At 43.7% G+C, this 288,358-nt stretch overlaps 3 protein-coding genes and 1 long non-coding RNA gene across 9 annotated transcripts; 1 reads left to right on the top strand and 3 right to left on the bottom strand.

Annotated features, from left to right (window-relative positions):
* Positions 1 to 98,071: 98,071 nt before the first annotated feature.
* Sst (somatostatin) lies at positions 98,072 to 99,351 on the bottom strand. The gene is given in 2 exon segments (NM_012659.2): positions 98,072 to 98,442; positions 99,064 to 99,351. Coding segments are annotated over 2 exon segments (351 nt in total). The 5' UTR covers positions 99,202 to 99,351; the 3' UTR covers positions 98,072 to 98,229.
* A 24,850-nt stretch (positions 99,352 to 124,201) lies between these two features.
* On the bottom strand, positions 124,202 to 145,869 carry Rtp2 (receptor (chemosensory) transporter protein 2). Of its 2 annotated transcripts, XM_087576102.1 has the most exons (4): positions 145,651 to 145,869; positions 141,277 to 141,438; positions 128,974 to 129,141; positions 124,202 to 126,428 (listed from the first exon to the last, which is right to left on the bottom strand). In XM_087576102.1, exons 3-4 carry the CDS (start codon positions 129,135 to 129,137, stop codon positions 125,921 to 125,923), a joined length of 672 nt encoding a protein of 223 aa, XP_087432228.1. In that variant the 5' UTR covers positions 129,138 to 129,141; positions 141,277 to 141,438; positions 145,651 to 145,869; the 3' UTR covers positions 124,202 to 125,920.
* A 10,462-nt stretch (positions 145,870 to 156,331) lies between these two features.
* Bcl6 (BCL6, transcription repressor) lies at positions 156,332 to 205,015 on the bottom strand. Of its 4 annotated transcripts, none has more exons than XM_087576103.1 (10): positions 204,798 to 205,015; positions 169,672 to 169,710; positions 168,695 to 168,866; positions 166,410 to 166,631; positions 163,826 to 164,800; positions 163,126 to 163,310; positions 161,591 to 161,758; positions 159,935 to 160,065; positions 159,688 to 159,825; positions 156,332 to 157,551 (listed from the first exon to the last, which is right to left on the bottom strand). In XM_087576103.1, the coding sequence occupies exons 3-10, from the start codon at positions 168,853 to 168,855 to the stop codon at positions 157,408 to 157,410; spliced, it is 2,124 nt and encodes a 707-aa protein (XP_087432229.1). In that variant the 5' UTR covers positions 168,856 to 168,866; positions 169,672 to 169,710; positions 204,798 to 205,015; the 3' UTR covers positions 156,332 to 157,407. The 4 variants fall into 4 exon arrangements, with proteins under 4 accessions (XP_087432229.1, XP_087432230.1, XP_087432231.1 ...); XM_087576104.1 differs by lacking the exon at positions 204,798 to 205,015 and adding an exon at positions 172,182 to 172,310; XM_087576105.1 differs by lacking the exon at positions 204,798 to 205,015 and adding an exon at positions 171,042 to 171,089.
* LOC148002669 (uncharacterized) lies at positions 204,218 to 260,657 on the top strand. 2 transcript variants are annotated; one of them, XR_015633176.1, is made up of 5 exons: positions 204,218 to 204,876; positions 207,888 to 208,028; positions 239,748 to 239,834; positions 240,884 to 241,003; positions 259,811 to 260,657. It is a non-coding gene; the product is annotated as an uncharacterized LOC148002669 (long non-coding RNA). The 2 variants fall into 2 exon arrangements; XR_015633177.1 differs by lacking the exon at positions 207,888 to 208,028 and having other exon boundaries at positions 204,222 to 204,876.
* The last annotated feature ends 27,701 nt before the right edge of the window (positions 260,658 to 288,358 follow it).

Below are 288,358 nucleotides of genomic sequence, written 5' to 3'. Positions count from 1 at the left end.
CCTTTTTATGCATATTCAGTTATGGTCTGTGTAGCTATGACTCAATCAAGTATTAAGAGCCCCAAGCCAAGAGTGATTTTATTTGCCCTCCTTCATCTAAAATATAATTCGCCCACTTGGGAGCCAGTTAGTCATCATCATTGTAAAAGGGCAAAGAAGTATGTTACGGTCTGTTTAAATTCAGATACTCCGGACATCTCTCTTAGCCAGAGGACATCATGTGTCCCTGCTGGCATTCTTTTACAGTGACCACATCGTTCACCCTGCACCAGTTTTTTGAGGAGGTGGCAAGGATTGTTTTCATTTTCCTGCAAAAGTTAAGGGATGGCAAAGACACGTTCTGGCAAACAAATCAGGAAGTAAAAGAAACAGAAACAGATTTCCTGACCCTCTGCCTAGTCTCCAACACAGCTTTCTTCTAGAACTCTCCCAGACTGGACCAGGTATTGAACATCACAGAATCACAAGTTGGAGGCAGGTTGAGCTCCTCAGGGTTTTCTTTTCTTTTTTTTTTTTCACTATTACAAGTCCTTCAGCAAGTCCAGGCCACAGAACCTCCTCCGTTCCTTTCATCAGTCCCACCCTCCATTCATCTCTGCTACTACTTGTAGTCCCACGTTTACTATCATCCACTTGGGACCATAATGAACACCTCCTCGGTGTTCCTTTCCTCCCCTCTGGCCCCTTTGATCCATACTGACTATAGCAGCCAGATGAAGGGAGGATCATTCTCCTGCCTCAGATCACGAATTGTTCCTTGACATCACAATTTTCTGATCACTGGTCTGTCTCACAGTCAAACCCATAATCACCTTAGCCTAAGAACTTCTAAACTCACAATGGTCGACTCGATCTTGTTACTGGTTGTCTGAGGGCACACATGCCATCCTCAAAGAAGACACACCTAGTCTCAAGACCTGAATTGCTTCAGCCATTGTTCTTGTCACCACTGTTTCATTTTTGGAACTTACCACTCAATATCTGGCCTTTAATTCTTTCTATATCTTGTATTTTAACACACCCAACCCCCACCAGTTCTTTCTCTTACCACCCACTCAACTCACCCACCTTTTCCCACCAAATTTCAAGATCATTTAGTTGTTTTATCTTTCCCCATTGAATCCACTTTGCACTGCCCAGTTGCTGTAGGCTTCGTGCCTTACCTCCTGCCTAGTCAGCCTACCAGGGATTGTAGCATCAAAAAGCGTTCCTTTTCCCCTCCCCGTAACACTCAAATACTACTAACTTCACAGCTAGTGGTGCTATTACATATCCACCCACACTTCCCACTGGAATTTTATATGACTAGAGCTTTCAAAGGTCTTGTATGTGGTGCCACAACTGCTGTGAGATCATATGCGTTTCTTCCCTCTTGTGTCTGAGAAACACTCTGTGTCCTAGAGACTGTTTACCACCCACTACTGTTGCAGTCTTTCTGCACTGTGTTCTGCAAAGACCTGGAGCCTCAGGATGAGATATAAATGTCCAGGTTAAAGCTTGATCTGAACAGTCCTCTGTTCTCTACATGCTGCTCACTTGGTGGTCTTAGTGTTAATTGCCATCTACCCCCGAGAAGTAGATTCACTGATGATGACTGGAGATCACCTGATCTTTGAGTACTGCAATAAATCACTACAAGTCATTTCAATAATATTTAATTTTGTCTATTCCTGTTTCCCACCCGAGCTCATTATACTCATGGGCTCATGCGAGCAGGTCACTTGTCTCTCTTCTTCAATGACGTATCCCTAACATCTAGTAGAAAGATTGGTCATTTATAAAGTTAATGATTTTCCTAATGGGTGGATACTTACTGCTTATAGAGAGAAGGGTGAGAGCAACATTGGTTTTGTCCTCAGAATGGTAATAAAGTGGTCAGTGTTAATTGTCATCTTGACAATTTAGAGTCACTTGGGTGATGGGCCGCTAGGCATGCCGGTAGAGGGCTGTCCTGTTTGTGTTAATAGTTGATGGAAGATCCATCTTAATAAGTGGGCAGATCTTAGGCTATATATGGAGATAGAGAAAACTGCACACTTCCATGTGTCCATCCATCCTCACTACAGACATAATGGAGCAGCTGTGTCACGCTCCTGGTCACTTCCTCACCATGATGACCTGGAATTATTATCTCAAATAAACCCTTTCCTCTTAAGCCCCTTTTGTCAGAATATTGTATCACAAACAGGAAAAAAACTGATATAACAAATATTTTTTATAAGATATATTAGAAGTTTTAAAAGAAAACTTGCTAAGTAATGATTCCAGTTGAGACCATTGTATTTTCCTTGAGTTTGAAGATATTGAGAAAGTACTCATTTGAGAAACATGGCTGTCTGTCCCCCAGCCATATCATCACTATTTTTGGTGAAGGGTTATGGCAGGAAATTTGTTGCCTAACCAAGTGCTACATGTTCCAGTTCTCTCCCAATCACTCCTTAAGCTCATAGCTCACTGTGGCCATTTTCATTAGTAGAAGTAAGAGAAATGTTAAGGAAATGATGTTTGTTACTTTCCCCCAAGAAACATTGCCTTATTTGCTTTTCCATGTCCTAGCAAGACTCAGGATGCTCATGGAATTGTTGGGAGTTTTGTGTTAAAGGTATCACATCTCCTACACTGATGCCCTTACCCACAGTATTAACTAAGTATTAAGTAATACCCTCCGTATTAACTAAGACATTTTTTATATTGTGTATTGATTTGTGCACATTAGGATCTACGTGCACTGTTTCTAACCTATCAAGTAACATTAGCTAGGCTAATCATGGTAAGTGAATAAATGTCCCAATAACAGGTTTGGTTCATTGATTTGTTTCTGTTTGACTCTTGAAAGGCTTAAAGCAAACACACATCATGGTAAATTTAGTAGTTAGACAAGAGCGAAGGGTTTCCAAGCTTTGGGGGTACAAGCTGGAGGTAAAAAGAAAAAAGATTAAAAATTATATGACAAGTGACCTGAAACTTGGTTGTATTGCTGTACAAAGACAACAAGGGGACTTCTGTTCTCACAAGGGGAGAAAAGAATGTTTCTAAAAGTTCTTCTATGACTCAATATCTTTAAAATTATGATGAGCTTCAAACTAAGGAATAAAACTTTACCAGAAACTTACGTGTTGTATTCTCTCACTCTCCGAAACAGAAGCCTCCAATATCTTTGCTGTTTTCTCAAAAATATATCTGACAATTATAAAAACAAATTCTTATCTGCATAATCCACCATTTTTCTAAAGTTAAACATCTCTCCTCAGAGTATTCAAATATCTTTTCCCTTGAAGGGGAAGGGTCTTGACCGCTCACCATTGGGTCATGAGACATTACCTAACAGAATGGATTAGAAATCACATCGGCATTCAATGTCTCTAGATCTATTGTCTTAGAGAAGCAAATCTCCAGGAAAATAAAAAGGTCTTTGGAGTGGCATTTTGAAGGTGAGAAACTCTGAGCCCAGGATAGTCTCGGAATAGAAAAATAGATCTTAGATGATTATATAAAGGATATTACTCCCGCCTGGGTGTGAAACATCATAGTGGGGTTTCTGAGCCACTGATAGTCCATGAGGATTGCTGTTCTATCACTACTTTGCCCACCAGAACTCATTCTTAATTTCCACTTGAGTGCTCCCCAAGAGATAGTGGGGAGAGCTTGGCTCTTTTTCTGCAATACTTTCAGAATTTGAACACTCTAGGCATTAGCATGCATACTGACTGGGTAATTCTTTCAAGTTAATCCCATATCTCAACTTCTACAGTTGTAGGTGGTCGCCTCCTATCATGTTGCAAAATGTTTCCTGGGGATATGCAACATAGTGGCCTACTCACCCCAGATAGGGACCCATGACAGTCCAAAGTATAGATAACGCCAACGTCCATCTTGGTGAAACTTTAATTTTATTGGGCTTACTTACAGAAATATGGGCGTGTTAGTTAAATCCAACGTAACTCAAATACCAGGTTAGTGACACAAATGTATTATAATCAAGCTGCTACTGATTGATTAGGGCCATAATAGAGACTTTAAAGCTGAACTGTTGGGGCTGGGGATTTAGCTCAGTGGTAGAGCGCTTACCTAGGAAGCGCAAGGCCCTGGGTTCGGTCCCCAGCTCCGAAAAAAAGAACCAAAAAAAAAAAAAAAAAAAAAAAAGCTGAACTGTGACCCTGAAGGGAAATTGCACAGCATATTTAAGGATGAGACCACAAAGCAAGGGGGAGTTGGTGGACCATAATATTGTCCAATCGTATTTTGTCATAAGGGGTTGAGTGAGAGAGTGTTCACCAAGAAGATTAGGAGTAGGTTCCTGGGCCTGGGAACATGAACTTACTTTAGTCCTGCCTGCAAGATAAAGTTGTCTTTGAGATGTATGGACTCAAGAAAACTGCTCTCTTACAAGTTATTCCTGAGATGACTGAACTCAGGCAATTGTGTCCTTATTATAGATGTTTCTCAGCTACTGGGAAGTCCTTAGCTCTCCTAGGGCCCGGGACCTTGACTTTAGTTTTTCTCTATGATTAAATGGATTCTGAAAATAAAATGGTAGTACTTATAATATGTTTCTTTGCTTGTTGCCAATAGGTGAGGAGTTTCTTTCAGGAGCATAAATGATGGAAGGACAACTTCATCACTAATGTCCACCCATGAATGGATAATAGCGCACAAATACTGGGTATATTGAGTACAGTGCACAGCATGTGGGGACCTCAACAGTTGGAGCGTGTCCTTTTCAAGTGATTCAGTTGATCTAGATCTCTTCTAGAAAGTTCTCCCAGGCAACTTGGTTGGTTTCTCCTTCTTCTAGACAGCTGGTCTGTTCTCAGTATCATTCTGCAGCCTGGCTCCTCTGACAGTTTTCATGGTAGCTCAGCTTTCTTCCTTGAAAGGGACTCTCAGCTTTTATCAATATCTCTGCCAGAGAGGGGCTTAGTGAAACTGGTCAGTTTCAGGGACTTCCTGAAGCTATTTTTAGTTGCTTACTTTCCTGCTCAAGAAGATTCGCTGACAGACAGAATGTTTTAGTCTCAGAGGAAATTGCTATACAACACTTCCATTAAAAGCTAATATGGCCCCCCAGATAGTTGACCACCAAGAACTCTAGGGGTATAGTCAGAGTTCTCCCTTGGGAGACATATTTTTAGTTAGGACATACTGTAGAGATGTGTGTGTTTGCTTAGCTGGGTGGTGGATCTTTTGTAATGATCTGGTCCCTCACTGAAAAACCACAGTGTTTCAGTTCATTCTTTCATGCAGAAATCCTTTCTAGGAACTAAACTTCCGAGAACCTCGTATTTCTGAATAATAAGTACAGACACACAGAACGGGGGAGGTATCTAGCCAGTGACTCATAGTTAAAGAGTCAGGTCAGGCTTCAGGTTATTCTGGATAAAAAGGACTGCAATTGGTCTGACGGGTGCAGTAAATAAGTTGGGGAGGTCAGGCAGCTGAAACCACAGAGACACACTTCTTCCAGGGGAGGAGTTATTTGCTATTGCCAGGATGGTGGCTGGGCTTGGTGTGGCTCAGGCAGACCAGGGGACACGAGACAGAGTTAGCTCATAGGTGTATACTGCACAGAGAAACACTGGCTCAATAGCTCTGAAATTTTAAGTGGGTCCCCTACAGAAGTGAATTTCTGGTCACTAAAAAATATTATTAAGAACATTGACTGACTCACAGAAAGATAATTAGGAAAAAATACCTTAATTTGTTAATCAGTATAAAGTGTGTCTATATTATATACTTAATATATAGTATATATTATATAGAATATATTTATTTTAATTCAAAGGCCTTTTAATTTCCTTTAAGTATGTTACATGAACAATTTTTTTAACTTCTGAAATTAATATATGCATTTGCATACTTCTAAATTAGGTCATATATTACTAGAAAAACACATGGAAATTTCTGCTTTGCCTCTTCCAGCCCAGCAGTCCTGTCCCCATCAATCACACTTAGTTAGCTCTCTGGTTACCTACCCAGCATTTGTAAAACTATTTCTGAATAATATTTGTGATGTATTTTCTCCATTGTACACATTTTCTGTTGACTGTCACAAGAGAAGAGAACATATCTTCCCTGGGGTTGTTCTGTCTTTCTTTAATCTCCCATAATCATTATATTAAGCCTTTAGTTGTGTTGTTAAGGTTTACATTATTATAGCTCTGTAATATTTAGCATGAGCCAGTCCTGTTTAATCCTGACCATGCCTTTCCTTGATAACACCTCTATTCTTCTGAAATTAAAAGTTGCCCTATTTTTCTTTTGTTGGTTTTAAAAAAATGTATTTCCCAATATTTCTCCCCGAATGTTCCAACAATCTCAATACTTTAATCTACATCATTTCTTATAATCATGTAACCACAGGCTTTACCCGTGCCAAGTTCCCAAAACAATGACTCTAAGACTGAATTACTTACAAATAAGTGCTTAGGCCATAAACTCTGGCTTGTTCCCTGACTGGCTTGTAACTTAATTAACCTGGTTATCCTATTCTAAGTCTTGCCACGTGGTCAGTTACCTCTCCTCAGTTTCAGGTGGCCATTTCAATCAGCGTTAGGGACAAATCTTCCCAAGCCTGATTCTATCCCAGAAATCCCCTCTGAACAGGGACTTCCACCTCCCTATTTCCTGCCTAAGCTAATAGACCAACAGCGTTTTATTGACAGATAATGCTTCCACACATTGTACAAGGCATTCTCTCTACACAATCTTTAACATCCTAGAACCATTTCCCTTCAAAGTGTGTCCTGTATCCCCCTTCTCCAACCCAGCTTGTTTTTTTCCCTTGACCATGAGACTACTCTGACAAACTTTGCTGTTTTACCTCCTGCTTCCTGCACCCCTCCTACTTCTCGCCTACCACTTGATGAAGCCTTTGCATTTGCTTGCTGTTTGATGAAGTATGTCACATGGAGACATACTTTTTTTAAAAAACTATTAACAACCAAACCAGACACAATCCTTGCTTGTCCAGTGTCCCCATCTTTGGCCGTGGGTGTGACTAGACAGAGACTACCAAATAGCTGTCATTTCCTTTCCATTCATGAGACAGCCCTGCTAGGAATATTCTTTCCCGCACATCCACAGAGTCTAATATTTCCCAGTCTACCTGTAACTTATAGTGACCATAAGATTAGGTCATGGTCAAGGACTGTAGGCGAATTAATCTATGTAACTGCTATATTATTAAGACTAAGCTTCCTTATTAACATTAGTGTTTCTTGTGTTCTGGAAACCAGGCTATGGTGTACTGACATGGACTAGAAGAGCCTCCAGGATGCAGCATCGAACCAGAGAGGCCTGGTATGCTGTTAACTTTGTGAAGTTGTTCAACTGGACAGAGAAAGGGACTATCTCATCTGAGCTCTAGAAGCGAAGAGTGGGAGCATCTCTGAGGTGTGGGGTTTAGCTACACGCACTAGTTCAGAAATAAAACCAAGGATGAAAATCATTTTTCTCCACAGTGTTTTAAAAACCAGAAATTTATGCCTTGAAACTTCTAGTGTCATTCTGAGGTCCTGTCCAGGGTACAGATCTGTTTTTGTATTTTGAGTCTCTTTTGTCTCTTCAGCATTTAGAAGATTTTTGAAATTTATTGAATGTTTTGGTTTGTTCGTTTTTACTTTTTTGAGATATTACAGAATCACATCATTTTCTCATTTTCTTGCTTCCCCTCAAACTCTCTCTTACATAACCTACCTCATTCTCTTTCAAGTTCATAGCCTCTTTTTCTTTAATTATTGTTGTTGTTGTTGCTGTTGTTGTTGCTGTTGTGTGTGTATGCGAGTGTGTGTTTCTAATACATAGCTACACTCTGTTCTGTCTGTGGAATGTTGTTTGTACGTGTCTGTTTTTCAGACCTGACCGATCGGTATTAGATATCTAGTGCGCTCTTCCTTGTGGAAGAATTGCTCTCAGAATTCTTTAGTTGCCTATAGCTGTTGGTGGAGGGTTCAGGCCTGGTGTACTTTGTCTCTCCCATGTTGGCCTGCCTAGAGTTGTGAATAGTCACTTCATGTGTAGGCAGTAATGTTGGGAGACTTTGTTCTGACAGTCTTACAATTTTGTGGCTCTTATAATTCTTCTGATCCCTCAATGATCCCTGAGTCTTAGGTATGGGAGTCATTTTATAGATGTTCCCGCTGAGACTGAGATCCACAGCTCTGACTCTGACTGATTGTGCTTTTCTGTAAAGGTTTCCATCAGTTGCAAAGAGAAGTTTCCTTGCTGAATAGTGAAATCCATACTTATCTGTGGGCATAATAGCAAATATTTAGAATGCAGTTATGGATTATTCTGGTTTATTGAAGAAGACGTTGTAGGTTTTCTTCCAGGATCCGAGATTGAGGTTAAAAGCATCAAACTTCAAGATAAGTCTAGCAGCCTGGGATCCCATCTTGACTTGAGCTACTCACCCCTTTCTAACAATGCTCTCCATAATCTGAAGCAGCCATCCACATCCGAATAGATGTGCACCTCCAAGCAATGGGATCACTCTTACCTATAGCTCCTTCGAAACTCTTAATAACTCCCTTTTGTGGCCAAAGTATGACACATTCTCAAGTCAGGGCCAATGGGCTGATCCTGCATGTACCAGCTCTGGGTACATACAGAACCAGGCAACCCTTATATACTACCTTAGGGCTATTTACAATTTGACTGGTATATGATTAATGCATCACGGGAAAGAACACTTAGTGAATAAAGGCTTACATAATCCAAGCCTATCCATCAAAACAAAACTACCCACACTCCACCCATTACAACCAACTTTTCTTCCTGGACTAACAGAAGGAAACCACAGGCAGTAACCAGGAGTTGTTTGGGAACTCTCACTTGCCCTTTCACATGCTGTCTTTTGTGTCTGGCCTGTAACATAACTTTGCTTTCGAATAAAATCATTTGGTACTCCACTGTGTGTGTGTGTGTGTGTGTGTGTGTGTGTGTGTGTGTGTGTGTGTGTGTGTGCTTCTCCATTTCTTTGTTTATTTTAAGGTGCCACAGATGTGAAAGTACCAGGTCCAGACAGAGACCTGCAGTGATGGGATGCTTTTAAATCACTGAGCTGAGCATTTAATGGAATCTTCAATATGAAAGCTCACAGCTTCCAGGTCTTGAATCCTAGCACTCATCTCTCCTCCGTTCTTTATTGTTCACCTCTACGACATGTAGTGCCAAGCCTATTTTCTCATAGTTTCTCTTAGTCTTCTATTACTTCCTGTCAGATGTTGCATTTGCCAACTTTTATATGTCTACTTTCCTATCACCCTCTGATAAATTATTTGATTTCATCTTCTAGTTCTTTTATGTTGCTTTATTTTACATAAAACTATATCACAAGCCATGACTGGAGAGAATGTAGAATACACGTGACTTGAAAGAAGAGATGGAAATAAGATTAAAAGATTAAGTGGGGATGAGGGTAGGGATGGGGCATGGAAAAGGAGGGGCAGAAAATGGATTAAAACTATATATATATTTATTTTTCATTCTTTTTTCTCCTTAGTCTGGGATGGAGATATATATATATATATATATATATATATATATATATATATATATATATATATATACTAAGGATACATAATATCCTTATGAAAGACCACTAATTAGTAAATTAATTTCAAAATATGACTCAAAAATACTTCAAACATAATTACCCTTCATATACACAATGTCATTCCTAGAAGATAGGAGTTATTAAATGAAAATTGCTTTTTAAAGCATGGAATACCTATCTACATATTATTCATCAAGGGAAGTGGTTTCCAAAACGTCACAGGTTATTGCCATTGCCCAGCGTCAGCTGCAAAACCTTCCTGGTAAGATCACATTGTTGGACACAGCATGCTGTGGCTGATGGACATAAAGAAATCTCAAACCAACTGGATAACTTTTCCCTGCAGCTAGTAGGGAAAAGAAGAGAATATTGCTTTCAGAGAAGTAGAATGTGGTATTTGGGCTGCTAGAGAGAAAACACTTCAATGGTCTTATCCAGTGCCTGAGCCTACATGCCATGTTACCCAGCAGTCTGGCAAGAAGGGGCTATTGGTGGAATAGAGCACGCCTGTTGTGAGATAACTCTTTTCTGACTGGATTGAACACCCGCTCCCCAGGTGGAAATTTCATACCTGGTATTGTGATTTGGATTAACAGCCCCTAGATAGGGAGGTCATAAGCTGTTGAATAAGACCTGCTACTGTTATTTCCCTATAGAGTCAAGGTATCAAGTTTCCTTCTAAATATTTATGTTTGTACCTGTAGTCCCAGCATGCTCTCAACCTTTGTCTGAGAAACTTCTTTTTTTTTTTTTTTGTAGTAAGCAGTAGTAACTGGTCAGAATGTTGAGAATGAGAGACCTAGTGTTAATCCCTCGATGGGAGAGGTTTATATCACACACACACACACACACACACACACACACACACACACACACACACACACACAGAGGAACATTCTGGAAGAGGATGCAGGAAGAATCTAAGAGCCAAAGGATAGGGAGTTATACAGTGAAGTCTTCTGGACATGATGTCCTTACCGTCTTATGAACCCATAGCCAGTAGCTCTCTTTACCTGCACAAAATCAAGCCAACCAAAATTCTGGTGTAGTTAGGGCAGATGATCTCTAAGCTCCAATCCTTATTAATGAGCTATTGGCAGGTGACAGCTACTAGGAAAGGGAGGAGAATGTTTTTTTATTGTTGTTGTTGTTTTGCTTGTTTGTTTTTAAAGGGTATTCACACTGATGGGCTGCCCATGCTCCAGTGGATGGCTTTATATTCATGTCCACATAGGCAGCAGTAATCGAACTTAGTGGATTTCAAAAGTGGAGAAAAGAGAACTGATATGAAGTTACTGGGTGAGATATGAGGAAATTTGGAGAAAAGAAATGGGAAATAGATATAAACATATTTCATTGTATACATGTAAGAAATTCTTCCAAATGAAGAAAATTATAATTAAAAAATATTATACCTATTTATTTGGTAGTCCATTTGTCTATGTGTATGTTTATGTATATAGATTTATGACCAATTCTGTACCTGTGGAAGTCAGAGGACCACTTAAGGGAGTTGGTTCTCTCCTTCCACCATGAGCATCCCAGAAGCTGAAGTCAAGTTATCAGATGTGGTAGGAAGTAACTTTTACCTGATAAACTGCGTATAGAAGATTTAATTCCCAAAGAGTGATTCTATATTCTATTCCTAAGAGTTCTGTGTTCCGTCTTATGTTTTCCATTCCAGAGAGAGAGAGAGAGAGACAGACAGAGAGAGACAGAGACACAGTGAAAGAGACAAAGAGAGACAGAGAGAGACAGAGACAGAGAGACAGAGAGACAGAGAGAGAGAAAGGATGGAAAGAGGTGGGTCTCAGCTTATGGCCCAAGCTGGGTGTCAAAGTTACAATGATTCTACCTCCATCCCCCAAGTTTTGGAATTACAGCCTATGACTTCATACACGAGCATGTTAATTAAAAATTAATTATTTAAAATGTCTGTTTCTTCTGTGTTCTTGTCTGTATCCTTGGGTTACTTTTACATTGTATGCTTGGCAATCTCTCCTATCCACTTCTGAAGACACTTCAGACATCCTGTGTCCTTGGTGGCCCACTGTATGGGTGTGAAGAAAGCATGTTGACTCTGTCTTCTTGGTAGAGATCTCAGGTATCAAGTCTGTGCTTGTATTAGGAGAGTGAGGTTTTATCAATATCTATAAATCCCTTCTCTGCATCTCTCCCTTTTCCCCATGTAAGAAACTTCCTCACAGAAGAAATCATGCTTCCTTGAAGCTAGGGTCTTAGCCATCATGTTTTAAGGGGAGGTTTTGAAATATGGGATCGGAATCTGTTCATTGATCACTATTCCTGTTCCTTGTCAGGGGCTGCTTACCTCATGAGTCCTACACTGCATCCAAGCATCCTCAGCAATGCAATTAAGCAATTGCTTCCCAAGGCAATGGTCAGGTCTATAGTGAATTACAAGTAACTTCCTGGTAGTCTACAACTAAAAAGGAAGAGTTTGAGTGACAACTACTCTCAGGCTGTCACTTCCAGCACTCTGTCCCCACTTTCTCAGCCAGGGATTAGATTATCAGCAAACCCATAGGTCATAGTCTTAAACCCAATTGTATATTTTTCAAACTCGGTGTCCTTGGGACAGAGATCTGTCTTTGACCAGCCCTTATGTTTATGGGACATTCTGACTATGTAGTAAGACAAGATTTAGGAGTCCCTAATAGTCTTCTGGAACATATTTTCAGAAACTTCTGGAAACATTCTCATTAGAGTCTAATTTGACAATGCACCCGAGCCTTGTGCATAGAAGTGTCCTCAGTAGAAAAGCAAAGAGAGTGAAAATCAGCTCAGAACTCAGACAACCAATTGTTTGAAAATCCAAAGCTCATCTCAGGTGGCTGTAAACATCAGACAGAGAAGAGCCTCTCACATGTTCCTCTGGGCCCAGTAAAACTATGTTTACTTTTCTCATTGTCTCAAGGAGTCCCAGACGGACATCTTTATTTCCTGATTCCATCTTTTAAAGTCTAATCAGGCTCGAAGTGGCCACTCCTCAAGAAAATGCTTAAGCATCATGGATGCCCAGAAGTCACAGTCAGAAAATCCTTCCTTGGGAAAAACATATGCTCATACACTCACTTCTAATTATTCACGTTCTCAAAGGGCCATAAAGTTAAATACATTCTTCTGAGTCCAAACAGAGTTGGCAGTCCTCATCCCACTCCCTCCCTGACCTTGACTCCTGGAGAAGTGTGTCAAAGGCACAGCCACAGTTTGAATTGACTTCCAGAAGCTTCTTCTATCCAAAACTGACAGGAATCCTCTCAGACTGGGAAGCTTTTCCCTGCGGGGCTGAGAATGTCTACCTCTCGCTCATTAATAAGAAAATTTTACTTCCAAAGGCAAGATGGAGCACAGCTGTCAGTTATCCATGACAGGGAAATCATAATATTATTTTACTTTATCGTCAACACCCTCCAACTCTCAGAGTTATATTAGGTGGCAGCCAGGCTACTTAAGGCACTTCGACTATTAATTTTCATAAAGAAAAGAGGCAGAAGAACAGAGAGTTTCAGATATTGGTGCCAGGCTCACCTGGATTAGAACTCTAGACCCCAGCTCACTAGCTATAATGTTTTGAACATATTACTTACTAGTAATAAACATAGTAGTCACACATTATCTGTTAAATATATAATAATAATACATTGTAACTGGATGGTAATGATTAGATGCAACACTATATACAAAGTCTTGAAAAGATTTGGAATATATTAAGGACACAATGTGTTTAGTGTGTGTGTGTGTGTGTGTGTGTGTGTGTGTGTGTGTGTGTGTGTGTGTGTGTGTGGTGTTACTTATTGTTGCAGAGGGAGTGAATGCTTACACTGAAAATTATTAGTGTGTCTGTGGTAGAGAGACTTCTGGTGGCTTTAGTCCGATTCCTATTGAAGGTCCCAAGCTGAAGAAAAATCAGTCCTACAGCCCCATCGCAGCTCTCCTGCAGCTCCCCTACTGAAGGAGGTAATTCATACTACATCTCAGAATAGACTCACACTACGTCTAAAAGTGGTTGCTGTCACTGTCAGAAAGTCAAATCTACCAACAGTTAGAACATCATTTTGATTGTCAGCCACAGGGCAGGTCTCTATCACCTGAAACCGCTGTCTGGACAGTCCCTTAAGGGGACATGATACAAGTCTAATAGCTCCACTTCGTGGTTGGGTTGGTACATTTTCTGTTTGTATGATAAAATAAAAATAAATGCATGTGGCAGGAAAACGTCATGCAGAAAAGAAGCTTCTTTGAATAAAATTTGAAGAATGAATGTCCAAATTGCCTGGTGTAGGCTCTGGTGAGGGTCTGAGGGACAGTATCAATTCATACAGAAGGCAGTGGTAGGACCATGTGATCACAATATCAAAAGTAAGTCAAGAGCAATTCTCAAGCCTCACTCTTTATAACTATGAACCCTCAATAGAGCTAGAGGATCCCACAGGAATTACCTTAATCCCTTCGTAGGACAGCTCTCTCAGCCTTCTGATAGCTTCCCACCTTGGCCCTACCTCTTAAGAGTTCCCTCACCTTCCATCATTCCATCACCTCACTAGTGGTCAAGCTCCCGATATGTGAATCTTCTCGAGATGCATTCAAATTCTATCCAAATCATCTGGGAACCGTCTTCTTGGTGAGCCCACTGAGCTGAGCATTTCTATTTTCTTCACGATTTTGCACATACTTTAAGCCTCTCTCTTCTTAAGTCTTACCCATGGCTAGGAGTAATACTTTGCTCTCAATGATACCTAATATTTAATGCACTGTGGTTGGGGGACTCCAACAAGCCAAGACACTACCTGTCTTTATGTCTTATGTCTATAATTAGATTGTCATGATATCATACCTGCCTCTTTTACCTTCCCCCATCTCCCCTGTATTCTGTCACTTCCAAATTCATTGCTACCCCTTCTTTTACCGTCACTGTTATATACACATGTAAATGAATGAACATTATAAATACAACTTGCTGGGTCCACTGAGTGCTGTGTGCACATATGTTTCCAGGGATTAACACAACATTGGATAACCAATCGGGAGACTTAGTTCTAGGTAAAACTAATTCTCCACCTCAGCAGTTGTGAAATGCTTGTAGTTCTTCATTTAGCAATGAATCTCTGTGAGACTTCTATCTATTTTGACATGTCAACTGTTTCTAGAATGCTCAGATCTTCTTTAGGAAGTCAGGTTGTTGGGAATCCTTGGGTACATGTTCTGTCATAGCTAGAAAGCTCAATCTCACAGACTTCCTGGTCCTCTGGCTCTTGCAATCGTTCTGCCCCCTCTTGCATGATGTTCCCAGGGTCTTGGGTTCAGGCCTTGTATTGTAGCTGCATCAGTGGAGTCCAGTTACCCCACAGGTAGGTTCTCTCTGCATCTTGACTAGTTGTGGATTTCTCTAATGGCATCCAAGACATAAAATATCTTGACATAAACTACCCAAGGAGGTGAAAGACCTCTTCAGGCATTTTAAACCCCTGAACTGCATAAGTATTATAAAAATCCATTAAAAAAGAATCCACATAGCAAAGAAAAATGCAGCAAGATCCACTAAGTGAGAGTTCATTAAAACTTCTTTGAATTGTGTCAAGAAATTGCAATTATTTCAGTTCAGTTGTTGTAATGCTGGAAATTCAACCCAGAACTTTATGTTAAGCTTGGGAAACACTAAGCCACACCTCCAGCCCCAGGACTAGCTATTTTTTTTCATATTTGATTATCTTTTTGTTTTGTTTTTTTGTTTTGTTTTGTTTTTCATCTTTATTAACTTGGGTATTTCTTATTTACATTTAGATTGTTATTCCCTTTCCCGATTTCTGGGCCAACATCCCCCTAATCCCTCCACCTTCCCTTCTATATGGGTGTTCCCCTCCCCCATCCTCCCCCCATTACTGCTCTCCCCCAACAATCACGTTCACTGGGAGTTCAGTCTTGGCAGGACCAAGGGCTTCCCCTTCCACTGGTGCTCTTACTAGGCTATTCATTGCTACCTATGAGGTTGGAGTCCAGGGTCAGTCCATGTATAGTCTTTGGGTAGTGACTTAGTCCCTGGAAGCCCTGGTTGCTTGGCATTGTTGTTCATATGGGGTCTCGAGCTCCTTCAAGCTCTTTCAGTCTAGCAGGTTGTTTACTACTGTTTCCTCAGTATCTGAGGAAACTGGGGTTGTTAGATTCGATTTCCAACTCAACTTCAAGAACTGGTCTCCTGATTAAAATGAGGTTCAGATTCAAGAACAGTCTGTCCTTCATCCAAATCAAACATGACTCTCGTTCATTTTGTCTCTGCTGGAGGAGCAGCCATGGCTGTTACATATTAGTGCTGTGAGCACCCCATGGATGGTGCTAGCAGTTCCAACCAGCTCTGAAGCAGGACATTTTGCCACCTCTCTGCTGCCATTCAACAGTGGGTCTAGAGTATTCCGAGTGCAGGGACAATTTTCACTCTCCACCAGAAGTTTGAAAGATTGTTAGGAGCATGGTTACTTCTATTAGAATTGTGCAGTGAATTTAGAATGGCTTGACCCCATTTCCAATCATTTCAATAACCATATGTACGTTCCTTCTGAAGCCAGTGTATCATTTTCTACATTTAGAGAACAGATCAGATTGTGATTAGAGAGTTCTTTCTCAAATGATGCTTTGTGAGTTCCTGCTCTAGTACAGGATGCTGTTTCTCCAAGGTATACGTTAGGAAGCTAAATTTTGTTTTAACTCCATATAGAATCAACAAAATTCCTAGAAGCATTCAGGCTCATGGTCCAAATTAAACATTTCGTGTGACTGATTGAATTTTCAGATTCAAAATAAATTAGTATGTATGCCATCTCTACTCCCAGGTAATAAAGCGGTAGTCTAAGAAGGATAAAGGGGTAGGTCATGTATTGCTTATCATAGCCATCTTAGAGGCTACTGAGACAGCAATGCTCAATAGAGCTGTCTGTTGTGTATCAAGGAGCCAGTTACTCTAACTGTAATCCTGCCCTAAGTGGTTGGAGGAGGGATAACCTCACCATAATACCTACAAATCCAGATGAAGTGACGAGTAATAAAATGTTCAGGGAAAAGAAAAATCCCAACACTTTAACAATACCACATCATTTCCATGCCTCACAATATTATTAGTTCTAATATCTGCCCCTCGATTTGCAAAACAATTTTACTCTCAGTTGTTCACCATAAAACCACCACAGATGGCCCATGGGGAAAAGGGCAGCACTGAAATTGTTGCCATTTTGTTCAGGTAGGCAAAAAAATTGGTTAAGTGAAGACAAAATATCCTACAAGATTTCACAGCCGGGAAATAAGAGATGGTAAAAAAAAAAATCAAGACTTGAGTTCAGGTCATTTGCCTGCAAATCCTTTGCTCGGACATGTGGGCCTCATCACCTCTCGCTGTTACCACCTTGGCCCCTGCAGAGAGGGACTGCATGTTGAGAAGGACCAATAAAAGCAACCACACACACACACACACACACACACACACACACACACACACACACACCACACACACACACATGACGGGTGCCTTGAAAAACTCTCATCACAAAGGGATCACCAAGTGTCATCGAAAGAAGAGTCACCATTATGAAGGAACAAGACAGAGTAGCATAGGAACTTTTTGGGTGTTCAGAGACAATCAACACATCCCATGTTAGAGAGAGGTGAAGGATCTGGACAGACAACTCTGCCTGCAAAGGCATCAGTAAAATACAAAAACAAAGTTCAGATAATTTGTATGCACAGAAGCCATGTGGAGCACCTTCACACTCACAGGAGAAAAGCAGTCCTGGAGATGCGCTCTTTCAGCAATCTGGAAAAGAAGGTAAAGTAAAAGGTACAGAAAACAGAAGCAGCAGCAGCAGCAGCAGAGAGGGGTGGAAGTGTGCAGACTGAGTTAGAGAGAATTCATTAGACAGGAATACGTGGAAATCCCCCTTCATCTGTTCCTGTAACGACATTAATAATTCCATGCTTTCTGGTTCAACATTAAATAATATATACACACTCATTACAGTACTAATTCTGGCTGTTCATTTTAAAATAGTCCATCTATTATATAAGCACATAAAGATGCATTTTCAACTGTGACAGAGAATATTGGACGAAACCCATTTAGATAGGATAAAATAATTATAGAAGAAAGAAAATGTTAAGATTTTGTTTTTAAAAAAAAGTTCTGCTGCTGTCATTGAAATTAGTAGTTGTTTAAAAGTACTAAATCGTGATATGGAGTTTAGTCATGTGAATTAAGTGCTTGAAGACAACTGTCGATGTGATCCAAAAGCAGTGAGATAAAAACCATCAAGACGTAAGAGGGGGGATGAACACACCAGCCCCTCATACCTAACAAGGGACGGCCCCTATTCTAGAGTCCGGAAGTAAGATATAGAGCTCAAGCACGTTATATAAAGCTGTGACTCTACAAAAACTGCTAGAGAGAGAGAAAGAAACAGAGACAGAGAGGCAAAGGAAAAGACAGAGACAGACAGACAGAGACACAGAGAGACCGAAAGAGAGGCAGAGACAGAGAGAACTGACAGCGGCTGTCCCAGGTGAGAGAGGAGGCGGCAAGAAGTTTACTTTTTACTTTGTTCTTTTGCATTGTTCAAATATATTTTTAAGTGACATATATTAATTCTATATTTAAGCATTAGAAAACTCCTTCTATTTGAATCCCTCATAAGATGTATATAAAAATCTAGATGATGGTTTGCCAGATACTATTTAAAAGCATGCAAAGGACAAATAGGGGAACTTTAAAGATCAGTTTTATACCTTTTATTTTAGAAAGGAAATATGGACCAAGAGAAAGGAAGTGGCCTCTCAAGGACACTTTAATGGCTGAATCACGAAACTAAGGTCAGTGTATTGTCCAAGGACAGTAGTTTTCAAGATCCAATAAAGAAGCCAAGTTTAGAAGAGCCAACAGCAGTCTGAAGCCCCGGTCCTGTATCTTTTGTACAGTTACACCCTTGTTGGCTTCCTTCTTTACCCCTTTCTTGTCCTTGGCCACTGAGCTGGGAAATGAAAGAACACAGAGGTCTATTAAAAAGCAGAATCTTTCTAAGACCGTAGGAGCCACAAAGCCTCAGATCAATATTAGCAATGACACGCTCACATAGCATCGTACAGGGAGAACCCGGCACAGACTGCATGGATCTGTACACTCACAAGTGTGCTTTCTAAGACCTGCCACAGGGACTTCAGCAGAAATGGCAGTCTACTCTGACCACTGAAGCTTGCATCACGCTGCAGGACAGGATGCTCTGTCTCAGGAGGCTTGCTCCGTTTGCTCTATCCAAGCAGCAGTACCATGTAAGACCTCATGCCTGCTCCTGACTGAGCTTTGCTATCCCTTGTCTGTCCCTTATTGTCTTCCTATTTCGTTCCTCCTTCTTGCCCTGCCTCCTAGGTCAATGCCAACGAATAGCTTGGACATTTATATGTTTCTGTTCAGAACTCAGTACCTTCCTAACTCAGCCACCTCCGTCTATAACACTGCCCTCCTTCGGTCCTGTGTCCATTCTGAGGTAAGCAGGTTTCTCAGGTCTTCAACACAGTGTGCTCTGACATCTCCACAAGCTGGATAGTGTGGTTCATTCTGATGACCCCACCTGCCTATCACAAACTCTGCTTACGGACTGCCATCCTCAATTTGAACTTTCCTTGGTCTCTACATACCTACTACGCAACTGCGCTCTCTTCGCTTGCCGGAGTTCTTTATCTAGTTTTGATTTGTGATGTAAGTCTCTTGATCCTTGAAGTTACTTTGTAGGCATGGTGATAGTTTACTTTGATGCAGTCCATGGCTCAGTTCCCTTTCCTTCTGTTTTCGAGGCTTTCCACCTAGTAAATGAAGCATAAATATGTATTAAGTCCCATTGATTTGTGAAGGTTGGCAAAGTGGAGACTAGGGAACTGGGCTTGAATTTTTCCTTATTAGCTAATTTAGGTGAAGGAGCGTCCATGGTGTGGATATTGTATGGAGGTCAGAAGATAGAAGAGTCAATTCTCTCTTTCCAGAATATGAGTTCTGAGATTGAAGTCTAGTCAAAAAGCTTGAAAACAGGTACTTTTATCCATTGAGCCAATCCCATTGGCCCTAGCATGAAGGTTTGTTTTTTAAGATTTATTTATTATATGCATGTGAGCACACTGCCACTCTCTACAGACACACCAGAATGACAGCATCAGATCTCATTACAGATGTTGGTGAGCCACCAGGTGGTTGCTGGGAATTGATGTCAGGTCCTCTGGAAGAGCAGCCAGTATTCTTAACTGCTGAGCCATCGCTCCAGCCCGCAGAAAGATTTTTAACTGCTGCCAATGTATTAATCATTGACCTCACACATTGCTTCACACATTTTAAGAATGGATATGTGCATCTTAAACTATAATTGGGAATCAGAGTTTAGTCATGACCTATCCCATCCTGATATCAATTCAAGATGACAAATAGAAACGTAAGACATTAAAGTGTCCCTAGTCAAGGCAAACATCAGGATGTGCCATTTTGATGTCTCATAATAGTGAAAATGTGCCAGAGCCCATTAGGCACTTTTAACATGCTTTTAAAGAAGGAACAGGAGGTGTTTGGTGAAACGCCATGGCTGCTACTTGCTCAGGTGTAGGAAATAAACAGCTATCAGATATGGTTTGCCCAAAGCATTTGCACTGAGCGAGCTTTCCATGTCTTAGTCAGACTTTCTATTGTTAGGGTAGAACAGCCTGATCCAAACCAGCTGGGGAGAAAAGCATGTATTTCACCTTCCAGAGTGTAAGTCCATGACTGAGAAGACTAGGCAAGAACCCAGAGGCAGAATCTGATGCAGAGGCCATGAAGGGGTGTTACTTAGTGGTTTGTTCCCATATCTTGGATAACTGCTTTTCTTAAAGCACCCAAGAGCACCAGCCCAGGGGTGGCACTGTTCACAGCGATTTGGGCCCTCCCACATAAATCTCAATCAAAAAATGCACTCCAGGCTCACCCACCAGGCTCAGTCAAAGGACAATGGATGATGGGGGTGTTTTATTGATTGTCTTCTTCTCTTCAAAATGAATCTATCTTGTGTCAACTTGACATGAAGGTAGCCAGTGCATCATGTGTTCTCAGTGAGGATGCCTCAGACCTCCGGACGCTTCAAGCTAAAGTTTAAAAGTAATGAGCTAAATCACTGAATAAATCTGTCTTCCAGGGACAAGTCTTTTAAAAAGCATTAAATTCTTGCTTATTATAAGTTGCTATTATTTGACCGAGAAACTTCCACAGTGCTTTTAGCTCTTAAATAGCTGAAGCCATTATCTCAATTTAAAATGATCAGGTTTCCTCTTCATTGCAGGCAAGCATCAAGCAAAAATTCACATTTTTCAATTCTAACCACGCGGTCCTCAGATCACATACAATAATCAACACCAAATGAACTCACTGGGCTATATGTATGCATTTAATCATGTATACACATGCATAACATGCAATAAAAAAAGGCATGGCTTTGAGAGGGAGTGAGGTGGGTACATGGAAGGAAAGGGAAGGAGGAAAACGGATGACAAAAAAAATAATGTGATTATATTTAATTTTGAAAAATGTAAAGACTACATATTTTAAAAATCTGTTGGTCTACACATCTGAGCCACTGCAGATGCTTGAGTGGTAGTGATTTTTTTCACCCACTGTGTCTTTGGTCAAGGAAAACATTAGCAGAGTCTACACATGCATGTGAAGTGTTGCCATTCCAACTTCCACTGTCTGCATCTCTATTCTTGCACGCATCCAAACACACATGAATGAGCTGCCTTCCTCATTATCACAATACATCACTTATTTGAGATCTGTCAGTCAATCAAAGTGCAGTGTCTACTTGGAATTTTGTATCTTGAAGAAAGAAGCTGCCTGAGATGCATTGACTTGACCAACGAATGGTCTAAGACTTCTTCAGAAACATAAGAGTCTCTGCATCATAGGTGACCCTGGCAGTCCTGTCACTCTTGTAGAAGTGCAGAGCACTTTATACCCAAGAGATGAATCCAGAACACTGTCTTCCCACTAATGCTACAAGCAGAATGCTTGTGGTGGGGCTGCCAGTCATCCCCACCTTTGTTTATTCAGCCAAGATATTCCCTCCCTCCTTTCACAGCTAATGCCATCATCTTTGAGGTCAGTGTCTCTTCCACAGTGTTCACTATGAACAATCTGTCCCTCCTTCCAAAGAAGACAAAACCTGCCATACCTTGACTTCAAGGTTTTAGATTTCCAAATGACAAGAAGACAAGTTTGTGGTTCTTCATGAAGTCAGCCCCTGGGAGCCAACAAAGCACAGTAACAGAAGCCATTGGCTCTGCAAGGAAAAAGAAGATCATGCATGGCCATAATCACTTATGTGCAGTTAAATATAAGTTAGAATCATTACTGTGTTTTCAAAGCTTCCTATCCTGGGGTAGAATATGGTGGCTAGGGAGATAGTCAATACATATTTGATCTATAAAGGAATGAGTTATGTTATCAAAATACCAGCAGAAGCTATGCTTCAGGTAGGGTCAGCCACAGCTCTTGGGGGATGCTGATTATCTACAAACTCTCGGAGTCCTGATGAAAAAATAGTAGTTGCTTGGTTCCTTTTCTTCCACACACTATCAGAGACACTAAAAAGTCATCAAATCTCCTTAATGATTTTTCTGTGAGTTCTAATGGCACAGTCCTATAGTCCTCTGTACTCAGGAAGCTAAGACAGAAGGGTTGCAAGTTCAATGACTGTCTGGGCTACAAAATTACTTCAAGTCTAGCCTGGGTCACTTAGTGAATAAAATAAAAAGTAAAAGTAAAATCAGAGATATGGTGTCTGCCTGAGATGTGTACAGACATATATAAAATGACTCTTGCTGATCCTTTCTGTTGGCCAATTTAAAGGAATCCCTATGTTTGAATTCTCAGAATCCATCCTTGTGTGGGTCAGTTGTGCACCTAAGGTTTCTCAAGAGTAAACCAAGAAAGCAGAAAGCAGTCATGTACAGTGGAAGGGGGTGACATTTACATCAGGACACGTAAATCTCTTCCTACCATGACGCAGAGACAACTGCATTTTCTTGCCACTGGATACCTTGGAATAGCAGAAATCAAGTTCCTTGCCAAACATTACCCCCACCATCTTTTTGAGAATCATAAATACATAAGAGCCAGAAAGAGGATCCAACAGGAAAACCATAAACCGGAAATGACTGTCAGCATTAAAAACAAACATAAAGCCTTGTTTGTCATTATATCAAATCACAGTTCAATACAGCCTTCCCGGTACTGTGTTTCTATGAAGATCTGGGGCAGTACCAGCCATGTCCAAGGGGGCATTGTGCTAACTCACATTGGATTGTTAAGCTTTGGAGCAGTGTGTTTTTAAAGCCTCTTGAAAATGCACTAACGAGCCAACTAGACAACCAGACACTTTTTTTAAACTCCTCACAGGGCACCTTGGGGAATAATGTAACCCAGAACTCTTATTTGCAAAGGGGCTGCTATTTAAAGGGTGCCCTCAAGGTCACGGGCAGCTTTGCCAAGAGCTAGCAGAGTAGTCCTCCTCCTCGGGATTTGAGATTGTTAGCATCTTGCACTTGGCCTTTACTTGCTTTATAGAATCATAATGAGGTGCTGCATTTCTTTTCCTCAATAGCTGCTAAGAGATTCTGAATTAATGTAGAATGTAGGGACAATTTATTTGTTTCATTTAAGTTCCTATCCTCATTCTATTTCAAGCTGCTGTTAGAGTCTTTCTTGCTGTGTGATGGTTCAGTCCGTTTTGGAGGAATGTCTATACAGCACCATGACTGTTAGGTGAATGGAAAATTTCACCAAATCACTGATAAGGTAGAACCTTAAAAGGAGAGTCTCTGGTTCTTGATTACGATCCGTGGGCTTCCAAAGCCCATGTGTGGGTTTTAAAACTGGCATTATTGTTTGTTGCTGATGTTATACTTGGCGTTGTTTTGTTGTGTCTGTTGCATTGTGTGGCCGTGTGGTTATGAGACAGAGTCTCATCACATAATTGAGGCTGGCCTCCCATGTGCCTAGGACTGTTTTGAACCCCTGACTTGTTTGTACATCTGAGTATGTACCTATATTGTGGGGAATGAGGCCACCATCCAACAGACCTGGGACAGGCTAGAACCTATGGTCTACTTCACTTTCTTATGGAAAACTGCTTTAGTAGCTTTGACTAGGAAGCACTAAATTAACTGTTGTAGCCTTCCCTGAGTACCAGACTTCTATGAACACTCTGCCTGCACTGTTTCATTTCATAGCCACAGCAACATACTGTTTTAGTATATTTATTTTCACTCCTAGTGAAGCCACAAGCTTAGTAAACTAGTTTAGTTTGATGTAAATTGCCTGAAGCCACTCCATTACTAGAGGAGCACTGCACAAAGCAGTCAGTGCTGACAGGATGGTTTACTCACTTCTTGTGTACTGCTATCACGGTTGCTCATTCTAGGTGGAAAGGAAGAGCACCTCTGTCAGAGTTTGTCCTATTCTATTGCTGTGATGAAGACCAGGACTAAAAGACATATTGGTGAGGAACAGGTTGATTTCATTTTATGGATTGTAGTACACTGTGAAAAGAAGTCAAGGCAGGACTCAAGGCAGACACCCAGAGGCAGGAACTGAAGCACAGACCCCAGAGAAGTGTTGTTTGCTGGCCTGTTCTTTACGGCTTGCTCAATTAATTTTCTTATATAACCAGGACTGCCTTCCTAGAAGTGGTACAGAGCACAGTGCCTTCCCACATTAACCATTAATTAATAATAATAATAATAATAATAATAATAATAATAATAATACCCTGCACAATTGTCTACAGGTCAAGATGCTAGAGGTAATTCATCAACTGAGGACTTTGAATGTCTCTGCTTGTGTCAGGTTGACAAAGAACTAATCCACATGCCATTCCGTCTCTCTGTGTTCACTTTTGGCTGGTTCAGGGCCCTACATCCTCTGCAGCTGGTTGCCAGATTCAGATCCTGGAATGCTGGAATGGGAACTTTATAGAGGAGAGAGGGAGGCCACAGACTGATGGGGCAGTCTTCCTATGGTTTTGCTAGGGAATACCAAAGCAGACTATTGGTCTAGTCTTTTTAACAAAGACAGAGACCCAGGAATGACTTGAGCATAGGATGGGATGGAATGGGACCCCATGACCTGCTTCAGGCACTGCGCCTGGGTAACAGTGTAACTTCTCTATTCTTCAGCTGTAAAGGGAGGAGAGTGAGTGTCCAGAGAATGCCTTCCACCTCCTTATGCCAGAGCTGTTGACCCAAGCCTTTCCCAGTATACATTCCAAACATGTGTTGCAAAAGGGCAACATATTAAAATAATAAATCAAATCTCATGTGGCTTTCAAGGTCAGGAATAGAAGATATTTTTATTTATAAATCATCTCCCTTTAAAAAGCCAACTGGAAAGTTAAAAAGAAGTCATTATTGGTGAAATCATTGGGGAAAAAAATAGCAGGATGTGATCTGGGGTAGGCGATTTGAGGTGATGGATTACCAGAGAGCTTGTCTGCTGTCAATTTAAAAAGCTTTTTGACTGGTGACTTTCCATTTCCAAGCTTCAAACTCAAATAGCTCTTCACAAAAACAATCGCAGCAGACAAATTGATCTAACTGCTTTACCAAGCCTAGCAGCCAGCACCACCTGATCTCAGACTTCACCTACCATACTACAAGAAGATATCTTACATCAGTGTGATGGTTTGCAAATGCTCGGATTAGGTTGTGGCACTATTAGAAGGTGTGAAGGAAGTGTGTCCCTGTGGGGGTGGGCTTAGAGACCCTCCTCCTAGCTGCCTGGGGAATGCCCAGTCTGTTACTGTCTTCCTTCAGATGAAGATGTAGAATTCACAGCTCCTCTTGCACCATGTCTGCCTGGATGCTGCCATGCTCCTGCCTTGATGATACTGGACTGAACTTCTGAACTTGTAAGCCAGCTCCATTTAATATTGTCATTTATAAGACTTGCCTTGGTTATGGTGTCTCTTCACAGCAGTAAAACCCTAAGACTTACAATGAGATGCTAGCATATTTAACACATGTCATGCTGGAGACACAATGAATAACCTTTTGAGGAAGCCTTTATGATTCTAGTTTTATTCACGAGAAAACAGATCCCCTGAAAAGTCAAATATGTCACAAGGTTAAAACATACTTAAAGTAGATTTAGAACATGACTATGGTAGCCCAGTTCACCAGAATCAAGTAGAGGACGCACTCGGCCTTCTGTCTGCAGACAGAGGGTAATCTACTTACTCACTGCCTGACTTTCACTCCCCAGGGTTATGGGCTGAATTATATCCATTCAAAACTCAGTTTTGTAAATCCTAACCCCCCAAGATAGGATCTAGGTAACTGAGTTAAAATGAAGTCATTATGGAGGGACCTAACCTAATATGAGCAATGTCATTAAACAAGGGGGAAATGTGAACAGAGAACCAGCAATTGCTGGGTAAGGGTGATGACAAAGCACTGTGATGACAAAGATGCCCAGAAAGCCACCAGAAGCCAAGAGAGCGGTGTGGGCAGAATCCTTTGTCACAGCCTCAGGAAGTGACAGATCCACCCACACCTCTGTAACAACATCCAGGCTCCTGGACTGTGAGACTGTGGATTTCTATTCTCTGGTCCACAGAATTTGCGGTACTCTGTTATGACAGCTCTGGAAAATGAACATGTCCAGTCAGGTGAATTTCTTAAAATAACCCTATCAGTGACTATCTTGTCACTGTGATAGCTCCTTCTATTATTTGAAAGGTTTTTCATCGCTTTGAGCTTTCTCTGAGGGAGTATGGCGTAGGGGAATTTGAATGACTGCCTCATCTTTCTGAAGACTCCCCCGTAGAAAAAGCTTTTAGTAGTGGAGGTGTTGTTGGTTGTGTTTCGATCTGGCCAAGGAACACATGTAACAGAGGTGCTCCAGAGTAGCTGCTTTGACGTGATGCACATTGCTGTCTGCTCACCCAGCTCCAGTGCCTTAGACTATAAAGCTAGCCATGCACTTTCCCTTGATTCATGACAAAGAACAGCCACACATAGGAGAATTTTCCCCATAGCTGCATGTAGCCCAGTCTGATGGCGCAGAGATTTTCAGAAGATCTAATAGCTAAGATGAGAAACCAACTTGACCACAGATGTGATCAGCCAGCTCTTGACCATAAGTGCCAGACAGTGTTGACTCTAGGTCTCCCTATGATGAAGTTCAGCCTTGCTTTGTGGGTGTGACCCATCCTGCTGGACTACTAGGTCCATGCCTTATACCTAGAACAAGAACATATAACTTAGTGTCATCATTTGATAGAGAATACATGTCTATGTTGTCACTATTTTCCTGTTCTGTTTCTCTTTCTAGTATAGGGACCATTTTCTAAATAAAACACACCAACAAGTCTGTGGGAAATACTCCTGGAATATATCTGGTGAGCTCCACATTTTACATCTGTTGGGTCTTTTCTTGAAGATCTTGTTTTGGTGAGAGAGGAGGACAGTTGCACATTCAAAGTATAAGATAACACAGCCAGTGGAGTGTCATGCATTAGGACATGATGTGGAAAAGGCCCAGTCAGGACTCTGCTCTAGCCTGGTGTTGAAGAGCAACAGTCTTGACCAGGTCACTGTCTTTGAACCTTAGCTGTTCCTTCTCCACAATGATCTGTTTAGGCTAGAGATCACTGTTTCTGAACCCAGAGAAATAACTCATTTCTAAACTCCATAAACACAGAGCCTCCCATTCTCAAGGATTGGAAATGGTGCTGCTATTCAGCCCATCCATAGACACTGCCTCTTCAGTAAGAAACTCTCTGGTACTCTTCCAGCTCTCCCTACACTCCCTTTATGACTTGAAATAGACACGAAGCCTCACAGGTGTGTAGCGTCCCCTTCATGTGCATGAGGTCCTCATGTGTTCAAAGCCCTCTCCGTGTGTGCATGAAGTCTTCTCCACCCTTATTTTACCAGCTCATCTTCACCATGTCTCCCACATACTCAACAAAGCCAATAGCCTAGAAAATTCCACTTCTATAGGACTATAGAAAAAAACTTGGCTAAGTTTAATGAGCTTTCCAAGAATTAAATTTTTGTTCTCAAATGTTCCAAGACATTTACAGCTATTTTTCCTTTAATATATAGAAATTTATTGCCAGCAGGCAAGTTGACATTGTTCAGCTCAGAGTTCCCTTTCTGGAACAAAGCTTGTGTGAACAGTTTTCAAAAGGATAAAACAATTGCCTAGATTGTGACAAGAGAAGCAAAACCACAAGAAAGGCAAAAGCCAGACATTCTCTGATCAGTACATGAAATGGATACCACATGATCTTACCCTGCTGCCAGAAAAATCTGCAAACATGGTACTTAGTTTCCCGGCTGCTGAGGCCAGCACAGTCATTATGTCAAAGATACTAGTTTCCTAAAGGTCATGAAGTCATGTGATAAATCTGTAGCTACATCAACCAGAAAATTTGGTGGCAAAGCCTCAGCCCCCACAACTCTCAGCACTAAATTCTGTGCCTAGGATACCCATTATCTATACCTTGTAGGCAAGCTGAAAGACTAGACATTGAAGTTTGGAAGGCTATTTACCCAGGAAAGAGGGAACTGCTAAAGTCATTAAAGGCTGACATTTTGAGAATGTGATGCTTCAGGCAATGTAGTAACCACAATAGTCATGCTATGTTAAGAACTAAGAAAGCATCCCAGTAGAAGAATGTTTGTTACATGTTTGAGGCCCTAGGTTTGACCCTAGTACCATACCAAAACAACAACAACACAGGTAAAGGTTAAAAATAAAACAAATCAGGTTCTCAAAAGAATTGCTATCACAGACGGGAAAGTTGTTAATGCCTATGCACCAGCATTGTCTTGGGAAGGGAAGCCCTAGTCCCAGGGAGAGTAGATAAGTTATATGGTCGACACAACTGGCATCTGATTTGTGGGATTCTTCTTCCTAAGAATCCATTTTTAACAAGCAAGCATCTAACTCAGGGTTCGTTTCCAGGGTGGCCTTGTGCAACAAGGCAGCTCTGTTGTATGGAGTTTTGTAAGTCTAGTCCTGGTGGGCAATGCCTTTCACTGGAAATACACAGTTTCATATATCAACTTCATGAGCTCGGTGAGTATGACAGAGTTTTGGAAGATTCCATACTTTGAGTGCTAAGAACCTCAGCACTGAGCCTACTTAACTGAAGACTGGACACAGCCAGTTCTGTGAAGGAAGAAGTAGTCTTTACAAGGATTCTTGGGAGGAGCCAACTGAACACTGACTGTCTGACTTCTTTGGGAGCAGCACTTGTAAGAACTCTTGTGCCACAGCAGCCTTGGTTTCTTCCTCCCCTCCTCCTCTCCCTGTCGAGAAACCCTATGAACCATCTTGAGTCTTGGCTCTGGGCACTCGCGGTACACATCACTTCTGGACACTTGTGCCTCCTTCAGTTCTTGCATGGTGATGTGAAAAACCCTTCCATTGTGAACAAGCAAACCCCTAGTGCTTTGCATTTATCACAAGCATTACCCACAGACAAATCTGAAAATTATAGCTTTTCTTTGGTGTTCTGTCCTAGATTTCAAATAGTCCAGCTCAGCGTGACGCTTCAAGGACCTAAAATGGGTCTGAAGGCAGAAATTGGAGAATATTTGCCTTTATCTTCTGATTAGCAGAAATGAAAAAAAAAATTATTGGAGAGATCCAAACAGAAATGAACAGCAAGGTTCATTGTCCCAGCGGCCTGTTGTTCATAAACCAATAACAATGCTCTTGGGAGCTTACGTGACTTAGAATGAAATGACCAAACTGGACTGGCAGAGCTGTTTTCATTGTGAACTTCCAACACATTACTCAGATTAATATGTGTCAAGAAAAGAATAAGAAATAAGTGGATGAAATAAAGAATTGATGGTGTAGTGACCAGTCACTAAGAAAGTGATGGGGCAGCATAGATCTCTCAGGATTCAGCAACCTTCTCCAGAGGACCACAGATGACTCCTCTCCTGACCCCCACCCCAAAACAGATTCTCCTCTCCTGTTCAGTTTATTCCAGCCAGCCCCCTGGCACCTCCCACAACATCACTATTTTACAATCATCCTCTCACTGTCTCACCCCCATCCCCTAGTGGTTTTAACGGAGGAACATGGTCTCTTCCTGTCTTCATCAGATCTTACCTTAGACACAGTCATGCCAGGCAGAGAAACAAAAACCTACAGGGGAACAGGTGGAGTAGCAGATCACTGGCGTATGTAGAGCAGCTCACAGGTTCCACAGTGGATTCACAGATGTGAACACATGTGGTCTTCCAAAAGCCCTGGAAAAGTCCCTTAGACACATCCGTCTTCCACAGACATCTTTCATAGACAGTCTCTAAGACGAGAATTATGGCAGCCTCTACCTCATAAAGCTGCTCCAGGGACTAAATGCAATAGGAAAATGGCTGTCGGCAAAATCCTTCACAGCAGAAGCAGGCGCAGAGGAAAACCTAGGTATTGTTCTAGCTAGAAATTCTAAAATTCCTTGTTATTTATAGCTTCTCTAATCTGGAAGCAAATGACTAGATGTTCAGTTCCCTTAACCAGAGTCTCTTAGGCGGCTTCAGGACACTGGGATGGCATGAAATTCCTGTCCATTTGGTTGCATTACCTTCTCCACCTCTAGCAGCCTCCATGTCCACACAGAGTGAAGTGGACCTTGACTGAGAACATTGCCTACCATAGTGAGTTGTGTTCATTTCCCACCTTACTAGTGGTTCCATTCCTCCTTCTGATGTTCAGCTCTTCCTCCTGAGGAGAGACAAGGCCTCCTGTTCCTGAGTCCTGCAGTCCCTCTGGAGTCTGAAAAATACCCACCTACTGTCTAGTTGGAGGTCAGGCAGTTACTTTCTTGCCCTGGGTAGGAATTTCAGCACATGCCCTTCACTTCAAGGTCTACTAGGCCACTTGGATGAAGTCCAGATAGTCACCCTGCTCCAGTAAATGGGGCCTTGTGGTCAGTCAGAGAGCCAGCACCAGGCTAGCTGAAGGCATGCACAGATGACATGGACAAGCATGGTGACATATTTCCAAATCGTTCTCAGTGGAGCTGCATATGGTGCCAATGTATGAATGCTGCCTCTGGGCCTAAAAAGGTCAAAACCAAGAAAAGAGCAAAACTAATTGCTACAAGAAGACAGAGCCCTACGACGCTGAACACAGACACTAGTTGCAAAAATCTCCCAATATAACAGAACTCCTTCTCCCTCCATTGATGTTCTCACACCTAGTTGTCTTCCTGTCAAGCTGGGACTGAATGAACGCCTTTGCTTGCTGGGTCCTCGCCTTAACACCTCTTAGCAGAAAGAAAACAAATCTTTCTTCCGTATGAGTGAACTCCTACATTTCCTCTATTGTCTTGCTCTGGACATTTAGCCTTCCCTAGCCTGACAAAAGCTGTTAGTCTATATGTCTTAGTTACTTGACCTCAAGCATAACCCCATTCTGCAGAGTTACCTTCACTTTTTGGGGGTGTCAGCGTCTCCCTTCTCCAGGCTTCCCTTAGAGCAAGTTGCCTCATTTCCTGCTGGTTGTTTGCTAAAGCGGCAGCCACCTAACCCTTCTCTTTTGCAACCTCTGAATCACACTAGGCTGGAGGGGCTCTATTTTCATCCTCAGCACCCAAAGCCTCCTGCAGTGTCAGTGAATCTCCGTGAAATCAGAGACTGTGGTTCCCAGAACAGACTATTCATCACTACTCCTTAATAGAATGCAAATTTGAGACTGCGGCAATTTCTAAACAAAGTTCCATTGCTTTATGATTTTACGTGATTAATTAGGGGATGTTAGTTATTGATGAAGGCAGCACACAGTAGAAGGAAAGATTCTGGGGGGAAGATTTGATTTAGTCTGTCATTTTCATGAAAGCCCGATGCGTCTATAAAACAGCCAGAACTTAGAGCTTACGTCATGGGGTAGGAAGCAGCCTTCAAGCTCTGGCTATAATTCTCACCCAATGCATTAAAATCCAGTCTAAGGGATAGCACCTTCCAGAAGCAATATGCTCCAGCAACACATTGAGCTTTCCTGTTAGAAAGTGCTCTGGTGAGAAGCTGTGACAGGACAATGGAGGCTGACGTAAAGATCTCACTCTGTGTATTTATAGGTTGTTATCAATGTTCTTAAGGGATGGATGGTACTGGACTTCATATGTTTAAGTGGGCAATTATATCTTACCAATTGGGTCAAAGATTATTGTGTTGTGTGTTCTTTTATGTGACGATTTGAGTGTAGCAAAGTGTGCGGTGGCAGGAGACACTGGGTCACTGAGGAGTTAGGATGTGTTTCCACCAAGATATCTAGCACATATCTTGGGGCACTGTAGCCAAACCTAGCAGGATAAAAGACAACCTTACTTTTTTTTTATTTTTTATATTTTTACAACAACAGATGGCGAACTAATGTGATGGGCAAGAATCCACTAGTAATTCTAAGAGTTGAGAGAAAGTTTTTATTGTCTAAGTAAGAGGAGGTCAGCACCATATTAAGTCATATGATATCTCAAGTGGGGGAATTTAACAAAGAAACAAGAAAGTAGCCTGGGCTGACAGGCTGTAGGTCCCAGGCTGTGTGATTAAGTAATGACAGCTGAGAGAGTTAGAGGTTAAATGCTGCTTTTTAAATAAAGTTGTTTAGGAAGTCTTTCAGAATACTCATATTCTTTTTAACGTGGGCTCCACGGGAATTTTGGGTTGAAATCCTAGTTAAACAAGTTACTTCTTAATTACAGGTATTATTAAAAGGTGATTAAGTTTGTTTTTAGAAAGAAGAGAGTAAAGAGATTACCTGAATCAGGTGGGGATTTTCATCCACAGTTCAGAACTTAGGGAAAAATTAGTCACTACCTCCAAGTAGAGAGTTGTGATAAATGTCTGTAACACCAGGCAGAGAGAATGTAGATATATATTATAGAAGTTATTAAGGTTAAAGAAAAATCTGTGGCTCCGGGTAGAGAGATTAACAGATGGATATATTTTGAGCTAAAGTTCTGAGTTTTAAGTTGCTTATTGGTTTTAGAACTGATAGAAGGTGTTTAAGTTTGTTTTAAGGAGAGTACAGAGGATTACCCAAATCACGTGGGAATTTTCATCCATGGTTCAGAACTTAGATAGGGAAAAATTAGTCACTGACTCCAAGTAGAGTATTGTGATATTTACAAGTTATTAAGGTTAAGTGAAAAATCTGTGGCTCCGGGTAGAGAGCTTGACAGTTTGAATTACTTTGGGCTAAAGTCCTGGTTTGATATGTTGCTTGTTGGTATTAGAATTGATAGAAGGTGTTTAGTTTGTTTTATGAATTACCCCGCTAAAGCCCATATGACTCGTTGATGCTGGCTAGCAAGGGTTTGTGATTACTTTTGATATTTACCACAACAGGAAGCCCAGATTCTCTTAACGTGGGCTCCATGAGAATTTTGGGTTCATTTCCTGATATTATAAAGTACAAAAGCCTATCAGGCTCATTGTTTAGCTTACTTCCTTTTTAAAAAAATTGTTTAACCTTCATAACGGGTGTGACTTTGAGTTTTATGGTTATATTATTACTCTGGGAGAGAGTGCAAGATACAAGCTTTTCTGGTTACAGACTAAGGAACACAGTATTTTGAGAGAAAGAGCTTGTGTTTTTAAAAAGTGTGATTAGGCTCTGGAAACCTCACAGAGTCATACTGATCAGATTTGATAGAGGTAGACCACCTGAAAAAAATTGATTCGGGAGAATCAAACAAAAAGATATCTTGATTCTAAACTTTTGTCTTGAGAGTTGTATTTTACAGAGTGTGCCTACTTGGATTCCTGGTCTCAAGGACTTTCAGCTGGGCTCAGTCAGGACACATCGGCTACAGCATTTGCTTCATTCTTCCTACCCCCTACCCCCAAGGGTATCTCAACACCCACGTACAGCTTGAAGAAGTTATGGAGGAGTCATTGCCCCAATTCCCTGGACTTGGGGGTGTGTGTGAAAGTGGTTGTTTTAAAGTTGTTTTTATGAGGAATCTAAAATTGGTTGTAATTTAACAGGGAGGAATTAGCTAGATTGAGTTATACAGTCATAATCTCATTTGGTAACTAAGCTAAAATCCTATCTTTGCTTTGATATAGAATTTATTTGTTAAAAGTTTAAAAGTACAAGGTTTAGAGCCAGTCCTTCTATTGATGTCATTACAAACTTCTCAGTTGGCTACACATGTGAGTTAAGGATCAAATAGCAAATATATTGCTGACTTTGTGAGAGAGCTTTCAAGATATTATTAAGATATAAAGACAACAGTCCAGATTGTGCTATATAGATGGTTTTCAAAAACATCAGAAATCCACAAAATTTGAGATTTAAAATTATTTATCTTTTGTTGAGACATATCTGCTCCTAACAGTTCCCCTTTGGTGGATTTAATGAAGAATTTGAACACCTCTACCTCCAGGTGAGGCAATACTTTGCGGCTAGGCAGCCACTGGACAAAACTGCCTGTTAGATCTGCAGACTATGCTGTCCAGAAAAGGACAATTTATGCAGAATAGTTGACTGATAAAACCTGCCAAGACAGGGTGACTTGCCCTTCAAAATCTGCATTTCAAGAGTCTGTCAGTTGATTTTGGGCCAGAAGGCTGAAGACTTGCGCTCACATGTTGCTAACAGGGGACTGTGCTAATGGAGATTTGTCTCTACAACCTCTCAGTTCTGAAAGCTGTGTTAGGCTTCCTATGTTTATAGATATTTGGTCATTCTCAGATTTCTGATGGGGTTGAAGACATATTATAGTTTCATAGCCTATCAGGCTGTTTAACTCTGGAAATACATATTTTATTGGATAGTTATCAGATAGTATACAAGCTAGCCAAGATAGAATATAGATTTCAAGCCTTTCTTAAGTTGGAATGGATAACTAAATGTTCTGTTTAACTGACATAGTGTTGGACTGGGTGTTAGGTATATTTTATGCTTTTGATTACAAAACGATAATAGTTGTGCTCAGCTTATATTTGAGAGAAAAGTTTTTTTTTCTAATTAGAAAAAAAGGGTGAAATGTGGGATGATGTCACAGGTGAGGCAGGTACAAGATAGAAGGAGGCCTGTCATTGGATGAGAAGGAAGGATGGGCGGGAGAAAAGTGGGAAGGAAGAGGAGGAGACTGGAATGAAGAGAGGAGGAGGAGAGGCCGAGAAGTCGTGGCAGGACAATCGAGGCCGCCATAAAGATCTTACTCTGTGTATTTACAGGTTGTTATCAATATTCTTAAGGGATGGATGGTACTGGGCTTTGTATGTTTAAGTGGGCAATTGTATCTTATCAATTGAAAAAAAAAAAAAAGAAAGTGCTCTGGTGTCTACTCAGCCATTGTAGACAGTGATTAGGGGACTTGGTGGCCTACGGAGAATGTTTTATATAATAGCAAGTGCCACAGAGAAAAAGCAATGTGCACAAGCCAACATACACATTATGACTATACTCCTGAAAAGCAGGCAGGAAAAAAACAGAAACAGCAACCATGTTGTAATTCATGTATCCATTGCTTTCTAAACATTATGAAAGTCCCGGTTATGTGGGGCACTGTTTTAGGCAGTACAGATATCTCAGGGGCAAGACTAGCCAACACTGGAGGCTCAGTTGTGATAGAATTGAGGTTAATGTCTATTATCTTTACATCCCACAGTTCTGGTTTGTATAGTATAGTGATAAATAAAATCCTATAGATAGAGCTTAAGTCCTCTTTTTCAAACACACAAAGTGAATCTTTTACTTCCTAAATACTGGGCAGTTTAGAAAATGTATCACAGCAATGGTTCATCTCATGACAGAAGAGTCACTCCAAGGCAAATGGGACATGTCTGCAAGGAACTCAACAGCAAGGTAGCATGTGTTACTGATCTCAAAGATTAGCACAGTTAGATGATTCTCAAACTGTGAAGGACTTTCCGATTTATTTACTGAGTTACTTGAATGGATGGCTGAAGTGGACCAAGAAATTAGACGATGATTACAGCGAGGCCGCAGCATTGGAGGAAAACGTAAAGATGAGCTCTGAAGTCAGAGCCACCGACTGACTGTTCATGAGCATCACTGAGAAGTCTGCCAAGGATGAGCCTTTGTATTTGATGGGACGCAAAAGAGAAGCTTTGCTTATTAAAACTGTTGTGAATATCCCATGCTGGGCAGTTTTATGCTTCAAGTGGCTTTTCCCCTGGTGCTGCTTGGAGTAACTGACTTACAATGTACATGAATGCCTGTCCTCATCAATCACATACCACGGTCCACACGCAGCCCTGGAGATTTACATGGCCTGCAATGTGGCCATGACTGATAAGGAACATCTCCTGCATGAAATGCTCTCTGGGAGACAACTGCCAGTCAAGACAGGGTCACTTTACCCAGAGGGACGGCACACAATTTACAGAAGGCTAGCAGTGCAGGCTGAAGCTGCCCTCACTGAAACACACTGAAAATCAATAAAAATATTGTTCACATTTTAGATTTGCCCATAATGGAATTCATTTAAACATCATTACTGGCCCATGCTGACAGCTTCAAAATTGAATTTTTCTTGTGCTTGATGGAGTGAATAAATCTCCCTCTGGTAGGTAGTTGGTGCTTTCAAAAGCGTGTAACTCACATTCTCACAGCAATACAGTGTCAGAACCAGTAGTGGGTTTTGGTAGAGAGTATAGGGATAGACGAGACAGACAGTCTATGGAGAGATTTTTTTTTATTATTATTAACTTGAGTATTTCTTATATACATTTCGAGTGTTATTCCCTTTCCCAGTTTCCGGGCAAACATCCCCCTCCCCCCTCCCCTTTCTTATCGGTGTTCCCCTCCCCACCCTCCCCCCATTGTCCCCCTCCCCCCTCTAGTTCACTGGGGGTTCAGTCTTAGCAGGACCTATGGAGAGATTTTTTGCCCTGGTCTGATAAGATTTGTAAAGTGATCTTCATTCAAATAGGATTTCTCACTGAGCACCAGAGGCAGTCTGACTCTTACTTCAAGCTTTGCAAATATCTGTGGCACAAGGTTCAGGCACTACAGGGGAGGGAAGAGGCTGGGTCAGGTGGAAGGTCTCTTCGCAAGCGTGTAAAGAGCCAGGGGCAGCAAAGCTCATGGCTCACTCACTGGCTTGCTGGAAACGCTCTGTTACAATGCAGGGTAGTATTTTTTTGTTTTAATGTTTTTAGCTTGTGGCAATCAGTTGCTTCTGTAGATTTGGTAACAATGGATAATACAATAATCCACCTCAAACTTGTCTAGGAAAGCACTCAGCCTGTTTGGAAGTTAAGGAATTTCCTATTAATTTTTCTTTAACATCAAAAAGTTCCTACCAGGGTTCTAGTACTTAACAACTGAAAAGAGTATTAATTACTGTTTGTAATGCATAGTATCCCCACAGCTAGACACACTCTCCACAGAGTGGGGAAGGTCCGGACAGAGCACATTAAGACCCTGAAATTAAATCTGTTTCACTGAAGCCGGGATGCATGGCCTTTTTGCCCAGATTGCTTCAGTGATGGGAAATGCAGAACTCTGACACTTAAGCCTAATCCATTGTTAAGCCAAACTGTTTGGTTGATTGTTCTCTGTCATGGTTTGAGCCTCTTGCTTGCTCTTTTTAGATTTAAACAGAAGAATTGTTTGCTTTCACCCAGCAGCAGCTTGCACAATGCGAAAGATTCTCAAGTGCAACTCTTAACCATGACTGAGCCTAGTGAGGAGATGAGAGTTTCACAGATTCAGTTTACCTCTCCCTGGAATGTGGTTCATTCCTAATGTGCCTACTCCAGTGTTTTATAACAAACATCAAATGAACTAATAAATACAAAAGAGAATATGGGCCATCCCATCAGTGTTCCCACGGAAATAATCTCATATGGCACAATTTGGCTGCATGTGAGTCTTATAACAGGAGGGCTGAAATCATTGAGTTCCATGCCGGATTAACAAGGTATGTCTGTGAGTCTTCTTTTAAGGGTTTTGTTCTGAGTGGGCCCAAATGATGTACGAAGGAGAAAAGACTCAGTACTCAGTTTCCAATCAATGAGAACACTCAAATATTGTGTCACATGATATTATCCCTTTAGAATACTAGACAGTCGTTTATCCTTAGTCTTTATCTGTAGAAGGATCTGTCACCTATCTTCATGAATCTACGGAGAATGGGGAAACATGGAAACATATGGGTGCGTACAGCCTGCAGAGAGTCAAGAGTTGGGGGGGAGGGAGGAATTAGAGGGGGGCGATTTGGGAGAAAAATGAGACAGCTCAACACAGTAAGAAAAAGAGGTTTTGTATAGGATGATGTCATATAGGAGAAGGCAGGTACATGGAAGAATGAGGCCTGTCATTGGATGAGAAGGAAGGATGGGTGGGAGAAAGGTTTGAGGGAAGGAGCAGAGACTGGAGCAAAAGACTACAGAGAAGAAGCCGCCGAGAGAATATGGAGGCTGATGTTATGATTCCACTCTGTACCTCTACAGGTTGCTATGAATGTTCCTAAGGGACGGATGTGTATAGGGCTTTGTGTGTCTAGGTGGGCAAGTATATTTTATCAATTGGATCAGAGGTTATTGTGTTGTGTGTCCTCTCATGTGGTGATTTAAGTTTAAGAGAGTATGTGGCAGCTGGAGACACTAGGCCGCCACAGAATTGGGATGTGTATTTCTGGCATGATGACAACCTGTCTTGGGAACTAGATGGGGAGAGTTTGCTGCCAGGCTCAGAGAGAAGCCATCGGCAGCGTGATATGGGATGGAGCAGAGCGGGTGCTGACTGAGGTGAAGACATCTATCAGATATCTTGAGGCGCTGTGGTGCAGGACCTAGTGGGGGTGAAAGACAGGCTTTTTTATAATTTTACAACAGTTTTGCTATTGTTATTAGAGTATATAAATCAGTAAAATAGAAATAAAACAACAACAACAACAAAATAAACCACAACACAGATTGAGATTGAGTCTGATAAAAATACTCCTATCTTCCAGACACAATTCAGAATTCCCTGGCACAGAAAGGTGGAAACCTCTACCCTGTGGACCCCATCCAAGCTTTGTTTAAACTCTGATGAACAGTGTCTACATAGGTTCAGTAATTACAGACCTTTGCCTCTACAATGAAAACAACAATAAAAGAATTTTACAATGAACACCATCCTGCTGTAAATGAGATCTGCCACCCTGGTACCAGGACCCTCCAAATCAATGAGTACTAAAGCTTTAGTGTGCCGTATCATCCTTTGGATTAAGCTTCTTGTCTGAGAAAACAGGAAAATCTTCTGTACGTGGCTTAAGGCCTATGAGGTGTATGTGCATGCTTGTGTGTGTGTGTGTGTGTGTATGCTTGTGCACATGTGCATGTATGTGTATGAATGTGTGTATGTATGTGTGAGTGTGTGTGTGTACATGTGCATTTGTGTGCATACCTGTGTGGAGGAGGGGAGGGGTGGAGTGGGTTGGAGGTTTAAGTACCAGGAACAATAAATACCCATTGCTTTCCCTCTGGAAAGGCCCAGGACTCTAAAGAAAGCCAGCGAAGCCTTTGTCATATGTGGGAGGTGGCTTTACAGTGAAGCTTTGACCCAAATTCTTCATGTGTAGTGAGCAGATCGTTCTTGGTCAAGCCCATATCCCCATCTCAGACTTCCACTACACAGGCTTTCATTTAGCAATTCCTTAATGAGCCTATTATGTGAAGAATTAATCCATAACTGGGGTGTTTTGCCTAGCTCTTTGCTTGCTTTCTCTTCTGCTCAGCAAGACCCCAGACATTAACTACGTGGATGTAGTTTGCATTTTGATAAGAAGAAAAAAATACACACAAAACCAACTGCTGGGAAACCCATCCCTTCAAGGAAGTCTCAGACTTCGAATCAGCAAAGCCTGGGTGTGTGGGACCCCACAGTGCTCATGAATTTCAGAGGCTTGTAAAAAATTATCTGTTTTGCTGGACTCTGGCTGGGATCAATCATCCCCTCCATGGTTGGTGCCAATTAAGAGCTAGTGCGATGCAAAAGGGGCCATTTAAAACACTGTTTGACACGTTTTTGCCTTCTTCACCCTCTTTTTACCTCAAACCCTACCCTACACTGTTTCAATCCCTTTCTTCTTTGATGGAGACTTGACTCTGGAAGTCCAAGGGTGAAATGGAACCGGTGTCCTCTGCTTGCTTTCTCCAGAGGAACATTGTTTGCCAAATGCTTTCTCCTCACCTCACATGCTTTCACAGCAGAACCCAGCCTCACTTTCTCCCAGCAGCTGCAGCCTATTGTAACAGCTGTCGAAATACTTGCTGAAGTTCACACTGAGTCACACCATCGCTCTGCTTAGAAGAAGTCTGCAGTTGTCCCCAGTACTTGCACCTTAAAACCCTTCAAGTACTCTGCTCTCTACCTTCCTCCCTTGTCTCATCTCTCCACACCCTGCCTGTCCCCATCATGACCACATTAAGTGGCTCTAGTTCTCCTATATTTCCATGTCCCCATCACTGTGTTACTCCTGAAGGCTCAGCTGCTTTAATCTTCTCACCTCTCACCTAGACCCTCAGGACTGGGCTAAGTAACCCATATTGTGTGGTACAGGTACTTGCTTCTAGCATAACACTCACCCTTTGACTGTACTCTAGCTGGTTAATGTACCTGCCCCATCTCCTGACTCCAAATAGCCTGCAACTACTGTGAAGGCAGTAGTTGTAGGTTTCATAGCTTTCTGTACCCCCAGGGTCTATACAACATTCCATCCAGGTTAAGCCATGAATTCTCTGTGTTAACTGAATTCTAACTGCTCTACTAGTTAGAGTTTTAAAAACTCAACCTGATACTAGCTAGTGTTACCCAGGAAAGGGCAATCTCAATTGAAAGACAAGCAAACAAACCACCTCCATCTGTAGACGAGTCTGTGGGGGCGTTCTCCCAATGAAATTGATTTGGAGGCCCCAGCTCACTGTGGGCAGGTGGGCCTGGGTATATAAGAAATCAGGCTGAACAAGCCAGTAAGCAGCCGTCCTCCATGGCAGCTGCTCTAGTTCCTGCCTCCAGGTCCCTACTTTGCTTTATCCTTTCTTTGGCTTGGACTGTGTCTGGGAAGTGCAAGGCTAAGAAGCCATCTCCTCCCCAAGCTGCTTTTCATCTTTGTCTTGATCACCATCATCACAATAGAAAGCAAACTAGAGCAGGTACTGTCACCTGAATCACCTTCTGAGGCATATACTCTATTAAATCAGTACTCTGTCAGAGTAGAGCCTGTGCTCTGTCACAGTTCCACTTGTCATGTGAACGGGCATTAAGAGTAGTGTTGTTGGGGCTTTAAGAGCACTTGTTGCTTTTACAGAGAACCCAGGCTTGATTCCTAGCACCCACACAGTGATTCACAATCACCCACAGCTACAGATCTAGGAATGTGATTCCCTCTTTCAACTTCTGTAGGCATCAAACACACATGACATGAGCAAACAAACATATAAGTAAAGCACTCATATATAAAATAAAATTAATATGTCTAATAAGAAAATTTACCGGGTAGTAGGATAAGTGGATGCTGACAAATTTGTGGTAATGTGTGAATGAACACATTAATGACATCATTTTACAGATGCTGAAATAAGTTTGAAGTTGGAAAATTAAATTAGATTGTGCCAGAAAAACAAAACAAAACAAAATGAAGCCCAAACAAATAACATCTTCAGGGGAATTTGGCACTAGTGCTTGCTTCTAGAATGGCATTTTAAAAAACTTTTTATTATATACTTCTTTACTTACATTTCAAAAGTTATTCCCCTTCCTGGTTCCCTGTCCCTAAGCCCCCATTTCCTCCCCTCCCCCTCCCCCATACAGGTATTCCCCCTATACACTCCCCTTATTGCCCTCCCCCATATTCCCCTGCACTGGGGGTCCAACCTTGGCAAGACCAAGGGCTTTTAGGATGGCATTTATTTAAGCAGGCAGTAACACCTGGGACTAGAGTTACATGTTGGTGACTCGATGAGTCTAAGCTATTTCAGGGGATCTGGTGATAACCTTGCTTCTTGTGCACATCTACAGATTGACACCATTCACCAAGTCATATCCCATTGTCTCACGTGACGTCCATCTCACCAGAAAGCCGATGGAAGGTACCATGCAGAGCTTATCCCCACCTTAGCCTCCAGTGCCCTGCCCCCCAACTTTTCCAGAGCCACACTTCACTCTTACCAGTCACCAAAGACTCCCCATGTTGAATCTAGTGAAGTCTAGCATATTTTAGCTGTGCGTCAATGTTTGCTGACATGCGACCACACATCTAAATCAAAAAACTCTCCCTTGGAGTTAGTAGCCTGGGATCCATCATTGTTATTGTCATTAAGTATTGCTTACTTTAAAGCAGGGGTCACAATACCTTTGGGGATGGAACAACTTTCTCACAGGGGTCACCTATGACCACCAGAAAACAAATATTTACTACAGTTACGAAGTAGCAACAAAAATAATTTTGTGGTCGGGGAAATCACCAAACAAGAGGAACTGTGTTAAATGCTCATGAAAGTAGAAAACGACTTGTCTTGGGGGTTTCCTAAGTTTCTGATGCCTCATCTGTATGATCAAAGAAGTAGATCACCTTGGGTATTTCCAGCCCATAAAAATAAGAGAGCTTGAGCCTGCACCTTGGTACAGAGCCAGGTAAGAAACCGCAGGCACAGTGATTAAGTGAAACAGAACCGGAGGTCCAGACTCTTGCCTACACCCTTGTAATTCACCATGAATGTGACCAGACAGGAACACCATCTCCTGCTCTGGGGAAAGTCAAGTGATTATTCATCCCTGAGCATCCTTAGGGCTTTCCTAAGATGTTTGCCTTGCCTTTCATACACCACTCAGGATCACATGGAACTGTCAGCCCAGGAGCCTGAGAGTAAGGCCTGACACCCTAGAGGAGTGTGGCACATTAGGCGACACTGGGGGTAGTAGAGGGACAAGAAGGGACAGCAAAAGCAGGGACATGCTCTGGAAGATGAGCTCAGCCATGATCCTCAAATTATAGACAAATCAGTTACCTCTGGTGACTTGCACAATATCATGAAAGAAATGAGCAAGCATTCCCGTGTAGAAACTAAGAAATAAAATCTCAGAGAAATCCTGAATCTCAGAAGGATGTCTGCACAGGTATCCAGTGATTAAATGGTGAGGGCTGCAAGCCAGGCTTTCTAGCCACAAATTTAATGTGCTTCACCTACATAATGTTCTTTCTTTTCCTTATCTCCTCCATTGGACCTGACAAAGATTCTACCAGGAAAGAAAGGTGGTCTTATGTGTTTCCACTGTACAGAGAAATAAGTCTAACTCAGAGGGACTTTTCAGTGTCATGGTAAATAGCAGAACACCCTGTGTCCTTCTTATCATGCTTCTACATCTTAAGAAGTATGTCTTCTATAACTCTAACTGTTGGTGAGGCAAAATAGGATAGATTGTGATTTTTCATAGCCTAGGGTCCCTAACAGTACCAGTGGACGAATACATTTAAGAGGAGTATGTGAATTTTGCTAGGCTTCAGAATGGCCTTTCCAACCACTGAATTTGCCCTCCACAGAAATGATCTTCTGACTCAAGGACCAGAAACAAGGGAACTGGCTCAGATTGCCATCCATATCCATTAGGCTCCTCCCCAGGCATCCACAGCACATGCCTTGTCCCACAGCCAGGAAGTCCGGCTTGAACCCAAGCGCTCCATCTCTGTATACTTTTGTCTGAATCCATCAAACCTGGTTGCCTAATCTCTCTACCCATTTTGGAGTGGAGACATCCTAGGCCAAAGTGTCACTGTCATTGAACATTAGACAGAACAGGAAGCTCTCCCATGGCTATACTACGTGAAACACTTATGAACTGACCACTCGACAAGTCACAGCTGCTTCACATAGAGGAATAAGCTTCTTAGGCAACATGGCATGACAGAAGTCCCTAAGGTAGAATACAGACCAGGGTTCTAATCCACCCAGTCCTTGTAGGAGTCAAAGCGAACAAAGGCACCTCTCTCCCATGGCATCGACCATCTTTCCATTGGACCCTTCAGCAATAAATTCTTTTTAAGGCAGCAGTACTGAGATTCCAAAACTCGGTATTTGTTTCTAGCCATGTCAAAGACAGAAGTTCCCAGAACTAGTCACCTCATCCTGAGCTAAGCAGATGATGGAAGTTTGGCGAAATCCTGCTGACACTACCATGCTTTTGAAGTGGAAAACCAAGAGGCAGCTTAGAAATAATGAAATTCTAAGTCCCTCCTCCTCCAGGTCTTTTAAATCCTACATTGTGATGTGTGATGGTTTGAATAAGAGTGGCCATGTAGACTTATATTTTATTTGAATGCTTAATCACCAGGGAGTGGAATTCTTTGAAAAGATTAGGAGGATTAGGAGGTCTGGCCTTGCTTAAAGGAGTGTGTCACTCGGGGGTGGGGTTTGGGGTTTCAAAAGCCCACACACTCTCTGTCTCTCTCTCTCTGTCTGCTCTATGTGTTCATCCTCTCTGTCTTTGTCTGTCTGTCTGTCTGTCTGCCTCTGTTTATCTGCCTCTCTCTGTCTCTCTCTGTCTCTCTCTGTCTGTGCCCCCCCACCCCTGTGGATGAGGATGTAGCTCTCCGTTACTTCTGCAGCACCATGCATGCTACCACGCTCCCCGCCATAATGATAATGGACTAAACCTCTGGAAGTGTCAGCAAGTCCCAGTTAAATGCTTTCTTTTATGAGTTGCCTTGGTTATGGTGTCTCTTCACAGCAGTAGAATACCAACTAAGGCACTGTGCCTCTGAGCTCCATTCCTCAGCCTCAGATAGGTATCAATTTATGTTGGAGCTAAAGAACTTCCCCCTTCTGTAGACCATCTGTAACATCTCTCTCTTCCATCCCCTGCTGCCTTGTCTGTCATTTCCTGACTGGCAATCAATTTTCTTACCTGTCATTATCAATTCTGCTTGTTAACTCTCCCACCTGTCTCTTGAGGCCTCCCAGCGCTGAAAAGCATTTCTGAAAAGTTATTTTCTTAGGCAGAATAATTGAAGCTTCTTGTACATCTATAGAGCTGTTCGTCTAAAGCACTCAGAGCCACTTCTAAATGTCAGTGAAAGCGTACATTTTACACCAGGGAGGCACTGCTGCCATCCCGGTCCAACCAAAAGAAAGGCAAAGGAAGAAAGAACACCCCGTCATGGAGGAGGATGCACTCAGGATGTTCTGAAGAGAAAAGGACACTTGGAAATTTGACAGAAGCTCTGTTTTCGTTTCCTTTTTTAAATTTGGGCTTCAGATAATATAAAACTAATTTGGCTTCTTTTTTAAAAACTTGTTTCTGTCATTCCAGACATGACCTTGGAAGTAGTGCATTCAGGGTAGGCGCTGTAGAGAAGGCAACATAGAAAGGTAACTTGTGCCTTCGTGAAGTGCTGGGTTACTGGGGTCAAGGATAGTATGACAAAAGCCACGTGTGTAGACCACCCCTCCCCCCACCAAGAGTCTTCACACACAGCCTCCAGTTCAGCTCTTGTTGTCTGCATTAGGAACTCCCTTCCTTTAGATAGCTCCCAGACCTGTCTCACTTTCTTCCCGTCCATGTTCAAATAGCATCTTTCCTAGAGGCCGTATCCCACTTCTCCATGATACAGGATCCTCTGTAGAACCCCCTTCTACGACTATGTACAAGTAAGATGATTAACAGCCTGGGGACCTGAATCCTGACTATTTTCACTGCTGGGTTCCTGTAACCTACCACAGTGTATGGAATGTAGCAGTTGCTCAGTTAACATGTATTGAGGAACTTTTGGGAATTTGCTACATCTCTTTTCCTATTTTATAGATGAAATGTTTGAGGCATAAGGAGGACAATGGCCTGGTCATGTGTGCCTGACAGAAGTAGTCCCTGATTGCCTCATGCTGCCTTAGTCTGCCCTCCAGAGACTGGTATCAGAAATGACAAGAAGGGCTCATTCCTGCTCCAAAGAAACGTCCGTCCACATCAGATGAATCTAAGAGCCTTAGCCCACACCCCTGCATTAAGCCTCTCTTGGCACTCAGCCTCTCTTCTCTCTAGGGATGCACAGCACCCGGTGTATTTGTTGACAACCCTCAGGTGTAATCAGTCCATTATGACAGAGCAAACAAAGAAAGGGAAGGAAGAAATAATTGACAAGTCAACAAACCTGAATGGTTAGCGGGACTGAGGTCAACACTAACTGTTCTGCTCCAGGAAAGAACTAAGACTTTCCACCTCATTTGTTTCTCTTCCAGAGAGAAACTCCCTCCTTCTCAGGTCAGAGGCCTGGTGGCTGGTGGCTTCCCATGCTGACACCTAGTTCTCCCTCTGCAACTGACTGAGCTGGGTCACGTCCCTCCACTGAGTCACATCCACACATTTGACCACACACTTTCAACTTCTAGATCTCTAGCTCCTCAGATGTCTTCAGAGCTAAAACCCGAATGATTTTCCTTGCACAAGCACAAACCACAATCCTTAGGGCTGAGGTGACTGGTAACCAGACAGTGTTTCTCCGAGATGAAAACATTATCCAGTAGGAGGAAGGGAATCCAAAGGTTGATCACATTGGAGGAATGAGGTGGAGAGCATCACATGCAGTTTGTTCTGCATAGCACCTCAAGTGCATTATGGGTAGTACTGAAGCCTCCCTGCATCCCTGGGAGGAACCGAAGAGCACTTGGTTTCCTGACACTTAGAAGACAGAACTAAGAGCCTTGTCTAATGGCTTGCCGAAGGCCACACCCTGTAAAAGATTTTTTTTCTTTATTAACTTGAGTATTTCTTATTTACATTTCGATTGTTATTCCCTTTCCCGGTTTCCGGGCCAACATCCCCCTAATCCTTCCCCCTCCCCTTCTATATGGGTGTTCCCCTCCCCATCCTCCATGAAAAAACCAACACTTGACATGGGGAGGAGGAGAGGGTAGGGAGGAGAGAGAGGGGGTTGCTCAAACTGGCTGTGCTGCTGTGTTGGGAGTAAATCTGTAAATTCACAGATATTTAACTTGCCCTTAGAGCTTAAACTTTAGAGTCAGCCAAGTGAGGTTCCAGTAGAAATGGATTGCTCTGAACCTCACTGTCCCTGCCTGCTCCACAATCATGGACACTCGAGAAGACACCATGTGACATTTATCACAGTGCACCACACTCAGAATGTTTGATAAATGTTAGTGATTCTTATTGTGTTTTCACAGAGTCAAATCTGGGTTGAACATGGAGCAGCTGACTAATCTCATTAATGTCCTTGCATTGAAGCCCCAGCATGTCCTTCTCTGGGCATGAGGAAGCAGGGAAAGACTGATACCCTCACCTCTGAGTTCTGGTCAGAAGCAGGATAAGTTGGGCCATGAACTTCGAGTACACTGACTCTGTCTACACTCCGTCAGGCAAAAGTTGTCACCATCCTTATTTAGATAAATTAGTGCCACTTCTTGTGTGGATAACTCTGTTATACACTGAATGGGTCCCTGCAAAACATCCATTGAAACCTAGTCTTTAGGTGATGGTGCTCAGAGGGAAAGCCTATGCACAGCATTAGTGCTCTTATGAAAAAAATAAAAAACCTCAGAGAATTTGTTTGCTTATTTCTGCCATATAAGGACATATCAAAAAGATGGCCAACTGCCCAGTAGGATGCATGGGACACTGAATTTTTCAACGCCTTGACTGTTGACATCCTGGCCTCCAGAGCTTTAATAACTGAGGTTGAGCTGTGTGTAAATCATCTGGTCTGCTTTGTTTGTTCCAGGAGCCTCAGTGTGCATCATGTACAGTAGCCCCCTCTTACAGATAGGAACACTGAGGCAGAGAATAATTCAAGGAATAGCAAAAGTTCGGACCCAGGAAGGTCTCCAGAATGCAGACTTCAGACATAGCAGGCAAACCTCCTGATGACTCATTGGCTATATCAGCAAGGCTGAATCTTTCCGAGCATCTTCTCCTACCTCAGAGTTCCGCCTGGCCTGTCTGTGCCTCAATTGGAATAAGGAAATTTTAAAACAGAACCAGAATTCAGAGCGCGCTACTGTAATACTAACCCTAGAGACAGGAGGGTATGGGACCTGGCAAGCAAGACTGGCCCTCAAAGAGGGTGAAACAGAACTGAATTGGGGATCAGGTCTAAACCAAAATGGGCTCAGAGGTTCTCCTTTAGAAGTGCCCTTGTGACTACTTCAGGCGAAGACACTTGGAGCCCAAGGTAGATGAGCTGCCTAGAGCCTCTAGCCAAGAGCTTTGTGAGGCTGTGAAAACTAGGCGGATAGCAGAATCTTCCTACTTCAGCTGTCTAGTGACTCTCCAAGTCACACAGAAAGCTGTCAGCACAGCGCTGCCTACTGACGGTGGCCAGTACCAGAGCCACTACTAAGGGTGAAAGGTAGTGCTGTGTCGGTGGAGGAGGTCATTGTCCCCATGGTGTTTTCCTGATGTTCACATTCTCTCTAGACCTGTGGTCTGTCCTGTAAGACCCTACCTGAGCCCTTGGCTGAACCCTTACTCCATGTCTTGTCTGCCCTTTCATTCTGCCAGTACTTTGCATGTCTCTGTATGGCTGGCTGCTTCTGGTCACCCACAATTCAAACCGGCTGTCCCTGGCTAATTGAAACTTCCCGCTGCTTCCGTTCTAGCAAACCCCACCTCAAGGTAATGCCATCACAACTATTTGTTTGCCCTGGTGTCTTTCAGTTAATTGTGTTTGTGCAATTGTGTGAGTTCTGTGACAGCAGGAACCTTGTCTACCACCCGTATTCTCTACTCCCTTCCTGGAGTTGACAGCTGAGCCTAGTTTATACTCAATATAAAAAAATAATTTTCAATTGAAGATTAAAAATGATCATTACATACGCTAAACCAAGAATCCAACTCACAAACTAACCAAACTCTTCCATTAGCCAACATGTAGTTAGTATTAAATGTGTCATGTGTCCATTTTACGAACCAGAGGGCGGTGGAATAGCTACAGAGACGAATGTGATGAGTCCCTAGTCTCTGGAACTTTGGAGGTTGGTTAGGATGCGATGGCATACACAGCTAAAACCACACTGAAGCATCTGCCAGTGTTTAAGGACAAGGATGGCCTCAGAAAGCAAAGACAAGGAAGTCTCAATACCAGGGAATGATGACCCAGGGAAAGGTTTGACATGGGTTTCACAGAGCCTTCGTCACTCCAGCAAACACAGTGGTGGCACTAACCTTGCCCCTGGAGAAGAGCACACGATCATCAGTGTCTCCTCTATAGGCAAGGCTACTTGCTAGTTGATATGTGCCATCTCAGCCACTCCTCCATACAGCTCTGCCCTTTGGGTGGACTTGTGGCCTTCTCACTTGCTATCTGTAAAAATTGAAATTATGGGATGCTGTTTCCCAGAGTAGCTCAGCCAAGCACGCTCACACCTCCTCTGCAGGGTCTTACACTCTCCCAGTTGACACATCTGCACTTGCTGACAGCTACAGGCTTGTTCAAGTTCTCATAAACGCTGGAGACTTTTACCTAGGTGTGTTAGCTTGCAATGACCTTGGAGAACAAGGACTAAGCAACCAGGGACTGCTGAGCCTCAGTGCAAGAAGAAGGCCCTGCAGCAGGTTCCAGTGTCAGTGTCACGGGTGAAAGGAATGGCAGTGAGAATACAGTTTACAGCCTCGGAATTCATTTGCTTGGCTCCTACACACCCCCCATATGAAACTTTCCCCCAAGGAGTTCTTTAAAGAATTTCTGTCAACTCCTTTCTGCAGTATGGAGTAATTGTATGTCATCAGGAGCCTAGGAATAGTCAAGATTGCAAAATCCTTGCTGTGCTCTTGGTAAATCATTACTCACCAGTTAATGTTTAGAAATCAAAATGCTCCTCTTAAGTGTCATTAAGCACAAATATTTATCAGTGCTGTACTCGGATGTTGAGCTGGAGGAGACTGTGGGTTTGTGGGCGTGCGTGCATGTGCGAGTGTGCGCATAATTAGAATCGGGTTCTTCAATGAGTACAACGTGACTCACCAATGCCTTTGCATGTCCACCTACAGACAAATAGGTGCTCTTGCTGGTTTGAGAAAATGTTCTAAAGTCTCAGAGGTATTGTCCAAATTCTATTTCTCAGCATCATGAGAAGTTCTGTTTGTTATAAGATGAAGTTGATTTCTTCGCCTTGGGTTTCTGTAGTTAAGCTGGTCCTTCAGCAGAGCCTTGTGGGAAAGCAAGGGGAGCATTGTTCTGGACAAGATTGCTGATGGATGTGTCACTATAGCCTGAAGGAAACCAGGTGTCACTCTGTCATCGGTTTAACCCACACACTGCTGCTAGCATTAGCATCTCAAACAGGTCTTACTCAGCTCAAGTTGTCTAGAAGTTGAGTTGGAGATTTGGGCTCCTATTTTGGTGGCTTTTTAGTTGTATTTTGCTTGGAATTAAGGGAGAAAGATGATCAGCAGAAAGGTAGGGGAGAGGCTTAGCCAGATGTAGTCCTGTGGGAACACCAATCACACAGTCTGCTCAACCCAGGTGTGGATTTAGCTCTTTGTACTCTGAAGCCAACCTGTCAGTGGCTGAGGAAGTTTCCCTCTTTAGCCTAGAGCAGCTGAGGCCAGCATGCCCATCAGGATGAATGCCATACTGAAACCATCTGCATTATTGCCAAATTTTTACATTTCTGGAAACTATCTGTGTGCTTGCCACAAACCTCACACTTCTGAAATACATGTTCTAAAGACCCTATGTTCAGTTATGTATATGTAAGCTGAACACAGGACAGCAGAGTCGAGGAACATCTGCCTGCATACAAGCAGTGGTTTCCCATGCTACCCAGCCTGCCCTCCTAAGGGCCCTTTCCAGCCAACTGCCTCTGGCTATTCCTACCTCTTATTACAGAGCTCAACCTTTGCTGGTGCAGTAGACTGAGTCATTTCCCAGAGACATGGGGGAGGGCTGCTCCTTCACTTCATGTCACCGTTGATTAACAGAAAGAACAGCACAGAAAACGAAAACCTGTACCAACCCATCTGTCACTTTGCAGCATTTTTGTCTGGACTGTGCTGTGAAGATTTATAAATCTCCTGCCTTCCTCTGAAATCTCCCAAGCTTGGCCTGAAGAACACATCGTAATGCCCTAGCTGGGAATGTCCTTTGCTTAAGGGTCTGTCCTTCTCTCCATTCCCAGATTCCAGTCCTGCCTCAGGTGCTTCCTCCGGCTCCCTCATGGCCTGCCTAGAATATTAGCAGATTTTCTCCTATCCAGCTTTACTCTGCTGTGCAGAACGGTGTGCAGTTAGATTCGTGTCTCCCCCAGCAGACTGACAGCTTCCTGCAGGCAGGGTCCTCCACAACATTTATCAGCTCACTGGCTTCCAAGCTTGCCTCACACAGGTGCAGGTGCAGAGAATGCTGAAGGCAGCAGACTTCTGGAGCCTATGACTCAGGGATAGCGCTCACAGAGCTCTCTCACACACAGCAGCAGGACCTCCACAGTAAACACACTTCAAAGGATTTTCGTACTAAAGAATACAGCAGAAACCAGAAACTGACAGTGAAGGCCCAAGCCTAGTAACTCACGGGACAGCACAATCCCTGTAACCTTTACATGATTGTGTGAGCTGACTTGATGTCTCCATTTTACAAATGAGGTGACTGTATTACCAGGGTTACACAAGTACACAAGAGCACAAGGCTAGTAAGTGGTATATCTAGGAAGGACCTCAGAGCTAGAAGCTGGGCTTTAACTCCATTCATTTAACCACTGGGCAAACACCAGTCAGAGGAGATTACCATCCTTTGGGTACTCAGGGAACGTCCAATTCTTTTTCTGTTTACTAAATTCTACCAAGTCAAATATTTACTGTGCAGCAAAAATGGGAGCTGACATTTTCTTAGAGCTCCCATCATGAAGCTCAGCTTAGTGTTTGTTGTAAAACCCATCCCATGTGTAGTAAAACTCGACTCAATCTCATCAACTGAGTGGGAAGGAAGCAAAGAACATAAGCACATGCCACAGTTTCTTGAGATCACTGTGGGCATCATTTAATTAGAGAAGTGATCCCGGATGGTAGCCTTTGGGGGAAGAGGCTTTCGAAAGCAGCCAGTGTTCAGGAAGGGTTGTAGCCTGGAAGGATGTGAGTGGCAAAGGGGTGGATAGAGTCCAGTGGGTTGAGGAAGTGGAATTGTGTGTACAGGGTGCTTAAGGCACATGGAGAAAAATCAAGAGGAGATAAAGTTGGAGAGATACTGGGCCCAGTCAGTCAGGGCACTTAACACTTGGCCTCTACTGGAAAACAAACTGTGTGTGCTTAAGGGAAGGTCTGGGGATCTCAGAGGCAGTCTGCACACTGACAGATAGCCAGAGGTCCTAACACTTGGCTGTTCTCTTCATCTGAAGAAAATTGCGTTCGTTATATGATTTGAAGCAAAATGAGACATTTTCTGTAAGGTTATCATGTTCCTACCTCCCAGCTAAACAGGACCTGTGAGTTTGTGAACACAGGTCCCCAGGGGTTTGTCAGAAAGGTGTCTCCTCATTTTGGTGTCCTCATTTAGGACTTGTTTGTGTGAGAAAGAAACATCGCCTGGTGGGCTTTCATTGGTCTTACTTGCATCTAGGAGCTCCAAGTCAACACAGCAAAGCCACAATTAGAGTCTGCATTTCTGGGTCAGGTATGTGAGACACATGGTAGGGGCCTCAGAGGAAGGCCATGCTCTGTATCCCATAAGCCTCTTGGGGCCACAATCTGGGGAAAGTAGAACAGAGGGTATCTGATTTCCTTAGACCCTCCTTTGCCTTGGGGAGACATCAGCTAAATCGTACCTTGTAAAGCCAGCAGGTCATGGTTAGCCAGTGTGCAGAGGTCAAAGATCACATAGAATAGCATTGTCCAGGAGCAATATGAAGGCGGAAGAGACATCGCATCAACCGAGGCCTGAAATGTACAGATGAACCTTCACACATTAGCCCCACGTGACTTTCTCTTTCTACCACATGTCAATGAGTCACTTCATGGGCTGTTGTACTCAAGACCCCAGGGTCTGGATAACTAAGATGTGTGCTGCCTGTTGGTCCCCCTTAACTTTATGTTCTGGGCACTGACATTTTTATTTTTAATAATAATCCGATCCCCATAGTAACTCACCTTAATGATGGGTACAAGAAACTCTATATTATCAAGCCTTCCTAATTCATCTGTAGCCCAAAGCACTGGATCAGAAAGTGAAATTTCTAGGTTCTACTAGTTGCTCTGCCACTGTCAAACTATATTAACTTAAGCAATGCCTTACGTGTTGCTATAACAAGAAGCTTGAGAGTGGGTACTATATAAACAACAAGACTAGTTTTCAAAGGTCTGGAGGCTTGAAAGTTCATGACCACTCCCAGATTTGGTGTCTGGTGAGGGCTATTCTCTTCTTTGAAAGTGATACCTTTTTTTTAAAAAGAAAATGTTTTTACTTTTATGTGCATGTATACATCTCTTTGTGGCGGGGTTTGAGGAGAGGGTGAATGTTGCTTCTTTCCACCTTGTAGAGTAGGTGGGATAGCATCATGCCTTCAGGTCCCCTTACAGCAATGTTCCAGGCCATCTCAAGCCCCTCCTATGTTACTGTAGCCATTAGTCTTCAAAGTAGGTGCAAGGGACATCCAGGCAGGAAGAATTCAAGCACCAATTCATAGATGTGTACTAAAGCTTGGAAGGGAGAAGGGATTTGCTCACAGGTGTTGGTCAGAGAGGCAGCTGAAGAAAGGGGGATTGAGATGTTCCAATCCCTACCCCCATACTTCTTTGCTACATGCAATGCCTGTTTTGTTTTTTTTTCCCAACCTTTACAGAGACCAACCGGCATGGTATTGAAAATGAGGTGGTAACCATTGGAAACCTTTCCTGATCTCTTAGGACACAGTGGTCATCCTTTCTGAAGGACCCATTGCAGATTGTTCACCAAGTGGTAGCCCCTTGAGGGAGGTTCTCTTGTTGCTAGCAGATTCACAAGAAAACCACACACTCTAAAGCAGGGAAGAAAAATTTTGTTCAACACTTTTGCAACTAGGCGAGAGAAAGCTGAATTCAGAACTGTGGTTCTGAATCCAAATCCAATCCGAGCAATTGGGAATTTGCAGGCACTAAGCAAACTGAGAAGGAAGGCAAATTAGCTAGGGTGGGAGGATTGCTAAGCAGAGTTGAAAGGGCTGGGGTGCTGACAGTTATGCTCACCAGGATCCTTGTTGAAGACAGGCCCAGGGGATCAGGTAACATGCAGAATTAGGTCAGATGTCCAGGGTAGGAAGACTGCCTCCACTGACTTATCAATTCTTACTAAAGAAACTATTATAGGGACGTGAGGGAATAGGTCTTTGTAGAAGGGATTTAGGCAAACCTGACTAATGTTTAGAATATCTGCTACAATTTCCTTTTTATGAAGGAAAGTCACAGAGAGGTTCAGTCACCTCCTGGGGTTACACAGTGGAGAGTAGAGCCTGAATTGAAACACAGAAATCCAGACTCCAAGAACTGTGTCTGTAGACAGGATGACCTGCTGACTCAAAGGAGAGAGAAGTCGGGGCTCCAAGCCTGTAGACCCTTAGACACATCAGAGCCCAACAAATATAGATTATCAGTGTAAGGGCCTCGTTACAGGGTGGTTCTCGAAGGTGCCATGAAGCATTGCACAGGCTCTCAGATGGGCGAAAGCTTTTCACAGCAATAAAAGAATTTGGCAAATGGAAAGTGTAATGAGCCGCTCACCTCTATCAGGCACAGATAAAACCTTAAGTGTATCACTTGGGTCCTGAGGAAGAGGTGGGTGAGAGCTAAGGCTTGACACTGGGTTTTAAAAGCTCCTAAATGATTGCAGTGTTCAGAGCAAACAAGGCCTTTACGCTTCATTAGGCAATGTGTATTAGGCTCCATTAACACACTGCAGAGCCTCTCTGTTCCCCATTTTCCAAAACACGCTGAGAAGGGAGCCGAAGTCATCAGTGTTAATTGATAGCTAACAGAAACAAACTCCCTAAAAGGGAAATTATTTTTAGGTCCTAATTTGATTAATTATTAAAGCTTCTAGTGCTTATCTTGGTAAAAGGGAAACCAGATGGTGTTAATATTTATTCACGCGAAGACAGCCTGGTTACTGCTTCCACACGTCTGAACCTCTTAGTGTTTCTGGAGTAAATACAGCAGCCATGGACATTTAGAGGCAATTAAAACTAAAGTGTTTGCTCTCGTTTCCATTCTCCGTACAATCCAGGACATGTCTTAGATGAGACACTTTAGAGAGAAAGGCCCGTGTTTGCTTCTAGGATCTTTGTTTTCAGTCTGCCTTGTTCTTTCTCCAGCCCTTGGTGCTATCTGCTTTAGTTCATAGTAAAAATGCTATCCTTAATTAGGATGAGCGTCCATCTAACAGACATCCTTCCTAACACCCTTACACTTGGAGATGAGCACATACATATGTATAGAGATAGACGGTGAATGGACAGAGAAATTGTGATAGCAGACACGCAGCCATAGATGAGCAAATGTATAGTCATCCCAACATACAGAAGCAGACTCTTCTGATAAGTACTAAGAATAGAAGTCTGCAGCAGGATTCCTTGGTTCCAGTTCTGGCACAATTACTAATTAGTTAGGTGCCCTTGAACAACACACCCAACCCTAGCAATGATCTCACATCAGTGTTTAAAATGAAAGGAACAAATCAGTGTAAAGTGTTTAAAAAGCAGCTTCTGGCATTGGTAAGAACTGTGTTAGCATATGCTGTTGCTATTCTTATTTTCTCCAAATACCTGGCTGCTCTATGGCCAAGGTGGATTATGGGAATGAATCAGACCTGAGCCCTGTTTGTTTCCGTGGGCGCTATGGTACTTTTACACATAGATAGTGCAACTTAAAAAATGATGTATGCCTGAGAGAGGAATGTAAGGAAGACTCTGAAGGTTGGGAATGAGAACCTGGCAGGGAAGTGAAGGATGCTTTAGAAGGCAGGAGGGCGGTCTGGAGGGTTATGGAGGAAAGTGCCTTCAAAAGGGTGCTGTGGAAGAGGTGTGCCAAGAACAACAACATAGGATTCAAAGAAACCGTTGACACCAAGTGTGGATAAAGGATAAATCGCTCTTGGCGGGGTGAGAGGTATCAGAGTTTAATGGGAACACAAAAGAGCAGCAGTACCCAGTACCAGTGTGTTTGCCACAAAACCACAGGGGAAGGAAGTCATAGGCGTCCTTGTCAGTAGAAACATCAAAGCTCCCAACAGAATTGAGAGTCTAGCCCCTGCCCTTCGCTATGAGATGAGACATTTGCATTCGATAAGCATTAAAACCAGTCCCTGGTCTGCATACTTGGTTTGGCCAAGAGATGTGTTACCTCCCTCTCTGCCCCACCTCCCTCTCTGCCCTGCCTCCCTCCACTCGCACACGTTCGCTATCGGTCCAATTCTTTCTTTTGTACACGAGCACGTGGGATTCAGATCACAGCTGACAGGAAAGAGCACCCAAGCAAAAACAACAAAGAAAACGTTAGGAGATCAGGGTTGAAGTACAGAAAGTGAAAGTGGGAATGAAGGTGGGGGCTAAGGCTGGATGTTTCTGAGACAGGATGTGAACAACTTTATGGCAAAGCCACCCTTTCCCAACCTTCATGACCCAGAGTGATGCTATTAAGTAGCTCAAACCACTCTTTTTTAATGAAGTGCTTCATTTGAACAAACACTTCAAGCTAAGAGGCAATGTTGCTGCAATTAGAGTGCCCGGCAAACCACTAATGCCATCTCTTGCTGTCCTTTATCCCCCACACTCAATGGGAAGTTGAGTTATTTGAATTAGTGTTCAGCCAATGGCATTTTGAGCCTTTCCGTTCTCCCCTCGTTTCTCGAGACTCTTCTATGTCAAGTCTATTGACATGATTAACTTCTCATTAACTTTAATGGAAGCTGTGAGCATAAAGTCCATTTTGTCCCCTGGGACTTTTGCTTCTTGTTGGTGAATTTTGAAACTTTATTTGACTCATCATTGTAAATACACAGTGGGTAATTACTACCAAGTCGCTGCTGTGGTTCCTGAACATGATGGATGTCTACTTCCAATTTGTTTAGTAAACCAATAGGTGGCCAAATTTTGAAGAGTCACAGGGTCCCTGAATCCTGCCGTCAGTGAATGTTGAATCTGTATTTTGACACCCTCCCTCCACAACAAGTAATATAAACCCCTCTTTGGCCAGCAGCATTCAAGGATTCATTATGTAGCAATCAAAGATGTGACACATCCATTCAGCTTCCTTTCCTTTGAGCATGGTCCTACTTGCTTTTATTTGTGTCTATGGACTCCATTAAGTCTGAACAACGTCTTCCTATGATTGTAAGGTTGCCATTAACTTTCTCAGATAATCTCAAAGAGAATGACGCCTAAATTTAAGGATGTTGTTCAACCAGGAGATCATGCTTGATACTCTGTGGTACACAAAATGATACGTCCCAAAGACAGTCATGCCCAAACCCTTTGAACAGCAGCTCTCAACCTGTGGGTCAAAATCCCTTTGGGGTTCACAGGAGTCACCTAAGACCATCAGAAAACCCAGATATTTATTATGATTTACAACAGTAGCGAAAGTACAGTTATGAAATGGCAACAAAAGTAATTTCATAGTTGGGAGTACAGTACCTCAACATGAGAAACAGTACGAAATGGGTACAGCGTTAGGAAGGTTGAGAACCACTGAATTAGAGCCTCCAAATATGTTAACATCTATGGCAAAGGTGACTTTTCAGATGAGAATAAGCTAAAGTTCTTGAATGACCTTTATTTATTTTATCTTAGATTATTCAAATGAGCTCAGGGGACTGGGTTTCTGGAGTGGAGGAAGCACAGGCCACCTAAATTCAGCCAATGGGGGCCACAATATATTTTGAAAGCAACAGTTCCATCTTCCCTGTCCATCATCCGGTCCCAGACTCAGACACCCCCTCTCTTATCTATAGCCATTTAAGCACTGCCTCTTATTTCCATAGTAGTCCATCCTTGTCCAAATGGTGTAATATCTCTCCCCTACAAATCTTACATTATTTACTTTGCCAATCTTATCCATCAAGATACATCAAAAGATTGCATACCAGGATCTCCAAATATAAGTGAGGCAGAAGGAATAGCCCAGGGATCATGACTCTTACTTAACATGGGGTTGATAGACATAAGCACTTCCTTCCTTGAGGTCAGACATAATAGATTCAGGTCCAGGCTTTACGACAAGCTTCTTAACCCGTGTCTGATAGTGTAGTGTCTTAGCTACAGTTTCTACTGCTGTGATAAAACACCATGACCAAAAGCAACCTGTGAAGGAAATTATTTCGCCTCACTCTTCCATATCATAGTCCTTTACAGAAGGAAGTCAGAGTAGGAACTCAAGTCAGGAACCTGCAGACAAGAGCTGGTTTAGAGGACATAGAGAATCATTGCTTACTGGCTTGCTCCTCAAGGATGGCTCAGCCTCTTTTCTTACACAGTGCAGGATCACCTGAGCAGGGGTGGTACTGCCTAAGGTGAGCACAAGAAAGCTGAGGGTCTTTCCAGGCCAGAAGCAGATCTCTACAGCTCCTGGAACAGGATCCTTCCTAGAAGGAAGACCCTACAACCAAACTCTGCTCCCAGGAGCAACCTGAAGCTATCCAGATAGATTAACTGGTTCTGCTTGCCTGTTTCCATCTAGTCCTACAGAAGATGCACTTTCAAGCCATTGCTGCCTTTAAATACTTAGCTTCTTTCTCTGATGGCAAGATGTGCTTGATGATATTGGGATCTTTAAATTTCCTTTTCTGAAGTCTAATCTAAAATGTAGCCCTTAATTCTCTGTTACTAGATCCTTCTTGGTAACAAACAAGAGGGTCCAGTACTACAGAAGATGCAGCCTGCCATGAGAGATTGATTATTCCATGTGGGTAAAGAACAGAAGGAAGAGTCAGTTGTCATGTGTGTACCTCGACTCCTCATACCTACAGGCTCTCTGCTCACCTAGCCCTTACTGCCAACATGAGGCAATCGATGCTCCCCAAAAGAGAGATTGCAGAGTCCCTAATATCACTAAAGCTCCCCACACTTCCATTTTATCTGCCATTATCTAACATCCACCATGGGGTGATAGTGAGCATCCCAATCCTTCAGGTCTTCTGTCTTTGATGCTGCTATCAGACATAAGTATCATAAAGCAGTTAAGTTCAACCCAAACCAAACAGGCATGGAGTTCAGGAATCGTGTTGTTAAATATTTAAGAAAAGAGAAATTCTGTGTTTGATACAGGTTGAGACAGATTTTTTAAAAAGCAATAGAACAGAAGGCAAAAGTCTAACTTCTGGGACTGAAAACATCTCGTTTTTTTGTTTGTTTGTTTGTTTGTTTGTTTGTTTTTGTTTGTTTGTTTTTTTATCTCTCTGCTGAAACAAGCAAGCAAATGCCACCCTGTGACTTGAATGGCCTGTTCCTTCCCTGCGTGTATTAGTGACTGCAAACATTGACCTCTAACAATATTCACATGGGTTTTGTTTGCTTTTCCTCTGTGTAGTCCTGGTTGTCCTGGACCTTGCTCTGTAGACCAGGCTGGTCTAGAACTCACAGCTCTGCCTGCCTCTGCCTCCTGAGTTCTGGGATTATAAGCATGCACCACCTCCTTACAGTAGTTGTTCACAATTCTATAGGGGATTATGAAGTCTGTTTCACTGGGTCCAGATCCATGGTCCCTACAGAGGCTGAAGGAGAGATTTGTTTCCTCCTTCTTTTCAGCTTCCAGGGCTGTGTCCTGTGCTCCTGACTCATTCCAGTTCCCAAACCAGGAGCTTAGCTTGTGACTTGCTGTACCTTGTTCTTTATTCTGTACCAGATCGACTCTCCCTCCCTTTTTATTATTAATTTATGCATGTGAGTCTTTTGCGTGCATACATGTATATTCACCATGTACATGGCTTGTGCCTGAGGAAGTCAGGAAAGGACAATGGATTGCCTGGAACTGGAAATATAGACAATTGTGCGCTGCCATGAGTGCTGGAAACTGAACCCAGGTCCTGTGCAGGGACAAACCAGTGCTCTTAACCATTGGTTCAGTTTCCCCTCCACCACAGCCCCACCTCTCCTTTTGATAAAGATACTGGCTATTCCTTTAACTGATCCAGGATCATCTTCTCATCTTAAGGTCCTTAATTTAATGGCACAGGAGACAAAGTTTCTTTTGACCTGTCAACAAACTTGCATTAGTCTCCAATCTTTGGAGAGAAATTTCAATCCAGCAACCTGGCTGCAATGGCAAGGAATCACATCCAAAGATCTGATCTAGCTGGAATACAGATACACCTCACTTCTTTAATCCCCCATGCTAGAATACAGATACAGCTTTGGTACACACCTTTGTTCCCAAACAATGAAATCTAATTAAGGGGCAGACAAAGTGATAACTCAGAGAAGTATTTGACATATTGAATAGAGATAGGATACACCCAACTCTCATGAGAACAGACAGGAAGGAGAGGTAACTTAAAAAGCTGTGAAGGAAAGATTGTGAATTGAATGAGTTCAATTCAGTTCAGTTCAATGCAGTTCAGATCAGTGCAGTTTGGGGCACCTTGGGGAGTTCAGAGGCAGTCCTTCCAACCAGAACAATCCAGTTAGAAGCCAAGAGAAGTCAATTTGAATCAGTCAGCTTGGAAAAGAGTTTGAACCAGAACAACTGACTTGAACTAGCCAGAGATCAGAAAGAACTAGAAAGAGTGAATTTATTCAGCAGTAAGTCTCAGACACTGAACATTCTAGGCCTAGATTAGTAGATGGAGACGCTGGAAGATGAAGCCTTCAAGGTAGGTCCAGGTTGGCAGAATACTGGATTGAATGGAGGATAGAAGCTTCCAGGCCTAGGCCGAGGCCTATCGATAGGTAGAGATGCTCTGGGCTCAGCCCAAGCCATGTATTTGCACAGCTTGGGGCTCTCATCTCATCTCATTATCTGAGGAAATAAAAGCTACATTTACATTTACAGACATCAGATTCTGAGCTATTCAGGAATTATTATTCAGCCTCCTGGTGGGCCCTTAAGCTACTTATGTGTGGAGATGGAAGGAATTAAGGAAATTGGGAGAGAGTGCTGAATCTGTTGCCTTCCAATGCTAAGTGAGGGCTTAGGAAGGACCGCACACCGAGAAGCCTGTAGTCTCTCTTTTCCATAGCACCCCAACCACTGCACTGTGCAGTGGTTGGAATGGGATCTAGGGAAGACCTTCACATTTTCATTTCTGAAGGTTGCTACCCTTCCCAGAAGGACCTGGCTGCATTTTATGCTTTTCCTTAACCTTCGAATGATCCTAACCTTCCTTGCTTGGGAATGTACCTGCCACATCCTCAGCTCCTTTGCCGAATTTTAAACTACTTCTCTCAAGGGCAGTCAAGAGCAAATTCAGGGGCATAAGACCATGATATCTTGATAGGGCTGGCCTTGCTACAATATGAGATTCATAAAGATGAATTTGAGCCATCTATTAGAAGATCCTAACTTCCAATGATAGGATCAACCTCAACCTCAGGAAGGGCCCAAACCTAGAATAGTAAAACTTTCAACACTCATGGAGAACACTTGTCTAAGTAATATGCCCCTGACCCCTGTGAGAGTCAAGAAGACTAAAATAATAAAAGAGATAGGAAAAGAAAATGAGATAATCTTCAGGTCATACTACCTTGTTCTGGATGTCTTCTTACAAAATATCCCACTTTGAGATATTACAAAATATCTCAGATAGTTCAGTGGAAAAAGTGCTTGCTGTGCAAGTTTGAAGACCAATGCTTAGACTTTCAGCATCTACATTAAAAAATGTATGTTAGTGTTTATATAATCCTAGTGCTGGGGAGGCAGAGACAGGATGACCCTTGAGGCTTGCTAGCCAGCCAGTCTAGACAAATGGTGAGTTCTATGTTCAGTGAGAAACCCAAACTCAAAAAGTAGAGAGAAAATGGATAAAAGACTACTGTCTCCTGCACACACACACTAATAAAAAGACGAAAAAATAAAATATAATATTCCTCCACAGTGGAAACTAGCTATTGCTTTCCTCATTCACCCTATGCAATGCCCATCTCCTCTCTATGATTCAGGAAGCCTTAGAAAGCCAGTAAGTTTTGGTGGTGTTCTTTGTCCTCTCTATAGAAAAAGTCACAATGCATCCCTACCCACTCCACACCCTCTCAACTGCCCAGATCCCTTCCCTCTTGAATCCCCTCCCTCCTTAGTGGCCAATAAGGTTGCAGGTAAATCAAGTCTTCTGCCTGACTTATTTTAACTGCCAGTATTTTAACTGCCTTTCTTTTTTATTATTATTATTATGTGATGTTTCCTTTTATTTAATGACTTTCAAGGGCTTCCCATGGTATCTAGATTATGTAAGTGTCACTGCTGGAATAAAGGATGCCAGTGGCTTTACAGCTTGCAAGGAAAACAGTTAACGTAAACTTAATTTCATTCGTCTTAAACTCCAGAACGCAAAGATTAAAGAAATGGTGACAACATCTCTGCTTTCTGCAGTATGGGGAGGGTTTGGGAAAGAAACAGGTTTTTTGCTAATATCTGTCTATTTAAAAAATAAAAAGCCCTCAGAATCTGGTGTGAGCCTGCACGGCCATTTCTTCGCTGTTCTTCATTTGAACAGTCCAATGAGCTTACTTTCCAATGCCTCTCTAGGGTCTCTGCCATTTCTAATTAGTGTGGCTTCGTTTTTCATAGTTATCACTATGGGTGGCTTGCTTTTTATCACTGAACTTCATCAGCCCCCGCCTGTACATCTAACTCATCTGTTATTTCGTCAAATTCACTCATGCTTTATAGAAGCAGGTAAAATTCTGAATTATCTGGATCTATAAAGACAAAGGTTTCTGGTTCTTCCTCTGATTCTCATCTCCTCTCACCTTCATGTTTAGAGACAGAAATTGGAAATTTATGAGGATGTGTTCCCTCCATAAAGAACAAAAACCAATAAACCATGTCATAAAAAAAAAAAACATACTCATAGAACCAGAGGAGGGCTCATACAGTTTAATTTCTCAGCTTCACAGAAGAAACTGAGGCCAAGCCCGTCTAATATCAGGGCCAGTTAAAGGCTGAGCATACCTTCAGGCTGGTGCCACACCTGAGAGTCCTGTGCCCTTTCCACATAACTCTAAACTGCTCTGCTCCGAGAGCTGGGGACACATAGCAATAACAAGAATCAGCATCCCTCAGAGGCCTGGGGTAACTCAGAGGCTGACCCAGACACTCTCTGTCAGGGCAGTCTTGGGACTCTGTGGCCTCTGCCATGAAGGTAGACAGATTTAGAAGTCAAAGGTTCGAAGCTCTGGTCTTTCTGTTGCTACAAATCTGTTGTGAATGTAGAAAAGCCGTTTTGTCTTTAAATGTTCATTTGCTCTCTAAGGCAAGAATGATGTCTCCCCTGCTCTCCAATACAAAGAGTACACTGCCCAGCAACTCTCCATGTCCTGAAATTGTGCTCAGCTTCCAGGATGCTCTGTCTCCTTTCTTTTCTCCTTCTCCTCTTTCAGTCACAGTTTTGTGTAAACAAATCTACTGTGGGTCCCTTTCACTTGTCATAAATGAGACTATTACTCCTCAAGGTGTTTTACTTAACTCTTGATTGTCGCTTTAACTCAATCATCTTCCAAATTTCTACTTGTCCTCAGGATCCCACTCAAGAATCACTGTTTGTTAACAGTGACCTGTAAACTGCTAAGGTCCACACAGTGACCCAAAGGAAAGGTTCAAAAAAATGAGCGGGCATGCCCAAGCTTTCCGTGTAAAATAAAGGCTTTCCCCATCTATTAGATTGTCCCAACATCTCCCAAGTTCGGATGAATGCTGTCATCTGATCTTTAAACCTGTCGTAGATATTATCAAATAAACTTTCCACAAAAACAATTAAGACAAGGGCTGGATGTGAAGGTAAGGAATAGAACAGTCAGGTCTGAGTCTCGTTCGTTAAAACAAAGTAAACGAAGAAGGACCAACTGCCCCTCCTCCACAAAAGATGGTACTGAAGGAGCAATTTAAGAAAACAAAAGGGCTCCAGCCCAAGGGTCAGACTTTCCAATTGACTTTTCCCTATTTGAAGTCACTTTAGGGCTGAATTGTCAAAAGCCATTTTGGCAGACCACTTAATTCTGTTTCTTCTCTGCTATTGCAAAAGCATATTTGCTTTGACCTCCAAAGCTGCTTTTAGTTTCAGCCAGAATTTGGAAAATACTTACAGAACATCACAAAAAAAAAGAACACATACATCCTCTGTCCTTCTTAGAGAAGATTTTATATTTCTTCATCAACTTTCCCACAAACAGATGAACAGGGAGTCGCCTAAACTATTCTTTGTGCAAAGAAGACTCTGAGTGGGAACACACTATTGAAGCTTGCTCTCCCTCCCCAGCTTGTTTCCCCATATGTCTTTATATTTACGACTATATATAAGGTCCTGAATACATAAATATAACCTGCTCAGTCTGTATGCTCTTATATATTGTATGTTTTCACTGTTAGTTTTCAGTATTGAGCAATACCAGTTTGTATGTGACTCTGTCTCCTGCTGTCAGCATCCTCTGTTGCCTGTAGTTCTATATGCAGGATCTGAGCTTTGCCCATCCACGTTAGCATGTCAATTTCTAATGCCATCGCTCTGCACATGTCTAGGCAGTCATGCTGTTGAGACTTTACAGAGGGAGCTTCTGACATTCTTACACAATGTCTCAAGAAACTCCCTCATCTTCTGGCTCTTAATTCTTCTGCCCCTCTCCCTCAAGGATCCCTGAGGCTTAGGTCTGTGAGTGTTCGGTAGATGTATCAGCTGGTACTGGGATCCATGTCTCTGCATTTTGATTGGCTGTGACTTTACTGTAATGGTCTCCACATATTGCACAGTGAAGTTTGCTGGAGGAGGACTACACTTATCTGTGGGTATAAGGGAAAATACCTAAAATATAGTTTGGAACAAGAGGGGCGGGGTAAAGTTGGTAAAGTGACAGCTGTCGGGTTTTTTGATAAGATCTATTAGCCCTGGGTAGTTGGCAAGGTTCCCAGTACCAGGCATAGTTTAAGGGGAAAAAAACTGTCAATTTCCATCGCTCAAAGATTCACAAACTCAAGCTACCCAAAGACCATCGGGACATGTTGCAGCTGATGACTTTCTTCAACATGAGATGCAAGGTACTAGGACAATACATCCACAAGAGAAGACCCTTAGTGAGGAAAAAGAAAGTCTCTGAAGTGGGTCTACCTGTGCCTGCCCATCGTCACTCCTTCTGGAAATGCAAGTGCTTCCTATGTAGGCCACTTCGGGGAGAGATCTAGGGAACCCATGGAGCATGCAGTGCTGGAGGGGACACAGGACAGGAGATATAGGAGTTGAATCAGGAGATGCAGTGCTGGAGGGGATAATGGAGATGGAGCTGCTGGCGATGCAGATACTGAAGACCCTCCTGGATCTGAAGGCTATAGACCAGCAGAAGCCACACACGGACATCAAGGTCCTGCAACACTGCCTACCCCAGAAGAAAGAGGAGCAACGGGGACTGCAACCTTGCCAGAGAACGATCACCAGCACAGACTTCTAGATCATTCTAATTTAGAGGGCCAGAGTGTTCTTGCTGTACTGAAGCTGACCACAAGGCCCTACCCTATCATCATCCTTGAGAAGACATCAAGGTCCAAGATAAAAGCTGAGGGTCTGGGCAGCTGACACAGCTTGCCAGCTTGATGGTAAAGATGGAGAAGAAGCCAGTGACAACTCAGAGAAAGGACAGACACCCACACTTGATGCCCACCAAAGTAGGAAGGTGGCTAATTCTGTACTCCATATGCCTAGCTCTTCCACCCAGTACCTACCCTCACAGCAAGAACAGTGAGAGCTGCTACTGATCACAACTAGGCTTTTCCCAGACCAACCATGTTAAAAACCTCAGCTTCAGCCACCCTAGAAAACAGAGGAGTTGGTACAAACTTGACCACTGTAGATGGCAGAAAGACCCTACAACAAGGGCCTTAGGAACTATGTCTACCACTGGTCCTGACGGGGTGTACAGGGCTATATTGTTCTCATAGCATCCAGGTACCACAAGGTCAATGACCTTCTCCAATCCTTCAGTGCTTGAACTGTGGGCTGTACTTTTGGGTTCAAAGTGAATCATGGTCCCTGTTGTCCACATCCCCTCGATCTGTGTCAACAATGTTTGAAATTGGAAGGGGCCTCCGTGGTGAACACCTGCTGACCATGCAAAATATAAGAATCACAGTATTGCATGGTGCAGGGTTTATTTAAGTATATTTTTAAAAGGAATCAGAACTTAGTTTTAGCCTTGACTGCAGCAACGGGCATGTTACTTTCCCTCAATAAAATTCAATTTTTTTCATCTTTAAAATTGAGTTTTAAGCGTTTGAGGAAACATCTTTCCATAGTCTGGTGGCAGTAATGGACCCAAAAAAGCCAGAACATTTCAACCAAGTGTTGGTCAATGTAGTCAATGTATAAAAAAGTGGTCCATTAAAAAATAATAAAAAGAAATTACATCTATAGTGAAAAATCCTTTCTCCCTAGACCTTTATTATAACTCTTTACTTTCAGAAATAATCAAAACTAAACACACAGTATATAAAAGATAAGTGAAAGGCTCCGAATTCCCTCACCCCACCACCACCACAAACACACAGCACACACATACATTCATATACATACCATGTACACATTTATATACACACACCACATACATACATATGCACACATATATACACATACCACATATACACACCACACACATTCACAAATTACATATGCAAACACACACATCACATACACAGACACATACCATATGCATACCACATACACAAATATATGCATATACAAATACGCACATACACACAAACACACATACACCACCTACATACACAGACTTACACACTACTACATACACACATGTGCACCACATACACACATGCTTCACACATACCACATCTACACACTACGTGCACATGCACACACAGAGAGAGCTACAAAAAAGACCTAAGTCATGGAAGCCACTACCAGTAAGTACAATCACCAGAAACACACAGGAAAAATGTAGATGAATTCTGGACTATGACAAGAGATTCAAGTGTTGAATGATGGGTTAGTATAAAACCTCAAAAAACACTAGCAGATAGATACATAGATGTTTACGGGATTTTTCAAAATGAAAAATTTTAATTCAAAAATTGCCTGACCTGAAAGCATGGAATTCTTACATCTGATTGGAAAGAGACCGTAAGATCAGCAATTACTTACATGTGTGACTATTCCCATCAGTTAAGATAAAATATCCAATCTTACAAAGCTGGAAAGGCCCTGACAACTTCCCCTTCTGTTCACCTTTCACAGAACTCAAGTATTGGTCAATATGAGAATGACAGACTTTGAGGTGTCCTTGTGCAGTGACATACTATGCAACAATAACGATGACCAATGTCAAATGGGTAACCCTCAAAGCCACAAGCTCCTAATCTGAAGAAAAGATCAATTGCAAAAAGGCATAACACATTTTTATCTTGATTTCATGTATATATAGCAAAACCAAGGAACTCTGGACAGAAAGAATACACACATTGTATCAAAAGAATATTGAACTCAGGCTGTTTCCCTTGACTGTCTTAGAATAGGGGTCCCTAGAATTCAGTGTCCGTCTGAACCTCCTAGAAGACTTGCATGTGCTGAAAGTTACTTTCCCACACAGAATTTTGGCTACCATAGATCTGAACTCAGGATCAAACATTTTATTTACGAATTTTTTTTTGCAGGGAGGGGGTTCAAGGCAGCATTTCTGCGTGTAGCCCTGGCTGTCCTGGAACTCACTCTGTAAACCAAGTTGTTATTGGACTCACAGAGATCTCCCTTCCTCGGCTTCCCCAGTGATGGGATAAAAGGCATGTGCCACCACCACCTGGCTGGTTCAAAACTCTTATGTGATTCAGATTTTGAGTTTGAATTGTCTGAAGATAAAGATTTTAACTTACTAATATTGGTATTTTCTATACATATAGCGAATGGACTTGCAAAGACATTTTAAAATTGAAATACTTCACCATAAACACACACTCATATGCATATGCTCACACACTTACAGACGTATATACACATGCACACACATGCACATGGATATACACATGTATATTGTACACTTACATATATATGCACACATGCATGCATATTACAACATACACATACACACATATACAAGCACTTGCACATGTATACACATGTGTGCAAAAACAAATGCACATGCATGCATACATGCACATGCACACACAAGAATATGCACATACATGTTCACACACTTTCTAAAGCCCGAGAGCTGGTTTTGGAGTTTGGAAAATGCTTTTGCTGGTCGACTTTTAACATTAGATGACTTTTCTATTGAACTTGCTGAAATGGAGAGTCCTATTCATTGATTTTGAAATACCCCATCTGCTTACATTTGGGAAAACATTGCTCCCAGGTAGACAGAGTGATGCTCACCTTTAATCACAGCTATTCAGTAGAATGAGGCAGGAAGTCACTCAAACACAGGAGGCCACTGCAGCTTGGGCTGCAATAATTAATAATATTAACAAATAATGATAATATTTGGTTATGGTGCACATGTAAGCCTTTGAGGAGGCTGAGTTTGCCTTGCTTGTTTGTATCCTGTTGGACATTTTTCTTTTCATGAGAAATATTTACTTGTAGTTTTCTGCTCTCTCTGTGTGCTGCCCCTTCTGATTGACTTACTTCCCTGTGTCTCTCTGTTCTGGAACAGATACATTCTTAACTGTTTGATCTTACTCTCCAGTAATCCTGCCTGGCCCTGGTGTTTTATTTTTGAAAGGTTGTTATTTTTTGTTTAACATTAAGACTGTTCCTCCCTTGTGTGACTTCTATGATTTTTCAAAGGAGTGGGTCATGTTCATCGAGACAATGAAGTTTGTGACCATGAACCTATAATTCCTGTTCTCTTACTTTCACTGTGCTGACCATGGCATTAGTTCAAATTGCTGTTTTTAATTCTGATACTTGTCATTTTAGACATTTTTCCTCAGTTTCCCTGACTAAAGGTTTATTAATTGTCCCCCTTCAATTGCATTGTAATTGAGTTGTAATTATGCATAATAATTAATAATTAATTGTATCTTTTAAAAGAACAAACTCGGGGTTGGGGATTTAGCTCAGCGGTAGAGCACTTGCCTAGCAAGTGCAAGGCCCTGGGTTCGGTCCCCAGCTCCGTAAAAAAGAAAAAAAAAAAAAAAAGAACTCTTGTATATAGTGCTTTTTTGACACTTGCCCGTTTTCAGCTGTACCATTTGTGCTTGCTTTCATTGTTAATCCATTGTCTGTTCTCTCTAGTTTCCAGAGAAAGAACTCAGCTGCTTCAGCCTGCCTTTCCTTCTGCCTGAACTCACACTGAAGCTTTTCAGCCAATCCTTGCTTCTGCACTACCCACCGATCTCGGTAAGCTGCATTTCCATCCCCCCATAGTGGATTTATTCACTTCTTTAGTAGAACAGTAGCATTTGGATTTCCCCTGGGTCCCTGAGCTACAAAGTCTCAGGCTCTTGGTCATCCAAGCAGAGTTAGGCGTGGGTTCTATCTTGTGGACTTGGCCTTAAATCAGATGTTCATCGGTTACTCCCCAAAGTCCCATTGCACTATCTTTTCTTGCGGGCAGGGCACCAATGAAGAGAGAAGGTTTCATAGCTGAGCTGTGCTCGTGTTTCTCCTTTGATAGCATGAAGAGCACCTTCCAGTACCAAGAGCGCCAGCCCACAGGGGAGAAGGCTCTATGCCGGCACTAGCTCAGCTTCTCATGCTCAGTGGATTAGGTAGGTGGGTGTTGTCCTCAGCAATGAGACCTTGCTGTCAGTTTGTGGAGAGAAATCTGTAGACTTAGCAACAGGTTGAGTTGTTAGGACATTCCCATGAGTCCCCTTTAGCCAACAATTAATTAAATGGAACCCATTCTTAATTCTGGATGCCTCGTTTTGTGACAAAACATGTTCGGTTAAGACTTTGTCTTCCTGTTATCGACTAATTTTAGTTAGAGCATCTGCATACATGCATGTAAATTAGGAAGCTTCTGATATATTGGGTTTCCATACTACCATTCAAATGGCCCTTAAGTTTAGCCGTCTTTCCTTGTATTTCTCCATGTTCCCCTCTTCCCTCTCCCTCCCTCCTTGATCTTCCCTTTCAAATCAGAACTAGATCTTAGCCTTGACTGCAGCAATGGGCATGGTACTTACCCCCCCCCCCCATAAATCTGGGTTTATTGCAAAATGATTTTCCTTCTCAATCTAATGTGATTGCAAAGTTCAGCTGTGTATAGTAGCCTGAGCTGGCATCTGTGGTCTCTTAGAGTTCTGGCTTTTAGAGTTTCCATTGAAAAGTCAGATGTAACCATACTGTCATATAATGATGGAGAACAGGACAGTTTGAATAAAAAATTAATTATAAATTATATATATACATATATAAAGAAAAGTCAGTTCTTATTCTAGTAGGTTTGCCTTTATATATTACTTGATCTTTTCCGCTTGCAGTTTTTAATATTCTTTCTTTGTTCTGTACAGTTGGTGTTTTGATTATTATGTGGCATGAGAACTTTTTCTGATCCAGTCTGTTTTGGATTCTGTATGCCTTGATAGGCACCCCATTCTTTAGGTTAGGTAAATTTTCTTCTATGATTTTTGTTGAAAATGTTTTCTGGGTCTTTTTCTTAATTTCCTCTACTCCTTAGATTTGGTCTTTTCATAGTGTCCTAGATTCCCTGGATATTTTGTTCCTAGAGATATTTAAGTCTAACATTTTCTTTGACTAGTGTATCTACTTCTTCTCTTTTCTTCAATGACTGAGATTCTCTCTTCCATCCCTTGCATTCTGCTGATGAACTTTCCCTCTAAAGTTTATGTTCAAGTTCCTAGATTTTTTATTTCCAGATTTCCATCAGTTTGGGTATTTTTTAATTGATTCTACTACACTTTTAGGTCTTGAACTGTTTTATTTATTTTCTTCCATTGTTTATTTGTGTTTTCATAGATTTCTTTACTAGATTTATCCATTTCCTCTTTAAAAATCTCCATCAGATTCATAAAGGTTATTTTAAAGTCTTCATATTTTGCTTCAGCTACGTTGCATTTCTCAGGGGTGAATGTAGTAGGATTGTTGGGCTCTAGTGGAGACATATTGCCCTGGCTGTATATTGCCCTGATTGTGTTTTTTGCATGAGCATCTAGCAATCTGCATTTGGAATAATTGTAATTCTTGGTGCTGATGGCTAGCCTTGTCTTTGTTAGGTGGATGCTTTGTTCATTGGTTTCTGTTACCCTCTTTGGTTCTTAGAAGAATGTGATGGCTGTGTGCTGACTGGTAGGGAATAATTCTGCCAGATGTGGTCACTGTAGGTTTCTGGTACAATGTGTTTCTAGGTAATGGGAGTTAATACTTAGAAATGGAGATGGGCTAAAAGCAGGGGCCTGAAGGTGTCCACAGGAGGGATGACAGAGGGTTATTCCACCAGGATCTGTTTAGTTCACTAGGAATGGGGACTGAGAGTAAGGAGAGGTCACAACAGAGAGTCTTCTACAGGGCTGGGAATGAGATGGGGTGGCAGGGTGTGGGGTGGTAGATTTGGAGGAGAGGACTAAGAATAAAGATCAGCTAACCTAGCTGCTTAGCTAGTCTACATGTTTCTGTGATAGACTTGCCTTAGCCTTAGGGAATTCCCAGGGAATGGCTGCTGGAGTTGAGTGCTGAGAAAACGGGGTGAGTGGGGAGGAAGGTTTTTGTTTTTGTTTTTGTTTTTCCGGAGCTGGGGACCGAACCCAGGGCCTTGCGCTCGATAGACAAGTGCTCTACTGCTGAGCTAAATCCCCAACCCCAGGGGAGGAAGGTTAAAAGAGAAAGTCTGTGTGATTCCTTGGACATAGGGGGCAGCTAGAGAGGGAAGGCCGTAGCAGGGGATGACGATGTGGGACTAGATTTGGAGGAAAGGAGAGGGGTGAAGATCTGCAGTTAGCTTATTTGCTTCCCCAGCTTTCGTAGCTGATGGGGTCCTGGGAAAGTCTGCTAGAGTTGGAGGCACAGCCCACTTTTAATTAGGTTCAGTATAAGTAATTTACCCTTCTCCCATGTAGCTTTCAGTGCCCTGTACTGTGTTTTGATGTGCTGACTGGAATACATCATGGTGCGTTTCTTTTCAAATCCTGTCTATTTGGAGATCTGTGGGCACCTTTCTCTAGGTTTTAGAAACTTTCTTCTATGTTTTCATTTTAAAATAGTCTCTTCTCTTTCACTACAATGTTTTTTTCTTTCTTCTATGCATGAGCCAAATGTCTGGGTGTTTTCCTAGTACACCAGCATTATTCCATTTTCTGCTCATGTTTTTCTTTAAATGCATCATTTATCTTTACTGAGTGACCCTGTTCCCCTGCCTCGTCTTCTCCTTGATTTTTTTTGTCCACTTTTGACATTATCTGTGCTATTTCTGGCACTTCCCATTGAGGTTTTTACTTGGTTTGTTGTGTTTTTATGCAAATGAAAAACTCGATAAACCAGGTTCTATCTTTCCCATTAATAGCACTGACTTTCTTCCTGCATATGATTTGGAGTATGACTCGTGCCGTCTCTGGATTGTTTTAAACACACTTCCAATCATTCCGTTCAATTCATTGTCCGCCATTTCTCCCACGTCATTTTTATTAGGTGCCATTACTATAGGGACAGTGATTTGTACAGGAGAAAAAATTGTCTCAATTTTTACGTTGCTTCTGTTTCTGTGCTGAGACTGCAAATCTGGAGTTAGTTCATTGGTTTTTTTTTTCCCCTTTTTCATTTGTACTTTTTATATTTCAAATTCTAATCATTTTTTCTTATAGCAATGATGTTTGCAGAGTTCAGAAGTATTGAGGTGGACTTTCCCTCAGTAGGACTGGCACTTAGGAACAGGGGCTCTATCTGGAGTCTTCCTCTTAGGGTCGAGTGTTGCCTTGTGTCACCCAGGGCCTCCTCCAGAGTCTGTATCTTTCCCAGTGAGTTGTGGAATTCTCCAGACATCACTGGGTCTTACCCAGAGTCAAGCCTGGTCTCCATTCTGTTCCCTTAGCTACCACTGGAGCTTCAGGAAGATATGGAACTTCCTATGCCCCTATGCGTCTAACCCAAAGTTAAAACTGGTCTCCACCTTGGCCTGTAGGTTCCTCTGAAGCTGCTGTAAACTGTGAAACTTCCCAAACATCAACAGACCTTCCCTGGTTCAGGACTGTCCCACCCTCTGCTCCAAGTCTGCAACAAAAGCTGGAGATGCTATGAGTTATAAAACTTCCTGCCCTATGACAGCCACTATGACAGCCTGGTAAAGTTTGCATTTGTTCTGTAGATTTCTTCCTTTTGATTCTCAGGTTTTTGTTGTTGTTGTTGATGATGATGATGATAATGATGATGATGATAATGATGATGATGATGATGATGATGATGTCATCGCCATCACTGTCGTTGCTGTTGTTTTCCTATTTATAAGAGTTTCTTGGTAATAACAGGTATTACACTCTTGTTTCATAACCCAGTTAGTTAGTATCGATCTTGATTTGGTGAATTAAGATCATCAGTATACAAAGTTATTATTGAAAGGAATTTGCCATTACTGATTCCTGTGTAGCCGTTCATTTCTTACTTTCCAAGTAGTAATGACTGACTCCTTCTCTGTATACCTGTCTGTTCATTTTGTGAAGTGAATTTTTTATGTATTCTCATAGAAGAAATTGCACTCCTCCTCCGCCTCCTCCTGCTGCTCCTTCTTTTTCTGCTTCTCTTCCTCTGCGTCCCCCTTCCCCATCTTCATCTTCACCTCTTCTCCTTCTTCAGTGCACACACATTCTCTTCAGGAACTTCCATGGATCTGGCTTACTTGTCATAAATCGCCTTAGCTTGTATTGGTTTCAGAATACTCTTAGTTTCCCATACATTTCTGATATATAGCTTTGCTGAGAATAGGAATTTTGGTTAGCAGCATTTATAGTTCCAGGGATTGAAATATATCATTCCAAACGTTCCTGTCCTTTGGGACTGGTGTAGAATTGGTCTTTTCTTCATATTTTGACGACTTGTTTGTGACGGGTCGTGAACCAATATTTCTCTGGTCTACCCGTTTGTATTTCTGAATGGTTCCCATACACGGATGTCTCGTTCTTGAGGTTTGGGGAATTCTTGAGTATAATGTCATTGAATGTGTTGCCTAAGCCCTTTGGCTTTGTCATAGCTCCTTTTTCTAGCCACTGGATTGTTGGGTTTTGTCTCTTGAATGTATCCTTGACTTCTTGGCAGTTTTCATTAACTTTTCCCCTTGTATATGATTATATGTGCTATTGTCTCAACTTTATCCTCTGTTTCTAAACGTCTTCTGCTTGGCCTCTCTGTTGTGCTGCTATAATGGATTGTTTCTTTAAGTTCCAGAATTTCTCTTTGGTTCTTTTCTCAGTGTCTTAATCAGATTTTTCATTTACTCTTCCCTCAATGTCTTTTCTCAAAGTATAAATTCTCTAATCTATTTTGATAAAAGTCTTGAATTGATGTTGTAACTCTTTGTCTAGGTCCAGAGTTAATTTTCCTATCTGTTTATTAGAGACTTCTCTTTGGTCATAGGTTCTTTTTAATGGTTCTGCATTCATGCCACATCATATATCTTTTTGTTATTCCTTTGCCATAATAATAATAATGATTTGATATTTTTAATACTCCAAATATCTTTTTAAATGAGACTGATTCTGATCAGTGCTTTAGCTTTTAGACTTTGTATTGCTTGCCTTCTAAACTGTGTTTATAACTGTTTACATATCTAGTAATAGGAATGATAAGGACATCCAAAGGGATGTTTTATGTGATTTTAGCTGGGACTGAGCTGTGTTTTATAATTGTGTTTGACATATCTCTGGAAGATGGGGGGAGGGGCAGTTTCATCAGTTCTCCATGTCTCATTTTCCCACTCTGTCATATTTTACTTTCCCAAGAACTGCTTTTAACATAGTTTCAGGTTTATTGCTCTTTGAGCTATTATCTGATGTGATATAGTAGAGTCCTACCAATACGATGATAAGATATTGTATAGAAGAATCACATAATCTTACAGTGGAATCTAAGGTGTGCTCACTGGACTGTCTATAAACCATGAATTTCAAGATATTCTCCCTTTATGTAAGACATAAAGGTTAGTAGTGTGTGGAGTTATCAAGTTTCCTTCCTCCAATCAGATAGGAATCTGGTAGTTTGCTTTGAGGGGATACTGTGTAAGTAAAATAGTTTTTCCTGGGCATATTGCAGAAAGATTGCTTTTTCCTTTCTTAAGCAGCAGTAAATTTGTCTTCAGTGTTACATGTATTAATCTGGTATGGCTCCTGGCTGTAAGATCTAGAAAAATATGAATATCTTCCTAAAACCAGACCCACAGAAGACTTAACTCTGCAATTATCCCTCACTGAGCTTTCAGAAGCACGACAAGATTACAGTTCAGTGTTCCTGCCCAGACAGATTATCGTAGTGTCTGCCTCCATAAATTGACCTGGCTGCTGTCTCTCTGTTTGCCTGCCTCTCCAATTTTGAGGATGGAGGCTTTTCCTTTTTCTGTAATCTCAATTCTTATGTCACTTTCAATAACTCTTTCTTTTTACTCTTCATCATCTTCAACAAGAATGACCTTCTCTGGAACTGGGCTCATCCATATGAGTATAAAATAACTTTCTGGCATTCAGATAAAATTCATTCAACACTCAGACAAGAAATACTAAAGAGATGCCAATTCTCTCACACATTTTCCCAACATAAATGCCATACACTTTAATTAATCTCAAGGAAGTCTCTAGCTGTGGCGTTTTTCATCCTTCATGTTCTGTGTTCTCTAAACAGAATCTCTTGACTGCATCTTAAATTACTTTCCTTCTACAATCTTCTGTAATATTTTAGAAATGTGGGTCTACAAAAGCACTTCTGATTGTGGACCTTGATGTTATTTTCTTCACTGGATTGTGACTATCTTGTGGGTTGAATCTTCACACAGTTTAGTGTTTCACCTGCAACAAAATTGTTCTTATGCAGACTGTTGAAAAGCCTATCAAGTCTAGGACTACCCACAGATCTGGGAATACAAGGCCGTAGAAGATAATTAGATATTAGATGGCTAGACAGACAGACAGATGATAGATGGATAAATAAGTGATAGATAATAGGTAGGTATATACATACATATATACAAACACACAAAGAAAAGAGTTATAGAGACACTAGATGATGGATAAGTAGATAATACATAAGCACATATATAGTTAGATAGAAAATAGATAATAGGTAGATAGATGATAGATAAAATCATAGATAGATGGATAGATAGATAAGTAGAGAGATACATAGATAACTTAGAACATAATTTTGATATGTTGATTTTTTATGTTTCTTACTCTTTTCTTTTTTATTAAGTATTTTATTTACATTCCAAATGTTGTCCCCCTTCCAGGTCTCTCCTCCTCAAATTTCCCACCCTACATCCCCTCCCCTTTGCCTATAAGAGGGTGCTCCCCCACCATCCCATCTCACCCCTCAAGCAACCCCCTTCACTGGATTAACAAGCCTCCACAAGATCAAGTGCCTCCCCTCCCACTGATGCCAGATAAAACAGTCCTCTGCTACATATACAGTGGGAGCAATGGACTGACTCATGTATACTCTTTGGTGGGTGGTTTAGTCCCTGGGAGGTCTGAGGTATCTGGTTAGTGAATATTGTTCTTCCTATGGGGTTCCAATCCCCTTCAGCTCCTTCAGTCCTTTCTCTTACCTCTTTCATTGGGGTCCCTGAGTTCAGTCCAATGATAAGCTGTATCTGCATCTCTCTTAGTCAGGTACTGGCAGAACCTCTCAGAGGACAGCTATACCAGGCTTCTTTCTGTAAGCACTGCTTGGCATCAGCAATAGTCAAGGTAAAGTGTCTGCTGATGAGATGGATCCCAAGGTGGGGTGGTCTCTGGATGGTCTTTCCTTCAGTCTTTGTTCCTTTTTTTGTCCTTGCATTTCCTTTAGACAGGAACAATTCTAGGTTAAAGATTTTGAGCTGCATGGGTGGCCCCACCCCTCAACTGGGGGCTGTAACTATCTAATGGAGGTGGCCTCTACAGGTTGTATTTTCCCTTTGCTGAGTTTTGGCTAAAGTTATCACCATTAGGTCCTGGGGGAGCCTCTTGCTTCCCTAGAATCCGAGACTTTCCAATGGGTTGGATTATTTGGTTTTCTGGAGTCTTAACTTCTTGAGTTCTTTGTACATTTTGAATATTAGCCGTCTATCAGATATAGAATTGGTAAAACACTTTTCCCAATCTGTAGACTGCAATTTTGTCCTATTGACAGTGTCCTTTGCCTTATAGAAGCTTTTCAATTTCATGAGGTTTCATTTGTCAACCGTTGATCTTAAAGCCTGAGCCATTGGTGTTATGTTCAGGAAATTTTCCTCTGTGCTGATGTGTTCGAGGCTCTTTCCCATTTTCTCTCCAATTAGTTTCTACCTTGGAGGTCCTTGACTCAGTTGGACTTGAGCTTTGTCCAAGGAGATAAAAATGGATCAATTTGCATTGCTCTACATACAGACCTCCACTTGTACCGGCACCATTTGTTGAAAATGTTTTCTTTTTTCCATTGTATAATTTTGGCTTCTTTGTCTAAGATCAAGTTTACCATAGGTGTGTGTGTGTGTTTATTTCTGGGACTTCAATTCTATTCTATTGATCTACCTGCCTGACTCTACAAATATTATGTAATTTCTATCACTATTGCCCTGTACTACAGCTTGAGGTCAGGGATGGTTCTTTTATTGTTGAGAATTGTTTTCAATATCATGGGTTTTTTTTTTTTTTGTTATTCCATATGAAGTTAAGAATTGTTCTATCTCTGTGACGAATTGAATTGGCATTGTGGTAAGGATTGCAGTGAATCTGTAGATTGCTTTTGGTAAGATGGCCATTTTTAGTATGTTAATCCTATCAATCCATGAGCATGGGAGATCTTTCCATCTTCTGAAGTCTTCGTCTATTTCTTTCTTTCTTCAGAGACTTGAAGTTCTTGTCATAAAGAACTTCATGTTTTGTAAGAGTAACACTGAGGTATTTTATACTATTTGTGACTGTTGTGAAGGGTGTCGTTTCCCTAATTTCCTTCTTAGCCTCTTTATCCTTTGAGTAGAAGAAGGCTACTGATTTGTTTGAGTTCGTTTTATCTGTGGCCACTTTGCTGAAGTTGTTTATCAGGTTTAAGAGTTTTCAGGTGGAATTTTGGGGTCAATAAGGATGCTATCAAACCATCTGCAAATAGTGATATTTTGACTTCTTCCTTTCCAATTTCTATCTCTTTGACCTCCTTTTGTTGTCTAATTGGTCTGGCGAGGACTTCAAGTACCATATTGAATATGCAGGGAGAGAGTGGGCAGCTTTTTCTTGTACCTGATTTTAATGGGATTGCTTCAAGTTTCTCGCCATTTAGTTTGATGTTGGCTAGTGGTTTGCTGTATGTTGCCTTTATTATGTTTAAGTATGTGCCTTGAATTCCTGATCTGACTTTTAACATGAAAGTGTGTTGTGCTTTGTCAAAGACTTTTTCAGCATCTAAAAAGATGATCATGTGATTTTTTCCTTGAGTTTATTTATATAATGGATTATGTTGATGGATTTCCCTATATTGAACCATCCCTGCATCCCTGGGATGAAACCTACTTGATTGTGGTGAATGATTATTTTGATGTGTTTTTGGATTCGGTTTGTGAAAATTTTATTGATTATTTCTGCATCAATATTCATAAGGGCTAACACTCTCTTCCTGTGTTCGGTCTTTGTGTGGTTTGTGTATTATGTAACTGTGGCCAAACTCATAGACCAAATTAGGTAATGTTCCTTTTGTTTCTATTTTGTGGAATAGTTTGAGAAGTATTGGGATTAGGTTTTCTTTGAAGGTCTTATAGAATTCTTTACTGAAACCATCTGGCCCTGGGCTTTTTTTCTTTTTTCTCTCTCTTTGTGTGTGTGTGTGTGTGTGTGTGTGTGTGTGTGTGTGTGTGTGTGTGTGGTTGAGAGATTTTTATTGACTGATTCTATTTCCTTAGGAGTTATGGGACAGTTTGGATAGTTTATCTGGTCCTGATTTAACTTTAGTACCTGGTATCTGTCTAGAAAATCATCCATTTCATCTAGATTTTCCAGTTTTGTTGAGTATAGACTTTTGTAGTAGGATCTGATGATTTTTTTTAATTTCTTCAGTTTCTGTTTTTATGTTTCCCTTTTTACTTCTGATTTTGTTAATTTGGATACTGTCTCCTTGTCCTTTAGTTAGTTTAGATAAGGGCTTGTCTATCTTGTTGATTTTCTCAGAGAATCAGCTCTTAGTTTTATTGATTCTGTATATAGTTCTCTTTGTTTCCAAATGATTGATTTCAGCCCTAAGTTTAGTTATTTCATGCTGACTCTTGGGTGTGTTTGCTTCTTTTTGTTCTAGAACTTTCAGATGTGCTGTTAAGTTGCTAGTACAAGATCTCTCCAATTACTTTATGAAGACATTCAGTGCTATGAACTTTCCCCTTAGCACTGTTCTCATTGTGTCCCAAAAGTTTGGGTATGCTGTGCCTTCAGTTTGGTTGTGTTCTAGAAAATTTTTCATTCCTTTATTTCTTCCCTGATCAAGTTATAACTGAGTAGAGAGTTGTTCAATTTCCATGAGTGTGTGGGCTTTCTGTTGTTTTTGTTGTTATTGAAGACCAACCTTATTCCGTGGTGATCTGATAGAATTCATGGGATTATTTCAATCTTCCTACATCTGTTGTGTCTTGTTTTGTGTCCAATTACATGGTCGGTTTTGGAGAAGGTACCCAGAGGTGCTGAAAAGAAGTTATATTCTTTGTTTTGGGGTGAGATGTTATGTAGATATTTGTTAAGCCCATTTGGTTCATAGATTCTGTTAGTTTCACTGTCTCTATTTAGTTTCTGTTTCCATGATCTGTCCATTGGTGAGAGTGGGCTGTTAGTCTCCTACTATTATTATGTGAGATTCAATGTGTGTTTTAAGCTTTAGTAGCATTTTTTTTTCACAAATGTGAGGGTCCTAGCATTTGGGGCATAGATGTTTAAAATTGAAAGATCATCTTGGTGGATTTTTTTTCCTTACTCTGAGGTAGTGTCTGTCTTTGTCAGTAAGGTGTGTTTTCTGTATGCAGCAAAATGCTGGGTCCTGTTTATGTATACAGTCTGTTAGACTATGTCTGTTTATTTGGGAATTCAGTTTATTTATGTTGAAAGATATTAAAGACCAACGATTGTTGGTTCCTGTTATTTTTGTTGATAGAGGTGGTAATATGTTTGTGTGGTTCTCTTGTAATTGTTGTGAGAATATTGATTTCTTGGTTTTCCTTGGGTTTATTTTTCCTTCTTGCACTGGAGTTTTCCTTCTATTATCCTCTGTATGGCTGGATTAGTTGAATTTGTTTTTCTCGTGGAATATCTTGGTTTTTCCATCTATGGGAATTGAGAGTTTTGTGGTATAGTAGCCATGGCTGGCATTTATATTCTCCTATGGTTTGCATGAGATCTTCTAGCCTTTAGAGTCTCTGTTGAGAAGTCTGGTGTAATTCTCATAAGTTTGTTTTATATGTTACTTGGTTTTCTTCCCTTACCACATTTAATATTCTTTCTTTGTTTTATGTAGTGTTTTGTTTATTATGTGATAGGAGAAATTTCTTTTCTGGTCCAATCAATTTCTGTAGGCTTCTTATATGTTTATGACCATCTCTTTCTTTCAGTTAGAAAATTTTTCTTCTGCGATTTTGTTGAAGATATTTTCTTGCTGTTTGAATTGGGAATCTTCAGTCTCTTCTATATCTATAATTCTTAGTTTTGGTCTTTATATTGTGTCTTGAACTTCCTGGATGTTTAGGTTAGGAGCTTTTTGCATTTTGTAATGTCTTTGATGGTTGTGTCAATGTTTTCTATGTTATCTTCTACACCTGAGAGTCTCTCTTCTATCTCTTTTATTCTGTTGTGATATTTGCATCTGAGACTCCTGATCTCTTTGCTAGGTTTTCCATCTCCAAGGTTGTCTCTCTTTATGATTTATTTATTGTTTTTATTTCCATTTTTAGATACTGTCTCTCCTGTGAGCCTTATTCTGATGGGCCTTCTTGAGTCAGGCTGTCACTGGGTGTGGGAGGGGGTCTGGAACACCAGATCTTCCTTGGGCAGAGTTGTGGGCCTGAAAGGAAGATGTGTCTCTGTCAGGGCAGATAGGTCCTGCATCTGCTGGTCCCCATGGAGGTCCTCGTTAGGCCAGGTACTGGGGTGGGTGTCTCATCTGTGAGTCTGGTACTGACAGACCTCCTGGGAGTCAAGCTGTCTTAGGGGCTGGGGAGGGACTGGAGCATTCAAACTTTCCCCAGATGTAGTTTTGGACTGGAAGGAACTCCTTACTCTTTTCTTTTCTTTTAGTCTAATTCTCCATTTTCATCTTTCCAATTTGAGAGAATCTTCAAATGTAAAAAATACTCTGACCTTGGAAATATGAAAGAGTAAAGAAGGTCAATAAATGTCAAAATCTGGAGTTTTCATATTTAACATAAGGCACTATTCATACATCTTTACTTCTATTTAAAACTGGCTCATTTCTTTGAGTCTTTTGTATTCTTGTATGTTAGAAAAAAATAAATATAGGCTTGCCAACTAGCACAAAGTTGTTCTTCCGATGTTGCATTTGTAGGGGCAGTCAGCATAGAAAGCTCACAGAAACTTGCAAATAGAATTATAGAATCAAAAACAATTGTAAAAGTGTATGTTCCATATATTTATACAAAAAACAAGACTATTTACATATAAAACAATTCCTGAAACTGTATTCTAACATAATATTTTATGTTTTTTCTGATAAAAAAGAAAATAAATAAAATAAGAGAAATTCACTGCTATTTGGGAAATTGGTTGCAAATTAGACTCAATAGCACACAGTGTTTAGTATGTTACAAGATACCTTAAATCCAGGAATGCAGAAGCAGCCCAAATAACACATACTATTGTCTTTGCTCTTGGTTGCCCATTAGAACTAAATAGTAAAGACTTCTTGCTGGAAACAGCACACAGTTTGGATATAAAACAAAGGGAAATCCAGAAGGGATTGAACTTTAAGCTTCTCTCCTTGTGGCTAGCATCTATAGTGCCAGAAGGGAGAGGAAAGAAGTGCTGGGAGAGAAAAATTCACTCTCCTGTAGACCGTGACTGAGCAATCAGACCTGCCAGGAAGATGTGTGCATCAGTGCACTAGTCATGTGATTGTTGCATGCAATTAACCAATTTCTCATTAGATTTAAGGTCTGCTTGCGGGATGGAATATGTGCAAGCCTGGTCAAAAGTGTGGATGTTACAGTGCCCAGAGGGGAGCCGAAGAGGACATGCAGTCCTAGTGCCTTCTACGTATTTATGTCTTTACCCATAGGATTGTGTGGCTCTCAGTCCTAGTCAAAGAATTTGCTTTTTTTTTTTTTTGCAGTAGGTGATGATTTATAGAGAGGACATAAATGTGCGTACACACACACACACACACACACACACACACACACACACACACACACAACCTCTGGTACCACTGCCAAACTGGTCAGAGAGCTGAGAATAAGAAACTGTTGAGTGCTCAGCCCTAAATGGGACACTGATGTCACCTTCCCCCATCCCAAGGCTCTGGACTACTTCAGAACAGGAAACAAAGACATTGGAAGAGGCAGAGGAGAGGTTGGTGCAGTGTGAAAGGTTGTATTCTGGGCATGGCATGGCTGTCACCGTCATGGACTCACAAGAGGCATGAATACCTATAACCAATAAAAAGAAGGAGGATTATTTGGGGTCAGCAGAGTTGAGGGATAAGAGATGGTAATGGGGGTGAATAGGATTGCAATGTACTTTATACATGTACAAATGTGTTAAAAACTTTAAATATAGTCAAATGCAATTGCTTTAAAGTAGAACATTCAGGTATAGTGATATATATGTATAATCCCAGCTGTTCAGAAGTCTGAGGGGGATCACCTAAGCTATGAGTTCATGATCAACCTAGCAAAATATCAAGATGTTCACCTCAAAGGGAGGAAGATCAATGCTAACTTCAAAGGAACAGTTTTCTCATTTAGTCACTGTCTTAGGGTTTTCACTGCTGTGAGGAGACACCATGACCAATGCAACTCTTATAAAAGACAACACTTAACTTGGGCTGGCTTACAGGTTCTGCGGTTCAGTCCATTATCATCATGTCGAAAGTGTGGCAGCACCTAGGCATGGCACTGGAGTAGCTGAGAGTTCTACATCTTGTTCCAGAGGCAGCCAAGAGAAGATTGAATTTCTCAGACAGCTAGAAAGAGGCTCTCAAAGCCCACCACCCACCCTGTGACACATTTCTTCCAACAAGGCCATATCTACTCCAACATGAACCCACCTTCTAACAGTGCCACTCCCTGGGCCAAGCGTATTCAAACCATCACAGCCATTTGTCTATGCACCAAAATTTCCCATGTATGATGTGATAGTAAATTTTACTCTCTCCTGTGCCTGGTACTTGGACACTGTAATCATTCTGCTGCTTCTGGCATAGCAAGAGTGTACAGCACATGCATGGTCAATCCTCTCTGTCAGGCTCTATGCTTATTTGTCTCTAGGGAGTCTGCTCCACTGTCCCCTCAGTTGTTTCCAGATGACAGAGTAGAGATACTTTGAGAAAGCACTCACATGCACACACATACAAAAGAAAAAGAAGACAGAACCTTGTGATTTCTATCCAGTCTGTGTCAACAGAAAACTGGGGAATGTGTACGAACATGAACAGCTGGAATAAAGAGGTTGGGTGTCAAGTTAGAGTGAATCTGTGGATGCAAATTTACAAAGGAGAAATTCTTTATTGTGGATAGTATGTGCTAGTTCTAGTGGCTACAGTAGCTCTCACACTTTTCAAGCTTAGTTGAGTCAACCCTAAAGACTAAATTTCCCCATAGTAAATAAAATTTTAATTATGTTTTCCTGGGTTAGTGTAGAAAAAAATTACCAAATGGATGGAAACAGTGTTTGACAACTCTTTGGTATAACAAAATGCCCTGATCAAAGCAACTTTGAAAGGTGAAAAGTTTGGGCTCTTGATTTCAGATGTTTCAGCCCAAGGTCACATGAACTCATTGACCTTGAATAGATTGAACTGCGAAAGAGTTACAAATATGCAATGAAGGCCTTTCACAGCCTGACTCATGAGGCTACGGGACATGGAGTAGATGACATCTGCCTGAGGTGCGTGGAATCTGGTTGCACCTTGAGACAAAGACAGTATGAGTGGAAGAAATAACAAGAGAATTCAGAATCTGGTGAATTTTCTCCTTACTCTGTATGGATAGAATGTTGTGTGTTTGCTAAAGTTTATGGGACTCATGGTTGAGTGGTCAGACGGTAATTAGAACTTTGGGGCCTACTGGGCTAGGTCAAGCATTCAATCTCCACTGAATCCCAAGAAGAAGCTAGAATATGTTTTTTGTTTGGCTGGTTGGTTGGTTGAAGAGTGTTGACCTTTGTAAAGAGAAAATAAGTGAATCCCAGCATATGATTCCAGCAAGATAAATGTCACACAAAATCTTCCTATGTGTCACACACATCCCAAGCACCATGGGTTATATTTAAGATTACAGAGCTGTTTATGTATCAGGCTAGACTAGAACAATCAGAGATTGTTTCTTCTGAGTTTTCAGAAAACCTGAGATGCTTGTAATGAACCTTGGTAGTAGATCCAAGGTATATGGGTTTTGAGAGATCTTGAGACAATGTGTTTTCTGGAAGTGCAAAGAAATGAATTCATTTTAATATGCTCCAACCACAAGTCCCCTAGAAACTTTGCTGCATATTCTTGAATTGTACAAGTGTATGCATGATTTTGTATATATATATATATATGCATTTGTATATACACACACACATATATATGCATTTGTATATATATACACACACACACACACACACACACACACACATATATATATATATATGTAGAGCTTGAAGGTTGACTTTGGGTGCCATTCTCTGAAGCCATCAGTCTTGGAATTTTGAGACAGTCTCTCACTGGGATGGGAAATTTGGCAATTATGCTAGCCTCACTGGTCAATGAACTGCAAGGGTCTTCTGTCTCCATCTCTCTGGTGCTGGAATTACAGGTGTGTGTTATCACTCTTATACTTTTACGTTGCTGCTGGGGATCACACTTATGTCGTCATGCTTTCATGATGAGTCATTTACTGACTGAATGATCTACCCAACCTCAGATTTAAAAGGAATATTCCATTTGTTACTTTTTGAAATATTTTATCAAGATGTTTGGGAAGGTTATTATGTTCCATTCCTCTGATCCAGTATCTCCTGGTTTACAGTAGTAAATGCAACTTCCTGCCTGTGAAGTGAACCGTATATGCACCTGTACAGAAGCAGGTTACACTCATAACTATTTTGCCAATATTGCAAAAATAGGCACACCTTGCCTGGGATTTTGGCATGTGACATGTAGTCAGTTTCAAAATATTGTTGATAATTCATCACCAGAATTAATATCCTGTCAAAGACCAGTTTCAGCATCCAAGGTAAACTGAGGCAGTATGTAGAGTTGAAGGTAGACTGGGACTTGTAAAATGATCCTGCAAGGGCAGTGAAATACTCTTTGTAGATTCCTTGAGGACCCATAATAAAGGGGAAAAGGGAATAGAAAGGGGGAAAGAATCACAACACACATACACACACACACACACACACACACATTCCACTACCTTCACACATACACACATACACACACATCACACAAACACATTGGGTGGCTGGAGGAAATCTCCAACTACTTCACATACATACCCCCACACACAAGCATTTGGTGGATGAAGCAATGCTCCAATGAGCAAGCTCTAACAACTTTATTTTTCCCACAGAGCTCATATAGCCCAGCTGAATCTGTCAAGTAGTACAGAAATCACAATGTGGTTACATTCTACTTTTCTTTAAGTGAATGATTACAATGAGTATATGTAGAAAAATATGTTCTCCAACACCCTCACATGATCAAATGGTTTTTTTATGTATTATGAACTAAAATTTACTCCCACGAATCCACATACATTTGTAACTAAGCAACTTGTTATAGAGTAACAAAGTATAAGCAAGCAAGGTAATTTTCTCAGCCAGTTTCTCTTACTGGCAAAGCACAATCTGTGGTTACAAAGAAAGGATCAATTATTTTATTATTTATCTTAAAAACTAATCTTATACAAATCTAAACTTTTATATGACAATTAGTGATTTCTACTTTAAATCTCCAGGGTGCACATCTGCTCATTAACAATTTTTTATTAAATCATTTCAGGAAGCTGGGGGCAAAAAAATGGTTAGAAGTAATTGATCGTCATCTTGATCACCAGTCCAGCTTTAGCAAGAGAGGTACGCAGGTCAGTTCTGGTCAGGCTACCAACATTCTTATTTCCCAACCTTAAATATCCCTCTCTCACTAACCTACTGACCAAAGAGTGTACACTGGCTGGTCTGAGTTTCCCAGCACATATGTAACAGAGAACTACCTTGTCTGTCCTCATGGAAGATGATGAGTCTAATCCAGTAGAGACTTGATGCATCAGGGAGGCAGAAATGCCTTCAGAGGCAAAGGGGAGGAGACATGGGGAAGAACTCTGCAAGGGGGAGCAGGAGGTGGGCAACATTTGAGAAGTGAATAATAATAATAATAATAATAATAATAATAATAATAATAATAATAAAACAATAAATCTATTCCCTTCTCAATAATCAAATACACCCTTCTCAATAATCAAAACTATGCCTTTTGAATTCTAAATTGTTCACTAAGATTTTCTACATCAAATCCACTAGCAAAACATCTTAACCTAACTTTACTAACAATCTGCATCTCCAAACTCTTTCTAAGGGTGATGGTCATGGCTAACAATCTGCCTCTCTACATTCTTTCCAAGGATGGTAGCTGAGTCATTAATCTTCTCCAATGGCAATGCTTGAAAAAGATCAATCATTAATATTGTAGGTTCCAGTGGCATTGCCCAGTGAGAGGCTGGAAACCCCCTTAGAGTTTCCATGCAACTCACAGATGTGAAGGATGTGATCTGAGAGCAGCAAGCAGAACAAAACTCTAATAGCATGAAGTTTCAGGACACACAGTCCTCAAGGCTCTGCCTCTCCAAGGCACACCCATCATAGTGGCTGTACCTGGAGGGTCCCATTCCATGAGTTCTAAAGCTCTTTTACTCTTCCTTTTGCATGACTCCCAACAATATCCTATTTCTAGAGCTATAAAAGCCAGCCAGCAGGGAAGGAGCTTGTAGCTCTTCCCCAACCTTACTTCTCTATGTCCTGTAGCCAAAACATGCGGTGCTCTCAGGCATATGCATTTATCATCCAATTCTGGTTCACAACCAAAAACAGTTGCAATAGCCTTATAGCTTGTGGGACCTTAATAGTCTCCCTGGCCAACAACTCATAGGGAGATAGCCTATCCTTAGCACCAAGATTCTTTTTATTTAACAACCATTTGGCTCCTGGGGATGTCCTTTTTCCCCCATGCATGGCATCTTCGTTGAAATTTGCAGTTTGCTGATTTTTCTGTTTTTTCCCTTCAGATAATTTTCCAAAAAAATTTTTTAACAAAATGTAGCAAGCTCTGTGAAGGGTCACTATCATAAGGGCATGGGTCAATTGGTTTTGGACAGCGATGGGTGTTCTAAAAATAAATTTTAGGCAGGCCCAATGAAGCATTAACATATCTCATCACATATAAATTTATTCTCACAAAAGCTATGTTGGGCACAGCAGCATGGATGGGAGACATTGCCCCATCCGGCCCTCTACAATTCACAGACATTTTCCATGGACCATCCTGCTTTCTCATTCTAGGGAACTGATGCTGCCGTGAGGTCACTGTTCCGACTGGTACTGGGGGTCTTGGTGAATCTGGATTGTACAGCTGGGCCCAGACCAGATCCAAAAGGGAGAATGGTTGTGCCTATCCATGGCACTGGCACCATGGGTCTTTCAAGGTGTACATGCATACCATACTCTAGGAAAATAATTGCCTACTCCTGGGGCAAGCTTGGTCCTTTTTTAACCTTTACTATTATTTACTCAGTGATGTCCTTTTTGAATGTTTGTTTGATGTTAACATCTTCCAGAAGTTCATTAGCTTAGTATTTGAGCTTCTGTTCATATTTTCTCTAGGATTTCTGTCTTGTCACAACAATTCATGTAGCATTTGCCTTAGAGTATCCAGAGCAGACTCCCTGTGAGCTCTCTTTTTCTCATTCCTTCTTAATTGTTCTAGGACTTTACAAATATTTTTCATTCTGTACAAAGTTATTCAGATCTATAAAAGATGCTTCTGCCTTTTAGGAACCACAGTCCACTATGGAACTTAGCAAAACTACGTAGTTCCCTTCCCAGTCCTGGGATCACTGTTGAACTAACATCTTTCTTAAGTCTCTGTGAATACAGTTAGGTCCTGCAGTGAACTGAACATGACACTCTGTCTCTAATGCCAAACTGTTTCTGCAATGCCCCACCCTCTTGTCTTCCAGTGAAGATGTCAGCCAATGATAATCAAATGTCTCTAATGTCTCATATAAACCAGTTTTGTCATTTCTGTTGTCCCATCTGTCATTATGAAAGTTTTGGTTCAAGGAGTGGTGTATAGTTTTATTACCATTCCTTTGTTTCCCTTGGATCTTGATCTGCCCCATGCCCTACTGCCTCATCTGACAGACTAGGGGAGGCTCTCTCTCTCTATTTGTTCAAATGTCCCAACTCAGCCTTTAATTTCAGCACTTGAGGGGCAGAGGCAGGTGGATCTCCATTAGTTTGAGGCTTTACAGAGTGAGTCCAGGACAGTCAAGGCTCTGTTAGACAGAGAAACCTTGTCTTGAAAACACACACACACACACACACACACACACACACACACACACACACACACACACACCGTTGCCGCTGCCGCTGCCGCTGCCGCCGCCGCCGCCGCCACCACCACCACCACCACCACAAACAACAATCAAACAAGCAAAAAAGTTCCAATTCAAGCAATTTAGATTCAGCGAATTCTCTGATCCTCATTAGTTTCCTGTATAGGGCCATTATCAAGCCCTCCTCCACCAACATGGGAAATAATGAATTTTCTCTCCCTTTGTACTGAAGGTCAGATCTGAGAGGCACCTTCAAATACCTCTACCTCACTCTTCCTCTCCACTGTCTGAGTCTTTCCCTGAAGTCCAGGTTCATGGGACCTGAGAAGGGATCTTTAACACAGATCTAACTTATATTCTCTTTCCTGTTGCATTTTCAGTTAGAAGAAATAGAAACATAGCACCTCTGTTTCATTTTTCCATTTTCCATATTTCCTGCCAAATAAGAGACTAAGGCAGAGGATAGATTCTAGGCTGTTTTCCTCCTATAATCCCTTACTGGACCAAGTTCTCTCTGGGAATTGAGGCTTAGTTGCATATCCTATTACCTACAACAAAGGCCTTGTAAATGAAGCCACAATCTGCTTGTGAGCCCTTCCCATACATGCTACTTTCAAAAGCTGGAATACATTCTTTGCTTCACCATATGGTTTGGAAACTTATGCTTCACCATAAGTCTTCCTTATATTGGTGTGTTGCCTCTCATTTATCAAGGAGACATGTCACCCCGTACTAAACAGAGGAAGACAGTCTCCATAGGAACTTCCTGGGACACTCTACTCTCAGATGCCTTGACCTTGTTTGTGTGCCCCACCACTCATTGCATGGAATAATGCAATCACCATTAAAGCAAGGAGACATACCATGCTATAGCATATGGGGATGGACCGCAATATTGGCTTGTTTATGCATATGCTCCATCCTCGTAGAACTTAGCCTTGCAGAGGCCATATGCTCCACTCCACCTCAACACATCCTTAGTTCTGCAAGTTCCTAGTCAGATGCCAATTGTGTTGTGTGATCTCCCCTGCAAGTTAAAAAAATGTCTGTGCACTGTGATAGGGCCCCAACGACAATCCAAAGAAACAGTCCTACCTAAGTTTAGCTAAGTTTAGGACTGAGTTACAGGAGCATGAGAGAGCCAATGGTGGCTGCATGCTTACTACCTACTCTAACAGAGATACAAACTCGTGAAAGCTGCATCCCTGGAGGTCCTACAGGCATTTCAGACAGATCTAGCAACATAATCTCTGCCACCCAGCCATTGTGTATAGCCTCTGTAACCTTGGTGAGAGACCTTTCAAAACTTGTAAATTTCAGTTGCTTTTGAGTCTTGCAAGTTGTGATTATTTCCTGATCCTTGTCTGTACCCCCTTTTCTCTCCAAGGGGGATTCTTTCAACTCAGAGGAAGTAGACACATAGCAAAAGATATGAAAAGTCTCAAAAAGTCACTTCCTGGCACCCTTGTTTTGAGAGTAAGTAGCAAATAGAGAAGGAAAGGAAGGATAAAGAACTATACCTCAGTTAAATTCATAGATCTCAACTCTTTGTAAAAATTTGTTTATTTATTAATATAAGTACACTGTAGCTGTCTTCAGACACACCAGAAGAGGGCATCAGATCACATTACAGATGGTTGTGAGCCACCACCTGGTTGCTGGGAATTGAACTCAGGACGTCTGGAAGAGCAGTTGGTGCTCTAACCTCTGAGCCATCTCTGCAGCCCCCAGATCTCAACTCTTAATGCTTACATTTTATAGGCAGTAAATTGCTGTCCAAGGATGGCAATTTTAGGGCAGCTTAATGTTTTCCTTCACAAAATGTATTGTCTGGCCTTAATGCACACTGTAACTGGAATCATTTTTACACAGAATATGTAGAATTAATCATCAATTAACTGGGCAATGCACTTCATTTTCTTAACTATTTTAACTCTATTTGAAATGCACGAATTTCTCCAAGGTGTTTATTTTACGAATACCATTTACTACTGATCATGACGTAATCATCCTCATGTACCACCTAAGTGAGGCTAATAAAAATGAGGGGACCATTTGTGTAATCTGGAATATTCACTTGAGATTCTGTGAGACACAGGAACTTCAGTAACATAGATGCTTGTGTATACTTGTTTTTTTTTTTTAATTTAAAAATCTCACAAATTTCAAGCATTAGAGAGGTGGTATTGAGCGAGATACTTTGGGGGAGAGCATGATACTAGATTGCAAATAAACATAGATATAGAGGTGGAATAAGAAAAGCAGAAACATTTAAGCCGGGACATCAGGGAGGAGAGCACTAATGAAAGGTATTAATACATGAAGAAGACACATGGAAACCTTCTATCACGAGGCCCAGTTTAAAAAGATAATTGGAGGGGCTGGGAGAACACATGTGATTTAAAAGAATGGCAATGTCAAGGTCAACCCTTTGACACAGGGGTAGAGGTAGGAAATCGTGGGGAGTAGAAGGTGAGAAGTGAATCAACCAAAACTAAGAATTTACAAAAAAAAAAAATACTTCATGAAACATGCTAACTTCAAAACTAACTTCAAGTCATAATATCTGTTTTAAAAATTGATTTCAATGGAGGCATGCTGCATGACTGTACAATGTTGTTTCCAGAAAATACAGACTATTAAACAAAATTGAAGTACCAGACAAGAGTTCTATAAGTTATTAGTCAGGGAGGACCATAGGCCTCCAAAACAGTCCAAGCTATGCCCTTGCTCTTGGTTAACCACTGTAACTAAATGGTAAGACCCTATTTCTGAAGATGTTGTACATTTTGGTTGTAGGACATAGAGAAAACCAATCTCAAATCGACAGGGAAATTCTTCTCTGTTGTCTAGTGTTCATAATGCTAGAATGTGCTATTCCTAATGCTGGGGAGAAAGACATCAATGATTTTACCCTGTGCTGGACCCTCTGTGCTACAGTGCCAGCATGCCCATCAGTACAATTGTGGCATGACTGTTACGAGGTAACCATCTGATTTCTGATGAGATTTGAGGCCTTCTCCACAGAACAGCATTTATCTCTGCACAGTACTATAAATCTTGTCCAAAGTCCATGGCTTTCAAGTTCACCCTAGGCCCTGGAGGGAGTTTCTACTAAATAACCATGTTTTCAAATTGCTTTCTAAATATTTGTGTACACTGTGGGCCTGGGACAGTGTCAACTTTGACCAAAACTAGAAGTAAGCAGAACCTAAAGAAGAGACATTCAACTGGTCAGAGTGCTGATAATAAGAATACTCAGCCCTAAATGGGACCTCCTTATGAGCTTCTCCACAGTAGCTGGGGGGACACTGGGGAAGAGGAGGAAGGAAAAATGCAAAGGCCAGAAGACTGGGAAGACTGATAAATGCTGTTTTCTGGAAAGGTCATGGTCATTGCACTCATGAGCTTACAGTAGCTGTCGTCCCACACAGGAACATGCCTATTAAGATTCCTGTGTGGGGGAGACAGGATCTCCTGAGACCCATGCCAGCTGAGGTACTGTTGGCAATTGATTGCACCTGGGAAAGCAGAGTCTTTTTTTTTTTTGGTCCTTTTGTGACATGGTGTGTCCACTAGCAGGTTTTCTACACCCCACTAGATGAGCACATACCCAGGCTCATAAAGTAGCACTAACTGGACACAGTAGTGCAGCTTTTTTTTTTTAAAGATCATGTGAAGTTAGGAGGGGGTGGGTGTAGGAAGGAGAAGGAAGTTACAAGAGGAGGAAGAGGAAGAAAAAAATGGCAAACAGGCATTTACAACCTCTAAATCTCAGCTTTAGTTCTTCCCATATTTTAGATTCAATTAAAAAACAAAAACAAACAAACTAAATATGGTGTCACGTGCCTATATTCCAGCTACATGGTTGAGTGATACTGGGAACATCACAAGTTTGATCCTAGCTAGGGTAATAAAGTGAGAGTCTGTCTGGAAATAAAACAAACAAACAGATATGCAAACAAACAAACAATCAAAGCCAGGAGATTGGGTACTTTACCAGGGAAAGAGCTTTACTTCTTTCGCAAGGGTAAAGGTTGAAAATTCAAGATCAGGAGGCCCCATCTGTTCAACTTCTGATGTCAACCTTCTGGCTTTTGTCAAAGCACAGCAGATGGTATCATGTGACAGGGCCCATGTGTGAGAGAGGGGTCACACAATTAGAAGGATGCAAAGGAAGCCTCGGGGAAGCACCAAGCATACTCTTTGCAACAATTCATGCTTGTGAGAAAGAATCATTCTTGCGAGACACAACCTACTTTACAAAATCAGCATTTGCCTCCTCCAGCATGGGGCCTCCATGGCCCAATCCCCTCTACGAGGGCTCCATCCTTTACAGATTCACGGTTACTACCGTGACATCGATGAACAAGCTTCTAAGCCATCAACTACTGGGGCACAAATGATAGTACATGGCTGCTACCCAGCTGTAAGTGGAGCAGCTGACGTGGCCTGTACACTTAGGACTGCAACCCCTCCATTTGTAACTGTGTCAAGCCTGTCCTTTGGTAGAGCTTGTGCATAAGAAAAAAGGAGTGCTTAAGCCCCGGGGTCTTTACTGCTGCTTGCTTGTTTTCATTCATTCATTAGCAAAGCCAGGGATGTAATGTTTAACACACGAAAAAGAAAAGTTCCAAATAATTCCTTAGAAATAGTGCTTCTAGCAAATTCAGAAAACCAAACCCCAGTCCCAGAGCTCAAGTCCCCTGTTCCTCTAGCAATAATGGAGAAATCATCTCATTTGTACTGTGCAGAGAACTAAGTCAAGATGGTCGAAAGCCAACCTGTTTTTAATTCACTTGACAAGTTACAGTCTTCCCTTCAACTCCACCCCTCCCCCTAAGAAATGGTGGGAAGAGGATTGGATTAAAAATTAGACACTCCGGTTCCAGCTCTACATCTCTTAAGCGAGCTACTGAGTCTGTGATTCATTTCCCTCATCTACAGAAGAGGGACAGCAGTGCGCTGCACGTTCCCCTACATTATGGAAATGGGTACCACATCAGTAGCCTACACCTCACTCATTCCATCTGGAATAAAATCATTAAGGCTGTAACCATGAACCACGGTTTAAACGTAGTCCAAAAAGCAGCTTAGAGAAGAGAGTTTCTGCTGCCCTCTGCTTTCCTAGCTCTGGGCTAAAACGTCTGCAGCGACATTTGGTCATTCCTGATGAATATGCCTCAGACACCGTGTGCAGTTCTCTGAAGCCCGGAAGCTTATTACACAAGCATTGCTTCTAAGTTCTCAGAAGCTCCTTAACGAAAAGCCAAACACCAAAACTAAAGCATTCACTCTCGCTTGTTGAAGAGCTGGAGAGGACTGGGAGGTATGTGTTCCTTCTTTGTGAAGCCGGGGAGCAAGACTTCTGGGAAGGTCACTTGGAAAAGCACACCAGATCATTGTGAAAATCCATGCCCTCTGGGGCAACCCCTTTCTATTCCGAGTCGGAATCATCGTTCACATCGTAAGCCTAATGCTCTGTCATGCTTGAGTTCCCTTTCCCCTCAATCAGTACCGTCATTGTTTCTTGCTAATGTTTCTCTGCTTTACACGGCTTTCTTATCCCCTCCCAGAAGCAGAGCATTTGTCTGGTAGAAATTAAGGAAGCTGCAGACTCAAAGTATTTACACCAGAGTCATGAAACCCACCCATTATTGAAAAGGTCAGACTCCTTTGGGGGCGATGTCATCAGAATAATGAGAGCTACCCTGGGGGATAACAGGCATAACAGGATTTCCCAAAACTCTGCATCAAGTTACTGTGTTATTAAGCATTTAAAACCATCTCTGTCCGCTTTCAGTGAAATAAGCGAGGCGAGCAAGATGGCTTTACAGCCCCCCTCCATATTGGGCATTCAGAATGACAGGCATGTGTTATGTCACTGCAACAACAACGTGTGTGCACTAAGAACAGAGCTGCAACCAAGGAACTGGAAACCGCAGCCATTTGATACGTATTTTGGATGCTATTGGCCAGTTATCAAACAAGTTCGAACGAACTTTGTGTGTGTGGCCTCGCCTTGTCTCACTGCCTAGCTTGCGTTCTTCTTCTCCTGAAGTGTCTCTGACAGCTCGTGTCTTTTAGTACCCAGGAAATCAGTGCGTATAGACTCTTCACTCAATAGCGTTTTTGTTTCATAAGTAGGCACAAAAAGGAGAGCTGGGCATGGTGGCACGGTGAAGGCTAGCCTTGGCTATGTAATGAAACCATACCCACGCTACCCTCCAAAACATGCAAAAACAACAAGAGTTGGTGATACAGCTTTGCACTGGGAGCTAGAGGCCTTGCCTGTTCTACTTTAGTTTAAATAGAAGGGAGAAAAACATGCCTTTGTATCAAGAACAGATCTTCAGAAGGTCAGAGTAAGCAAACCTAAGAAAAGGGCTAATTTTTCTTGTCCTCTGAAGCTGTCGACCCATGATTGGTGGGCAATAAATTAGACCCTGCTGAGGGCTTGAGGAGATGAGCTAAAGAAAGCTGGACTGGATAAGATTCACAACGCTCATGCTTCGATGATTATTAAACTCATAATAATGTACTGGGCCTTTCTGGTTTGTCACCAGCAGCACATATAGTGAGCACTGAAGTCCTCTTCCCGTGTCAAATCAAAGACTGAAGTAAATAGAAATTAGTCTCACTTTATTTCCTTCAATGAACATTAACACACTAACACACGACTATGCACCATACACCATGTGAGGAATGAGAGAGTGGACCATTCAGGTTAACAGTACTGGCTGCTATCACAGAGGACCCAAGTTAGATTCTCAGCACACACACCAGGTGACTTGCAACTGACTGTAACTATAAATGCAGGCATATCCAATACTTTTGGCCTCTGCAGGCCCCGGCAGAAATACACACACGTAATCTCTCTTTCTCTCTCTCTCTCTCTCTCTCTCTCTCTCTCTCTCTCTCTCTCACACACACACACACACACACACACACACACACACACATCATTAAAATAAAATTCATTTTAAGAAGCAACACTATATAAGATATTGCCTGAATATATGTTTGCCCAAAACAAGTCCATTTATGAATGGCAACTCTCCCCAACACACTCATATAACGGTAGCAAACAGTAGCATAAGCTACCTAAGCAGTCTGGCAGAAATGCATTAAACCATCAGCAAAGGCAGCTTTCAATTGACAGCATAGAGCAAGAAATTTATGGGGCAAGAAGCATATAAAATGGTTTAAGGCTGCCTTAGGATTGCCTCATGAAAACAAGGGAAAACCAAAGACCCTTGTCTTAGCCACAGCTAGAAAATACATCACATGACAATATGACTTTAACGCTAGCATTTAATGGTAACTGGGGCTCATCTGAAACTTTAAAAAACTTGATCAAGCAAAACCCCACCACGCTGGGTGTGGGGGTGGGGTGGGGGTGGGGGTCCACTGGCCTGCATGCTTTACAGATGGGGAAGCTAAGATCTATAAAATAAGAATGTTTACCCACACTCACTCTCTGAAAGGTAGGACAGGTCCTTCAAGAATGCTGAGGCTTGAGAGGGGGAGGAAGGGAATACCTGAGAGAGGCTTTAGTTTAATTTAATTTAATTTCGTGGCTAGATGATAAGCAACCAGAGGACTCCAATAAAGGAAGAGCTTGAGAAGGAAAAGGCATGTATGTTTAAATAAAGCAACATGAAATGATAATATTCTTTGTGCACATTTCTTTCTCACTAACTTCTAGGATAGCACAGAGAGCAAAGGCTTCATTATGGCATTTTCACATTCTGAGTTCTAAGTCTCTTTCCCCTACTGTTTTCCCCATGACCCATGACACATTACTTTAAATGAACCAAAATCTGGACTCTTCGTGTATCTTCGTCACTGTCAAGGTATAAACTGTCAGGGAAAACCTGGGAGGGATGTGAGTCTCCTTTATTTACGACACCATTTTCCTTACAGAGGTGGAAGAGCTGGGGCTGAAAGATAGGCACCGATGTTCAAACGCCTTATGGTGTCTAAACACTCAGGACCCTGTTTACGTGCAAGCACACCACTATGTAATTCTTGCCAATTCCCAGGCTGCTGCTGGGAGCTGACAATGAACGGTGATACTAAAAACATGAAGTCTCCTCTCACTCACATAGTTCATTTGCTGACCAGAAAACAGTGCCACTGTGTTCTTTTATGTAACAAAACAATCCCATCTCTCAGACGTTCACTGACAGCCAAGGTGCATAGGCAGCCAGCATGGACGCATTCTTTAAATGGACGTGCACTGTCACCCCCTGAATACCTGTCACAGAAGACTCACCCAACCCTCTAAATGTATCTGTTTCTATAGAGATTAATACAACGGATGGAGTCCTCGCCCATGTTTTTCATCAACTTCTCAGGAATTAGCATCCACAAAGACCCATTCTTATTTAAAATATATGCTTTATTGAGCACAAATATTTCCTACCAAATGTGAAGTTTCTCTTTGGTCTTTATTTGTTCCTTTAGTAAGTTTTTAGTAATCTATTTATGTTCATTTTTTTATTTGGTTCGTTATTCCGACCACTGAGCGTTGAAACACAGGTTCCCTAAAAAACATCTATCCCGGTGCTGGATGAGTTAAATTATCAATAATTTAATCTTCATCCTGAGCAGTCCATTTAATGTATTGTTTACTGATAATTATAGATGTAATTTATTGATCGTTTATTATTGGATTTTTGCTTTCTATCTGACTCCTATGTTGCTAAAATAGAAAGGGCTTGAGGTGTCTCCTCCAGTGAGTCTGTGATAAGGGTTTCAAGTGTCAAAAGCTCTGGTGCACTGCAGCATCTGGTGGGGACCCCACACATGTTTCTCATGACCCAGTATTCCTGTGCCTTAATTTTATAACAAAAGGGATAACCTCCCCTTATGGAAACAAAAAGTATGCTTTTTTAAATGGAAGCAGTCTTTTCCAGACACAGAGAAAATCATCGAAGAAGATATAAGACCAGTGGTGTTTCTAGAGATAAATGTCCACAAACAAAAAACAAATTTTAAGAGCTGAAAGTTTGTTTTACCTACTTGAAGCCAGTTCTTTCCCCACTTTTTGATTATTTTCTTTCTGGTTTAAATATGATATGTGTTTTGTGGATCACCACAGTACACAACTGTGCACTTCAACCTGCCTGCCCATAAGTTCTAAAACACATTTTGGTAATCCAACAGCTTTTCCCAAACGTCTTTAACATGTGAGTGGCAGCTGTTCCCAATCACCATCATTTGGATATGTGCTTCAATTTATAGACATTTGAAGTTATTTAGGTTTTAAATGAATAATCATTTAAAGTCTGACCTTTATTACCACAGGGAATTTTAAAGACGTATTTGTGAGTGTTGGCACATACACCTAAAATACATTTACAGAAAGCACGACTCAACCTCACATTGTACTCCTGAACAAAACAATTTACTCAATAAGAAGTCAAACACTCGCTATTCATAATTTCACCATAATTTTATTTTGTATTTACAGTCTTCAATTTCTAACGCAGGGTCTAGTTGAGCATTGGGGGGGGGGGGGCTGGGAGTTAAGGAAGAGATATGGGATTTGGAGGAGAGGGATCAGAGGTCTGGCTGAGACAACAATATTAAAGCTAACAGGATGTGAATGTCTTCCAGAAGAAGTTCTTGCAGCCAGCTTTGCGTTCCCGGGGTGCCATGGCTGGGTTCGAGTTGGCAGACCTCTGCAGCTCCAGCCTCATCTCGTCCTGCTCAGCTGCCTGGGGCAAATCCTCAGGCTCCAGGGCATCGTTCTCTGTCTGGTTGGGCTCGGACAGCAGTTCTGCCAAGAAGTACTTGGCCAGTTCCTGGATAGGGCAGGGAGGAGAGCAAAAGGGGGAATGGGAGAAAGGGAGAAATGCGGTTTGAAAATAAGATTTAATCATTCAAAACCAAGTTTCCACAGTAATATGGATGGCTGCTATATTCACTAGATTATGCACAGGGAAAAAAGCTTCCTCAAACCCAAGTCTTTCAGAAAGTGCTATGCCTTAAAACACAGAGAAACCACGGATGATAGGAAGTCGTTTTGTAAATATAGTATGCCAATAGTTTGAGCAGCTCCATTTTCCTTTATGAGACACGAAATGGACCATGGACCTGAGTTCTTGCCGGATTTTTTTTCAGCACCTGGGTCAGCAACCCTCGTGCCAGTACCAGGGATAGAGCTCAGTCTCTCCCGGCTCTCTTGCAGGCTTTCGGAATTTTCCTGAAAGCGAAGGGGGAACTTACCTGCAAGGTGACCACCAGCGCCGATCAATTCTGGAACGAGTAAGAGCGGACCCTAGACTTCAAAAGTTTCCCTGGGAGCTCAGGGGCTGAGCGACTCTGAGAAGCGCCCGCTAAAACACCTGTCGCAGGGGCTACAGCAGGACTAAGGGGAAGGCTGGGGAATTCGCAAAGGGGACGAGTCCCAGCCATTTCCTTACCTGTTTCCCGGTGGCAGCCGCCAGAGACTTCTGCAGAAACTGACGGAGTCTGGGGTCCGAGGGCGCCCCGGTGACACCGCCCAAAGCCAGGACGATGCAGAGCGCGGCCAGCGCGCACTGGAGACGGCAGGACAGCATCTCCCCTGCCTCAGACAGCCGAGCTTGAGCGCGGTGGGTCAGTCTAGACGCAGGTCCGCAGGCAGCAGAGACGACTCCAGTAGCGTCTCCTTCAGCCGCTATCGAGCTCTCCACGGTCTCCCCTTTTTAAACTCTCTCTCTGACGTCAGCCAAGGAGGCGCCCCCAGATCTCACCAGTGCTTTTACGCACCATTAGCCTCGCAAAATCAATCAAAGAAGTGAGGGGAGGCGACACGATCTAAAGTGGTTTATTTTTTTTTTTTTGAAGAAAAAGAAAGCCTGCACCCACACAGGCACATGAAATTCTCCACGCCACACAGACCAAATAATCTTGCCTTCACTCAGTGTCGACATGCATATCCCATATTTCCGCCACATAGGTGCATGATTAATTACTGAGATCCTTCAGTCCTTGGCCAGCAATACATCAGCACACACAGTTGGGTACCTGTCAATGTACTCAGATTACTGGACTTGCCATCATGCTTAACGGTATTGTATGGCAAGGGAGACTTAAAGCTATCCGTCTAGGAACCAATCTGAGAATTAATATGCAATCAGGAGGACTGAACTATCTTCTCTCCTGGCATCCCTTAAAGCCTTGTAGGAAAAAGGATAAGACTGAGCTATAAAGGAGCATCACTTTGTCCAATCTGCTGATCTTTATATTGTGACAAAAGAAAGGCACCAGGGAGACAGACAGATAGACAGACAGACAGACAGACAGACAGACACACACACACACACACACACACACACACACACACACACACAGGAGGGAGGAGGAGGAGAAAGCCTACATTTGGCACCTGGAAACAGCTCTAGGAAGCAGTCTCAGAAATCATAAGCCTCTGAACTTGAATCAAGAAAGCTTAAAGGACTGGCAGACGATTGCTCCTTACAGTTGTAGCAAACAGACATCTAGACTCCCAGGCCAGGGTTCTTGTACACTGCTATGAATGCTCTGACAGATTCCTGGGCAGTGGGAGCAATTCTAGGTTGGGATGGGTGTATATCAAGTCAAGGAGCCCCTGGCCATGTGTAGCCATTGTATATCTATGTGAGGAACAAACTGCCTGGGCCTCTCTTCCTTCTACCGCAGAGGAAGTTTAAGGAAGTCTACTTGTTTATCAAATTGAGTGTTCGCATCTAGTTGCGAGCTAAGACTGCTGCTTTCTAACTGATTGCTTATTAAGGAAATGCCAGCTCCATTCCTGGCACAGCATAGGTGATCTCCACAGGCTCTTCAAGGACTAACATTTTAGGGTCATCAGAGAAGCCAACAGTAAAGTCTTTTTAGAAATGCACAGCTTCAGAAATCAAGTGAAACAGGGTTTGTCCATTGTTGCTATTGACCACACAACATGCGTTAGATGCGTTCTAACACCATCCCCAATGCTTGCATCCAAACAAAACAAGGGGACAGGTGAGAGGGACTAGTCAGTATTTTGAAACAGCTTGGATAACCTGTCCTTTTGTATCTGTAAGCCAAGGCAGAGAGAGCATGACCAGCATGGAGTGCTAAAGCTCCCAGAGCTTAGCAATTCCAGGCAGGGTTAGCACAAAGCAAAGCATTAAATTGAAAATCGCTCATGTGTCTCAGCAGCACACAAGAGCAATGAATCTAGACCCCAAACCTAGAAAGAAAGTCACATCTCTACACACACTAAGATCTTTTCGGGCTTCAGGCTGGGCTCTCAGAGGTTATATCAGTCACTAGTCCTGTGGCATCCTCAAGGGACCTCCTATCTCTCCTACTGTGGAACCTGGCCCTTGACAGCCCACAAAAGAGAACATGAAAACCAGAGGAAGCCACAAACAGTGCTTGGCTATCTTGCTCTTCTGCCTTCCTTCTCAGAGCCCTGCCCTGCCCTGCCTGCCCTGGTCCTATCCGGTCCCTCTACCGTTAATGCTGTCTCTTCTCTCTCTTGTCATACCCTTCTAATGTTCTCTCTCAGACATTTTCTCACTCTGTCCTTACCCACGCCCTCATTTCCTTTTTATTCTCACATTTCAGCTCCTTTCTGACCTCGCTCTGGTTTGATCTGGCTGTTATCTGGCTTCTTCTCACTTCCCCTCCTTTCTCCCCTTGCTGGCAATGCCCTGTTCTTGTTCTGCCTCTAGGCTGCCCTCCTCTCGCCTCTCCCTTTCCCTGTCTTGCCTCTTCTCAGCTGCTTCCTGCTGGTGATACTCAAGCTGTTTGAGCACCTACTCGGGAATAGCAGAGTGGGAGCTGATTCTCCCACAGTCCCCTGAAGGGCTGAGGCTGTAGATGAAATGACTCCTGGGGTATGCTTTGCTTTTATAATGCTTGGATTGTTATGAATCTAAGATCCACTTAAATGGAGAGGCAGGGCAAATTTTTCCATACCCCACAACAGGCAAATTTAGCAGAAAGGATGGCTTAGCATTAAATTGCCTCAAACGCTATAGTCCAAACCCTCTCAAATAACCACAGGGGCCTCTGTCCCAAGTCTCAAGGCTGAGAGGAAGGGTGGATTGTGGCAGTGGTCACCAGCCATCACCTGGCCTATGACGCAGTCTCTATAAGTCACTAACATTTCAGGGTACATTGCATATGTCACGAAGGAGACCGAGGTTCTGAGAGCACAAGTGCTTTGCTGTGGGCTTGAGGTGGGGAATATTATGGCCAAAGAAGAATGCTTCATACTTCTCCTATAGGTGGGATTCGCAAGTCATGCTGTTAAAGGGGTAAAAATTTGGTTCCATTCCCTATCACTGCTAGTGAACTAGAGAAGTTCTTGCTTGCAGTTGCCAAAACTTAAGTTCTGATGGCCTGAAAGGGTTGGTTTCCTGAGGGGACAGAGCTTCTGCCTGGAGACACGGCAAAAATTCCATTGAAGCAGATGCTCAAACTTCTCCCTGGCACTGTGGGCTTCTATGTCCTTAAGCAAACAGCCTACAGAAGGAATAAGAGCCTACAAAAAGGAATAGTGTTAAAAGGAGTGACAGAGACTTGGGGAGGAGCAGCAGGTAATAGTCAAGAACAGCCAGAGTCTAGGTCTGGCTGGTGGGGAGGGGAAGGGAGTATGGATCTTCTCTGAGGATTTTAGTGTTACAGATCTTTTAGGCAACAGCCTTCTCTGATGATCTTCAATGAATCAGCTCTCTGAGATGATCTTAGCTTGTGCATATTTCTTTATTCAAGTGGGCTGATACGTGTATACTTTTCGGAGGGCTATATATTTTTGGAAGAGTGAGAATATCCAGGGTGGGCAAAGGTCACTGGCCCAAGGCTAAGGTAGATTAGCATGGGAAGGCACTCCAGGAATCTCATCTCAGGGAGTCGGTGTGGGGTCCAGAATCCCACAGGTATAAAAGAGGAGGCCCACTGACAAAGGGAGTCTGCCATTTTGCACTGAGCTCAGGGAAGTCTGGTAATGTCAGACTTCAACCTTAGCAGCAGGGTTTCCCAACAGAGTCCTTTGCTTAAAGTCAGTGGGAAACTACATCAACCCAATCTAGGCAGGATGAAATAGGGACTTTCGGGAATGAAGGAAGGTATGGGTCACCCCTCCATAGGGAAAGAACGAAAAGCTGCTGAGGAACTCTCTGAAAGTAAAGGAAATGCAGAATGTTTGGTAGAGGACGGTAGTCATAAAAACCAGCTATGTGTGCAGTTGTAGAAACATGTATCATAATTGGTATGTGTGTTTCTTTCATTATTTGATGGCTATTAGCAATGTGTTTGCACACAGATACACGTACATTAAGTAGTATTTGTGTTCCTCTAAAATGCTTTCACGTTTCACAAGTGTCTCAGTTGGGCTTTCTATTGCCATGAAGAGTCACCATGGCCAAGGCAACTCTTATAAGGACAACATTTAACTGAGGCTGGCTTACAGATTCAGAGGTTCAGTCCGTTGTCATCAGAGCAGGAAGCATGAGAGCGCACAGGCAGGCATAGTGACAGAGGAGCTGAGAGTTCTGCATCTTGGTCTGAAGGTAACCAGGAGAGACTGGCATTCTCAGGCTGCTAGGAGGAAGCTCTCTTCCAAAATGGCTGAGGCCTGAGCATAGGAGGCGATCTCCAAAACCCACCCCCACAGTGACATCCTTCCTCCAACAAGAACACACCTCCTAACAGTACCACTCCCTATGGGCCAATCATATTCAAACCACCACAGAGCCTGGGCTTTCTTGGGCATCTTGTAAATGGAAACCCCTTTTACTTTCCAGATAAAATAAAATAAGAAAGAAGGTCACCGGTGGAGAAAAGAACACAGTCCAGAGATCCAAGGGCCATGTGTCTGAGACCCTGGGCACGGATGTTCAAGTTTTTTGCTGACAGTCACCACAGTAGTCCTCAAAAGATTTGAGAACTTGATTAGGCAAGGGAAGTGAAAGCTCCTGATAGCCATGAAGCAGGGTGAGACTATCAAGGCAAGGCTTGACATAGCCAGTCCTACTCCGAGGAGTGATACCAATGAGCTGCCCAAACACTGTAGGCTAGGCTGTTCAAGCTAACATCATGGCTCAACCAGGCAAGCTTTCCTCATCCTGAGACCATGGAGGGCATGACCTGGAGATTGAGCAAGAGGTTTTCACAAAAAGGCAACAAGTGGATGCTAATTGCCCCCCCCCACTGGAAAACGATTTTTTCTCCTTCACACATTTACCTTGGAAACAAATGTGTTGCAATTAGAAATTATTAAGTCCTTTATGTGAATTCACTAGAACTGTGTTCTGGATTTAGAGCTGGCCAACGACGGGTTTAAGTAAGGTAGAGGGAAGTGAATTTGCAGCATGCAACACTCACTTCTCGGAAGGCAGACTGCCCGGGTGTCATGGTTGGGCATAAGACTAGGCTGTACGCAAATAAAGCCTACTCTTCCCCAAGGGAAAACTTCTTGGGTGAAAACCCCATGAACACATTTCCTCCAAAGTGGCCCTACTACCGACGAGGGCAAGAATGAGTGTGTCGTCCTCCAAGGATTGCTTTCTCCTGGAACAGACAGCTCATCCCCAAATGTGACAATTCTAAGAGAGTCCAGTGTTGCTGAAGACTTCCACAAAGCCCATGACACAGTGGCTGCAATAGGTAATTAAGAGTGGAAAGCTTGTGGGTTAAACATCAGAAGACTCCTCTGCAGGGAGGCGTGTGTGGTAGTGTCTTGGGCCTAATCATATTAGTATTATATCTACTCTGTTTTCTCTTGCCTTTCACCTCAAAAGCATTGGATGAGCCTCCAGTGCCAGGTCTAATGCAGGCCCACCAGACAGCCAAGGATGTTTCCTTCAGAAGAAGTGTTTCTGAACAGTTCAGCTTCTCACATCGGACCAGTCCTTGTCAATCAGTGCCCCTAGTCCCCCAGCACTTGTCCCTCAGTGCATAATGCTCTGTTCTCTCCCACATCCATTTGTTCTTGCTGTTTCCTCTTCCTGGAGTGTCTTTCAGCCCGCTCTGACAGTCAGATCATATAGCTCATTCTAAGACATCTCCAAGGACTCCTCAGAATCCATGAGCTGCCTTCTGCGCCCAAAAGTGGATCTTCTGCATCCATTATCAGAGATGCTCCCAGATTGTTTTATGAACTTCTGTGTCTTTCTAGTCTCTGTCTCTTCCATAAGCCTCAAAACCCATGGAAGGCAGACACCTATCCCGACTTTGTCTGCATCCTCCCCAGAGAGCACAAGGAAGGTAGACACAGGCTTGGTGCCCCATAGCTGGAATCCCATCTCTCGGAGACAGATATGGGTGAATTGGGAAAGCAAAGTCAGTGAAGCCACAGCAAACCTAACATCAGTCTGGGCTTGCACAAGGCGGTTATTGAAAATAGTGGCTAAGTTGCAGACAGGCCTTTCTCCTTACATGTGATACCGCTGTGGCTTCTGCAAGTAGGGCGAACATGCGGGTCTTGGGCTACTAAGGACTACATCCCTTGACATACACTACCCACCGCACAATCTTCCAGAACATATACACATTGGTCTCTTGGTCACTGCTAGGCTTCGAAAAGGAAGTAAAGCTAAACATTACCCACTGTGATTGCTTCTTGTGCTGAGAGCTGACATTGTCGTATGAGTATGCTAATAGAGTTGCTAAAAATATAAGCCTTCCTAGTTACTTAGAGGTCTGGGCAGAAAGCATCCTCAACCGACGAAGCTGCCTGAGGTTTCTAACCCATCTCTGGGTGGTGTTTCATGGTTGACTGGTTGTGTTAATGCCAACCAGACAGGGGCTCCTCTGTAGCTGGGCTGGATCAGGGCAATGTCTGCTTCTACTCCAGCTCATCCTGTCAGAAGGGGGAGCTAGGAAGGGAGCTCTGTGCCTATCTCTCATCTACCCGAGTTCTCTTCTCTTTGTAGCTTCACTGGTCCCTCCAGAAACTTCCCACTTGTTTCTCTAAGATCTGCTCGGGACTTCCTTGTGAAATGAAACCAAGCCAAGGTCTGTCTCTCCCTGACATATGGTAGATCCTTCCCACCTGCATTCCCACTTTCAGAGGCTTAACACTGAGCTATCGTAAGGAATTGCCCAGTACAGTCAGCAGGGAAGGATGGTCTTAGCCAGAACCTTCCATCAATGGGCCTGAAGACCCCACTAGGTATCACAAGCCTCCACCTCAGAACAGTTGCTGAAAGACATCCTTGGGGTGATTTGGAGTCCTCCACACCGAGGCAGACCAATAGAAACCACATGAACACAAAGGGCTCCCTGTTATGCCAGTTTTACCTTTCCTACATTCAAATTTGAGTATGATTCTTGATCCTGGATGGGCACCACTGTGGCAGTCCTGCTTTAAGTCTGACTCGAATCCCAGAGCTTGTCAATAAATAGAATTTCTCCACCCCGGAATCTGTGGTCACAGACCAACGCCCAACTCCATCCTCTGCCTTGGCTCACTCCCTTCTTCCCTCAGGGTTTTTCTTTCCCTCCCTTCAATTTCCTCCACTTCCCAGTCACCTGCCAATCTTTCCTCCCAGCCAGCTTGCTGCTTTCCTGATTCTCATTGTCTCTCCCACCCTCCATCACACCTCTGCTCTCTCTCCATTCTCTCGTGGACGTGGCTTCGTGAGTCTGAGGTGCCTGCTTATTGGCTTTCTCAATACTTCTTCCTCCAAGAGATGAAGGCAGAGGCAAGACTGGGGTCAAAAATGTACCCTAACCTAGACTGGAGCCTTAAAAAGCACCTCAATTTGCATACAAGAAGAGCTAAGCCAAGCAAGCCTCTAGGGGCTGCATGACTTTCCCTATTCAGACCCTGATTTCCCTGGGCTCTGCATCTTTCCTGGTGACAATTGCTGCACCTATCCTTGGATCCCTTCCCGAGTGGTTGAGGACAGACCCACAGCATGTCTAGAGAAGAGCCTGGCTTCCTGACAAGGGTATACCCTATGGGAGAAGCTTTGGTGATTAATGGAATAACAGAGATGTGGAAATCGTTCCTTCGAGCTCTCCTGCTGTGTCTGTGTCCTTTTGGGTGTTTCCTAATCTCATAAAAGCAGCCAGACCTGCTGGGCTGTCTTGGGCTGCTCTCAAGGGAGAGGATGCTATTGTTAAACTGAGCTCCCCTGCCCTCTGCTGGCTCCTTGGATAGCAGACAAAAATCCTAAAAGCTCAGGGCAGGTTTTCCTCATTGTTTCACTTATAAGCAATCTCCATGTCGTGGGCAAAGTGCTCAGTGCAGGAGGCACACAGAAACACACAAAAATAAATTCTTCCTCCAAACTCGCAGTTTTTGAACACTTCAGGGCTGGGCACCCAGACAATAGCAAACCACTGTCCTTGACTTGAGGAAAAAGCCAAGGTTTGTCCAATAACGCAAATTTTCTTTTTCCCTGAGCCATGGAATAAAAAGGGACAACCAACGATTTCAAATGCAGTGTTACTCCCTCTGGACTTCCCAAATAGGTTTGGAGTTCCTCGCACAGGGATTGCCAAGATAGAAGAAGCACAATGTATTTCAGGAGTTGCTGCCAGGAACGTTTTCTAAGAACAAGAGCTGGGAAGGAAAAGAAAGTTAGAAGGTAATCAGCCGTTCTAGAACTTAGTCCCGTCCTGCATGGGGTTTGATCGCCCCAGTACAGACCCGTTTACAATCAGTGTCACATTTCGAAGAAGCTGCTGCTGGACCGATTTTTACAGACCGATTGCCTTTTCCCATCACAGATCTCACGTCTCTGGAGGAGGAAAGGGATCCTATGTGTTGGGCGCGCCCCCTTGTGGCTCTTTTCTCCATTGCCTAACCAGCATTTTCAAAGCTCTCAGTCAAACCCTAACCCAAGAACCAAGGACACTTCCTGACCTGCTGTCCTCTCTCTCCAGTGCTCACTAGCATATAGCTCTTAAATACCTGCTTCTAAACATTTGCAATGAATTCTGACGCTTCCTATTTAATCTTCAATGAAGAAATGTGTGACCGCAGGGCCTGAATCCCCCACACTGCAGAAGACTGGACCACTGGAATTCCAGGCTCAAAGCTTTTCTTGCAGCTCCTCAATCCTGATGGGGTCTCTGGCAGCTGCCAATCCACTATGGGACCTGGTGCCGACCTCTTCTCTTCCACACTTTTAGGGCAAACTCATCACAGAGCTCCCTGGCTCTCTGCTTACAGAAACACAGTTTACTAACTGTAGCAAACTGAGTAGTGCCCCTCTCCCCAAATTCATGTCTCTATCCTAACTCCTAGAAACTTCCAATATAAAAATGTATTTAGAAGGGAGTTTGCAGATGTAACTCAGTTAAGGATCACCAGAGTAGGTCACCTGGGTTATCTAGGTGGAGACCATAGAACAGATCGCTATGACAGCATTGAAATGGCACAGTCTTGGAGTCACCAGAAGCTAGAAGTGACAGTGAAGCGTTTCCCCCTCCCATCTTTGAAGTGTGGCCTTTGCTGACACCTTAATTTTAGATTTCCATCCCTACTCCCAGAACTGGAAGAAAAGACATTTCTGTGGCTTTAAGTCACTAGCTTTGTGAGACTGGACCAGAGAGCTGGGTACTTTACCCTGGAACCACGCTTCCGGCCCACCTACAGTACATCCCTAGATCCAAGCTCAGACCTTCAAGTGCTCTCTTCCAAAGAGTAGCCTGTGTCCCAGGTCTCTGGAGGCTAATCTTACCATTGTCACGTAGGGCAAGCTTCCAACAGTCATTTGACTCTGTCTTAATCAATTCCAACTGGGGGCATGTTGCATCTCTTATTGACCTGTAAGCCAAGCTTAGCATTGCCATAGCAATGGTGGCCTGGGTGTGAAAGTTGAAGTCTCAAGGACTGAGATTTGTTCAAAACACACTGAATTAGAGAAAGGTGGTTGTTTACTGGAATGTTAGTAACTTAATGATGCAGGGTTTAGGGGTATTTTCCCCCAATCCAATAGTGTTCTAGAAAATCTACTGTCTGTGAAGTCAAGGTCAAAGGGAAGTTAAGCAGGAATAGTTTGTGTCTACTCAGCTTTGAGCCAGTATATATCACCATCTGCCTTGATTGCTGACGGGGACTCATCCCTCCCACTCTCGAATTTACCCTAGCTCTGCAAGTCTTACTCAGGAAAACTTTCAGATAAATTGACGAACCATTGTCATGCCTTGGGATAAAATAAACCATTGGCTAAGCAACATTTGACAGCAGGAGTCATGGGGAAACAGATGTCAACTCTGGGTTCCTACCAAGAGGACTGGTTCAGCAGAAAACTGTGTTCTTAGATTGCCACAAGAGGAGAGAGGAGCCCCAGGCAGGAAAGATTCCTGCAGTGTAGAACGGGTACAGAAGATGCTCTCTCAGTTCCTCCAGAGCTCCAGCCTATGTTCATCTAGTGCTATGCCTTTGTGGGCCATCCCCGTTTTTTTCTCTTAAAAGGAGGCCAGACTTGTTTTTTTTTTTTAATCCAGAGCATTGTGCCCGCCAAGCAAGTGTCCTCTCAGTGAGTTATAGCACTGACCCTCTGTACACTTGTGACAGATTCATGGGACTAAGGCAAAAGCATGTTCCCTGACATCTAAGAAGCCACAGGACAAAGGGGAAGTCATACTCCTAAATAATTCTTCAACAAGACCTATTATATGCTTGCTTGTTTTCCATTAGAGCAATTACCTTATTATCTGTCACTAGTTTGGTTGTCTGTTGGTCCCTTGTTAAAAAGTCTTCGCCTTCGTTGCTAAAGAATTTTTCTTAACATCGGGGATGGATGATGTTTTCTTGTCTTGGTTTGCCCTGAAAACAGCCTGGAATAAAGTAAATGCTTGCAGAAACACTTACAGAGCATTTCGTGGCTAGGTAATGTCAATCCTAAACTTCAGCCTTCAGCTTTATGCAAACGACTCCTAAGCTGACAGCCTCCACCTCTCTCCTCTGATGTTGTGGTAATGACTATGTCCGTACGTTACTTAAGTGTTCTTTGTATACTTCTTCGTAGTTTCTTTTCATTACCATCAAATTGAGCTCCCACTCTAACTCAGGATCACAGCCTGTCTCTTGTAAACATTTGTAAAGCTTTCTAACTGGCCTTCCCATCCACGGTTGTCCTCATCGGCACTGCTAGCTGTGTCCCTTCACATTTACCTTACACTCTAATCTCCTTCAACTTGGAAACATGCATTTCATCACATAACTGTCTCCATTCAATAACCCTTGCATCCTGAGGGCTGCTGGTGTGGACAAGGTCCCCCTCCTCATCCTGGTTTGAAGCCCTTCTGGATGTCCTTCTAACTTCTTCAGTTTTGTTTACCTCGCATGCTGAAAGCCTCAGAGAACCCTGCTCACCATCCTCGAAGTCTGACTGCTGCCCGGCAGCCACACCCGTCTCCTCTAGCCCACACTGTACTCCGAGCACTTACCGCTTACTAGACTGTAGCTATTACAGTCCGGTGCCAGGTGACATGAGCGCCTTAAGAAAACTAATTTTATAAGTAAGTGCAAAACTCTCTCTTTCCAGGGAGTACAAAGATAATTAGAGATCCATTGCACAAAGAGGTTGGAATATAGTAAGAATAAAGATTCTGAATTAAATTCCCTAGAAATTTTCCAGGGAGGGGTGGTACAGATGAATGTAAAGAGTCATTCACCTCGGAAAACCTAATAAAACCTCAGGAGAAAGGGAGGGGTAGTCTACCAACAGTTAAGATGTGGTACAAGACGTACTCATTAAGAACAGGTTCAAGAACTAGGTTATGAGGGCACGTAAAAGAGACGCGCCGTGGGAGAGGTGCCGCTGTCTTTAAGTTTCTGAAAAAGAGCCACTTGTTGATTAGAATAGTTTTGGCTGAAGAATGAAATGAGACACCGAAGGTAAAAACAGTGTAAGGAACAACTCGCAGTATCACACAAGTGCAGGTCCATCACCTGGATTAGACTAACAGAATGGCTGTGGTGGGTTCCACCTCCTCAGAAAGACAAAACCACAGTGGCTGTTAAAGCAGAGCCACGCATCTCTCCCTTGAACTCTTGCTTGATGGTACAAGGATGCCGAGGCTCTTGGTTGGTATTAGGAGTTAGAATTGCTTCTGTCCTGCTCCTTTGCCGAGTGTGGTCTTGACTCCAAGCTCAAAGATGGGAAGATCAGTGCTGACACAGTGGAATGAAGATAAATATATGGAAGACAGTGGCCATTACATGCACATGATGGCTAATCTTGGCTGTCTGTTTGACCGCATGTGGAATCACTAAAGCTAAGTACCTGGGCGCACCTGTGAACATTTTCTCTTGGTTGGATCATTTAATGTGGGAAGACCTGCCCTGCATATGAATCTTTTGAGGTCAGAACACCTACCCTAGATCTGGGACACAGATTCTGTTGGTGTCTGCCCGCATAATAGGGCATGGAAGGAATGAGGTTTTGTTTTGCCTACTTTCCTTACTCTCATTGGCAAGTTCACCCACGCTGCTGCTGGCACGTTCCTTCACTTGTACTAGAAGCTACTTCTTATGACTCCGACATAAGCTGAAGAGCAGCTGAGATGTCCAGCCTTGGGAACTGAATAACTACTAGGTCTGTGGCTTTTCCACTGGGAGGTAGCCATATTTGGATTATCCCAGCCATGCATGGACTATAAGTCATTCTACTAGGTCCTCCTTTAATATACATTTTTCATTATATCAGTTTTCTTCCTCTGGAGGGCCCTAACATAGTATGGGAAGCTGGTGTCTCAAAGATAAGCTTGGCAATATTTTTTTAAGTGCAACTTTAATATACTTTATATTGAAAGATGGGGTCATTGACTCCTCCCTTTAAAACGACTCTTCTCATTAGTAGGGTGTCTTAGGGTTTATTGCTGTGAAGAGAAACCATGACCACCATCATTTTTACAAAAGGAGAAACTTTAATCAGGGCTGGCTTACACTCTCAGAGATTTAGTCCATTACTGACCTGTCAGGAAGAATGGTAGAGTGACAGGGTGACCGAGAAGGAGCCGAGAGTTCTATATCTTTATCTGCAGGTATCAGGAGGAAACTGTGTGCCACACCGGGTGCCTCTTGAGTATCAGAGACCTCAAAGCCTACCCACAGTGACTCACTTTCTCCTACAAGGCCAGACCTACTCCAACAAGGCCACACCGCCTACAGGTGCTACTGGCTAAGGGCCTCTAAGGGTTATTTACATTCAAACCACCGCATAGCGTGTATTAGGAAAACTACTAATGCTACAGCATTAGAGAAATGTGAGTCACCTGCTCATTTCTGAAGCCTCCAGTGCTAACACAACCGCAGTGAGGAAACACTGGCCCACAGAGGGAAGTCTCACAGCTACGCTAAGGAAGGGATTATCCAGTTTGCCTGGATGTTACGGGGTCAACAGCTATAACATGAAAGCTCTGGATTAGCACCGTCACGTGGGAGAAATAGTGGTTGCTGTATTTTGTATCACCAAATGCTGGAAGGACTTGCAAAGTAGCACTGGATAATCTAGACACTATCTCTTAAGGAGATCTCCTCAAACTTTGCACATGTAACTTCTGTGCATCTCGTTTCTGATGGTCAAAACTTAGTCATATGACTAAACCAAGCTGCAAAGGAATCTGGGATAAATAACCAGTATTGTGCAAGGCTACATAACCAGCTACAACCTAGGACAGCGAGAAATGGAACAGCAATAGCCTGCCCTAGCAAAAGCAAAAAACAGAAACAAACAGAAAACTGAACCTCTTTCTAATTTTTCATATCTGTGTGTATGTGTGATAGCACAGGGTAAACTGAGGAGGGCCAAGTGTGGAGTCAGTGATTGGTCACTCAGCAGATTTCTCTCGAGGAAATGTAGCTTGATTCCCTGGGGCTAGCACTCCAGTGACTGGCAAGAGATTCTCTGAATACTTGAAATTCCTTGGAGGCCTGCAAGAAGGAGAGAAGGAGGGAATCTCTCTCTCTCTCTCTCTCTTTCTCTCTCTCTCTCTCTCTCTCACACACACACACACACACACACACACAGGCACATGACATACACATGTGCACACACAAACTGAGTGGATAAAGCAAGACAAGGTCTAACAGCTTCACACATATACAGACAGATAAGCAGACAGTCAGGCAGGCAAACAGACAGACATGGATGGATGTATCAAAGCTTCAATCAGCAGGCTCTAACCAATTTCACATACACACACACACACACACACACACACACACACACACACACACACACACGTATTTAGTGGCTGGAGCACACTCCAACAAGTTGAGTCCAGCAACTTTGTTTTTTCTCTTAACTTTTTTATACCAATTAAGACAGAGTTCTGAGTGTAAGAAAAAGATTGCTTCAAAGTCATATTCTCTAAAAACAATCACCACAAAAACATATTCTTCAAAAAAAAGATTAAAATCATTACACAAAAGGAAATTATATCAGGATTATTGGTGTATGTAGTCTTCTTTTAAAATTCACACCTAACTAAACATTTCCCATCTCTCTCTCTCTCCACAAGTTCAATGTCACCCCAAGCAATAAGTCTTGTTCAGCTAAACTGGCTAATTATCTATTCTCTATTCATATACGCATAATAGGATGATTTACTCTTTGTTCATAACCCTGTCCTTTTCATGGTGCACACCAAAACCTGGGGCCACATCCCTAGATCACAAGGCTCAGAAACTTAGACCCAACCTAGAATGAATGTTTTCTTTGATCATTTTTTTCCCAAGCCCATTTTTCTACCTAGGAAAATTACATGCGTGTAACACACTAAAGCTCACTGTACTCCTCTTCTAACCTATGCAGCCCTCACTACTTTACAAAGGAGGAGACATAACATATTCTTAATTGTAATTTTGTTATATCTTTCTGGCAAAACAAGTTAAACCACCTTCTTCTGGGTCTACGGAGCCTCACCCAGGATGATTTTTTTTTTCTAGATCCATTCATTTGTGTACAAATTTTATGATGTCAGACAAGAAAATGATTTTACCAACTCCACATTCTTTAGAGGACTAATATCCAATATATATATTCAAGAAACTAGCTACCAAAAGAACCAAATAATACAAATTTTAAAATGGCATACACATTTAAACAGAATTCTAAATAAAGCAAACTCAAATGGCTGAGAAATACTTAAAGAAATGTTCATCAGTCAGAGCCATTAGGGAAATGCAAATCAAAACTCCTTTGAGATTCCGCCTCTCAGAATGGCTAAGATCAGTAACACAATCAATGTCTCATGAGGACGAGGATGTGGAGTAAGAGGAACACTCCTCCATTGCTGGTGGGAGTGCAAACTTGTACAAACGCTATAGAAATCAATTTGCTGTTCCTCAGAGAGTTGGGAATTGATCTACCTCAAGATCCAGGTATGCAACTCTTGGGCATATATTCAAAGGAAGTTTCATACCACCACAAGGGCACATGCTCAACCATGTTCACTGATAGACTACTCATAATAGCCAGAAACTGGAAACGACCTAGATGTACTTCAACAGAAGGATAGACAAAGAAAGTGTAGTGCATTTACACAATGGAGTATTACTCAGCTGTTAAAAATGACGACATAAAACTTGCAAGCTGAAAATACGTTTTTATGCCTTTGGTGTGGGTTTCTTCTTCCTCTGTGCCCACAATTCGTAAGTCCTGTATTTTCATAGTCTCCCACAGATTTTGTATGTTCTATTGATACTTTTAAAAAATTTGTCACCGACTTTAACTGGATTATCTGATTCCTCTACCTTGTCCTCAAGCTCTGATAATCTGTCCTCCACATGGTCCATTCTATTGATGAAGATGCTCATTTGAGTATTTAATGTTTCATTTCCAGTATCATTTCAGTTCGGATTTCAGGACATGAAGCCTTTTTTCATGTCCTGCATTGCTTCCCTAATTTTATTCATCTATTTACGTGTTCTTGGATTAATTCAGGTTATTATCCATATCCTCTTTGAATTCACATATTTATTCACATCCTTTTTGTGTATTATTTCAATATATATGTTGTCTTTCGAAAGGCTGGGATTTCGTCTAAGTCACTCTGATTGGTGGCCATTACTGTGGGATTTGTAATTTGGGGAAGAGATTATTTGTCTTTTGTGTGTGTGTGTGTGTGTGTGTGTGTGTGTGTGTGTGTGTGTGTGTTCTTGTGTCTTTATCATCAGGCAGTTTGTTAGTTAAGATTTTCTAGTGTGCTGGTGTTGATAAACATATGGTTTAGGACTTGATATTCCCCATTTGCTGGGCCTTGGCTAGGCTCAGTGTTGCTTTCAGTTCAGTCAAAGAGACACTCAGAGTTAATTTGTTCATAAGTGACTGAGTTGATTTCCTGGTGTGGGAGAGCCATGGTTTATCATCTCATGAATCAGAATCAGTAGTGTATGATTTTATGCACCAGGTATAGTAGTTTTTATGAGACCTCTTGCCTCATGAGCCAGGATTTGCATAACTTTGTGGAAATATGCACAAAAGTAGGGTAAGCCTGTGACCTCTCACCTCACAAGTAGGAATGCATGCAAAGCACTGTGCATGAGTAGGGGATGTCAAGTACATGGGTCATCAAGTACATGTTTTCCCAGTTGTGATGCATGCAGGCTGTTGACAGTGTGTTCTGGGGCAAGAATGAAGGAGACGGTCATGTTCCTCTCATGTCACCAGCTGAGGTGACATGTATGCTTTGTGGGTAGGAAATCCACAAATCACTTGTTCAGTCATGTGATTACCCAAAGTCCAGAGTGGTTACCACGGAGGCAGGAGTTGGAGACAGATCACTCAATTGTGTGGCATAAGAAAAGGTACCCAAGATCTCTAACCTGTCTGACGAGGACAGAGAAGACTGACAGAAGCTGATGTATAGATTTTATAGGAAAAGTGATACAAAGTCTAACAATATTACAAAATTATTTTTAAAAATTATTTTTCAAAGGTTTTTTGAAGCATATAATTGTATGTCTGTCCTTTCTCCTTAATTTCTAAATCAGCAGAAAACATATTTTTAACCCTGAGACCTAATGAAGTTTTCAAATTTCCAAATACATTTTATATTTCAGTTACACTTATTTTTTCTCAGTTCTATTTTTGTTTAATTTCACTGAGCTGTAAGCCTCGGGGACACTGGGAGAAGAGAGATATCTCTTGGTCAGTTTCGTCAGACAAAACCTACAGAAAACACAGCTGTTGTTGAATGAATGCTGGGCTCCTGATTTGCTGTAAAAAACCGAGCATGTGCGTGAGAGCACAGCTCCGCAGTAGGAGGTTCTCCCAGAGCATGAGCTGTAACGTCCACAACGGTGTTAGGAGATTTAGAGAAGTGTTCCTCTAAATGGAGGTTTCCTATGAGCTGGATGATGGCAAAGGGTAAAGACCACAGTGGGTCTAATCCACAAACTGAAAAGAGAATGAAACTTGAAACATGGTTAAGAAAAAAATGGCAGCCATTCTTTTGCTCAGGATAAGGAAAGGGGCGTGTTTATTGTAAAAATAACATCCATGCTTCTGTCTTCTGTGCTCAGATATAATTTCAGAGTAGGCTTGACTTTACCTTAGTTGCTCATCATCCCAACATAGCTATAAATCAGAATGGTACTCTCTGGAATTATTTGTGTTGACAGAGGAGCATCATAGCCTGACTGTGACTGCCAGACCAGCTCCCAAGCAATAACAGCCGTCTTCCTTTTTCTGATCTTCTACAGACAAACACAAACAGGCACAGGTGTGTTCATGCACGCTGCAACTCCAGCACTCAGGAGGCAAGGTTGGAACGTAAGTTCCGGGACTGTCTGAGCTATGTTTGAGCCACACGGTGAAACTTTGTGTCAAAAGATTCCATCTACAAAGAGCTGTTGTCAGTCATTAATTAATTATTTCCTGTGAGGTGATTAAAGGAGAAGGATTGAATGTACTGATGAAAATGATAAAAGTTAAGGAGATATATATATATATATATATATATATATATATATTATCCTGAGTTTATGATCCTCAACATACACATGAACCAAAACACTACATCACCTCTCTCAATATAGGTGCAGAGACTATGAGCATGCCATCCTTTCCCAGCTTTCCCAGCATCCTTCAGAACCTATGGCCCCTCCCAGCACTTCTTACCCTGCCTCCTACCCTAAACCTTTCCCTCCCAGGGGCTGGACTTCCGTCATGCGCGCCCACCCCACCCCCACCCCCTGCACCTCGCCTGATTCCTATATGACAGCAACCATCTTGGCTACACCAGTCTCTGGACTGGGCTGCTTCACTTGGTCAGAAGTTCTTCTCTTGCTCTCATGATCCTGTTTAGTCTGCAGCCTGAACAATCTCTCTCTCTCTCTCTCTCTCTCTCTCTCTCTCTCTCTCTCTCTCTCTCCCTCTCTCTCTCTCTCCCTCCCTCCCTCCCTTCTTCTCTCCCTCCCCACTTACAATCTACAATATTGTAATTATTTATCTACAATAAAAGCCTCTATACTTTAGGAGTCGCTTCCTCCTCCTTTTATTTCACTTTTTTTCTTCTGAGGAAGAGTGTGTAAATATGATTAGAGTGGATTGCACTAAATTCTAAAAGAGCTATTAACAAGAGAGAAAATAAACACTCTTAGGTAAAAATCCTTGAGGACTCTTGGCATGACATGAACATGATGTTCATGTAACCGTGTGTGCTCGGCTCTGTTAGAAGACCCATTTTGCTACTGTTTTTTTGTGTTTACTGGGTAGCGCCTCTGGGCTCTCTGAGGAAGTACGTTCTTTCTTGATTGCTGTTTGGCATATGCTTACAGACTACTTGACAAAGGGGACAGAAGGCAAGTAAAGGAATGTTAGCCTAGGGCTCCAGAAATATCACACTACTCTGACAAGACAGTCGAAGGAATTATGACAGACCATTATCACCCATGGAGAAACAGAGCAGAGTGGGACCGGCTCCTGAGCAATACAACCATGGTTCCTTATGTACTTTCACTCACCGTTCGACATTTACATCTTCCCCGTTTGTTTATTTTTCACTTCTCCAAAAGTTCTAGAATCCTAGGTTTAAGACCTTAATTTAGCTTTTTTTTTCTTTTTGCAGAAATTGGAGCAACATTGTATTGTTGAGGGATCCAGGAAGGCTGGGGGCCATCTGTTGCACTCACTGCCAGGTTCTGTGGGAGTACCTGGGGCTAGGGAAATGCAGGCAGCTCAAAGCCCTCTCTAAGGGACACCTGCTGCTGGTACATTACAGGAAGTTTGGAGCGGCCCACAGTAGATTGCAAATCTGTACAGATATAGACTAGAGACAGAAGGTCTCTAAGGACCTTAGGGGAAATTTTTTTTTTTATCTTTTATCTTTGGTGTATGCTTGACACTTGCAGGATTACCGTGTGGTAGTTGGGGGGGGGGGAATTCACATGATTGAAAAGGGGAAATGTTACCCCTCAGGGGAAGGGAATGTCACCAGTGAACAGGTGGGCAAACTCTCCCAGGAGTTCTTATCTGGAGTCCATTTGACCTGAGAGAGAGGGATCGGAGTATACGCCCTAAAGGGTACCGAATGCTTTTAAGTTTATAAGAAGATATTTAAAATTTAGTTATAGTAACATAGTGAGATGCACATTAGAGAAAAGGCGCACAACTTTGAAGCATAGTAAAAGCTTGGGAACCCCAAAATGGTTCTGGGTCAAAAGAACTAACTTGTTTTCCATGTTATTGATTGGGTGTTTGTAGCATGATTGAGAAGCACTTTTAATTTTACTTAGAAGAAAACCAAAAGAAATTCAAATTGTTAGGCTTCTGACTATAATTGTCTTTACCATCAGTGCTTTACCAGGGCTAGATTAGTAGCTTATCAGAGATCCCTTTGTTAATGTTAAAACTCTGGACTTTTGAAATCTTAGTATAACAATAATACAGATAGAGAAATAAATCTGAAAAATGTCTAAACCTATTTTGTGACTGAAGCCTGTCAGCAAGTAACCTATGTCTGCTTTTCTCAGCAGGAGACCTAGTAGCTCTAGAAAAGTGAGGCCTGATTTTACCCATGAACTGAACTGAATAGGCCTCTGCTGTGGCCTTGGGTGGAGGAACATAAATCTACAGTTAGCCATCAGTCCCATCAGAAATCTGAGAAGGATAAGTTATAGCAGGAAGAATAACCCAAATGGCCTATGTATCAATTCAAATGACAAAGACTTGCTACCTTGGAGGTTCCCCTAGGCTTCTGTGGTCTCAGTACCCTTGTTTAGAGGCAGAAGTCACCAGGCAGTGTCAGGCTTCAGCTGTTGGACCCAGAAGATATGAGAGACTTCCGGTGGAGGAAGAACTTGGGAGACTGACCTATCTAGACTTAGGCAGAGTGGAGCAGTCATCCTAACAATGTCCACTGGAGCAGGCAAGTTTGTCGTGTGGTTATTATTACTACAATCGAGGTGGAGTGGTCTGTCCTCTTTAGAGACCTTATGGTTCCCATTAGGAGCTGACACTTCTATCTATTATGGGAAGCTATCTCATTAAACATTTTAAATGTCATATTCAGTGGATCTCTGAAGAGTTGAGGACTATCTATTAAGTATACCTGAGTTAATTACTTGCTTTAGGCTTAACTTTGAAAACACATTAACTTGGATGTGTTAATAATCTTTAACCGTTTATAGCAAGTTGCTAGCTTATGTAAGATAAGGATTTTTTTTATAGCTTTCTCCCTGTTAAGTTTGCACTTTAAGAACTTTCGTTGAAGATTTAACTGAAGATCATTTAGCATCAAAATAAAAGTTTAAGCCATAAGTGCGGTTCATAGAGAGACTGGGAACTTGCTTGATCTCTTTCATACTCTACGAACATAGAATATTATAGTTTCCTGCATGACTCAGTTTGTCTAAATAGCTAGAATTTAACAAAGTGAGCAAAGAAAAAGAGGCTAGACATATATCACTGTTGCATATATTTTTTCTTATTTCTCATTTAAATTTAGAAGTCCAGTATTGAACAAAGTTAGCAAAGACTTAAGTAGTTAGATGGACATCTCTGAGTCAGGTTTTGTAAACAAGTATATGTTTATAACCTTAGGACTTTACCAATCCTGATTATATTTAATCATAAAATCCATCCTAATCCAGGGTTATTTTGAAGATCTGTTGTTGTCTTCCTAATCTAAAAAGGAGATACAATGATAAGTAGAAGGCCCAGTAGGACTAAGAAGTTGTATAATTGTTGTTTCGGTTGCTTTATACCGCATGGCCATCCTAACCGAGATGGTGATGAAGTTACATGACTTGTATCCCTTAACCTCAGTAAAGATGGCTGCCAGTCATGTGGTTACTTCCGTTATCAGTCAAGATGGAGGAAAGAGACAAACATGTTTGTCTATTTTCCTGTTGGGCCCTGCCTTGGGCTGTTTCCCTTCCCCCACGCTGCCATTTAGCCTGCTATGGCAAGAAGTTGTTGACACCCTTGGCTGTTGCTCTTGGCCCCTGATTTGGGCCCAGGACTTTCCATGACATCCTTCTCCCTCGCCAAGCCTTTCAGCTTGTTGTTGTTAAGAAGTTGTTTACGCCCCTGTTTTGGGGCCAGGACTTTCCACGACAGATTTTTCCTGTTCTCCTGTTTTCCTGGTTGGGGATTTTCACCTGCTTTGTTGTTTTTCCACAGCTTTTGCCTCTGGTATATAAAGAAATCTCAGTAAAGCCTTGGTGGCACTCTCTGAAAACCGGTGAGCCGTGTATGTGTTTTCTTTCATCCTGCAGACCTATGCCCGATATTCACACACTGGAGGCAGAGGCGTCGTCATTTTCCTAAGCAAGAGTTGAAATCAAGTTACATATACAGTAAGTAAATAGTTGAACTACAGCAAATTAAGATTCAATCTTTTATTACAAGTTGTAAGAACATGTTTACAGACTTTTTAGTCATATTCAATGAATTCGTGAATCCTGAGAAAAAGACTGGTTACACCAGAGTCTTATAAGATTCTCGAGAACAGAGTGCCAGGAAATCATAAAAAAAAAAAAAAAGATAAAAAAGATTTAACAGTGGAAAGTCCTGCAGGATGTGAGTGGCAGCTCCTACACAGAGATGAGAACAGGGTTAGTGTCTTAGGCTCATGTGGTGGGTGCCCTGGAGGGCATAACAGGAAGATGTCCATGTGATAGGTGCCATGGAGGATATGGTAAGGAGATGCCCATACGATAGACACCTTGGAGGGCATAGCAGGGTCCAGGAGACAGAGAGACGGGAGATGACCAGGGAGTGGGTGCCCAGGAGGGCATAGCAGGATATAGAAAGAAGAGAGGGGACATTTAGCAAGTAGACAAAGAGAGACAGAGGACTAGAGCAGGTGGAGAGAAGAAGAGGGTGAAGAATTTGGAATCAAATACAATGTGTGGCAGAAGCCAGCAAAAACAAATGATCTGTACATGTCTTAGGTGAACCAAATCTGCAGCTTGGTTCAGAGAGGCTGAGTCCCTTAGAAAAGAGCTCAGTTATGCCACACCTACAATTTCAACACCAGATGAATGAAAGAATAAGTAAAATAAAACAGAAGAGGAGGACATGACTACCCCTAAAGTATGGAGAATATTTTTATTGTAGGTATAAGGGAGAAAGCAGACAGAGGGAAGACTCCAGGTTGAACATGGCTGGCAGACTAAAGCCAACCATGAGAGGAGCCTCTGACCAGTAGAGGCAGCCCAGGCCAAGAGGCCAAGAGACAAGAGACCGACATAGCCTAAATGTCTGAGTTATATAAGGATCAGGCTAGGGGACAGGAAGCATAAGTTCAAGGACTGAGAGGGAGAGCTTCAGAGTAGGGGCAGACCTGGGAGGAGCCATGGGAAATATGGGGTGCTGGGAGGGTTGGCAGGAGCCACAAATACTGAGTGAGACTTGTCCAGGTTTTGAGACCTATCAACCTCCACTCCTCCCAGATCCATATATCCTTCCCTACCCATCCAACTTTGTGTCTTTTTTAAAATCAAGTATAGTTTATGCTCCCCACATACCCTTGAATGTGGCCTTTACTGGAGGATTTTCAACTCTAAAGAAAACTAATTCTCCCGTCCCCAGTAGCTAAGGACTCTCTAACTCCTTAGTTAAGAATGGGACTTCATGCCCACTTCCCTATGCTGGAATTTTATCTGGCTTGAGCCTGTGGAGGTCTTGTCATGCTGCCCCAGCTGCATACATCCAACTACTGTATCTAGAAAACAGTTTCCCTATAGTAAAATCTATGACTATTACAATCTTCCTGCGCCCTTTTCTTTTTTAAATTTAATTTTATTCTTTTACTTATTCACTTTACATCCCACTCACTACCCCCTCCCACTCACCCCTCCCCCATTCTCCTCTGAGCAGGTGGGGGCCCCATGGATATTCCCTAACCCTGGAACTTCAAGTCTCTGTGAGGCTAAGTGCTTCCTCTCTCACTGAGGCCAGACAAGGGAGCCCAGTGAGAAGAATATCCCACAGACAGCTTTTGGGGTACCCCTTGTTCCGGTTGTTCCAAGCCTACGTGAAGACAAAGCTGCACATCTGCTACATGCTTGTGGGGAGGCCTAGGTACAGCATGTGTATGTTCTTTGGTTGATGGTTGAGACTCTCAGACCCCCAAGGTCCAGGTTAGTTGACTCTGTTGGTCTTCCTGTGGAGTTCCTATCTCCTTTGGGGCCCACAATCCTTCCTCCTATTTTTCCATAAGAGTCCCCAAGCTCAATCCACCATTTGATTGTGGGTGTCTGTATCTGTCTGAGTCAGCTGCTGGGTGGGGCCTCTCAGAGGACAATATGCTCCTCTCTGCAATCATAACAGAGTACCATTAATCATGTCATGGATTGGGCTTGCCCATGGGATGGGTTTCAGGTTAGGCTGGTGATTGGTTGGTTATTCCCTCAGTCTCTGCTCCCTGCCCTGTGCCTGTACTTCTTGTAGACAGAATAAATTTTGGGTTAAAAGTTTTGTGGGTGACTTTGATGTCTGTATCACTCCACTGGGATTCCTGCCTGGTTACAGGAGATGGCCTCGTCAGGTTCTATATTCCCACTGTTGTAGATCACAGTTGATCTCACCCCCATTGATTCTTGCTGCCCCCTTTTTCTTCAAGGATTGCTGACCCTTGAAGGGAGGGGTGTGATCCAGATAAACAGCCTCATCCAGGGCTGAGGATTCTGTAGTGTCTTATTCTTTGCACCATGGCCAGCTGTCTTCTCTGTGTTAAGCGCTATGTACTGCAAAGGAGCTTCTTTGATGAGAGTTGATTGATGCACTGATCCATGCTCTGTATCCATTTAGCATAAATAGTAGTAAATTAGCTCTGCTCTCTTGACAAGGGACCATGTTCCTTTGAACTGACCCTCATTATATATTATTCTCTTAGTTAAGGTTTCTACTGCTGTGATGAAACACTTGGAACAAAAGCAACTTGGGGAGGAAAGGGCTTGTTTTGCTCATAGTTCCATATAATAGCTCACCATTGAAAGCAGTGAGGGCAGGAATTCATGTAGGGCAGGAACCTGGAGACAGGAGCTGATGCAGAGGTCGTGGAGAGGTGTCGCTTACTGGCTTGTTGAATGCGGCTTATTCAGCCTGCTTTCTTCGAGACCCTAAGACCACCATCCCAGGAATGGCACTATCGACTATTGGCTGGGACCTCTCCCATCAATCACTAACTACAAAAATGTTCTACAGGTTTGCCTGAAGCCCTATGATATGGAGGCACTTTCTCAACTGAAGTTCCCTCCTCTCTGATGGCTTTAGTTTGTGTCAAGTTAACATAAAACATGCCAGCAGAGGGGACACTTGACAACTTGACACACATACCACTTTGCAATTAGAACCTTTTCTTTCTCATTTATCCCCAAGATGGCACATTCTTGTTAATATCACAGTATAAAACATAAATAACTTTAAAAGTCACAGTCTTTACAAATTCAAACAATTTAAAAATTCAGTTGAAAATCCAAAATCCCTCTTCACTGTGGGCTCCTATAAAAATCACAATTAAGCTAAATACTCTTTTAATCCATGAGGAAAGGACTAGGACACAGTCACAATCTGAACAGAGCAAACCAAATTCCAACAGTGTGAATAACTCAATGTTCAATACCTGGGATCCACTCACAATCTTCTGGGCTCCTCTAAGGGGCTTGGTTCACTTCTCTGTGATGTGGGTAAGGCAATGAGGGGGGATGAGATGATGACACTCAACATGGGACATAATAGGAAAATACTGTGGGTGAGCCAGGGAGGAGAAGAGGGATAGATAGCACTAGATTTCTAAGAAGCTGAAGACTAGGTCTGGCCAGGCTGCTATGGAAGAGAGCTCCTGGTGGGCAGGTAAGTTGGTCTATGTGTCTGGAGCTCTGTACGAAAGCTTAGAAACCCATAAAGACTGAGGGTGTGTATGTTGTAAAAAAACTGAAGTTATAAGAAGAAAGGAACAAAAGTTGTGAGAAGAAATGAACAGAGGAGAATCTGGGGCACCCTGGACATAAAAGGGATGAAGGAGAGGAGATTGTCCACAAAGACTATTGCAACTGAGAGAAAATGCTATTCAAATATGAAGAGCAGGTGCTGTCCAGTCACTATGTAAGTTCCTGAGGGAATGGGGGAAATTAAGACTATGGTTAAGCACATACTATAAAGCATGTAAGTCAGCAAACCACAGCGGTACCTACAAATCCGAATTTATTATTATGACACTACTCACAATAGCCAAGTTATGAAGCTCAGATCACGTGCCCATTAACAGATCAATGGAAGAAAAATAAATGTGGTGTGCATACAGTGGAATATATTCAGTTATAAAGAAAAATGAAATGCCACCTACTGGGAAATGGTTGGGACTGGAGATCCAGTAAAAAAAAAAAAACAACAAAATATCATATGCTTTCCTTCATGTGTAAAATGGTAATTTTTAAACCCAGATACAAAAGCAGGAAAGGGATCATTTGGGGAAGAGAGGACCAGTTGTTTGAGGGGCAAAAAAAAAAGGTGATAAATATATGAAAGTGATCAGAATACATAGAAGAGGATTATTATAGTGACAGCCACTTTTTCAATTAACAGAACAATTACAGAAAGAGAGGACTATAAAATGTGGCAGACACATAAGGTACACACATGCAGAAAAGCAGCCATTGTTTGGTAGTTAAGTATGGACCTCTGGCTTTAGGGACGGAGAAATGAGATTCCCATAAACTAAAAAGGAAACAAGTCTTGGAAACAAATAGAACCTATTCTCTGGTTCTGAGGAGATGAAATCTTTGCAGCTGGGGCGTGGGGGGCGGGGCAGGGCGTGGGGGGCGGGGAGAGTCAGGGACTAGTCACCCAATTTAACATGAAAATGCAGAAGTCATTGTTTACTGAAGAAATCGAGCTTCCGGAAATGTCCCCGACCTTGTTTCTCTTCACCTGTTCTATCTCCCTTGCCCTTGCATCCATTCTCAGCAGCACTTCCTCCCTCTGAGGTGGTGGTCAGGCACCCCATCTTTAGTGACCATCTGAGACATGACCTATTTTCTTGACAGAACTTTGGCAAACTATTTCTAGACACAAAACCAGATTTTAGCAAGGCATGCAGGCTGGCGCCTGCTTTTTCCTGTCCTGTTGCTCCGTGTTGCCTAGGGGTTCCCAGGGTAGACAAAGCAGAGAGTGGAAGTCCTCTGGGGACCACTTGATGCCCAAACCCTTGGTGTTCATCTTCCTAGAAGTCACCCTCATCTGCCATTGAGCAATGGCCCCCATGGGGACAAATTCTGTATAAGCTCAACTGAGTTTGGAACTACTAAGGAACGATTTTTATTTCATTTTAATTAATCTAAATTGGAACATCCACATATGATCAATAGCGAACCCATTGGACAATGATGTGCCCTTGACCATTCCAACCCCCCAACCCACCCCTACTTCCACCACCCCCACCTCTACCCTCATCCCAGCCCGAGGGAAATCATCAGCATTTCAGAATGGTAGGAGCAGGACCGGGTGGCTGTCCCTGCATATTCGACGGAAGGTAGGAGGCGGTGCTGCTCCCTACAAGGGGAACCACCCACGCAGGACAATTAGAGGAAGCTGAAAGTGAGCATGAGGATGTGACAGTGACAAGATGAGACCTAAGATCAGGAACGTAAAGTAAAAGGCTGGAGGTGGCAGCTGCAGATTTTTGACTCACACTAACCTCTAGCAAGCTTCCAAAATCCCCATTCCTTCCAACTCCCTCCGTTGCTATCGAATTAGTGGAAGGACCACTGTTTCTCCTAGTGCGAACTAGTGAGCAGTATGCAGATGACCAGAGTCATAGATTGAACCTGTAGCAGACTCAGGAGGAGACCCAATCCTTCCCACTATCAATTCCATGTGTCCCTCTCCCCACCCCTAACCAACCCCATTAAAGGAATCCCGAGCGGCCTCGGAAGAACTGCAGGTAGACAATGACCAGGCAGAGGGCACCCCAGAAAAGGCACCAGCGAAATGAGAAGAAGTCGGAGATAAAACCAGCTTGGCCCTTCCTCTTGGAGTCATCGGTGAAGGCGGCGTCCTCCTCCAGCAGCTTCTCGCTGGGCTTCCAGTGCACGATGCCTTCCTGGCAAGCCTCGCAGAACTCGCTGCGGTGCAATCCGGTGTCGGGCCGGCTGGCCACGTGGATGCGATACTGGCCCCCATCCTCGTCGTAGCACTGCTCGCGCAGACTGGTGATGAGGTTGTCCACCAGGCCCTCGATGTTCTCCTCCAGCATGCTGGACTCGTCCAGCCGTGAGGTGCCGCACTGGTAGCACAGCTGCTTGAACACACGCATGCGCACTGAGCCAACACGCTGGGCACGGTCCAGGTGCATGTGGAAGAGGATGACCACATTGGCAGACTGCCAGGTGTGCCAGCACCAAGAACAGTGGAACCTGCCAGAAAAGGAAGGAGGAACAGAGCAGATGAGACTCTCAGGGACAGCCCCGCCCTGGGGAGCACAGGAATGAAAAGGTCAGCGTGTTAGAGGACGAAAATGGAAGTGCCATGTTTATCAGTCTATGGGTTTCTTAGACCTCCTCCTGGTGATCACCCGAAACCAGAGAGCCTTGCACTGGAGGCACTGAGCAAATAGGTGTGTCCCGGAAGCAGCCTTCTATGTGGTCTCCTAAAGCCTCTGGCCTCCTCAGCCTATTGCAGAGCTGTGCCCGGTCAACCCCCAAAACGAGTGTTGTTCCCATTCTCTGTGATTCGTTTCTTATCTGTGAGATGCAGGGTTATGCTGTCCACGCTGGACTTTGTGCTCAGACCTCTCGTGCCTCTGCTACGGATGGTGATGTCACCATCTGAGCCCTGCATCTTGCTTGCTCTGAGGAGATGAGACGCAAGCTCAGATCCTGGCACATTTTAGGTCCGTACTAAGCCACCCCGAAAGGCAGGATTGATTGGCAGATGGCAGTGGATAGATAGGGAAGACTGCTGTTTGGTTCTTAAGTCTTCATAGAGCACTGTAAGAATGGGAAAAGTAGATTTTGTTCCCTAATATACCTACCCTCGGCCCAACCATCACATGGGCTGCTTTGTCTGATCTGGACTCCTAGAGGCTGGGCCTCAGAAAGAATGGAGAGAGGTGACTCGCCTGCCAAGCCCAGCTCCTCCTGGCCTCCCAGTAGTGCTTACATACCTGTGACGGAGCTCTCCTTTAAACTCCAGGGAGGCTCCATATGCCCCCAGAATGGCCTCTTCAGAGCCCTGTTACAAAGTCTTCAGAGATACACGATGTCCGCTGGGCTGACTCTGCCTTTATTCCTGGCTCTGCCTAAGTCCATTGTACAAATGGCTGTGAAAGACCTCTGATGAAGAACTCAGTTCAGTCCATCAGGCACCGACTGTGTTTTAAACACTACTCAGCCACTGTGGAGGAGCAGAGGAACCAAGCCGGCTTCTGACCTCTGAAAGCCACTGACCACCGTACAAGCAGAGAACAATACCAAGCAGAGCCTAACACATGGTCAAAAGGGCAGAGGTGTCTAATGGACCCTGCACAGGGAAGATTCCACTCCTTTTCCCTATACTGAGCCGGTACTCAGTCCCAAGACTTAGCACATCTGAAAGATTAAAATTAAACCAGCATGTGTGCAGAATGACTGGGGCAGCTACACTCCAGCCCTTTCTGTGGCGGCTGGGAGAAGACCTTTGAGTCTTTGGAGATGTCCTTAAACTCCAGAAGTCCCCCGCACCAGCTGGTTCTCAACCTTCTACACTTTATCCCCCAGGAAGCTCAAACCCTCCGAGGCCTTTCAGTCTCCTAAGTTTTTTTAAATAAGCCAATCCAGAATTATTTCCCCCTCCCGCAAGACAAAACCCATATTTCCAAAAGTATTGAGCATGGGTGAGCATTTGGGGGGAGATGAGACTGAAGCCTAGAAAATAAGAGAGCACGAAGCGACTTAGAGAGATTTCCATTGTCCAGTGTTGATAAGAGGAGCCAACACAAACCAATCAACCTCTGTGCCCTGTCCCGTGTCAGTCAATACATGCTCCACCTATTTGCTTGCAAGGCCTGTGGTAAGAGTCCAGGAGCTCACTCCCCACTCACAGTCTGCCTTTTTCTGTTTCCACTTACATGCTGTCCTCTACTCAAGAGGCTTCACACCCTTACAATATGGACAACCCAGCCATAACTCGTTCACACCTCCACAATACAACCACCACAACCACCGCAACCACCAGCCAGTCTCCCGTGGAGGAGTGAGGGGGCTGCACCGCTGTAGGTGGGCTGAAGGCTGTCTGATGGAAACTGTGGGCTCCGGGAAGTAATTTTAGGAAAGCCCCCAGGACACTCTGCATGACAGAGAGTGAGAAACACTTAGGAAGAGCTAGACAAGCACTGCCCGAGGTCAGCAGTTCTATCATCCACAGACAGTAGAGTTGGAAGGGATTGGAGTCATGTTTTAAGATGAGCTAAGATGAGCTTTCTTGCTTCATAAATATGAAAACTGGGACCCAGAGAAAGAAGGCGGCATGCCCAAATTCACAGACCCATGGAACCAGATTCTTGAACATCCCGTGTGGTCAATAACTTATTCTGTCTTCAAGTCTAGTCACTTTTGGTTGAGCAGACAGACACCACAGCCCCAAGCACAAATACCCTGACTTCTAGGTTGAGACTCCTCCCCATTCCAGTTACACTTGGCATCTGAATTTGCAGGGCACTGAAGCATTGCCGGTCTTGATTTTCTGTGGAAAATGGAGACTCAAATGCAGGGCACAATTCGTTCCCAGTAACTAAGGAATGGGAACAGCTGTGGTTAGCAGCAGAGCTTGTGTGGTCTCCCTGGTGGTCCATTGTCTGCTTGTCACCTGAGCTGACATGATGAGAACTTCCAAAGGCTCAGATTTGCAAAGTCTGAGACAGACCCCCCCCCCCTGGACGAGGGAGGCAGGGCTTTCTGCACCACCCTCCCACCGGCCTCTCACCTGCCTGAGGCATGCTGTTCCAGGTACTGCTTCCAGCCAGGGCCCAGCTCATTGGGTTTGAGATTGGGGTCTATGATGAGCTCCCAGCTGTCCGCTGGCTTTGCCACCTCCATCTTCTCATAGAAGACCTTCTTCCACTCACAAGTGGTCAGGCTGGTGGACATGGTCCTGTTGGCCGGGGTGGAAGAGTAAGCTCAGGCAGAGGAAGAACACAGAAAGCTTGGATAGATGCAGCCCGGGCAGTCTCTGTGGTCCAAAAAGCCTTACCCATAAGACTCAGCTTCCTCTTTTGTCACCCTGGAACCTGTTGCTATGACAGCCAGGCAGGTACCAAGAGCTAGGGAGGAGGAAAACCTCAAGGGAGAGTTCCAGGGTCCTGAGCTAAACTGCAGAGGCAAACTGAGTAGGAATGCTGACAACATGGAGAAAGCAGATAGGAGTTGAACTCCAACCCCTACTGCCATGAGTTGACACAGGTTCCTAGAGGACAAGGACTATGTGGTGGCCCTGATTCACACTACTCTTCCTTGCTTTCTCCATCTGTGCACCATGGCAACTATAATACCCTAGGGATCCCAATAGAAACAGGATGGAGATGTGGGACCTGATGCTCCCACACTCCTGGCCATTGTTTGCCCTGTGCTAGCCACAAGCTGCTTGATCTGTGCACTAGCCAAGGTAGACCGGGAAACAGGCTTATATAACTTCCAAGTGACCATCCACAGTTCAGACGCAGGCCTTCCTAAACAATATCCATTCCTTTAATTATTGCAAGAGTATTAAGCCCCTAACATCGTGATTAAGGGAGAAGTAACAAGTGACAGGTAGCCCTTCGCTGGAGAAATCACAGTCCGGTTGGTGAGACAGAAGTAATTTAGTGCACTGTGAAAAGCAGTGATAAGAATTCACACTATAGGGTTGAAACAATCGCTCCTGTTCTCAGAGCTCACTGACACTGCTGATAGGGGATCTATTTCCTTTTGAGCTTCAGGCTGCTGCTGTCTCAGCTTCTACAGAGCAGACAACAGAGAGCTGAGGCTTCCTGATGCCCAAGTTCAATTCTTTAGAGACCAGAGGCTATGGTACTATACCTGGTTCTGCCCAGGGCACCGTGAGGTTTCTGTGATATCTGTAGTCCCTCACCTGTCACTTCTTTAACCTAAGGCTCTGGTTCCCTAATCCTGTGGAGACAGCAAAATTGGGCAGGATGAGAAAAGGGTAGCTAGGTGCCAGAAGTTATCAGTGCTGTCTTCCAGATTTGTCACGTGCCTCCATATGGTTTCTGTGTGGGGTGGGGTTAGGAGGATGGCCCTGGATATTATTCAGCTCAGAGAAGTGTTCTTCCACTAGCTTTGTGTTAACCTACAGAAAGGATGAATCTGTGTAATACAGCCATCAAGAACTACTGACTTCTGTTTTCTTTATTGGCCTCAACTCAAATCCCCCGACCCCAGCCCTCTTTCTCATTTTCTTTTCCTTTCTCTTATATTTTATTTATTTACTTTTTTGAGAGGGTTTCACTATGTAGCCTTGGCTGTCATGGAACTGACAGAGATCAGTCTGCCTTTGCCTCCTGAGTACGGAGATTAAAGGCTTGCAGCACCACAGCCAGCCCAAATCTTTTCCTAGTGAATCAGGGCAACTCAGGCCTAGAAATAGAAAGCTACTACCTAAGGAAACCCTGGAGTGGGTGGCTCACTGGGGACTCTCCTATAATCAGCCTCAAAACAGGTTATGTGCAGGACCATGAATTCCCAGGAACTGAAGGAAGCTGAGAGATTTGGCCTGACCTAGAGCTGAGTGTGGTGGTCCAGTTCTGAGATGTGCTATACCAGTGTTCCCAGATCAAATGGCAGTGAAAGAAAGTCTAAAGGAGGGTGGGAATTGCCGGGGTTCTTCTGCTTTGCCTTGTTTTGTTCTCGCTCGGATGATGCAATCCCCTTAGGCATAGGATCACACTGAAGTTAGAACAGAATCCTCTAAGCAGAAAGCAGTGCGATTCATCTCTCTGTTCAACAGCGCAGTTTGCATTGGGGATTCTTTCCTGGGATAGCACCAATGAGTGTAGCAGTTACTCTACGATGAGGTGGCAATTACTGCCTCAGTCTTTCTCAGGATGGCACTGGGCTGCACCATTGAAAAGCTCTCATGTGGGTGCATGGCTCACTGGCATCTGACTATTCAGATCACTGCGGGTGACACTATTTTAAATGAACTAATTTTAGCCTAATAAAATAACACTGTCTATACCTTGTAAGCAAAATGAGCCACTCTTGTCCCCTACTATGGAGTCTCAAGTAATAAACACTTTTTCAAAATGTTCATTGTCTAAATTTTATTTGTTAGAATACTATATGACGGAGGGGGGGGAGTGGCTGGAGAGATGGCTCAGTGGTTAAGGGCACCGACTGCTTTTCCAGAGAACCTGGTTCAATTCCCTGCATCCACATGGCAGCTCAAAACTATCTGTAACTCCAGTTTCACGGGATCTGATACCCTCATACCAATAGACATAAAATATTTAAATAAATCATTTTTTTAGAAATAGGATACTCTATGACACATTTACTATGGAACCTGACAAGAAAGGGCAATGAAGAATTGGCAAGAATGTATTCAGAACCACCGGGGAACTGACTCGAGAGACCTCAGCACATGTCCTTCATGGAACACAGCCGTGCTGCCCCAGCTTTGCACTGTGCTGAATCCCACCACAGCCAGCCAGTGTTACTGGTAAGCACGTATTAGCTCACAGGCTACCAAAGGTTCGAGTAAAATCACTTAGTGACTCAGGATATTTCTAAACAAATCAGGGGTGGGGAGCTGTGTTAAACCTTTCTCCACACTTAAAAAGAATCGTAGCTGGTGTTGCAGACAAACTCCAGATCCTTGGTGGATCCTTCTCAAGACATTTTGAAAGGCTTCTCCATCTACAGACTGCGGCACTCGGTTCGCATTTTGGGTGGAAGTGAACTTTGAGTCCTAGGATAGTTCACCTGGTCACCACAACTCACAAGTATCTACCAGCGATGCCTAGCAAAGAGTCTACATTGCCTTTTATCAGCTGGAGCAACCAGAGCAATCATGAGTCAGCCCCATTCTGTCACTGATATTCCAGGACTGGAGCTCTCGCTGCCTCTCCCAGCCCCCAGAGACCCATAACAAGAAGAAGGAGTTCTGGTGTTCACTCACACCAGGGGGAAGGGGGTGAGGACAATGATGACATATTGTGCAGTTCCAAAAGGCAGAAAAATTATTTTGAATAGTCTCACCACATTTACAAATAAATAATTGAGGAAATAGATATGTTTGCCTTAATCTTAAGATTACATAATGCATACATGTATCTGAACAGCACATAAATAATTTTTAATTTCCATGTGCTTATTTAAATCAATTAAATAAAATCTCCAGACTATATATCTCAGTGGTAGAACATTTGACCTGATAAATACGGCTCTGAGCTTTAGCTGCAGGACCCTTACCAAAAAGACAGAATGGCCATGATCTATCTAACTATACTACGTTAGTTAGCTTTCTATTGCTGTTATAAAACACCATGAGCAAGACAGTTTATGAAAGGAAGAGTTTATTTTGTCTTTCAGTTTCAAAGGGTTAGAGTCCATCATTGTCACATGAAGGCGTGGCAGTGAGAAGAGGAAGCTAAGAGCTCACACCTTGAATGTCCGGCATGAAATACAGAATTATAAATAGCACAAACCATTTAACTCTCAAAATCCACTCCAAGGCCACTTCCTTCAGCAAAGCCACACCTCCTACGCCCCCCAAATAGCACCATAAATTGGGGACCAAATATTCAAATGCCTGAAACTACAGAGGACAGCTCACTCAATCCATGACACATACCTAGCAGAGACCCAGGGACAGATCATCTCACTACTTACAGATTCTAAGTAAACAGAAGATTAGGGAGAGAGGAAAATAAGTTTTATGCAAGGACAAGGGGCAGGAGCTGAGTGGGACACTTTGAGCAGGTACAGTTGGTTCCAAGATGAGGGCCCCCATTAGGTTTCCTTGGTTATATTCAGGCGCTGGTGGTTGAACTGGATAGAATACAGACAAAGGCTTGGGACATTCCCAAGCATCATGGCATAGGGAAAGGGGAACAGGGATGGCTTTACTGGCTTTTAAAGTATCTCTTTTAAAATGATGCCAGCTACTTTCTGTGGTGATTTGAATAATAAATGTCCCCTATAGGTTCACATATTTGAACCCTTGGTTCCTACTTGGTGAAACCGTTTGGGAGGCTATGGAACCTTATGGAAATGCAGCCTTAATGGAAGGAGTATGTCTACAGGCAAGGGTTCTAAATGTTTATAACCTTAGCCTCTTCCTGTTCCTGTCTTTCTGTGTCTCTGTCTCCTTTTCTCTCCCCGACTCCCACTTCTGTGTTAAAGTGAAAATAGGATCAGCCAGCTAGGCCTCTTGCTACCATGTGGTTCATGACTGTTGCTATGCCTTCTGACCAATGGTGGACTCTATCCTGCTGGGACTGCAAACTAAAACAAACTCTGTCTTTCTTAAGTTGCTCTTGTTTATAGCCTTTCATCTTAGCAACACAAAAGTTCCCTACCAGAAGCAGCTAGCTTGACAAAGCAAGTGCAAGCAAGCGAGCACAAGAAGGTTTCCCTTTTAAAGCCAACACATAAAGACAACATTAAGATGTTGTCACAGGAAGACCAACAGAATTAACTAACCTAGGCTCTTGGGGGCTCTCAGAGACTGAACCACCAATCAAAGAGCACACACAGGCCGGACTTCAGCCTTCCTGCATATATGCAACAGATGTGAAGCTCGGTCTTCTTCTGGGTCCCCAACAACTGGAGCAGGGAGCTGTCCCTAAAACTGTTGCCAGTCTGTGGGACCCATTTCCATAACTAGGCTGCCTTGACTGGCTTTAGTGGGAGAGGAGGCCCCTATCCCTGCAGAGACATGATGTGTCAGAATCTTGGGACATACCCAAAAGTACCCTTCACCCTCTCATAGGAGAAAGAGAGGGAGTCGAGGGAGGCACTGTGTGATGGGGGTTGGGATTGGCAAGGGGTCAGCAATCAAGATGTAAAGTGAATTTTTAAAAAGAGAAATCGTATTAAAAAATGGGGCTCAGAGCTAAACAAAGAATTCACAGCTGAGGAATGCCGAATGGCGGAGAAACACCTAAAGAAATGTTCAACATCTTTAGTCATAAGGGAAATGCAAATCAAAACAACCCTGAGATTTCACCTCACACCAGTGAGAATGGCTAAGATCAAAAACTCAGGGGACAACAGATGCTGGCGAGGATGTGGAGAAAGAGGAACACTCCTCCATTGTTGGTGGGATTGCAAACTGGTACAACCATTCTGGAAATCAGTCTGGAGGATCCTCAGAAAATTGGACATTGAACTGCCTGAGGATCCAGCTATACCTCTCTTGGGCATATACCCAAAAGATGCCCCAACATATAAAAAAGACACGTGCTCCACTATGTTCATTGCAGCCTTATTTATAATAGCCAGAAGCTGGAAAGAACCCAGATGCCCTTCAACAGAGGAATGGATACAGAAAATGTGGTACATCTACACAATGGAATATTACTCAGCTATCAAAAACAACGACTTTATGAAATTCGTAGGCAAATGGTTGGAACTGGAAAACATCATCCTGAGTGAGCTAACCCAATCACAGAAAGACATACATGGTATGCACTCACTGATAAGTGGCTATTAGCCCAAATGCTTGAATTACCCTAGATGCCTAGAACAAATGAAACTCAAGACAGATGATCAAAATATGAATGCTTCACTCCTTCTTTAAAAGGGGAACAAGAATACCCTTGGCAGGGAATAGAGAGGCAAAGATTAAAACAGACAGAGAAGGAACACCATTCAGAGCCTGCCCCACATGTGGCCCATACATATACAGCCATCCAATTAGACAAGATGAATGCAGCAAAGAAGTGCAGGCCGACAGGAGCCGGATGTATATCGCTCCTGAGAGACACAGCCAGAATACAGCAAATACAGGGGCGAATGCCAGCAGCAAACCACTGAACTGAGAACGGGACCCCTGTTGAAGGAATCAGAGAAAGAACTCGAAGCGCTTGAAGGAGCTCGATACCCCTTATGAACAACAATGCCAATCAACCAGAGCTTCCAGGGACTAAGCCACTACCTAAAGACTATACATGGACTGACCCTGGACTCTGACCTCATAGGTAGCAATGAATATTCTAGTAAGATCACCAGTGGAAGGGGAAGCCCTTGGTCCTGCTAAGACTGAACCCCCAGTGAATGTGATTGTTGGGGGGAGGGCAGTAATGGGGGGAGGGTGGGGAGGGGAACACCCATAAAGAAGGGGAGGGGGAGGGATTAGGGGGATGTTTGCCTGGAAACCGGGAAAGGGAATAACACTCGAAATGTAAATAAGAAACACTCAAGTTAATAAAAAAAAAAAAAAGAGAGAGAGAAATCTTAAAGGCGATGTGGAGTCTCTGAATTGATTTACCCTGAACTCCATGATCATATCTGTCTGTTAGTAACAGGCTACACAAGTGCATTGCTACTCCCTCTGGTTTCCCTCTTTGCCTGGAGCTAATCCATGTTCCCATGGCTCCTTTGCCCTGGTTTCTGGTCTAATTCTTTGAAATGCGATGCTCCTGTGAAGGAGTCAGGTTTATCACACACTTTACTCCATAGGCCAACAAAATCCCATGGGATGGTCTTTGTTCACTCCTAGTTAAAGCATGTGACATTAAGTGTTAGAGGGAAATGGAGAGACAGTTGACAAGGTTTACATAGGAAGGTAATTAAAGTTACTTTTCATTGAGAATGTTAAATTTTTTAATGAGGTTTTACAAGATTTTATGGCCTATACCCCAGTGGAGCTCATGTGAGCTAGAAATAGATCCAGTCCACTTATGAGTCTGTGTCAGTATATCAATCACACGTAGAAAACAAACAAAAACAGTCTGATCTGAACCTGTCCCTGAAAAGTCATACCTCATGCATACATGAATCCCTGATGCAAGAATGTTGGGAGGTGGGGTCTAATCAGAAATGGTCAGGTGATCATCTGTCCTTGCTCTCTTGAAGGAACTAATTTTATGGGTGCACATGAGTAGATTAGTTATTATGAGTGTAACACTGTTATAGAAAGTTTAGAGCCTAAAGAGATAGCTCAGCAGTTAAGGGAATGCCCTGCTCTTGCCGGGAATGGAAGTTCAATTCCCAGCACTCACACAGGGCAACTCATTCACCATAGCCTATAAGTCCCGATCCTGTTTCTTCCCTCTGGCCTTTGTGGTCACTGCAGTCATATGCACACGCCCACCTACCCCCCCATACAAAAGAAATAAATTTGTCTGGATATGGTGGCATGTGTTTGCAATTCCATCACTCAGAAAGGCAGTTGGATCACTGTGAGTTCAAGGCCAGCCTCAAATGGTTAGTGAGCCTCTACCTCAACAAAGCAGGACACCATGTTTAGCTCCCTCTTGCTCACTGTCTCTCAATCTTCTGTCTTTCACCTTGGGATGAGGTAGAACAAAGTCTATTTCCAAATATAGTATCTTGCCTGGGCATTCCCATAGCATTAGCCTACAGCAGAAAGCTGCAGGGAATATCCTTCAAACTGTCTTTAATCTCCTAATTAGTTTTAGAAAAGAATGATATAGACCAAGAATGGAACAATTTTTCAAATTTTTGTTTACTTTTACTTCAAGTGTCGTGTGTGTGTGTGTGTGTGTGTGTGTGTGTGTGTGTATGTCTTGCCTACACATATTTGTGTGTACTACATGTGTGTCTGGTGCTCACAGAGGTCAGAAGACAGCATGAAATCCTCTGGAACTATGGTATTAGATCACTGTGAATGAGTAGATTTACAGTAGATTCCTGGGAAGCAATCTTGGGTCCTCTAAGTACAGTAAGTGCCCTTAACTGCTGGGTCATCTCTCTGGCCAGAACGCTATCAAGGTGGATTTATCCTGGATATAAGGGTGATTAGAATCTTGAAACTAACTTAGAAGACTGAGTCAATGTGGTGATCATAAAATATAAAATATAACCTACAGTTTCCAGAGCCACCACTTAATCTGTCTGAAAGGTGAGTAAGAAAAGTCCAAGTGGCTGAGAGCACTAGGTTCAATCTGGAATGGCCTCGATGCCCAAGGGGACCTATTCATGGAGACTGGTCAGGGAGTGCCTGGGTAGTTGCAATTCCCAACTAGGGGATCCAGGTTATTCTTCCAAAACACTTTGTATGAGGTAACAAATAGAAGAAGCTGCGGCCTGAAGCAGCAAGAGCCAAACAGGAAAATGGTGGACTCCTTCGTCATCCAAATACCAACGCGTGTAGGGGAGGACCTTGCTAGGCATCAAGGATAAAAATTAATGATGCCATGCAATCCAGGCACCATTTTATCCAACAGACATGGACCCTTTGAGGCAGTGTGTATTGTAATGACGTCACCCACTTTCTATATGAGAAAACGGGGGGGCTCTGAAGGTTAGCTAATGTACTAGAGGTCACAAAGGGATTGCTTGTTCAAGGATTTGGAGCTATGTCACATGCTCACAACCTGTGTGCCTTCCAACATGGAGTCTCCTTGGCCATTAAAATTGCAAAACAATTCAAAAACATTATTGAAGTTCAAATTCTATTTAATTATAGAGCTCATTTTACTCCTAAAAGATGTCATGTTGTTTTATATTATATACGGTGCTTAGAAATATTTTAGCATCAATGCCTTCCCAGTTTGGTACGCAACTGCCTAAGAGAAACAGACTTGAACCACGTGAGCCTGGGTCTACTAGTTGATGATGTTAACATGATTTTCAGCTGGACAGGATCTAGGATTGCCTAGAAAGGAAGCCTGCAAGCATGCCTTTAAGATGTTGATTAGAATGAAAATAGATGCATATCGATCACCTTACACAAAGTTCAACTCCAAATGGATCAAGGACCACAACATAAAACCAGATCCACTGAATCTCATAGATGAGAACCTGGGAGAGACCCTCAAACTCCTTGGCACAGGGAGAAATTTCCTGAACAGAACACCAATGGCTCAGGCTCTAACATCAGAACTGATCAACAGGACCTCAGGAAACTGAAAAGCTTCTGTAAGGCAAAAGACACCATTGATAGGACAAATTGGCAACCTACAGATTGGGGGGAAAAAATCTTCACTAACTCTACATCCATCCAATGGAGGGCTAATATCCAAAATATATAAAGAGTTCAGGAAGTTAATCTCTAGAAACCAAGTAACCCAATTTAAAAATGGGGCACAGAGCTAAATAAAAAATTCACAGCAGAAGAATCTCGAACAGGTGAGAAGCACTTAAAGAAATGTTCAAAGTCCTTAGTGATCAGGGAAATGCAAATCAAAATGACCCTGAGATTCCTCCATACACCAATCAGAATAGCTAAGATCCCAAACTAAAGTGACAAGCACATGCTGGCGAGGATGTGGAGAAAGAGGAACACTCCTCTGTTGCTGGGTTTGCAAATTGATATAACTACTGTGGAAGTCGATCTGTCCGTTCCTCAGAAAATTGGAAATAGTTCTATCTGAAGACCCAGCTATACCACTCCCGGGCACATACCCAAAAGGTGCCCCACAATACCACAAGGCCATGTGCTCCACTATGTTCATAGCAGCCTTATTTGTAATAGCCAGAAACAACCCAGATCTCCCTCCATCAAAGAATGGCTACAGAAAATGGGGTTCATTTACACAGTGGAATATTATTCAGCTGTTAAAAGCGAGACATCATGAATTTTGCAGCCAAATGGGTGGAACTAGAAAATATTATCCTGAGTGAGGTAACCCAGACACAAAAGCACATGCATAGTATGTACTCACTGATAAGTGGATATTAGCCAAAAAGTACAGAATACCCAGGATACAACCCAGGAAGTAGAACAAGCAGAAAGGCCCAAGTCAGGACGCTTCAATCCTACTTAGAAGGGGGAAGAAAGTAATCATGGGAGGCAGAGGGGGAAGGGGAGGGGAAAGGGAAGCAGGATCAGATATGGGGGTATGGACAGGAGAAAAGCCCAGAGGGCCAGGAGAATGAAAGGAAATATGCAGTCTTGGGGGTTGGGAGGTGGGGGATCCTCTAGAATGTACCAGAGACCTGGGAGGTGAGAGACTCCCAGGTCTCAGTGGGGGCGACCTTAGCCAAAATGTCCAACAATGGGAAGAGGGAACTGGGAGAGTCCACCCCCAGTAGATAAAAAGGGTCTCAAGTGGAGGGACACAGTTACTAACACACAGTCAAAATTCCTGACCCAGAATTGTTTCTGTCTAAAAGAACTGCAGGGACGAAAATGGAGAAGAAACTGATGGAAAGGCGGTCCAGTGACGGGTCCAGTTTGGGATCTATATCATGGAGGAGAGGGGCACAAGACCTGACACTATTACTGATGCTATGTTGTGCTGACAGATGGGAGCCTGGCATGCTGTCCTCTGAGAGTTCCTACCAACGGCTGATTAAGACAAATGCAGATACTTACACCCAACCACTGGACTGAAGTCAGAGACCCTTATGGTTGAATTAGGGGAAGGATTGAAGAAGCTGAAGGGGAGAGTGACCCCACAGGAAGACCAGCAGTCTCAGTACCCAGACTCCAGGGAGCTCCCAGAGACTGAGCCATCAACTAGGCAGCATACACCGGCTGGTCTGAGGCCCCCCAGCACATCTGTAGCAGAGGACTGTCTGGTCTGGCCTCAATGGAGAAGATGCACCTAATCCTTGAGAGACTTGAGGCCCCAGGGAAGGAAGAGTCCTGGTGGGGAGGACACCCTCTTGGAGGCAAGGAGGAGGAGGAATGGAATGAGAAGGGGGGAACCTGGAGGAGGGACAATGGCTGGAATGTAAATAAATAAAATAATTAAAACCATTTTAAAAAGAGACTGTTTAGCTTGGGTTAACTGAGGTGGCAAGAATCATCATCATATTGAATACCTACATCCCATGAACAGGTGTCCTGGACTGAATAAACACAAAAATGGGAACTGTGGGCCCACTGTCAGCATTCTCTTCTCCCTGGCACTGGGCAACTGTGGCCAGCTGCCTCAAGATCCTTGCTACAACTCCTCCATCATGATAGAATGTACCCTTGAATTCTAGTTTGACTTAAGGTTGTCCCTTAGCAAGGGCTTCTGGTCAGATGCTTTATCAAGGCAATGAGAGGAGCAGCATCAGACGCCCTCTGCTGGAAGCTGCCATCACCTGCCTAGATTTCAACATTGCTGGTGGCTTGAATAATCTACTGCCCAGGTCACACCTTGTGAAGTTATTGAATATTGATTCTCTACTACAATTGCATGGCAATAGTTAATCTCTAGATAAATGTGGTTTCTGTCAAGTTCACAAAACACTACCCAGAATGCTACCACCCTCCATAACCACAGGAGCCAATTCTTCCCCCTCTCATTGGTTTGGTTTTTCTAGAGACCCGTGGGATATATAGGAACCGTATGGGGTGTGTGTGTGTGTGTGTGTGTGTGAGAGAGAGAGAGAGAGAGAGAGAGAGAGAGAGAGAGAGAGAGAGAGAGAGAGAGAGAGAGAGAGAGAGATCGCCGCATATATCCTCTCAACAAAGGATGGATAAGTCATATATTACAGTCATCAGCACAAAAGCAGAGCTCTCGCCTCAAGGGGAATAGGCTAGTTTATCCTGGAGTCGAATACAGTAGCCATGACCCAGAAACACAGATTCCAAATGCTGTCCTAATATCATTGCAGGCTGGTTTTAACCAGCATCTGAAACCAACAGCCTGAGTTGGGTCTGTGAGTCAGTGTGGGATGCAGCCCTGAGGATGTGGGGATTCAGGAGCACGGCACCTGCTCTCGGGGATGTAGTTGGCATGGAGCTGGTCCCACATCCATCATCATTGTCTGGGAGTGTATGACGCTCACTGTACGGTGCCATGGGTGAACCTAGGACCGTCTGCATGAAGATAATGCCCTGCCTATTTCCAACCTGTGAATTTTCCATCAGTTAAAAAGTTTTGAGTTAAAAAACAAATACAATTTTTCTATATTTTTATTATTTCTTTTTTCAAAAGAAGTAAGCATTTTATTGTTCTTAGAAAATATACTGTGTGGTAGTAACCCATGGAAATTTTCTGAGGCTACTGCTAACCTCTTATAATTATAACATTCTGTGTTGACTTTATTTATTTATTGGTTTGTTTGTTTGAGACAGGGTTGCTCTATGTACTTCTGGCCGGCTGTTCTGGAACTTGCTCTGTAGCATAATCTGGCCTTGAACTCACAGAGATCCACCTACCTCTGCTTCCCAAGTGCTCATATGAGAGGCATGCGCTTAGCTGTGTCTTCACACTGTGTCTTTTAAGAGACGTTGTATTTTACAGTTAAAGTCCAGCCTGTGGAGGCAGATCCAGATGTGAATCCCAGCTGTTGACCCCATCAGTTGGGCGAGAAGCTGAGCCTGTAAACCATGCCGATTAATGGAGACTAGGGCAACGGACTGGGGACAGAACCAAATGTGCTCACACCAGCTCGTGGCACACAGCAAGTGCTCAATAAATGACACAGTGGCAGGTCACTGACAACATTCTCAAATACACCAGTTATGGAAATGGGGAACAAACTGGTGACTGCAGAAAGTCTGGGGTAGAGGCGAAGGGCAGAGGGAACAAAAGAGACTGAGTGGGATAGAGCATCCGTGTATCTTAGTGGAAAGCTCCTTAGAGGAAAATGCATAAACACCCACATCACTCATATACAGAGACACGATGCACACCTACCCCCACACACGAACAGACATACGCATATACACAGAGATATACCATGCAAATACAGATATGTACATAGGCGCACAGGCCTACACACCCAGACATAGATATCCATACACACATGAGCACACAAATGCATGCACCATACACAGGTATGGGCACATATTTGCAAACATACGAGTTGCACCCAAACATATACACACATGCATACACAAACACACACTCAAAACACACATGCACAAGCACATGCAGAACTGGTGAGAATCTTGGTTAGGTCTACGAATGACTCCCTGTGAGTCTCACTGTGATACCATGCAGTAGGTGTCTATCATATTCCGGCTGACATAGGAAGACAAGAATTCTGGCCTTCCCTGCACTCTCTCTGTAACTTCCCTGAACTTGCAAATTACTTTAGGATTTAAAAGCTGTTTAAATGTTCCTGGCACATTTTGAATGCCCCATCAATAATCTTTAGTACTATTGTCTACGTCATAGCTGTTTTTTCACCATTCAATATATATTAATTTTAAAGTTAAATATTAGGATGTGTTTTTGGAAAAATCTATTTCAGTAGAGTTACAAATTGTTGTCTATACAGGGACTTTGAGGCGAGGAGAATTGTAAAAATGACATAGTGGGGACAGGTGGTGGCATGTGCAAGTTCCTTCTGAGGTTCAGTGGCATCGGGAGCCACAGCCAGAGAAGAGTCTGAGTGGCTGAGTGGGCAAGAAACCCCAGGAGCAGGAGCTGAGAGAGCAGCTAGAGCTCTGTGGTCTCAGTGAGAGATTGACAGTCCTAGCGCACTCCAGTGAGCACAGCCTCCTGTCTCAGCGTCCACACACTTAGATGGGGGAGGGAGGGTTCAGAGTCACCGAGATGGGGATTGTCAATTTTATAGAACCTAGAATCACCCAGGAGATGGACCTTTGGGCATGCCTGTGGGGCAATGTCTTCACTCTTCATTAATTGCAATGACGAGACTTTCTGTGCCTCGGCACACACACACACACACATGTACACACTGTAGGTGGCACCACTCACATACACACATGTACACGTGCGCGCGCGCGCGCGCGCACACACACACACACACACACACACACACACACACACACACACACACAGAGTAGGTGATCTTACCAGTTACTTTAAGCTTTTGTCACAATGGTCTGTACCCTGGAAGTGTGAGAAAGAACAAACATCTTGTCCTTTAAGTTTCTGCTGTAGCGAGCTTCTAGGGACGGAACCACTACCCAAAGACTATATACATGGACTGAGCCAGGGCTCCAACTGCATAGGTAGCAGAGAATAGCCTTGCTGGGGCACCAGTAGAAGGGGAAGCCCTTGGTCCTGCCAAGGTTGGACCCCCATTGCAGGGGAATGTGGTGGGGCTTAAGGGAGGGTGGATGGTGGGGGGGGACACCCATATGGGGGAGGGGGAGGGGAAGGGGCTTATGGACAGGAAACTGGGAAAGGAAACTTGAAATGTAAATAAAGAAATATATGTAATAAAAAAATTTTTAAAAATGTTTCTGCTATAGAGTACTTCATTACAGCAACATAAAAGTGAAGTAGCCAGCGGTTGGGGGTGGGAGGTTGTCCTGAAAATCTCCAGTGTGGTCTTTTGTGCCTGAGAGCAACAGACTTCCCCACCAGTGCCGGAAGCTAGTCAACAATGGAGCTCTTGAGCTAGGACTGTTTGCACAGTCTCACTGAACCACTTCAGAGCGGTCCCTGCTCCGCACAGATTTGCTAAGGCTCACAGCCACCCACAGATCAGAACGAGACTTGGGGGCACCTCTGGCCTATCACTGATGTGTAGCAGAAGGCAGGAGGGGTGTGCCAGTTCCACAGCCTTGGTAACGATAAAGTTGGTGAATTCTGGGTGTCCCTGGTGGCTTCCTATCTGACTCATCCAGAATTTGCACTGTCACTCCCCCAAACCTTCCGATTCTGAGAGGCTCCATTATCTCCTTAAGCTACGCTGTGCACTAGAAAAGTTGTGCACAGGACTGTGCAGGAACAGGGGCACAGTGTTCCAAGGAGTGGCTCTGCCCCCTGGGGCCCAGCCTGGTCATCTTGCAGTCCAGTGTTCTTAGCTCCTGAATAAGGTGGGTTTTTCTTGTCTTGTTTTTTCTTAAACGGGAAGATTGTGGTGAGGATCAAAGCTCTTGGATCCGGCAGTGTTTTGCTGACCTAGAAAGCGCACTGTGCTCATTAGTGGTTTTATCTGAAGGGCTCAAGTAGAGATTGGCCTCTTTTGGCTGAGAATTGGGACAAGACTTCCATGCCTTTCAAGGAAAACTGGAAAACTTCAATTCAAAGAAAGGCCAGAGTGGAAATTTACAACTTTAAGTAGGACCTCAAATCACATCTCATGGGCCACTAGTCACTTGAGGTGAAAGGAGTTACAAGAAGGGAAACAAACGGATTCTAGGGAGAACAGTCCCAAAAGACAGCCTGGCCCTATTTACACTGGTGGTGGTCGGGGGTGGAGGTGTGTGTGCTAAAATAGCCACTGCTTGTCCTACCCTGCCACCTTGTGGCCATTTTCCAAACTACACAAGTAAAACTAGCTTCAAAACTAGCTTCAAAGAGATGCTGAGACTGGCAAAAATCAACCTAGAATGAGTTGAAAATCCCAACTGGTTATCCTATGCCAAGTTGTCAGACATAAAAACATACACACAAAAACAACACTGCTGTGTTTATACGTGTGTGTGTGTGTGTGTGTGTGTGTGTGTGTGTAAGAATGATAAATAAGAGGTTATGAATTTGAGAGTGCCTGGGCACAGGAAGCTCTAACAGAAGATAGAGAAAATGTTGTAAATACAGCACACATCTATGAAAGTCTAAAAACCAAATAAAATATAAGCAAAGACCAATCAGAGCGTTGGGAATGGTGTTACATGCCTGTGATATCCACACTGGGGAGCTGATGTCCAAGTATTGCTGTGTGTTTGAGGGCAGGATAAGGTACAAAGTGACATCTAGCCTCAAACATAAATGAATAAAGGAACACATCTGAAATCCGTAAATGCACGGCCATCGCTCGGTCCACATTGGGCCAGATCTGCAGTGAGTTGTGGAGGGGTAAGCGGAGAACAGAGGGAGCCAGGCGGCACAGCAGGATGACCAGACGCTGCCTCTTGATGTAGACCTTGTGCATCTTCCCATGTGACTCGTGTGCCAGCAGATATAATAGCAACCTTAGCAGGTGGGGGCATTCAACTGTCTCACTACAAATAAAATAAAATAAAATGAATGTCATGCGGGCTGAGTTGGGGTCTCATTTGGTATGGATGCCTGCTCTGAAAGTATGAGGTGCAACTTGAGTTCAAATCCCCAGCGCCCATGTAAAACGCCCGACGTTAACAACTATCCCTTTAATCCCCGTGTTTTATGAAGTGGGAGCAGGAGAATGGCTGGGGTTCTCTGGCTGCCACCCTAACTCCATGTTCAGTGATGGTATCAAGGTGAAGAATGACAGGGCCCAGACACTTCATGTCCTCCATATGCACGGATACACACAGCCAAATCCATATGTGTGTGACCACAGAGAGAGAGAGAGAGAGAGAGAGAGAGAGAGAGAGAGAGAGAGAGAGAGACAGAGAGACAGAGAGACAGAGAGATAGACACACACAGAGAGACAGAGACAGAAACAGAGAGACAGACACACACGAGAGCGAGGGGAGAGAGAGAGAGAGAGAGAGACAGAGAGACAGAGAGACAGAGAGATAGACACACACAGAGAGACAGAGACAGAAACAGAGAGACAGACACACAGGAGAGCGAGGGGAGAGAGAGAGAGAGACAGAGAGACAGAGAGAGAGAGAGAGACTTAAAACTAAAAATGGCATGTGAGAAGCCAGCCCAGGATATGCTATAAAAAGAGGAAAACCAACCTGAGCCTACAATACAACTCTGTCCAGATCCACCCCAGAGGGGCTGAGACTCAGGGCGATGGCCCTTCTCTCTTGTGACTCATGGCGCAGGTCTGCACTGTGATCTCCGCACTCCCTTGGTCAATGCTAGCTTCAGGCAGGCCACCACAGGCTCAAGGCCAGGGCCAAGTGTTCACAGATGGACCCCTGATCACAGGGCACCAAAACGGGCCTCTTCTCACCATAAGTTGGTTGTCTTGGGTATTTATTACAGTAACACAACCCACGGCCCTTTCTATCTTTAGACACTTGCTGGAAAAACCTTCCCTCCAATCAGGCAGAGCTCTGCTTTTGTGTCTCTCACCCATTGGTCACAGCCCCCCTGCCCCGCCCCCATCAGCTTCGCCAAAGAAGCAGTCAGACACAGCTGAGGCTATTTGACAGAGGTGACCTGTCGGGTAGTGGTTCTCAACCTTCCTAACACCCTGCCCCTTCTTCTTCTCTAAATGATAAAGGGATTGAACTGCAGATTCTTCACAGCCAGACCACCTGACGGCACTTACAATGACAGGTGGCAGTCTGTTAAAGAGCACTTGGGAGTAAAGTTCTCTTGGCTGTGAGGGCTTGTAAACCCAAGATACCCTTCGCAAGTTTAAATGGAATGAGCTATCAAAGTCTCCAGTGAAAGGGATTTTCACGGATCTTGAAATGGTCTCTCCTCTAACATTTTGATGATTTCTACTTCATAGATACCAGCTTTGACCTGTTTTCATGTCTGTGTAGCCCAAGTGCCCTTGCTCAGCAAATGCTATATTGTTCACTGATGTTTCTTGGTGAGACCCACCAAAGGTAGAAATGACAAAACTAGTTAGAATGGGAAAGAAGCAACTACTGGACTGGGGCCAGCACCACCATCTTGTCTCTCCTCCTCTGAGACAAGAAGCAAGGTCAAGTCTCCTTGGTGAGCTCCTGGGAGGACCCCGAGACCATGTGTCTGGTCCTGAGAAGGAATTCAAATCTCAAATCGCTGGAACTCTAGTCAGCAGGAGAATATGAATGGGGAAGGGAGAGAGAGAGAGCGCGCGCTAGAGACAGAGACAGACACGTGATGCTGGGGCCGTTTGTGAGAACTTTTCTCCAAGTCTCCCTTACAAGCAGTCTCTGTTCTGAGTTTAAATATGTCCCTTTCAAAATTCATAGGTTGAGATTTTAATCCCGAGTATCTGAGAATGTATCGCTGTTTCCAGACAGGTTTGTTGCATAGTAATTAGTGTCATGCTTACTTTTCTTATCGCTGTGACAAACATACCTAATACGTTACTTAGGGGAGAAAGGGTTTAGTTGGTTGGTTGGTTAGTTAGTTAGTTAGTTAGTTAGTTAGTTAGTTAGTTAGTTAGCTGATCTAGAACTCCAGACACTCACACTTGAAGTGAGACGTCCTGTCTCAGTTAACATAATTTAGGTAATTCCTCATAGACACACCTAGAAATTTGTCTCCTGGGTGATTCTAGATATTGTCCAGTTGATAATCAACATTAGCTATTTCAAGTCCACCCCTTGTCAACTTGACACCCAAGCATGTCACGTGTAAGCCACAACCTTCCATTTCTTGTCTCCGAAGGTTCAAGGGTATTTCCTAGTGCAAAGTACAGTCAGTTCAACTTCAAAAGTACCCACAGCTTTTAGCAGTTCCAATAGTGTTTAAAAACCCAAAGTCTGAGTCTCTCCAGAGATTTAAGCCAATCTCTTCGCTGTAAGCCCTATTTTTAGAAAGCCCTATTTGCATAGTTCTGATGTATACTGGCACAGAGTAAGCATTCCCGCTCTGAAATGGAGAAATGAGGACGTAACAAAGTTGTACCAGACCACACCAAGACCAAAACTTCACGAAGCTCTGTGTTCAGGATGGAAAGCTTGTGATATCATCGTCTGGACACAAAGATGCCGAGCAGCCATATATCTACGGCTTTGCCACCGATAGCACTCACTGACTCTCTCCTGGTCGCATCCAGTCCAAATCTGCAGCTTCTCTCAGCAGAAGGCCTGTGGTCCTGGCATCTCCATCATCCTGGGGGCTCCAGTGCAACATTAGCTGCTGCTGCTTCTTCTTCTTCTTCTTCTTCTTCTTCTTCTTCTTCTTCTTCTTCTTCTTCTTCTTCTTCTTCTTCTCCTCCTCCTCCTCCTCCTCCTCCTCCTCCTCCTCCTCCTCCTCCTCCCCCTCCTCCTCCTCCTTTTCTTCTTTGTGTCATGCACCGGTCTCTCAGGTCTTCCAACCACACACTGCCTGGCCTGACTAACGGTTTTTAGAGACTTTGGCACAAGCCTGCATCACTCTTTCAGCTTCCGTGTCTGCAGAAACTGTATCATGTAGATACAGTATGCTGCCAAGTTCTGCTGCAAGAAGGGTGGAGCCTCCTCGCCCCCTTGACTGTGCCCGAGTCGGAGAAAAAGTCTTCCTAGGCAGTCATTTTGGGTGAGAAATTTCTTAGGCGTAACGTTCTCAGTTCAGACTGCCATCTTCCAAGTGACATTCGGACTTTCACAGGAGGGAGCCTGTGATGGGCGGGGCCAATTACTAACGACCCAGTGCACAGTAGGAGCTTTCCTGCTTTGGAAAAATAAAAATAAAAAAAGGCACAACCGGTTCCTTCCCATACCCCTATGGTTGCACTCCCACTATTTCCAGCTTGGCGGGCCATTAGAACTAGCCCTAATTTATCTCTGCAGCTCCATGCTGCCCCCCAAAGTACTCTTTTTTTTGGTTCTTTTTTTTCCAGAGCTGGGGACCGAACCCAGGGCCTTGTGCTTCCTAGGCAAGCGCTCTACCACTGAGCTAAATCCCCAACCCCCCAAAGTACTCTTTGACACAGGCTGGTCACTGCCATGCCCGTTTCATACAGAGACCATCTATACCGCCGCTCTCTTACTGTGGACTCTGTTCACATTTTCAACATCCACCCCTGGCCTCAGCGGCGGCTACCCTCTCGTCACTCTCTGCTGCTGCTCTGCTTATGTTCCCAACATCCCCCTAATAGTTGTGGTGTAAACTCCCAAAATCTGTTAAAATCAAGACTCAACAAACTGTAAACCAACAATCAGATTCATATGTTAAATTCTCAACCCACAGTACATCTACACAAAAACCAATTTGTAAGGATAAAAACCACCCACCTAGATAGGATAAATTTGTCTACGGAAATCCATCCCACCTACCTTGGCAATTCAAGACCCCCAGATCTGGGCCATCCTTCTCCGTCTCCATCTTGATTCTCTTTTCTTACAAAACCTTTGTCCCCACCTTTTTTTCTTCTGTCCAATCATGGCTTTGACCTAACTTGGACCAGCCCTCACCTGCATATTGACATCAACCCTACACCATCCCTTTAGGGTTACTGTCTCTTTAACAATTACAGCTGTTATCTTCACACACACACACACACACACACACACACACACACATACACACACACACACACACACCTCACCTCACCTACAAATTTAAATTCCCTGTTCTACCACGAGACAATGCATTTTTCATATTTATTTGCTCCCTTATTGCTCTGCCTCACTGTAGACCCCAATCAGAGTAATGAGCCTTGATGCTATTCTCTTTCAAGATTTTTCTCCACCGACACATTAGTTCTGCTTTCTAATTCATCCCCCATTCACATTCTCAGAACAAAATGCAGTCAGCTTCAGCCAGAACAGAACAAGAATGACCTCTACCTGAATTCCTGATAAAAATCCTTGCTCCTCCCTAAAACCTCACAGACTGGGTCCCTCCTGTCCGTATGTCTCTCAGCATTCTGGTCTTCTGACCTTCCACCAGGATGGCCCTTTGAGTTCTGCTAATAGAATATACGGCCCTAAGCCAAAGTTCAAGTCTTTCCCACATTCCTCCCACAAACCAGTTCCAAAGATGTAATGACCACATGCTCAAGTTTGTCACAGTTACAGCAAGGACTACTTGACACCAATATTCTGTAGTAGTTACTTTTCTCCTTCCTGTGACCAAATATTCAACAAAAAGAAAGAAAAAGGGAGGCGAGTTTATTTCAGTTCAAGGGAGTATAAACTGTCATGGTAGTGAAGGCATGGTGGCTGGAGAATAAGGTGTCTAATCACATTGTATCCACAGTTAGGATTCAAAGACATACTAATATTGTTCTCTGCACTGGAACACCACAAATCATTTTTTTTTTATTCTGCCTCAGATCACAGCACATGGAATGGTTCTATCGCACTTAGGGTAGGTCTCCCACCTTAATAACCAAATGTAGAACCTCCCTCATAAACATGCCTAGGGGGTTGCCTCCTAAGTGAGTCTAAATCTTGTGGAGTTGTGCCTCTTGGCCATAGTTTCCTAACAGAGTGAGCTGCAGGTTCTGCAGCCTTTCACCTGCAGACGGGAGGCCCCTTCCTTTTTGTAACGCATTTTCTTTATCCACTCCTACATTGGTAGATTCTAGGGCGTTTCTACTTCTTCATCACTGTGATTTGTGCTGCACTGGAGATGGGGTGCTAGGCTTCAGTTGTGCTTCCTCTGGATGTGTATCCCCAGCAGTCAGAATGCCGGATCATCTGGTAAGTTCTGTTTCTAATTTTTGAGGAACTTTCTCACTGTTTTCCATAATGGCCTTACTAATTTACATTACCAAGAATAGTGTGTAGAGTTCCCCTTTCTCCACACGCATGCTAGCCCTTGCCCTGTTGATAACAACTGTTCTAGTAGAGTAAGGTGATAGCTCACTGTGATGTTAATTGTATTCCCCTGATGAGTGATACCATTGAGCACTTTTTCATGTTTCTCTTGATCATTTAAATGTCTGGAAATATGTCTATTTCTGTTTGTACCGTTTTTATATCATCATCATCATCATCATCATCACCACCACCACCACCACCATCATCATCACTGTCACTAGTAGTAGTAGTAGTAGTAGCAGCAACAACATATCTGTGTGTGCAGCACATGGGCCACTGTGCGTCTGTGACAAGCAGAGGGCAGCTCTGTGGGATGGGTTCTCTCCCTCCATCTTTAAATGAATTCCTGCGATCAAACTCGGGTCACTGAGCTTGTGTGGCAAGTGCCTTCACACACTGAACTGTCCCACCAGCTGTCCCCATACCAACTTTGAGTCTGATCTTTTCTGGCTCCCTGAGTAGCTTGAACCTCATAGATAATGTGGGCACTAACCCTTTCCTGAAGTTTTTCTGTTAGTGTGATATAAAAGACTTTGGTTACACATGTACGTGAGAGTGTGCATGCATGCATAATAAAACAAAGAGACAGGGACGGTGTTTTCATAAGACAGAAGAGAATCAAAGATTGCCAGGCAGCTGCCAGAGGCTATGAGAGAAGGCTGGAACAAACTCCCACACTGCACTCAGGAGAAACCACTGACACCCGGTCTCAGAAAGCCAGCCTCCAGGACTTGTATGAAGCCCCTCAGTTTATCATACTTTGATGCAGCAGCCCAGACAACCTTCAGAGATGGTCACATCAAGAAAGGTAGTTCTTACCAAACAGAGGAGGCCCTGCCATTCCATGGAGAAACCCAGGGTTCTTGAAACCCTCAGCACACTTATCTCTCTAGCTTAACTGCTCGGCAAGGCTGGCCACCACATAGTGTCCGGAGAGAGCAATGTGTCATTCCACCTGTGTCCTTCTCAGGGTCCCAGGACTCCTAGGATCATCATTAATTGACCATCATTTTCATGTGTCTTGGTATTTTTTTCTACATTGCCTATGCCATGGTTTTCCAACTTAACTGCAAATATTATGAAGGCCCGGATCATGCTAAAACCCTAATGCTGGAGTTAAGCGATCTCTCTGATCAAAATTTTGCTGCGACCCTTGATGAGATGGCTTCCTGGTTTGGGCTTGGTGCTCTTGACTCTGTGAAACTATTATAATCCCTAAAGATCCTGGGTTACAGTAGTCAGTGGTTCTGACTCTGTACATGACTGCTGCTTAACCAAACCTGCCTGCTTAGGATATAAAACAGAAGCTTGGCATGGTGTCACACACTTTGTATGATGCCACACAGTTAGAATCCCGGGCCTGGGGAGGCTGAGACAAGATAACAGCAAGTTCAAGGACAGCTTGAGTATGTAGTAAGTTTGAAACAGGCCTGGGTTTTATAGTAAAACTCTAGCCTCAGGCTTGACTCAGGTGTTAAATATCCCAAGCAACCATTCATCTAGGGTGGTCAGTCACCAAAGGTGGGTGTTACAGTGGCCTTCCAAGCATCTTAAGTTCCCTTCTGAGACTGCAAGCCTTTTCTGGCTTCACATCCCTCTACATAGAAGTCTACTTTCCTCGTGCCCACGGACGTGTTCTACCCTTTCAATGAAAGTGCCCTTGATCACCACATTGCTTGTGCAGGTTCTCATGACGCCAGCAGGATAGAAATACCTTCTGTTCTTTAGGGATTGGAGGAGCTTGGTCGTCTCTATTGGTCACAGTATTTTGAGTAAACCAAGGTTTGTGTCTTTCCTTGGAGGAATCCAGGAAATGTCAGCCACCATTCATTAAGAAATGTAGACATGAGCCAGGGAAATGGCCCAGTTGGTTTGTGAGGTTGGTAAAAGTGAGTTCAGATCTCCAGCGACCACAGAAATGTTGGGTTGCCTTAGCAGTTGCCTGTAACCTTGTCACTTGGAAGGGGGAGATGTGGGTCCACAAAGGCCAGCTGTCTAGGTAGACTGACCAAATCAGGAGTTTCTGGATTCAAGTGGGAGTCCTTGCCTCAATAAATAAGGTGGAAAAAGACTGAGGAAGAAAACCATATGGCCTCCACTCATGTAAATATGGGTCCCTACATGTATGAAAACACACACACACACACACACACACACACACACACACACACACACTCACCCTCCAACAGCAGTATCTGGTTTACAAATTTTGCTTTAGTTTAATAGTAAATTGAATTTTACTCACATTATATGAGTGTGGGAACACAGTGGTAAAAAGTGTGTGTATTGGGGTTGGGGATTGAGTTCAGTGGTAGAGCGCTTGCCTAGGAAGCGCAAGGCCCTGGGTTTGATCCCCAGCTCCGAAAAAAAGAACAAAAAAAAAAAAGTGTGTGTATCCTTTATGAAAGTCACAAAGTTATCATCAGCAAAACCATCCACAGTGAAAAGCAGTGTATAGAGCAGGCAGCATTTTATTGTGGTGCCATAGTTAAAAGTGAAACTGGTCATGTAACTATTGAAAATAGTCTCCAAAGTCTGACGTTACCGTTCAGAGTATTCTTTCTTTTTTAACCCCTGGAGCTGGAGTTACTGTTGTGAGCTGCCTGATGTGGGTGCCGATAACTGGACTCAGGTCTGCTGGAAGAGCCGCAAGCTTCCTCCACTAAGCTACCTCAGTAGACCCTGGTGATGTTGTTCCTCATAGCCAGTAATGCAAAATGATCAAGTTGCTATGAACAAATGGATTTTGATTTACTACTTTTTTTAGGAAGCACTACAAAAGTTTCACACTTTAAACGCATCATATTAGTAATAACTCTGTAAATAAATAACTTAAAACTCAAAGATACATTTATATAAAATGTGAAATATAGACATGCATAAAGTATGGCTGTCAGTATAAACTGTACTCTTGTTCTGAGAAATAAGAGTCCACACAAACTAGCCCAAGTAAAGAGAAGGTTCTGGGCAAGGTACCCTATTGTAAGTAGGTGTAAGAGATACTGAGTCTTATAGAAATGTAAGTCCAAAAACCTCCAGATGATAGCAGGCAACATAGATCCCAGTATTGGAAGATCACCTTGTTCTGGGAGCCTCGCTCTGGGGCTCAACCACTGATGTCGCGTGAGTACTGCCCAGGGGTTAGTTTTCCCTGTTTCTCTTCCCTGTTTCAGTTCTCTTACTGCTTTCCTGAGTATGCCTCTGGGAGAACGTAAGAGAATTTGTTACCGATTACTACTGTAAGTGAGACAAAGAAGTTAAAATAAGAAGCCTAGTTCCTAAGCGTTGACTGAACTTTAAATTCTACAAAGAACTCTTTGGTGTGCGAACTTGAACAAGCCGGACACTTAGCTGTGTGACCTTGGGCAAGCCCTATCCATTTCATCATTCCTAAATCAGAACACACACCTGTTCCTTCCTGGGGTTGAGATAAGGTCTCCACACTTGCCCGGACACTAGATGGCAGCAGACTGTTTCCCTCAGTCCCTGCCTGGGTCAGAAGAGTCACTTGAAGGAGAGAGTTCTTGCCACTCTGCGACTTTCAGCTCCTAAAGAGCTCTGCTGTGTGGACCCACCCAGTCTGCTGACCTGCTGCTGTGGTTTAAGTCCACAGTCAAGCCCCCAACTCTTCCAAAAGCTATTGTTCTAAAACACTTGTCCTCAGTTAGTGGCACTGGTTTCGAAAGTTCTGGAAACTTTAGAATGCGAGTTCTATATGGAGGAGGTAGGTCACTTGGCGCATGCCCTTGAAAGTGTCTTCTTCTTTCTCTCTCTTTGCTTCCTGTCTGCCATGACTTCCTGTCTCATCATGAGCCCAGAGTTAGCAGAGCCGAGGACAATGGGTAGGCACATCTGAAGCTGTGACCTTAAAGACCTCAAAACTGTGAAATTTAAAGGCCTCAGCCCTTCCTTGCTGGGATGGGAGTTGTGTCACGCCGGAGCTAACTCTGTGCCACTCAGTTGTCAACTCCACTCTAGTTAGAGTCATCTGGGAAGTAGGAACGTCCGCTGAGAGGGTGCCGCCCTCAGAATGGCCTGTAGACAGTTTCTGGGGGTATCTTCTCTGAGCAGATGGGCCAGGATCAGAGACTGAGCAAGCCACAGCGAACAAGTAAGCAGTGTTCACTCCTCTATAGCATTTTGCTTCAGTTCCTGCCTCCAGGTTCCTGTCTTGACTTCCTGCCCTGACTCCCTTCAGTGGTAGACTGTGATCAGGAAATGTAAGCCCAATAAACCATTTTCCCCAAATTGCATTTGGTCTGTGTTTTATTACAGCAACAGAAAGTGGACTGAAGCCAAAGCTAATACACCTACCTCAACCTGAGGTCCTAATAAACCTTTCCCTCAGAAAACTTCCATGATGCAGAGAATATTAAACATATCCTGTTTTTTTTTTTTTTGAGACACCACTGTGTATGTGCGCGCATGTGTATGTCTGTATGTGTGTGTGTGTGTATTTTTGTGTATGTGTGTCTGTGTGTGTGTGTCTATGTGTGTGCATCTGTGTGTGTGTGTGTGTGTGTGTGTGTGTGTGTGTGTGTGTGTGTGTGTGAAAATGCATTCACTTCATACTTTTGTAATAAAATTCTCTCTCCCCTTTGCTCTGGGCTATACTCTTAATAGCTCTGTTTAGAGATGTTTTCCTTTTACTTAATATTAATCATCGGCCGACTGTAGTAGCTCTCAGTCTTTGATCTCCCTTTTGTCAGAACACCACCCTCCCTGTCTGCTCCTCTGTCTCCCTCATAAATAGTAATGATACAAAAACAGACTCTCGGGAGCACAGGGAGCCTGGGGCCAGTCTCCCTCAGGCCTGTGAATTGTCATTCCTGAAGCTGTCTATTCTGTAAGTTCTTCTGCCAGGTTTCTATGGGAGCAGAGGGATCGTTTTCTCCCTTTTCAAAGAACAGGGTGAGTTGAGGCCTTGGGCTGGCAAGTTCTTTAAAGTCATTTTCAAAGGAAACCTGAGCTGCAAGGCCGTGCGGTTGGCAGAAGGTGGCGTGACTTTCTGAAGCTCTCTCTGGGGCTTTGGGTGGGTAGCTCCCTTAGCTTCTCAACACGTGCCCAGAGAGTGCTGCAAAGTCACTGCCAGGATCTGACCAGTAGACACGTGTTCCCTCCCCACTGCCACCCAGGAACAGGAAGGGGATGCAGGCTTTCTCGTCTGGGCCCATTACCAGAACCACACTTGTCTGCTGAGTTCTCAGGTCCTGTCAATCACACTTGGTCCTCAGGGTTTTCTGAGGTAAAATCCAAACGGGTGCCAGAGCAGGCCGGTGTGAACTTACATCTGAATCATGGCTTCATAAATGGTCTCGTTAATCCGGTCTACTCTTGGATGGGTCGGGACAGAGACCCACAGCAAAAATAGTGACCTGACGCACACAGGAGGCAGTGGCTGAGCTCCAGCACTGGGAGAGAGGCTTGCTTGGCCTCTGGCCAATCATAAAGCTTTTAAGTCTGTAAATGTCTGTCGGTCACCCAGGAGACTCCAAATGCATGGATGCTGAGATGTGTGTGGCTTCAGTCAGATACCTTTGATAGGCCTGGGGTAGCCAAGGAAAGAAAACTTGTTTCTGAAGCCAAGGCTGAGATGAGACTTCTCACTTGAGAAAAAGAATAATCAACAAAGGCCCAGAGGCAGGAGAGGCTCTAACGTGTCAGAGGTAGGAGAGGCTATGACATGTTTGTGTCTAAAGAACAAGGGCGGGAGGAGTTATTAAGAGTAAAACTCAGAGCTGGGGAAGGGCCCATTCAGATACTCTACCTGCCTTTCAGGCCCAGTGCCTGAGCTCTGTAGCTGATCCTGGTGTTCAGGACCAAAACAGACAGAAAGCTACCTGGACAAACCGCAGTCTGGCCCTCAAGCAATGCTCCTTTCACTCGTCTCTCTGGCCAGCGGCCCCTCATCCTCCTAGAACATTCCCCACTGGGACAAAGAGGCTACATCCACTCCAATCTCTCTCCATGCAAAGACAGATCATTAGAAAAAGTTGGCTCGACTTTTCCATGTTTTATTCTTATATTTTATACAGATACAGCTATATTTTACAACGCACTAATGCAGTTTAGACACAGCCAAACCCTGTCTCCGGAGTAATTATAACAAGCATGACGCAGAATGTGGGAGGAGTCAAACATTCCCAAAGAGAGTTTAGTTAGTGACAACTTCAAGTCCCTGTGTCTGCCTACACTTCAAAAAGGGATGGCCCACACCCGTCCATCATTGAAAACTTCCGTGTAAAAAGGCACCGTGAGGACACGTTTACAGGTATGTACAAAGTGAAAACCAGAACAAAAGTATACATTTCTCCTTCTGCAGCTTTTTTTTGTTCTTTTTTGTTTTTAATACACACTTTGTAAATTGTAAACCTTCACTTGCAAAAAAATACAAATACACGGAGGCATTTTAGACAAAATATTTTCTTACTTATACAGACATAATACTTAAAATAGTCTCTTAAGTGCTCTTTCTCAATAAAGATTCTCAGATCCGTGTCTGCCTGCAGATACAAAATCGAGCCTTTAACACAGTTTTATATTTTCAATATATCTTTTTAGGTTTATATATTTATATTATATATATATATATTTATATATTTACAACTCTGCCATATATTCCTTCACCTTTGGTTAAAAAATTAAAGCCCTCTCTTTGACAACATACTGAAGTCTTGTCTTTTAAAACAATGCACATTTACATACAAAAGAGATCTCTGTCCCCACAGAACATTTACATTCCTCATGTTGCAACCTGTCAAGTCAGAACTTCTGCGTTCTCCCCTATTTTGATATTGAAAATGATTTTGCATTTTTGCTGACGTGGTTTGCCTTACACATAGGAGAAGAAGCGATAGTATTTTCTTAATGTTTTATGGCAGTGTGGGAAGGAGAGCTGCCTTGGCTCCCGGTCCCGCAAACCCCACCCCCACCCCCACCCCCACCCCAACTATGATTTGCTCTAGTGGATGAGAGAGGCACTACGTCATGGGATGACCTTTGTAAAGTGTTACAGCATCCTTTGGGTAGATTCTGAGAAGGGGCTGGAGAGAAAAAGAGTCAACACTCCATGCTTCAGCAGGCTTTGGGGAGCTCCGGAGGCAAATCAGCGGCCGACACACGGTATTGCACCTTGGTGTTGGTGATGGCGCCATGTTTCTGACGCAAATGAAGTCGCAGTTGGCTTTTGTGACGAAAGTGCAGGTTACACTTCTCACACTGAAAGGACACCAGAGGTAACGTGTTAGCTGTCATTCACTCAAGAAACATGTCAGTGCTCAAAAGCCCAGAGGCGAGATCTCTGTGAGGGTTAGGTAGAGGCAGCCCCTCCCTCTCAAAGGGCAGATTTAGAACCCATATAAATCTTGGCTTCCACTGGAAGTTACGTAGACTAATTGTGCAAATGCCCCAGTCTTCCTTTAGGTCACATGTCCCTTGGGCTTGAGGTGTCCTTGCCTGACTGAACTGCATGATTACAAGTCTTATCCAAAAGATAAGTTCATATGCATACTCCCCTAATTAGTGACATTTCTGAATCTAAGATAAGATAATCATCTCTTTGTAACTCTCAGATTTTCACCCTTGCCTCACAGCTGTCCTGCTGTAGTAATGTCTTCGTCATGTGGCTGATACTTGGAAGTACTTCTCATCCAAACATGGTAGTCTCCCCTGTGACCTAGCAGAATACACCTTCAGAAAGCTGTGAAATCAATCTGATTGCAACAGTACAAACGAACTAAATAGCATAAAGCCATGGAGGTTCCTGAGTGTGGGAGATGGCTTTCATTCTCTCTAAATGGCATGGGTCCACTGTACCTGTGCCACTCGCTGCTGTGTATCCTGGCCATATCATCTACCAAGACCGGCTTTCCCTTCTGTAAGGGGCTGGGTCAATCAAATCCAAACACCACTTTCCACTCTTACTGTCTCTGCGAGTAAAATCCTAGCAGTTCGTGACCCAGTTATATGCTTGAAAGACTCAACGTACCAAATTAATTAGTTCCCTAAATATGGCCACTTTACCGGTAGGCACTATTTTCTAAATCAATGTACAGGTGAGGAAAGCATAAAGCCAGAAGGGTGCAAACAACTAATTTGCCAAGAAACAAATAGCAAGTACAAAGATATTCATTCAAAGCCTTGGGACAAGTCAATGAAAGCAGGCACACATTGAAGCTTACCCTCTGGGTGCCAGTGAACCATTCAATGATTTGATCTGGAGCCTGGCAGTACCTGAAGTGCTGCCCTTAATGCCTCAAAGCATCCTTATGTAAGTCGTAAAGGTATCCATGTGGCTATATTCTAATTATATTCTATTTATGTCCTGTTCTTAGCACTACACTAAACATGCAGGCACCTGCTCCTTCTTTTGAAATTTACACACATGTATGCTAATCTATGTCCACGCCACAGGCCTGCGGGATATAGGGTACCTGGTGAGGCCTCAAGAGGGAAATGAATCCCCTAAACTGGACTTAAAAGTGGTTGTGAAGCACCCAATTCAAGTGCTGGGAACCAAATGAACGCATGTCTTCTCTAACAGCAGCAAGTGCTCTTAACTGCGGAAACACCCCGGTCCCAGCCTGTTCTTTCTAGAATTTGTTTATATACTGCCTCTGGTTTGGGGTCTCTTCTTTGCCACGTTTCTCTGGTTGCTCTCCTACTCTTAAGTTCCCTTGAACACCTTCAATGCTCGTCCACACAGATCTACCATAGAGGTATGCCGGAGATGCTGAGAAAACATCTGTGGACTGAATGACTAACCAAGTTCTCCCAAATTCTGTCCCCATAACCACCTGTACCTCCACCTGTAAGACTAGGACTCCAATCTCTGGTCTCCAAGAGCAACTGCACTCATCTTCACAAACCCCACAAGATACATAATTAAAAATAAAACGAATACTTTGTGTTTGTTTGAGTAAAAATGTTTCACTATATGGTTCTATCTGTCATGAAACTCACTAGCACACTTGGCAAAAATAAATCTCTCTGATTTGGGCTTTTTTTTTTTAACAAAAGAATATAGCAAGGAACTATATAATAAATATTCCCTTAAAATATTCGATCTGAAAAACAAAACAAAACAAAACAAAAAACAAAACAAACAAACAAAAAAAAAAACAAGTTCTATGTTTCCTTTCCTAAGGCCCAGGGCCAATGCCTCCATGTCAGAGATGACCACGCTGAGACCTGGGATGGTTGAAGAAGGGAACTTGGATAACCAGGCCTAGATCTAGATCTCCTGACCATTATTAGTCTGCTTGTACACTAAGGTTGGAGCAAACCACTCTGCTGCCCACTCATTCTACATCCCCCCCGCCCCGGGGCCAGAGAGAAGCCACAGGGTTTACATACATGGTACGGTTTCTCTCCTGTGTGGATGCGCAGATGGCTCTTTAGAGTCTGAAGGTGCCTGAAGCGGGTACCACAGATTTCACAGGGGTACGGCTTCTCTCCAGTGTGGATGAGCACGTGGGCACGGAGGTGAGCCACCTGAAGGAGAAGCACAGCATGAGAGGTGCTGCCAGGGTACGCTGCTCGCCTAGGACCCGGTTCCCATCCCCCACACAGTCGTCCCTTGGCCACGCCACGCGGGGCTCACCTGCACAAATCTGGCCCCACAGGTTTCACATTTGTAGGGCTTTTCTCCAGAGTGAATTCGAGTGTGGGTCTTCAGGTTGGCTGGCCGATTGAACTGCGCTCCACAAATGTTACAGCGGTAGGGTTTTTCACCTATTGCCAAGACGAATGGAAAAAGGAAATTATCTTTAATGGGGGGGGGGAGGGGTTGCTAATGACCCTTAATTTCAAGACAACTACTTCCATTCAAGACCACATATGCCTTCCCTTCCCTGGGGGGGGGGGTCAGAGAGAGAATCTACGGCGGTGGCTCACTACGTGACCCTGTAACTCAGTGCCTCATGCTGTGGCGACCCCTCCTCCCAGTCACAGATTGTTTTTTCGTTGCTTCTTCATAACTGTGATTTTGCTACCGTTACGAACTGTACTGAATCATATTGTAAATATCTGTGTTTTCTGATGGCCTAAGGCGATCCCTATAAAAAGGCCGTTCAACCCCCGTCCCCCCCCCCCCGGGGGGAGGGGTCTCGACCCACAGGCTGAGAACCACCGATCTCGGTACTTGCCACACGCCAACACATCTAGCAAGGAACGAGGCCAAGAAAGAAGCAGTTGGGCACGGTAGGGCGGAAACTCTCTACGTAGGACACAGTGGGGTGAGTTTCAAGGAGCCCAACCTGCAGGGCCACCTTTGTCATGATGGGCATCTGCCTGTAGAACTTAAGCAAGACCCAGCCCTTCTCTGGGCCTTGGCCTCGCTCTCTGAATGGGCAGGGCTGATTTAGACAACCTGGGAAGATTCTTCTGGCTTTTCCCTTGGCCGGACTCATGCAATAACCCACTCACTCACCAGAGAGAGACAATCAGGCTACTCTAGTTTCTCCCTCAGAACATACTTTTCCGCTTGTGGCAACTACAGCTGTATTCCATTTGCTCGCAAGACAGGGTGTGGGGCTGGGCAGAGGCAACCAATCTAGAGCTGAGCTTTCCGGCCGTGGAAAGTTTTGGGGATAATGGGGCCACCGAAAGGTCTGAGGGCTAGTGAACGCTCACAACAAGGAGATTATGAGAAGCGTCCTGGGGAAAGGAATGTGAGTTGGTCGATAAGTCCTTGACATCAGGAAGCTTTTAATTTTAGCTGGCTTTATCCAAACCCCAGGCCACGTGGTCAGCATATATCTCTTCACTCAACCAGGGGGATTAATACTCTGAACCCCAGCAAAGGCAGAGAAGCAGGAAAAAACAAACAAACAAACAAACAAACACAGAGGAAACACAAAGAATAAGGAAGAGTGGCAGAGACAAGACAGGGTTAATCCCCTGATTTAGTGGTTCTCAGCCTTCCTCTTTCTGTGAGCCTTTAAGACAGTTTCTCATGTTGTGGTGGCCCTCAACCATAAAGTTATATTCATTGCTAATTCATAACTATAATCTTGCTAACTGCTATGAAACATGACATAAATATCTGATATGTGGAATAGCTGATATGTGTGACCCCTGAGAAAGGGTTTTTTTGACCCCCACGAAAAGGTCAAGACCCACAGGTTGAGGACTACTGCCCTAGTGGAAACCAGGGTGGGGCAGGTATCTGTCTCACTCCAACCAAGTCCCCAGGTTTGTCCTAAGATCTATCGTCTGTAACCGGTAATGGAGCACTCAGCCTGGGACAAGGCCATACCTGTGTGGACCGTCTTGTGGCTGGCGAGGTTGCCTTTGTAGCGGAAGGAGGCCTGGCAGCGGTCACATTTGTATGGTTTGTCACTGTGCGTCTGCAGCGTGTGCCTCTTGAGTGAGGCCTCCTCAGAAAAACGGCAGTCACATTCATTGCAGAAGAAGGCCCCATTCTCTACAGGAGGAGGAGGGATACCGTGTGAGCATGGGGCGACAGGGCAGAGCTTGAAAGCCTCCCTCCTGTGGAACTCTGCCAATGTCTCACTGGACCCTGGGCTCCTACCCAACATCTATGGGGACCCATAGGACCAGTGGGGACTTTTATTTTTCTTAGCATTTAGAGTCTCAGGCGGGGAAGAGAGAGACAGGAGACAGAGTGAATCTTAAGGTCAACACATTTCACTTCAGAGACTCTCCTTAGGGCCTCACTGCTTTGAGGAAGCCTTAGTTTTTTCTCCTCTGGGAGCTTTGAGAAGCCTTGCATACCAGTTCACAGTTCAACTTCTATTCACACATAGCAGCCCTGGGGCGAGACGCGTTACCTCCCTAAGCCTCTCCGTGTCTCTGCCTCTAAAGCATAGCTAATAAGCCCTGTCTTGCCTACTCATAGGAACACATTATACAATGGGGAAGAAAAAGAATAACAATTATGGGGCCATGAGACACAGATCTGATCCATTCATCCTTTAAGTCCCCCCACCCCAGGAGGGATTGATGACCCAGCAATCATCTTGTGCATATCTCGATTTCATGTCTCCAAAACCTATCTGTAACCCTGGGACACTAAAGGTGGTAGAGAGAGACAAACGGAGGCCCAGTGACAGAACTGGAACGCAGAGTGGGAAAATAATCTGGGGACAGGCAGGCACAGCCCCTATGCTCCCTGACTTGTGACCCTATGCCAAATGGCTCACTGTAAGCCACTTCTTTATTCTGTCCTAATCCTTTGAGAATGGCTTATCAGTGTAATTTAACCCTGATTATATATTTTCCGGGTCATAAAAGATGGTAACTAGGGTTGAGGAAAGAGTGAGACTTTTTACTATGGTTTAAACACTGAGGGAGCCAACACCGACTATGTGGAAATGCCAATTTAATAATTTAGTTCCACGAACTTAATTCAGCATTTACTAATACCTCTGCCATTCTAGGAACCAACTGAGGCCGGTGAAAGACATGTGAGTGACTAAGGCCAGCTGTTTCTCCACAGAGAATCTACAGCCTACCAGGAAATGCTACCACCCCACACCCTGCTCAGGTCGTTTGGGCACAGACAGGCTGAGAAAGCTCTGAGGCTTCCAGAAGTTTTCTGCAGGCTATCTATGCTGGAGTCTAGTTATCCCAGTTCCACCAACAGCTACACCCATTGGCTTGCTTGAGGCAGCCCAGTTCCTGGGAGACAGAAAAGAAACTATTGCTCGTGCTATTGAGTGCCAGAGGACTTCTAATCTGGGTCATGTCCCGGAGACAGCAGCACACACATGCCAGGGAACAGAGGGGCCTCCCTTCCAGGCTCTGAGAGAAAGAGAGACTAAAACTCACCACAGCTAGAATCCGAATACTCTGACTGGGTCTCTCCCATCTCCTCCGGGAATGTGGGCCCGGCAGTATGGAGACACATCTCTGTATGCTGTGGGGACTGAGAGCCGCAGGATGTGCACTTCGGGGGGTGCATGTAGAGTGGCGAGTGGCTCTCGCTGCTGCTTCGGGGGGAGCCTGCCAGGGACCTGTGGACAGGGGGGAAAAAAGGAGTTTCAGCATTCATCTGGGAAGAGTGGGCCACATGGCCGCCATGCTAACCTCTCTCTGTGTCTCTCAGGCAAGCCCAGAGACCAGAACTGCCTTCTCAAGTTCTAAGACTCAGAGCCCTTTTCTAGTGGTCCACGAATGCCCATCTTCCACTCCAAGGCCAGTTGCTTTTCCTTGGGGCCCAAAGCCTTTCTCAGTCTAAACGAGGGGTTCCCTGCTCCATCAAGGCCACAGGAAGGGCCTTTGGGATTTGTGGAATGCTTTTCTCCCACACAAAGGAATGGGGGAAAAAAATGAAACGAAAATACAACTTCAATGTAATATGGTCAGTCCTGACTCAGGCTAACTCACTCCACTCCGGTACTAATACCCATCAGCGTTTCAGACAGAAAAACAGCACAGCCCTGCACTCTGCATCCACCGGAAGCTATGAGGCCTCGGAACTGTGTTCGGGTAGCCCCTGACCTTAGACCCACAGGGCCTCTGAAATCACCTGTTAACGATGTTATTGAGCCGGCTGGCTTGGGGGATGGTAGAGTCCTCCCCACTGGCACTGAGCTTGGTTGGAGACTGGAGATCAAGGTTCGCAGGCTCCATAGGCGGCTGGCAGGCCGGCGGTGCAGGGTAGGCTCGTGGGGAGAGGCGGCCCAGCTCTGCCTGCTCAGAGCCCTCTGGCTTGGCATTCTGATTGAGGCTGTTGAGAACGATGAACTTATACTTCTTCCAGTTGCAGGCTTTCGGATCAGTGGGGCTCTTGGCTGGAGGAGAGCCAGAGGCCTGAAGGATGCAGGCGTTCTTGCTGCTGGAGGACTCTGTGGGTGAGTTGGGCTGGCAGTCGGATTTCTGCGGACTCTGGGGACTAACCAGACCCTTCCGGTTCAAGGGTGCATTGGGGGGCTCGAAATGCAGGGCGATCTCGTCCTCTGAAGAGGGTCTCTCTTCTTCTTTGCTGGCTTTGTCACAGGGGAAGTACGAGGCATGCCGAGCAGAAGGGGCAGCAGGCTTGGGGCCCTCAGTCACACTGTAGTGTATGTCACTCCGAGCCTCCTCTGGGACTGCCTCCTTGGGCGAGTAGATATTGCTGTGGCACAAGCTGGGGGACACCTCCATGGTTGGCCTGCTATACTCATTAGGGACTGGCCTGGCACTGTCACAGGGGAGGGCGCGCTCCTTGGGAAAAGGGTTAGCCACAGGCATTCGGGGGGCATCTCGTAGTTCCTCGTCGGAGAAGAGGAAACTGCTGAGCGGGAGATGGCTATACATCGGATAAGAGGCTGGTGGTGTCGACAGGCCACTGTACAGGGGAGGGGCAAAAGCTCTACTCTCACACCCGGGAGTATTTCTTAGTGGCATATTGTTCTCCACAACCTCACGACCTCGATAGGCCATGACGTCATGGGGCATCAGCATCCGGCTGTTCAGGAACTCTTCACGGGGAGGCTTAAGTGCAGGGGCCATTTCTGCTTCACTGTGGGGGATTTAAAAAAAAAAAAGACCCAAAATTAGAACTGTTAAATAGATGACCTTCCAGTGACACTGTTATATAACCACATCTGTGCTTGAGTCAGCTAGACGTGGGAGATGTGACTCTGGAGTAGGAAAACGGAATGGTAGGGCATTATACCCAGAAGTCTAGCAGTCTGAGGTATGATTGGGGAAACTGAGGAAGAAGAGCTACTCACATGTTTGATTGGGCATGTAAATGTGAGGCGCACATGTATGCATGCCTTGGAAACTGTAGGTCCTCTGATTATATAGAATTATATGGGTAACATAAAGCTTTTTAAAGCCCCTATCCCATTTCACACGTGCGAAAGTCCTGTGAGGAAATGCAGGCCATTTTATCCTCCCAGAAACTCGGAGGGAGGAATGCACACCATGGTGGTACTAAACAGTCAGAGTGTATCAAATAAACGACCTCCCCCATATGTTCAGCAGATTCTCGGGGAGGTCGATGAAGGAGAGCAGGCAGTGAGTGAGCAGCATGAAAGCCCTAGCGCTGGAGCAGCCTGGCCTGATTTGCAAAACCCAGCTCTGACCTGGAGCAAGTTGCTTAACCGTCGAGAGCACAAGGCCTGGCCTGTGTAAAGTACTCCCAAATGACAGCGGTGGTGAACTCGCCGCCATTGTCACCCACGGGAGACACAAACACTGGCTGCAAATACTTAAAGGGACAGACTTGTGTGGGTGAGAAAGTAGGGCAGCTCAACAGGATCCTCCGCTAACAGGGAGGATCAGAAAGTGAGCAGTAATGGAACCAGGTTTCAAGAGGTTATAAAATGGAACATTGCAGCTATCCGAGGTAGACAGCATGGCTGTGAGAATGTGAGTTCCAAGGTCCTGGAAGTGGTCAAATAGAGACTAGAAATCCCTTCTGGTAGGAAAGCAGGCAGCTATCCTAAAGCTGTGGAGTCAAGCAGTTCTGAGGAAGGTGAGCCTCAAGGAGCCGTTACCAAGGCTCTTCGTCATTTCCTCAACTCTCAGGACCCCCATCCTCTGATGATGCTCGTGTCTCCTACCTTGGGTAAGGGTTAGACCCAGGGAACCCGATTCTATCCATGAAGTGACCTCCCCAACATGAATGTGATGACAGAAAGCAAACAACGCAACTCAACTGTGAACTCAAGTGGCCTATGCCTTGGCAGAGAACTAAGGCACATATAGAAACCGTTGTAATAGAAGTCTAAAGGAGAACTAACACACACAGACAAACGTTAGGAGGAGGAAGGTCAGAAGGAAAAGCAAAGTGCTGCCTGCCAACAGATGAGCCGAGGACGTCAGGGAAAGGTCCATGCTAAAGGCTTCCAGTTTTGGCCTTGTAGGTCAAGTGAGAAGAGAGACTAAAGGGATATAGGGTGGAGGTGGGCTGGTGGGTGGAGGTGGTGGAAGTGGGTCAGTGTGTGGGGCACACAGGACATGCATCTGGGGTCCTGCAAGGAATGGCATCTGCCTAGAGTACATGGATAAAGAGTAGAGAGGGAGGTGTCACGTGTCGTGGAGGCTATCACAGCATGCATGATTTCTGATCTGGAACTCTCCTTTCTGTGTCCACAGCTCCCACCTAGGTAGCAGCTCACCTGGCCTTGATGAACTTCCGGCATGTGTCGACAACATGCTCCATCTGCAGGTACATGGCTGTGGCCATCACGGCCATGATGTTGCCTTCCCTCAGGTTGAGCCTAGATGTGTACATGAAGTCCAAGAGGATGCAAAACCCCTCAGGGCTGATCTCAGGATCCAGATTGATTACACTAAGGTTGCATTTCAACTGGTCAGTGAAGATGCTGTAGAACAGGCCACTGCAAGACAAACAGAGTTACCACGGTAGTGGTCACAAAGCATCTCTGTGCCTTGTCTTCCCCGAGCCCGGAACCCACAGCTCTGTGGCGCTTAATAGTAACTTCTACTTGTGGAAAGCCTAGCAGATGCCAGCAATTCCTGAGGTATTCTGCAAGTTCACATTAACCAGCATTCTCCCCAATCCTGCGAGATGTGTACCACTATGTTCTACCTTTACAAGTGGAGAAACTGGGCTAGCAGAGTATGGAAGATAGCCTTGGAGCCACAGTGCTGTTCTCTTTCGTCTAACTTAGCATTCTAACTTACTGCATGTGTTTGCTATGAATATTCCCCTTGCTTTATCACAATAGCCTTAGTTTTAGAAGTCTGCTGCACGTGGAGCGAGTTGGGGATGGATGATGACGGTATGTGCATAGTTGTACGCCGCTGCCTTGCTCAAAGCCCAACAATTACCAGAAGGTCAATTAGTCCTAGAAGATTCGAGTCTAATCCCAAGCAATGCCTCCAGGTCATGTTGTCTAGTCAGTTAATATTAAAATTCTAGACTAGACTGTCATCAGAATTCTCGTTCTGGGTGGGTTGCCAGAAGTGAGCCAAGGCTTCCCCAGGAAGTAGCCAACAGCCTTAACTTGATTTCCTTATCTGCTAAGCAAAGGGATATTTTTGCATGTGCTTAATAGGGTTGTAGCAAGAACAAAACAATGTTAGAGTGTACACTGATGCAGGGCATGGTAAATACTGAACACTAGCTATTACTTTATATCCCTATAAATTCCCGTTCTCACGTTTTACATTTTAAATGTGTCTTTACACTCACTGTCTGTCTCTCTGTCTGTCTCTGTGTCTCTCTGTCTCTGTCTCTCTGTCTGTCTCTGTGTCTTTCTGTCTCTGTCTCTCTGTGTTTCTCTCTCTCTCTCTCTCTCTGTGTGTGTGTGTGTGTGTGTGTGTGTGTGTGTGTGTGTGTGTGTGTGAATATGCTATGTCATGAGAGTAGAGGTTAGAGGACAACTTGTGATGGTCACTCCTCTCCTTCCACCGTGTGGGTCCTGAGGTTGAACTGACATCATCAGGTTTGGTGGCACATGCCTTTACCCACTGACCTGTCTCACCAGCCTCTCACATTGTTTTGTTAAAAGCTATTATTAGATGTTTGTTAAGTTCTCTAATTGCAATACAGAGCCTCCATCGTTATCCAGATATGTGCCTTGCTTTCGTTATCTACAAAATGGAGATGAGACGTTGGGGTCAGCCACAACAGACGCTAGCAGGAAGACCTTAGAAATAACTTAATATGCTATGGCACAGAAAAACCTGAAATTCAGGAAAATATGAAGAATTAGCTGGCTTACTCACTCTATGCTTAAACCATGGAAATACGGTTATAGTATAAATTAAGTACGATAATCTGGGCATGGTGATTTATACCTACACTCCCAGCACTTGGGCTGAGAGGTCAGAGTTTCAAGGCCAGCCTTAGCTAAGTGTTATGTCCAAGGCTAGCTTAATGTACATTAAACCCGGTCTCAAAATTTTAGGGCAGTGGCAGGAAACGCCTATAATCCCAGCACTTGGGTGGCAGAGGCAAGTGGATCTCTGTGAGTTCGAGGCCAGCCTAGTCTACCGATCAAGTTCCAGGACAGTCAGAGCTACACACAGAGAAATCATATCTTGAAAAACCAAAAAGCAATTTTTTAAAAAATAAAGTATAGTCATGGCATAAAAGGTCAAATGCTTTCAAGGTTGGTTAAACTGTTTCAAAACTCTTATGTTTCATCCTCATACTGGTTAACTGAAGATACTCTCCCTGCTGGTCTCAAACACATCTTGACTTTGAAAGTATATGATTTCTTCCCTCAGTATTCCTTCGGAACAGTAATGCTTTCCGAAAGGTGTGTTCATTCAATTGTTTCCTAAGAGTCCACAACACCAAGCCATTTGCTGAGGTCTGGAGACTAAGGAAATGTCATCTCGGACACGGAGAACAACCTATACATTCATCTCGACGGCTGCCGATCCTAGCATCCCCTTTTATGCAATCGCCCTTCATGCCAAGACCACTCACCTGCAGGCCATGAGCACTGTCTTATGGGCTCTAAACTGCTCACGGCTCACCACGATGACAACGTCGGTCAAGATGTCCCGACTTCGGAGGCGGTTAAGGTTGAGAAGAACATCACTAGCATGGCGGGTGAACTGGATACAGCTGTCAGCCGGTGAGGCCATGTTGTGTTTGCCTGGGCAGAAGTTAAAACTCCTATTACTCCTTGCGAACCTAGGTGAGCCTGCTGTAGCGACTCAGGTATACAGTGGACAAGTCCTAGCCCATTTTCTGGGCATTCCTTTTCGTAGCTGTCAAATAGGGAGAATGAAGGCTGGTGTAGAAAGCTCTTTAGGGGAAAGGGGAAGGGAAGGGCTGCCCGTGAAGTGCTTTTCCGCATACTAAACACCCTGCCAAGCATTGAGAGTGTGTTGCAATGGAGAAAACCACTCTTGGAGAGTCACCCAGCTTGCTTTGCCTTTCACCAGCTCTGTTACTTGGAGTGCGCTGTTACTGTTTCTGGGCTTTCACTTTCCAAAATAGGAACGGCAATACCTATGTGGTTTTTAAAATTAGAAATATGTGCCTACACCATAATAGGTTCTTTAAAAAAAAAATGAGTGCAGCTATTTTTAATCGGTATGTCATTTCACTGTTCATCCCATGCGCTGAGACTGGGGGTTGTTTCGTTCAATAGTTTGAGTGCTTAGCACTCGCATAATGCTAGCAGTGTAGGCAGCCAGGTTAACCTGAACTGAGAACGGGAAGGAAGAATCCCACATATACAATGGTATGAAGTCAGTTACTGAAGGGTCAGAGGGGTGAGACCTGAGCTCTGTGTGGAGAGAATTCATTATCCTTTTGTTCATCAAGTGGCAAACTTCACACACACACACACACACACACACACACACACACACACACACACACCGCAGCATGGGAAAAATTCAAGAGGAAAAATTCACCTACAAATTTTAGAGCATATAATTTGATTTACTCACCCAATGCCTTGCTTCACAGTCCAAAATTTTGCTTTAAAACTGCAAAGAAGAGAGCAAGCAGAGATTGACTAAATGCGTGTAAGATTGTCCACTCCAGTCTTATTTTAGGACGCACGTAGCTAGCTTTGCTTTGATGGCTGCAGCCTGCCAGCTGGTGCAGTTTTCCCACAAGCTAGCAAACATTCCAGCTCAGTTCTTACAGAAACAACAGGCCCGCAAAGCCATTGGGTAACAATGCCTTATCCTCAGTGCTAGGAACACCACTGCATACGTTAATTAGATATACCTGTATACATGTATTTCCTTTTTTAGGGTTAAAAAAAATATATACATCAAGAGGCCATTTGAGTTTATGGGAAAGAAAAAAAAATAAGTAGTTCTTTCAATATTAATGGTAATGATTCTTCAGGGACCTAAAAACACTGGACGCTATTCAAACCCTTGCTAAAAATATTATCTTTCAAGTCTTAGAATGATTCCACAAGGCTGATAGGCCCAATATCTTTATCCTTATTTCTCTGGTGATGAAATTGAGACCCAGGGTTCAAATGACTTGTTCAGGACAAACAGCCAGGCAGTATTTCCTGATTCTCTGGAACGCTTCAGACTGAGTACCAACTCTGGAATAAAACCTGAGACACCATGTTTACGAATTCCTTGGGTATCTTTGCCCTCCTTTTCAAAGTTTCCCCTCCCTTAGCTGGTGGAAGATTTAACTGTGTGGTTTCTCTGACAACTGGCCGGGGAGCCTTCAAGAGATTTAATAAAATATGTACTCTCTCCAAATTGCTTTCTCTAAAACAAAAACCATTAGAAGCAAAGGTGCAAGACTTTCCTTTATGATCGAATGTGGGTTAGAAAAGCCTGAGCTGTAATAGATTGGACCTCTGTCCTCCTGTCTTCAGAGCTGCTTTCCGGGTAAAGGGGCCTAAGGCCAGTGAGGTCGCATTGGGCCACTTAGATAGTTGATGGCCTGGTCCTAGGTCTTCTGGCTCAGATCCCTGTCCTCTTTCCAAGTCAGCCTACGTGCCACAAAGCACGCAGGACCGCAGCACCCTGAGGTGGGTGACTCTCAGTTTTAAGCTCCTTCCCCCACACAAACTTTGCCCCATTCCTTGCTGCTGAGCCTAACCAAATGGGCACTATAAAATGTGAGGTTTCTTTGAGTCTGTAACCAAACACTCAGATATTTCTTTGTGGTCCCAAGCGCCAGTCACTCAATCTCTTCAGCTTCAAGGTTAATACGTGCGTGCGTGTGAGTGAGTGAGTATGGGGTAGGAAACCGGGGAAGTGAAAGGACAGAAAACAATAAAAAGAACCCAAACCCATCCTCATTCTGAGCGAGTAAAAAGATTTCACGTGGCCCTCACCCAAGTTCAATGACTGCCTCTTTTGAAAATAAGCACTGAAGACACGTGAAGTTTATTTACTAACTGTCTCCTGCTTCCCCGTGGACGAGATCCACAAGCCCTTCTGGAATTCTTGGGCTGGGCTTCAACCACCAGCTCACTTGTGGATTTCCAGTCACAGACTTTTGGAACCACAGGAAGCCCAGATTTGCCGCTTCACCAGGACAAGTGGTAATGACTCACTCCAGATGAGGAACAAAGCAAGCAAACAAACAACAACAAAAAAAGGCAGCCCTTCTATGTCCACTGACAGGCTATCCTTTTACCTTAAGCCTGTCTCCATCAACAAAACACATGCACACACAAGGGCAGGCTGTGTGCTATGGAATCACCCCTCTCAACAGATTCACATCTCTGTCAGCCAACTGGTCTCAGCAGGTTCCATAACTCCCTGGGGTGGGGGCTAGCGTTGGAACTGAGTGCCACCTCCCTCCAGATGCTGCAGATAGGGAAGCTCCATCAGCATTCAGCTTGCCTGTTTGACCAATTACTCAGCCTTCTCCCACTCATCATTAGACCACATTTTATAACAGCTAGGATTCACTATAAAGGAAACTGAGGCTCTCCAAGACCAGCTCTTGCCCAAGACCTCAAAACCATCCTCCAACAAAGTTATGCAAACAACCCCAAGGAGAATCAGGCCGGCAAAGACAGTAAAGACAGTTGAACTAGAATTGGGACTCCACTCTAAGCCAGGTCCAGCCTCAGTAATACCCAACTAAGAATTAAATTAGCCCATCCATGCAGCCTTTCCCTCCCTGGGGCACTTCCCTAGTGTGAATGAGGCAGCTTCATGTAAGGAGTTTCCAGCGGGAGGGAAGAGAGACAGAAAGAGAGGAGAGAGAGAGAGAGAGAGAGAGAGAGAGAGAGAGAGAGAGAGAGAGAGAGAGAGAGAGAGAGAGAGAGAGAGAGAGAGAGAGAATATATATCTGAGATTCGAAGGGGAAAGAGCACAGTAGCCAATGCGAAAGATTCCATTCTTTCCCTTTGAGGAGGTGGGTGGAGTGGCAGCCGCACTTGCCTGTTCACACACACCCGCACAAACCCCAGTCCTGCCGTCTGGCAAGCTTGCGCAGACTCGCTCACCGCACCTAGCTGTACCTGTCTTCCTGGGACCGCCCACCCCCTGGCGATCGGCTGGCACTGCTGCCCATCCGCCTTGAAGCCGGGAAGGTTCGGCCGGGGGCCGAGTGGAAGGACTGTAACGGCTAATTTGGTTACATTCAAATAAATGTTTTCGTGCACCTCGGTAGCTAGCTAGCATTGTGTGTCTTTTTTTTTTTCCTGTTACTCTGTCAAAGCAGGGGGCCACGAGGGGAATGGCACAGCCCTCTCATTCCCGGAACATAGTCGATCTCAGCTCTAAGGATTTCACAGAACACTCCTGCCCAGCGCGGTCTCCAACGAGAAGTAACTTTCCAGGAAGCCGCGGCCTGACAGTCCAGCCCGGGATCGCTGGTTGCGCAGCGCTAGACGGGGACAAAGCACCTTTTTCTCCTAAATCCGCCGTCCACATGGGTTCCGGGTTCCAGGCCCTACTCCACCGGGTCCTCATCCCTGCCCCCGAGCAAGCTAAAAGCCTCAGAGAGCGGAGCCCAGGAGTCTGGAGACAATCCGAGGCTCGCTTCATGATTTCTAGTTTGCCCTATTCTGGCAATTGCGTGAGCTAGGGTTCGTTTGGCTTTGTTTTGTTGTTTGTCTTAGGGTCTTGATGTTATTTCTTGGGACTTTCTTTTTGTCTTCCCGCTTACTTCCTTCCCTGCTTTTGAAGGGAATGGGAAGGTGAAAAACCAAGGCAAAACATTGAATCCCCGGAACTACGAGTCTCTACCCTTGGAGAAACCTGACCGATTTTTTGAGGGATGCGGTGGGGGGTGGGGTGGAGGGACTAAACCTGGAAGAAAAGTAAACTGAAAGCCCCTTCCGCCTACGTTGGCAAGAAAGGGGAGGTTTCCGCCCAACCTTCTTTCCAGCTGGAGCTACCAGGCTGACAGGCTCCGGAATTTCAGTCTTATTTTCCTGAAACCGTAGAGACAGGGTAACAGAGCCCACCCCAGTGCAAGCTCGGACACACGGCAGAGCTGTCTCGCCTTCCCAGAAATGAACCCCATGTGGCTACCTCCTAAGTGATCTCAGTAGCCTTGCGTCTTTGGGGCGGTCTGCACAACCTCGGTCCAGTCTTAAAAGTAACGGGTAGCATCACTGCATAGCACATCCTTTCATAGATGGAGGCGGGATCAGGCTCGCACCCCAGAAATGGGGACTCTCTGGTTCCATGTTTTGTGGGTTTGTCCCTCGGTATGGGCTAACGGTGACAAAGGGAATTTTATATGGGACAGGAATGAATATCCGTGAGTTACCATCCCGCGGCTTTCTGAAAGCGCAATCATATGGTGTATTTACCTCTGTCTAACGCTAGAGAGAGCTCTCCATCAAGGCTTGAAACTATAGTCCGCTGCTCGCCCCGCCCCTCCTTCCCATTGACCTAGTTTGGCCAGTGTCTGGATTTGGAGAACGCGTTTCCACTTCTCTCTATCCAGGATGGATGTTGGATTATTAGTAATCTAATAGCTCCAATAGCTCACCCCCAAAATCTAAAGAGGATTCTTAAAATGTAAACACTGTTTAGGGACAAGGAGTTTGAAGGACAAGCGACGGGAAGGGGTGGGGGGTAGATGACGCGCTGTAACAAGCCTCTGGGCTCCAGCAGGAGCGCTCTTTCCTAACAGGGTGCTCAGGTCTAACCACCCTGTTGTGGCGATAATGGGTAGAGTCAAAGTGTTGCTTCTGTTCTGAAGGTACGGAAGGACAATATTGGTGCTCTTGCCTCTGGACGAAATGACACAAAAGATTTAAAAAAAAAAAAAAAAAGAAGAAGTTGATAATGCGACTCCGCAGCTTCAGGAGCTAACCAGAGGACTTTGTGTCCTGACTTTCATTTCTGTTACGTGTCCTGCCTCAGAACTCTTGATAGCCTGCAAGCTTCGAGGAAATGCAATAAAATAAAGGGATGTGTTTTATCATCAAGAGTCGAAGAGCTGAAAGGACGCTCCCCACGAGCCTGGTCGAGACAGCCTCCAGAAGGCCTGCAGACAATGCCAGTAAACCATGTCCTTCAGAAGAGATCTCTTCCCTCATCCTTACTGGACTGGGATCGGCAATGGGGTGGGAGGGGTACTGTGGGGCAGGAAAGAGAGGCATGATCTCCCCAAGCAAACAATGCCTTTTAAAATTCGATCTAGACAGAAGTCAGCCAAGGTCTTTATTCACGTTAATGAAGATGGAAGGCACTAACTGTCCTTGGAAAGCGATGAGTCAAACTTGACCGCGCTTCAGACACGTCCCCAGATTCGTTTCCAACCCGAACAGAGGCGCATTTCTCTGCCGCGGCCTGGGACAACTCCCGCAGTGATGGAGGATGAACTGGATTCCTCCCGGCCCAGTGGGGGTAGGGGGGGGTGGGGCCGGGGCTGGGGGGGGAGGGGGGAGACAGCTGTGTCTCTGTGGTGAGGACGCCACTAGAGGCCGCCAGCGCGTCGGTGCAAGTGGGCCATCTCTGCTAAGAGCTTTGAGAAAGAAAACTACGCAAGAGATGGGGTACACATTCTCAAAGAATAAAGCTCTATTTATTCACAACCCCTGCAGACACGCACGCGGGTACACACTCGGGATTTCTCCCCAGGCCACTAGGTAAAGGATGAACTGGACGGAAAGAGTGTGGGTCCGGAGTTCAAGCTTACAGAAAGCCAGTGCACACTTCAACTAGACTAAGTAGTTTCTGGCCACCCAACTCTCAAAACAAGCATGCACCACAGCTTTGAGATGTCCCGCCCCTCACACCTCGCTAACCTTTCCATGTCTAATGTCGAAAACTTTAAGCTAAGACTAGGAGGGAAGGAACCGTTTCCATTTGCACTGGAGACTCCAGTGACCTAAGGTTAAACTGCTCTTCCCTTCTCTTAGATGGACTGGAATGAAGTCCCTTGATGAATTCTTTGGAATTCAGAAACTTACTGTTAGGTCTGATTCCACAATGGCAATGAAGAAGTTTAAATAAAGCTCCTGAGAGTTTGGGCGCAATTCTTCTGCCTACCAACTTTCTCTGTAGAGAGGCCACAAATGTCCTGAAAGTAGTTTCTCAGTTGAGACAAATATTGACGGCGTGGAAGGCATGGGCATATGATTTTCATCTGTCTCTTCAAAACTTTGGAGGTCGGATGCGGTCTTCATTGGCGTATGCCCTCCTCAGTCCTAGCATCTGATCAGGATCCGAGACCACCGCTTCGGGCGGGAACCTTGACCCTGACCTACCACTAGGTGGCGGACTCAGTCCGTTCAAGAATCACCCGGTTACCAGCGCCTTCTACACCCGGCACCCCTAACCAGCGCGTTTTTGCCTCTCTTGAGGATGGGGGGAGGGGGGGAGTTGCTCCCAAATCTGAAGTCGGAAAACATTTAGTTGAGCAGATGTAATTCCGTTCTTCCGATGCTTATGCCTCTAAGCTAACACCGTACGGTTTCAGGAGCCGCTCTAAGTCTATTATTTGGCTATTCCCTTCGTCCCCTCCTCAAAGCTGGCTACACTTGCTTTCAAAAAGAATCACACCTGAAACTATTAAAAGAGTCTCTAGCCAAAGAGGGAGACAGAGACAGAGAGAGTGGGCAGGAAGGGAGGGAGGGAGGAGGAGGGAAGCAACCATCCAGAATAACCCCATGATCCCTACCCACGAAGGAACGGGGAACCAGAGGTAAGCCCTTCACCCACTGGGCAAAGCAGAAGTGTGAAACCAGAATATGGTCTTTGGAGGTGCTACTGGTCCGTAGTTGGGAAGCAGGAAGGGCTAGGAGGAGCGAAAAGAAGCTAGCCAGCAGAGCCAGTGCGCAGAGTCGCACGTCGCTGCTGCCGCCCCACTTGTTGCGCAGTGTAGGAAACCGGCACGCGCCAAGCTACTTTGACTCTCATCAGGCTGCAGCCCAGCCTACCGCTGCTCCCTGCGGTCCACAAACCTCTCCCCCATCACTCTGACACAAGCCACCACGGCCCCCCGGGGAAACTACAATACTTTCAGTTCTACAGTTTTACACACCAAAAAAACCATTCCTCTTTAGCTCAGAGTCAGACCGTCAATCGACTGTGGGTACAAGTCTGAAGGGGCAAAGAACTACACAGTCCAGAGAAGTCACTAAGAGCCAACTGTATCCCACCTCATCCCCACTCCTGAAAGGGTGTCTGTCCCTTGAACTACAGGAAGGACATCGCCTGTTAGGACACCATTCTAGTTTGGAAAACAACGTGTTTCTAACTTATTTGAGAGATTAAATGCAAAGTATTGATTTTAAAGGTTTCATCTCTCAGTTTTTTAAAAAAAAAAAACCTCTCGGGGTTGGGGGAGCACATTACGCTCAATTTACAATTATGTTTCAAATATTTGACTTTTACCAATAGTTTTACTCACCAAGGGGTGGCGCTGCCGCACTACCTCCCCTGAAACTTAAGGGTGTTTTTTTTTTTTTTTTCTCTCTCTCTCTCTTTTTTCACAACAGAGGGGGGGATATCCCCAGCAGGGGACAGAGGGAAGGAAAGATTTTGACATCTAGTCATGGCATTTACTCAACCCATAACTGGAACTCCTCAGGGCTGAGCAAAGGACAACTTAGAAATTTAGGATGCCATTCCTGACCACTAAGGCCGGAATAAATTAGTCTTTTCAAGAAAACAGTCCTGTAAACCCTTCAAAAGTGAGGGGAGGAAGAGAGTAGTTCGTGAATACCCATTTCCTGGTTGTCTCTGCTCAAGTCACTTGGTTGTCTTGAACAGCATCTAGCCTTATTGTCACTACCAACAGATCCTTAAAATCACCCAACGCCCTGAAGTATTAGAAAAGAAATTCTTCCAAATAGGATACTGGAAACTTCTATTTATAAACTGGGGGGCGGGGAGGTGTCCATCTACAGCTTTCTATTTTGGCCTCAGGACTCAACTGCAGTCATTTTAGCAAGAGGGATACCCATCTCCTGGTGTTTTCTCTCCACTTTCTCTTCCCCCGGGGACAAATACCTTTCCTTCTTTTATTAAAATCCATATATAAAGAGGAATATGATTTCACCTAACTCCTTTGAGCTCATGTTTGCTACCTCCAGGAATAGCATGTGGACTAGGGCCAGATGAACTTCAACTTGGTCTGCAGGCTTATGAGGTCCTCCTGCTCAAGTGCCTGCCAAAGGCTCTTGGTAGTAAATTGTAAGCAAAATAGATACCTGTCTCCGGGTAGAGCACGCTGCCCCCTTCCCCTATTTTAAAGTTGTTTATTACACACACACACACACACACACACACACACACACACACACCTCGAAAAGAAAAAGGGAAACCAGCGATCTGCAGGGGAAGCCAGCGGCATAGCTCGGAGCCACAAACTGTATTTCTAAACAGTCTTTTCCGAGAGGATACCTCTCTCTTGCCCTTCTTCCATTCTCTCCTCTCTCTCTCTCTCTCTCTCTCTCTCTCTCTCTCTCTCTCTCTCTCTCTCTCGGATAGTAATATCCACTGGCACTGCAATATTTTCCTCCGAGAACTAGACAATGTTTGAAAAAAAGAAAACGGGCAGAGATAAAAATCACTTCTTAGGGGGTGGGGTGCGATGCTTGTCTCTACTGCAGTCAAGGACCCTGTGAATCGCTTTGGAGTTCCAGCGCCCGGTTTGAGGTCATTTCTCACTACCCCTAGCACAAAAACTAAATCCCTGTGGGAGGGAGCACAACACAGAGGTTATTTATTTCACTCTTAAAAAATATTGTTTGGTGCTGTTGTTTTCATGGGGGACTTTTAAAACTCATTTTTGCAACATTAGCTCAATTTCTCGCTAGGGTTCCAATAACACGGTACTATACAGGCAACGCAACCCTCAGTTCTCAAGACATTTAACGTTCACCGTTTCCGGCAGGGGTGGCCTCTAGCTACCGCTGCCCCCCAGGCAGCCGATTTCCTAGGTCCCAACTCCCAACCCACTCCCGCCCCGGGCCGCCGCCGCCGCTTTTCCCCATTCCTACTCCCTCGAGGAGAGCCACAGGTTGCAAATCCAACCAACCTCGCAATCTGTTTTTGCAAAATAACTCACAAAGATCTCCCTTTCGCACCCGCTCCTCCCGTCCAGAGTCCCTCAGCCAGAATCACAAAGTGCCCCCTTCTTTCCTCCCTGATCTTGCAAATCAGGAACGCAGGCTGGGGCTCTGTTTTTCTTCCTTCGCCCAAAAATAAGGACCTTGGGAGTCTGAAGCGTGGCGTCCGCTATACCCAGGGCCATAGCTGCTTTTTATTTATTTATTTTACACAGCTTGCACCAAGGGGGAAAAATGAAATTAAATTTAGGAAAGGGAGGGAACTACCGCTGAGAGCCAATACAGTCACGCAGCACCCAAAATACAAACACCGCGGCCGTCAGAAATCCCGCCACCTCCCCGGAGCTCTGGGCTGGCTGGCCAAGACCCTCCGGGTCCCGCACGCTGAAAGCGCCGCAGGTGCAAAAAACCGCGCACCCCTCTCCCGCCCACCCCCCAAATCCCTGTCCCGCCTTCAAGCCTCCTTCCTCGGGCTGGGCAGACCGAGCGCACCCGGGTTCCCGACTGCCTCGACTCCAACCAAGAAAGAATAATTTTCAAAGTATTCAACGTCCCCGCCCCCCGTGCAAGCGAAGCCTCCCCAAAACACTGTCTCTCCTTGGGAAGATCACGGCTCTCAAAGGAAACTACAGACACGATACTTCATCTGGCTTTATGACCAAAAAGAAAAGGGAAAATAAAACAACCAGCCGAGGAGTTGGCTTGCATTCCCCCTGCTGACTCCCGGCTCGGGTGCAAGGCAGGGACTGTGCGGGGCCGGGGCCGGTGGACGGCCGCCAACGCGGGCACCGGGAGAACTGAGCGGGGAGGGAGGCAGCGGCGGGGAAGGCAGTTTGCAAGCGAGCAGAGAAAGCAAGCCAAGCCGCGCGAAGCCGGCGGGGCCGCCGCGGTCCGCGCTCCCAGGCCGCGCAGCCCAGCGCCCGCCGCCCCGCGCCCCTGCGTCTCCAAACACCGAAACAACACCGGGCAGGGCGGCACAGCCTCTCCGAGGCGGCCGAGGCGCTCCAAGACAGCAAAAAAGAAGAATACGTATGCGTAAAGCTAGATCCTACAGTGGGAGAGACGTGGGGCTGGTCTTCGGCATTTATTTTAACACCTGACAGCTAGAATCAATAAATAGATACATTTATATCAATAGATACACATAGGAAACTTGGAGCCAAAGCATTTGGCAAAAGCGGAAAAAAAAGAATTAAAAGGTAAAATAATGATCATGAGCAGCGGCGGCGGCAGCGGCACCAGCGGCAACAGCGGCGGCGGCGGCAGCGGCAGCGGCGGCGGCAGCAACAGCAATAATCACCTGGTGTCCGGCCTTTCCTAGAAACTTCTTGCATCACCACTTCTAAGAACCCCAGTTCTAAGAATCAACAGAGCTCAATTCTCGGAATTTGAGCTGCGGGCTTTACCATTGCTCCACAGCAGGGGAGGACTCCGTGGCAGCGCCGCGCGCCGTGGCGCCCTCCCGGCCCGTAGAATGCCTCGGGGCCGCGCCGCTCGGCGCCCTACGATGCGGATTGGGGTTCCCGCAGCACTGCCGCTCGGAACACCGGGGGTCCCATGGGGGGCGCGCGCGACTACAAGGCGACCCTCCCTGCCCCCGGCCACCGATGGAACGGCCCGCTCCGCCGCCGTCACGTGGACTCCTCCTCCGTGACGTCGGCGTCTTCGCTGTAGCAAAGCTCGGCCTCTGGAATTCTGAGAACTAATTTGCTATTCGGTGACATAAGAGGGGGAGTGCGCTTCGCTTTCCCGGGGTCTGGGGCTAATTCTTCCTCTCCTACCCATAAACTCGGCTCCTCGAGCTAAATACACAAAAGGGAGCCAGAGATTTGAGCTGTTAGAACCAGTATGTTAGAGGCAGGTTTAGAGAGGCGAGTGAGGGAGAAAACAATAAATACCACAGCTCTTTCCAGCTAGAATATTAGGCACCACGAGAAAAATATTTGCCAAGCAGTTTTCGGTGGGTTCATTTGTTTTCTTTTTAATTTGGGACAAAGTATGTTGCGGGGGGGGGGGCTCCTTTTGGGATGGTGGCTTGGGGATGCTCCTTGTTGTATTTTAATGATTTAGGGTTTATTCTTTTTTCCGCTTCTGTCTGGTTTTTTGCCTTTTGCAAGTTTGTGGTGTTATGTAAATCGTAGGAACTGTCATACGTTGGTTTTATTGTCTTCGTATTTCTCTCTCTCTCTCTCTCTCTCTCTCTGCGTGTGTCTGTCTGTCTGTCTCTGTCTCCTCTCTCTCTGTCTCTCTCTGTCTCTGTCTCTGAATCTCTCAGGCATTTAAAAGATGCATTATTTCAGCCTAATACCATTGACAGAAGCTTATGTTTTTGGCCACCTATAACCCCAACCTCCAATATCCCCCCCACCCCACCCCCCAGCCGCCCTTGGTGCAGTTTCCTTTAAGTCTTGGACTTTACTAAAGGGAAGCTTTACTGCACTTGAAAGAGATGTAAAGGGATTTGGTTTGGTTTGGTTTGTTTCTTTCCAGGACAGCAAGTGGTGGGTTTACTCTGTTACTGTCGACTCTGAGGAAATTTCTTGATGCTAGAAATGTGTGTGTGGGAACGCGTGACGTTTGTCTGCTACAACATTCTGTGAAGCCAAATACATGTTTATATTTTGTTATTTTCTTAAGGTCTTGGACATTTTTTTTCTTTTTTTTTTAACCCCCCCCCCCCCATGGGTTCGTTTCAAGGTCGTCGGAGAAAGAAAAAAAAAATCTTTTCAGTATGTGTTGAAGGGATCAGCCTGAGGGAATTTAAAGGCTTGGTTGCCAGGTTCACAGATACTGCGTGTATTGAGTACAGGCTGTGCTACAACTAGGCGCACTGCACGCAGCCAGGTCTTCTAGGCTCTGGAGCAGAGCTGAGGAGGGGAGGAGGGGGGGATCTTTCTTTCCCTTCTTTCTTCCTTTATTTTAAAAGGCGAGTGCAGGGCAGAATCCTTTCACTGTGGGCCCTGGTTTGTTTGTTCATAGCTGCCAGTTTCCCTATTTAAATGTTGGTTGGGGTTTTTGCCCTCCTACTCATCCTTGGATGAGTGAGACTCTTGTTTCTTTTATGTCTGTCTCTTGCAAGAAGGGTGTGAGCTAAATAATATTCAGATTCCTTAAGAATTAGAATGAACCCAAAGTGTTTGGAGCAAAAGATGCTTTCAAAGGTCAGGCTGTTCTGGGCTTTAGCTGTGAAAGTCCTTCAAGTGGCTCGTTAAATCACAGAGGGGTTCTTAAGTATTCGCAAAACATCTCCACATATTAATTTCTAATGAGTACCTGTGGACCACAACCCTAAATGTGGGCTTAAAAATAGAGATGCAAGCAAAATTCTGGAAGACTGCTGATTTATGGGGTACGGAGGAATGGTCCGTAACAGCTATGCCGTTGTTGGCGAACACCGCTTCATCAAAAGATGATGTCACAGGCTTTAGAACTGGGGGAGTCCGAAGGAGCTGATTGTTTTCTGTGGGGGTTGGAACTTACAAAATCCATTGTCTGTCCCTGAGAAATCTGAATGTTTGAATACGAATTGGCAGATGGACTATTGCAGTTTCGGCAGAAATGCCTGTCTTGTGAAGGATTTTTGAGGAATATACATAGGCCTAATCCTATCACTGTTGTGGAAATGAACATTTTACTTCCAGAGACATGGTGACTTTGTCAAATGGATCCTGCTGCCGGGAAGCAGGGTGGCCGCTTTAGTTTTTTTTTTTTTTGTATCTAGAGTCCCTTCCCCTCTCATTTTAGAGTATTAAGTAAATCCCACTGGACCAAAATGATACCCTAATTTTGCTGAAGTGATTTTCTTTGTGTAGCTAGCTGTCTGATTACTATCTTTTCCGAGCATTAAGTACTTCGAATTTCTTAAATGCAACTTAAGCTTTGGAACAGGAGGCTTTGTATGAGTTTGCTGTGTTGTTGTCCTCATAAGTAGAATTACTTTTATGGTGTGTTTGATTATTTTTCTTTTCCAATTGACTGTGTGTCGTATCCCTTGACTCCTACCACCAAGCCTTCAAAACACACACACACACACACACACACACACACACACACACACACACACACACACACACGCAGCCTGTCTGTTGTCTTGTGTTCCCTTTGCTACTCCACTCTTAGCCCCATGGGGGCGCTGCAGAGCAAAGGGAAATCTGCTCCCTCAGGCGGTGGAACCAGCGAGAGTGGGGGCTGGGAAGGAATTTACCCATCTCCTGTCTCATACCTCATACCCTTTGATTCTCTGAAGAGTTTCAGGGAGCAACGGTCCATGGCCCTGCTTTGTTGGTAATTAACCCAATCACTAGAACCTCTTGTCCTTCCTGGGACCATGATGCCAGAGTTTGTGTTACTGCGGTGGGATTTTTATTGTTGTGTTTTAATTTTTTTTCCCTTTTCTCCCCCTCTTCCCACCCCACCCCCCAAATCAAAGTGTGTATGTTGGAAGAAAATAACCAGAACAGAAGGAGGCACCTACTTTTAGATGAGTCTCTTTACTGAATGGAGGTTGAAGAAAATTATGCGCTCACCTTTCAGTTTCTTCAGTTCCACAGAAAGTAACTTAATTGAGTTTTGTACCAATATAATCTCTTCCCGAATGTCCTTTCTTCTCTCACTATTGGTCTTACCCCATCACTTCCAGCTGGATAAGGCCTTTGAATTCTACAGTGCTATTATTGGGCTAAAGAAATGACTGGAATATATTAAGATTCTTTTAAATCAGTTTTAAGGAGCTCACAGGAGTGATGCCTTGCCCTGAGGTCCTAAGAACTATTTCTGCAGACTTGGGAACAACACAGATCATCTAATGCCATGAGTTAATGATTCCTGGCTGCTACTGCTCAGGCTAGAGAACTAGGGCCAGCTTCCTTGCCCCGTGGACTGAACTTAGGAATAGATCCTTGATCACAGCTGTTGGGTAAATATAAGCTATTACAAAATAAAATAACTCGGTACTAATATTACATTGTTGAAGGGATGGAACACGGTTCACACCCACTTCTTGTCACAAGACCTTTCCCACAATTCAGCCGCAGTTGAAAAATCGAACCTATCTATCCTTGGGATAAACATTGTCCTGTCTGCTCTCTATGGAGCTTTGAAAGGGAAGCATGCCCCACCAGTTAGGAGCTTGGAGGATAGCCCTGTAGATTCTAGAACAAGAGGCCTTACTGATGATCACTCCTCCAAAGGCTAGACTATCCCTCATGAAGGGGTATGAGCCAACCTAGAGTCACAACTGGACATGAATCCATGTGGTCTGGTGATCGGAGTCACTTCTGAGGATCTGGCTGACCTGACCATCTGGCCTTGAGGGGTGCGTATCGTGTTCTCACAGGATGGAGGACAGCGAGACTACATTAGGCCCTGTGTAAACTGAAGCTGCTTTCGAGAACCAACCCCAGGCCATGCTCATGGGGGCTGGGTCATTTGGATTTGTGAAGAGTTGAGTGGTTAAGTGTTTGTAAACCTTTATTCTGTGTCAAGTCTTTAGTTTGGGAGTGCTGTACACAAGCCAGGCATATATATCTGTAACCCCAGCACATGAAAGTTGGAGGGAAAAAGATTAGTTTTGCAAGGTCTTCCTTGGCTTTAGGGTGACTTGGAGGCCAGCCTGGGCTACATTAGACCTCATCTTGGAAAAACAAACAAACAACGTGCTATAAAAACTCTGTATATTATTCTCAGGCACAGGAGAAGGCTCTTGGCATGTATGTTTTTAAAAATAGGTTAGTGGAGTTTGGGGAGATGGAGGAACAAGGGGAAAATGGAGGAAAAAATGCTGAGACATTGGGATGGGAGGATAGACCTGGGCCTACTCACAGCTGCGCTCCCACCTCCTGAGGATCGTGAGATCTCATTTCAGTTTCTCCTCTTGCTCAAAGAAGCTCCACGCATCCATTCATCCCCCCTTTGTCTTCTTCCTCCTCTTCTCCCCCTCCTCCTTTTTTCTTCTCCTTTTCCTCCTCTTCCTCCTCCCCTTCTCCTCCCCTTTTCTTCCTCCTCCTCCTCCTCTTCTTCTTCTTTTCCTCCTCCTTCTCCTCCTCCTCCTTCTTCTTCTTTTCCTCCTCCTCCTCCTCCTCCTCCTCCTCCTTCTTCTTCTTTTCTCCTCCTCTTCCTCCTCCTCCCCCCTTCTCCTCTCCTTTCTCCTCCCCCTCCTCCCCCTCTTCTTCTTCACCACCATCATCATCTGCTCCCCTTTAGCCAGCCCTTTCAGCTTGGCTTAGACGCTTTTTTCATCACAGAAACAATTGTGTACGTTCTACTCATTTATTTGAATGACAGTGACTATCTGGATTTTAAAATAGAGAAGTGTTGGGATGGGAACGCGCAATCATTTGGCTTTTTGCGTTCCATCACTGTTTGAATAGCAGGGTTTTCACTTCCTATGAAACCTTAGCAGGAGGAAAAGCGGAAATTGGACCATAAAGTGAGAGGGATGAGAGGGAGGGAGGGACTTGAGTATTTGTAAACTCAGGGTGGCTGGCCCTGCCTACCAGGCTGCTCTCTACCACCGGAGGCTAGGAGTGGAAAAACTTGATTTACGCGTTGTGCCTGCCTATTTTTCCTCCCTCCTCTTCTCCACGCCGCCCTCTGTACACCTGACCATGCCTAAGCCTATCTGAAGCTGGCTTGGTGGCAGTGAGAGCAGAAGAGTGCAGAGGGAGGGAGGGCTGGTACTTTTCCACTCACATCTCCACAGTGGCTCTTCTTGTTTATTTCAACCTCCTCCTGCAGAAACCTTTTCAGCTGCCTGAAATTCAAGTCATTAAACCGTCCCCTGAGGTCAGGCTGCAGAGGCCGGGTGCGTGTACCTTACATGCCAGTCTCTATGTAGCCTGTACACATAGGAAGAACACAAACTTGGCTCTGAGGTACTGAGAGTGAGGGAGAGGAAAAGGTGGCTTGCTGCCCAGCGCTCTTTGGTTTCTAATTACAGTTCAGCTTGGAACTTTTTTACAAGGCAAAGCCACCATGAGGACCCGGTTTCCTCACCTGTGTGAAGGAAGGATAGCCCAGTGACTTCTGGGCTGCCAGTGTGTCCTGACTTCTGACTCTGTACCTAGACATACATTTGTGTAACTTTAGGATAGGGGAAGTAAAAAGACTGTGTGTGTGTGTGTGTGTGTGTGTGTGTGTGTGTGTGTGTCTGGCTGGGGTGGAGTCAGAGGTTAAAATGTAAGCTTCAGAGTAAAGGAAGGCAATCCTCAAATAGTCATCTTATCAATTTTTAACCAGTTGTAGACCAAAGTCTCTGACTGTGCTGACTGAGTCCAAAAGCCAAGTGAAGGCGTTTGTTTAGTTTTTCGTGTGTGTGTGTGTGTGTGTGTGTGTGTGTGTGTGTGTGTGTGTGTTTGTGTGTGTGTTGGTGGTGGTGGTTGTTTGGTTTGGTTTGAATGTTAAGGATCAGAAGGGGCAGGGTATGAGACCTTTGGTGCTTTCACTGCTCATGATCAGAGGCGGCAACCCTGGAAGATTTGCTGCCCTTCAATTTTGTTTTATTCTTTTCTTTTCGTTCTAGAAAACTGTCCCAGGCAATGGTAGAAAGGGAAGGACAGTTGTAAATTGGATAGCCTTTAAGCCAACAGGTTTCTCATGAATATGAGAAATATTTCAGGACATGGGGAAGGTGGCATGGCCAAGAGAGAGGAGAGAGAGGAAAGAAGGACCCAAAGAGAGTCTTGGTAGCCATGTGGAAGTGTCTTCAGTGATCAGTGATCACAGCACTCAAAGTAAACATTCAAAATGAGAAGAAATAGGAGGAGGAGGAGGGAGAAGGCAGGGGAGAAGGCAGGGGAGAAGGGAAGGAAGGAACAGAAAGAAAGGCCAGAGACAACAACAACAAAAAAAAAAAAAAGAAAGAAAGAAAGAAAGAAAGAAAGAAAGAAAGAAAGAAAGAAAGAAAGAAAGAGAGAAAGAAAGGAAAGAGAGATCGAAAGTCAGTTCCAGGATCTATCAGATCATTGAACAGCAAAGGTCAGAAGGAATCCTAAGCAAGACTGAATCCATCATCTCAACTGACACGATTGCTTAGAAGTTGTTACTAATTATGAATAGTAGAGGAAAGTAGGTACAGGGTTGTTCTCTGGACTGTTTTCTCACTTTTCTGTTGATATAAAATCATTCTTAGAAATAAAGCCTATAACTCAAAAAAGAATATTTGTGTGTGATCTCTTTTTCATTCTTAGAAACCTCCAAATCATGACCTCAGCCTCCACTGAGTTCAGACAGCTTCTGATTCTCATTCAAGCTCGAGTCAGGACAGCATGCTTCTTTATCTTTGGTAATATATATTCACTCATCCATCCACTTGCTGCTTTGAGACAGCATTTCACCATGGAACCAAGGTTGGCCTCATGATCCTCCTGCCTCAGCTCCGGGGGTTCTGTAGCTGACTAAAGTCATCGACCATCTTTCCCAGTTGTTCTGTTTACTCCCCTAGTTCCTACATTGAAAGCAACTTAGTTCTTGTGTGCTACCGTCTACATAGAGAACCATCAGAACACAGGGGAGACACCAATGTAGGCAACCCAAGCCTTGCTCACTAGTCACATGCTTAGCACCCCCCCCCATGGAAACCTTCCATGGAAACAGAACTCTCAGCTCACCTGTCACCCATCCATGTGGACACACAGAACCCAGGGCTTTGTGGCTGACATCGTAGGAGCGCTCACAGTCTTTCCAAAGTGACTGCTTTTAGTTAATAACTCCAGTGGAACTGTGGGTCAACAGTAACTCTGGGTGTGCAGAAGAGCCGTGGACTGAAGCTCCCAGCCATGAGCCTGCCTTCATTAACCTCATACAACCACAAAGTCTAAATGGGAAGAGCCTCTCGCTTAGTCTTTATTTGATTAAACTGAACTATATAAGGCTATTTTATACAACTGCACGATGTTTTTTAACATTTTCCCCCATTCTAGTCCCATCTTCTTACAGGTTCTATATGTGGGGAAAATTAGACAAGAAAATAGTTTACAGCGAACTTAGCAAGTTCCTGTGGCTATGTCCCATCGGATCGACACTGTATCAGTTTCTTAGCCACACTATTCTTGAGTACACTGACAGTTACTACAACATTGGTGTGCCTACTGACTTAAGATGTCCCATGAACTTCTGGCTGTTTGCCAGTAATCACTGGCTTCTACTTCTAAAGTATATTCAGAGTACCTGTCTCTCTCCCTTTCCCCTTTAACTGTTCCCAATACTCCCAGCCTTTATGTCAGCTGTCAATAGTCCTTGAACCAACACTTACATTTCTTGGATGTATAACATTTAAATAATTCTTGGAGAAATGCTAAAAGACTGAGTCCTCCTGTGACTAACATGACTTTTCCAGAAGGCTATCTGGTCACGTGTCAACAGTCAAGAGCACGGTCATGCCCTTTGACCCAGTGCTCCACTTCTAGGAGTCCATGTTCTAGGTCTAGTGGAACCTGTAGGAAAGCAGATCTTTGAATGTTAGCATGTGAACATTGATGTTAGCATGAAATACCAACACTTCAAACAGTCTGTATGTTTGGCCATGACTGGTTGATAGAGAGCGCATTAGGTAGGGGAACAGTTAAGTAAATTACAAAATACTAAGTCTGCAAGGTTAAAATTAAAATATGTACACGGGGCTGGGTGTGATGGCCCATGCCTTGAGTCCCAAGACTTGGGAAGCAGAGGCAATTGTTGAGGCTAGCCAACATCATCCACATAGTGAGCTCCAGGCCAGGCAGAATTACATAGTGATTCTTGTCTTAAACAAACAAAAATACAGATGGCAATGTAAAGTAATAAAGCTGGGTACATGCATACTTACATACCTGTGGTAGGTCTAGATAATACATCTATGACTATATTTTAAAATATTTTTAGAAAGTAGACTAGATATAAATAAGAATGTCCAACTAACAAAATACGTATAGTGGTTCCTTCACTGTTCTAGGATTATACATTTTTCCTTCTGTTCTTTGTCTTTGAAAATGTCTAGTGTCTACCACCTATCTCACTGGGGCACACATGGATAGCCCCAAGCAGTGTCTTTTCCCTGCAGACAATTAGATGCTTAACTCACAGTTTCAAATATTTGACGTACAGTGTCAGTCGCTCACATCTGTGAGCCTTACAACAGAAGTGAGAACTGCTCGTTCAGTCCTGGAGAGAGAGGACCCTTTATTCTAGAGACACCGGCCTCCCCAACAAGCCACCACCCTTTCTATGGGCACTGACGGCAAATAAATAAAACGGATCTGCAGATCTCTGATCTATCTCCCGCCCCCTTGGTGGTGTGGGTTTCTTGTTTGTTAGTGTTTCACGACATTTGCAAATGTCAAACGGTTTCCTGGGTGCTGTGCTATGAAGCTACCCATGTGCTATCCTGGTAGCTAAATTTCCAAGACCCTCTTAGAACAACAGGTTATTTATTTTGGTTCTTGATAACATGTTTGACTCGAAACTTCTGAAAAAAAGAAGTTATTTCAATGTTTATCATTCAATGTTCAATCAGAGAACTGCTGAACTGTTAAGAACTTTGGGGATTATGCCATTATCAGAGTCACTGCCTTTCAAAGAAGGGCATGGGGGTAGAGGTCAGTATATAGTAGGTGAGAGCAAGGATCATGGTTTTAATAAGACTCTCTTAACCTACAGATAGGATTTCTCATTTTTTCATTCATTCTATTCACACATGTACTTCCTAGCTCAAACTTCATATGTTATTAACCTTTTGTGAGGTAGTCACTGTGCTGAATGAATGAAACATGAGATCCCGACCACAGGCATTCCCCATCAACTGAAGATGTAAAGATACAGAAAGGCGCTGAGACATGCTTTAGGTTACACAAACGACAGTTGCCTGTACTAAAACTTGCCCCACATGTCCTGGTTGGGAGCCCAGTAAAACTCCATGACTTCTCAGAAGCTGCGCTCTGACACAATCTCAGATTGGAGGGAGGCCCTGGCTCACTCATGACGTCAGCCTTCTGAAGTGTTTGATCGTATTTATTGTGAAAACAGTATAGCCCAGTCACCTCCATGTACCCTCCAGGAAAATCTAACTCCCCGTGTGAAAGAACCCCAAAGAGGCAGTGCGAGAGCTCGCAGCCTCAGCTTTCTCCACCATCATCACAATTTTCCTCAGCTTTCAGGCCACTGCAACACAAAGTCTGTCCATTATTCCAAGGAGAGTAGAGTCCCACTCTTGCTTGTACTTTTAGCCTTCTTGGAAAGCCTGTTATTCTGAGCTATGTGTTCAGCATGTATGTTCTAGCTTCGAGGTTCTACCATAAACATAGATCACCCGGCATCATGTTGTTCTAATGCACACGACTTTAAGGAACACCCACAATCTGGACTCTAGAATCCAGCATTAGTTACCACAGAACCTGAGGATAGTGGTGCCTAGTCACCTAAGGTCAAGATCGCTATAGCTATATGGGTATTCCAGAACTTTGGGTCATAAGCTATAGGTATTATCTCCAGGTGCCGGCTATGCATCAAGACAGGTTTCCACAGCATTCCAGTCGTCAAGACCCAGCCTGCCTCAGGTTGGACCCATCAGCCAGGAGCTGTAACTATTTGTTTTCTGCGGCCAGGCAAAAATAAATTGGATATCAGAGTAGTCAACTTTCCATTTCTATAACGAATACCAATGCACTAACATTTCAATAGAAAATGTTTATTCTGGCCAGGTTTTAGAAGTCCCAGTCTAGTTCATTGGCTCTGCTGTTTGGGCCCGGTGGCAAGGCAGCTTATAATGACAGAAGAATGTGCTGTATTCATTGCGAGTATGCGAAGCTTGGAGACAGAGATCATGCCACTGATAAGTTAGGAGCCCTCCTCGGTACATCTACCTCTTAGAAATTTTCACTTCCTCCTAATAGTTCTGGGGCGGAGTCCAGCCTTGAAAATGCAGGACCATTGGGGAGGGTGGTATTCAGGATCGAAACTGCAAGATACAGTGGCGCATACATACTGCCTAGCTGAGAGTTAACAATTAACCGGACGTCCAACAGCTTTCAGTGTTTAAGCATCAAACTGTCGAGATTAACCTTGCCATGTTATAAGGCCTCACACCAAAATTTCAGCAAAAGACTCAAAACAAAATGGGTAGGAAAAGATTAATACAGGCTGTCATTTAGGAAGGTGAATTAAGAATCGAGGAAGCAATGTTTAATCAGAGAATGATGTCAGTCAGGCTCTCTAACTTCTTTCCAATCTCATATACAGAATTCTCCACACCACACTCCTGAGGATTCCCTAGAGAACCATGCAGTTCCCTGCACTCTGCACCCGAGCCTCTATGCCTTGATCTCTTCTGTCTTGAAGTAGAGGTACTTCAGTTTTGTTTTCTTAGCGTTATGTTTGACAGACAATGTGCACTTAAAAAAACATTAACTAAGTTGAGGAAGGAAGAACCGAAAGGGAATTCGGTGTGAGGTCTGCAGACCCACATTACAGCTAAAAGCACCACAGTTGACTAAGGTCTCTGGATCTCAGTTTCTTGTTCTCTAAAGCTGTCATTTCCATGAAGGGAGAACCGAATAGCATCTCATGAGAATTAAGGGCACCAGAGGGAAAGGTGATCCAAAACTCATTGTTTAGAGTGGTTGGTGAATGATTAACTAGATAGTAAGGCACCATCCTCACAGGGTAGCATTCTGTCATTTGGTAACACCTTGTGAGACTCACATTGTACCTAGAAAAATTGCATTTCAAGTGCCTTGTCTTGACTTCGCAACCATTCTTAAATATGATGATGTCACTTCCTCAAATGCTTTAAGCCTTTAAGTACTGGAAGATATACATTTCAGCTAAAGATAAACACTGATCCAAAGAAAATTTTTAAAAAGATCATCAGAAAGTCTTTTTGTTCTTGAAATGCAGAATTGGAAATGAACCATTTTCCTGTAGTGGGAACTGAAATCCAGTATTAGATCCTCGTTTCTGGTACATTCTTCCCCTTTTTTTCCTCCCCCTTTTACGTTAGCTCCTCCCTACACCTTTCCTACACCCAAATAGGAAAATAGCAGTTATTTTGAGCTACCTTTACTCTTAGAAAAATGTACAGTAAAATTCCAGTTGATTAGGCCTGTGTTCTAGGATCTGCAAGGCAGCTGCTAATACCGTTTTAAAGCATTGGAAGTGATGAGAGAATTATCAAACCCTAAATGATAGAATGAATCCTGGTCTAACTCCATCTCATGGTGGAGTTTAAATCTGTCCTTTTCCTCTCTGCAGCAAATACAGAGCCATCCCCAGGACATTATAGTAAATAAAAGAGGATCTCCATAAGGATTAAAGAAAATGTCAGCATAGATGTTGAGGGGAGAGAGACAATCCACCATCTTCAAGAGGCAATGATCAAGCAAGTAAAACAGTTGAGTGTGACATTTGTTACGTATTAAGTAAAAAAAGAATAACTACTCAAAAACCCATCTCATGAAGCTACAGAGATGGCAAAGGATAAGTGCCTGATGCTTGAGTACGGAGACTTGAGTTCGGACACTCAGCAGCCATGTGAAAGCCATGGCAAGGTGGTGAATCTGTAACCTAGTGTACGCCTGGGGACACAGAAGGAAGGCAGGAAGAGTCAGACCCATCCTCAGTCTGGCCAATTGCTGAGCATTGGGTTCCATGAGAGATCCTGTTTCCATACTCATGTGCATGCAATGCACACTCCCGTACAGAGGCACACATACCTCCCCCAATATACTCACACACACACACACACACACACACACACACACACACACAGAACACAGTTTTTAAAAGCCCATCTTAGAGGCCAGAGAGATGGCTCTCTTGGTGACACAAACACCAAGACCGGAAACAGAGACTCAGCACCCATATAAAAGCCAGACCCTGTGGCGTACATCTGGCTCATGGGTGAAGACAGGTAGACCCCGGAGATCAATGGTCAACAAGCCTAGATGAATTGATGAACTTTGGGTTCAGTGAGAGACACTGCCCCAAAAGATATGGAAGAGAGACCAGTTAAGGAAGATCAAGGCAGATACTCAATGATCAATCTCTAGTTTCTACCTGCATGCATATATGTATTCACACACAGCCGTCTGCACGTGTACATATACAGCCTGAACATATATACCACACTCACACAACATAAAACTAAATGAATAAAGATTTTAAAAGCCTTCCTTCTTTTCTTCTCTTCCTTGGCCACCTCCCCTCTAGTCCTTCCTCTTAAAGGTTGGCTCCAAACTCACCACATAGCCTAGATTGGCCTTGAAGATCTAACCTTCCCTACCTCTCAAGTTCTGAGATTAAAGGTGTGTGTTACCATGTCAGGCTCATCCCATGCTTTGTATAGTCTCCAGTAAGTACTTAAATGGAACAGAAATCAGGGTATTCCACACAAATGGATGGGCCACACACCTCCAAAGGGAAGGTGGCAGGCATGAGAATATCTACAATTTAAAGCCAAATGATCAATAGACCATTTATTTTTAGATTCCTAGAAGCGAAGAGGCAAGAATATTGTTGTATATGGTCTAAATGTTGAAAATGGGTGAATCACCACAAAAATTAGGATCCTAGACAATGTCAACATTGGGCAAGTACAGTCTCCCACTCTGGTTCAATATTCCCCCACCCAATCATCCCATTCCCCCAAATCTTTCACCCAACCATACTTGTAGGTCTTCCCATCCCTATATCTAGGCAGATCAAAGCAGAGGAACCTCTGTACCAAGGTATGATGACCTCCTCACTGGAAACTGGGAGACTGGGATGGTCCAAGGAGAGAGTACTGTATTGTAAGACTTGCGGAGGTCAGAACAGAAAGAGTTTGACCACCCACTTGGCAGTACTTTCTCAGAAATGGTCCACAGGAATATATGTTAAGTAAACTTTAATATGAAATTATAAAGAGAAGGCTCAATTGGCCAGGCCAAATGTGGGAGGGAGCATGTTCAGGCCAAGGAAACAGGAGTGAAACATTACACAGAGTAAATTCATGTTTTGTTCTAATGGCTGAAATGGGCTGATATGGGAGAAGATCAGGATGTAGATGGCTCTTCACAGGCCACAGTTAAGACTTTATAGGTTATTCCAGATGTTCAACATATCATGGAAGGTTGTTAGCAAGATGGTAGACAGATCTGACTTTTGTCTTAAGACAAAATTTGTACACTATTTCTGTGATAAAGCACCGTGACCCAAAGCAACTTGGGAAGGAAAGGTTTTATATATTTTGGCTTAAAGCTTACATTATCAGAGGAAGACAAGACAGGAACCTGGAGGCAGGAACTAAATAAAGCAGAGGCCACGCGGGAGTGCTACTTATTGGCCTGCTCCTCACATCTTTCTCAGCCTAGTTTCTTATACAACTCAGGACAACCCACTCAAAAGTGGGACTACCCACAGTGTGTTGAGTCCTCACACAGCATTCATTAATGAAGAAAATCGCCCACATGCTTGCCTATAGGCCTATCTTATACTTGCCCCCTTCCTCGGTTGATATTCATTTTCTTGAATGATCCTAGCTTGTGACAAGTAGACAAGCAAACCAAACTCACCAGCACGTAATTCTACCTGTTTAGGGGAAGAAAGAGACCAGAAGGGAATCTTCTAAAAAGTCTATTATAGAATCCCTGGTATGAAAGGTATTAACATAGACTAAGGAGTTAGCCTTGTAGATAGTGAGGCATAAAAAGACTTGAGACGCACTGCCAAGGGAGAATCGACAAGACTTAACAACAGATCTGACTACACTGTGGAGAGTGGAAGGGCAGTAGAGCTGGCAATAATAAATTTCATTTTCCTTTAAACTAGGTAGCTCAAGGACTAACAGGGTAAAGAAATATGTGGGTGTGGGTGGGAATTGTTCAGAACTCAGTTTTGAACATTATATACTTAAGATGTCCCTGAGGTAGAAGTTTTAAGACAGGCAATTGAATACTCAAGACCTGAACTTAAAAAAAAAAAAAAAGATACCAGTTTGGAGATACAAATTTGGAATTCATTAATTTTTGATAGTAGGGGAAAGAATTTATTTTTGTAGCAGACCGCTTTAAAACCAAAACAATAACAACAAAAGAACCAAGCCAAAAGTGGTGGCTCACTCCTGGGTACCAGCCCCCAGATGGCTGGGGAAAAGACGTCATGAGGTTAATGCTACCATAGATTACAGCGAGTTCTCGGGCAATCTGAGCTACAGTGTGAGTCCCAGCTTTACTGGAACAGCACCCACTGCCCCCAAACAGTAAGGTGAAACAGTCCTTAGAAATACTTCAGACAAACTTCTCAATTACAGAGAAATCAGCTGAAACAAATGAACTCCCTGGCAAAAATGGGTTGGTGAGAACAGCTAGCACCATTGGCCTAAGGAGAACGTTCTTCATCTCATAATGTACTCTCAAGGTTTGACATTCAAGAGACTGAAGCTGACAAACCCTCTGATTGAACTGTGTAGATGTATGTGGTTCATGGCCACCACCTTTTCTTCATTTTATAATCACATCCACTATGTGCGAACCGCCACACACTCTCAGAACTGACTTCTCCACTTCATTTAAAGTCAAGAAGGAGTTGTCTTCTTGATTCCTTCTTTATCAGAACATTAGGTATGGTCATTTGGGATGGAAATAACTGGACAGTTTGCTAGCCTACTACAGTGGTTCTCAACTTGTGGGCCGTGACCTTTTTGGGGGTCAAATGAACCTTTCACAGAGGTCACCTATCAGATAGGTGGAACTATATTAAAGGGTTGCAGCACTAGGAAAGTTGAGAACCACTGTATTAAGCCTCGGCATAATGACTAAGCCTAACGCACATTTTATAAGTCCCTATTATTTGGCACTCAAGTCCAATTAGCATTTGCTTGTAATTGAACTCTTTCCTTTTGAATTTGAGTATGTAAAGATTAAGACCATTCTTTTCTTCTCCTTGAAACCTTAATCTAGACCTAACATGTAGGTTAAGCAGTTTATCCATCAAATACATGTTTAGGGTAAGAGGCAACCAGTGAATAGGAACTTCTATTAAACTTTTTGTAATATCTTGGTTTACCTTTCTGTTTTTCCATGTGCACACATTTGCCGTGAGTATATTACATGTCAGTTAGAGTATAACTGATTGTAATGCTTTTCAGTCTTTAAAAATAGAATTGTGTTATGGTAACATAACCATTAGTATGACCCAATAACCCTAAAGGTACAGTGTTGGCACACATAACTTGGCAGTGACCAACAGATTTCTAATTGGACTTAAGACCCACTCAACGAGAGGGAAATCATATTTGGTACTGAAAAGCTGGCAAGTTACTCGGGGCTGGTAAAGTTATGACAATTGGAAGAGAAGCCTACCACCACCACTTTATTAAACCAGTGTAGTCCCTAACTACGTTCTAAGTGTTGGTCCTTCTACCCACAGATACATGTAGTCTTCTCCTCTTGAAGGAAACTTCTTTGTACAGAAGATGGAGGATGTTACAGAAACCTATAACTGACTACTATATATATATATAGTATATATATATATATATAATATGTGTGTGTGTTATATGTAAGCTTGGTGCTGGAAAACAAAAGCGATGACCTCAGCATTCATTCACAGATACTCTAGTCGAGTAAGTACATGGCTGCCTTATACCCAAAGAGCTCAGGGAGTTTCTTGGAGGAGTGAGATTCTGGCATAACATTGAAATAAAGTAAAATAACGAACGTATCCTTGACATAACAGGCACAAAGCCAGCAAGCAGCTTTGCAATAACTAGCCCATTCTTTCTATCACAGTACCTCGTCTGGACTGTTATAAAAATATTTTGTACTTATGATTTACTCAGTCATCATAACGGCATCATAAAATGGGTGGCGGTATTGGTGGTATTGCCCCTGTCTGACAGACTGGAAACTGATGTACCAGAATGTGAAGGCCCAGATAACACGGCTGGGCTTTGACTCCCGACAGTGTGCAGCCTGCACTTAGGGCTATTCTAGACCCCTTTGAATGAATGCAGGTCGAGGGGAGGGAGTGTGGAGAGACGGTATTCTAATGTCACCTCTCGAATATCCGTGTGTACTGGGTGTTCTTGCCTCTCAGAGGGGAAAGAGTTCAAGCCTGGATCCTCTCTGGGAAGCTGGTGACTCCTATGAAGTATGCTAGTACTCACATTCTGATTTTTGACCCTGAGAACCCCGAACCCCAATAATCCACAGCATCACCCGTGAATTGGTTAGACAGCTTCTCAGACAATGGAAAAATCCCAATTAATACCTTTGCCAAAATCTTCCAGTCACTCTTATATTTGGCCGCCCTTTCCTGCGTGGTGAAAGTCAATATTTAAATATGAGACCTAGCTTCAGTGTTTTCAAAATTTTAATTCCATTATTAGAATTAGTTGAAGCTGGGCTTTGTGTCTGTTTGGAAACGGCTGGGAATAAGGCTGCCAGTAATACCCCAGGCTCGGTCTATTGCTGAAATAAGGACAACACCTTGTACTGCACTGACAGTCACATCGGGTACAGCTCAGTAAGTACCATTTCATAGGGTACAGTTTGAGAGCCTCCAGGGAGACTATAAAATCAATGTCCAGAGAACAGGGCTGACTCTATCATGGATCCAGAGGCAAGTACATCAAATGCTAAAAGAAATGCAATCAAAGAGATGAGTGAAAATTCTCAGGCAGCCCGACCGCCTCCGGCAGCAAGGGCTGGGTTCCCAAGCGTCGTCAGATTTGTTTGTGCATGTTTGGTCAGGGACTCAGTTCAGAAGACCATGTTTTGTTTTTTTGTCTTCCGGATTCTATCCCAGCTCTTAGCAGAGTTGTGACCTCAGCCCAGAAAGGCAACATTTATAAAAAGACAATAAGAAAGAAAGACAACTAAAGTTTTCGGTGCAAGATGAAGGAACACACAGGAAGGAATCTGAAAAGTTTGCATGTGATTTATCAAGGCTATCGCTCCAGCGAAAGACCTCATTTCTACATTCTGTCAAGTCTTCCAAAAGAGTCTCCCCAACATGCTAGACATCATTATTTCTTTCTAGGTTGCATGCTTTAATTTACTCCTTTGGAAAGGTAAAAGAAACTGCTAGGGTGCAAGTAATACATTGAGGATTTAATGTAACAAGGAACAGTAGCTATTTCTTTACATAAATGCATGGAGACTGGATGTTCATATGCTACCATTATCTTGGCCTTTTGTTTAAAGTCGATGGTAGGACTGGAAAGATTCATTTAACCCAGTGGTTTTCAAACCTTCCTAATGCTATGACACTTTATCACAGTTCCTCTTGTCATAAAATTATTTTCATTGCTACTTCATAACTGCAACTTTCTAGTGTTATGAAACATAATGTCAATATCTGATATGCAAGATATCTGATAGTGAACCCTGTGAGAGGGTCATTTAACTCCCGAAGGGGTCATGACCCACAGCTTGAGAAACACTGACTTAATGGCACCTTCTTAGATCACCTGAGAATGGCAGAAGAGGGATACAGCAGAAGGTGCCTTGCCCAAGTGTGAGGGTGCATAGGACCCTAGAGGGAGATGAAATACTAGGACCACTTAGACTGGGGACTCAGCCGGCTAAGCCTTTATAATGCAGTGGTTCGCTTTATTCTGAACAGAGACTCGATTGAAGCTTGGGCTTTGTGCTTGAGTTTTTGTGCATGCATGCTTGTGCATGCACTTTTGTGCATGCCTGTTTGTGTAAGCATGTTACCACTGAACTATGCTCCTGAGCTCCAGCAAAGCTTCTATTTCTATGTAACAACCTCTTTCTTGAATTTTCCATGGTAGCTTCTGAAATAAGGGTGGCCCGGAAAGGAATGTTTTTGTTTGGACTATTTCAGTCTGCTTATACATCACGGTGTAACTTTCCTTTATGTGGCTCAACTTTGAAATCGGAAATGGTTCAGTGCACCCAACGACTCGGGCTTTCTTATCTCTAACACTCTGACCTGTGAATCCCCGGAAAGAAGATGTTCTCCTTTGCTTCTACGTACAAGTGTTCCTTAGCTACAGAGACTATAGCTTAAAACTGCCAATATATGTTTCCTAGGATCTTCTGAGGCCAGTGCAAGGTGCCGTGTCTCCCAGTTCCTACTACGAGCACACAGTAGGTGCTCTATCAGTTTTCCTTGTGCTTTAATTTTTACGATAAGATCTCTCGGCATTCTCTACGCTTTTTCAGCTTAGGGCTGTGTGTGGAGTGTCTCTGCTCTCCACTGTGTGGAGTGTTCTCTTTATCCACTCATGTGGACTCCATCATCTATCTAAGCGAAGACACATGTTTACTCAATTGTGCTGTGGCCCTGCCTACTCTATATGTACGCATAGACCCTTGGCCATGCTTAGTAAGCATTTGCTAAGCCCTACTGAGTGACAGGTAGCTGCTGTGTGCCTATCATCTCAATGATGTGGTTTGTGGAGCGACCAGAAGGTATCACCCCCAGTGATATATATTTTTTCTTTTACTCTTTCAGAAAATATAAGCCAAACACCTGATTTCTTCAAAAAAAGTACAGTTGAATTAAATATTCACAGTACCAGGTCTGGATAGGACCTGATTGCAGGTTTGTGGGCACCATAGCCTTTTCCCGGACCTTTAGAAAATGTCTAACAGCTCAGTCTCTTGCCTGTTTCAGCTCCCACTTTAAATTTTTACTTTGTAACTTTTCCACATTCAAGCTGCTTGAAGCAGTACTGTCAACACTTCATTGTTTGCCTTGGGGGTTTGAAAAGGCAGCATACAGGCTATAGAGATGAGGTCGGCCCACTCCCACCCCCACACCCTAGGGACTGACACTAAATAGCATCGAGAAGTTAAACAACTTTTCTGAGTTGAGTCTCCTATCTCTAAAGAAAGGGATACATAACATCTAACTTGAAAACGTCTGTAAAGGTGAAAGGAGAAGTAAGCCGCAAACCCCGACATGCAGGCAAGAAATAGCACCTTATTAGGACACTGAACGCATGCCCAGGAAGGTACGTCTTCTTAATCCCTCCCCTCTGCTGTGTGACTCCTCAATCCAGATGAAGGATCCCCTGAGTAGCCAGACGTGTGGAATCTCCCTTCCCCATTATCACAACAGTCACACAGTCTACCAACCACTACAGTGGTCCAAGTCTCAGAGAGTGGAGTGCCACCCATTATTGACCTCATCGGATCTTCACCACAGTCCCACGAGAACTGCATGCCAGGGCTGCTTCCATAGCTTTGCAAGCTAAAGGTCAGAAAGCTTAGTGGTTAGACCCACAGTCACAGTTCTAGATTCAGGTCCCTGGCTCTGAAATCCCCCTATGAGCTTTTTAGTACATGGACAGACCCGGGGGTTTTGCCACTGACAGAGGAAAGACAATGAATGGTGTTCTGGAAGACATAATGTTAGAAAGGTAGATGTTGATGGGCCAAAGGTCTCAGGTCCAGCCCTACCCATGTCATTACCCCTTTCCCAGGCCTCTTTTCTGTGTTCCTCTCTCCCAAGCAGCTGTCCAGAATCTCTCTTCCTCTCCTCCTATCAGGGGAGCAGCACCTAACTCAAATCCAGACTCCATGATGAAAGCTTTAGTCAACCCTCCATTTGTTTCTTTGCTTCATACTCATTAAGTATATGATAATATTCTCCAGGGATTTTTGTGGACTCTTTCTAGCGGAGAGAAATAGCAATCACTTAAACACTCCTTATAGTGATAGCACCAAAAACAAATGGGGGAGGGGGAGGGGAGGAGGGAGCACGCGGATGTTTCAGAAAATGCTCACTGGCAGGCAGCATTTGATTGAAGACTGAGAAGCAGCGCACAGAGGCCTGAGTGCACACCGAGGGTAAGGCTGTGGAGCAGAGACATAGGAGGCAACAGAAGGGAGGAACTGCAGAGCAAGCACTTCACCCTTTCTCCAAAACCTTCAACATCTAGGACGTCTTCACTTGGGGCAGTGGCTCTCAACCTCAATGCTGAGAGACACTCGGATACAGTTCCTCATTCTGTGGTGACCTTCCAACCAGAAAATTATTTTGTTGCTACTTCACAACTGTAATTTTGCTACTGTTATGAATTGTAATGTAAATATCTGATACCCATCTCGAATGTGACCCCTGTGGGAGTCAAGACCCTCACGGGTTAAGAACCACTGACATTAGGGCACTTATCCTCCAGCTAAATACAGAATTACAGCAAATAAAAAAAAAAAAACTCAAGAATTCATTTGGATTTGTCATTTCCTAGTTGACTACCTTTTTTTTAAAGTTGTGTTTATTAATTCGTTTGTTTATTTATTGTGTGAACGTGTACGTGTCAGATTCTTTGTGACCGATTCTGTGGAGATTTTGTGTGTCCATGAGTGTGGTTGTTCATAGAAGCCAGAAGAGAGCATAGAGTTTGGATGTGGACTTAGAGAAAGTTTCGAGCCATTCAATCTGGGTGCTGCAGGTTCAAGTAGGGCTCTCTACAAGAGCAGCACACACACGTACTGCGGCATCTCTCTAGGCCCACAGCCTACTCCTTTCCTAGAAGGAGAAGCTATAGCATCCGGGTCCTCAAAACAAACAGCCTCACCCCTTCTTCTGGGAAATGACTGTAACTTTTACTAGACTCTGAGCATCTCAGAAAGTTGGAAATGCATAGATTATGTCTCAGCTCCCTACCCAGGGTAGAGGATACACACTTCAGTGCCTTCGTTTTGATGGTTGTGAGAAGGAAGAACAACTGGTTCTGAGACCAGATGAAGGAAGGCCTAGGATGCTATACGGTCTTACAGAGATCACTCAGTCCGGTGGCTCTAAACCTACACCTTTAATACAGTTCATCCTGTTGTAGTGATCCCCAACTATAACATTGTTTTGTGGCTACTTCATAACTGTAATTTTGCTACTGCTATGAGTGGCAATATAAATCTGATAGTGCAGAATATTTGATGTGTGATCCTGGGAGAGGATCGTTTGACACCCAAAGTGGACATAACCCACAGGGTAAGAACTTCTCACCTAGTTCAACCAGATAGCCATCCGGAAAAACGAGGGACTAGTCCAGCAAGGTCTTGCTCAAAATCCCATCACAACTATGTTCCAACCATGACTGAATGCCAGCCCTCTACTTGGACCTTTTCTGATCAGATTGACAGCAGTTGAATTATTCAGATTTATTATTGCAGGGGAAGTAAGCCAAATACTTCTACGAACTACCTTCTCAATTAACAGCATAACCCTTATCAGTAGACTCTGATGCTTACACAGAAAAGTAACATGGAGGGTATGGAAGGTTGACTAAGAATAGCTTCCATAGGCTCATCTATCTGAACATTTGATTCCCGGTTGGTAAAGAATTAGGAGGTGTAGCCTTGCTGGAGGAGGTGGTCACCAGGACTGGAGTTTTGAGGTTCCCAAAGGCCATGCCAGGCCCAGTTGCTTTCTCTGCCTCCTGCCTATAGATGATTGGTACATAGTCTCTCAACCACTGCTCCAGGGTCATGCCTACCTGTCTACTGCCATGCTTCTTGCCATGATGGTCCTAGCCTGAACCTTTGAAACTGCAAGCAAGCCCTCAATCAAATGCTCTTTTATGTTTCCTTCATCATGGTGTCTATTCACAGCAATATAGTGACTTAGATACCCGAGGTCACATGGCTGTCATGGTGGGTTCCCAGGCCTGTTTGACTTCATGACTTTCGCCTAGCACAGCTCATGCCTCTCTCAACAACTCAGCTTGAAAGCTTCAATCAAGCAAGCACCCGAAGGCCTGCCAGAGCCCCAGTACATTAGGACCCCTTGGAGCAGCATGTTTATGAGTGGTTTAACTTTGAATCCATGAGGCGGACTTTGGAAGCAAACTGCCTGTGTTTGAATCATGATTTTGATATTCATTAGCTAGTGACTTTGGCCCAACTAACTTGACTAAACCCCGGTTTCCTCATCCGTAAATGAGGACAGTGATATTTTTCCCTCTGGGGAGTTAGGATTAAGTAATATTATACTTATAAATCACTTAGTGTGGCCTCTGATGTGTACAGTATATATGCAGTAAATGTTAACTATAATAGGAACTGGAGGATTTATTTTGTAGCCCTGGGGATATTTTGTAACATTCCATCGAAATGCTTCAAAAGTTGTTCCTGCACCAGTCAGAACACAAGCAGGAAAGCAGCACCACAATAAATTATAGGAATTAAGAATTTATTATGGAAGTTAGGTCTTATACAAGTGATACAAGGTCTTGGACACACAGTAGTAACTCCTGAAACATCCTTTGGGACATAGTGCAGAGTACTCACAAATGCATGGATATATTACATGTGGCATACGAGTATATATTTGTGCTATAAATTATCTATGCGCTATATGCATATGTGAAACAATGAAAAGAAACTCACTAAGATTTTCACAGTGGGAATCTTTGGATGACTAAACAATAAGAAGTATCCATTTTCATTCCATTTACTTGTTTTCTAGTTTTGCACATTAAATGATTATTTTTAAAGACCAAATTATTTGTTAATATCTACTGGTCATTGACTTCTTACTTTTCCTAGGACTTCTTTCCTCTAAATGTTCAACGTGGACAGGGAGAAGATGGCTCAGCAGTTAAGAGTGAGCGCTTCTCTTGCCGAGAACCTTAGTTTGGCTCCCAGCATCCACACTGTGGGAGCTTATAAACATCTGTGACTATAGCCTCAGGGAATCTCACACCCTTTTTCAGACTCCACCACACCTGCAATCACATTCACATATTCCTACACACATACACACACATGCATACGCACATGTATAATTTAAGGTTAAAATGAATTTTAACAAAAGAAGCTCAAGATACTATATTGACATACTACAATAAAGAGAAAGTAGATGAAACAGAGCACTTCAGTCTGGTGCTCATTGGTTAGCTGGGGACTACTAGCCACAAAGCTAAGCCATCTGTCCAAGAACCCAGAGACCCTTGAAAGAATGACGAACTTCATACTCCTAGCTAAGTATGCCCCACTATACATCGGTCTCTCTAAGGTTGCACTGGGGTTAATTTTAGGATGCAGGGAGTGATCCAGAGAGGAAAAGATGGGAGAAATGGTCCTTTACGCATAGCCTTACTTGTTAGGCAGGCACGTTAAACTGGAAGATATTCCCAGGGACTCTGGACTCCAGAACACGCTGAGCTGCAGCTGTCTCCTGAACTTGAACTTTACCAGAGGTGGGATAATGCCTGTGTCAGCTCCTGTGTCATTCTCACTAGCAGCAGAGATGAACTTGCCTACAGTCCCTCCCTAGGTCACAACAGAAATATCATAAATGGACATTGATCTTACAAAGGCTTCTTGCTAATCAAGATAAAACATAGCTAGCCACTCAACTAAGACAAACAATAGCCAAGAAATGCTCAAAGGCCTGGTTTGGGTTTGCAAGCTTTTGTTATGGTTCTCAGGAAAGTAATTGTAGCCTAGTGAGTCTTCAAATCAGTCTTAAAAAGCAATCCTCTTCCTTGATACTTAAGCCCAACTACAGAATCCAGAGACTTACTCCTGGTCTAGGTTTAATCATCCAAGTAAAGAACGTATGTACTGTATTTGGTGTCTGTAACTATCATCTATGGACAAGATATTTTACTTTCTGGACTAATGTTCTTGCTGAAAAGTTGGGAAAATATTCAAACTCATCCTTTTATAGCCCACTGTTAAGAGATCCACAGAGTTAACATAACATTTGAATACTATCATTTGAATCACATATAATTCTAGTGTGTATTGTCAATGACATTAGGGCTTCTCGCCGAATGAAGTTGATCTCTGTGTATCTAATGCTCACCTTTCTGAATGGTTTGGGACATGAAGGGAGTGCAAAGAAAACGCCATTCTTTTCCTGGAAAGCTCTGTTACTTAATCCTCTTCTGGGAGCAAAATCTCCCAGTCACACTGCACAGTCCAGAACAGACTTGTCTTTGATGTCACCACTCAGCCAATGGGCATTTTCACTTCCCTCTTTTCAGTAACAGATTCAAAGACCTGTGTGTTGGGCTTCTCTGGTGACCATGTCAAACATTAAGGGCCCCTACATCAACATTTAGTGCAAACAAAAAATAGACATAGGCCCAGCAGAAGAGAGGGAGTTGGAAGAGAAGGGTGCAGGGATATTCTTTGGAGGCTTGGTAGCCAATGAGGATTACTTTAATTTAGAGCCAAAGAATTTTCTTCCAACAGAGTAGATTGCAGTAAACCCAGACAGGAGCAGAAACATGAACCCAATTCAATGAGTAGGATGTCACCACCCATTTGTGGTTCCCCAGAGAACATTAGAGCAAGTCAGGCCCTAACACCTAGCTCTGTTTTGACAAGCATGGGCCCGGCCCTTCAGGTACAATTCTTACAGAGATGGGCCTCTCTTCCCTGACTTGGGTTCAGTCTGGAGCCAAGATAAGTCCTGTAAAGGCTTCAAGTCCTTGATCCACATAGACGAGCTGCCCTTTGGATGTTTGATTGGACTATGCCATTCCTTCTTTAGGCTATTAAATCATTACAAACCCTAGGTAAGCCTAGAAAAGGAGGCAAGTAGGGCTTCCTAAAGACCAGAGAAGCAAGAACTGGACTAGATCTCTCCATCTATGTCGTCTCTTAATTCCCGGGTCATTCTCCAAACCCTGACGTTTAAACCAAGACTCAACAGGCTTACCAGATCTGGAGAGATGCTTCCAAGTCTGCCTCTGGATGCTCCGGTGACCCAACCAGGTGTTCTCCCTGCTACATTCCAGGTAACTCCATGCACTTCCTCTTAAGTAGCTGAGTCTCGGATGGATGAGGGGGAGAGCAGCCTCATAGACAACCAAGCCAGAGCTCATCACCTAGCGCTCATCAGTGAACAGTACAGGAACAATCAGTCAGTTGATTGACGGAGGTTCTGTTGGCGAATGCTGCATTTTAAGGAAGTGCAACCTTTTAAATTTCGAGTTGGACCTGGCAGTATGCCGAGAGGAGGAGTGGATTCAAGTGCAAGAGAATCCAATGAGCCTGTGGCACCAAATGGGGCACAAACCAAACAGGCTTTGGGATTCTCAGAAGCTCTGAGAGAAGTGAGGAGGTAATCAGCAGGAACCACAGCGAATACCAGTAAGGTGATCGTGCTCTTTCCTGCTTGCCAAGTCTGCGTTTGGGCATGTCAGTTTCCTCTACTGACTGACTTTTTTTTTTTTTGGTCACAATGCTGTATAGCTCAGAATCCTGGAATACAGGAGTCGTCCGTACTAAGATTCAACTAGTTGTGCATTGGCATTGGTATCTCCCTCTGTCCCTACAGAGCTGCACATTTATTTATTTTTTTAATTAGAAGAAAAAAAAATCTCAATATATAGGCTAATACTCCAACTTCCAGAGTTGATCTTGTAAGCGTGACTATAACTAGAGAATCATAAAAAATTGTTGGATTCAGAGGGGAAGCGAGACATCAATCCAGTTTGAATCCCTAACATACCACATCTACTGAAAACATCCCCTTCTTGTATATCTCTTGAGGAGAAAATAGTGTGCTTCTCAAGTTGACTCTTTCTATGTCTTGGCCAAGCTTAGAAGTTGAACAGTTTAAATGTGAACTTACAGGCTGGAGAGATGGCTGAGCCATTAAAGGCTAGGCTCACAGCCAAAGAACTTATTTCACAGCTATTTGAACTTATTTACTGGCTCAATTATTAGAAGAGATATTATCATGGTGCAGTATCAGTTAGCAGTCATACTTAGAGCTTTATGGGACTTGAATTGATGAAAGTAGGACCTGTGACTGTGCCCCAGCTCCCTTCCAAAAATACATCTATAGTCTCGAGCCATGTCTAAAAGTACGCACATGTAGAATTAGTTTTTTTGTTACAGTTTTAGAGGAAAGTTCCCAGAAGAAAGTTGATCTGAGGTCAGAAAGACAAGGAACCCATCTAAGTTCACAGAGCCCGTTGAGATTGAGTCAGAAGTGAGCCCATCTTCAAACCCTATGGGGTTCCACGAGTAACACACGGAGCGTGTGCCATGACATAAGTAACTCACCAGGGCAGGGTGTGGTGCCCTCGCTGATTATGAACTTTCATGGAAAACCTAGAGAAAGGTTTACAGAAAAAGCAAAAACAAGACAAAACAAAACATCAGCCACAACAGCACACACACACACACACACACACACAAGCCAGCCTCCTTCGGCTCTCAAGGTGGCAGCCTTCTTTAGCAGTATCAGTATGAAGTAAGTGAATCATGAACACGGACTCATGCATACGCGCTCAAACATTCCAGGTTATCTATCACCACAGTATGAGAACTGCATTTGCTCTGCTCCAAGTGCTTTTCATCTATGACCGACTCTCAGTTTTCCAACACGTCACAGGTTTGGTGAGTTACTGAGGTTCTTTTTAGGTGAAGAAGCTGAAGTGTATAGGCCACATAGCCAAAATCTCGGAGCTACGGTTTGGTTGATTCTATTTTGACCATGGGATCTACCTTCTCTAAGTTTTCTCCAACTCATTTGGGGCCTCCAACAATAAACCCTAATATGGCTAACTGCTGCTATGGCATACACTTGAGTTATTTGGTTTTGCTTTAAATTAAATTCCTGTAAAATTAGCCTGGTTATCTCCTCTGCCAGTTCAAGAAGCATCTCTCAAACTAATTGGTATGGCTCTTGTATTTAATGTACTGTATAGGAAATACGACAAATTAAAGCCTTTAGTAGCATGATGAAATGTATAATCATAAAATAATTAATAAATACATAAAAATTTGAAAACACCTTTTCACCATTTATAACTTTAAAAAATTATTTTGTGTCAAAAATATGATTATGTTAAAACCATCTTTTTTAATAGATTTAAAATCAGAACCTTTTGCATTAAAGCTAAGTCTTGTATTTGGCTATATATTACTTGCATAAATTATTATTTTTGCAATGTATATATTTTGATATATAAAATGTGTTTTCAATTAGCATTGGTTGATTTTTTAAAAAAAAACATTTACTTTTGAGGTGAGCATAATATTTTTGTGTGCCACAAATAGATCATGTGTCCAGATAAATTTACTAGTAAGTAAGAACAAATATGACTTTGTGACTTTAGAAGAATAACTTTCCTGCTGCCCTGGAGTTGAGGGTGAACTTCATAGGCACAGAGCATAGTGTGCTGTCCACAAACAGCAGCTCGGGGGAACCTCTCTTTGGGTGATGGGCAACTGTCATCTTGGCAATCTGGTGGTTAGAAAGTGTATGCTAAATGATACTGTGCTATTTCAGGTCTGCGTAAGATATAAACATCTTCTCTTCCTGCTGAAATTCACTGAATACTTCAGTTCGGATTTACAGAGTCATTGTTCAAAGCTCCGTAAATGTAGTCAGCCTTTCCCGAGCATTTACTGTGAGCCAGCCACTGGTCTACGTACGCCACAGGCATCGGGTCCTTGTTCTTCACAGTTAGGTGACGGTAGACCTGTGATTGCCTCCACTTGGCCCAGAGTCCACATCTGTGCATCTGCTGCTTGAGGGAAGAACGGCAGCTCTCAACCTGTGGGTTGAGACCCCACGGGGTCGCATATCAGATGTCCTGCATATTTATATTATGATTAGTAACAGTAGCAGAATTACAGTTATGAAGTAGCAAGAAAAGGAATTTTATGGTTCGGGGTCACCCTTACATAAAGGGTCACAGCATTAGGTAGGTCAGGGACCAATGGCTTAGAGGCAGACAAAGTAAGTCTAGGTATGGGAGTGCCCTAACAGTCTGCTTCACTCCCTCTCTAGCCCCTGACAGGGTCCAAGCCACCACAAGCACCAAGAAACAAGAACGTAGTCCCTGGTGTGGTAAGGGCCTCTGCGGATCTTCGTGGTTTAGGTCTCTCTGGTGCCACCACCTTTTCCAGAGAGAGCTTCCCATTTTGATGGGTGAGTCATCTGTCTATTCTTCGTGATCTTCAGTTCAGTTTCCTCTCTGAAGGGAGGCTTATTTATGCTCAGCCTGAGACTTACCTTACTGGCCACCTCTAAAGCTCTGTTGGCCATTCCCTGAGCTCAGACAATTCTTATTCTTTTAGCAACATCTCCTTCTAGACTCGGGGTGGGGGGGGAAGCCAGTAATTCCCATTTTATCAAAGATAAGTCCCCAAAGAACAGAGCAAATGTCTGATTTAGTCTCTATTCCTAGGCCATCTGTCCAGGACATAGCAGACTGCTTATAAATGCTGGGAGGAAGAGTGAGGGCTAGCCAGGCACCGCGGGCTCCTCTAATTCCTTCAGGAGATGATCACTGCACAGCCACTACCCAGAAAGAAAGTGAGGCTCTAGGAGCAGAGACATTCACACATTTGAAGACTGGCAGGTCCCTCCCCATCTACTTGTTCCCTGTCTGATTGATGAGCATCTTGGGAGTGCTTCCTGCCTCAGCTCTGCAGTGTGTGCACATATGGGCGACAAAACAACTGAGACTACCCCTGGCTTTCACTCGGACTTTCCTGCTTAACAGCTATAAGCACAGTCAACCCAGTCAGCCCGTCGGAGCATCTGCTTCCTCAACTGCTAAATGAGGGATTAACATTGTTGGGAAGCAGTAAAGGATGAAAGGAGAACACAGGTGTAAAGTGTTCTCTCTCTCTCTCTCTCTCTGTCTCTCACCCCTTCCTCCCTCCCTCCCTTCTCTCCCCCTCCCTCCCCCACCTCTAGCTGTTGTCTCTTAGCATTTGCTTGGCAACCAAAACAAAGAAAAACTGTTGACCTCAAAGGACTTGCATCCATGGGAAGAAAAGGGATATGGGACACAAACAAAACGACCAGAATGATTCAGAGTGAGCCTCAGATGACAGCAGGAGGAATGGGGGGGATGTCTTTCCCTGGGGGGAGATTAAGAGGCTCTGGACAGGAAGGCAGGTCAGGGAAAGACATCCTCCAAAGTAGAAACGGGCCATTAATATGTAGGCATAAAAGGGATAGGCTGCGCCAGCCCAGGGTAAAATCCTTGACTACACTGTGGCAGATTATTTTGAGACTCCGGCAGGGCACTGGGGCTCTGCTCTGAATAGTCCAGGGGCATTTCTATGCTTTCACCTGATTCATTCATTGATTGGACTGTTGTTAGCAACTGTGGGTGGTGTGAATATCTGTACTCTCACCTCTTGGAGGTTCGAAAGAATATTTCTATGTTTAATTCATATGTCTTCATATCTGATCTTCTGGAACTGGAGTTACAGATGGTTAAGCTACCAAAAATGGCACTGGGAATTGGACTCCTGTCCTCTGGAAGAACAGTGAGCACTCCTCTGGTGCGTCTCCTCACAGCTTTTAGAGGTTCAGTCGTGTATAATAGCCTTCCCTACTTAGAAAACTTAATCACCTCCCGGTGTATTTTTACATTCATGTGTTGCTGATATGATTCATTTGGAGGTGACATAGCCATTGTGTGGCTTCAGTGATCCCACTAAGAAGCTGGGGCCGTCTGGTAGAGATTGAGGCCAACTACCAGTGAGGAGAAGCCCGTGGGGAGTTAAGACAACTTGTCTGCAGCCACAGCAGTCATGTGGCTCATGGAAGACATGAACTTCATTGTTTCTGGCTTCAGGGGTCTTTTCTGGAGCTGGACTTGGGGTTACAGACATGCTAGAGAAGCAGAGGCCACATAGCCTGAGTAGCAGTGGAGACATCGGACAGCAGGTCCAGCTGGGATCTGCAGTATTTAGGTGCTATGAAAATGAAATCAGCTGTAGATATTTTCTGCTTCTTGGTGAAACCTATTGGTTACCTTTCTTCTGGCTTACTCCCAGCTTCTTTCAAGGACTTCAAAAGAAATTGCTCTTTGTCTAGACTCTGGGGTTATTTGTAATGGCCATTCCATCGCTCTGTTTTGCTGTTCGCCGTGGAAGAGCTGTCTTCTTAATCTGAACCTCTGGGAATCAAAAGCCAAGTTTGCTTTATGTAGATTTCAGGATACTGGATTTGCTTTTGTTTGTTTCTTTTGTTGTTGTTTTGTGGGTTTTTTTTTGTTTTTTTTTTGTTTTTTTTGTTTTTTTTTTTTGCTTGTTTGGTGTGGTTTGGTTTGGTTTGGTTTGGTTTAGTTTGGTTTGGTTTGGTGAGCTCAAAGTTCCACTGAAGGCCAAAGTATCCTGTGCTCAAAGTCTTGGCCATTTAAAGAACTTACCTCTTTTGCTTCTAAATCTACTTCTGTATTCCCTCAAACTGAGCATTCTTTTTTATTTCTTCCCAGCAAATATATCGAGGGGCAGTTTAATTAAAAACCAATTTTTGAAGCAGGCAGTGGTGGTGCCCACCTTTAATCCCAGCACTTGGGAGGCAAAGGCAGGTGGATCTCTGAGATTGAGGCCAGCCTGGTCTACAGAGCAAGTTTGAGGGCACTCAGAGTTGCACATAAAGAAATCCTGTCTCAATAAACCAGCAAACAAAACAAACCAATTTTCTGACATACCCCAGAGGAAATTTAATTAAATGCAAATTATTTATGTTAAATAACTTGAATATACTCATCCAACAGTTTATCTAGACCTCTGTGAGTTCCAGTTTCTGCTTCTGTATTCTGTGCTGTCCAAAGTTTGCACATCTGTCCTTATGCACAGAAAATGATGGGTTCTTTTTGTTAGTAATCATGCACATGTCTTTCTGTGAAGGGAATATATATATATATATATATGTATATGTTTGGTAATAATATACCAGATTATATATATATATATTATATATATAATATATATTATCTGTAGCTTAAATATTATTTACAATCCTGCCTTCTAACCATCCTTTCCCCATACACAAAGATACACACAGTCACACATATGGACATACACGTAGATAGATACACACAGATACACATATGCATAGATATACATACTCACACATACATATACACAGACACATACTCAGGCACACATACACAGAGATGCATACACACATTTGCAGATATGCACACAGACACACACACATACACATAGACACACATACAAGTAGACATACACATATACAAACAAATACATGCCCAGAAACACACAAACACACATAGTTTCGTAAACTCCCCAAACGATTAGCTATATCTCACCTGCTTTCCATATGTACTGGATTGCAAGTCTGCACGTCACCCATGACATTTGGGTGTTTTTCATTGATAGGGCTGATATCTTTTTACTTAATTGTTACATAACCAAGCTGCTCAGACACTTTGGATCTTAGTTTTCTCATTTAAAAAAATGGAAACAACAATAGCATCTACCTTTTCTAATACCAAATGGAATTATGGGAAATAGAAAACTTAGCTCATTCTCTGATATGTGCTCAATAGATGTTTGTTAATATGCCAACATTATGTTTTTGTCTAGATTAAAGGATTGATATAATGGCATGATAAACTATAAATAGACCCTTGGTATCAGGTCAAGTAAAAACTTCAATAATATCCAAAAATTATTTCTTCATTTACTGTACATAAACTGACTGTTTAAAGAAGATATTACAAAGGTTTACAGAAGGCTGGAGTGATGCCTTAGTATGTACGAGACCTCTCTGCTCGTCCGAGGGCCCTGAGTGTGGTTCATAGCATCTGTATCAAATGACTCACACTGCCTAGAACTCCAGCTCCAGGGGGTCTAATGGCCTTTTCTGGCTTCTACGGGCACTGAAACACATGTGGAATGTACTCACTCGAATGCATGTACATAAATTGAAAGCAATCTTAAGAAAATCAAGAAAGGGCTCACGAAGGAAAAAATAAACAATGTAACCAATATACTAGTTAACATATAAATTAGAAAAGCCAGGGTCATTTTAGGCAAGGCTTTTATCTGGCTGTCCTGTCTTTGACAGACTCCCTGGTTGAAGCTTGAACCTTGTGTCTCTTAATCCTTCATTTTCACAGCTGTTTGGGAGGCGTTATCTCTTCTCAGATCTGAGGGGGAGGGAAGTGACTTGCCCTAGTTCTCACCACTTTGTGTGTGGTTAGGCTTGCAGAAATGTTCCAGAGCCTAAGATCACAGAGCCGCCACCCCCAGGGAAGAGCCAGGACTCAGTTACCCCATGGGTGAACTTCAACCATGAGGTTCCATTCCCAAGGTCAAAGCTATGCTGGGGGGCACTGAGGCAGTAACCCACTCTGGCACTTGTCAGATCTGATCCAAATCTTGACTCTATTGTTTTCTAGCTATGTGATCTGGGGCAGGCAACACAGTCCTCCGGTTTTGGTGACTAGTCTGTAAAACGAAACAGTGAGTCTTTATGATTCCTGGCTAGATGGCACTTACAATGAGGAGGGGAGTTGCATCATGGAGTATTGGTGATGTTAAGCTAAATATGTAACTCTGCCTTTGACCTGGAAGGCCCTGAGGCTGGAGAGACGTGCTGTTAGAACTGACTCAGGAAGAAGGTCTAAATGTTGAAGCACAGAGAATGTCCAAAGAGGGAAATCCAAGCTAAAGAGAAAGGGTAAATGGAAGTGATTTGAGCCTCTGGCTGCCCGGCCCTTTGCACCTGCTAAGAGTCCAAGGAAAAAATAAAATTGTGGACTAAAGATCAAAGTTCAAGATCAATTGTTGGTTTAGTTGCACAGTAACCGGATCCTTCTTTTGAGCCTCGGTTTACCAGCTAAGAAATAAAATGCATCAAGAATTAAGTTTCCTGTCATTCTTCATATTCTATCACAAGTTCCAGGGAGCGCAGGTGAAGGGAGGTGAAGTTGTGGGTGTGTCTATTTTAGCTCATTAGTGCTAAGTGACTTGAAATACTGCCTACTTTACAAACAACCTGGTCCTGAGGTGTATGCGTATCTTTCGGAAATAAAGGTCATTGTTCATCTTGATTCCATCTTCTCTATTGCAACAAACTGGAAAGACATGTCTAAATCAGGCGAGAGTTAAATCTATCATCGCCTCAGAACCTTCACGCGCCCGTGAAACAATAAGGAAACAGGTTGGATCCTAGGATTAGCAACTGTGCTATACCTGGAGTGATCGAGGTAAACCAGCCACGGACGTGCCTCTCTCTGACAGCAGGAAACCCGTCAAAGAGGAATAGAGAAAGGGGGCAAAGGATGGAGTAAGGAGAAAGAGGAGGCAGATGGGAGAAGGTAGAGAAGGAAGGAAGAGGAATTCCCATTTTGCAAAGCTCCTCAGCAAAAGGCTCTCCTATTTTGATTCAGTCATCTCCTGATTACTAAACTATCCCAGAAGAGAAAATAAAAGTCCAGAGACCCAGAATGATTGACAAAGGCCATGCAGAACTGACTTCATGCCACGTTCTCCTTGCTCCTAACACACTCCCCACTGTGTGCAATGACGTGGGTTTGTGTAGGGCTGGTCTTTGCTGTTGTTCTAGGGATACTTTCGGGACAAGACCTTCATAACATTCAGGCTGGTTTGTCTGACTCTAATTCTGAGGTTCAGCATTTTATACACAGCAAGGTGCTCAGTGGAACAGCGAACAAACCTCCAAAGGTAGCCCTTAAAATCATAAAATTAGATTCTTTCATTACCCGGCTTTGTTCTCCCGTGAGAAGATTTGGATGAGACCGTCTACCAGACGTGACCACTAATCTTTCCAGGAATCAGTTAAGGCCCTGGATAATGGCTTTCAGTCACTTACTGAACAATTTACCCAGGGTCTGGTCTACTCTGAGAAGCTAACACTGCTCATTTTACAACATGAGGTGGTTAGGCAGGAATTGTTTGTGACTCATTTTGCAAAAGAGACGACTTGGTCTGGGGAAGTGCGTAAACCCAGTCAGTGGGAAGCAGTTGAGTGTAGATTTGAATCTCCAGCCGAGACTCTGAACCCTGTTCCCAGAGCTCACACACTGCCTGCATCTTTGACACCTAAACACACTTTAGTCCAGCTAAAGAAGAACATAGACTGCTTCAGCCCAATCACCTGATAATGATTACACCCATAAACCAAGATAATGTACACAATGTACATCGTCATACTGCACCTATAAGCTGTCGAATTGTGTACTCAGACAGAAAATGATAGTTATCTGGACTTGATAGGTTGATGATGCTAACACCATGAGAAAGTGATAGGACAGGACTTCTGGACCCTTGAGTCTAGCAATTGTCCTCTTGACCAGTCGATCTCTTAGGAATGTCCTGGAATTTTTCATGCTGAGTAACATAGCAAGATCAAAACTATAGCTAAAAGAAGCAAAAACTGGGCTGGAGAACTTGCTAAATGGTTAAGGCTGCTGGCTGCTCTTCTAGAGGACCTGAGTTCAGTACCCAGCACTCACACTGGACAGCACAAGTATTTCTCATTCCAGATCCCAGGGACTCAATGCCCTCTTCGAAGTCACTGTTCTCTCTCTCTCTCTCTCTCTCTCTCTCTCTCTCTCTCACACACACACACACACACACACACACACACACACACACACACAAACACACACATATGAATACAAACAAACACATGGACACACACATAAGTAAAAATAAATCTTTTAAACAAAAAAAACCCCAAAGAATATTATAGTATTCGGAACGAGCTACTTGTTTTCATATGTTGACTTGATATTTTTGTGTGTCGATATTTGAACCATTGAAAAACTAGTAAATGACAAAAATTAATTCCACCAAGGAATATTGATGGACCTACCTTGTGCAGGTAGCCATGGCCACCATGAGTGTTCCAGTCATGCCATGCCTTGAAGACAGCATTTCCTAAAACTATCCTGACGTTCTTTTTACCTTTCTAGTCCTTCAGTCAAAATGTTCCCTGAACCTTGGAGCAGGTATTGTAGAGGTCCCATTTAGGAATGAGCACTCAACTGTCATTTATCTGCTACTGACCACATATGGGTCTTCCTATCATCTGCCACCTATGGTAAATAGAAGCTTTTCTGACCAAGGCTGAGAACATTACCCATGCTGGAGTGTTTTCTGTCATCTTCCTGTAATATTGTTTTAGTTAAAAATGTATTTATTATCATGTTCTTAAATGATGTATGTACATGGGCATGCACCTGCTATGGAATGCATGTGGAGGTCATAGGAGAATTTTACAGAGTCGGCCCCTCCTTCTACCTTTGTGTGGGTTGCGGGAATTGAACGTGGGTTGTTGGGCTTGCTCTGCAAGCACTTTATCTGCTGAACTATCTCTTCTGCCCCAGACAATCTTAATGAACAAAAATCTGACACCCAAATGAAGCTAACCTAGAAAAAATGTATCTCACAGTAAATACCCTTCTGCTTCCTTTTGTTCTTGTTCTGTGTTTTTTCTTTTTTCTTTTTTTTTCTTTTCTTTTTTTTTCGGAGCTGGGGACTGAACCCAGGGCCTTGCGCTTCCTAGGCAAGTGCTCTACCACTGAGCTAAATCCCCAACCCATGTGTTTTTTCATATAACCAACAGCGGCTTCAAACTTCGAAGTCAAGAATGACCTTGAATGTATTTTTCAGAAGTAGACATACAGAATTGGATAAATAAGGCAGATACAGTCTTCAATCTTACAGAGTTGATATTTAGTGAGGGGGGAGCAAAAGAAAGACACAAACGGAAGCACGGTAGGGTTTGCTGAGGTCTGTTTTAAGTCTATATTAATTGGAGCACAAAGAGTACAGGGCCAAGTGTGCACTGTTTAGCGGAGGTGGTGCTTGAACTGAGCCATGAAGGAGTATACCTGTAGCAATCCAAAGGAAGAGTTCCCAGCATCATTTGAAATGGTATTGTCATGAGGATTTAGTTGAGCATCCTCCGAAAAGCAAGGTGGCCAGGGTAGTTAGAGCAGAATGTGAAAAGAGGTCCAAAGGTTAGCAAGGGAGCCTGCTGTTGGTTCTGACTCTGGAGGAAATGGGGAGCCCCTTGAAGGTTCTGATTAGAAGTGCCACTCCAGGGGCTGTGGAGAGAATGGAGCCGAGGGTAAAAAGGTTTGGCAAAAAGAGCAAGTTACTCACAGGTTAGTCTAGAAGTTCAGAAGTCAGGCAAACAATAGTTCATATTGTTGGGTGCAAATAAAGATAAATGTCTGGGCTACGTTTAGGCTTAACTTAATGTTGCAGGCTTGAACTATGGGAGAATGAGGCCAGGAAAATTTAAACTGAGTTCAAAGTTACATTCTCACTCCACCTGTTCCTAGAGTAGTTACAAACAGCACATCAGAGGGGCCCCTGTTTCATTCCTTTGTGTAGACCATTCTTCACCCACCCAAACAGAACACCCTCCTTCTTGATATCCAAGTCTGGATTCTAGGGCACAGCTGGATACAAAGGCTAATTTTCCTGTTGGGTGATGACAATTTCAACAATTGGTTGGGTCTTTCAAAGTAGCTGGCTGAGAAGATATTAAACATTCTAACCCAAGCTGACAGTACGCACCTCAAGTGATAGTCAGTCGCATCAAATACTGGAGCTCATCAATCCATGTCCACCTGTGGACTGAAAGGGCACTGTACTCCACATGGACAATGCTATAGGGCAACTACGTTTGTTTTGTTAATTAACAAACAACAAACAAACAAACAAAACAAAATATGCAGCAGCTTTGGGCTTCTGGAGCTCACTGCCTTACCAGGTACTATGAAACCATAAACACCTAGTGTAAGGCCCAGTCCTTTCTTTTAGGAGTGGTAATTGCAGTAAAGCTCTATTTGCATTGGAGGAAAGGTGTCATTCTCGGTGATGCTTTAGAACAATGCTGTTTCCGTGTCTTCTGCACTTTGAGTAATTCAAAGTAAGCCCATGAATCGCTCTCAGGAAAGCACTTAGAGAAACACTCTAATCAATCCAGCAAAATCTTTGAAATGAGCAGATCAAGGCCTCTTTGTAAATAGGGGGCTCAGAGGAAAACATTGGATTCTTCTAAACACTGGAAATGTTTCTGTCATAACTTCCCAATGTTCATTGTCCTGTTTTGGAGATAGGAGCACAACTTGGAACCGCTCTGGGAGATGATCATGCCTCTAGGATGACTGGAATCTAAAATCTGAAGGGAAAGTCATATTCCTTCTGCCCAAGATGTCTTGTCGCTTTTCCTTGTCTCCAGTACTGCTGGGGACTAAACCCAGGGCCATGAGGGCAAAGCAAGGCCCTGTCATTGAGCTGGACACTCAGTCTTTTTCTTATTCATTTCTAGGAATCAAAAATTTCTCTATCTTGAGAAGCTGAACTTGAAGGCCACTCATTGGTAATGATGATCCCTGTCAAACTGGCCACCCTTTTGCCTCAGAGTATTGTGGCCGTTCCTTTCTAGCATGGTTGAAATGCATGTGCCTGACATTTTCTGTCTCATGTTGAGTTTCCTGAGTTTGAGGTTATGCCTAACTCACTTGCTTACTCTGCCTTGTGAGGTACGGCATTTTTGCTGTGTTCCGATTGCCATTCCTTGGTGACTTTGTAGGGCTGAGTTCAGCTGCCCTGACTGGGATCCAAAATAAGAAAGGCCAAAATAACAAAGTGGTTTCTTTATTTACATTGCCAAAATTGCCATGAGGAGAAAAAGGCTTATTGCCATGCTGTACAGCTCTGGAAAGCCAGGCCTGTCCCTCTTAGCTAATACCTCAACCAGACAGGAGCAGCAGCCATGTTGTTGGCCCGTCACGCAGCTGGAGTACTGACAGCCACTGTGAATATTAAATAAGAAAGTTCTTGTAAAGTTCTCATGATAATTATTTTAACGTAAGATATGTAGGTATAAAACAGAACAGAAAGTGGGAGAAGGAAGTGGCCATAAATACTCTCAGCCATCTAGGGGAACCGAATTTGATTCTAAGCTTCTTGGAAACTAAGCAGAAAAAGAGAACACGTTGGGTCAGTGGATTTCTCTTTCTAAAGAGACAAAACTTGTGAAGTCATCTGCTGATGACTGGAGAAACCAACTTTTCATGGTTATTAAAATGAAAACAGCATTTCCCCCCAGTTTGAGTTTAAGCATAATAATGTCTTATAGTGAGAATGGAGGAGAGAAGGAGAAGAGGAAGGAGAAAAAGAAGAAGAAGAAGGAAAGAGAGAGAGAGAGAGAGAGAGAGAGAGAGAGAGAGAGAGAGAGAGAGAGAACTACTAAACCCCTCTAAGGTGTGTCTGGCTTCCTCTTGGGTCTTGGCTTCCCCTATTACCCTCTATCATAAATGCTATCATGAAGGACAATACTAAGTTGGTCCTGGCTCAGTCTCTGCCCCAGTATTTATTTACTAGTCATTTGTAGTCATCTAAAACACTTCACCTTGACTAAATCATGCCCTTTATTTATTTTGCAAAAAAACATTACTGGTTTTGTTCTTGATCATGTGAAGTGTTCTTTCTTGATTTCCTTCAGGACTAGTTGGGCCCCATTCTTCTATTAAATATTGGCAACCGTCTGGCTTTCTTTTTCTGGATTCCTCCCTTCCTTGTTTGCTTCCCTCCCTTCTTCCCTTCCTTTCTTTTTTAACGCTTCCTTTGCTTCTTCCCCTTTCTAAGAAATGCCATCTACTCTTATAATTTTAATTTATTCTCTAGATTTTAATAATTCCCACTTTTAACTTCACATTACAATATACACTTGAGTTAACTCTGTAGGTTTTTAAACTTGAATTATTTATATGTGTGCTTGTTCGTGTTTGTCTGTGTTGGTAAGTACCCACACATATAAAGAACTCTGTGAGGGCCAGAAGAGGGTACTGGATCTTCTGGAACTGGACCGACAGGGTGGATGCTGAGAATTTAACCCAGGTCCCCTTCAGGAACAATATCAACATGGTCTTTCCAGTTCCTACTTGGGTTTGAAATTTGTAAATTCAACATTCTCCAAAATTAGTTTATACATCCTTATTCCTGCATGTCTCAGATTGATAGTCGTGCTTCTCCTAGCCTTTGTTATTCCCTGTGTTCTTAATCTCAATGAAGGACTCTATCTCCTACTCAGATGTTCAAGACTGAAGGGTAGTAAGGTTGGATGTGATAGAGGTACATTGTATGTAGGAATAAAATTGTCAAAATAGATAAAAGCATTAAAAAACAACCTTGTCCTTCTCTTTAACTTTCCCCTTCTCTGCCCCCTGCCCCCCACACCTCAACAACATTCAATCACAGGGCACTACTAACTCCAGTTCCTAAATCTCCCTTTACCTACTCTACTGATGCTATTTCCAGTGTCATGGTCTGTGAGTAGTGGAATTCTGTTGTAACTCAGAGGCAGGCTCCCTGCCCCAGGCTCGCTGTTCTTCTAACTGGATCCCACAAGCGATCCTTCTGAAGACACAGGCTAAATTTGTCTTAAAGTGTAAAACATAGTGCATCTCAATAGAACCCTAGTTCTATACTGAAGCTTAACTGCCCTTGCCTGTGTCTCCCAGTGTACCTCTTTCTCCTCAAACTTCAAAAAGCACACTGTCTCTTACTGCACCATTTCTCAACCACATCTGCCTGTCGTTGCCATGTGCTGTATCCATCCATCCATCCACACTTCTCTTGGGTTATCAGCTTTTAACTCTCACCTTAGAAACAACCTAACTGTATTTTTAAAATAACTTATTTATTCACTGACATATACTTCATATATGCATGCAGTGTATCATGGTCCTATTGTGGTATTGTTTTTATTTAGTTATTTTTATGTGCATGTGTGTTTGGCCTGCATGTATGTATGCACAGCACATGCACAGGGTATGAGATCCCTGGGGGTGCAGTTACACCCATTGTGAGTGCTGAGGATTGAAACCTAGGCCTCTAGAAGAACAGCCAGTGCTCTTCACATTGAGCCATCTCTCCACCTCCACTCTATGTATTTATTCAACAGATATGAACTGAGTGCATTGACTATGTGTTGGGCACTAAACCATCATTTGGAACATAGCAACAAAGGAGGTTCACATGGTCTCTGCCCTGATGGTGCTAGTCAGAGATGCTGTCCTTGATTTTCAGAAGTGCGTGTCTTCTGTGGCACTGTGCTCTCCACATGGCACTGCTTCCTGTGTATTGCAGTCACTTTTAAGTGAGTCAAAACCAAGACCAACAACTTGTTTCTATAGATACTGTTGACTAATATTTCAGAACTGCAAGACACAGGGTTACTATTGGTACTACTTAAATCTGTACTTCTGAGGAAAACCACACATGCAGGAAGTGTTCCAATAAAACTTTATGCCCAGCCAGATTTGGCCATTGGCCATAGTATGCATAGCTAGAATTAGATATTCTGGTTTACTTTTGCTTCTGCAGTGTTAAGCACAGTATTTGATATGAAGACATGTCAATAAAGATCGGTTGGGTTCGTAAGTGAAGCGTAAACAGGGTAGGGTTGACTTGCCTTCTGGCTTTCCTTTGTTCCACATGTCCTCAGTCACAGTGTGCTCCACATTCCCCTCTTATCCCCAGGACCACACCCTCCATTCCTGCTGTGAGGGTTCTACCTGCAGCACTCACACAAACAGTTCATTACGTATTATGTCATCCATTTAGGTTTCTTCCTTGGTAGTTGCCTTTTAAGACTTTTGACCCTACCTTCAGTCATTTCTTAAAGCAAGCATGCTCGTTTCCTTTATAGATATGACCACTTGGTTTTGTGTTATCCATCACCTATTATAAACTTTTGTGATTTCATTTGTATGCATGTTAGATGTACAGGTATGCCTTGGAGATAGTGGGTTATGTTTAAGATAACTACAATAAAGTAAAGTAAATACTATATTAAAGTGAGTCTCCCTCTTGCTCTCTCTCTCTCACACACACACACACACACTATATACATATATATATATATGTATATGTATGTATATCCATCCAGTAGCCGCACCATTCACATACATTTTTTAAATTATACATACAAACACATATTCATTCATACATACATACATACATACATACATACATACATACATGGGGAGAGGTTCATGTAGCCTAGGGTGATATCAAACTCACTATGTTGCTGTAATAGGTTTCATACCTGATCCTCTAGCTTGTACCCCCAGGGAGCTGAGATTATAGGCGTGTACCTCCATACCCAATTTATATGATGCTGGGATCAAAAGCAGGGCCTTGTACATGTTAACCAAGTATTCTACAGTCTCAGTTTGGGTCTCGTTGCTGTGAGGAGATGGCAACTCTTTTTTGAAAAAAAATTACTGGAACTCACTTACAGATTCAGAGATTTAGTCCACTATCGTCTCGGCAGAAACCGTCGTAGCATGTAGGCAGACTTGGTGCTGGAGAAAGACTTGAGAATTCTCCATCATGATACACAGGCAGCATTAAAAAAACAGTGAACCTCTAGGCCTGGCTTGAACTTCTGATCCTCAAAGTGCTCCCCCATTGACACGATTCCTCCAACAAGACCACACCTACTCCAACAAAGTCACACCTCGTAATCGTGCCTTGCCCAGTGAGCCTGTGAGGATTATCTCCTTCCAATCCACCACATTCCACTCCCTGGCCCCCAGAGACTTGTAGCCATATCATAATGCAAACTTCTTTCAAGCGAACTTCAAAGGTCCCCATAGTCTATCACAGTCTCAATTCTGTAAAAGTTCAGTCTCTTCTGAGACTCTCGGCAATCTCTTTACTGTCCCTTATAAAATCAAAATCAAAAAGTAGATCACATACCAATAATAGCATAGAATTTATATTACTATTCCAAATGGTAGGAAAGGGAACACAGTTAGGAAATTCTGGACCAAAGCAAAACTGAAAACCAGATGGGCAAACTCCAAACTCTGCATCTCCATATCTGATATCAAAATATTCTTCAGGTCTCTCTTTTCATCTTTGTGGAATGCAATATACTGCTTTCTCTTAAGCTGGTTCTACTCCCTATTTGCAGCTTTCCTGGATATGTATCCCACAGCTCTGGCATTTCTAACATTTTGGGGTATCTAAGGCAATCCAGGCTTCACCTCCATAGCTTCATACAAGGGCCTCTCTAGGCTTCCATGCAGGGACAACCCTGACACAAACCTGGACTCAGTAGTTTTCTTTAGCTTTGGCAGATGATTCTGTAATCCCTTTCTTCTATCCTAGTTTCTAAAGCCAGAATCTTAGGGTTGAAGCTGCCAATTTCTACTACTTGCTAGGATGAGAACATGGCCCCCTTGTTCAGATATATTTTCATCATCTTTCTGTTTTTAATAGTTTATTTCACTGCCTATGCTTGACTTTCCTGGAACTCTTTCTGTAGACCTGGTCAGCCTTAATCTCAGAGATCTGCCTGTTTCTGCCTCCAGATTAAAAGTGCACATCACCACACTCAGCCCTACCTAAGCTTTTTTTTAAAAAAAGTTCCCTTTCACAAATTGGAAGCTTAGCTAGGTAGGATCTTGCCCTGAAGTCACAACTCCCCTTATTCTGTTTAATTTTAGGCTTTTAAAATTCTGTTTATTTCCTTGAACACCGGATTTAGCTCCATATTACTTCCTGGTGCCTTTTCCCCTATGCATTGTGCATTTTCCACTTTTCATTACTCAATTTGCTTGTTTTCATTATAGCTCTTTATGAGAGTAGATATTAATAACTACACAACAAAGTCTACACTAGGCTGTTTTGAAATATCCTCTGCCAATGCCGTGAATCCCGAAGTCTTCAATTTAGCTTCAGGCATAATTTTCAGACAAGTGCAAAAAGCAACCACATTCTTATCCAAAATATCACAAGAAATGTTTCTTAACCACATCCAAAATCCCTTCTCCTCTAAAACTTCTTGAGCCAGGTTCCCAGGGTTCAAATCACCCTCAGCTTCCAGTAATGTCTTCTATGCTCCTGCTAGGATGGTCCATTAAGCCCCACTTAAAATGTTCAATTCCTATTCTAAGGAAAAGCCTCAAATCCACGTTCTTCCACATAAAGGTGTGGTCAGGACTATCACAGCAATACCCTACTCCTGGTACCACCTTTAGTTTTAGTTTGGGTTTTATTGTTTTGAAGAGACACTACAACCATGACAATTCTTATAAGTGAAAACATTTAATTGGGGCCGGTTGTCAATTTCAGAGGCTTAGTCCATTATTTGTCATGGCAGGAAGCATAGTAGTACGCAGGCAGACATGGTGCTGGAGAAAGAGTTCAACATGTTGACCCAAAGACAGCAGAAAAAAGCAGTGAGCCATTATGCTTGGCTTGAACTTCTGATATCTCAAAGTGTCCCCAAGCCCCTATAGTGACACACTTCCTCAAACACGGCCACACCCATTCCAACAAGGCCACACCTACTCTCCCAAGGCCACACCTCCTAGTAGTGCCACTCAGTATGAGCTTTTGGCAGCCATTTCTTTCAAACCACCATATCTATCAACTACAATAGATATGTTCCCACACTCACATTTTGTTTTCCCAGTAGATGGATGTTCTTTGTTCATGTCTCAAATTTGATGGCTATTGACTGGTCAGTCTTGTGGTTGTCAATAGTTGAAACAGCTATGGAAATTTCTTAAACCAATTTAACATTGAGAATATTGAGTTGATAGCATCATGGAGTCCTCTTTTCCTCACAGATTCCTGATAGATTCCTGATACAATGAGAAATTGTTTGATTATACATTGTTTCCTTTTCAAGACAGGGTCTTCCTGTGTAATGTTGCCTATTCCTGAATACACCATGTAGACCAGGTTGGCCTCAAACTCTTCCCCCTGCTGTGATTAAAGGTGTAGACAATATGCCTGTCTCATTGAGAACATTTTCCTCACGCCAGATCAGTTCTTCTCAAAGCAGTACTGTGTTTTCTTCTAAATTTACATTAATATTCTGGAGTCTTTGTTTTTATTTAACAATGTTCATAGCATCTTTGCCTCATATAGAAGCTATTTCAAGAAACCATAATATTCTGTTATGCTTACAGACAGAAGCCTAGTATAATTGTCCTCTGAGAAGCTCCATCCAGCAGCAGACTGAAACAGATATAGAGACCCACAGTCAAACTTGGTGAGTCTTCTGGAAGAGAAGAATTGAGGGACCCGGAGTGGATAGGGATTCCACAAGAAGACCAACAGAGTCAACTAACCTGGGTCCTTGCGGGCTCCCAGAAACAGAACCACCAACCAAAAAGCATTAAAGGGCTGGACTTAGACCCCACGAACACATGTAGTAGATGTGCAGCTTGGTCCTCATGTGGGTCCCCTGAAAAGTGAAGTAGGGTCTGTCCCTGACTCTCTTGCCTGCCTATAGATCATGTTCTCTGAATGGGGCCACCTTGTCTGGCTTCAGTGGGAGAGGAAGTGCCTAGTCCTGCAGCAATGTGGTAGAGTGTGTTAGTACTCAGGGGCAACCTTCTCCGAGAAAAAGATGGGCTATGTAGGGAGAAGCCACCATTGGGAAATAAAAAAATAAATTAATGGGGGAAGAAAAGCAAGTCTTAACTTTGTTTTATTGTGAGATTGTACCACTCTGCTGTCTCCTCAGACTCCCCCCCCACTCTATTCCTCTGTTGTTTCTGCAACATCTGTGGCTTTCCTCCACTGAAGTCAGAAACTCTTCTTAGTCACTCATATACACTGGGACTAGCTCCTTCTAACTTCTCTTAATCCATGAGAATGCCACAAATGTCTCTCATGGCACCTAGAAAGATGAACTCTTTCCAAAAATTCTTCAGTTTACTGTGCCACACCCACCAGATGAGTCATTTATCTATGGTAGCTATAGTCTGATATATATTTTTAAATAATAAGGCCCAAGTTATTATTTAAATGTCTCAATGTATGACAGAGTGGATGTTATGCATGGGGGTGGGGATTCACCTCACTGTGAGTCTCCTTCTGAGCTTTTGGGGTTCTGATGTTCTTTGTTAATAAGCAACAATATTTGAGATAAATAAATCTACTCCTTGTAGTAGTAGTCACAGTAGTGGGTCTAATTCTCAGCAAGCCACATTAGAAGCAGATGTACTCTCACCCAGGATTAGTTCCATTTAGCACACAGGGTAGAGCTGATTTAAGTCTATAAGGGCTCTAGGTGTTTTAAGTGAACTTTGCCTTGAACTTCAAGTTATCAGCAGCATTGCCCCCGGGGAAAATCAGTCTGACTTTGAACCTTTGAAGCCAGCCACTGTAGCTCTGAATGCTCTAGATGGACCTTGTTCCAAGACCAAGCTGCTTAGTCTACTGAGCGTCCACTGGCTTTCTTGGCTTGATCTACACCTCTTCTATGGCTCCTGCAGTAAGACTTGCTTGCTTCCCAATGCCCTTCTTTGTTACAGAGATGGTTTTCTTTCTTCAAGTCTTGAGAACAAACCTGTTACATTTTCTTCTGCAGCTTCCTTCCCTCTTTCAGCATTTGCAGAATTGAAGAGAGCTCTGGTTTTAAGTAATGCTGTGGCTGCTTTGATTGCCTACCTAAACCACTAGCACTGCCTTGGTGCCCATCAATAAGGATGTTAAACTATGTTATCACTCATGTGCTGGTTGGGGTTGCACTTCTAGGCAGTTTTCTTTGCATTCAAGTGGCTATTTTGTATAAGGAGCCTAGTTTTGAACCTATGTCAACCTTCGACATGCTTTCCCCTTTAAACAGATCATTTCTAACTTTGGATTTAAAGTGAGAAGCGTGTGTTTCTTCCTTTTACTTGGGCTCAGGTGGACCAGTGTGGGGCTATTAGTTGGCATAATTTTGGTCTTGCCTGTCTCAGATAAAAGGGAGACCCAAGAAGCGGGAGAGAGGTGGGGGGAGGCAACTGGTTGTTGGAGCAGATAGATCACACCCCACACTCCTCGGGTGGCTTAGCTGCTTCTAAAATGAGAACCCATGACATCCCAGAAACTTACAGTAGGAACATCAAAGACCACCAAGTAAACATCATTCACACATGTAACAATAACAGGAATGTGGGAAGTATTGACAAAATTATAAGAATGTGACACAGATAGCTGGGCATGGTGGCATCTGCTTTTTAACCCAGCGCTTGGGAGGTAAGTTTGAAGCTAGCCTGGTCTACATACTGAGTTCCAGGACAGAGAGAGCCTATATACTTTTTTTTTTAAGTGACACGGAGACACAATAGAGACAATGAGGGCATTCCATTGAGCAATTAGCATCGACAGAACAATTTGTATTTGTTTTATTTTATAGAGTGCAGGGTCTTATGAGTGCTAGACAAGTATTTTCACACTCAGTGGTATTTCCTGCTCACTTAAAAACCTGTTTGGTTTAGGGCTGTAGCAACATTTAAGCTGTAAAAGTGTATTATCTGCAAAACACAATAAAATGGTTTGCAGTGAATTAGGTATGAATTCCTTTCCTCTATAAAAATGTAAAGTATGTTAAAATATGCAAACTTAAAGCCATTCTTTGGTGCAGGTGAGTTGTTAGGGGAAAAACCTCAAATCAATCACCATATAAATCATTTACTATTCCCTTGAGAAAGCTTCAGGGTCATTGAGGCAAAAATAGTCCAGATAAGGCAAAGATGTTAGTAAATAATTAGAATACATTGTTCTAAGTCTCCGAGGAGGTGATCAGCAAAGCACTCCCAGGACTTTCACAGGAAGTAAATTTTAGTCTTCATAGAAAGTGATTAAAGAAGGTTCTAAGGGGGAAGAATTTGACCTGGAAGTTAGAAAGTAGGTATCTCAAGGGTAGCTATGACTCCAAAGGGCTGTGATACAGAGAACTGTATGGGCACACCCACAAGTTACTAGAAAGCAAGTTTTAAAGAGGCCATGTCTAGGGAGTGGCTAACCAATGTGAAGGCAAATCTCTTCCAGAAGGTGCTAAGTCCATTCTGGTGGGGAATGCATTGATAATTGGACACTATGCCCATAGACTGCAAGTAGACATTCTGTGCCTCCGACATAGAGTAGGAACAGGAACTTTAAAGGAATTAACGTCATGTGTGTAAAAAATAAATCATCAGGGTCAAAAACAGGTACATTGAATCCAGTGGTTAAAAGACATGTATCTTTATTAGCTCTACCTACATAAATGGAACCAAGAGTAAATAGCATTTAAAATAAGAAGAGACTAGGAGAGGTCGCAGCATTTTCCTCTGGAAAATTCTGTCTCGGGTATAGATTTACAATGATGATGATTGTTCATTTGCCCTTCCTGGTCTCAGTCATGTTATTTGATTGCTAAAGGAACATCTTTCTTTCCTGAGGGTTAGGAAAAAGAACTTCTGTGCATATTGAATGCTTGTGTTTAAACAGGAAGGTACCTTCTGTCAAAAATTAAGTATCTTTACTCCATTCCCTCTTGTGTCTTTATCATGCCCCATCACTTCTTCTTAACAGAGACTAAGACACATTAATTGCTTTTTTTTTGCTGTGATAAAACACCATGACCAAGGCAGCTTATTTTTTAAGAAAGTGTTTAATCGGGCTCATGGTTTCAGAGGTTTAGAGTCTATGATGTTTGAGCAAAAGTGTGGTAGCAGGAATACCTAGAGCAGCAGCTGAGAGTGAATAACTTAGTCTATAAGCAAGAGAGAGTGAGAGAGCACACTGGGAATTATGTGAGTCTTTTGAAACCTCAGAGCCTACTCTTGGAGACACACCTCCTTCAAAAAAGGCTACCCCCCATCCTTCCCAAACACTTCCACCAATTGGAAAATCAAATTTAAACATATGAGCCTATTTGATGCCATTTTCATTCAAACAATCACACAAGATGATTTGTTATATCTCAAAATTGATAGCAGATCCCACCCCGATTGTCCCCACTAGTGTAAATAATAATGATTTGGACCAGTGAGACACCCACTGGGTGAAGTCTCAGGCACCCATCTTAAAGAATGTTGATAGTTACTATGATTCAGATACGAGTCATCACTCAAGAATTCAAGGGTTTTGGGTTTAGTTCTTAATGACTCAAGATGGAGGTTGGACTTTTGTCTAGGGATTTTGATGTGCTGTTTTTGGGAAGAGTTAAGGCCATTTGTTTTAGTCTGAGTTTCTATTCCTGCACAAAACATCATGACCAAAAAGCAGCTTGGGGGGTGGGGAGAGGATTCATTCAGCTTATGCTTTCACATTGCTGTTCATCACCAAAGGAAGTCAGGACAGGAATTCACTCAGGGTAGGAAGTTGGAGGCAGGAGTGGATGCAGAAGCCATGGAGGAATGTTTCTTACTGGCTTGCATCCCCTGGCTTGCTCAACTTGCTTTCTTATAGAACCCAGGACTACCAGCCCAGGAATGGTACCACTTACAATGGGCCCTTCCACCTTATCACTAATTGAGAAAATGCCTTACAGCTGAGTCTCATAGAGGCATTTCCTCAAGGGAGACTTCTTTCTCTGTGATATAACTCCAACTTGTGTCAAGTTGACACATAAACCAGCCAGTCCACCATTCAGACAGGATGCTGAGTTAGTTCTCATGAAAAGGAGTTAGTATAAAATCTTGACCCTAAGGGCTGCCAAGATCACTCAAGTGTTTCAGAGTACTTGCTGCTCTGTCAGATAATCCAAGTTTTAGTTGCCAGCATCCATTTAGGCAGCTCACAACACCATGCATTTCCAGTTCTAGGAAAACTCCTTCTTCTGATCCTTGCAGGCACCAACACTTACAAGCACATACATGTACACATACATATACATCATATACACCTATACCCACATATACATACATATTCATAAAAATAAAATAACTCTTAAAAAACAAAAACTTTGATCCTGATCTCTAAGTCACTGAGTTTCTCTCTAGCCAGACTACTAACCAGACTATCTCTCCCTCTCACATAAACTTCTGCCATTCTGCTGCCATCTGTGATGAGGCATGGCCAAAGCAACTGGACACCAATGCTATACCATTGAGCTGCTAGACCAATGAGTCAAGTTAACATATTCTTTGTATAAATTTCTCCAGCCTTGGGTATTTTATTACAATAACAGAAATCATACATTGATCAACATTGAGTCTCGGCTGTGTCACTTATTGCTATGTAAACCTGACCAAGCCACTGGCACTCTGGGCTTCAGTCTCCCTGTTAATAAAATTAAACACTCAATTGGAGCACCTTACTATTTCAGAACCTATATAGATTCTTATTTGTTACTGTTTGAGTTTTTACCATTGTAATCACATAAGTCTTCTACTTGATCTTTTCCAAGCAGAGGCTTGGGAAGATGTGGTTATTAAAAGGTACAGTACTTGGGTTTCCATCTGAGCCTGGAGCTGACCCTTTGCCACAGCTCTATGTACTCAGATGTGGACAGGAGAGAGCTGGTCTCCCAGAAGTGCTGACATATCTGAGAGCACAGGTGAGACTGCCACTTCTGCTCAGAGGGACCCACCTGGAGTCCTCAGGTTACAGGAATGGAGGAGCAGTATGGGGCAAGATCCTTCTGGTTTGTGTCTGCGCTCAGAACTGACAAAGTATAACAGTTCTCTGTACCCAAATCTTGCCAAGAGAGAGCTAGTCTCCCAGGAGTGCTAACACACATGCTTACAGGAGGGTCAAGCCACTGTCAGAGACAGCAAGATCAGCTAACACCAGAGATAACCAGATGGCAAGGAACGAGTACAAGAACCTAAACAACAGAAACGAAGGACACGTAGCATCATCAGAAGCCAGTTCTCCCATCACAGCCAGTCCTGGATACCCCAACGCACCAGAAGATCAAGATTTGGATTTAAAATCACATCTCATGATGACGTTAGAGAACTTTAAGAAGGGCATAACTCCCTTAAAGAAATATAGGACAGCACAGGTAAACAGGTAGAAGCCCTTAAAGAGGAAATTACAGGAAAACACAAACAGGTGAAGAAATTGGCCAAAACCATCCAGGATTTAAAAATGGAAAGAGAACAATAAGGAAATCACAAAGGGAGACAACCCTAGAGATAGAAAACCTAGGAAAGAGATCAGGAGTCATAGACACAAGCATCACCAACAGAATACAAGACAGAGAAGAGAGAATCTCAGGGGCAGAAGATACCATAGAAAACATTGACATAACCATCAAAGAAAATGTTAAACGCAAAAAGCTCCTAACCCATCCAGGAAATTCCAGGCACAATGAGAAGATCAAACCTAAGGATAATAGGTATAGAAGATTCCCGACTTAAGGGGCCAGTAAATATCTTCAACAAAATTATAGAAGAAAACTTCCCTAACCTAAAGAAAGAGATGCCCATAATCATACAAGAAGCCTACAGAATTCCAAATACATTGGATCAGAAAAGAAATTCCTCCAATCACATAATATTCAAAAAACCAAATTCACAAAACAAAGAATATTAAAAGCAGTAAGGGAAAAAGATCAAGTAACATATCAGAACTACACTAGACTTTTCAATAGAGATTATGAAAGCTAGAAGATCCTGGACAGATGTCATACAGACTCAAGAGAACACAAACCCCAGCCCAGATTGCTGTATCCAGCAAAACTCTCAGTTAGCATAGATGAAGAAACCAAGATTTTCCCATGGCAAAACCAAATTTACACAATATCTTTCCATGAATCTAGCCCTACAAAGGATTAATAGATGAAAAACTCCAATAGGAGAGAAACTACACCCTAGAAAAAGCAAAAGAGTAATATTCTTTCAACCAACCCAAAAGAAGATAGCCACACATAATTTCACCTCTAACAACAAAAATAAAAGGAAACAAAAATCACTATTCCTTAATATCATTCAACATCAATGGACTTACTTCTCCAATAAAATGACATAAACTAACAGACTCGATATGTAAACAGGACCCAGCATTTTGCTGCATACAGGAAACATACCTCAGTAACAAAGACAGACACTTCCTTAGAGTAAAAGGCTGGGAACAATTTTTCCAAGCAAAGAGTCCCAAGAAACAAGCCAGAGTAGCCATTCTCGTATCAGATAAAATAGACATTCAACCAAAAGTTATCAAAAAAAGATAAGGAAGGACCTTTCCTACTCATCAAAGGAAAACTACACCAAGATGAACTCTCAATTTTGAATATCTATGCCCCAAATGCAAGGGCACCCACATTCACAAAAGAAACTTTCCTAAAGCTCAAAGCACACATTGCACCTCACACATTAATAGTGGAAGTCTTTAACACCTCAAAGGACATATCGTTGAAACAGAAACTAAAGAGAAACACAGTGAAACTAACAGCAGTTATGAACTAGTTGTATTTAACAGATGTCTATAGAACATTACATCCAAAAACGAAAGAATATACCTTCTTCTCAGCACCTCATGGTACCTTCTCCAAAACTGAGCATATAATCAGTCACAAAGCAGGCCTCAACAGATACAAGAAGACTGAAATAATCCCATGCATCCTATCAGATCACTAGAGCTAAGGCTGGTCTTCAATAACAAAAGCACGCGAGCAAACAAACAAACAAAAACAACAGAAATCCCACATACAGAGGAAAGCTGAACAATGCTCTACTCAATGATAAGTTGGGCAAGGAAGAAATAAAGAGAGAAATTAAAGACTTTTTTGAATTTAATGAAAATAAAGGCACAGCATACCCAAACTTATGGGACACAATGAAAGCAGTGCTTAGAGGAAAACTTATAGCTCTGAGTGCCTCCAAAAAGAAACTGAAGAGAACATACACTAGCAGCTTGACAGCACTCCTGAAATCTCTAGAACAAAAAGAAGCAAATATACTCAAGAGGAGTAAACCAAAAAAACTCCAGGACCAGATGGATTTAGTACAGAATTCTATCAGACCTTCATAGAAGATCAGATGCCAATACTCTGCAAACTATTCCACAAAAATAGAAAAGAAGGAACACTACCCGATTCCTCCTATGAAGCCACAATTATGCTTATACCTAAACCACACAAAGACCCAACAAAGAAAGAGAACTTCAGACCAATTTCCCATATGGATGCCAAAATACTCAATGAAATTCTGGAAAACTGAATCAAAGAAGACATCAAAATAATCATCCATGATGATCAAGTAGGTTTCATCTCAGGGATGCCAGGATGGTTCGATATACTGAAATCCATCAGTGTAATCCACTTTATAAACAAAATCAAATCATTAGATGCTGAGAAAACATTTGACAAAATTTAACACCCCTTCATGGTAAAAGTCTTGAAAAGATAAGAATTCAAGGTCCATACCTAAAAATAGTGAAAATCATCAATAGCAGCTTTATTTATAATAGCCAGAAGCTAGAAAGAACCCAGATGTCCTTGAACAAAAAAAAAAATGGATACAGAAAATGTGGTATATTTATACAATAGAGTACTACTCAACTATCAAAAACAATGACTTCATGAAATTCATAGGCAAATACATGGAACTAGAAAACATCCCCAGTGAGGTAACCCAATCACAACAGAATATATTTGGTATGTACTCACTGATAAGCGGATATTAGCTGAAAGCTCAGAATAATACAAGATACAATTCCCAGACCACATGAAGCTTCTTAAGAAGGAAGACCAAAGTGTGGATACTTCAGTCCTTCTTAGAAGAGGGAACAAATTTCTCACTGGAGGAAATACAGAGACAAATTGTTGATCAGAAATTGAAGGAAAGGCCATCCAGAGAGTGCCCCACCTGGGGATCCATCCCATGCACAGCCGCCAAACCCAGAAACTGTTGTGGATGCCAAGGAGCCTGATATAGCTGTCTCCTGAGAGGCTCTGCCAGAACCTGACAAATACAGAGGCGGATGCTAGCAGCCAACCATTGAACTGAGAACTGAGGGTCCCTAATGAAAGAGTTAGAGAAAGGACTGAAGGAGCTGATGGGGTTTGCAACCCCATAAGAACAACAATATCAGCCAACCAGACCCCCCAAGAAATAAACCACCATCCCAAGAATACACAGGGCTGGACCTACGGCTCCAGCCACATATGTAGCAGAGGATGGCCTTGTTGGACATCAATAATATGAGAGTCCCTTGGTCCTGTGAAGGCTTGATGCCCCCGTGTAGTGGAATGTCAGGGTAGGGAAGTGGAAGGGAGTGGGCGAGTTAGCACCCTCATAGAATCAGGGGGAGATAGCGGGTTTCTGAAGGGGAAACTGGGAAAGGGGATAATATTTGAAATATAAATAAAAAAATCAAATGAAAAATATTAACAAAAGAATGAGATGGAGACATTTGATAAATGCATGTTAAAGTAAACTGTGTTCTCAGTAGCACTATGTTTTAATTGAGAAAAACTATCCCTTTAACCAAGGAATTAAAATTAAGTAACAAAAAATTTTTAAAAAGATACAGTACTTGAATATTTTCTTATTCCTTATTTAAAATGTGTGAAAATACTTCCCATCTTTCCCTTCTCTAAAGATCATGACTTTAAGCAGTGGTGGCACATGTGTTTAATCCCAGTGCTTGGGAAGCAGAGGCAGGTGGGTCTCTGTGAGTTCAAGAGCCATTGATCTGCAGTACACAGAAGACCTCATGCCAAGCGTGGCAGAAGGCATACACAGGTCATTGTCCAGAAAGACCAGAGTCAAGCACAATTAAAAGGATGTGATGATGGGATATCACTAAGAGCCCAGAGAGGAGTTTACTTAAAACAACACATTAAAATCAGAACAACTCAGGCTTCTGCTTCTAAGTCCTCATGCCTTTCTCCCTTTGTCTTTAGACTGTTTAACCTTGAACTAGGGCTTACAGATTGCCTAACACATGTCCATGTTCATCTAAAGATTCAGAGCTGGGATCCATAAGTGAGAGCTGACATATACCATTAGTCTTTCTAGGTCTGCGTTACCTCGCTCACTGCATTTTGTAATCTGATCCATTTACCTGAAAGTTTTATGGTTTCGTTTTTATTTATAGCTGAATAGAATTCCACTGTGTGTGTGTGTGTGTGTGTGTGTGTGTGTGTGTGTGTGTGTGTGTTCCACATTTTCATCATGTGCTCATTGGTTGATAGCTATCTAGGCTGCTTCTGTTTCCTCACTACTGTGAAGCCAGCCGCAACGAACATGGGTGAGCAGGATCTCCTCAATAGGATAGAGTCTTATGAGCAGACGCCAAGGGGTATAGCTGGGTCAGTTGGCAGACCTTTATCTTCTTGAACATTCTCCACACTGATTTGACTATGACTGCAATAGTTTGCAGTCCCTACCAGTAGTGGATGAGAGTTCACAAGCATTTGTCGTCAGTTCTTCTCTTGACCTTTGCCATTCTGGCTACCATACAAAAAAAAACTCAAAGCAGTTTAATTTACATTTCCTTGATTGCTAAAGATAGAAGCTACTTAAAGATATCTTAGTGATAGCTATTTTTACCTTTTTTGAGAATTCTGTTTGGTTCCGTAATAGTTTTTAAAATTGGGTTATTTGTCTTCTTGATGTGTGTGTGTGTGTGTGTGTGTGTGTGTGTGTGTGTGTGTGTGTGTGTGACTATTAGAAGGTATGGCCGTCTTGGAGTATGTGTGTCACTGTAGGTGTGAGCTTTAAGACCCTTATCCTAACTGCCTGGAAGCCAGTATTCTGCTAGCAGCCTTCAGATGAAGATGTAGAAACTGAGCTCCTCCTGTACCATGTCTGCCTGGATGCTGCCATGTTCCCACCTTGATGATAATGGACTGAACCTCTGAACCTGTAAGCCAGCCCCAATTAAATGTTGTCCTTCATAAGACTTGCCTTGGTCATGATGCCTGTTCACAGCAGTAAAATCCTAACTAAGACACTGTGTGTGTGTGTGTGTGTGTGTGTGTGTGTGTGTGTGTGTGTGTGTGTGTGTGTGTTTCGAATTCTTTGTATAGTCTGCATAGTAATCCCCTCTCAGATGGAGAGCTGGCAAAGACTCTCATCCACACTCAGCCTTCCTCTACATTCAATTGATATTTATCTTTCTGATTTTTATGAAGTCCCATTTGCCAGTTTTTGGCCTTAATTTCTGAGAAAATGGAGTCCTATTCAGAAAGTCGTATCTTGGGCTGATGTCTCTTAGGGTCCTCTCTAGGCTTTCGTCTTTAAGTTTGCACATTTAAGGTTTCACATTGAGTTGTTTTATGTGTTTGGAGTTGATTTTTGTGCGTGGTGATTGCTATGGGTCTAATTTTGTTCTTCCACATGTAGACATCCAGTTTCCCCAGCACCATTGGCTGAAGATGCTAACCTTTCCCCTGGCTGTATGTTTGCTGCCTTTATCCAACGTCAGATGGCTGCAATTCTGTGAGATTGAGTTTGGGTCTTTGTTCTGTTTTCGCTGATCTACACATCTGTCTTTTTGCCAAGACCATGCTGTTTTTATTACCAAAGAATCTGTAATATAACTTGAAATCTGATATGGTAATCCTAGGATTTTTCTTTTGTCTCAGGATTGTGGCTATCTGGTTGTGTGTGTGTGTGTGTGTGTGTGTGTGTGTGTGTGTGTGTGTGTGTGTGTGTGTTTTGATGTGAATCTTATATTTTTATCCCTGTGAATAATTTTATGAGAATTTCATCTAGGATTGCATTTAATCTTCAAGTTGCTTTTGTTAGGATGGTCGTCATCATATTAATTCTCCCAATACATTTTAAGGACTTCTCAATAGGAGGAACTTGCATGGTAAACCTAGCAAAGAATCACAAAGCATGGTAAATCTAGCAAAGAATGTGGAAAAAGTCACATAATATCATTTTCCTAAGTCAATATAGCCTTTAACTATAAATATATTATAGACATAAATATATAATTATACTTAGCCTTATACCCACAGATACGTATATCTTTCACCCCTCATCAAAAAAATTTCTTTATGCAACAGACAGGAGTGCTACAGAGATTCACAACTGCTCAACATGTAGAAAATAAATATCCCTGGAATATTCAACTCTAATTGGTACATCTACAACACAACGCCTATTCCCAAGGCTCAGGAAACAAGTTGGAAGAGGAGGCAGAAAACGTATAAGGGCCAGAGGCCCAGAACTTCCCCTGTGTACTAGCTTCTTCTAGACATGGCAGGCTTGCTGCATCCATAAAGCTTCAGCAATATGGCTGCCCACATGTCAGCTGCAGAAATGACTATACCAACTGATATTTCCACATAGATGGGGGGAACTTGACATGGCTCTACTCAAAGAATAAAAAGTTACAAACCATCAGTGGCTGGGGAGGGAAGGAGAATCGGTTTTCTTCAGGGGTGAGCACCATGATAGGTTGTTTGATCCTAACTGCTCATCCCTAAACACATGCACGTACAAGCAATAGCAACTGGAATCAGTAGGCTGTGTGTGGGAGTACCCTATAGTATCCAGAAGATGGTGTTAGGTCCCCTGGAGCTGGAGTTAGTGGTGGTTGTGAGCCTCTGTTGTAGATGCTGGGAATTGAACACCAGTCCTATATAAGAGCAGTGCTCACACTCAACCACTGAGCCATCCCTAGAGTCCAGGACATTTCTACTTTGATCTAAAATGTCAGCGAAGTTCTGCAATGTGGTTGACTCTGACCAACACTTTTGGTCACACAGATAATTTTGGAAGTCATTTGCTACTTATTTTTGTAGTAAAGCCAGTTCTCCCCTGCAAACACATAAATGGTTGGTTGAGGCGTCTGTCTATTTGCTTGTTTGTATAAAAGCTTAAGGTTCAGTTCAACTAGATGCTGCTCTGTGTATCTTTTCATTGGACATGACCAGACCCTATGTCACTTCCCTGATTCTTCCTTAATTATCTCAGACATTTGTCACAGTCCTCTGTGTTGCATATCATCTCCTTTTAAACACTGGACACCGGGAGTGTTATTTTCATGAGCGTAAATGATGGTCTGGTAAGTATTGTTGGATGTGTGAATGAAGAAACTACTTCATCCACATTGCAGTTGTGGCCCCGGCAACAGGACACTCAGTGGAGCCCTCTGTCTCATTCTATATAAGAAAGCAAGATGGCTAACAAATACGCCAGCCTCAATGGGGAGAGGCTTGCCTGCCATGTACAAACTTTTGTGTTTGAAAAGAAAGAATAAATCTACTGGCTACACTTGCATCAAGTTTCTCACCTTACATCGTCATGAAGGTAAATCCATGGTCACTCATGGGTGGCTTGAGTAAACAGAGTGACCCTGCCAGTTTCAGGAGATGGGCAAAAGGGCAAGAAGACAACTTGTAAACTTTGGGTTGCCAGACTCAGCATGAGGGCATCCCTGAGCCAACCCCCTACTGACTTTGGCCATGGTCCTGGATCTGTGCTCTGTGCATTAGCAGAGGTCAGCTTAGCCATTGGGAAGGGAATGTGGCAAAGGTTGGACAGGACTGGGCCTGAAACTGCTTTGACAAGACCTGGAAACACTACACTCTTTGCTCAGACGCTTAGAGGAAGGGAGAAGTGTCAGAAGATACAAAAATCCATCTGACTTCTGTCCAATCCCATGGGCAGGAAAGCAAAGGGGGATATTCTCAAATGGTGTGGAAGGAAATGTTGGCATCAGGGTGGGAGTGCCAGGAAGTCCTATAGGCATGAGATTCAGAAAGTATCAGAGACAGGAAGACTGAACATAAGGCCAGGGGGAGAGAAGGAAGAAGGGCAGATAGAAATAGGAGGGGAGGGACAGAAGAAAGGAGGGAAGGCAGGCAGGCAGGCTAGAATGAAGAAAGCCGAAGCTTCCAGAGAGAAAACTAGGATAGGAAAGAGATAAGTTTGAAAAGATGAGAAGAAATGGGGACAGGATGCTAGACAACTTCGAGCATGCCTGTGTTGCTCTACTCAGAGAGACTTGCTTCTGTAAGCCTGGCGTGGGGAAGGCCTAGGTATAGACAGAGATGTGCTGACCCCTGTCCATCAGAGGACAGAAACATATCAATTAGCCTGGGAGAAATGCTATGGCCGGTGATTAGTTCCTGACTGTGCCAGGCCAGGCCAAGGACTCTTACATGATCAGTGTACTATCAACGAGCCAGTGGCTCCAGGGCAGGCTCAGCCTTTTACCTTGAGAACACCGAGTGCTGGCATTTCTTTGCTAATCTGGCTACTAGCTCTGTCACAGGCTCAGCACAGAACCCAGTTAGGGCCAGCCCTTTGGAGTTTGAACAGGCTTCAGGGACCCTCTAGGAGTCAGCGCAGCCCAGAACAACCAATCCATGGGATGATCTTGGGGCATGTTTGTGGTTGGGGTAGTAATCATTTGGAGCAGACTACTCTCATAGATATTCAATCAGTAGAAACATGTGTTACAGGGAGAGAAATTCTTGTCCAAAGAAGTGTTTGATACGCCGGAATTCATAATCTATATATTCTATGCCCCACTTGTGAGCATCTCTTGTGGGCCTACTGTGACACAGAGGATACAGGCAATGGCAGATAACACCTTCAGTGCCCTCTGGGGAGGCCAGTGGCACTGCATTTCCTCCTGCCCAACCTAACGGAGTGCTTTGGAGCTCAGAAGAGAGCTTAACTGGTAAGCAAATATCTAGAAAAGGAAGTGTTTGAGGGCAGCCTTAAAGGCTGAGTAGGACCCACCAAGCAGACAGAATATAGGAATCCCAGGCAAGGGAGAAAAGTGAAAAGTGTGAATTCGAATAGAAGTTGGTTAGTTGCAGGCAAGGCAGTCCAGTCAAGTCACAGGTGAAAAAGTAAGGGTCAGGTAAAAGTAGGCATTTGTGAGGACTGAGGGTGGGTCTGTTAACTAGAAGGAGTTTAAAACAGCATACGAGTGGTCTGCTCAGTTGACATTTCAAAAATATTTGTGTATGAATAAATTTGTACGAATTGGACAGTTTGGAAGAGCACCTAAAATTGGGCGTAGGAATGAAATTAAAGTAAGACAAATGCTAAGATAGCATTCTCACTGATGGCTTTCTCTTGTAGAGCTCTCCTGCTCCATGCCTGCGTAGATATTGTCCTTTTATTCCTTGTCAGACAACTTTAGCTATGGCCACTTTCTCTCTGAGGTGTCTCCTAAGCACTGATTTTCTGACTCATCGCCCTGGAGTTAGGTCATCAGAAGACAAAGATCGTCCAGCCAGTACCGTCTTCCTCAAATAGCAAGCATTTAAGGAATCATTTAAATAGCTCACCTTTGAGAAAGGGCAATTATAGATTAGAAACTACCCCCATTTTTAAAAACAAGAGATTAAATATCACCTGACTTTTCCCTCCATTCTGTTATCATTTGTCAATCAAGATACTTTGCTTGGAGTTGATGAAGCAGGAGGCTCAGAAGCTCAAGCCTAGCCTGGAGACAGTGCACTAAGAGAATGTTTCAAAAAACCTCCAACAACAGAAAAGGCACCTCCCTAAGTTAAACACATCGTTGTGTATATTGCATGCCAGTATTTATAGTAAATACGAACATATACTTTTATTTTAAGGATCTACTTACTAATTTCTTTCACACGGTGTGTATGTCTTGAGTCTATCTATGTGTTCCAGAAGCAAGCAGGTGACCTTGGGGCCAAATGAGGGCATTGGGACCTCTGTAATTAGGGTTACAGTTGACTGTGAGCTATGGGTTCTGGAAACCAAACCTGCGTCCTTTGTGAGAACAGTAAATGCTTCTAGCTGCCTTTCCAGGAAGGGCTTCTAGCTGCCTTTCGAGCCCCCACATGTATTTTTTTTTAATTTTAAAGTATTTTGTGAAAACAATTCCAATTCCATATCTAATTTTGAAGTCTAACGTTCTATCGATTAGATATCTTGCCCCTTGCTTTACTGTTGATAGACATTCATCCTGATTTGATGTGTTTGGTTGTACAGGTGACAGTGTCACAGTCAGCCTTGTGCATGAAACCTTACATGGTCTTTGCTACTATTGCTATAGCAAGGATTCCTAGAGTTTAGATTGTTAAATCTAAGAAAGCATATGTTTACATCTTCTTAGGAATTGTGTCATTCCTTTTCTGATGATCATCCTGATCTCTACTCCAACCTGAAACTTGTTTGGTTGTCTCTTCCTCATCCAGTTCCCCAAGCAGCAGAACTGTCCCAGCGTGCGACAGGCACTGAATGCCAGAACCAAGATCCCCTGTCTGCTGCCACCATACAGCAAGGTAATGCACATAAATTAGTCATAGCCGTGCCTGGCACAGAGCGAAGACTCACTACCTATTTGCTGTTGCAGTTAGTAAAGCACATTGCCCAAGTTAAGAGCCAGTCAAGCTTTTAACAGCTAGCTTAGGGCAGAAGACAAGTTGGAAAGGAGAAAAAAAAAAAAAAAAGAATTGGGAGAAGGCTCTGGATCGGTCTGTCCATGCTGGGAGTTAAGACTTTGCTGCAGTTCCTTCGGTATTCTGCCATCTTGAAACCTCAAATTTAAGATGTTGCTTCACTGTCCATCACATGCCTTTCCCCGTGGGACAAAAAGAAAGTGGGAAGGAATGTTCTGGGTCCTCAGAGACTAACGACTATAGGCTCCAATGAAGGAGGCACACCCACTCATGTGCCCGCTGGGAATGAGAATCACAGCTTTCTGAGGCTGCCTTCACCCAACTGTTCAATGCCCGAGGGTTTCCAGGGGAAAGAAACAGGCCTTACCCATGAACTGTATTGTTACTTTGTTTTTTAAAAAGCATTTATCCTCAACTAGGATGGGAACCCTGCAGAGGAATGACTAAATCTTTTCTATTATCCATTGCAACAGCAAGAACGGTGAAGGGCTCCAGAAGCCACTCAATAAACACCAAGTGGGGACACATCTCAGGATTATTTTTCCATGTGATTTAAGGAAGTTTAAAGCCATATCTACTAGAAATAACTATGTGAATAGTTATTTAAGTCATATGAACTTTCGCAAATGACAGACTGTGCTCAGAGCCATCCCAGGCTTGAACAGTGATAGGTTCTACCGTACAGTTCACCAGACCAGGACTCTTGGATCTGGGTGGGCCGGAGAGAAATGTCTGGGGAAAGAGGATTACAGAAGATAACAGTTATTGGAACAATTTGGCCCCAAAGCCAAGGATGCCTCAATCAATATGCATGACTTTCAAAATTCCTATTTTAATCGGCAAAACGGAAATGAAATTCTCAATGTAGCTTTTAGTTAAAAAAATAAATTACAAGTGGTATATGATATTCATGCATACCATTTCCTCTGAAGTTCTTTTTAAGAATTGAAGAAAATAACCATATCACATACTGGAAAGGAACTAGCCGGGGAGTCCGGAGATTTGGTTTTATGCCTTAAATCTATCACCTGGAAGCAATGGGATCAAAAGCTGTAAGTTACCCCTTTACCTATGTTTGCTCACATCCGGAAGGAAAGAGCTGGTGGTTTGTAAGTTCCTGTCATTCCCTGATAAGACTGAGTTGCTAAGTCCCATTTACTGTCAAGAACTCATCCATCCATCCTTTCCACAAATATTAAGTGAATTATTACCCGCATGGTGCCCATGTGATTTGAGCTCATCCTTTTTCTTCCTGAGTAGACAGGTCTTAGCATCATCACGCTTCCGTGTACCCCATCACATCTTTGTCAGGCTTTGACCCCCAGTCCTCGTCTGTTACCAGCCTCACCTCAGGCAAGTCTCCAGTGCCTTGTTTTTTTTTCTGTTTCTGCTCTATCTTCCTCTTCCACATCCTTCCTTCCTGCCGTTCTTCCAGCCTTACCGTTTCTCCAACGAGCTGTGGCAAAAATCTTGTAGTGGGCCTGCCATCCTCTGTACTTTTTCTCCCAAATATATGCTATGTCCACAGCTCTCTACAACTTATCATTTCCACCACCAGTTTTGAAGTGCTGAATGGCACCACTACCCCTGGGCCTTTCACAGGCGGCACCATTCAGAGAAGGGAACCTGCACTTTGCAAGACACGACCACCTGATGTGGGACTGTAGTGGTGAAGGGACCTTCCAGGTCATGCCTCTTGCTCTTATAAGGGCTTCGCTTAAACAATTCTTTTCTTGTGTTTTTAACATCTCACACTTCACGTCTGTTTGTCATTCCTTCAACTGTTTCTCTCCTTGACCAGACTTAGCAACTGAGCAGCAGGGATGTGATGTGCATAAACCATCCTCTCACAGCCCTTGACAGCTCCCTGTAGTTTTCGGAGAGAAAAACAGTCCCTTTTACTGGGCATTTAAAGCCATTTAGAGATTGATATTATCTTTCCAATTAACTCTGATAATAAAGCCACCCACCTCCTCATTCCCCATCCCCCATCCTAAGTTCATACCTGAAGTCCCATTCCTCCATTCCACAGCAGTATGGCTTTCCCAGAGGCTCTCACTTCCATTGCCCTTAAAGCCACATCATTGATTCTTCTAGAAAGGTCCAATACAGTTTGCTGGAAGAGGATGCCTGGACTATCTTAACCTCTCTTCAAAATTCCGTTTGAATTCTATCTTTTCTAAGAACAGAGTTCTTGAACCCATTCGGAAATAGTTATTACCAGCTCCTTGAGTTTCTTATAGTAAACATCCTAAGAGCATTAAGGTGTCTTGTTTAGAGTGGCAGATCAGATTCTTGCCTGCTTACTTGCTGTAATCTGGACCCTTGGGAAGATATGCGTGTATCCCTTGGATGTTGAGGTCTTCTGTAACACAAACTTCTTAGTGCCTGACCCTTGAGCTACCACTGTATCAGACAGTTGTCATATGTTGCTTGCTGCAAATGCTTTATGGCATAACATCTTTTTAAAATTTGAATGGGTAGATATGAAATCCAGAGCCTTGCACATCCAAGCAAGTATTGTACCACTGAGCCATACCCAACCTTTCATGACGCTTCAGTTTTACAACAGATGACAAAAGGCTAAGAGAACTACTCAAGGCCTCAGCAAGTAACACAACTAAGGTTGCATCAAGAGTACTGTGTAAGCACCTGGCTAGCTACTCTCGGGCAGAAGCTACTCTCCTTCCAGGATGTCTTACATTTGTAACCATCTGGAGAAGAAATGGGAGACCCGAGACACACTTACCAATCATCCTCATTACCTGCGGACATTTTAGAGATATTTGGAAGGAAGAAGCATCAGGTCTTGAGGCCGAATACTAAGTAGCCAATTGACAAAAAGACAAGAGTATTGGAGGTAAACACTAAGATTAGTGCTAGGACCCCCCTGTGAGTTGGAGGGATGCTTCTGAGGAGAGAAGGGCTATTTGTTCATTTAGTTTCCCAGCCAGACTGCAAGCAGCCAGGGGAGGGAACCACCTTGGTCTTGTCCCAGGCTCTCCTTCTTCTGTTTGTGTTCAAGATGCACTCCTTAAATAAGTATGCAACAGGAATTACTCTGCCTGACAAAAACTGGAGCAGTTCCAGGGTCTACGTGATTGTAAGCAGTTTTTTTTGTTTGTTTGTTTTTTGTTTTTTTTTTTTTGTTTTTGGTTCTTTTTTTTTCGGAGCTGGGGACCGAACCCAGGGCCTTGCGCTTCCTAGGTAAGCGCTCTACCACTGAGCTAAATCCCCAGCCCCTTGTAAGCAGTTTTGAACCTGAATTCTGAGCACTCTGGCTGCCTCTATGACGGTTAAAAGAAGCTCTAATTAAGAGGTAGACCCTGAAAACAGAGCAACAGTCCCTAGAAAGTTTCCTTGGCCATCCGTGTTCCGATGATGACAGGCTGAGAAACTGAACAGAATATCAACAAAACAAGCTATGAAAAATCAAAATGGAAAAACCAAACTATTCAATTCTAAGAATCTGTTTACTTTCAGCAACTTTCCTGCGGTAAGAAGACTTGAGGGCTTCCTTGGTTATGTCAGTTCATTTCTAGTTGGGGGTGGGGGCAGAGAGAGAGAGAGAGAGAGAGAGAGAGAGAGAGAGAGAGAGACAGAGAGACAGAGAGACAGAGAGAGACAGAGAGAGACAGAGACACAGAGACACAGAGACACACAGAGAGATAGAGATAGAGAGAAAGACAGAGAGAGACACAGAGACAGAGACAGAGAGAGGCATGGGTCTGGCTCTGCCGACAAAAGCTCTAAGCAGCTTTGCTGCCAGTGTCCGCTCTGCATGGCTTCAAGCTTTGTACTAGAATGGGAGATAAGCAGGTCTGTGTCAGGGTGAGTAATTCCAGATCTCATTTCATTGAATCACTGAGTCAGAAAAGGCTTCAAGCAGAGCTGGTGAGGGGGGACAGAAGCATGGGGAGATATCTCAGCTTGGGTTGGGGATATAGGCTGTTCCTTCTCTAGCCAGCTTATGAGGGAGACCTTGAACAGTCACCTCTTTCTACTGGACCTTCCTGTCTCTCTTTACCTCTTATTGAGTAGAAGGAAAACTGTTGGCAAAATACCCATTGCTGGCTTAAGAAAGGAGACAGAGCTTTCTATCAGCATGCAGTGTTGGGGTAATAGCCTAGTCTTCATTCTCAGGCAGGGTTTCCCACCCACTGCACATTGATGCCCGATTGACTTGTGGGTTCCATTCTGTGGGGTGTCAGATGTTCTGCAGTATCTCTGACATCCCCAGTGATTCCCACTTCAATCTCCTTGATATCCCCAGTGATACCCACTTTGTTTTCCTCACTGGGGTGCTCCAATGTGTCTCCAGACACTGCCATATGCTCCCCAAACAAGAAATTGCCTCTACTTGAAAACTTCAGGTTTCAGATGTACTGCCAACCCAAATGGATGGATCCCTTAAACTGAATGATCTCAGGGTGGACATGGTAGGGGAGGGGGTATGGGAAGCAGGCATAGAGACTCCTCCAGATCCTGTGACTTAAAGGTAGGTAGAATGCCTGAGATCTCCAGGTTGGAAACCAGCATCTACCTTGGCATCGACTGGCTGTTGTCCTCAACAGATCCAGCTTCTGTGAGCCTCAGACTCCACCATGAATCCAGCAAATACAACTCTATTCCCCCATGAATCCTTCTTCCCATCCTCCCTCATGCTTACATACTGCAACATGGTTGCTAGGCAGACAAAGAGGTATGTCGCTGTGGAAGTCATAATAGGATTACACAATAACAACACAGAACAAATATGTGGGGCTTTTCGTTGTTGTTTCTGTTCTGGGGGGGTCTGTTGGTTGGTTGTTTTTCTCCCGATAAACCAAAGAAACAGAGTTTTACTTCTGGGCCTTTTATTTTGTTATTGTTGTTTTGTCAAGAATGCTAATGGCAGGGGCTGGGGATTTAGCTCAGTGGTAGAGCGCTTGCCTAGGAAGCGCAAGGCCCTGGGTTCGGTCCCCAGCTCCGAAAAAAAAGACCAAAAAAAAAAAAAAAAGAATGCTAATGGCGACATCATAGGTTCCCTCACACAAGTAGTAAAAACAAACGATGAAAAGGTTGTTTTTCACTGCCATTAGGAGTTCCTTCACATTTCTCCAAAATGCACAGTGGTTCCTCAAAGAAGGTATCATGTATTTAGACAAAGTCAAGGGAGTTCTAGTTGACTGACCATGTACTGGGAGTAGTTTGGTTCTGTGTTGCCTCTCTCCTCAGGAAGCTTGTCATCCTGCAGGGTGTCTAAGTGACTGTGTCTTCAGTAATTGAGATCCTCAGAACTGAGAGGGACTTGGACAAGCTGGCAGTTTCTTTGGAATAGATGGCCCATACTCTGGTCAGCCAGGCTTATGATAGAGGGCTATCTCAATGTCAAAGGCCCAGTCAGCTGGCTCCTCTGGTCGGAGCCATATTGTTTAGGTCTTAGCAAACAGACCAGCAGGCTAGAGGCTGTTCAGAATGCAGCTCAGTTAGCTGTGCCCTTCCTCCCTTCTTTCCTTCCTGTTGCTGCCTTCTTCTTCTCCTCCTCTTCCTCCTCCTCCTCCTCATTCTTCTTCTTCTTCTTCTTCTTCTTCTTCTTCTTCTTCTTCTTCTTCTTCTTCTTCTTCTTCTTCTCTTTTTCTTCTTCTTCTTCTTCTTCTTCTTCTTCTTCTTCTTCTTCTTCTTCTTCTTCTTCTTCTTCTTCTTCTTCTTCCTCTTCTCTTTTTCTTCTTTTGGTACTCTTTGATTTTTGAGACAAGATCTCACACTGCAACTTTAGCAGTCCTCAGACTTGTAACTCTCCTCTTTCCATCTCCCAAGTGCCAGGATCAGGTTATTCGATGACACCCAGCCAAACTAGAATGTCACATTCTTTGGAGTTGCAGGTCAGGTTCAGGAGGAAGCACAATTGTGGATGCTTCTGTTTCTGGGCTGTTTTCGCTCTTTGCACACAGGCTGGAATAGTGCTGGAGGAGTCTCTTCTCCAAGGCCTGAATGTGTATTTTGGCCCTGCTTTCCCTAGCTCTGTGCCCGTGGGCAGCTGTACAGAGAAATGTGGCTATACCACCCGGTATGCCACTTGGCTACACAGCAGCCTCTTGGATGAGTGGAGTGATCATTTTCACATTGCACATGTAGTCGTAAGTTCAGGCAAGTGCATCCTTACACAGCATGCCCAACTCTCAGGTCACCCTTTCTTCTCTTTCTGTTAGCCGAACGCCACCTGCCCCTCAAGAATCTATGAAAATGTGGCCTCCCCGATGAGTTCCAAAGTAGTACCAAGCTCAGCTTCCTAAAAACCCAACAGCATTTTGTTTGTTCAATATTTTACTGTGATACTCACTTGGGCCAAAAAAAAAAAAAAAAATCCTCAACGTAGTGACTTGATACACGGCAGTGTGGTAAAGGTCATAGAGAAGCCAGAAGTGAATAAAAGAAGGAATTCTTGCTTCCTACAGTCCTACATCATGGTTCCTTTGAAGGGCATTACCATTTTGAGACCCAACCAAAGTGAAACTTCATATTTGCTGCCTCCTTTAGGACCCTGTTAGGAGAAGGGAAGAGCTCATAACGTCGAGTTCCCTCTTACCCCAGCACATAGCTTAAGCAAAAAGTGAGGGCCCAAAGCTATCACATGCTTAAGAAATGCAGATGGTACTAAACCAAGAACAGTTTGCTAATAGGCAGACAGTGACGTGGGATAGACATCTACGGCAAGACTCTGCCGTCACCCATGACGATATGCTCACAACCTTTCACTACACTAGGGCTGGTTAAAGGACAAGAGACCAGACATGGAGACATACTGTGCTCACTATCACACTGGATAGAAATAGGAAGATTGAAACGGCATGTGGGTGGCGATTGCTTCTCCCACGTGAGCCTCACCAGCAGATGACAGCACCGCAACCAACCGTGGTCTCCCCCAATTGGTCAAGCCATAACGTATAATCTTCGAAGGAGCTCTGCTTATTATCGGTGTCCATTGAGGAGGACGTAGGATGCATCTCCAGTTTATGGCTGAGGCAGTTCCAGGACAGGGATTTGAGTACAATCTAAATGTCATTGTAGTTTCCTTGGTTTTATCTGATTTTGTGGAGTTAGACTTCTACTGATACTACATATTAAAATGTTGATATTATTTTTATAGCTAGCACATGCATCAGGTTCAAAATCCAATAAGTAGCAAAGGGTAGGCAGCAAGAAGTCAATCTGCTTCCAATCCCAGCTCTCTTCCAAGTGTCATATCACCCTTTCCTGAGTCTCTCCCTTGACATCGTCCATTTTTGAGTGAGTTAATAACCCTTGCTTCTCCAACATTCTCAGGGGCCAAAATACGCCTGTAAAGAAGGAACGTATTTTTAATGCAATATATCTATGCTGATAAGATGCAATTATGCCACCCCCTGCATGTTGCTTAACCACAGTATTATAGTGTAGATCTTTCTTTAAAATGTTCCCAACTGATAGCAGTGTTTGGAGGCACCCAGTCAAGACATGTTCCTTTGACAGGTGTCTGTCCCAAAGATTCTTTTGAGAGGTTCCCAGGACCCAGCAGTGGTTTATAAAGCTTCAGAGGGCTGGCCTGAGGTCTCTTGGCTGTAGCTACTAAAACAACCACCCTCAGCCCAGGCCCCTAAAGACAGATGTTCCCTTCTGCACAGACCAGCCAACAAAGATTTTCTTATCTTATTCTGCCTAGGTCAGTGTGTGTGTGTGTGTGTGTGTGTGTGTGTGTGTGTGTGTGTGTGTGTGTGTGATTTCTAGTTCAAATTAGGCAGATTAAGAAAGTCATTTCCGGGGTTGGGGATTTAGCTCAGTGGTAGAGCGCTTGCCTAGCAAGCGCAAGGCCCTGGGTTCGGTCCCCAGCTCCGAAAAAAAGAAAAGAAAAAAAAAAAAAAAAAGAAGAAAGTCATTTCCATAAAGGCTGCTCAAAATAGAAAAAAGCCAGCCTATGTATCTTTACCCAAACTCTATCCTCTCTGATCTTATCCTCAACGCACAGAAATGGGCGAGCAGGGCACAGAGTGTTCCTTGAGAGTCTGTGCTGTGGGTCCTGCCCATAGCTTGCTCTCTCACCAGAGGGTAATTGCTTCCCACCTCTCTATAGATCACTTCCTCAGCAGTCAGTGACAAGGGCCTCTTGGAAATCACAACAGTTAGGAAGTTAACTTGCCAGGGAAGTGAAGTCCCCTCTGTTCTCCGTCTCCTCCCAGTACCCATCTGATCCAGTTACAGAAGGCATCTCAGATTCTCAACAACCCTCACCAGATCCCCACTGAATAACACATCGTCTGGCAGCAGGAGGCGTTTGATTACATTTGGAAGGAATTGCCTGCGTCAACTCCAGTTGTCTCTGAACTGCAACTGATGGGCCTCACGTGTGGCAGCCAACAGTTTGCCTTCACCCACTCCCCTTTCCACAATGAAGTCTTTTTCTGGGAAAACAAGAAACCTACGTGCCATCCTGAGTGAGAGACAAACAGGAGCCCTGTCGCACCATCACATCCCAGGCATGGCAAACAAGAGCGTGCGCTGAGGACTTAGCCACGGAAAGTCATGCTTCAAGCATCTCGAGAAAAAAAACCAGTCTCTGACCCAAAAGACCAAAGTGCTCTTGTCTCTACCATCATTTCAGCTCATAGGTGCAGGTTCTTCTACGTTCCTTGTAAGGTACCATGCTGCTGTCTCCTCTACCAAACCCTCTGACCTCTCTCCCTTCTAGCTTGCCCGTGAATCTGCAGGCAGAATAATGTTCTGCATAGATGTCCTTGTCTAACTTTTGAGACCTATGAAAGTGTTATTTCACATGCCCAGGGTCAATTAGAGTTCCAGGTAGAATTAGGCCTGCGGCAACTGGTTTTAAATGGACATATATGTGGGTGATCTATGTAACACCAGTGTCATTACATCCATGAACATCGACCAGCAGGGTCAAACAGAGAGGTAGCATCTTAATAACGGTTTCACCTCCATTGCTTGCTTAAAGGTGGGCAAGAGGACTGTGAACCAAGGGCTGGCGTAGCCTGTGTATTCTGGCAAACAGTACTTCTCGGTGGATTTTAGCTCTGTGGGATTCAGGCTTCTGATGCCCGGAACTGCACCATAATAAACTTGTATGGTTGCAATGGCAGTAAGAAACCTATTCAGTGAGTGTGGACCTGGCACCTGCTAGGCTGGCACCTCCATGAGGTGCTTTCCCAAAGCATGCGTTTCACATCGGTCGTTTGGTTCCAGCTAAGGAACTGAAGCTATTTCATATGTCTACTCAGAGGGAGTTGCAGGCAGCTCTCTGCTACACAGATTACTGAACGATAGGGAAGCTGGTACAGGCATTAGCAAGAGCAGTTGCTGCTCCACTGGTACTTGCTTAGGCCAGCGGGACAAAGAAAGGAGGTCACGTTATTGGAAGCCAGAGACCAGAATCTCCTCGTGGAAGCTGGACCACAGCGGGACTATTCAGCAAGAGCACAAGCCACCAGGGGGACAGAGCCCAGCTGAAGAAACCCTTCTGTTGACGTAGAAAAGGAAAGGCTCCTTCTGGCTTCTCCCTTCAGCCTGTCCATTAGAAGTCACTGATATGGAACCACGATCTGTGGAAAAGCTGGAGATGGGCCATAGCTAGGTGAATGGATATATTGTGTAGGTGGAAATGGGTTCACATACATAATTTGTGTTTGAAATTCATTTTTTAAAAGCCTGGCTTCTATAACCGTCTGCAGCCTGTCCCTATCTTCGTTGCTCTTCCTCAGTGGGTTCTCCTCTTTCTAGCAGGGCTGTGAACTTTGCTGAGTCCTCACTGTGCGCGTGGCTCCTCTCAGGGCCTGCACCTTTGCAGTCTCTCTTAACTGGTTCTCACAGGAGTTTCAGCTGTCTGTCATCAGACAGGCATCCCATCAATCAAACATCAAACATCTGTCACCTGTCAGATTACCCTTTTCCCCATCCACAACAGGGACTCGACCACTCCAGTCACCGTAGCATCTCAGTTTTATTCTCCCCACATTACAGGAGATGGTCTTCCTTGTTCTGTGTTTCCTTGTTTATCATATCCCCTAGCCCCTGCCCCACAGCAGAGCCCTTTGAGGGCAGGGATACTGGCTGACCAGTCAATCTTTGTAATCAGGATCAGGTGGCTGTTTCCCAACAGCTGTTTTCTTGGGAACAAGGAGGGTCGTTTCAGATCCTTTGTGGTTAGATGTGCCCGAGTGCTGGTTTATAGAACTCTAGTGGAAGTAAGTATGGAATTCAGCCCCCAGAGCCTGACTCTGGGATCCTCCCGTGCCCACTCCTATGGGTTTTGCCTTCTTCCAGGCAATGACAAGGCCCTGGAGAATGGTGGAGGCATAAGACCAAAGGAAGTTGTGCCCCAGAATGACTAAGTGCAGTGGAGTTGCCATAGCAACTGGCATGCCTGACCAGGACTGTCACAGGAACAAGAAGTAAGCTGTGTTGACTCATTAATTTAGTCTCATGAATAGTCCCCGGCGATGAGAACGGTTGCCTGTATAATGATTGGCCCTCAGTGAGTAGAGTGTGCATGATTGAATATTAGACACTCAGGAATGGTGCATTCCCCACGGGATTTCTGTTCCCCCCCTCTCGGTCCTCATCTACGAGGCAGCACAATGACAGAAATGTTCTATGCACTGCCTCACACTGGGTGTTTAGTCATTGTTCAGTGAATGGCTGTGATACTAAATTTCTAGGCTATAAAGGGGAGCACTGACTGGGAAGCCTGGTGGGAAGGCATGAGACCACACATTCAGTCACGTGCCCTGCCTGGTAACTGGCAGCATTCGGTTTGGCCCATTTGCAGCAAAGTGCTCTCCACACTTTGATCCTACAGTAGTTTTCATTTTATAGGTATCGCATTTGAACTCACAGGGGTTAAGTACCTTGTGAGAGCATAATTTTTGAAGCAACAATACTGGAATTAGCTCATGGTTCAAAGATATTTATTGAGTGCTTACAATGGACTACACCCACCCCACACCCACCCTGGCTAAGCTCCTTTACCGAGTAAGGGCTCAGGAAACATGAGAACCCTCGTTGTGAAGGAATTAGAATTACCTCGCAGAAGATCCCTGCTGAGAGGGGATGGCAGATTGTAGTCAGGACAGAGAACTGCCTGTGTTCACAGCTAAGGTGTTCAGTGGCACACTACTGCTGGGTGCCTTCTGTGTTTCTGGGTGGTCTGTCAGCAGGGCTTGAAGTCAGCACCATCTCTCTGACCCCCCTGAAGCTCTCCTACTTGCCTAGGCTAACAGCCCTGGCATTCCGAGCCTGCCCTTTTCCATACATTCTTTCTTGCTCGGAGTGCCAAGATTTTGCTCGACTGACAATTTTGAGTGGGTTCCAGGCCATTTAGCTCTGTCAGAGATTTGGGTGAAAGTTTCCTCCCACTCTGCCTGGGCCTCAGATAATCAAACAGTGTGTGATCAACCTCTGCAGGGGGCGTGGGATGGGAGAAGCTCCTGAGGTGTCTGTAGCTACTCCCCTTACCTACCTGCACTGGTGGAACTGTGTGGTGATGATGGGCTGTTCTTGAAAAGATAGTGTGGAGCACTCAGGACAGTGTGACTTGTCCAAACAGAGGCTCCTGGGAAGTGCTGGTGGGTTGGGTTATTTGTCAGGGCCAAGGGGACAAATGTAGGTGTCTGATAGGACACCAGTGGGAAGGGAAGATGTAGGAGATGACTGAGGAACTCGGGCTGCATGCCCAGGGATAGGCCTCAGCATCCCCAGACCTGGAGCGGCTGGCTCAGTCTGGTGCCTCTCTCTGTAGATAAATTCTCACTGCCTTCCAGAGCACGGTGTCCCAAGAACTGTGCATCTGAGGTGGGGCGAAAGACAAATATGCCTTTTCATAATAGCTTTACACCTGGAGCAGTGGAGGACCGTTTATTACCTTGGTAAACAGGAGGGAGAATTCAAGCAAAGTACAAACTTTGCCCAAGGCACTTCTGACAGAGCACCTTGTGTTTGTGAAGTGAGCTGATAGAGCCGGTGGGAGGCGGGGCCTGCTTTGTTTTCTATCTCCTCCCCCCTTTTCTTGTCTGATTTCCAAGGTTTAAAAGTTCGAGTGTGTGTGTGTGTGTGTGTGTGTGTGTGTGTGTGTGTGTGTGTGTGTGTGTGTGTGCGTGCGTGCGCGCGCTCTAGAGAGGGAGTTTGGGGAGAATTCATTTTGGCTCTGGCTTTTCCCAGCATTTTGAAATCCCTTTGCTTAGTGTAAAAAAAAAATACAGGAGCGAATTTATATTGTCTCCAGAGATAACGTACTCCTTGCTGCTTTTGGTGACAAATAGGGCTTGTGAGTGGGTGACAGGGTAAACCAGTTTGGGGGAACACAGAAGGAACGAAGGTTTCTATTAAATCTTAAAATGCAGTAAATATTTATAACAGTGCCTATTTTGTGCCAGGTACAGAACATGAACTTTCCATAAACATTATTTAATTTAGTCTTTACGACTACATGAAGCAGAGACCTTTTAACAAAATGTCCACTTTATAGGTCTGGGGAGATATCAAGGACTGTAAAGTAAGTACTTGACATGCAAACATGAGGAGCTGAGTTTGATCCTCTTGTTAAATAAGGACATGTTTTCAGAGTCGAGTGTAGTGGCCCGAGTTTGTGTTCGCACTGCTAGCTAAGGAGGTTGAGATGCTCATGACTCCTTGGAGCTTGCTACAGCCCAGCTAACCTCATTGGTGAGTCCTGAGTTCCAGTGAGAGATCAGGTCTCTAGAAACAAGATGAATGGCTCCTGAGGAACAATGCCTGAGATTGACCTCTGACCTCCACATGCAGATACACACAGATGTACCTACACCTGTCTATGTCCTACACACACACACACACACACACACACACACACACACACACACATACACACACACACACACACACACACGAGGAAATACCTACTTTATATGTGAGAAATAGCATGGTGTGATACTGCCAGCCGCCCCCCCCCCCCCCCCGCCCCTCATCCCAGCACTTGGGGTAAGGGCTAAGAAGGTGGGAAGTTCAAGATTATTATTAGTTACATGGAGAGCTGGTGGCCAGTCTGGAGGATAGGCCAGGAAACAGAAGGCCGTGGCTACTGTGGTAATTTGAGCCATAGGGGCCAACTTCCAAATTTAGGCCTTTCTGAACTGCCCTGGAACCTTTATTTAGGGTCACAGATTATGTGATATGTGAAGTTCTATCCTTTTGCTACCCAACCCCATTCTTCTGCTTTGCTCTGCCTGGATTGGATCTTGGACTTCATAATTTGTTGATGTGCTTCTATACAGAGGATTTACCTGCTTTTTCTTTTATGATTTAATTCTGTAATTATGTGTGTATGTGTGTGTGTGTGGGGGGGGGTGATTGCCCTAGGAAGCCAGAAGAATTTGATCTCTCTGAAACTGGAGTTATTGGCAGCTGTGGGCTGCCTAATGTGGGTGCTGGGAACCAACCTTAGGTCCTCTGCAAGAGCTGTATGCACACCTAACCACTGAGCCATGTGTCCAGCTATCTCCCCGTTCTTTCCATGAGCGCCCACTTATGAACTCCCAGCAAAGGATCTAAAGCTTCTCTGCTGTGTTGCTGCTGGGAGTGGGAGGACCTGCTCAGGTGTGTGTGTGTGTGTGTGTGTGTGTGTGTGTGTGTGTGTGTGTGTGTGCGCGCGCGTGTGTGTGTCCAACTACTCTTGCTTCCTTATCTCAGCCTCTGCTTGCAGGCTGGCCCGGTGGCCTACGCATTCATGCCCTTCACCAAGAGTTCTGCCCCTGACTCCTGTAGGTTTTCAGAGCAGAGTCTCTTTTAAGTTTAAGCAGAGCACCTTTAAGTTTGTCTCCCCCTCACCACAGATGCCCATTCCACATCCCTCCAGTGCTCTGGCGAGCAGGCCACCTGTTTAATCCATTTGCAACTGAAATGTTTTCCACAGTGATGCCCATTTTGTGTCCCAAAGTCTTTTTCAAAGCTAGCAGTAAACAGATCCAGAGTTGCTTCTCAAGGACTGCAATTAGCCTTGCATTGAAGGCAGCTGGGGAGGGGTAAGAGCTGAAGCAGGGACACCCGACTTCCTCTTGAAATACTCTGGCCCCTCAGACTGCTGATTTGACATTGTCCAAATGACCTGACCTCTGCCTGGCTCAGTTTAGTATGTTCTCCCAAGGGATCTTTCATCTATGAAAACCAAGCACAGGCTGACACATTCACTCAGATTTCTTTTAAATATCAGCCTGCTGAGTTCACCCTTATTTGAGAATTAAATGGGAATTCAACCTGTGGATGAAACAGTTAAAATTTCACCCAGATGAAGGGCACAATGGGCAAGCCCCGGCTAAACATTTGAGGAACAAACATGTAGAGGTGGGCAAAGGTCCTCAGGTTCAAAGGCTTGTTTGGAAAAGATTCTGGAAACTGCCCTGTGTTTTTGCTGAAGTTCATCTGTCTGTCCCACTTGCTCTGAGACTTTAAAAACCCAGAGGAGTCAGGGGTGGGGTGATAGCTCTCAAATGAACTGGGAGAGCACTTCCTGGACTTGTTGCTTTCTCCTAAGTAGAAAACAGAAGCTTGAAATGGGTCATGAAAGTGGAGGCTCTCGAGCTCAGTCCCTACCGCTCCCTAGGACAGATTCAGCTGCTTCACCATGGTCTGACCCAGAGAAGGTAGAGTGAGATAAAGACAAGGAACCACCATTCTGTTTTGGCATGGATCAGCTTCTCCTGGCTTTTTACCAGTGTTAGTCAATAAATATGCACAGAATAAATATGCACAGATTGGGTCCCTGGGAAGATGTTTACCCTGAGAAAAAAAAGGAGAGACCTGGAGTCCTCCCAAAACACGAAGTGGAAAACTCAAAGTGAAATAATTCCATTGTGTCTTTACTTGGTCAGGACTCTAGACCAGATGAGCTATGCTTACAAAGAAATGTATATGCTTGTCCTAGTTTCAGTTCCATTCTTACTAGTGTTTGAAATTTCCTTGCTAATGACTCTAAGATAATAAAGGTTCTTGCCATTGGAAAATGTATTTAGCCCATGGCTGAACTCTAAGCTTAAGGAAACTAGAAGGTGGGAGAATATATATTTGGGCCTAGAAGGAAACTTTAAGATTCCCTGGACCAGAGTCTTCAGTTGACCAATGCCCACACTGGGTTCGAGAGAAGTTAAATGACTTATCCTGGGTTGTTCCATATGGTAATGGCTTGCTAATCTCTGACTCAGTCAACTCTGTGTGTGTGTGTGTGTGTGTGTGTGTGTGTGTGTGTGTGTGTGTTATCATTTCATGACGAAGAAGCATCTCCTTTTGTAACACTGAGGTGAGTTTTATTAATAATAAATGAATAGTGCCCAACTTTAGAGCTGACTGCTTGCTGTCACTTGGACCTAACTATCTGTATGAGATGTGGACACTCACTTCTTGTCATCTTTGCTTTCGTGGAGAGACAGGTACCCAGAAGTCAGAAGAATTTTCTATGATTACAGGGTCAATCAGCAAAGGCTCTCTGGTGGCATGAGTTACTCCATGAGGAAGCATGACATGCGTACCAACCCTAATGCTACTGCTCACAGTGATGTAGGAGCTCTTGGACAAGCCACTTGGGTGCCAACCCGAGTCTTTGGTTCTCTGTCTAAGGAGTGCTTGACTTGATGACGGAGAGCTTGTTAGCTCTAATGGCTTTGTCCCTTCAGCCAGGCTCAGGACTATTTAGTGTCTAAAACAAGGCTGTGTGGCATTCACAACTGACTTCAGATTGATACCCATACAGGTATCAATCCCATAGTAGAGGATAAATTAGCTCTGCCTTTAAACACCAGAGAACAAAGTGTCTTTAGTAATTTGTATGAATAATAAAACAACAATAACGATGCTAATAAGTCTGTTTTTAATTTTCCCATAATCTTTTTTTATCAACTTCTTTGTATTTTCTGGTCACTCAACTGCTCAGAGGGCAGTAGACAGCAACTAGTAAACATGAAACTTGGAAACAAGGGATTTATTATTTTCTACTTTTTGAGCTTCCAGAAGGATAAGAAATAATACTTATTGAACACTTAAAACATACCACATGACTCTCATTTAAGAATTATAATAAAAAATAAGTAGATACCCTGTGAACAATCAATGTTTTCATGTTCCTTTTAGAGAAAGAAGAATTAATTTCCCAAGTTTATTAAAAAGTATTAAGTAAAGGTTAAGTTCAAAATTGGCTTTTCTGACTTCAAAGTTGATATTTCTCACAATTCTAGATAATAAGCACAAATACAACCATATTTTTGGGAGCAAAAACCTAATTTTATATAAAAACATAAATGCATTAACATGTTATTGGATCAGATAGAGGACAATACATCAGCTTCCAGAAACTACAATATTTAAACATCTGTAAAATAGGTCAAGGAAGGTAAAGACTCAGTCTGACTTTGCCCAGTTTTTTAGCAGGGATCCACTTCTCTATCTAGAATCAAAAATATTTTCCTTGTACTTGCAGTTGAAAGGCTGGGTGGAGGTAATAGTCACCTTGGAATTTATGCCAGTACCTATGTGTCCTAGGCTAGCCCTTTCCACAGTCTTCAATCCTGTAATCCTTGTAGGAACACAGTTCAATATGAGAATGCACAGAATGATCAGTTTCTGGAGTCTGTATTGCTCTCCTTAAGTTTCTCCACGCAGGAATCCCTAAGTCTATGGATCAACACAGGGCCAGATTCTCCAAGTTCTATTGTCTACTTCCTGACCGTCTTGGGTGCTTCCAACTTGCAGGGCTAGACACAGAAGACTTCCATCCTTGAACTGGCCTTGAACAACCAACCCAAGTTAGGTCTGGGCCTTATGCAAAAACATAGTAGACTGCATTGCCCTGTACTGCTTCCAAAGCCTAGGGTAAAAAGTCAAGTCACACAGCAAAAGCACTGCATTTCCCCAGGAAGACACAATGCCCAGTTTGTCATTCTGCAACTGCCAGGAAACAGGAGACCATTAAAGCTTAAAAGGACTCTGGAGATCCAGCTGTTGTTTAGGTCAGTTGCCCTTTTCTAGGGAGGAGGGCATGAGGTTCACAGATTGGCAGATTGTTAGAGGTCACCAACAGAGCAAGACTGGAATTGAATCCCAGGTGTCCAGAGTTCAGCGCTTCTAACCTGCTTACTCGTTCACTGTCTTAATAGTAGGAAGGACATTTAATTAGCGGCATTAAGAAGTCTGCCTTTGGGTCTTTCTTTAGTAAAATCATTAGGGTCCACTGAATAATCAATCCACTTCCCCAAACCGCAGTAATCATGGTTATGTTGAACTGATTCCGTAGCTTATCAGGGGTGGGGGGAATTGACTGCAGCCACTTTGACCGTCTTGAATACTCCAGACCTACTCATGCTTTGCATGTTATATTTCCAGGGTCAGTCTGCAATATCCTTCCCATTTCTGCCCAGAATAGGTAATTAAACTTTCAGACCTAGTTTCAGACCTCTCTGCAAGTATGGTTGATCTTACTGGCAAACAAACTACATTTCCCAGAAGCCTCTTCCACTGCATGGTTCCCCGATCGCTATTGGTCACAGGAGATGGGATGTATGATATTTGGAATACAGAAATGAAGCTACCATGTTTTAACATAGAATGTGGCTGGTGCAAGGTGCAAGACAACATGTGTTGGAGTGTCATATACAAGTTGTCCCTGGTTGGCTGGCATATGTGGTTGGTTAAGGAGTAGCATCAGCTGACACTTTGTAGTTCCTCCAATTCTATCAAGCTCTCCTCTTGAGGAAGCTTTTAATTCCAGGGCAGCAGAGGCAGGAATCCTGGTGAGACTCAGGTTGCCCTTGATTTCGTCCATCCTAATCCATTCCCCTTTTCCTTTTCCGGCTGTCTGCTGTTCCGACTCACGTGAAGCATAAAGGGAAGAGCGGCAGTCTAATGTTAACTAATCAGCCAGCAGGTACAACTGTGAGGATTAAGGCTCAATAATAACTAGTCTATATCGTAGCTCATGTTTTACTTCCTTGATTGAAACGTAACTTCTGAAGTCATCTGTGATCCCTCAGAATTAATCTCTTCCCTATCACATAATTCTATTTCGGCATAGAACACATCATTCTGCTTTTCCGTGATTGATAGTCTCTCGTTGAGGTTAGCTGATTGACTGCACTCTGTGTGCTTGTTTTGTGCCCAACACTGTTCTGAGAGTCGTTTAATCCTTACAACCAAATAATAGAACAATGAGGGTTATCGTTTTCCCTATTTTATAAACAAAGCAACAGAAGACTAGGAAAAGTTTAGTGCTTGGCCAATGTTCTCACACTCAGGAGACTGGACCCGCAGCCAACATTCTTCTCTTTGAGATGGCTCTTCAAGGAACAAGCCTCCCCTGCACACAAATGGGGGATCTGTCTACTTGTCTTGAAGAGACAATGACTTATGACATCAAAGTTGAGGACAAGTTGTTGAAAATGAAAGTTTTTTCCAGCCTAAGATGTTATGGTGGGTACCTTGAGTCCCATTCTTTTCAGAATCAAAGTTGATATTCTGAAGAATTCGTAGTCAAACCTTGTTAGTGCACAAGACATCTGCTAAATAATTATCACCAGAAAGCCACCAGCACACTCTGTGGGAGCCATAAATATTAAAAAGACACACCCTTTGATGAGCTTGATTATCTCCCAGCATAGCAATGCCCCACCTTGGGTGGAACTCTCTGGGTCTCCCACAGAGGAGACTTGAGCCTGGATAGATGGACAGGTTCCTACTCAAGTGCTAAGCATACAATTAATATATGACACGTTACCTATGAATAACAAAATATATTTTAAAACCATGCATTTATTATGGAGTAGGCACAGACTGGGATTGTTCAGTTTTAATGTAGTTGATAACAATGAACTTCAAATTAAAATGAAAATTCAAGTTTAGGGCTCAAATTGAGTAATTGGGGCAATAGAGAGCCCCCTTATTATACCCAGTATGCAGTTGGCTGGTCCTGTATACTGCATATGGTATAGGTATAAGGGCTGCAGGAAATTTCAGGGCTCTAACTTACATGAAAAGACACCAAAGTACCCTAAGCTCCCCCACTACACAAAATAAAGAAAGAAACAAAGGGAGGGTAGAAAAATAAGTTATATGGAAGAAAATGAAGGGGCAAAGTTGGTGCTATAACAGCAAGGTCAAATGCTGTGTGACTCTTCTAGGCACAGAGAGCACATGAACAAAGAACACAGCGGGTAGACAGATAAAGGTCTAGAAGCTTGGCATAACTTGAAGCACTCCCATCACACAAGAGAGAAAAATCTACTCTACATTGAGTGCGTCATGACCATCACCGTCCTCTCCATTGTCAACATCAGCAGCATGTGTATGGTTTATAGATGGTTCCTGTCTATGTGCACTCATGTGGTGTGTGTGTGTGTGTGTGTGTGTGTGTGTGTGTGTGTGTGTGTGTGTGTCAATACCTGTGGGAAACGTCAGATGTCTTCCTCAATTCCTCTCTGCCTTTTTGTTTTGTGTTTTTGTTTGTTTTTGTATTTTTGAGACAGGGACTGTCTGGTCTCCTTTATTCAGCTAGGCTGTCTGTCTGATGAGCTTCAGGATTGGCTGGCCTGCCTCAAAATTCCAGGGTCATTGGTCCTGGCGCTTCATTGCACTGCTGTGCCCATCTTAAACTTGGGTGCTGTGGATCCAAATTCAGGTCTTCATGCTTTTCGCTGCAGCACCTTACCCACAGAGCCATCTCCTCAGCCCTTCCTGTCTCATAATTGGCATTATGCAAACGTCCCACAGACGCCAAACCATGAGAACGGAAAGTAGGATAAAATTTGAATTCATGATCTGTTTTCGTGGCCAGACTTGGAGTGGAATTGACTTTATCTAGTCCAAACTTTTATTCACAGATGAGGAAATGGGCTCCATGAAAATAGATCCTCTGGTTCTAGAAGAAATGCTCAGAAGAGCCTTTCTCCAGGCAGCAGCAGCAGCAGCAGCAGCAGCAGCAGCAGCAGCAGCAGCAGCACCAGGCTGAGACACAAAACTTTGAGATTAGCTTCTGCTGTCCTGAATTCAACGTCCTCGTTATGGGGATTCATCTGCTGCTGGATTTAGGACTCCTCACATCCCCTCTATTAGATGATGTAGTAAAACATCAGTGTTCCGGTTTGAGAGTCTACTGGCGAAATGCTAGTTCCAAGTCTCCTACAGGTCCTAACCTTCCTGGGACTTTAGTCTAAGCCCATCTACTCTTTCCATTCTCCCAACGCTTGAGAGGTAGCTTCCATAAGAGCCCCTGCCATTTCCCAAAGGGGAAAGGGACCAAACGACTTAGAAAGACTTTAGGGTTCTCTTTTTGAGTCCTCCCATTTGAGAATGTTTCTGCAAAATAAAACATGACTAGTGCAAAAGGCCAGCAGAGATGCTCTATTAGTTCATGCGTTGCATAAGGTAGAGGAAGGAAGTGCCCTGCCTGACCGGCACTCAGGAAAGAGGCAAGGTGAGGCTGGAGGGTTCTTCATTCAGGATGTTGATAGACTTAAGCTTGGTGACCCAAGTCACCAATTGTTTTCAAATTGATTGGAATTGACAGGTTAGATAACATGTTGTTCTTAACTCTGACTGCATATCAGTACAATGTACATATGCTTGCATGTCCTTGAAATCAAAACATCATCTGTTGTTGATTGCAGGTGATAATTTTTGTCAATATTTCAATTGTTATAGAAATTAAAGTTTTATTTTTTTAAACTGAAAAGTCTTTTCTGTTGTAGTTTATTGTGATAGTTCAAGGGGAAATGAAAAATTAGACAAGAAGGAAAAATATGAATGACTATTAATGACATTGTACAGCATGTTGATATCTTGTCTCTGGAAATCCACACACGTTGTCCATACCACCTTTGTAAGCTACTATGACAGAACACGAGCGTACTATCATGCCAATATAGCAGCAAGCACATCTTTTTTTTCTGTATAGGTGAGTTGAGTTTATCGACGAGATTGAAACCGAATGGTTGGTGGGGAAGGTTTATTATTGAGGGTTATTTTAGGCAGAGAGGATATTGCTAGGGAGGTGTGCAGGAGCTCATAGATCGGCTATGAAACACTGTAAAGGAAATGACAGAGAGAAACTTGGGAAGAAAAAGGTGCATGACATCCTATAACATGATGGATGCATTTTAAAGCTTCTCTGGCTAGGTCAGGAGAAGGAGGCTGGGTGCCGAGGGGAGGTTGGTCCTCAGGGCACTTGGCAGGAGAGGAAACACTAAAGCTCCCCCAGCTCTCCTGTGGCTTTCTTTCTCTTTGTTTATCTTTGACACCAGGTAAAACTTGCTTCACTGCTGCTATTCTTCACAGCCCTGCAAGGCTAAATCCCAGCCTCTCAAACTTGTCTTCAGCCAGGAGTGGTGGCTCACACCTTTAATCCTAGCACTTGGGAGGCAGAGGCATGTAGGTCTCTGAGTTTGAGGCCAGCCTGACCTGCAGAATGAGTTCCAGGAAACCCAGCGCTACACAGAGAAACCTTGTCTCAACTTGTCTTCAGGTGTCAGCATCCTACTCATTCGAAATGCTCCGGAGTCTTGGCTGCTGGGCTCTGAGTTCTCAGTGAGTGAGGCTGCAGAAGTAAACGTTTCAAACAGCAGGCACTGCAGGTAGTGCTCGTAGAGATGAATCCAGGATTGTGATTCCTGAGCAGAAGGGGGACTCTCCTGACCACAGACCCCTGGAAGGCAGGTAGAGTTATGTGGCAAGATCGTTAAGACCCTGGAACATAAAGCTGTGTGGCTGAGGCCTAGGCCGGCAGAGGCAGAACACAGGCTAGCATTTTCTCCACTTTTCCTCTTTGCACAGAAGCATAGAAACTTGACTGTACAACTTGCATAGGGCAAAGATAAACCAATCGCATCTACTAAAGATACGTGCACACACACACTCACAACACACTCACACACACACTCACACACACTCACACACACTCTCACACACACTCACACACACACTCACTCACACACACACTCACTCACACACACACTCACTCACACACACACTCACACACACACACTCACACACTTACACATTCACACGCTTACACACACACACTCTCACACACACACTCACATACACACACACTCACACACTTACACACACTCTCACACACACTCACACACACTCACACACACACTCACACATACACTCACACACTTACACACTCACACACTTACACACACACTCTCACACACACTCACATATACACACACACTCACACACTTACACACACACTCTCACACACACACTCACATACACACACACTCACACACACTCTTACACACACTCACACACACTCACACACACACTCTCACACACACACTCACACACTCACACATACACACACACACTCACACACTTACACACACACTCTCTCACACACACACTCACATACACACACTCACACACACTCTTACACACACTCACACACACTCACACACACACTCTCACACACACTCACACATACACACACACTCACACACACTCACACACTCACACACACTCACACATACACACACACACTCACACACACTCTCACACACACTCACACACAATCACACTCACACACACTCACACACACTCTCTCTCACACACTCACACACACACTCTCCCACACACACACATACACACACATACACAATCATAGCTGAAATAAATGTATAGGTACCCTCCTATATAATAGGCAGGGGTAGGGGTCTACCACATGTTTCAAGGCACTGTGTATTTCTTCCCTGAAAGCATCTGCATTATCTTAAAGTCCTTGCACATCGTTGGGGGCCTGATTCATACTTAAATGTTTGGTGTCCAGACCACCCATAACAAGAGACCATTTCCAGACAAACAGGATCTCTTCCTCTGGGATTTTCCAGGTCAGTATCACACATGCCCTAGGGGCATGCTCTCCTGGACAGGTCGGGTCAAAGGCTCCTTGTGTTGAATCTTAGACAATAGTACCTGGCAAATACTTCTGAAGAGTACCACGCTAGGCTTAGCTATGATGCAAACCCTAAGCTGAGATGATTCACCAATTACCTTCTAGAAATCACTCCACAAACATTAGGATGCCATTCTAACCCTGTAGATTGTGTTATGACTCATGAGTATTGTCTCTCCTGACCCTGACACCAGCCTTAGATAGTCACATTTATCAAACGAAGACACTGGTTCAAAGAAGCTCACTGACTGGGGTGATGACACGAATATCTATGAATTCTTGGGGAACAGTCAAGGCCCCATGGTGTTTAGTGTTGGGTCCTGAATATCTAATAGGGTTTTTTAAAGCACATGGTAAGGAAGGAAAATGAGCCAGTCTTAGGGATTACATGGTGATGAGACGAAGCGGGGAGGAAAGGAACTTACAGAAGTCTGGTTTACGGAGGCACATGGCCTGCTGCTCCCAACTCAAGAAGAGTTTGTGGATAGCAGGATGAGTTTAATTTTCACAAGCTGAGTGGGGTCTTACATATCTCACACAAGTTATAGACAGGGCTACAGTCACCATAGGCCTTGATGGTAAACCTTGAGGGGTACAGTGTGGGATGGGAAATGGCATGGGTTAAAGGGCATAGAGTGGTTCTCAGCAAGAAGGAGCCGGTTCTCCTGGTTCCCTCGAAGCCCATTGTTTTCAGATTGTTGGGTGGACAGTCCCAGAATTATACTGGAAGGACGTGGTGGAATGACCAGGATGTTTGGGGAAAGAAGTCCCCTCCTTCTTCGTGCTGTAGAAATGATTTTCTTGGCAAGACGCTGTGTAACTTGTAAGAAGGTCTTGATGGATAAGGTATCAGATTAGTGTGTCACGCCAGCAAACAGCACACTTTGTAACTCAAAGTCAATGCTTACCAACTTGAGAAGGCAAAAGCCTCAAGAAGGAAGTGCTAAGAGGTTGGAAAAACCCGGGACATTTTTTTCCCAGATTAAATGATAAGAAACACATCCCCACCATCCTGAAGAGTTGTCCTTAGGGAAAGGAAAAAAAAAATCAAGAATGGTGGGAATGGCTCTTCGGTCATTCAGGTTCCTTCCACAGGAATCTCCAATGGTGGTGAACTTAGCTGTGACATAGAACTCTGCACCTCCAAGGATACAAGCTCTGCTGCTGAGCATGGGTCCTTTGTGCTCACTTCCCAGCAGCAACTGCCTAGTACCAGCAGCTTCAACTCTTGAGAGCACAGCAGTATATAAGTCATGAACTTCAATTCAGTGGGAACTTCAATTCAGCTGTGTGGTAAGTTCCTGGGACTTGTCAGGCCTTGTATCAGACAATAGAGTCCTATCCCAGACTAGCAGGCGGAGCGCTTGCCCTGAGGAGCTTCCATTCTGCCAGTTCTTGGAGCTGGAAGAGGCGAGAGAGAGAGAGAGAGAGAGAGAGAGACAGAGACAGAGACAGAGACAGACAGAGAGAGACAGAGAGAGACAGAGAGACAGAGAGAGACAGAGAGAGAGACAGAGAGAGACAGAGAGACAGAGACAGAGAGAGACAGAGAGACAGAGAGACAGAGACAGAGAGACACAGAGAGACACAGAGAGACACAGAGAGAGAGACAGAGAGAGAGAGACAGAGAGAGACAGAGAGAGACAGAGAGACACAGAGAGAGAGACAGAGAGAGACAGAGAGAGAGACAGAGAGAGACAGAGAGAGAGACAGAGAGAGAGACAGAGAGAGAGACAGAAAGAGACAGAGAGAGGAGATAACGGGAAAGGAACACAGAAAGGTAAACTGAAGCCAGAAGCTGCAGCGAGGACCCAGAGTCTGTCACTTGTAACTTACACTACAGTGATCCTAGATAAATTTTTGTGTCTACAGAACAGGAATGAAGAACAATGTACTTCACAGCGTGCTCCAAAGGAAGCAACCGCAGGAGGTATGCACTATCGTTGATAGATGATTGAACAGATGCAAGTTATCAAGGCAGGAACTTGTGTGGACAAGGCTGTTCCCTGACCCCCAGGCTCATGCACTCCACTGGCCCTAACTTCCACAGTGCCTAGAACTACAGATGTATAACCCGTGTCTGGTGAGATGCTTAATTATAAGGAAGGGAAGGACATGCTCAACATTAATGTATATAACTTGAAATAAATACTAACTTCTATCATATCCTTTCTTGATTTTCTAGCTCCTTTTGTTTTTATTTGCATATCTGTTGTTGGGCTGCATATCTGTATTTGCATATTTGTGCTCAGATTGTATCTGTTAGCCAGAAAATAATCAGTCAAGATGTTGGCATTAGTATAATAAGGGTGAATAATTAGTGCAATACAGGCAACATTACTTTTAATAAAAAGAGGATATGTCTAGAAATAGTGGTTCTAAATCTATGGGTTACAGTCCCTTTGTGGGAGTGTCAAATGATGCTGTCACAGGTGTCACCTCAGATCATCGGAAAAATACAGATATTTCCATTACAATTCAAAACAGTAGCAAAATTACAGTTATAAAGTAGCAATGGGAATAATCTTATGGTTGAGGGGTTCCCACAACGAGAACGATATGAAAGGGCTGCGGCCTTAGGGATGTTGAGAACCACTTCCTCCAAGTTATTGATCTGCTTCTTACTAATGAAGGAGCTGGGTGAGTTCCTTACTGTGTGTGTTCCATGAAGGAGCTAGAACCAAGTGTCTAGGTGAGCATGCCCTTCCCGTCCGAGTGAAATGTGTGTGTCGATAGTTAAAGGACACAGAACAACCCTAAAGTTAGATGGTGCTCAGATCTTTGTGCAGACAAGGAAGAGTCACTGATTCTGGGCGTTCGATGTGCACCTTGACTACTGGAAACAAGAACAAAGACTTCAGCCATTTTATTCTCCTGCTAGTTTTATTTTTCCTGATTTTTCTATTTTACTTTGTGTGTATTCAACTAGCGAGTCTACTGACCAGACAATAAGCCTACTGTGGTAGTGGTAACTTTTGAGACTTGGCTTTTTGCTGCAGGCTAGAGGGCATGAAACTCACTACATAGTCAAGGCTGGCCTCAGTATCACAGAACTCTTGCCTCAGTTGTCTAATTACAGACACGATCCACTCTGCATGACTAAAAGCATAGTTTTCAATTTTTAGTTAGCATGTCTGCTCTTAGAGATGAGACAATAAAGTCCATTGCTGGTCCTTTTGATCTCCCTCCGTCGGGCTGTATTAGAAATCATCACTGGCAAATAAAGCTCAGAGCAGCCCATAGTGCTAGGTCAGCAATAACCATAAAATGCCTAGAACTTTGCTAAGTAAGGACCATACCATAACCCACATTCCCACCTGTGCCTGCTATATGCCATCTCCTGCCCCACCCAGCTGCAGCTCAGAGAGTTTGTCTTCTAGGGTGTTGAGAGAGCATACAAATGCTAGACATAGACTCTTAAACCGCAGGTGGCAGGAAACTGGGCTGGGACTCGGGGGGCCTATCCCTATCTGCCCCTGCCCCTGCCCCTGACTTCTGGAGTGCCCCCTTGCTTCACTTGTGTTTCCACTGGCATACAGGCTGCTGAATGAACCCAGAATCGGGGCAGTGAGCCTGCCCCATCTAACCCTCTGATTTGTTTTGCTTTGGCCGAGTGTCATGGATTGAATTGTGTCCCCTTAAAATAACTATGTTGATGCCTAACCACCTGTAACTTAGAATGTGATCTTTATCGGAGATAATGTCTGTTCAGACTACCGAAGCTAAGGAGTCTAATTCAGAGTTGGCTCTAAGCCAGCGTGTCTGGTATCCTTATTAAAGAGAACATCTGTACACAGACAAGGACATGTGCACAGGGAGAATGCCTTGTGCATATGCAGATGTCACCTGTGAGCCAAGGAGATGGCCTGGAACACATCCTTCCTTCTCAGTTCACATGGTGAACCAACTGTGCCCACACCCAGACTTCGGACATCTAGAGTATACGTTCTGTTGTTCAGATGGCCCTGCCTGTGCTGTGTTGTGGCATCTCCAGCAAAGAAACCCCGTGGCTTTTTACCACACCCCTCACCGGTCCTCATTTTCTCCCCCTCAGCTGGTCCATCTAATATGTCTGTTATCTGGCCCTTTCAGGCACTGAGACCGTAATCTCTAGAAGAGACTCCCAAGCAGTTTTTTGGGCAATTCCTTATAACTACTCCCTAAGAGCCTTCAACTCAAAGAAGCCAAGGTTGTTTTCTATAAGAATCTCAACTCCAAAGCCTGGTGGGTCAGACTACCATGTACTCTGAGCCTGTTTGCTTTGTGGATATATGTTAAGCTGTTGATGCACGGGGAGAGAAACCTTGGTTCAGAGTGCCTGTAGTCTGTCCCCAGAGCAGATCATAATTTCCTGGAATGAGCACACTGGAAGTGGAGATAGGCTGGGAGGTCTGCACTGACCCGCTAAAGGGGTAGATATAAGTTTGGCTTACCGCTGGCACCCGGAACCCATGAGTCTACAGGGAAGACATTTTCCCCTGCTGATCTTAGGCCTAAGTTGATGCTCAACTAACTTGAGTTTAACATCAGGACCCAGTGTCCTTTTGATTTCCTGAGAGAGCTGTAATCAGCTTCAAGGCCTCAGGTATCACCATGTGGAACAAAACGTTTGAACAAGTTAGAAGCCTGCAGCCGTGGAAGCTTAGCCTTCATGGGACTAGAAAAGACACACAAAATACGGGGGATGCGAAGAATCCTCTCTCTAAAAACATGGTTACAGAGTTCTTTTCAGCTGAGGTGTTTTGGGTTCCTCTGTGATTCTAGAATTCTAGAATTCTCAATCTCAAACCTAAATCAGAAGCCCAGAGGTCAGGGAAGGAAACCAGGCAGTTGGCCAAACTCAAAGAATAATCCAGTAGCGGAACACAGGCTCTCTTCAGCTATGTCCTGGATCATGTCATTCCTTTGCTCAGGCCTCCCCTGATGCCCCATTTCTCTTGTAGGGAAATCCCAAGTCTCTGAATGCTCTCACAGCCCGTAGGCTCGCTTCCACGTTGCCTCTTTGGGTTTGATCCCCACTCCTTTCCCCTGGACCCTCTACCTTGGCATGATTGGACACTGCTATGGCTACACAGCTTCCTTCTCTCTCGAATATACTTCGAGGCTTGCTCCTAGGCAGGCACCTCTATGGCTATATGTTTGGTGAGCCCCTGATCTCCACCAAAGCCACTGGAATTTCATCTCCACTACAGCTCTACATTGGCCTGTTTGGTCCCTGACCACCCAAACCAGGGCTTTCTGTTGCCAGGACTTCAGCCCTCTTAGCAGAGTAGATCTTTGCCCTGCTTAGGCTGTGGAATAACATAGGTCTTCCTGCTAGGAGGCGGGTTCTTCGGAGGCCTGCAGACCTAGGGTATGGGAAGTGTGCCTGCTCAGGCTTCTTGAATGAACAAGAAGGCAATAAAAGAAAATGGAAGAGTCACCATTATTGAAGTATTTTAAGCTTTATAGAGAAGTGGCAAAGACAATACAGGTTTCAAATAAATTCCTTGCAAAGGCACAATTGTATCACCACACCAACATTAACGTTACTAATTCCAACAATGGCATAAGCAGAACCCTTTGAGTTGCAAATGGCCTGCTGTCCTCAGCCCTCCCTTCTCCACCCTCTGCTCTCTCTCCCTTTCTTTTCTTTCCTCAACTCTCCTCTCCTCACACTAACCCCCAGACACTGTTTTGAGGCTGAGGAGAGCAAAGAAGAGCATCCCATGAACAGATTAAAGAGACTCTTCAAGGCTTCATGGTTGGACAGAGCAGGACCTAATCATAAGTGAGCTGGGGCTTCCTAACTCATGGTTGGTCCCTCTTTCTATGGGTAATGCTGCCATTTTCCAAGCAGACTCCACTGCCTCTGTGCTCCCTGTGCTGGCTGCCTGGGCTAGCGTGTTTTGTCATTTTGTTTCTGACAAGGTGAAGGTGGCAGCTGCCTCTTCAGCTTGTGTGCTGGGATGGCCCTGAGCAGCTGTAATGCACACTACTAAGTGCTGAGGCACCAACATTCCTACACAGCATACCCTCCCTTCACTCAGTCCTTTTGCACCCACAGAGCCAGAGGGAGGAGGTGCTGCCAGCCATGGCTTACCACAGGGTCCTCAGGCGCCCTGCAGCCTGGTGATGGGGATGCCATCTGGCACTCATCACAGCTGCAGGGCCTCTGGCCTGGTCTATGAGTCCAGTGTGGGCTCTTGGCACTGGTGCAAGAAAGCCCTCTTGCGTCTGGTCAGTATTCCCATCCTTTCCTAGATGGAACAAGCTACTCATTGTCTCCAGGCCTTAGCCTCCTCAGCTGTCAGGGTAAGAGAATAAACGGATTTGAGAGTCCTTGATCTTACATTTTCTCAGTCCTGGATCCTCTTATATTCAGGGAGGAGTCTTAGGTCTTGTTCCCAAATAGGAAAAGTACTCAGCGTAGAGAAATGGAGAGTCATGAGCAGCGAGAAAGAAGCGTCAGAGGGAGAGATCTGATATGGATGCTCTGGCGAGGATCGGATGACATCGGCATAGGTCAAGCATTTAGTCAGTGGTCAAATATTTGCAACAGCAGTAGTGAGAATGACATCTATTCCGAGTCTCATCTGCTCCCGTCATCCATCTGAAGCCACGCCCTTGCTTTCTGCTGCCATATGCTCTCTGTGCCAACGGTGCACGCTCGCCTCTGCCCCAGCTTCCTAAAACAAAGCTGTGGCGTGCGTTCCTTCCCTGTTCAAAATCCTTCGCTGATGCCCCGGCACCCCACGAGTTAGGTGTCAATGCTTCCCACTGTGGGTCAAGAGTCATGACACCCCAAGGCCCTTCCTAACCTTTCCACCCTTCTCGGTTCCCCGCACCTGTCCAGTGCTTTGGTAAGCCCGCCCTCGGTGCCCAACAACAGGTGCTGGCTGTCGACTTCTGGCAAAGAGCAAGAAGATCGTATGTTAGATGTGGCTCCGGGGTCAGAAAAAAAGAGTCATGTTAGATGGCTATGTGGCTTCAGCAAGCTGTGTGACCACTCTGAGCCTTGGTGTCCCCACCTCTAAAGAAGGATTTGTTAATGGCACTTCTAGACTGTGGGAACAGAAGCCTGATGGAGGGCGGCTGATCTCCAGTGTGTCCTACTGCTCAGTGCCTCTTGTTACTCAGCGCTCTTATACTCTGCCTGGGTCTTCCCTAATACTTACCCCTTCCTGACAGGCTGAGAAATGCTCTCCCATTTTGCCTCCTGCACACACCTAAGTCACCCCGACTTTTTCCTTTGTAGAAGTTAGGTCTAGTTTTTCCTCCCAGGCTCATGCTCCCAGAAATAAGACTCAGACTCAAAATATATTTACAGATACCCTGGCCATATAGCTAGGCTCTTCTCTGACTGGATCATAACTTAGATTATTCTCATCTACATTCTACCATTTGACTGGTGACCTGTGCTCAGGTGCCTGCATTCATCTCCTCACATCTTCCCTGGTGAATCTTCGTGCCTGGCTCTATCCCCGAGTCCTTTCTGCTTCTTGGCTATCCCTCCTCCTATTTCCTGCTTCAGCTATAGGCCATCAGTTTTCTTCCTGACAGGTGCCACATCCACAAAGACATAAGATATTTCCTCTGTACTCCTTCATAGCCTAGTGACTCGATTTTTTTTCTTTTTCTTCTCTTCTCTTCTCTTCTCTTCTCTTCTCTTCTCTTGTCTTCTCTTCTGTCAGAGTAAAGCCCCTGAAAGTAAGGGGTCTTTCACCTACAAGTCTAGGTAACTTCCTCAGCATCTAGGATACAGCACTTCAAAGGTGTCAACCAGAGTACATTGACCAACAGGCTTAAACAAAGAATTTGGGGGTGAAAGTATGGATCAGGGAGATCTATGGAAGCACCCTGAAATCCTAAGGGTGGCCTATCTCTTCCCCAGTTGGGTACAAGATGGCTGAATGCCGGTTCTTGGATGTGTCTCCTCATAGGAGTGGAAAAGGCCACCATCAAGCCCGGATGGGGAAGGCCTTCTTTGCCCAGGACCCTGTTTCAGTACAGGAGGGTTGAGTGCAATGGGCAAGTGCGAGTAAAGTGGGGAATGGCAATGAGAAAGTATAATTTTTATCCAGTTTACCTCTTACCTGCCAGGGTCATGGGTAAAATGAAAGAAAACCAACCAAACCAAAACCAAACCAGTGCCTCTCAAATGTGGCCTCCAGTGCGGCAACAATGGAGTTCTATACGAGAACAACAGTGTGTTGTTGACAGTCTGGAAGTCTATGAAGAGGGGCCCAGGCAAACACCTATTCTAGCTGACCCTCGTGTTTTCAGGCACCATCAAGTTTGAGAGTCACGAGGCTGTCTATATACAGGGGCTTCCAAAGTTCTTTCCTTTTGGTTTGTAATTGCAATGGCCTATCTTTCTTTTAGTGAAGTCTTCTTCTTCTTGCTGATGAAGAAGCAGATCCTCACACATTCCACTTACGTATTCTACCCACTAAAATCCTTGTCCTCTAAGGCATTAAGAACATCCACAGTTTAGAACACTAGAGTATCCCTGGACAGGTGCTCTAGTGGCCGATCCCTTGAGAAGGCATCCTATGTAGGCATCCTGCTCCAGGTCCCAGCGGGCCTGAACCAGTGTTCCAGCCTGTTGATGAGAAGAAGAACTGCCCTGTGTTCTAAGATGTTGGTTGCAGCCTCAATTCATTTTCACGATGCTCACCTTTGTGGGCAATATGGCTCCGCCCTGATATTTATGTCCATTTCATGGTGCTCAGAGAATCATACGGAGCAGTCAAGAGGCTGCTTAAGAAGCACTCATCTAGACCCACAGACTCTCCCAATGCCATGATGATTCCCTCAGAGTCTCTTTTGTCATTTTATGGAGTCATGATGATGGTGAAGAAGAGCTTCAGGGGACAGAGTGGGTGTGGGGAACTCCGTGGTTAGAGAACCTCACAGCAGGGACACCCTGTTGCAGAAGCAGAACTCAAGCGGTTTGGGTAATGATCTGTATAATACATGAAATCTGAAGAACACAGAACCTGAGAAAACCCAGGCATCCCTTTCCAGATGCTTCTAGTAATCAGGCATCCACTCTTTTGCCCCAAAGTTGAGACCATACCAAGAGCAGAAAGAGGCAGGGGAGAGAGGCAGAAGAACAGTTCTGGGCCCTGGAGCTTGTAACAGCAGCCATCTTCCTAACCATCCCAGCAGATGTCCCTCCAGCAGCCAGGCAGAAGGAAGTCTCTGTGGTCTGGGGCCCCTCCCTGGATAGTTCCGTAATGGTGCCATAGTCAGAAGAAGAGGAAGTGCTGTGCCATGACTAGGCGCCACTGTCTTTCCACTGAGGGATACTCCTCTTCTTGGTCCAGGTGCTGTGGAGTGATACTCAGGGCTATTCACTTCTCTGCATCTTGGTCTCTGAAAGGAGGGAAGAACAGTGCCAGCCCAAGCCCTTTGCCTAGATGCGTGAGAAAGCACAGTGGATAGGGCTGCTCATATTGGCACTTCTCCTTTATCCAATGGTTTATAAGTGTTTCACATGCAGTATCTCAGCGATGTTCTCTGTCAAGCCTGGCCACACATTCTTAGCCTTGTAAAGAAAGCAAGATGGAGATAGGTTGGTTTCTCCGTGTCACACAGCAAGTCTGGAGTGGCTTAAGGGTTTTGAGTGGAGGCTTGTCATTTCAGCAGACCTTTCTGCTCTCTCGCCCATGAAAACTCAAGGCCTTTTAAAGAAAATGCTATCTCCTAATCGTGCCATCATTGCTTTATGTCTCTGTCTCTCGAGATGCTTGCTACCCTTATAAACAATATTCCATTTCCTTCATTTCTGGAATTCAGCCTCTCGACAAGCTAGCAGATTTGGCTGTGACTTCTACTCTATTTTCTTCAGAGTCCAGACAGAATTCCTTAAGAGTCCACAAGGACTTATTGCATTTACCAGTTCTCAGTGAGGTCAAAGGGAAACACTGTTTTCCTGTGGATTCTCAAGAACATGACTCTGACCTCTATACCGGCTCAACCCCTGAGATGGTGAGACTTCATAAGAGAAGAAAGACTCCTAAGACATTCCCACACTGGGGGCTCTTCCAATGGCTTCCATTGTTCTACATGGTTGGGAATCACAGTGTGGGCTCAGCCCCCCTCTGCTCCAGAGCTCGGCACCTTCCCCACCTGCTCTCTTGGTGGCCAGTCCCACACCTGTCTCTGAGTTCTCCTTTCACCACACTTCTGAAATGAGGATGGGTAACAGCTGTCTATAAAATGCTTTATGACCAGGCAGTAGGCATTGTACCAGAGCCAAGTACTGTGGAACAAATGAGCTCTGCCTAGACTCACCTCCTCAGGCACTCAAGTGTGGAATATTTGGAGAAACCCAAAATGCCATGGCCGGAGGGGGTATTTTAGCAGTTAACATACCAAACCATCTACTCAGCCTCATTTTCCCTGAGGCCTTGGACCTAAGCCCTGCCTCAGGTCTGCTGGGCCACTGGACCAGGATGCTAATGTATCATTTCCCTCATTTCTAGAATTCAGCCTCTTGATAAGCTAGCAGGTTTGACTGTGACTTCTACTCTATTTTCTTCAGAGTCCAGACAGAATTCCTTCTAGAAGGCCCCCCAGTTCTTCCTCGTGCACCATTGTCAGGAAGCTTTGTCCTGCAACAAATGGGGAACTGACTGTTTTCTATCTTCTCTGCCTTTCACTACTTTGTCCTCAAAAAAAAAAAAATCAGGAGACAGAAGATAGCCTTCCTGACATACCTTTCTAGGGAGACTGAGATTGCCCCCCTGCATTGAGCATTAAAAAGAGTCACAAGACACTGGGTCTCACCTTCATCTCTTCATCTCTATTGATCTGGCTACAAAGTCTTCCCATGTCCTCACACACTTGTGCTCTGGAGGTCCTGCCAGCTTAGTACTGGACTACTATGTTCTGACTCCATGGAAGAACGCAAAGTACACAAAGAACACAAATTGAAGGAAGAGCTGACTAGAGGGCGAGCGCTCCCTGAGGAGGTAGAGAAGAAAGATGATCCCCCTCTACCGCACTCCTGTAGCCCCTGGAAGGGTATTCAGCACAAAGGGACCAGGTGTCTGTGTAGTCCTCTAGGGACTGCATGCCCGCAAGACTCTCTCTTGTCATAAAGAGTGCTCAAGGCTGTAGAGTTATACAGAACAGCACTTCAGAAGGACTAGAAGGGAGACGCCTGCTCTACGTGCTCAGTCACGAGTTTCTGAGCTCAAAGGTCTGACTTTCCGGGATTCATTTTGTATTTAAGGTACATAGATAGGGTTGGAGGTCAAAGGAATTGAGTCCAAAGACCTAGGTTGGATTACAGACTTTCAAAATTTAATTCTTTTTTTTTTTTCCAGAGCCGAGGACCAAACCCAGGGGCTTGTGCTTGCTGGGCAAGCACTCTACCACTGAGCTAACTCCCCAGCCCCGAGACTTTCATATCTGTCTGTGTTATTGGTCAATTCATGTCAGTATCGTGAGTCTCAGATTCTCAGTCAATAAAATAGAGGAAGAGCATTCTTGCACTGTGAGGTGTGTGTGTGTGTGTGTGTGTGTGTGTGTGTGTGTGTGTTGTTGTCATTTGCTACCACCTCAGCTACTACTGCTTCCAATATCAAATGTGCCCCAATTTCTTTTATGAACTACTTCAATTATTGTTAATTAATAATTATTATTACACTGACCTGCCCCCACCTTGTCCAGCCATTCAAGATATCAAATACTAATGTGTAATAAAACAGAGTGACAGACAGCCTTTTGCTTACCTCAGTGTTTTGGGCTGTTATGTAACAAACACCCCTGAGCTTTTATTAAGCAGTCACCATACATTAACTAGTACAATACCCTGTTATCAGCTATATCCCGGTCTACCCAAACACATTCTCAGGACATGAAACTTTTATATTCTATTTTGGTTTGAAACCTTTGTAACCTATCACAGATAGGTTCCGATTTGTGTGGGAAGCAAATGCAGTTCTGAGTGAGTGGGTATTGTTGATATTGGCTTGGCCATGCCAAGGACCCCAATACCTCAGTCACATGGGAATGGTAAGACTTCCCCCAGGTCACAGTATTAATGCTTATAGAACACACAGAGCACCTCAATTATAGCTTCCTTCCAGAGAACTACAGCCGGAGATTCCGAGACTGCTCCCCCACTCTCCCTCTCCTGTTCCTTGATCAGCTGTATATAATAAACCTGCCTCTTTGATTCAGATGTATAAAATAAACATGCTGGTTTCTGTGCTGCTGATATGTCTCCCTCAGAGCACACAGCCTACCTGATCCCAGCTTTCCTGTATGTGTGCCCGTGTGTCTGTTTTTTCTTCATTCCCTATAGCCCCAGTTAGGACAACCCCTAAGCTGTACAGATCAAGACACATTTGTCTTTGTAGTTTATCAAGTTACATTAGAAAGAACTAATACCCAGCCTAAGACCCTTGCTCCCCATTGCTCCACCAATTCCTCCATTCATTTGTTTATTCAGTGACCACGTTTACTACATCTGCTATGTGCTGTGAAGGCTTCAGCATGGCTCCTCATCCAAAGAGCTCACTGTATAGTTAGATTTATGAGACATGTACACAGATAACAGCCTTATATGACCAGGAGAAGAGAATAGTGTATCGTGTTTATAAACAAACAGACACAGGAACCGATGAATTCCAGACCCCCACTACTAGTGAGAAGGAAGGTTTAATGAAGGTTCTGCCTGTTCTGGGAAGTGAATTGCAGTGACAGAATGTGGAAACCTGCAGTTTTCATAGGTTGTGTGTGTGTGTGTGTGTGTGTGTGTGTGTGTGTGTGTGTGTGTGTGTGTCTGCTCTGGAGTTCTGTCTCTCAACTTTGTCATAATTCTCTTCATTATCGTAGGATCACCCTGACAGTTAGATGAAGTGATACGGGGTTCGGCACACAGAGTTCCCTGCACCTCGATCGGTACCTCTGTGATTGCACATAGGAGGTGCTGGGCAGGTGAGATTCCTAGGATGAGCACAGTTGCGAAAGACCTAGAAGGGAAACCGGGCCATTCCAAGAAGGAGCAGCCGGAGCAAAGTCCCAAGGGAAGAAAGTTTTCAGAGAAGGATGACTACCCTGCGTTTGCACATCGGAGTGTGTGGGCTGTCGTGGGAAGGGGTGGGGCCAGAGACATTGGAGGCACGGGCACAGAAGTAGGTCACTGATCTTGGAAGGCCAACTAGTCTGATCCTGGTAGATGAGGGTTTCTAAAAGGAAGCACACGTTGCTGGGAGGAAATGAAAATTGTGTTCTATTTTCTTATATACTTTTACTTCAAAGAAGAACAACATTGACATTGCTACTAGTTCCTAAACATCCCAAATCCTTTGTCCAGTGGCTTCTCATTCCTTCCCCACCTAAGGCTTTTCTGAGGCACTGTAAGGATGGTACACTGCGGGGGTCTGCTATGTCCCTTCACACAGCTTCACGGGTTTATGGATTCCTTATTTAGATTATACTAAACAAAATCTCACAGGACTGAGCCAGCAGGACACCATTCTGATACTAAGGAGGCCTGGTTTGCAGAACTCCTGGATCTGGGACATCAAGGTGGGATAGCCATTGGTAGGCACTGGCATTCTTTAAAGATATCTGCAAAAACCCTGGGGCTTAAGAATAAAGCCAGAACAAAGAAGCAAACAGAAAGATCACGACTGGCCTTCCTCTTCTCCTGGTTTTCCTTTAGTTCCACTTTGGAAGCTAGAGTCAGTGATGCTCTGGTCATAGGGAACAAAGTATAGTCAAATAAACAGATATTCAGAGTTAAGGCTTGAAAGTTAGGATTTCTGTCCAATTGCTAATGATGAAGGGAGTAGAATGCTGTTCAGATCGATGCATTTAGAAGCATTCTCTTTAGTAATTTCTTATTTTATCATTTCTAGCTTTGGTTGGTTATTAGGGATGTACTTGCTCTGATACGTTCGCACATAAGCCGTGAGTCTGTGAGGCTGCACAGACAACGTTTCTTCACCATTAAAGTTAGGCATTCAGGAACGTTTGCCCTCTGCTTTACACTCTACAGAACAATTACCAAGACAACTAGCGTTATACTCTGAGCTACACTGAGGGTCTCAGTCCCATTTTCTCAAGGAAAGACAGTGAGTGCCATACAAGGGATGGAGGAGGTGGAATCTGGAGGTGACTTGCTAAAACGTTTGGCCTCTTTCTCTTCCAAAAACCTTGTCCTCTCCTCCCTCCTAAGGTAAGCCGCTGACCTCAAACCACCAGTACAGACTCTGTAGGCTATGACCCATGAACCAGGCCTCCTCTGACTGCTACATAGGAAGAGGACAGCTGGAAGTCTTCAGCTCCTTTCTTTCCTCCTGATTTTGTGCTGTCCTAAGAAGCTGATGCTAACCTCTTACCTGTGATCTGAGGTGACCAGTCTTGTCCTGTGATGAGGGAATCCCGAGATCCCCAGTATGGAGGAGGCAACACAGAGGCCCATCACAGGCATGGGTTCTGGAGTAAGGCAGCTTAGATCCCGAGCCCAGCTTTCTCAGCTGTATCCGTGTGTCACTTATTGTGACAATCCACAGGGTTGTCATCTGCATGGTGGAGGCAACATACACACCTGTATATCAAAGTGGTTCGGTTCTTCTTCCCAGACCCATGCCCTGAGAAATAGGACTCAGACTCAAAATATATTTACAAATACTATGTCCATATAGCTAGGCTCTTCTCTGACTAGATATAACTTAAAACATCCTATTTATTTTGGCCTACACTCTGCCGGCTGCCTGGTTACCTGTGCTCAACCACGTGTCCATCCAGTCAGATCTTCCCAGGGAATCTCCAGCCTGGCTCTATCCCAGAATTCTTTCTGCTCTCAGATGTTCCAACCTCCATTTCCTGCCTAAGCCATAGGCTTTTTAACTGACAGATAAGGTGTTCATACAATACACAAGATATTCTCTTTCTACCTGTGTGAGCACAGCATGGTTCTCTACACAGAGAACACTGCCCAGGAATGTGAGTTCAGCTCCTCACAAAGAGAAGATCTAAGGGGCCTGGGGTAGGACCAAGCAGGCTTCCAGGAGCGTATATCCCTCATTCTTCATTAGTAATAAGCAAACAGAAGTATCTATGCCTGTGGTGGGCAGGAACCCCAAGGACACCTCTTCAGGGAACAGCAGTTACCTTGGGCCACCCACCCTCTTTCTGTTCATCTGTCTCTTTTCTCTCTGACTATTGTATAGTCCCTCCCAAGAAATTATGAAGCCATTGGCCTATACAGTAATGCCAGGGTGCATAGGTGACCCTGGGCATTCTGCCAATCCTTGTGCATTTGAAGTTTCCATAGGTTTACTAGATTCTACATGTTTTAATTTCCTGAAAGAAGGGGGAAAAAAAACCAAAGTACATGATAATAATCAAATTCAGAACATTGGAACGTAAAGCAATACTCTGAGGTTTTAACAGGATAGGTTTTGCCAAATTAAAAAAAAAAAAAAAGATAGTGTGGGTAGGAAAGACAAGCCCTAGTCAGTCCAAGCCACCTTTTTTATTTCAGGAATAAGCAAGAAACTGGAGGATAAATCAAGAAGGATGGTAATAATCAAGCCATCGTATCAATAACTGCTCACTGATATGGGTCAGAGGACACTTCCCTCTCCAAGAGCAACAACAATAATAATACAGTTCTTGAGCGAATCCTTAATCATCTCTCTTCTCTTTTAATCTCCTAGCACTTCCAGTGATAAAAACCAAGGCTCTGAGACTCTCAGGTCCCAGATTAAAACGCACAGCTGAGAAGTCAGCCTTGAGACTGAGATCCTCCTCCCCTTCCCCGACTCATGTGACTGCCATCGGGCAACTCCAGATCCTTTAAGGTCCTTCTTTGCTTTTCTGTCCCAGCCTTTTGTCTTTTGGGAAGACCTCCTTCTGCTAACTTCTCTGTCCCATACGTTTTGCACTTTGTCCTGCTGACCTCGTAATTATCTTTACCAGCCTGTAGTTTCTTAGAAAACTGGGGTTCTCTCTAACTCACCAGGAGTGTCCAGCACCTAACCCAGAAACTTGGTTTTACTAAGTTCTTAGCCACTGAACGCTGAGTTAACCACACCTGCTGACTAAGTGACTCGTAAGCTCCTGGGCAGGTCTTGAAGTCCTATCTATCCTAATCCTAGCTTAGGGCCTCGGATATAGCCTTCACTTTTGAAACTCTGGAGAATCATAAACTCTTAGAGCAAACAAATCTTAACATTTTTTAGCCTACAGGGTTCTAAAAGGAAAAGATCACATCTTAGTCCCCAGTGGCTTGCTCATGAGACCTGGACTGGCTCTGGGCAGAGTGGGTACATGTGCCCACGCTCAAATGACTGCCTGCATGTTGGTAAGAGCTAGTGGGACAGGTTGGTGTCAGATGGTGCCTTGCCAGGAACTAATTGGTGAGAGACAGGAGCTGATAGCCAGGGCCTATCCCTTCTCTGGCCTAATCAACATCCTTTCACAATCTTGAAACTGTCTCGTGGATGCAGATACCTTGAAGCCAGGAACTAGATCTCTGAGGGGACTGAGTTGTAGAAGAAAGGTCAGCCCTGCAACTTGCTTGTGTAAAAGATGTGTGGACCAGGGGCACACTGTCAAGTAAAGGCCAAAGCCCAGGGCTCTGGGTACAGCTGGTTCTGAACAGGCACAAACCTTGAACTCTAGTTAATGAATGTGTTAGAGAGACATGAAGTTAGCTTGTTTCAATGAGAGAAGGGAGACTGTGGATAAGAGCTGTGTGCCTGGACCGATGGATCAACCATTAAAGACTAGGCTTACAGTCAAAGGGAAAAGAACTGGTTCATACTGCTAATCCCAATACTCAAGAGACAGAGGCAGGGGGATCAGAAGTTCAAGTTCATCCTCATCTATATAACTAGTTCAGGCTATAAGAGATTCCCCCATCTTAAAAAAAAAAAAACAAGCAAAAACATCAACGAAGAAAGACTGGTCAAAAATAAGTTAACTCATGGAGGTAAGAACCAGTTCTTCACTTTCATCAGCAGTTTGGATCCTGTAATTCCAACGTTAAAGATTTATTCTAAGAAAATATCTGACATTAGGGGAGACTAGGAGAAACAAGGTATTACTGGAAACAAACGTGAATGCCAGCTCACCTACCAATCCCACAATGATATATGGATGCTGATAAAAATGAGAATGTATCAACTAATGTAACACTTGGAAGTTACTTGAATCTGTCATCCTTCAGAGCGCATCGATATTACTCATTGTGTGAGGCACACAGAAAAGATCAGAACGCAAAGGCATATTTGTGCTGCGTGTCCAACACTGAGGGGCGGGAGGAGGTAATGCTTTTTTGGAAAAGACAGGAAAGAATGAAAATAGATGGTTTGTAAAGATAGCAAGCTTGTGGGTGGCTTTTTATTTCCATAATCATGGTATTATGTTTTTGTATAATTTAAAAAAAAACTTATGTTAATCAGAAACTTTGAATAACACCTTGACAAAAATGCACACCGCAGCCGTCCCGGAGAAGCTAACATTCAAGACACCCTGCTCAGGCTTCACACACTTGAGTCCAGAGAAGATTTTTCTCACTGGCAACAAGTTTAAAATTGCACTCATGAGAGATGAAATCCTTTGCCCTGGAGAGGGGCATACAGACGATGTGGATCCAGGCACAGACTTCAATAAAACTTCCCCTCACATCAAATGCCTGAGGCAAAAATTATGCCTATACAGGAAGATTGGGAGAGATCATGAATGTATGGATCGCAGTGCCCTGGCAAATGGATGGGAACATAAAATCAAGGCAGACCGGATTCAAGACGTGCTTGTGGAAGACACTTCTGGTCCTGTTTCCAAAACGATTCCCAGGTTCTCATACCCCACCTGTCACCCCAGCTTCTCCTTGTCACTTGTCTGAATACCCCTTTAAACATGTTAGCAATCTGTAAATCCAGATATCTTTCACTCATACACAACTAGGTCTTCTGTTCTCCCTAAATACCAAGGTCAATATGAAGGAAATCTCATAATCCAAACCCCAAATGCTCCGTCCTACCCCATCCCTGCAGTCTCCAGAGGTCCTGTTTCTCCAGCCATCAGAAAGAAATTCTCACTCTTTCCCACAGGCCTGGATTCCAGGCTATGTCTTCAAATCACTTACCTGAGACTGTAGCAACTGGGGTTGTCACTGGAGTTAATATACCAGCACATACTTTAAAATGTTCTATATTTTCACATACATTTTCCCAGTGATGGTTACGACATACATATGAGAAAAAATATGTATGCCAGAGTTTCTTAACTTTTCCCCAGTTTTCTTTTAAACATACTTTGATAATTAAAACAAAGCCCCCAAACTGTAGTGGGTTACTTAATTCATTTAGGCTTTTGTTTAGTAAAGAGCATATTATGGCCTCTAGTAGCTGGAAATTACAATGGGAAGCTAAAAGTCTATCTGTGTATAATAACTTATCTTTCTCATGACCACGAGAATGTTTTATTTTCTTCTAATTTTCTCACATATTTACTATGTTTTGACATATTTGACTTGACGTCACTGCATATTCTAATTTTTAAAAAATTAATTTTAAAAAGTGTTAAAAATAAGAAACATTAAACTTTGATCCCTTTGTAATATTTGACAACGTAAATATTAGTAGCAATCAACAATCTATGCCAAATAACAAGAGATGATATAAACTCAAAATTAATTTTATTTCCAACTAAAGGCCACAATCTTTTGAGGTTCTTCCAGTTTTCCTTGCTTCTTCTAATGAACCTATCTTTGATGAACTTTAGTAAAATGGCTTCAACAGTGTCTATCTAAGATGTTTCACAGGCCAAATATGTTTTCATTTTTTCAAGATGCTTGGGCAGACCCTCAAAATGAAAATAAAAATAAAGTATAAACTTTCCTTTGACCTGACATACAGGATTTCACACTTATAAGTTTCTGATTGAGACTCATATTTCAATAACAATATCATTTATGAACCACAGAGAGCACAAAAGATACTTTTGAATTGGGGGCTAGAATTCCAGTTTAGAGACTTTTTTTTTTTTGGCTGTCATTCACATTACTAGCATAATAGATAGTTGTGCTTTTGTCAAGCTTTGAAATAAATGAATAAAACTGAAAACCGCATTTTTAGCTTTCCACTTAAATGAAGATTGTACTCAAATCCCCACCCGCTACCCTGGTGTAAACCCGACAGAGTTAGCTCTGATATCTTTCTTTTCCCTTTGGTGTAGGTCAGTGGTGTGAGTGCTTGCTGTGAGCTGTTTGATGTGACTTTGCCCCTGAAACGATCTAGGTCAGTTTGTTAATGAAAACTGATTTTGTTCCTTCTTATTTGTCTTATGTGTTTGGACATTTTAATTCCCCTTCAAAATCATTTCTACTAAATCCAGAATTTTAAAAACATTTCCTGAGACAATGGATCTAATAGTTATGCTATTTATGCTTTGGTAGACAATTATTTTTTAAATGTGGGGCAAAAGGAACGTGTATTTATGAATGAAAATTCCTTAAGAGAAGCTATGTCTGGCTGTGAACATAAAACTCCTGGAAGGAGTTTCTGTGTCTGCAGAGACTGATGAACTAATTGGAATTTCAGATTGATGGAGAGACTGAAATTTTATAGGTTCAGAGGCTAATTACTTTATTTTAGGCTAGTTTTAGCCTTCTGGAATAGACATTCCTTGGCTTACTCTGTGTCTGAACTGATACCTTTTAACAATAAATAAAAATCTCTTAGAAGTTATTTATTTAGGAGGACCAATAGCTTTTGCCAAAAGGACTAAGAATGTCATCAGGTAACATATTGGACCTATAGGACAGTCCCCCATCTCTCTGCACCCACCTCTCTGGTGTACCCAACAATGCATTTTAAACTTGCCTTGGTCTATGACTTGCTTCCTTCTGTAAAATTCTAAAAAAGCTGCGAAGCTGGAACATGGAATTTAGGGTAACCTAAATTTGTGTTCCCAGACCACTGTCTTTCAAAATGACTCCAGGGTAAACTATCTCTTTTAGTCATAACTTCAAATTGTGAATTTTGATGTTTTCATGGTCTAGCACGTGAGCCATAACTCTGCTTGCTGCACTGCTGTTTCTCAGAGCTTCGATATTCAGAGGAGAGGGGCAGTAGGTCCATGTCCAGCTCAGGATAAGGTGCTCACAGCACAGCCCACAGTCAGTGAAGGAGCAAGTGTGTTACCCATCTGTGCACACAATCCCACCTGGACTTCTGTGCACACAAAGCAAGTCGCTCAGTTCATCAATTCTGCTAAGGACCTGGCCAGTCCACGTTGCCATGTTCTTTTCTCTTCAAACTTTCTTCTCTATAAAAGTCCCCGGCTGCTTCCCTCCACCTGTTTCATCAAAGAAAAGTGGGATTTAGGCTTCCCTATTTCTCTCAACATCTGTACCTGTTCTCAGTAATCTGACACCATGCTCCGCAATAGGGTAGCCATGAACACAGCCCGACATTTAAGCCTCACACGACTGACGTGAAAGAAGTGTTCACCTTGAGTTCACCATTTTCATTGTCTGAGCTTGTGGCTTTGACAGGCCAAATGCGGAGCCTTCCCAGGGTGGCAGACAATGCTGATCTAAGGAATGAGACTCTGTTTTCATTAAAATGTAAATGAAAGTCAATGTAAAAGAGCAAACTAAAATTACTTTTCATACACATTTCTTCGAAGACATTTTAAATATTAAAAATTATGAATTAAGATTCCCAAGAAATCTATAAACAAGCTGTAATTGAATGATACCAACGTCTTAAAATAAAGATTCCTCGAGTAAAGCCAAGTTTTTAAATTTAAGATTTTGAAAAACAAATCTGTTTTAGCTAGCTCTTTAAACAAGTTGAACTGCTTAACAACTCAGGACCTAATGGCTACTTAGTTGAAAACGTCATAGGTCTATATCAGACCTGGTGTATGGGGCCTGTTGCTTTAAAAGTAATATGACTTACTAAATATGCAAAATCCCCCTTAGCTGCCTCATGGAACAGTTGGACATCCATTTTAATTCATGACCACTGCAAGGGTCACGGACTAGAAAATAAAGAAGGCAGGCACTCAGGTCCACTGGTAGCAAGCATCTACGTAGTTATGTTATTTAATGGGAAGAAGATAGCCCATTGATTGATGCTTCCACCTGTGTCTGAAGTGCTCTACTCAAACATTATTCTCCAAACCCTTAGCCATCTCCCCAAACCCACAAATAGCTTGGCTCCCAACCATATCCAGCTGCTTGCTGTCTCTGTGACACAGAACAAGTGAGCGGGAGGTCTGAAGGCCTGAGAATGGTCTGTCACAAAAACAAAGTTTGTTATGAACCAGATTCCAAAAGACGACCCAAAAGTGGCCACACCTTCTCTTTCAGGTTCATGCAGTGTTTTGTGCTCAGGATACACAGTGACATTTGTTTAGAGAGGTGAGGCAGAGGAACTGAAGCAAGGAGCCCTCCTGGCTTCTGAGAGCTGCCTACAGGCTAATAGGAGTTGGCTGGTCTGGTCTAATTGATAGACACTTCCCTGCGATTCACATAAGTACTGCGTTTTCATTGCCTTGACTAGAAACCTTAGTGAGGAAACAGGATGCTCCTATCAGGCCACTCTACCTGAGCCAACCAAGTTTAGAGGAGTTTCGAGGTTTGCCCAGGATAACCCAGCTCTTAACAACAGATTCAGTTGAGAACTGGAACTCTCTGGGGCAAAGCTCTATGTATATCTGACTATATCCTACCCTTTTAACTGGCTTCTTTGGGAACAGGAAAGTTTCCAGAACCCCAGAGCTCATCCTCTGAGGGGTGAAGGTAAGCTGCAAGCTGCCTTATCTTATGGCTGAAGAAAATAGGGATGTCAATGGAGATGGTGTGGGAGAGTTTGGTGAGAACAGGAGCATGGTTGTGGGACAGTAGTTTCCACCCTCACGTAGACTTAGTTCATCTTTCCTCTGTTTCTAACCTTCCATTTGGTCCTTGGAGTTGTAGGGCAGGTCCACTCCCCAAGATCTTAACGATGCCCTCATTTTGCCCCAGTCAGTCGATTCGGCTGAGTCTTCATTTCCACCAACCTCTAGAAGAAGCTCACTCTGGGCAAACACTGAGCTTTTGAGTCTCCCCTGGCACTGTACATGTTCTTCCTCTAGCTACAATGCCCTTTTTTTTCTTGCCTGTCTAGAGAAGACGACGTGTCCTTCAAATGCTGTACTCAACATTTTTCCTGATGCACACCCTCAGGGGTTGGTCTTGCCACCTTCCTCCACCTCCAGAGAAACTTCTACTCTCAGTCAAAGCTCTCAGTCTCTCTCGTGGCCACTACCGCCAGGTAGCAGTCCTCTGACAGACAGTACGTCTGCATCCTTTCTGCTACCCCCACACAGTCCCTCACAGAGTCAGGCTCTTGGTTGCATACTGAAAACATGAACAAAGAGACAAAGGTCGGTGACCCTGAAAGCCTTGAGTTTTGGGAGAAGACTTTGTCCTCAGCACCCACAGCCCCCTTTGAGCAATATCCCATGTGTGGCATTGAGCCACTGCTGGGAGCCATTGCACAGAAGCTTAGGGTGGGGCTGGTGTGAAAATAAACAAGGAGGGACAAAAACAAGCTGTGTGTTGAAACCTTAAAGGGTTCAAGCTGGCCACACCTTCTAAGTCAGATGGACTCCCAGTACCTGGTGAGGGATCAAACTGATCCAAGTTTGGGGTTTTTGGAGCAAAGCTCAAGAACAAGGTGGGAAACAACGGGAGATGGGAAACGTTTCCTTCTTTAGCTCTTTTTTCCTTGTGTGCCTGTGTTTGTCTTTCCAGACAGAGGAAACTCTGACCTTCCTCTGCTCTAATTACCTAATTATTTTGACACCTTGGGCTGTTGCATCACCACAGTGCATTGTTTGTTAAGGGCACTGTGTTGGGTGTTTCGAGGCTTCAAGGGAACTGATGAGAGACAAGTTCTGACAACCAGGGAAATGCTGAGCAGAGGAAGGGAGCCAGCAGGGGCGGAAAGGGTGGGGAATGAGAGAAAAAAGTAAATGTTTGATATGCTGGGAAGAGATTGTCTTGAAAGACATGTCAGTGAGGCTGGCTAGGTCTGGAAGTCTTCCTTGAACAGGCTCTGAGGAACGCTGCACTCAAGCAGGAAAACCAGTATGTTGCAGGCCTACAAAAGACACACAGCGCAACATGGATTGTTTGTCTAGGGCTGTCATCTGGCTGAGAAGTTTTGTTTGCTCTGGACCACTTTAGAAACAAAGTCTAAGGCACACACACAGACACACAGACACAAACGCACGTGCGCACACACAATCATTCCTACTTAAACGTTTTTAAGACAAAGACTGGGATAAAGAAAGCAGTCATAAATCAAACTGTTCAAAAAGTTACTGTTGAGAACTCCAAAATCAAACATGAACAAACATTATTTATTGAAACTGTGAAACACAGCCCAGATAGCTGTCTCCAATGGGACTTCTCACTACTATGTGGAAAGAGATCCAAGCAGTGAGGATTATAGAGTTGCCAAAGGCATGAGGGCCTTGAAATCTAGGCTTCAGTAGAATGGCCTAGGGTGGGCCTTAGGGCTTCTCCAAGCTTAGTATTGATGCCTCCCATAAATAAGCCTAGATCTTCCATTTGCATAAGGACATACAATTCTATTTGCTTCACCATCTTGGAGATGGGTTACTACTGGGAAACTCCTGCAACTTCAATTTTACTCAGTTGGCAAAGACTTTAAAACTTGCTTTGAGGGCCGTTGGGGTTGGGGCGTGGCTCAGTTGATGAAGTGAAGTATGAAGACTTGACCTTGGCTGCTCGGAGCTGGAGCATTGGTTAGGAGTATTCGTTACTCTTGTAGGGGACCAGGGTTTGGTTTCCAGCACCAAAGTTATGGTTCACAACCGTCTGTAACTCCAGTACCAGTAGATATGAGCCCTGTTCTGGCTTCTAACTCCTGGTCCTCTGGGCACTAGGCACACAGGTACCTAGATTCGTACATAAAGGTAAAACACTCATATACATAAAATAAAAATTAATCATGATGATGATGATGATGACGATGATGATGATGATGATAAAAATTGGGGCATGGTGGGACTCAGTTATAATCCCATGTCTGAGGAAGTAGAGAAAGGTGGTTGGCTGACGCTTGTCTAAAAAGTCTACCCAAATCTGTAAGGTCCAGATCCCAAGGAAAGTCATTGACTCAAAAACTTGGCGGACAACTTCTAAAAAAAAACTTAAGGTTTCTGTCTGTCTTCCACATGCACCTCCTGCACACACACACACACACACACACACACACACACACACACACACATACACATACACACACATACACAAGAGAGAGAAAGAGAGGAGGGGGGCAAGAAGATAAATGTTCTTCATTAAAAAAGTTACTGTAGTTGCCCAACAAATATTTATTGGATATACATTGAGTGCCAGCCACTGGCTTAATATGAAAGTAAGCACAGGTATATTATGGAACAATGGGAATAATTTATATAATCTAAATATGTATCTGAAATTATTTTCCATAAGCTTTTAGTTGTGGTCTGTCTTCTTCCTTCCAACAACATGACACACACTTGTCTTCTGTTGCCCCTTTACACATCAGTGAGCAGGTGACTGAAGTTCTTTGGTCTCTTTCCTGCAGGTACAGCTTAGACACCTGAAACGACCCATCCAACCCTCATTACTCTCAATAAGGAAAAAGTAAAGAAAGGTACCATGGTAAGCCCAACACTGCTATTCTCCTCTGGGATCCCTAAACATCTGCAATACCCAAGACTCACTTTCCTTTTCTAGAAAACAAGAAGAAATGTTGAGTGTGGCTGCATGTGGAAGGTTATCGTGAAGCATACATGCAATCATGTTATGACAGATTGCAAAATTCTAAAGAACTACATACAGGTGTCTGTGGCTCACCTAAAGCATCCCCACATGGAGCCAGTCCTCATAGATAGACTCCTGCCTCTCACTGACATAGTCCTCCTACTGCTCTGAGGTGCTGGAGACCCTTCCTCTACTGCAGGAAGCTGTGGCCACTTCACTGCCACACAGAAGTCACAGTGGTCCACAAAGGAGTGGGTGAGCACACATTTATAACCAGGGAAGATGAGCAGGCAGTCTTTCATCATTGCGAGATACGCTCTGGAGGCAGAGCTAAGGATAGGGAGATGAGGCCTGCACAGAAAAGAACAATGTCAAGGTCCCCACGGGAGCAAGCCCAGGCAAAGGGAATTTCCCAAAGGAAGTGAATCACACAGGGAGGGTCTCTTTGATATGCCACAAGGCAGTGCCACATGAGTTTTGATTACAGCAATACCAAGCTTATAAAGAAATGGACTATCTAGTATTCTCCATCAATCCCCTCTCCTCACCTTTCCTCCCTGACTCAGCACTGTGGACATGTGGGTGGAATTTTTCAAGGCCGTGCCAAATGCTGTGATGCTTCCTGATTCTTTGAGGTTCCATCCACGTTTGCCCTGTTGTGTCATCAGAGAGATTGCAATCTTG

The sequence above is a fragment of the Rattus norvegicus genome, chromosome 11, assembly GCF_021556685.1.
Source record: "Rattus norvegicus strain SHRSP/BbbUtx chromosome 11, alternate assembly SHRSP_T2T, whole genome shotgun sequence".
Classification (NCBI taxonomy): domain Eukaryota; kingdom Metazoa; phylum Chordata; class Mammalia; order Rodentia; family Muridae; genus Rattus; species Rattus norvegicus.
Note: the sequence above shows the minus strand (reverse complement) of the source record. Positions and strands in the feature narration are given on the sequence as shown.

Bases quoted from the DNA above. Each gene is read 5' to 3' on its own strand.
- Rtp2 (XM_087576102.1), bottom strand. From the start codon at position 129,137: ATGTCCACCAGCCTGACCACTTGTGAGTGGAAGAAGGTCTTCTATGAG. The intron at 126,429-128,973 runs GTGAGAGGCCGG...CTTTTCTGGCAG, and splicing joins GAACAGCATGCCTCAGGCAG to GTTCCACTGTTCTTGGTGCT.
- Bcl6 (XM_087576103.1), bottom strand. From the start codon at position 168,855: ATGGCCTCACCGGCTGACAGCTGTATCCAGTTCACCCGCCATGCTAGT. The intron at 164,801-166,409 runs GTGAGCTGCTAC...AATCCCCCACAG, and splicing joins CGGAAGTTCATCAAGGCCAG to TGAAGCAGAAATGGCCCCTG. The intron at 157,552-159,687 runs GTATGTAAACCC...GTGTCCTTTCAG, and splicing joins CAGGAGAGAAACCGTACCAT to TGTGAGAAGTGTAACCTGCA.